General features: G+C 44.0%; 1 protein-coding gene across 10 annotated transcripts; it reads right to left on the bottom strand.

Annotated features, from left to right (window-relative positions):
- Positions 1–73,129: 73,129 nt before the first annotated feature.
- On the bottom strand, positions 73,130–225,320 carry CAMK2B (calcium/calmodulin dependent protein kinase II beta). Of its 10 annotated transcripts, none has more exons than XM_040414591.1 (22): positions 224,908–225,320; positions 206,651–206,745; positions 173,598–173,657; positions 172,324–172,378; positions 137,829–137,894; positions 135,888–135,960; positions 125,907–126,009; positions 124,298–124,381; positions 121,022–121,116; positions 120,760–120,882; positions 120,550–120,633; positions 120,422–120,464; positions 113,938–113,978; positions 99,529–99,600; positions 98,273–98,317; positions 93,663–93,711; positions 91,161–91,289; positions 89,357–89,476; positions 86,406–86,481; positions 84,048–84,142; positions 81,606–81,840; positions 73,130–75,021 (listed from the first exon to the last, which is right to left on the bottom strand). In XM_040414591.1, the coding sequence occupies exons 1-21, from the start codon at positions 224,964–224,966 to the stop codon at positions 81,608–81,610; spliced, it is 1,800 nt and encodes a 599-aa protein (XP_040270525.1). In that variant the 5' UTR covers positions 224,967–225,320; the 3' UTR covers positions 73,130–75,021; positions 81,606–81,607. The 10 variants fall into 10 exon arrangements, with proteins under 10 accessions (XP_040270525.1, XP_040270524.1, XP_040270526.1 ...); XM_040414590.1 differs by lacking the exon at positions 135,888–135,960 and adding an exon at positions 127,006–127,078; XM_040414592.1 differs by lacking the exon at positions 135,888–135,960 and adding an exon at positions 127,006–127,078 and having other exon boundaries at positions 113,938–113,975.
- Between the last annotated feature and the right edge of the window lie 63,038 nt (positions 225,321–288,358).

Here is a 288,358-nt window from a genome sequence, read left to right as displayed (position 1 = left end):
GGTTTGTACATAGAAAAGGGTTCTTTACGGTAAGAGCAGTGAGACTATGGAACTCTCTGCCTGAGGAGGTGGTGATGGTGAGTACAATAAAGGAATTCAAGAGGGGCCTGGATGTATTTCTGGAGTGTAATAATATTACAGGCTATAGCTACTAGAGAGGGGTCGTTGATCCAGGGAGTTATTCTGATTGCCTGATTGGAGTCGGGAAGGAATTTTTTATTCCCCTAAAGTGAGGAAAATTGGCTTCTACCTCACAGGGTTTTTTTGCCTTCCTCTGGATCAACTTGTAGGATGACAGGCCGAACTGGATGGACAAATGTCTTTTTTCGGCCTTATGTACTATGTTACTATGTTACTATGTTATTCTTGCATTTTGACAGGATGAAATTAAATTGAAAAGCCGTCAAAGGAGAATTGTCCAAATGTTTAAATAAAGGTCCTGGATTATCAGATCTAACCAATACCCATTCTTGTAATGCTAAAATAGGACACAGTTTATTAGAACGAGATTTATTTAAATGTAACCAAGCACCTTTACCAAATTGATCAGTTTTCGATCTTTTAATTAATAAGCTAATACTATTCCTATGGATAATTAAATCATCAAACATTAACGGAGCTTCTGATGTCTTATTCTTAGCAGCAATCTCACTAATACGAAGACCTCCAAAGAAGGAGATCAAAAACGCTGCCTTAAACAAGAAAGTCTCATATTGCGAAGAACACACTTCAGGTAAGAATTCTATGAACTTTTCTAGATTTTCAAAAGACAACGGTTTTGTCCTACTTCTTTTATGTTCCATTCTTTTAACCCCTTTAATTAATTGTTTGACTAAAAAATTTGATGAAAACAGAGTAACATTAATTATCTTTTGAAAAAAGGAAATTCCACTTACAATTTTCTGTATGTAAGCTCCTTTTTTCCCAGATTTTATTAGATTTTGAATAAAGAGAAGCAGGTGAATTGGGTTGTTCTCTTTGTCATTGTAATTATAATTAGAGCAGAAACTTTGCCAATTTAACCATGCCGCTGCGTACGCAGCCCATGTAGATGTTGCCACTAAATTGGATAGAAGATCACTCATAAGTTTCACATCAAGTTCTATAGACTGGACGGGCAAGGGATTCCAATTCTGTCTGCATCCGGTACGAGATTTCTGAACATAGGAAAATTCTGTCGGGATAAAGAGTCTGCTATTATTTTAGATTTCCCTTCAATATATTTAGCCTTCAACCATCTGTCGGGATAAAGAGTCTGCTATTATTTTAGATTTCCCTTCAATATATTTAGCCTTCAACCATGTTGTTGTGTAAACAAAGTAACACAATTTGTCTGAGTAAACCAGTAACCATATCACTTTTTGCTGTTTGGCAATTTATGGCAAATACTTTATTATCCGAAAACAACAAAATTCTCTTGTTTTTAAAATAATGTCCCCAAATATTTAATGCTACTAGGACTGGGAAAAGTTCCAAAAAATTTATATTTTTCATGAATGGTTTTCCTAACCAAGTGATAGGCCATTTCTCAGCAGACCAATGATTTTGGAAACTAGCCCCATAACCTACAAATGCAGCAGAGTCTGTAAATAAACGCAAGGAATCCGAATTGACAAATTCCTTTTGCCAAACGGTTCTACCATTAAATTTCTCCAAGAACAGAACCCACATAGATATATCTTCTTTCAATTGGAGTGTTATTCTAATATGATCAAAATGACGTTTTTTACCAGCAGTAGCTGAATACATTCTTTTAGAGAAGATTCTGCCCATTGGTATTACCCTGGAAATAAAGTTTAAAGAACCTAAAACAGATTGCATACGTTTTAAAGTAGTTTTTTCTGATAGCATAAGATTTTGTAATTGAATTTTAGTAGAATTAATCTTTTCCGCCGGAATACTAAATTCCATATTCACCGAATCTACGTAAATACCAAGGAATTTTATATATGTTGTTGGTAAGACAGTTTTCTCCTCTGCCAATGGGATGTTAAAATATTCAGCTATATCTCTAAAAGTATTCACTAAATTTATGCAGTCTGCAGATTTATCACGACCAATAAATAAAAAATCATCAAGATAATGAATAACATATCCTGATTTGTAATGGCATTACACCAACCAGTGAAGGAAAGTGGCAAAAGCTTTGAAATAATAGCATGAAAGAGAAAATCCCATTGGCAGAGCTTTATCATAATAGTATTTATCATCAAATTTGAACCCCAAGGAATAACCTTTAGGATTTATGGGAAGCAATCTAAAAGCGGATTTAATGTCTGTTTTAGCCATTAAAGCATTTCCAGCTTTACGAAGTAAAGAAAGTGCCAGATCGAAAGGCATAGCGCACACTTGTCGAATCTTTATCTATCATATCGTTCAGAGAATAGTCCTTGGGATATGAAAGATTATGAATCAGACGATAAGAATTTAATTCCTGTTTAGGTACTAGACCTAACGAAGAAATTCTAAAATTCCTAAAAGGCGGTAATATAAAGGGGCCAGCCACTCTGTTTTCAGCAATTTCTTTATCAATTTTTTCCCTAACAATAAGTTTATTCATATTAACAGATTTTGCATTTTTAACTAAAAAACATCCTAAACCAATATAAGTAGGAACAAAAAATCCTATAGAAAAACCTTCAATTAACAATTGGGCCTTCACTCTGTCTGGATACTGGTTTAAATGGAATATGAGCCTTGGAAGATTCAAAGGCGTCACTTCCTCTATTTGATTCCTTATTAGAATAGTTTCCGTGTTTCTTAAAACACTTGGTTGCTGGATGATTGCCGGCACAAAAACTACATTCGTGTTTGTACCTGCAATTGTCTTGCCAACGACAAAAGGATTCGTTGAATGCAAAGCATATACCTTTCCTAACTGGTTGCTGACGAAAAAGATTGTTACGCTGTGGTAACATTAAGTTCAACCACAAGACAACATCTTTATATTCCCATTTCAGATCCGGATAAACCACTAACTTTTGTCTGAATGATTCATCATAGGTAAATTTAAGCAGTACCGCCAAAACTTTTATATGCCTCCAAGATACTATCCAAATGCTGGAATAATCCACTGCATTGTAGTGGGTATTTTTCGCCTAAAACCGCTGCATAAATGCAGAATGCTTGGACCCAATTTAAAATACTTTTTTGATTAATCTTTTTTCTATCCTCTTCATCTTTTTATCAGATCTAACAGTATCCTTAGACGAAGGAACTAAGGAAAATAAATCTAAAAATTCCCTTTTAGATGGTATGAAGCATTTATCTTCTAACATCTGTACTTTGTTACCACTGGGATAAAAGTTAGAATTAACTTTTTTGTCATACGCCACAGCTGATACTGAGTCCATGTCTGGAGAGGACCAGACAGACTCATCAATAGGAACATTATCATTCTTAGATAAGAAATATATAAATTCCTTAAATAATTTAATTTTTGAATGATCCAAACTATCAGCATTCAAAGGGTTAATATCAACAGGAGGTAAAGTGTTATGTGAAAAAGAGACATCCCTGTGAGACCAGGTATCAGCAATCTCACCATTACTTGTAACTTCAGTTGCTGTAGCTGGACGACCATTTACAGTTGCGGTGGTTCTGGCAGTTGGTTCAGGAGACAGATGTCGTCTGCAACTGCCTCTCTTTAGTGCCCTTGAGCTGTGTGGCGCTGCGAATTTTCTATCCCTGCGTTTTACAGCCTGCTGTGGTGGAGAATAATTCCTTTTTCCTTTTCTCTTTCTCTTCACAGAGACCGGAGTAAGCGGGGGAGGAGTCTGTCCATAGAGTCGCTCAGCTGTGATGTCATTCTCAGAAGCCGGCTCTGCACCCCTAAGAGGATAGGCAGCGCAGACCGGATTAGTTGATTGCAGATCCGGATCGGCAGGTATTTCAAGGCATTTCTTCAGCCAGGTTTCTCCTCCAGATGACTCCGATCTGCTGATGAGCTGCTTCAGAAGTTCTTCCATGACAGAGTCTCTGATCTTCAGTCCAAGTCTCGTCGCTGCCGTTACCTGCATGAGCACCAACTGACATTTTCTCTCTTTTATAGGTACCCTCGAGCCAGGATGAGATTCCCTCCAATCAGCTGAAGAAGATTGCCGCATGAGAACCGAAGACTGCACCAATTGGCATCTGTTACCAGGTAAGATCCACATACTGTTAATAATTGCACATGCAATTAATAGGTGTCGTGACACCATGTCACACCTTAATTGCATCCGCAATAAGGTTTGATCAGGAAACCGGAAGTGGTGCACCAACATAACATCCATAACATCTTCCCCTTTTTTAGTGTTAATAAATTAACATTGTAAGTTTTGAAGAGAGATAACAATAACGCATTTGATACTCTATAGGTTAAGTCTCATAGGTGGTTTTAAACATCTGCCACTTCGGGTGATGACTGGTCCTTGTAGTCTATTAGTCCTCTCAGTAGTTACTGAGCTCTTATCACCTCCTACTGGCATGTCCTGTGTGTGGCTGCTGGTAGTTGTACTAGCTTGCTCAGGATTTCCAGTACCATTGGTCTGTGGCCCCCACCTCTGTACATTCCTCATATTCAATGGGCACACGTGTTCCTGTTATACCAAGAGGGACTGGCTTATCAATGAGATATTGTGATGTAGGTTTTTCTGCCACTCGAAAATCCACACGATTGCGACGAAAGAGAGTTCCGTCAACGTCCACTAGATAGGAGCGTGGTGCAACTTTTTTCAAACAAGTACCCATTCTCCAACAACCTGTTCGATCCTCAGGTAAAGGGTTTCATACGGATTTGTTCTCCAATAAACAACTCTGGCAGATCCCTGGCTAATGTATCATATTGAGCCTTTGACATTTGTCTCTTAAACTTTAACTTTTCTGTAGCACCTTGTACCACACAAGGTTCCAGAAGCTTATTCGCTGCTGGTAAGAAGTCTTCAGCCTTCTTGACATCAGTCTTTGTGCCGGACTACTATCCATGCCTTTGGTTGGCGTGTTGGAGTGAGTTCTTAACAATCTTTACAGCTGCTTCAGCTTTGCCATTCGCCTGTGGATGACGTGGTGAGGAATTAACGTGCTCAAACTCCCATGCCATTGCAAATCTTCTAAATTGCAAGCTTGAAAACTGAGGGCCATTATCAGAGATCAGAATCACTGAAAAAAATATATATCTCAAGGATAGTGGCTATGACAAAAAACACTATCACTGAAAGCAACCACCTAAAACTTAACTTTTAATCCAAGGTTCTTTAACAATAAAACAAGTCCCAAATAGGACTAATGTATACGTAATGCAACAACAGAAGGAACTATGATGACCTTGACAGTCAGCCACTAAAAAGGGAAACACATTTAGGACAACACATCTATATACCTAATGTCTGTCCCTGTTTAACCCTACAAAGATCTGCTCAGCCGAAAGATACACCTGGATGGTAGGGGTACTCTGTCCACGTACCTTGGCTAACCTATCCTTAAAAATAGCCCTAACTTAAATCTAATACACGATACATGATTGAAAATCCCATTAATTTGATACACAATACTTGGTTCAAAGTTCCAACCCGTTTCCCCTTATGATATTTAAGGTTCATCAGGGGACAATTGGTATCAAACACTGATAATAAAATATCAAATCAAGTATATCAAAATAGACAAAGGGAGAAAGAAAAAGAAGAAAAAAGAAACTGGAGCGCCCCAAAGAGGCACTGGTCTGTGAGAGAATATGATACACTATGCAATATACACTCACCTAAAGAATTATTAGGAACACCATACTAATACGGTGTTGGACCACCTTTCGCCTTCAGAACTGCCTTAATTCTACGTGGCATTGATTTAACAAGGTGCTGATAGCATTCTTTAGAAATGTTCGCCCATATTGATAGGATAGCATCTTGCAGTTGATGGAGATTTGAGGGATGCACATCCAGGGCACGAAGCTCCCGTTCCACCACATCCCAAAGATGCTCTATTGGGTTGAGATCTTAGTACAGTGAACTTATTGTCATGTTCAAGAAACCAATTTGAAATGATTGGAGCTTTGTGACATGGTGCATTATCCTGCTGGAAGTAGCCATCAGAGGATGGATACATGTTCTCATTCTGTTTACGCCAAATTCGGACTCTACCATTTGAATGTCTCAACAGAAATCGAGACTCATCAGACCAGGCAACATTTTTCCAGTCTTCAACAGTCCAATTTTGGTGAGCTCGTGCAAATTGTAGCCTCTTTTTCCTATTTGTAGTGGAGATGAGTGGTACCCGGTGGGGTCTTCTGCTGTTGTAGCCCATCCGCCTCAAGGTTGTGCGTGTTGTGGCTTCACAAATGCTTTGCTGCATACCTCGGTTGTAACGAGTGGTTATTTCAGTCAACGTTGCTCTTCTATCAGCTTGAATCAGTCGGCCCATTCTCCTCTGACCTCTAGCATCCACAAGGCATTTTTGCCCATAGGACTGCCGCATACTGGATGTTTTTCCCTTTTCACACCATTCTTTGTAAACCCTAGAAATGGTTGTGCGTGAAAATCCCAGTAACTGAGCAGATTGTGAAATACTCAGACCGGCCCGCCTGGCACCAACAACCATGCCACGCTCAAAATTGCTTAAATCACCTTTCTTTCCCATTCTGACATTCAGTTTGGAGTTCAGCAGATTGTCTTGACCAGGACCACCCCCCTAAATGCATTGAAGCAACTGCCATGTGATTGGTTGACTAGATAATTGCATTAATGAGAAATAGAACAGGTGTTCCTAATAATTCTTTAGGTGAGTGTATGTCAGAGATAGAGATATAAAACATATGCAGTGCTGACCTCTATCGGTGGTTAATTCAGAAAGGACCACTAGTATAGTACTTATCTGATGAATCCAGTCAACATTGCTCACATACAGACCGATGGAGCACAGTTGGAGGGGCTCCAGGGAGCAAAAAGATACAGCTCCAGTTAGTCCATGTAACACTCACTTTTTAAATGCCTGGATAGGGGCGGATACATCCTCCATTGGCCAATCCTAACCCGCCCATATTTATTGTGTGATGATAATTTTAAACTGCTATTGGGCAAGTACTTCTCCCCATGCTATCAATTAGTATATAACCTAATGGTGCTTCTAATGATGAGAGATGCGTTGGAAGCAAGTTGGCAATACAGTCACCCATGATAGCGTCACGCCGGTATAACTGCGCTAATATGCTATTCGCGCGATAGTGGCGCACTCGATATAGCGGTCACAGGACTTGTTCATGGGATCCTAGGCAGGATGGCTGTGCGTCTCAATTAGGAGAATAGTGGAACACACGTTCGATATCCGGGTCACGTGACGTAGCTGATGCAGGAAACATGGCTGCGCGCTCCACCGATGTAAACAGTGGAACGCAGTGTGCGGTGGCCGTGCGCCCCATCAGTATGTGTAGCCAGACAGATGGTGACCGCAAAGGAGTACATCCCACCACTACTGCCACCCTATGTTAGCCCCACAATCCCACTCCAGACCCACACAGAAAGAAATGAGGAGGGGGCGTATAATGATACTTCTGTGTTGACACACATTAAAAGGGGAGCATGGGGGTGTCTTCAAATGATCAAATTAGTGAGTGTGTCATAAACCAACACCTATTCTTGCCAACAAAAAAATACAATAGATATACAGATAGATGCTCAGATATAGAGCTGTCTCTTAAATAATAACATGACACTTCTTGTGTCGATAACATTTTCTATCAATTAACGAAGGTGAAGCATACTGAGTACAGCAAGGAGCTAACCATTTTTGAAGGAGGTGAAACTGTAATAGTCACAAGTTGGGGGTTAAATAAAACATGAGAACGTAAGTTTCTCGTTAAGCCCCCTTGGTAACTGAGAGCGGAATCTGTAAATCCATTCTGTCTCTTTTTGAAGAATTCTACGGTCCCAATCACCCTTTCTGGGGGAGGGTCTCACTAATTCCAAGGCTGAGAATGTCAGGGAGTTCAGATCCCCACCATGTTGTTCCCACATGTGATTCGCTATAGGGGTATCTTTCTTTTTCTTGATATCATTAGCATGTTCAATAATACATTGACGGGATTCCCTGAAGGTCTTTCCCACGTAATCCTTGGGACATGTGCATTGACAGATACACTACCCCCTTACTCCTACAGTTAACGAAGTCTTGGTACTTCTCAGAAAACAGCAGGCCGAGCATGTCCCGCAGCGAAAAGTATCGATCGGTTTTCAATATAGCCACGTGCCCTCAGGGACTGCCGTGAGAAATGGCTATGTATCAACCGGTCACGTAAACATCTACCTCGTCTGAAGGTGATACTTGTACTCCCCCCCCCCAGCCACACCTGAATCCATTAGGAGAATGGGCCTGTATTTGTCAACAATAGCCCTAACTTCCTGATTTTCCACATCAAAGGTGGAGATAATCCTAATGATTTCCTCCCCTTTTGCATTAGACTCCCTAGGTACTAGGAGGAAGTTACGTTCACATGATTCTGCATTTTGGAAAGCCCCTCTTAGGACCCGCTGTGGATAGCCTCTCATCCTAAACCGGTCCTGGAGTCCTTTAAACTCATGATGGAAGCTTTCTGTGTCTGAGCAATTCCTCCTCATCCATTGACCCCGAGGTATACCCCTTTTTAAATTCGTAGGGTGATAACTGTCTTAATGAAGTAAATTGTTCGTCGCGGTAGCCTTTCTGAAAGTGGTCGTAACAAGTCTATCTCCCTCCTTGGTGACCCTGACATCCAGAAATGTTAGTGTATCTGGATGAAACTCAAAAGTAAATGATAGGCCCAACTCATTTATATTGAGTGCCTTGACAAATGTTTCAAACTCTTCAACGTCACCGTTCCATATTACAAAGAAATTGTCAATATACCGTGTCCAAAAGACAATCTTGTCCCCCCACCAAGTTTTTATATCAGGAAAGACCACCTTATCCATGAACAGGTAGGAACAAGAGTTAGGGACCACTCATGAGACAGCCTTGACGCGGTGAGTGGCTTACTATGCTTTGGCCAAAATATAAACCAATGTCTCATCCAGCATGGAGGGCAGAGTGCTGGATGTAGTGTGCGATCACATTTGCATTTTCCGTTTGTGTATGTATTTCGCCATAGCGATCTGCACCTACAGGCAGGTTGTGCTGACCCAACCCCTTATTCTTTTCTTTGTAGTATATATTGGAGGCGTGGCGATCTCCTTGGAGTCATTGCACACCTGACCAGTTAATCTGTCCTTGAGGCTGGTTTTAAAGTCAGTATAAAACTGAGTCTGCTTGTATAGAACCTACCATTAGCCATTTGGCTCCAGGAGAAGTATATGGTGGGTTCAGCATGCATGTTGGTACTTGCATCCCTGGATCCGATGAAAGCTGTAATGGCACCGGACGGGGTTACAAGCAAAGAGTACTTGGCTTGCATGCTGACCTGCATTCCCTGGATTTTATGTGGCTGTCATGGCCCATGAACAGGTAGGAACAAGAGTTAGGGACCACTCATGAGACAGCCTTGACGCGGTGAGTGGCTTACTATGCTTTGGCCAAAATATAAACCAATGTCTCATCCAGCATGGAGGGCAGAGTGCTGGATGTAGTGTGCGATCACATTTGCATTTTCCGTTTATGTTCAATAATACATTGACGGGATTCCCTGAAGGTCTTTCCCACGTAATCCTTGGGACATGTGCATTGACAGATACACTACCCCCTTACTCCTACAGTTAACGAAGTCTTGGTACTTCTCAGAAAACAGCAGGCCGAGCATGTCCCGCAGCGAAAAGTATCGATCGGTTTTCAATATAGCCACGTGCCCTCAGGGACTGCCGTGAGAAATGGCTATGTATCAACCGGTCACGTAAACATCTACCTCGTCTGAAGGTGATACTTGTACTCCCCCCCCCAGCCACACCTGAATCCATTAGGAGAATGGGCCTGTATTTGTCAACAATAGCCCTAACTTCCTGATTTTCCACATCAAAGGTGGAGATAATCCTAATGATTTCCTCCCCTTTTGCATTAGACTCCCTAGGTACTAGGAGGAAGTTACGTTCACATGATTCTGCATTTTGGAAAGCCCCTCTTAGGACCCGCTGTGGATAGCCTCTCATCCTAAACCGGTCCTGGAGTCCTTTAAACTCATGATGGAAGCTTTCTGTGTCTGAGCAATTCCTCCTCATCCATTGACCCCGAGGTATACCCCTTTTTAAATTCGTAGGGTGATAACTGTCTTAATGAAGTAAATTGTTCGTCGCGGTAGCCTTTCTGAAAGTGGTCGTAACAAGTCTATCTCCCTCCTTGGTGACCCTGACATCCAGAAATGTTAGTGTATCTGGATGAAACTCAAAAGTAAATGATAGGCCCAACTCATTTATATTGAGTGCCTTGACAAATGTTTCAAACTCTTCAACGTCACCGTTCCATATTACAAAGACATTGTCAATATACCGTGTCCAAAAGACAATCTTGTCCCCCCACCAAGTTTTTATATCAGGAAAGACCACCTTATCCTCCCACCAGCCCAGAAGGAGATTAGCATTTGTAGGGGCACAGGGGCTCCCCATCGCGGTCCTTCTGAGCTGGTGGAAGAACCGTGAATCAAACAGAAAAAAATTATGGGTATGACAAATTCAAGGAGAGTCACTACAAAGTCATTATGGGAGCTATAGCAGACCACCCTTGTTTTTAAGAACTCGGCTGACGCCATCAGTCCTTTTGAGTGAGGGATAGAACTATACAGGGATTCTATATCTATACTAGCAATAGAGCATGATGTTTCTACATTGATAGTCTCTAATTTTCGTAGAAAGTCCATAGTGTCCCTCGTATAGGATGGAAGGGCAGATACAAAGCCCTTTAAAATCCGATCAATAAAAATACTGCTATTCTGGGTAATCGAGTCCACTCCAGACACAATTGTGTGACCCCTCAATGGGGATAAACCCTTGTGGATTTTTGGCAGTCCATAGAAGGTAGCTGTTTGAGGTGAACTCGGTCGCAGAAAGCGGTATTCAGTCTCATTTATGACATACCTACTTAGCCCATCATCAAGAATGGACACAAGTTCTCTTACAAAGATATCAGTAGAATCTGATAACACCCGATAACATTGTCTGTCATTCAGCAGACGTTCATACATTTGTCTATACTGCATATACCCCATAATTACAAGATTCCCCCCCCCCTTGTCAGCTGGTTTCACCACTATTGAGGTGTCCCTTTCAGGGCCTGACAGATTGTGAAAGAATGGTGTGGAATGGGGCAGCTTTTCTATATCCTCGATGATTTGTAGAAAAATATCTATATGATCATAATTCATGGGGGAGGTAATTTATTACTCTTAGGGCGAAGGACCGTGAATAGAGATGTCACGAACATAAAATTTTCCGTTCGCGAACGCGGATTTCCGCAAATGTTCGCGAACGGGCAAAACGGGCGAACCGTCATAGACTTCAATATTGAGGCGAATTTTAAAACCCACAAGGGACTCTTTCTGGCCACAATAGTGATGGAAAAGTTGTTTCAAGGGGACTAACACCTGGACTGTGGCATGCCGGAGGGGGATCCATGGCAAAAATCCCATGGAAAATTACGTAGTTGACGCAGAGTCGGGTTTTACTCCATAAAGGGCATAAATCACCTAACATTCCTAAACTGTTTGGAATAACATGCTTTAAAACATCAGGTATGATGTTGTATCGATCAGGTAGTGTAAGGGTTACGCCCGCTTCACAGTGACAGACCAAACTCTGACAGACCAAACTCCCCGTTTAAAGCACCGCAAACAGTCCATTTGCACAACCGCAAACTCCCCATTTGCACAAGGTTGGATACCAAGCTAGCCATGTCCCGTTCCTTGTCCTCAATGACGTCATTGAAGGTCTCTTCCTCCACCCAGCCACGTACAACACCAAGGGTCCCCGAAAGGAGACAACAAGCCCCATGGGACGCCTGCTGTGGATGGTCTTCCACCTCAAATCCACCTTCCTCCTCTGACTCCTTTTCTTCAGGCTCCTCGCTCTGCGTCGCCGCAGGTCATGCAATTGACGACGACAGGGCTGCTTCTGGTGGTGATGATGACCACAACTCTTCCTCTTCATTCTCATCTATGGCCTGATCCAGCACTCTTCGCAGGGCACGCTCCAGAAAAACGCATATGGGATGAGGTTGATGATGTTGCCTTGGGTTTGACTGACCAGGTTTGTCACCTCCGCAAAAAGACGCATGAGCCTACAGCCATTGTGCATGAACATTCAGTAACGCGGCCCAAAAATACCCAGGTCCGCAGAGGCTGTCCTCTTTTTTTAAAATTAATTAAATTAAATTTGTTCTTACCAGTTTAATCTCTGTTTTGTCCCCTATCAGGGGCCGGTGTATGGAATAGATTTTAGGAACCGGGAGATGGAAAAAGATGGAAGGTCGGTCCTCTTACTTCCAATTTGGGGCATAGCGCGTGCGCCGTGCAATGTACTGTGCCACCCTATATGAGTGGTGTGTTAAGTAGTACTATTCCTATCAGTTTAATCCCTGTTACGTCCCCTATCAGGGGCCGGAGTATGGAAAAAGATGCTTAGTCGGTCCTCTTATTTCCAATTTGGTGCAATGTACTGTGCTACCCTATATGAGTGGTATGTTAAGTAGTACTATTCCTATCAGTTTAATCCCTGTTACGTCCCCTATCAGGGGCCGGTGTATGGAATAGATTTTTAGGACCGGGAGATGGAAAATGATGCTTGGTCGGTCCTCTTACTCCCAATTTGGGACACTGCGCGTGCACTGTGCAATGTACTGTGCCACCCTATATGAGTTGTATGTTAAGTAGTACTATTCCTATCAGTTTAATCCCTGTTACGTCCCTTATCAGGGGCCGGTGTATGGAATAGATTTTAGGAACCGGGAGATGGAAAAAGATGCTTGGTCGGTCCTCTTTCTTCCAATTTGGGGCACTGCGCTACCCTATATGAGTGGTATGTTAAGTAGTACTATTTTTATCAGTTTAATCCCTATTACGTCCCGTCACAGGATCCGGTGTATGGAATAGATTTTAGGAACTGGGAGATGGAAAAAGATGCTTAGTCGGTCCTCTTACTTCCAATTTGGGGCACTGCGCGTGCGGCGTGCAATGTACTGTGGTATGTTAAGTAGTACTATTCCTATCAGTTTAATCCCTGTTACGTCCCCTATCAGGGGCCGGTGTATGGAATAGATTTTAGGAACCAGGAGAAGGAAAAAGATGCTTGGTTGGTCCTCTTACTTCCAATTTGGGGCACTGCTCGTGCGCCGTGCAATGTACTGTGCTAACCTATATGATTGGCATGTTAAGCAGTACTATTCCTATCAGTTTAATCCCTGTTAAGTCCCCTATCAGGGGCCGGTGTTTGGAATAGATTTTAGGAACCGGGAGATGGAAAAAGATGCATGGTCGGTCCTCTTACTTCCAATTTGGGGCACTGCGCTACCCTATATGAGTGGTATGTTAAGTAGTACTATTCCTATCAGTTTAATCCCTGTTACGTCCCCTATCAGGGGCCGGTGTATGGAATAGATTTTAGGAACCGGGAGATGGAAAAAGATGCTTGGTCGGTTCTCTTACTCCCAATTCGGGGAACTGCGCGTGCGCCGTGCAATGTACTGTGCTACCCTATATGAGTGGTATGTTAAGTAGTACTGTTGCTATCAGTTTAATTCCTGTTTCGTCCCCTATCAGGGGCCGGTGTATGGAATAGATTTTAGTAACTGGGAGATGGAAAAAGATGCTTGGTCGGTCCTCTTACTTCCAATTTGAGGAACTGCTCGTGCGCCGTGCAATGTACTGTGCCACCCTATATGAGTGGTGTGTTAAGTAGTACTATTCCTATCAGGGGCCGGTGTATGGAATAGATTTTTAGGACCGGGAGATGGAAAAAGATACTTGGTCGGTCCTCCTACTTCCAATTTGGGGCACAGCGCTACCCTATATGAGTGGTGTGTTAAGTAGTACTATTCCTATCAGTTTAATTCCTGTTACGTCCCCTATCAGGGGCCGGTGTATGGAATAGATTTTTAGGAACCGGGAGATGGAAAAAGATGCTTGGTCGGTCCTCTTATTCCCAATTTGGGGCACTGCACTGTGCTACCCTATATGAGTGGTATGTTAATTGTTAAGTATTACTATTCCTATCAGTTTAATCCCTGTTACATCCCCTATCAGGGGCCGGTGTATGGAATAGATTTTAGGAACCGGGAGATGGAAAAAGATGCTTGGTCGGTCCTCTTACTCCCAATATGGGGCACTGCGCGTGCGCCGTGCAATGTACTGTGCTACCTTATATGAGTGGTATGTTAAGTAGTACTATTCATATCAGTTTAATTCCTGTTACGTCCCCTATCAGGGGCCGGTGTATGGAATAGATTTTTAGGACCGGGAGATGGAAAAAGATGCTTGATCGATCCTCTTTTAATTTGGAGCACTGCGCCGTGCAATGTACTGTGCTACCCTATATAAGTGGTATGTTAAGTAGTAATATTCCTATCATTTTAATTCCTGCTACGTCCCCTATCAGGGGCCGGTGTATGGAATACATTTTTAGGAACCGGGAGATGGAAAAAGATGCTTGGTCGGTCCTCTTACTTCCTATTTGGGGCACTGCGCGTGCGCCGTGCAATGTACTGTGCTACCCTATATGAGTGGTATGTTACGTAGTACTATTCCTATCAGTTTAATCCCTGTTACGTCCCCTATCAGGGGCCGGTGTATGGAATAGATTTTAGGAACCGGGAGATGGAAAAAGATGCTTGGTCGGTCCTTTTACTTCCAATTTGGGGCATTGCGCGTGCGCCAAGATATGTACTGTGGTATGTTGAGTAGTACTATTCCTATCAGTTTAATCCCTGTTACGTCCCCTATCAGGGGCCGATGTATGGAATAGATTTTAGGAACCGAGAGATGGAAAAAGATGCTTGGTCGGTCCTCTTACTTCCAATTTGGGGAACTGCGCGTGCGCCGTGCAATGTACTGTGCTACACTATATGAGTGGTATGTTAAGTAGTACTATTCCTATCAGTTTAATTCATGTTACGTCCCCTATCAGGAGCTGGTGTATGGAATAGATTTTAGGAACTGGGAGATGGAAAAAGATGCATGGTCGGTCCTCTTACTCCCAATTTGGGGCACTGTGCGTGCGCCGTGCTATGTACTGTGCTACCCTATATGAGTTGTATGTTAAGTAGTACTATTCCTATCAGTTTAATCCCTGTTACGTCCCCTATCAGGGGCCGGTGTATGGAATAGATTTTAGGACTGGGAGATGGAAAAAGATGCTTGATCGGTCCTCTTTTAATTTGGGGCACTGCGCCGTGCAATGTACTGTGCTACCCTATATGAGTGGTATGTTGAGTAGTACTATTCCTATCAGTTTAATCTCTGTTACATCCCCTATCAGGGGCCAGTGTATGGAATAGATTTTAGGAACCGGGAGATGGAAAAAGATGCTTGGTCGGTCCTCTTACTTATAAATTTGGGGCACTGCGCGTGTGCCGTGCAATGTACTGTGCTACCCTATATGAGTGGTATGTTAATTAGTACGATTCCTATCAGTTTAATCCCTGTTACGTCCCTTATCAGGGGCCGTTGTATGGAATAGATTTTAGGAACCGGGAGATGGAAAAAGATGCTTGGTCGGTACTCTTACTTCCAATTTGGGGCACTGCGCTACCCTATATGAGTGGTATGTTAAGTAGTACTATTCCTATCAGTTTAATCCCTGTTACGTCCCTTATCAGGGGCTGGTGTATGGAATAGATTTTAGGAACCGGGAGATGGAAAAAGATGCTTGGTCGTTCATCTTACTTCCAATTTGGGGCCCTGCGCATGCGCCGTGCAATGTATTGTGCTACCCTATATGAGTGGTATGTTAAGTAGTACTATTCCTATCAGTTTAATTCCTGTTACGTCCCCTATCAGGGGCCGGTGTATGGAATAGATTTTTAGGACCGGGAGATGGAAAAAGATGCTTGGTCGGTCCTCTTACTCCCAATTTGGGGCACTGCGCTACCCTATATGAGTGTTATGTTAAGTAGTACTATTCCTATCAGTTTAATCCCTGTTACGTCCCCTATCAGGGGCCGGTGTATGGAATAGATTTTAGGAACCGGGAGATGGAAAAAGATGCTTGGTCTGTCCTCTTACTTCCAATTTGGGGCATTGAGCGTGCGCTGTGCAATGTACTGTGGTATGTTAAGTAGTACTATTCCTATCAGTTTAATCCCTGTTACGTCCCCTATCAGGGGCCGGTTTATGGAATAGATTTTTAGGACCGGGAAATGGAAAAAGATGCTTGATCGGTCCTCTTTTAATTTGGGGCACTGCGCCGTGCAATGTACTGTGCTACCCTATATGAGTGGTATGTTAAGTAGTACTATTCCTATCAGTTTAATCCCTGTTACGTCCCCTATCAGGGGCCGGTGTATGGAATAGATTTTAGGAACCCCGAAAATGGAAAAAGATGCTTGGTTGGTCCTCTTACTTCCAATTTGCGGCACTGCACTACCCTATATGAGTGGTATGTTAAGTAGTACTATTCCTATCAGTTTAATCCCTATCAGGGACCGGTGTATGGAATAGATTTTAGGAACAGGGAGATGGAAAAAGATGCTTGGTCAGTCCTCTTACTTCCAATTTGGGGCACTGCTCGTGCGTTGTGCAATGTACTGTACTACCCTATATGAGTGGTATGTTAATTGTTAAGTATTACTATTCCTATCAGTTTAATCCCTGTTACGTCCCCTATCAGGGGCCGGTGTATGGAATAGATTTAAGGAATCGGGAGATGGAAAAAGATGCTTGGTCGGTCCTTTTACTTCCAACTTGGGGCACGGCGCGTGCGCCGTGCAATGTACTGTGGTATGTTAAGTACAGTCGTGGCCAAAAGTTTTGAGAATGACAAAAATATTGGAAATTGGAAAAGTTGCTACTTACGTTTTTATAATAGCAATTTGCATATACTCCAGAATGTTATGAAGAGTGATCAGATGAATTGCATAGTCCTTCTTTGCCATGAAAATTAACTTAATCCCCCAAAAAACTTTCCACTGCATTTCATTGCTGTCATTAAAGGACATACCGAGATCATTTCAGTAATCGTCTTGTTAACTCAGGTGAGAATGTTGACGAGCACAAAACTGGAGATCATTATGTCAGGCTGATTGGGTTAAAATGGCAGACTTGACATGTTAAAAGGAGGGTGATACTGGAAATTATTGTTCTTCCATTGTTAACCATGGTGACCTGCAAAGAAACGAGTGCAGCCATCATTGCGTTGCATAAAAATGGCTTCATAGGCAAGGATATTGTGGCTAAGATTTCACCTCAATCAACAATCTATAGGATCATCAAGAACTTGGAAAAGAGGTTCAATTCTTGTTAAGAAGGCTTCAGGGCGTCCAAGAAAGTCCAGCAAGCGCCAGGATCGTCTCCTAAAGAGGATTCAGCTGCGGGATCGGAGTGCCACCAGTGCAGAGCTTGCTCAGGAATGGCAGCAGGCAGGCGTGAGCGCATCTGCACGCACAGTGAGGCGAAGGACTTTTGGAAGATGGCCTGGTGTCAACAAGGGCAGCAAAGAAGCCACTTCTCTCCAAAAAAAACATCAGGGACAGATTGATCTTCTGCAGAAAGTATGGTGAATGGACTGCTGAGGACTGGGGCAAATTCATATTCTCTGATGAAGCCTCTTTCCGATTGTTTGGGGAATCTGGAAAAAGGCTTGTCCGGAGAAGAAAAGGTGAGCGCTACCATCAGTCCTGTGTCATACCAACAGTAAAGCATCCTGAGACCATTCATGTGTGGGGTTGCATCTCATCCAAGGGAGTGGGCTCACTCACAATTTTGCCCAAAAACACAGCCATGAATAAAGAATGGTACCAAAACACCCTCCAACAGCAACTTCTTCCAACAATCCAACAACAGTTTGGTGAAGAACAATGCATTTTCCAGCACGATGGAGCACCATGCCATAAGGCAAAAGTGCTAACTAAGTGTCTCGGGGACCAAAATGTTGACATTTTGGGTCCATGGCCTGGAAACTCCCTAGATCTTAATCCCATTGAGAACTTGTGGTCAATCCTCAAGAGGCGGGTGGACAAACAAAAACCCACTAAATCTGACAAACTCCAAGAAGTGATTATGAAAGAATGGGTTGCTATTAGTCAGGAATTGGCCCAGAAGTTGATTGAGAGCATGCCCAGTCGAATTGCAGAGGTCCTGAAAAAGAAGGGCCAACACTGCAAATACTGACTCTTTGCATAAATGTCATGTAATTGTCGATAAAAGCCTTTGAAACGTATGAAGTGCGTGTAATTATATTTTACTACATCACAGAAACAACTGAAACAAAGATCTAAAAGCAGTTTAGCAGCTAACTTTGTGAAAACTAATATTTGTGTCATTCTCAAAACTTTTGGCCACAACTGTACACACCTTTTTTGAAAGGCCCCAAAGTCTGCAACACCTAAGCAAGAGGCATCACTAACCAAACACTGCTATGAAGACCAAGGAACTCTCCAAACAAGTAAGGGACAATGTTGTTGAGAAGTACAAGTCAGGGTTAGGTTATAAAAAAAGCTTTAATGATTCCAAGGAGCACCATCAAATCTATCATAACCAAATAGAAGGAACATGGCACAACAGCAAACCTGTCAAGAGACGGCCACCCACCAAAACTCCAGAACCGGGCAAGGAAGGCATTAATCAGAGAGGCAGGACAGAGACCTAAGGTAACCCTGGAGGAGCTGCAGAGTTCCAAAGCAGAGACTGGAGTATCTGTACATAGGACGACAATAAGCCGTACGCTCCATAGAGTTGGGCTTTATGGCAGTGGCCAAAAGAAAGCCATTACTTTCAGCTAAAAACAAAAAGGCACGTTGTGAGTTTGCGAAAAGGCATGTGGGAGACCCCCAAACTGTATGGAGGAAAGTGCTCTGGTCTGATGAGACTAAAACTGAACTTTTCAGCCATCAAAGAAAACGCTATGTCTGGAGCAAACCCAACACATCACATCACCCAAAGAGCACCATCCCCACAGTGAAACATGGTGGTGGCAGCCTCATGCTTTGGGGATGCTTTTCAGCAGCTGGGACTGGGAAACTGGTCAGAGTTGAGGGAAAGATGGTGCTAAATACAGGGATATTCTTGAGCAAAACCTGTACCACTCTGTGCGTGATTTGAGGCTAGGACGGAGGTTCACCTTCCAGCAGGACAATGACCCAAACACGCTGCTAAAGCAACACTTGAGTGGTTTAAGGGGGAAACATGTAAATGTGTTGGAATGGCCTAGTCAAAGCCCAGATCTCAATCTAAAAGATAATCTGTGGTCAGACTTAAGATTGCTGTTCACAAGCAATCAAACTTGAAAAAGTTGTAGCAGTTTTGCAAGGTGGAATGGGCAAAAATCCCAGTGGTAAGATGTGGCAAGCTCATGGAGACTTATCCAAAGCGACTTGGAGCTGTGATTGCCGCAAAAGGTGGCTCTACAAAGTATTGACTTTAGGAGGGTGAATAGTTATGCACATTTACTTTTTCTGTTATTTTGTCCTATTTGTTGTTTGCTTCACAATAAAAAAAAAAAAAAAAAACATCTTCAAAGTTGTGGGCATGTTCTGTAAATTAAATGATGCAAATCCTCACACAATCCATGTTAATTCCAGGTTGTGAGGCACAATATGCAAAAAGTCAAGGGGGGTGAATACTTTTGCAATGCACTGTATATATAGTAAGAGGCAGGCATAGGAAGTTGGTTGGGAGATGGTTAGGAGAGGATGTAACTGATGTTGTGTTACCTATGGGTAACATTCAGGTGCACCTGGGTAGCCTGCGTCACGTGCCAATTATAGGTGGGACTCACAGCCTCCTGCCTCCTCCCATTGTATGTGAAATTTCACGCTGGAGGTAACTGGGAGCTGCTGTCTGTGTGTCGGACTTTATAAACCTATTATAACTTGTCCATACGGCTTAGGTAGGTCCTATGCATTTTGAGAGACCTTGACGGGGTGCGCGGACTCCGGTATGTTCTTGATATAATAATATATTGGAGAAAGTCTCATTTTAATATCAGCGTGAGGGTTTAGCCAAAATTTTTCTATTACATTTACCATTGTAGTCCACCATTTTCAGTGATTTTTTTTTCAGACTCCAATTTACAGTAACACCATGATCCGGAACAGATTTGAGTCAATTAGGAAATTCCTACACTACAACGATAATTCACAAGTGCCCACCCCAAAACGACCCAACATTTGACCGTCTGTTCAAAGTTAGGCCTATCTTGACCACTTTAACACCAAGTTTGCTGAGGTGTACAACCCAGATAAAAATGACTGTGTAGATGAGTCCCTATTACTCTTCAAAGGGAGGATTAGATTACCCCAGTACCTGCCTAGCAAACGGGCAAGATATGGCATAAAGGTTTACAAACTTTGTGAGAGTAGCTCCGGGTACACCCACAAGTTTTACATTTACGAAGGGAAAGATTCCCGGATAGAACCCCCACTGCTGGATAAGGGTTACCACCTGTATGTGGATAGCTATTATACCAGCATACCCCTATTCACGTCCCTAACTGCCAAAGGTACTGTGGCTTGCGTCACAGTGCGCAAAAATCAGAGAGGCCTTCCCCGATCCCTGGTAGGGCAACCAATGAGAATGGGTGAAAGTATGACTCTCCTCCATTAGAACATTTTGGTGGTTAAGAGGGATGTCCTTGTACTGACCACTATTCACACTAACGCCAGCTCCCCTGCTCCTGTACGAGGTACCACAACCACTACCCCTAAACCAGTTTGTATCCTGGACTACAACAGGCACATGTATGTGCTATTTCAGTCCAGCACTTCACGAAGTCATGGTGCCCGTGTCGTACCAGGGCAACCTTTTTCAGGTCAAATCCCCCAGACAGCAAGGAAGGGAAGGACCCAAAAAAGATGCAGGGTGTGTAACAAAAGAGGGATAAGGAAAGACACCATTTACCACTGCGAAACCTGCCCTGAAAAACCTGGCCTGTGCATGCAGGAGTGTTTTAAAATCTACCACTCATCCATGGAGTATTAATTTAATTTCATCCTTTATGCTCCCTGTAATATTTCCACTTTATATCTCTGATTTAGTCCACCTTGCTTGCATATCCACTTTTCAACAACCACTACATCTTCTTTTCTGTGAGACAACTGTTAGGTCAAAACTGCCCTTTCCACCCCTTAAAATGTTCGTACGGGGGTGGTTACTTCTTGGGGTTTTTAATTTCTGGGGACCTCAGGAATATTTTTTAATGCGACATGGCACCTAAAATACATGTCTGCCAATTCAGGCCTGTCAGCAAAATCCAAATTTTGCTGCCTGCTGTGCGCCCATACAGCAGGCTACAAGCACATATGGGGTGTTTGCAAAAAGGGAAGAAAATGGGGAACACAAACATTTTCATTTCTACAAATGTGTGCTATGAAATGATTTCACAAGTGTTTCTGTCTTCTGAGCCCTGCCATGCACCTATACTTAATTTTTTTAGCACAAATAGGTTGTTGGCGTATTCAGGGGGAAATGGGGAACAAAATGTGAGGTGCATTTTGTCTTGTTACCCCTTGTGAAAGTAAAAAATGTGGGTCTAAAACAACTTTTTCTGGAATTTATTTTTATTTTTCCTATTTCTGTGAAACACCTGATGGGTCAAAGTGCTCACTACACAACTTGAGGGGGGTAGTTTCCGGATGCGGTCCCTTTTTGGGGGTTACCACTGTAGGGCCACCTCAGGGTGGGTTCACATGCGATATAGCTCCCAATTACCATTCCAGATAAATCCGCTCTCCAAAAGCCATATTGGTGCTCCTTCAAATATAAAGCCTGCTGTGAGACCATATATCAGTTTTTGAGCACATATGGGGTGTTTCTGTAAACTCCAGATTCAGGGTAATAGATTTTGAGTTTTGTTTGGCTGTTAACCCTTGATGCGTTGCAGAAAAATGGATTAAAATTTAAAATCTGCTTAAAAAAAAGGGAAATTTTAAAATTTCATTCACATTTTTCTTTAATTCTCGCGGGGCACCCAAAGGGTTAACAAAGTTTCTAAAATCAGTTTTGAATAGCTTAAGGGGTGTAGTTTCTAAAATTGGATGATTTATGGGTGGTTTCTAATATGTAAGCCCCTAATAACTATTTTTGGAGGTATTACTATCTATTATAAAAGTAGAATAATATAATTTTTGAAATTTGCTAATTTGTAAAAATTTTGGGTAAATTTGAGATTTTTTCATAAATAAATGTGAAATATATTGACTCAAATTTATGACTATCATGAAGTACAATAAGTGACGAGACAACAATCTTAAAATGGCCTGAATAAGTAAAAGCGTTTTAAAGTTATCACCACATAAAATGACGCATGTCAGATTTGCTAAAAATGTCCTTGTCCTTAAGGTGAAAAATGGTTGGGCCCTGAAGGGTTTAAGTGTTATATATTATCCATGGGTCATTTTTGATATTTTTTTGTTTCTGTTTACATATTTGGTCAGGTGTGAAATTACCTACATATTTGACGTGACTACTGGACTCCATTTCATATCCTTGACACTATGGTGATGGGGCTTTTCTCTGTGTTAGGGAATTCTTAGGGTCACCAGGAGGTTCCTGACACAGGGCGGCCATTCAATTTTTAGGTAGGGATTAAATAGCAATAGGGAAAGGAGTATGGAAAGATTTTCTCTCATTATTAACCCTATAAGATATATGAACAAAAGGAGGTGATTAATAACTATTTTAGTGACTATCCTTAAAAGTTATGTTTTAAGTGGTGTCTAAGGTGATATTTCATTTCTTTACCCCACTGTCTCTAATCATCTGACTTTCTGACATTTGATTTGGTCAGAGCTGTAACAGTTTTTGAGTTGAATTTATTTTATTTTTGGGATTAGTATGGCTAGTTTTCCTTGGGATCCATTAATTCCTATGGGACAATAAAATGTGCAAACAGCTTTCAGTAGGTTGTCCACGTCCGCAAAATTATGAAGATTGTACTACTGTCCACAAAAATCTGCAGCCCTATTCAAGTCAATGGATCCGAAAAAATGTGGAATACATACAGAAACCATTCTGTCATCTGCTTTTTGCAGATCTGTTTCCGTGTCATTGAAATCCCTGCCCCCTGAGCTAGTTGCAAAATATGTTGATATTACTAATTGTTGATATGTTAGGACAGCTTCCAACATTGATCTTCAGACATAGCACGTATTGATGCAGTAAGACTGATCGTTATGAGTTGTGGGACACGAGGAGTGACAAGGACCAGTCATGGGAAGAGATCACAAGTCAACTGTTACCAAACAAATGGGACAAATGCAAGACCAAGAACCAGCCGGGACTTAGTACGTTTATATGAAATTTTTACATCTTAAATTTTTTTACGGTTTTGTTTATGATGTCTAAAATTCAGCACACCCTTGCAATTTTCTTTAGCATATCCTGTTTGCCATTCCCAGGGCAATGTTCTATCCGCTATAGAAATAGACATGGGCCTTGCAAAATGACACAGAAAAGTTGTGCTTTTAACAATCTCCTGTGATGCATTATCATAAAAGATAAATATATATTCTATTAGCTATTGCATTCTATATGATATTTTAAAGTAAATTTCATTTATTTATTTTCAAGTAAAAATCATAAAAATTAAGTGGAACCCATGTCGGGACCAGTTCCGACGAGAAATGAATGTCAGCAAAGGCCACAGTGGAGATTGTAGTTCAAGGAAGAAACCTTACATGTATACAGCGCAATAGCAATTTCTAATGCCTGTTATTGAGCTACGACCGTAAGTTATTTTAATAATAAGTTACCCAAATTTTACATTTTATTATGTTACAGTAAAATAAAAAATATTTCATTTGCAGTACTGTTGACAATCTTCGTGTTGAAGAGCATTCTTCATCAACAGATATTGAAGACCCGGCACCACCACCACCATCTTCCCCTACAGCTCCAGGAGAAGGAGAGACTGAACAACCTGCTGGTAGACCACCAAACGAAGATTTAGTCAGACAACAGTAGACCGACTCTTGAGCCAACCCGCAGGCAAAGCAGGTGTACAGGGGAGGGGGGAGATCGAATCATCCAGTTTCTCGTATGAGAGATTTGATTGATTCTAAGGTATTTGAACTAAATCGAAATAGGGATGAGAGCTCGAGCCCTGAGGAGCAGATGCTCCGCAGCCGATCCCCCTGTTTAAAGCGAGTAGCCCCAGAACGACAAATGATGTTCATCAACGTGATGTCATCTATGCTATACTTTTTTCAAGGTGAAAACATGCCACTTGATCTGATAAGGTACATAGATGAGCAGAAAATGCGATAGGCACATTTGGCTTTGCAGCCAAGAAATTCTGCACCCTCCTCGACACAGCCCATGCCTCACCATTTTGTGCTTACATAGCCATTTTCAATCCCTTCTACCTCAGCACAAGTGGTAGTTCGACCAAGCAGTTCACAAACATTGGACCCTTTCACACGAGAATTGTTTGATTTTGAATTCACCTAGGGGTGAACACTAGCATCAAATCCAGATGCTTGTAAGCGGGCATCGACCTGGCCTACAGTCTTTCCGTTATTCGGACAGATCCATGACAATAGCGTTTGGTTTGTTACCCTCATGAGTTTATTACAGAGCCGATAAGACCTACAGGATTTTCTTGCCCATCTCATGAGCAGGTACTCTCTTTCACGAGCGAAGATGATGAGCTTTCGCAACCGTGGTCCCTCTCTTTTCTTTTTTCTGTTCCTCTCCACATTTGGCATTCGGTCTCTGGAACTTCTCTCAGATGTTTTTATACGACCGACAGGCTCTGTTTTTAGATTCTATGGCTTCTGCACATGCTCTTCATGTCCTTTCTTGGACTGCTGCAGGTCTTGACCGAACTGTTCCCAGTCATGGTCGTGTCCTGACCCTTTCTCCTTTGCCTTGCGGGGCGGGGCTTCTTCCGCAGAGCAGGCTTATACCTGCTCGCTTCACTTCTTCCTTCTGTCCAGCAGTGGTTTCTCGGCAGTGCTTTGACGGCAGTTTCAGAGACCTCTGCTTCTTTAGTTTTTGTTTTTTTCACTTCGGTAGCCGCTCCTTCGGTCGGTGCCGCTCCTTCGGTCGGTGCAGCACATTAGGGCTTCACGTCCTCCGACACCTCGGCCTTAACTTCTTCAGCCTTGGTTTTGTTGGACCCGGCATCATATACTTGCCCCCTTAAGTCCTTTCTCTCATCGAGGTAGGAGGTATCTGGGACACCGGGGTCTTCACCAGACTCGTCGACTTCTGGCATTTTCTCTAGAGGCTCAGTTAGGACACTGTTCTCCTTTCGGGAAGAATTCAGGAAAGCAAACCCACAGTAGTAGACAGAATCCGTATACTGGTCGTCCATCTCCTCCTATTCCTTCCCCAGCAGGCTACTGGCTACTTGGATGGTCTTGCAGGCGGAGGGGACATCTTTTGGGACCAGGTCATGGCTACCCACTGCCATGAGTCTCTTGGCCTCTGCATCCACATCAGCCCCATCAATGGGTTCAGCAGAAAGATCTTCCGTCTTCTCTGCCTCGGTCAGCAACGCCACCATCTTCAGACCCCTTTCTTAACATGCTCTGGCTTAGACTTCTTGGCCTCTTGTAGAGGATTCTCCTCTTCGGTTTTCTCATTTTCCTTCGATTGAGCCAACCTGTCAACTTGAGAAGCTCTTGCCTCTAACTTTTCAGGCTTAGTGTTCCCCAACCCTTAGATGTTCTTCCCGACGTCATCCTTAGAACTCATGAGATCCTCCATCTCTGCTCTGAGTTAATTGTTCAGCCTCTCAACTTATCTCGCTCTTCTTGCGCTTCTTCAAGTGCTCTAGCCAAGGAGAGGGACTTGGTATCATTTTCCCGAGCATCCGCCTTTGCTCGTTTATGTTCTTCGGCATATCAGGCGAAGATGTATTTCTCTTCAGTCCGGGGCAGGTCAAACTTCTTCTGTTTCTTAGTTTTTCGCACCAGTTTGATGGAAGCACCCCGCTCTTGGGCCTCCTGGTCCAGCTGTTCATCAATGGGTTCTGCTGCAGCAGATATAGGAGTATCACCATTCTCTTTTGGAGACCCTGTTGGGGTTCCACCAAGCACTTTAACGGTGTCTACCACAGTTTTCTGTATTTCTATGGAGCCTTTGCTCTTCATCTGGATATCAGGCAGTAGACCCTTCAGCTCACGCATTTCTTTCGGGGTCTCCTACCTTGACCCCTCTGCAGCCTTCTTCTGTGACTCTGTGAAGACAGCTAATCCTTTCTTTATCATATCTAGGGACCGTGTAGTGAGGGAGAAATCGTCTTCCTGATTGCAGCTGTACTGACATGTCAGGTCATCTACCACGGCCTAGGTATGGGTCTCAGACACTAGGCTGAAGTTTCCCCACTTAACTCTCGTCATGTCAGGTATAACCCTTGTCTGGTCGCTACTAGTAACCACCTCAATTTCGCAAGACCTCAACATGGTAGCATCCCTCGCGGAGTTGCTAACGTTCACAGCACACACGTCACCTATACCGCTCGGGTCATTAATAACCCAGACCTCTAGGGGCACCGATAAGCTATTCCCCACCTGGGACACCTCCCCAGCAGCCACTTCACCACCTTGGGTTCACAAAGCTGTACTTTCTCAACCCTTCTGCCTTTTTTATAATTTTCCTCCAAGGGGCGCTATTCCCCCGACCACATCCTGCAACAGAAAAGGCATGTCATTAGCATCATCTATTTCACAAGACGTCACATTTTCATTTTGCACTTTATCAGCACCATTGTTTCTAATGGTCACTTCATTTAAAGGACTAGAAACCACTTCTGAAGTTTTTTCCTTGACTGCAGAAGTGTTTCCACCTCTCCACAAATCACGGACCAACATTCCCTCATGTATGAGTGTATTTATATTACCAACAAATCCATCAGTCGCAGTTGTCACCATAGTCTCATATCTAGCGAGAACTACCTGACAGTCCTCTTTATCCACAAGTCTGCCCAGCGTATTTATCCCTTTACCAGTCTCCGATTTCAACATCGTGCAACCTCTTACCCGAGCCAGCATAGGGTCTCCAATTTTCCCCACCCCAAGCCTAGCCTTGGTCACAGGCAATTTGGGCAACACAATAACCTTCTTCCCTGCAGATTCCTGCAAGGGAGCAACCGCAACAGGATTACCCGCCTGTTCAGACGCTGCGTTTTCCACAGTCACATCCCCTTGCAACAGTTCCTGGCCTCTGCGACTTATAACCTATCGGCCCAGCAGGTAGCAACTGTTGCCCGCTCACTGTGACGGGGTCTGCCAGACAAATAAACACAGGAACATTCTTACCACCTGACGTCGTGAATTCGGTAGTCTCGGGAGATTGAGATTTCCGGGACATCTCTACCAAGATCACCAGCCTTCTCTGGGTTCCTGGTATCCCGAACACCGGCAGACTCCTTACTGCAACCGTTGCCATCGGAAACAGCATGGCCTGGAGTCCCGGCTTTTCTTGGACGGTCACTCCAGCCACACCCTTTAGGACTCTGTGCACAGTCGCAGGTAATATAGTAACCCTGGAGAACCGCACTGTTCTCCATATTGTCTTCCCGACGGTTGCCCTTGGCAACGGCATACATCCGTTGACCGCAGAACGTGAAGTACTCTCACCGTATCATATCTGCCAAAATAAGGGAAAATCCTTGCCCAGCACTAATTCTGGCCTCAGGGTCTCACACTTTCCAACAGCTCCCACTACACGGAGCCATAGTCCGTCACAAAGGTCAGTGACACCATAGTTTTTGTCTCTGGCTCTCTTGTTAAAAAAGTCCAGAATTTCGGGCAGGACCCAAGATTTTTGCTGGCGGGAGTCTAGTATAACTCCCAACGGGATTCCCACGATCATCAACTCGCAGGACTTTTCCCACAGGCTCCACCATTTTGCAGCCATTTTCACAGATAAGTTTCTTTTACAGTGCTTCTGGCCCTTTAAATCCCCGCAGTTTCCGCCACAGAAAAAAAAAATCCAGATTACCACCAGCAGTGCCTGCTCCAGCGAACAAACAGGCTCCTTAGCTGTCGTTGCCTCTAGCAACCACTTTGCTTTTTACTTTTCAGCACGGACGCCTGCCCGCATTCTCCATCAATTGTGAGGGATTAGCTCTTTTTCGGGGGTCATTCTCAAAATTATCTTCACAACAGACGGATTGTAGGTCTAAACGTGGTTTATTTTCACAGCAACAAAACAAACACCTGCCCATCTAGGCACTTGCTAATACAAAAACACAAGCCCTGACTCACCTAGATCGAGCGCTGTTCACATGTGGAACATAAATGCGGCTTTCTCCAGCCATACAGTCCAGGTGATCCATTAACACCTATTGGGGGATTGTGGCCCAGTAGTCCTCCCGACTCTGGCCTTGTGACTTGTTCCCAGGCATCCCCCCAACGTCCCGGCTAGCACCTAGCCCCGTGGCCCCTCAGCCAGCACTGCTGAGACCACTCGTACAGAGCCTACAGCAGGACTCTGTTGGACAAAGACTCTCTCTTCTATGACTGACAGTCTGGACTGGGCTCTTATCCCAGACTGATTGTGGCACCTGGTAGTGCCTCAGACCTGATGACTGATGGGGAAGACATGGAAACTCCTGTCATAAATCTACCCTTGCAGATATATTCTGCTCTTGGGTTTTTACGCCCCAGGTGCATTATCTTGCACTTATCAACATTAAATTTTAGTTGCCAGATTTTTGACCATTCCTCTAGTTTTCCTAAATCCTTTTCCATTTGGTTTATCCCTCCAGGAACATCAACCCTGTTACAAATCTTTGTGTCATCAGCAAAAAGACATACCTTACCATCGAGGCCTTCTGCAATTTCGCTGATAAAGATATTAAACAATATGGGTCCCAGAACAGATCCCTGAGGTACCCTACTGGTAACAAGACCATGGTCTGAATATACTCCATTGACTACAACCCTCTGTTGTCTGTCCCTCAGCCACTGCCTAATCCATTCAACAATATGGGAGTCCAAACCCAAAGACTCTAATTTATTGATTAGCCTTCTATGTGGGACAGTATCAAAAGCCTTACTAAAGTCTAGATAAGCGATGTCTACTGCACCTCCGCCATCTATTATTTTAGTCACCCAATCAAAAAAATCTATAAGATTAGTTTGCCATGATCTCCCTGAAGTAAACCCATGCTGTTTTTCATCTTTCAATCCATGGGATTTTAGATGTTCCACAATCCTCTCCTTAAGTATGGTTTCCATTAATTTCCCCACTATTGATGTCAGGCTTACTGGCCTATAGTTGCTTGATTCCTCCCTACTACCTTTTTTGTGAATGGGCACAACATTTGCTAATTTCCAATCTTCTGGGACGACTTTTGTTACCAGTGATTGGTTAAATAAATCTGTTAATGGTTTTGCTAGTTCACCGCTAAGCTCTTCTAATAGCATTGAGTGTATCCCAACAGGCCCCTGTGACTTATTTGTATTAATTATAGACAGCTGACTTAGAACCTCTTCCTCTGTAAAAACACATGCACCAAAAGATTCATTAGTCTTCCTTCCTCACTGAGGTTCTTTTCCTTCATTTTCCTTTGTAAAAACTTAACAGAAGTATTCATTGAGGCAGTCAGCTCAGGGCCTGTTTCCTTCTCCGTCTCCTCTATTTCACCATCGTTGGGACTGGAAGGCTTGAATGTTCGTTTCCGTTCCTCTATGCCTTTGCCTCCCGACTCCATGAATGAGCCATCTCCTGCAAGATTGTAAGGTTTGACTGTCTTGTCCATTGATCTTAGCTGCCTACATTTGCTTTAAAGCCACCTCCTGGTTATAGGAATAAGTCACCATTTCCACAAATAAGCTACCTTTTCCATGGTTTTTGAATGTGCCCCCTGATCCTGCTGTTGCCAATTATATTATAATATATATATATATATATATATATATAGCTCCTGGGACTGAGCTGGATAAATTGCTGCTGAACTTTTTCGATCTGCATGTAAAAATCATTGGGAGCGGTTTATACTGAGACTTTCTTTTTTGTTTTCCTTTTCCCTTGTTTTGTGTTTTTTCTCTTTTCTCCCTTGCTCTCTATTTGTATTTTGAGTGCTGAAATATAACTATAAGGAGGAGGAGAGAAAGGGGGGGAAAAAAGAAAAAAAAAAACACATACATAAAGGAGAGAGGGAAAAAATGGCCCCTAAGCAAAATAGACACTCAGCGGAACATTTGTCTCAAAAAGTGGGACAGAAGATACAGAAACCGGGGAAAATAGATCAGTTTTTAAAGCCCCCTAATGTTATTACAAGAGCAGGACAAAAAGGAATGGTTGACTTAAACAGTAAAAAAAAATGGAGTAATGGAGGAAGATTCTCAGAATGAAGAGGTGAGGAGGTTAGTGTTTAACGATTCATCCACTGTGGAGCCTGCCCCATTAAAAGAAATCCTGGCTACAGTAAAAAAAAAAATGGAGAATTAATACAGAACATTTCAACGCGGCTTGGGGCAATTCAGACAGATGTGGTTCTGATAAGAAGAAAAATGTATTTATATAGTGCCACCATATTCTGCAGCGCTTTACAAGTTCATAGAGTTCATATACAAAACTGTATAATATGCAACTGAAACACAAGGAGTCAGGGCCCTGCTCGCAAGAGCTTACAATCTATGAGGAATTGGGGGTGACACATAAGGTAGTTGATTGTGATAAGTAGAATTTGAGCCATTATTGAACTGACAGGAGTGGTGCCGGCCGATCTGCTTCGGGACTACTAGAGGATCGAGTTTAGGCCAGAGGAGTTGGTGGGAGAAAGGTTTAGTCTGGGAAAAGTCATTTTAGGTAGCTTGATAAGCCTGCCTGAAAAAATGTGTTTTTAAAGAGGACCTTTCACCGATTCTTACCCTATGAACTAACTATACAGATAGGTAGAGCGGCACCCGGGGATCTCTCTGCACTTACTATTATCCCCGGGCGCCGCTCCGTTCTCCTGCTATGCCCTCCGGTATCTCCGTTCCCTAAGCTATGGTAGGCGGAGTCTGCCCTAGCGCTGGCCAATCGCACTGCAGAGCTCACAGCCTGGGAGAAAATAACCTCCCAGGCTGTGAGCTCTGCGCTGCGATTGGCCAGTGCTAGGGCAGACTCCGCCTACCATAACTTAGGGACTGGTATCTCCGCCTACTATAACTTAGTGAGCGGAGATACCGGAGGGCATAGCAGGAGAACGGAGCGGCGCCCGGGGATAATAGTAAGTGCAGTGAGATCCCCGGGTGCCGCTCTACCTATCTGTATAGTTAGTTCATAGGGTAAGAATCGGTGAAAGGTCCTCTTTAAGGCACGTTTGAAGGTGGAGAAGTTGTGGATTGAACTAGTATTCCGGGGCAGAGTATTCCAGAGAGTAGGTGCAGCTTGTAGAAAAGTCTTGAAGACGGGAGTGAGAGGTACGAATTATGGAGGTTATTAATATTAGGTCGCTAACAGAACGGAGAGCACGAGTTGGGTGGTAGATGGAGATGAGGGAGGAGATATATGGAGGTGTGGCGTTGTGCAGAGCTTTGTGTGTAAGGGTGAGAAGTTTGAACTGTATTCTGTAGTGGATGGGCAACCAGTGAAGTGACTGGCGCAGACTAGTAGCATCAGTGTAGCGGTTGGATGGATAGATGAGCCTACAAGGTGGTTAAGTACAAGGACAAGAGGGACGTCCTTGTACTGACCACCATTCACACTAGCGCCAGATCCCCTGCTCCTGTACGAGGTACCACAACCACTACCCCCAAACCAGTTTGTATCCTGGACTACAACAGGCACATGGGAGGGGTGGCTCTTGGTGATCAACTTACGAAGCTCTACAGTGCCACACAAAAAATAAGTGTGGTATAAAAAGCTGGCCGTACACATTGTACAGATGGCAATATGCAATGCGTGCGTGCTATTTCAATCTGCAGGCCATAGAGGAACTTTCCTTCAGTCCCAAAAGGTGATTATCAAGGCCCTAATTTTTCAAACCGAGGCGGTGGAGGGTCCCAGTACTTCAGGAAGTCATGGTGCCCGTGTCGTACCAGGGCAACATTTTCCAGTCAAGTACCACAGATAGCAAGGAAGGGAAGGACCCAAAAAAGAAGCAGGCTGTGTAACAAAAGGGGGATAAGAAAAGACACCATTTACCACAGCGAAATCTGCCCTGAAAAATCTGGCCAGTGCATGCAGGAGTGTTTCAGAATCTACCACTCATCCATGGAGTATTAATTTAATTCATCCTTTATGCTCCCTGTAATATTTCTACTTTATATCTCTGATTTAGTCCACCTTGCTTGCATATCCACTTTACAACAACCACTACATATTCTTTTCTGTGAAAAAACTATTAGGTTAAAAGTACCCTTTCCACCCATTAAAATGTTCGTACGGGTGTACTCTTTCCCAAATGCCGTCACTTCTTGTGGGTTTTCATTTCTGGGGACCTCAGGAAATTTTTTCAATGCGATATGGCAGCTAAAATTCATGTCTCCCAATTCAGGCCTGCAAAAACCATATTTTGAACTTTGCCTCTAGAGCCGTGCTGTGAGCCCATACAGCAGGCTACAAGCACATATGGATGTTTGCAAAATGGGGAACATATACTGGTCTCCTTTAACCCCTTGTGAAAGTAATTTTTCATTTTTACAAATGTGTGCTTTTAAATGCTTTCACAAGTGTTTCTGCCTTCTGTGTTACACCTGTTTGCTGAAAAGTACCCTTTCCACCACTTAAAATGTTCGTACGGGGATGGCTCTGTCAAAATGGGGTCACTTCTCGAGGTTTCTTATTTCTGGGGACGTCAGGAATTTATTTAATGCGACATGGCAGCTAAAATCCATGTCTGCCAATTCAGGCCAGCTAAATTCACATTTAGCTGTATGCCTGCTGTGCGTCCATACAGCAGGCTACAAGAGGAGAAAATGGGGAACATATACCGGGGTGCATTTTCTCCTTTAACCCCTTGTGAAAGTGAAAAATTGGGGTCTGCTAGTCATTTTTCATTTCTACAAATGTGTGCTTTGAAATGCTTTCACAAGTATTTCTGCCTTCTGTGAGACACCTGTTTGCTGAAAAGTACTCTTTCCACCACTTAAAATGTTCGTACGGGGTGCTCTTTACGAGATAGGGTCACTTGTTGGGGTTTTTCATTTCTCAGGACCTCAAAAATTTATTTAATGCGACATGGCACCTAAAATACATGTCTGCCAATTCAGGTCAGCAAAATCCATATCTAGCTGTTTGTCTGCTGTGCGCCCATACTTCATTTTTTGAGCACATATGGGTGTTGGCATATTCAGGGGGAAATGGGGAACAAAATATTGGGTGCATTTATATTGGGAGCCAAGTGATTCCTAAGGGATCATTCAGAAGGCCGTATGCTGTCCGCAAAAATACTCAATGCTATCAGTTTCTTTTGCGGATCCGCAAAAAAACGAATAGCATTCAGTATTTTTGCGGACCCATAGACTTCAATGGGGCCATGTCCTGATTTTTACAGACAAGTATAGGACGTTTCATTTGTTTTGCGGAACCGTGTATTAGAAAAGGCCCCCATAGAAGTGAATGGGTCAGCATCTAATCCGCAAAAAAACGGATCCGCATTTTGGCGGATAGCATACGGCCGTCTGAATGAGCCTTAATTCTGTGAAACGCCTTGTGGGTCAAAGTGCTCACTACACGCCTTGAAATATTCCTTGAGTTTTCCGAATGGGGTCACTTTTCGGGGATTTCCACTCTAGGGCCACCTCAGGGTGTCTTCACATGCGACATAGCTCCCAATTTCCATTCCAGCTAAATCCTCTCTCCTAACACCATATAGTGCTCCTTCCACTCTGAAGCCTGCTGTGTGCCCATACATCATTTTTTGAGCACATATGGGGTGTCGACGTATTCAGGGGAAATGGGGAACATGTGGGGTGCATTTTGTCCTGGTACCACTTGTGAAAGTGAAAAATGTGGGAGTAAAGCAACTTTTTCAGAGCCAAGCATTTCCTAATTCTGTGAAACGCCTAATGGGTCAAAGTGCTCAGTACACACCTTGAAATATTCCTTGAGGGGTGTAGATTTTGGAATGGGGTCACTTTTTGGGGGTTTCCACTCTAGGGATAACTCAGGGTGTGTTTAATTGCAAAATGGTGGCTGTCAATTTTTCTGGTGAAATCTGCCTTACGGTGAAATCTGTGGTACGCCCATATAGCACTATAAAAGCACATATGGGGTATTGCTGTAATCAGGATAAAATGGGCAATAAATTAGGGGGTGTATTTTCTCCAGTTCCCCCTTGTGAAAGTGAAAATTTTTATTTTTCTGGAAATAAATGTAATTTTTAATTTTCACAGCCAATTCCATGAATCACCTTTGAGGACAAAGTTCTCACTACACATCTTGAAATATTACTTGAGGGGTGTGGTTTCCGGAATAGGGTCACTTTAGGGGTTTAGTGCCCCCTGACATCGGCCTTAGGGCTCATTCAGACGGCCGTATGCTGTCCGCAAAAATACTGAATGCTATCCGTTTTTTTGCGGATCCGCAAAAAAACGGATCTGCAAAAAAACGGATAGCATTCAGTATTTTTGCGGACCCATAGACTTCAATGGGGCCATGTCCTGATTTTCACGGACAAGTATAGGACATGTTTCATTTTTTTTGCGGATCCGCAAAAAAACGGATAGCATTCAGTATTTTTGCGGACAGCATACGGCCGTCTGAATGAGCCCTTACAAATACCGCTCCCCCAGGGGGTAACACTATTCGTGGTGGTATCAAAATTTAGGTAGCACTGACTACTCTGCTGCACACCATTTTGTTATCCTTTGGAGATCGATCTACACTGGGCTTCCTTGGTTTAATGCCCCCTAACAGCAGCCCTACAAATACCGCTTTGGGGGAGGACACTATACGTGGTGGGGTGGCAAATTGGATGTACCGGACCAGTATAGAGAATATCCCGTTCAAACAGGGATTCTCTCTACCCACAGGCTGTGTCTAATTTACATCCTGCGGTTAGAGGGACAGGTGGTGGATGATAAATATACCATACACCTGTTCACATCCACACTCTTTGTTGTGGGTAGTTACCTGGTACCCCACACTGTATAATAAATCAATTAATAGAATCTGGTTGGGGCCATAGTGAACACTTTGACCCTTCTGCAGTGTGGAGACGGGTAACGTGGTAGTGGGTGAATATCTGCTGTATCCCACTTTCCTCAGTATCTCACATATGCCTGTCTCTGAAGTAAGAGAAATAAATGATTCGCCCCTTTTATGAAATACTTATTAATAAAGATTTATTGTTTTATTTTAAACCGCCCTTCAGGCAGTGATACACATAAAGGGCTAAAAAAAAGTTTGTACAATCAGTTTTGAATATTTTAAGGGGTGTAGTTTCTAAAATTGGGTCATTTATGGATGGTTTCTATTATGTAAGCCCCAGAAAGTGACTTCATAACTGAACTGGTCATGAAAAAATTGGGGTTTGGAAATTTTAAGATTTGCTTCTAAACTTCTAAACCTTCTAACATCCCAAAAAAATAAAATGTAATTTTCAAAATGCTCCAAACATGAAGTACACATATGGGGAATGTAAAGTAATAACTATTTTTGGAGGTATTACTGACTATTATAAAAATAAGAGAAATTGAAATTTGGAAATTTGCACATTCTTTAAAATTTGCGGTAAATTTGGTATTTTTTTTATAAATAAAAATGAAATGTTTTTACTCAATTTTACCACTGTCATGAAGTACAATATGTGACAAGAAAACAATCTCGGAATGGCCTGTATAAGTAAAAGCGTTTTAAAGTTATTACCACATAAAGTGACATGTCAGATTTGCTAAAAATGTCCTGGGCAGAAAGGTTAAAAATTGCTTGGTCCTTAAGGGGTTAAAGAGGCATTTGTGAAATATTTTTTGGAATTGTATAAATTAGAAAACACTATTTCAGATGAAGTGATTGATTCATATTTGGATTCTCTCTCTTTTCCAGTTCTTTCAGACATTCAAAGAGAATCCCTTGAAGCAAATCTCTCTTTGCAAGAGTTAGAGGCCGCTTTGAAAGCTTGTGCGGGAAACTCTTCTCCAGGATCTGATGGATTCCCATACGAATTTTATTGCAAATATAGGGAGGTTGTTCTTCCCCATCTTCTGAAGGTATTTACTCAGGCAATAGTGGATGTTAGTCTACCGGAATCCATGACAGAGGCTGTAATAGTATTAATACTGAAAAAAGGTAAAGCTCCTCTAGATATAGGTTCATATAGGCCGATCTCTCTACTAAATACAGATGTTACGCTCTTCTCAAAGATCCTTACTACCAGGTTGTCTAAAGTTATTTCATCTATTATACATTTTGACAAAAAATTGATTTACCCTACTCATTATAACTTGCATCGCCTTTTTTCCAATATCCAGCAGCAGCAGCGGATGGCTCTAAGGCCTTTGGCAGGTTGGAGTGGAGATTCCTCTGGAGGGTATTAGAGAAGATGGGATTTGGTATTAAATTCATAAATATGGTTAAGCTTTTGTACAAATCCCCCAAGGCAAGGTTGAATATTAATAAGATGCTTACAAGGTGTATTTTCTTGGACAGAGGTACGTACCAGTCAAGAATGCCCACTCTCTCCATGAGCCCCTTGCTGTTAGGGTTAGGCAGGTTCCTGGGATTGAAGGGTTCGGGACATTGGGAACAGAAGATCGTATTTTTCTCTATGCCAATGATGTCTTATTCTACATACAACATACTAATTAATATAATACTACACTCCTGACGGTTATTCGAATCGTTAACTCTTTTGGTCAAGTTTTGGGTCTTGATATTAATTGGTCTTTTGCCCCTAGATAGATTAAAACCCCTTACTAAGGAGTTGTCCAACAATTTGAGGCTCTCCGATTCACTTGAATTTCTGGGGATTATTACTTCTTCTAAGATGGAAGATTTTTTACAGCTTTAATTTGATCCCATTGATAACTAAGCTGAGATCTAAAATAAAGACACGGCTCCGACTTCCGTTATCTAGAGCTGATAAAACATCCCTGGTGAAGATGGTGATTTTGCCCCAACTACTGTATATCCTCAGGAACTCCCCAGTATGGATTGAAGACAAATTTTTTTAATTGATTGAGAGAATCATTAATAATCTACTTCGGGGGAGAAAGCGAGTAATGCTTAAATTGGAGCATTTTTATAAGCTGATAGAACAGGGAGGATTAAATCTTCCCTGTTTCAAGGGCTATTTTATAGCATCACAGCTAGGGCTATATTATGAATGGAAGAAGAGCCCACTTTGTAGAACCTTGGTGAAGAATTCTTCACATGATAACATTTTTGCTTTATTGGAACCCGGCCAATTAATTGACCCCCAACAGGAATATAGAGTTGCTGTGAAGCTACTTACTAAGTCCTGGAGTACTATTAGAGACTGGTTGGGAATAAAGGGATCCCTTTGCTGTACGCCCCTTTGGCATAATTATTATTTGCAGGCCTTGAATGAATTGGCTAGGGATCAGTATTGGCAAAAGAATAATATTTGTTATTTTACACAGGTGGTTGGGAATGGGCGTATTTTTTCTATTAATGGAGGTAAAACAAAGAAAAACATATAAAACTTAGGCAACTTTCACACTCGCGTTTTGGCTTTACACTTGTGAGATCCGTTCAGGGCTCTCATAAGTGGTCCAAAATGGATCCGTTTTGCCCTAATGCATTCTGAATGGAAAAGGATTGCCAAAGAGAGTAAAACTAACCCTAAAATGTTCTTCAATTATATAAATGTTAAAAAGTATAAATCTGAAGGTGTTGACCCTTTAAAGAGTAATGAGGGGGGAGTCGCAGAGAGCGACGAGGAGAAAGCAAAGCTGTTAAATATTTTTTTTCTCCAATGTATTCACTGAGGAAAATAAACTGTCAGATGACATGCAGAATGTAAAAATAAATTCCCCATTAAAAGTGTCCTGTCTTACCCAGGAAGAAGTACATCAGCGACCTAAAAAGATTAATAGACAAATCGCCAGGACCGGATGGCATACACCCCCGTATCCTAATGTAATTACTAATGTTATAGTCAGACCCTTATTTCTGATATTTGCGGACTCTATACTGACAGGGAATGTCCCCACAGGATTGGCGCATGGCAAATGCGGTGGCAATATTCAAAAAGGGTCCAAAAACAGAGCCTGGAAACTATAGGCCGGTAAGTTTAACATCTGTTGTGGGTAAACTGTTTGAAGGTTTTCTGAGAGATGCTATCTTAGAGCATCTCAACGGAAATAAGCAAAAAACGCCATATCAGCATGGCTTCGTGAGGGATCGGTCATGCCAAACTAATTTAATCAGTTTCTATGAGAAGGTAAGTTCTAGACTTGACAGCGGCGAATCAATGGATGTCGTATATCTGGACTTCTCCAAAGCATTTGACACTGTACCACATAAAAGGTTAGTATATAAAATGAGAATGCTCGGACTGGGAGAAAACGTCTGTATGTGGGTAAGTAACTGGCTCAATGATAGAAAACAGAGGGTGGTTATTAACGTTACACACTCAGATTGGGTCACTGTCACTAGTGGAGTACCTCAGGGGTCAGTATTGGGCCCTATTCTCTTCAATATATTTATTAATGATCTTGTAGAAGGCTTGCATAGTAAAGTATCAATTTTTGCAGATGACACTAAACTGTGTAAAGTAATTTACACTGAAGAGGACAGTATACTACTACAGAGGGATCTGGATAGATTGGAGGCTTGGGCAGATAAGTGGCAGATGAGGTTTAACACTGACAAATGTAAAGTTATGCACATGGGAAGGAATAATGCAAGTCACCCGTACATACTAAATGGTAAAACACTCGGTAACACTGACATGGAAAAGGATCTAGGAATTTTAATAAACAGCAAACTAAGCTGCAAAAACCAGTGTCAGGCAGCTGCTGCCAAGGCCAATAAGATAATGCGTTGCATCAGAAGGGGCATAGATGCTCGTGATGAGAACATAGTCCTACCACTTTACAAATCGCTAGTCAGACCACACATGGAGTACTGTGTACAGTTCTGGGCTCCAGTGAACAAGGCAGACATAGCAGAGCTGGAGAGGGTCCAGAGGAGGGCAACCAAAGTAATAACTGGAATGGGGCAACTACAGTACCCTGAAAGATTATCAAAATTAGGGTTATTCACTTTAGAAAAAAGACGACTGAGGGGAGATCTAATTACTATGTATAAATATATCAGGGGTCAGTACAGAGATCTATCCCATCATCCATTTATCCCCAGGACTGTGACTGTGACGAGGGGACATCCTCTGCGTCTGGAGGAAAGAAGGTTTGTACACAAACATAGAAGAGGATTCTTTACGGTAAGAGCAGTGAGACTATGGAACTCTCTGCCTGAGGAGGTGGTGATGGTGAGTACAATAAAGGAATTCAAGAGGGGCCTGGATGCATTTCTGGGGCGTAATAATATTACAGGCTGTAGCTACTAGAGAGGGGTCATTGATCCACGGAGTTATTCTGATTGCCTGATTGGAGTCGGGAAGGAATTTTTTATTCCCCTAAAGTGGGGAAAATTGGTCCCTTTAGACATGATAGTTGTTTAAAATAATGTCTTATTATTGGAAAAGCTGATGCTTTGGACATGTTTTGAACAAGTACCATCTCAATTTGGTTTACTTGACAAATACATTTGACAAATATTAGATCCATATAATCTCTGACATGAGCTGACAGGTAATGTGCATTTCTTATTCATGTTCCCACTGTTATTATCCACGAGATATACTTATTCTTGTACTTTTGGGATCTCTTATTGCTGTACAGAACCTCTGACTGCACTGTTTGTAACAATTATTACCTATTTCTGTTAAAAATTTTATAAAAACAGAATTTACACAGTAAAAGAGCTTTTTTTTTATCAAAATGACAAAACGAAATAAAGTAAGACCACTGCAGGAAATAAGGAACTTTATTGAACATGGTAATATTGAAAGCTTAAAATGCTAAAAGCAGGTGACAGATTCCCTTGAATAGTAAAGCCTGCACAGAGGGTTAAGCTTTTGTATGTAAATATTATTTAATAAAAAGTTAAAAAGGAAAAAAAATATCAAATTGGTTATTTTTAAATTGTTTGTCGTAGACAGACACCAATATTCTATAAGTTGTTTTTTTTACATTTTACCACTTTTACACAAAGCATTTTTAAAGAGAAAAAAAACCTTGTTTTTACTTCGCCATTTTCTGAAAGCCAAGTGGGATGAAGTGAAGTTTCTACTGAACGCTATAGATTGCTAAAGATATATTTCGATTGCTCAATATTATGCTTTTTGTGAGGCAAGATGACCAATAAATGAATGTTCTGGCACCGTTTTTATATTTGCTTTTACAGTCTTCACCTGACTGGGTAGAATTGTGATTTTTTTTTTTATAGAGCATGTAATTACGGACACGGTGATACCAACTGTTTTTTTTTTGTTGTTTTTTTATAATTTTATAGAATAAAAGCATTTTTGAAAAAAAATCCAGTTTTTATATAGCCATTTTCTCAGTCATAATTTTTTTATTTCCGCCAATGGTCTTAGGCTACTTTCACACTAGCGTTCAGAGCGGATCCGTCTGCTGTCTGCCCAGACGGATCCGCTCCTATAATGCAGACGTTTGTATCCGTTCAGAACGGATCCGTCTGCATTATAGCTTAGAAAAAAATTCTAAGTGTGAAAGTTGTTCAGACGGATCCGTCCAGACTTTACATTGAAAGTCAATGGGGGACGGATCAGTTTGAAAATTGAGCCATATTGTGTCATCTTCAAACGGATCCGTCCCCATTGACTTACATTGTAAGTCTGGACGGATCCGCTTGCCTCCGCACGGCCAGGCGGACACCCGAACGCTGCAAGCAGCGTTCAGGTGTCCGCCCACTGAGCAGAGGCTGAACGCTGCCAGACGGATGCATTCTGAGCGTATCCGCGTCCACTCAGAATGCATTAGGGCAGTACGGATGCGTTCGGGGCCGCTTGTGAGACCCTTCAAACGGAGCTCACAAGCGGAGCCCCGAACGCTAGTGTGAAAGTAGCCTTATGTAGGGGCTCATTTTTTGTAATATGAGGTGCCATTTTCATTAGTACCATTTTGGGGTACATAGTACTTTTTCACAGCTCGCTATTACACTTTTTGTGAGCCATCACCACCAAAAACTGTCTGTTTTGTAAGTGGGTTTTGGTTTTTTCTAGTGTTTACCTGACGGGATAGATCGTGTGAATTTTTATTTTTTTTTAAACACGTTTCTTACTCTTTTGGAAAAAAAAAATCTCTCACTATGGGACTCCAACTTTTTAGGGTTTGATCCCTGTTTCAATGCAGCGTACTACATTGAATACTTTTTGCCTATGCGACCGAGTCTGGGCTCAAATCACGTTTTTCCCATCTGTTTTAAGTATACAAAATAACATATCGGTTAAACAGATGCCTCAGACTAACGCCAAACATTGGCATCTGTTCACCATAGTTTCATCATTTAAAAAAAGGTATACTTTTTTTTTTTTTTAACCGGACTCTGCATGTTGTGCTGCGTTTCTGTATAATTTTTTTTCCTAATATATAGGTCAAATGGACATAAAACATGACATGAACCCACCCTAATAGGCATCCATAGCTGTCAGGCACTAAGGAGTTTGAAAGACTTGGGGTTTCCTTGGCAATACATCCACCTGCCGTCATCACAGCATGGGCGGTCCCCTCGCTCTGTAAACCCCTTATACGGCGCTATAAGCATTGACCACAGAAGCTAAGGGATTATTCCACCGACATCAGTGTTTTCAGCAATGTCGGCACATACAGCCGAGGCCCTGCCAGTGATCAGTTGAGCACGGCTTCTACAGATCCTTGATCAGTGCACCGTACATGTACAGCACAAATCAGAAAGGGGTTAATGATACAGATAAAGTGTAAAAAGCTTTGCAGCACATGGTCTTATTGCCATAAAATGCTTCTGCTACAACACGTTTAGCACAGACATGATGCACTGAAATCTATACACTAGGTCCTGCGCAGAACGCTAACTTTACTTAAAAAAGATAGCAGTAAGAGAAACTTCAGGTTTTTGGGGGAAAAAACTGCTGCATTTTTGATTAAACAGGAAATAAGTTATGTTTGCAGGCTGCTGCTTTTGAGGGAGCACAGCCACCTAACTGCCTGCTTGTCCGTTTCTACACAATGCTTCTTCTTTGTAATTCTATCCTTTTTCTTCACTGTCCCTGGCTGTAAAATACAAGCTTAATTAATTCCTGACTGTCCCTGCCTCCCTAAGATGGTTTTCCTGGCAGACACCGTCACACACAACCACCCTCATGCCCAGCCCAGCACAGAATGGCGTTCGGCTCTCCTGCTAGGGCGCCTCCCACTGCCTGCTGCAGCACTGATTGGCTCATCCAAGCTGTCTGTCAGCCTACGAGCCAATCAGAGCAAGCCCTCCTCCCCACTTCCTCTCGGGGTCATGTGACCACTTTCTTTTCCTCCCTAGTGCGTCTCCGGCCCCCCCCCCCCTAAAATGGTAAAATGGCGATATGTCCATATAAGTCTTGACCGTTTTATAAGGAGGCGGCATCCCTGCCGTTTTCCCAGAAACAGATATGGTTGGGCGGCTGTATAGCTGACTGCATTATATTCAGTGCTGTGCTGCATCTCTGAGTGCGGAGCTGCCATTGCTTTCTATTACACTCCCGAGTATCTGCGTCATGATATTTGCTAGCAGCAGGCGCGCTTCTCACATTTGTCCACTAGATGTCGCTGTTGGCAAGCAATGGCAATGTCTTGTGTGTTTCCTCCCCACTGATCGCTCTGTGGTACGTTCCAAAGATGGCGGCGCCCATGTCCAGCACTGTGAGCCGGATGCAGATTAAATGAGCCAAAGGGGGAGCGGTAGGTTTTTGCTGTGAGGAGACCCAGGGGTGCCTCTTCTGTTATAAGGGGCGGGATGGCTGCTACACACAGGACCTCTATAGTGGGGCACGTGTTTGAAGCTTGGCTGTCTGCTGGTATTACAGGTGTTTGCACATTTATTACCTGCCTCAGACCCCACAGTGCAGCCAAAACTGCACCAGCAGAACCCCCCTTTACACAGCCATAGGATTAACCCCTTAGATGGCGCTGTCAGCGTTGACTGCCGCATCTAAGGGGTTAATTTTCCGTCATCTACGTTTTTGGCTCTGTCCACTGTCAGCAAATAATGCGTAAAGAAAATGTATGTACAGTTTTCAAGATCTCTGCTTGCTGCCACTCAGTAGGATTCTTTGTTTATCTCTAATGGTGAAAAATCTACCGTGTTTGTGTGATGGACCACCAGTTGCCCGGCTCTGAGCTCTGTGACAAGCCGATCACCAGTAACCGAAAATGGCCGTCCTCCTCCTTGGAATCGCAGTGGTGGACCGCCCAGTGATCAGACGTTTATCCTATACCCCGTACATGTATTATACAGATCTATAACGTAAGCTGGTATCTCCTGACGTTTTGGGTGTAAAGGAACTTAAAGGGGTATTCCGGTTGTGTGAAGTTCTCCTGTGTCCTCAGGATAGGGGATTATTATTAGATTGGTGCGGGTCTGACCGCTGGGATCCTGACTGACCATGAGAACGAGGACTGGCTATCTCCAGAACTGCCATAGAAATGAATGGAGCAGCTGAGCACCTACCCAAAGGCCGCTCCGTTCATTATAGTGGGCCCCATTCTCATGATTGGTGGGGGTCCCAGCAGTAGGAATCCCACCGATCTAATAGTTTTTCCTGTCTTGTGGATAGGGGATAACTTCACACATCCAGGATACTCTTTAAAAGGGAGTTGTCGGAGATGAGAGCAAAAATCGTCTCCTTTATTTAACATGAACACAGCGGCACTCTTGTCAGTGGGTTATGTTTGGTATTACAGCTCGGCACAATTCAAGTAAATGAGGCTGAGCTGCATTGCCAGTAACAACCTAAAGACAAGAATGGCGCTGTTCGTGGAAGAAGAACAAAATTGGAAAATCTAATTCTAAAACTATTATGCCTAGTGCAGGTTAAAGGGGTATTCTAATCCGGAAATAGCTAAGCGGTGTACTCTGCTAACCCCGTCAGTCTTTTATACAGGCCATTTATATGGATACACCTTGATAAAATGGCAATGGTTGGTTATATTAACTTCCTGTTTGTGGTACATTAGTATATGTGAGGGGGGAAACTTTTCAAGATGGGTGGTGACCATGGCGGCCATTTTGAAGTCGGCCATTTTGAATCCAACTTTTGTTTTTTCAATAGGAAGAGGGTCATGCGACACATCAAACTTATTGGGAATTTCACAAGAAAAACAATGGTGTGCTTGGTTTTAACGTAACTTTATTCTTTCATGAGTTATTTACAAGTTTCTGACCACTTATAAAATGTGTTCAATGTGCTGCCCATTGTGTTGGATTGTCAATGCAACCCTTTTCTCCCACTCTTCACACACTGATAGCAACACCGCAGGAGAAATGCTAGCACAGGCTTCCAGTATCCGTAGTTTCAGGTGCTGCACATCTCGTATCTTCACAGCATAGACGATTGCCTTCAGATGATACGAGATGTGCAGCACCTGAAACTACGGATACTGGAAGGGGTTATCCAGGAATTACTATTGACGATCTATCCTCCGCCACAGTATAGGGAGCAGTGATCACTAATGTCATCGCTCTTCCCCATAACCACTCGTTTGCCGTCAACAGAGTGTTTTTACACAGCACGATCTTCATTTTTGCATGTGTTCCTGCTCTAACGGCAGAAGTCGGCTATAGTGCCTGTGACATGTAAGCAGTTACAGAGCGAATGGACTCCCCCCTGTCTCCCGTCAGAGAGATTTTGGGGTACGATGTGTGTGCAGGCAGGCTGGGGCCTAGTGAAGCCTCCTGTCCCAGCAGCCTGCTGGTGAATTTCAGTATAGCACTGACATTAAAATATGAGTAGTGCAATGCATTTTAGCGATCAAAAGATCACCTAATATACTCCCTTTGTGGGACTATTAAATGGGTAAAATAAAAAGTAAAATAAAATGTTATTACATAAAAAAGTACAAACAAAATACACCTTTTTTTTTTATTGACAGAATCAGAGGTCAGGTTTCGACTTGTGTAATGATGTGGGCAGTTTGTCTTATGAAGACTGTAGCCCAATTTATACCCGTAACCCCTCGGGGCAAAATGCTGTATGTTCACGGCCTTGGCGCTATGTTATTAGTGGAAAACGCCGTAACTCTATAACACAGATTTTTTTACAATGCGTGAAATTAAAATGTAATAAATAAAAATTTACAATGTCAAAATTGTTGTTTTTTTGTTATTTAACAGAAATGTAATGTTTTATTTATTGCCTAGAACCAGGCAGCGCCCGTTCGTGTGGGTAAGGCTAGGTCTACACAACGACATTTGTCATAATGATAGTCTATGGTGTCGCACTGCGGCATGCTGCGACGCGAGTCGCAAAAAATCTGTTCGAGATGGATTTTTCTGCGACTGTCGCAGTCTCAGCATGCCGCAGTGCGACACCATAGACTATCATTATAAAAATTGTTGTGCGACAAATGTTGCAGTGTAGTTGTGCCCTATCTGTCGCGTGACAAATGTCGTCGTGTAGACCTAGCCTAAGGCCACTTTCAGACGAGCGTGTCCTCCGTGTGTGAGCGTGATTTCCCTGTATGAACACTGCTCGTTTTGCAGGGGTGCACGGCATTATAATGATTGATCTATAATGCTGTGTGTCTCTGCATGACAGAATCACAGTGATATAATGCTGTCAGCATAATTCTGTAGAAGTAATGTCCTGCAGAGATACACAGCATTATAAGTCATTATAATGTCGTGCGCCCCCTGCGAGAAAAGCAGTGTTCATACAGGCAGAGGACAGTCTGAAAGCCTTACAGGAGGCAAGCCGGTGACTTATGAAGAGGTACGTCCCACTTCATTACATTGCCCATAGGAAAAGGGAGCTTTATACCATTCACCATACATATCCATGTTGAAAATTCTTACTACGTGGTACAGACAGGGCAGTTCTTTCAGCCGTGGGGGGATGTTTTCCTCCCTAAGATTCCTCCATGCAGACGGCAATTCTTGAAGGATCGACAGAATGGACCTGAACTTGTAGGGGAAATCCGGCTTAGACAGGTCCCATCCAACAAGTTGTATCCCTGATGTAGACACAGGAGGAGGGAATTTAAACTTGCTTATAGCTAGCTGCAATCTGACTGGTTGCTTAGTCAACTCCTCTGCTTTTCCCCCCTGCTGTCACGGTCCCTCCCATGACCGAGGTGAGAAGATCTGAGAGACTGGCGGCACGTGAGGGTATCTGACAGTCTCTCTGTTTTCATCTTGCAGTGTGGTTGTTTGGTAATGATCACACCTCTTGTCAGGTGCAGCTTGTGATCATTACTGAGGCTCTATTTATTTCTGACTCGCACTGCTTACCATGCGGTTGATATTTCCTGCTGGCGTGTTGTTCCTTTGGATACCCTGCTCCTCCATTCTTCTTTAACCCGTAGGATACCAGCGCCGTCGCTGTATGGCAGTGGGAATCAAGTTTAAAATACCAGCGCCGTAGGGCTACGGCGCTGTGTTCACCCGATCTCTAAGCGAAATCACACGGTGACCGGGTGATGATGGCTGATCTTCCCAAGGGGCAGAGGGAGGTTTTTCCGCCCCCCGTAACATGGATCGCTGCGATTGGCCGATTTCTGCAGACCGGCCAATCGCAGTTCTGGATGATTTTTCATTCATCCAGGAAGCTGCAGGGGGTGGAACACGGTTTGTACAGGGATGACTGGTGCTGAACTTGTCAGCACCTGGGTCAGGCAGGGGACCAGTGTTTGGCGTCCCCTGCCAGCGCTGCTATTGGCTGGAACAATGCTCCAGCCAATGGCAGCGCTACAGCTGCACAGGAAAGGGCAGAACCTCCCTGCATACAGCCATTTTAGCTGGTGACTGCATGCAGAGTGGACCTGTGCCCCTCTGTGCTGTATCTGACCTGCTGGGATTTGCACTTTTCCTGCGATTCTACCTGCTGAAAGAAAATAACATCTGGAACAGCTGCAGTGATTTTTTTTTCTTTTTCTGCTTAAAAGCTGTGACCGCCAAGTGCTGTTCAGTACATACCTGCCTGATCAGCATTGGGGGATTATTTTTTGCACATTTTTTTTTCCCCACAACAGTTTTTTTTTATATTTTTTTTTATATTTTTTTTTTATATTTTTTTTTTTTTGTTAATAATCATATATATATATATATATATATATATATATATATATAGAGAGATATTTAAAATTTTTAGCCAGTGTTCACTTTTTAACCACTGTAGTGAGTTTTTATACTACAGTTTTTCCACGCACGCACGATCTGTGTGCGTGCTGCAGAGCACTGATAATTAGTGTGCTCATTTATATCAGCACATTTTTTTTTTTTACATTTTTTTCTGTGAAAAAAGACCGGCAGTTAGTGATAGGTAGTTAGTTATATACACTCACCTAAAGAATTATTAGGAACACCTGTTCTATTTCTCATTAATGCAATTATCTAGTCAACCAATCACATGGCAGTTGCTTCAATGCATTTAGGGGGGTGGTCCTGGTCAAGACAATCTCCTGAACTTCAAACTGAATGTCAGAATGGGAAAGAAAGGTGATTTAAGCAATTTTGAGCGTGGCATGGTTGTTGGTGCCAGACGGGCCGGTCGGAGTATTTCACAATCTGCTCAGTTACTGGGATTTTCACGCACAACCATTTCTAGGGTTTACAAAGAATGGTGTGAAAAGGGAAAAACATCCAGTATGCGGCAGTCCTGTGGGCAAAAATGCCTTGTAGGTGCTAGAGGTCAGAGGAGAATGGGCCGACTGATTCAAGCTGATAGAAGAGCAATGTTGACTGAAATAACCACTCGTTACAACCGAGGTATGCAGCAAAGCATTTGTGAAGCCACAACACGCACAACCTTGAGGCGGATGGGCTACAACAGCAGAAGACCCCACCGGGTACCACTCATCTCCACTACAAATAGGAAAAAGAGGCTACAATTTGCACGAGCTCACCAAAATTGGACTATTGAAGACTGGAAAAATGTTGCCAGGTCTGATGAGTCTCGATTTCTGTTGAGACATTCAAATGGTAGAGTCCGAATTTGGCGTAAAGAGAATTAGAACATGTATCCATCATGCCTTGTTACCACTGTGCAGGCTGGTGGTGGTGGTGTAATGGTGTGGGGGATGTTTTCTGGGCACACTTTAGGCCCCTTAGTGTCTATTGGACATCGTTTAAATGCCACGGGGGGCTACCTGAGCATTGTTTCTGACCATGTCCATCCCTTCATGACCACCATGTACCCATCCTCTGATGGCTACGTCCAGCAGGATAATGCACCATGTCACAAAGCTCGAATCATTTCAAATTGGTTTCTTGAACATGACAATGAATTCACTGTACTAAAATGGCCCCCACAGTCACCAGATCTCAACCCAATAGAGCATCTTTGGGATGTGGTGGAACGGGAGCTTCGTGCCCTGGATGTGCATCCCTCAAATCTCATCAACTGCAAGATGCTATCCTATCAATATGGGCCAACATTTCTAAAGAATGCTATCAGCACCTTGTTGAATCAATGCCACGTAGAATTAAGGCAGTTCTGAAGGCAAAGGGGGGTCCAACACCGTATTAGTATGGTGTTCCTAATAATTCTTTAGGTGAGTGTGTGTATATATATATATATATATATATATATATAATCAATTTCAGTTTGTGTTAGTTTAGTGTCAGTTTAGCATTTTGCGCGAACGCACCATCTGCGTACGTGCATTTTGAAACCACTGAGCACCGATCAGTAGTGTCCATTACTGATCGCGTCTGCTCATTTTTCACCACTTTATTTTTTTTGTGCACAAGAAACTGCACCTTTTCTCCTAAATGTAATTTCCAGTTTATTACAAGCCCCTTCACGTGTGAAAGCACCCCATACACACCCCACACTAAATAAAGGTTTACACATTTCACACATCACACCCCAATAAAATAAAAACGGCCTGTCCGTCCCAACGAGTTTTCTCTGATACTGAGTCGGCCAGTGAGGGAGAAGAGGATGCCACTTTCCTCTTCTCCTCCACACCCTCATCATCCGGTGATGAGGGACCCTCTAGAAGGCGCTCCAGGGTAGCATCAGAGACAGCCTCCCAGAGTGACCCCATATGGACCCCACCCCCTGACAATTATCAGCCCCAAATTACTAAGTTTGTGGGCAGCTCAGGAATTCAGATAGATTGGGCTTCACAGAAATATAATTTTTTTTAAATCGTTTTCTCTGAAGATTTAATAAATTTGATGGTAACCCAAACAAATTTATACGCCCAGCAATTTATTTCCCAGAACCCCAGTAAATGCAGCAGAGATGATGACCTTTTGGGGGCTCTTGCTGCATATGGGCTTAGTAAAAAAAAATAAAGATTCATCAGTATTGGAGTGCGGATGTCTTGTACCACACTCCAATTTACAATTATGGTATAGATTTATAGTGGCTCACCCTTCTAATAGCTAGGGTAGGTGCTCTAACTAAGGTGTGGTTCACCCTGACCACAATATAGAATTTGAGAGATATAGGTATACACTCAATATCTGTTGCTATATATCAGGTCAGATTTGTAATAAATTATTTATTAAATCACAATATATCATACATAATATAGAATAAGACAGTATAGAATATAAAATATAAATATCTCAGTCTGATATAGAGTATTGCGGTTTGTTAAAATTTGATGATGTCAGATGTATATCTTTAAAACATATCTTAAAAACAAGTTCTGTTTATATCCTTATAAACACTGCACCTTTGTTCATAGTGCTACAGAGTCTCAATCGTATATCTATGCTGTTGGGGAAACAATTCACAGTCCTGTGCAGTATATCCGTGAGTATGAAGTTCAATGTTACTCACTATTTGGGGTCCGGCTTGCACGTATCAGCCCGTGGTGGCGTCCCACCACAGGTCAGTACACTCACCCGGCTTCTTTATGACACTTCTAGCTATTAGAAGGGTGAGCCACTATAAATCTATACCATTTATCTAACACTATCACCTGATAGTTGAGCCCCCCTTCTGAAAACTATGGATATCTGGAGCTATATTGAAGGTCAAAAATTACGGATGGATAATTATTCATTTGATGAATCAAACATAAGAGAAAAAAAATACTGCAGATAGATCCATAACTGAGACCTTTAGAGAACTTGAGTTCTCACTCATTAAACAATTTTAACAAAGATGGGAAATCAAAGCCCTGAACCGCAATTTGGAGCAGGGCATTGTACCAAAGGGACTAAGACTCTCTAAAGTGCCAGCTCAGGATCTCTGCAGTAATAGTTTTGATAAAGAATGGGAAGATTTGCTTAAGTCACAATCTATATTACTTGTGCAACTTATTATTAAAAGGAGAACTACAATACTAGAGGAAATATCTGGCAAAATAGAAGAACTAAAAGAAATTGTAGATAAATTCCCAAAGAATGAAATATTTAAGAATTGGCATGACAGAATATGCAAACAGTTAGGCATAGTAGAACAAGAAATTATCTAAAAAAAAAGTAGAAAAATACAGAACCTGGTAAAAAGTGATAGACAGATTGATAGATATAATACAATAGAAGATCGTCCAAACATTATTATAACACCAAACCAGAGAGAGAGAGATATAAATGAAGATAGAACAACACAATATAACATCCCTATCACTAATAGATATGAGACACTGAATAATCCTCTTTTTTTAGACCGCACACCCCCACATCACAGGATTCGCACAAGGTCATCCCGACAATCACCACGGGATCACCATCACATAACACCAATCACAGGGCACAATTACAATTTGAGACACAGGAAGGAAACACAGAAGAACAATCAGAACCAATATCCTCAGAGAGGACATCAAACGAGGAATCAACATGCACCCCACAACAGCAGAGAGAATTATGTAGAGAATTATCACAAACACCAACACAATCAAAATTTAGGAACCAGAAGACACGAAGAGGGAAGAGAAGGAAGGGAAAGGACAAATCACAGGAGACACTAGTTGAGGAGAATAACTCCATAATAAATTTAAGTTCAGTCACTTTAACCACGGCACAACATGCACTGTTGAATAAAGGATTGAAATTTGCACCCACGGCACCATTAAGTAAATTTGACACTTATATAGGGATAGAAAAATTTGTACGCAAATTATGCCTAAAAAAATATTTTTTGAAGAACCCTATAAATACAACACAAGGGAAATATGTACATACGAATCTCAAAGTAAAAAGTAAAGCATACCCAAGATATGAAATGGGACAGGATATCATCACATTTAAGAAAAATGTAGAGGCGGATATAAGAAAAATTAAAAAGGATCCAAGGAAATTTAATAATTTGAAACCCCATGAAATCCATGCAATTAAACAATTGCAACAAAATGACAATATAACCATACGCCCAGCGGACAAAGGGGGGGCAATTGTGATTTTAGATACCTGTAAATACAACACAGAATGCAGAAGACAATTAGAAGATAAGGAAACATATTTAAAGTTACAGAAAGATCCTATGATAGGATTTGTGGAATCTTTGGAGGTATATGTAGAACAAGGCCTAGCGAAAGGATTCTTAAATATACAGGAATCCAAATTTATTATGGACACGCCTAAACGTACACCTGTCTTATACATTATACCAAAGGTTCACAAAGATCCACTGAACCCTCCGGGGAGACCCATCATCTCCGGTATAGGATCATATACATCAAACTTATCCCAGTACTTAGATAGATTATTGCAGCCAGTGGTAAGGAAGACATTTGCCTATATTAGGGACACTACACAGATAGTTCAGATCATTGAGAATCTTGAATATGAACCAAATTGGATTCTTGGAACCCTCAATGTCAATTCCCTATACACTATAATAAAACATGATCAGGGATTAGAAGCTTTGACACAACAATTGACATCATATGGGAAATATCTGCCGGACCAAGTAGAATACATAGTGAAAGGGGTAGAACACATTCTTAGCCATAATTATTTTGTATATCATTCCGATTTCTTTCTCCAGATGATGGGTACCGCCATGGGCACCAGGTTCGCCCCCAGTTATGCCAATTTGTTTATGGCACAATGGGAGGAACAATATATAGCACCCGTACTGGGGACTGACCTGGTGCTCTGGCGAAGGTTTATTGATGATGTGATCTTCATCTGGAGGGGAACGGAGGAACATTTAGTATAATTTTTGGACCATATAAATCAGAATGAAAATAATATAAAATTTAGTTCTAAAGTCCATAAAAAACAAATAGAGTTCTTGGATCTAACTATTATGGTGGAAGATGAAAAATTAATCTGTCAAACGTACCAAAAAGAGATAGCTAAAAATAGCTTTATTCTCTATACAAGCTGCCATCTACCAAGATGGCTGCTAAATATCCCTAAGGGACAATTTAGGAGGTTACTGCGCAACTGTACAAGGGAAGAGGATTATATGAAAGAAGCTATATCCATGAAGGAACAGTTCTTGACAAAAAAAATACCCTTTAGAACAGGTCGAGAAAGCCCTAGTGGAAGTAAAAAGTATGGACAGAAAAATATTCTTTGAAGAAAAGATAGGGACCAGAATAGAAATTGACCCCAAAATGGGGGATCCAATTAGAATTGTCTTACCCTATAGTGCACAATATAGGAAGATTGAGGCCATTATTAAAAATCCTTGGCACCATATCACAAATGACAAACTAATAGGGCCATACTTAACTAACGGTCCCCAAATGGTATATACAAAAGCACCTAATCTGGCCCTTAAAGTAGCACCGACTATAAAAAAGAAAAAAGAAAACACTCATAAAAATTATTTTAACCTGAAGGGATTTTACAGATGTAATACTTGCAGTAATTGTAAAAATACAAAATTTATGAAAAAGACAAGTTCAATTTCTTCCACATCTAATTCATTTTCGTATGAAATTGATACATTCCTATCATGCAACACATCAAATGTCCTGTGTATGATTGAATGCCCCTGCAAAAAGCAATATATAGGGCGGACTAAAAGGCTACTAAAAGTCAGGATTGCAGAACATATGACTAAGATCAGAACAGGATACGAGAAGCATTCATTGTCCAAGCATTTCAAATATCATCACAATCAGGATCCCTCCCTATTAAAGTTTGTGGCATTTGAAAAAATAGACATCCATTGGAGGGGGGGGTGATCATATCTCCAACATGTCAAGACAGGAGGCAAGACGCATATATGATTTTAACACCTTATTACCTGAGGGTCTGAATGCAGATTTCGAAATATTTGGTTTTCTGTAGATCAAGGGGTGGGTGCCGCTGGCGGACAAGATATCGGTGTTTAACTGTAATACCGGCACCCCGATTTCTCCTTGGCTGGGAGCCCCCACCCCCTATACATCACTATGAACATAAATAACAGATGAATTCGGAATAATTTTAATTAAATTAATATTTTAGTATATTTTAGCACTGTATACAGAGGAGATTAAAGAATTTATAACAATTGAATAGAACCTATATTGTTTTTAATAATTTTAATAATTTTATAATAATTGTATAAAAATGTTTAAAATTGCTTATATAAAAAAATGTTTATTTTTAGATTATAGAATGGTATTTATTATAGAAAGATACAGTATATATAAATCAAGTCTGTTTAATGTTGATATAAAAGGAATAAGGAATATTTAGAATTGAGAAAAATGCTGAATATCCTAATCCAATAGCATGAGGAATGATTTCAAAAATTAACTCATTCCAAACCAGATTTTTGAAATGGTCTTAATCAAGGAAATGAGTCTCAATTAAGGAAAAGAGGTGTAACCCGTTTAGGGTATATAAGGAAGCAAAGATGGATCTCATAACCAGCTACTGAGGAAGAGGTCAGAGACCTTGAAACGCGTATAGCGGATGGGATCCTTATACTGAAAAAGACACCTCACCATACCGGAGACATCAGCTGATCAGCACGTACAGTTACGGACATAACCGCATAGCCGGTAATTTACATCATCCCTGACTCACCATAGGAGCCTCGAACTGAATACTAAGTGAGGATTCCTTTGACGCCCTGACCGCGTGGAGTGCAGGCAAAACATAGAACGCCAGCTACACGTGGGGCGCATAGAAGTCAGCGGTGAGCAGGTCTTCAAGCTCCGTAACGATACTGCGGATACCGAATATCGGAAGACACTTCATAGTGTCATAAAGAAGCCGGGTGAGTGTACTGACCTGTGGTGGGACGCCACCACGGGCTGATACGTGCAAGTCGGACCCCCAAATAGTGAGTAACATTGAACTTCACACTCACGGATATACTGCACAGGACTGTGAATTGTTTCCCCAACAGCATAAATATACGATTGAGACTCTGTAGCACTATGAACAAAGGTGCAGTGTTTATAAGGATATAAACAGAACTTTTTTTAAGATATGTTTTAAAGATATACATCTGACATCATCAAATTTTAACAAACCGCAATACTCTATATCAGACTGAGATATTTATATTTTATATTCTATACTGTCTTATTCTATATTATGTATGATATATTGTGATTTAATAAATAATTTATTACAAATCTGACCTGATATATAGCAACAGATATTGAGTGCCCACTATAACATACCTATATCTCTCCAATTTACAATTATGCCATGGCCCGTAATCGATTCCAAGCAATTCAGAAATTTTTGGATTACAACGATAATGCACAGTGCCCACCCCAGAATGACCCTGCATTTGACCATCTGTTCAAAATTAGGCCCATCCATTACTTTTCAAAGGGAGAGTAAGATTCCACCAGTACCTGCCCAGCAAGCGGGCAAGGTATGGCATAAAAATTTATAAAGTCTGTGAGAGTAGCTCTGGGTACACTCACAAGTTCTGGGTTTACGAAGGGAGGGACACCCGGATTGAACCCCCAGAATGCCCCCCCTGCCCTAGGATTTAGTGGGAAGATAGTGTGGGACTTACTGCACCCACTGCTGGATAAAGGTTACTACCTCTACGTGGATAATTACTACACCAGTCTACCACTGTTCCAGTCCCTAGCTTCCAGAGGTACTGTGGCTTGCGGCACAGTATGCAAAAAACAGAGAGGCCTCCCTAGATCCCTGGTAGGGCAACCACTAAGAAAAGGAGAAAGCCGTGCTCTCCTCAATCAGAACACATTGGCGGTTAAGGACAAGAGGGATGTTATTTTACTGACCACCATTCACACTAACACCAGCTCCCCTGCCCCTGTAAGAGGTACCACAACCACTGTCCCCAAGCCAGACTGCATCCTGAACTGCAATAAACACATGGGTGGGTTGATCTTTCAGATCAAGTTCTGAAGCCCTACAATGCCACACGAAAAACAAAAGCGTTTTACAAAAAGCTGGCCAGTACACATTGTACAGATGGCGCTGTAAAATGTGTTTGTGCTCTTTAGATCTAGAGGCCATCGAAGAACATTCCTACAATTTCAAGAGGTGGTGATAAAGGCCCTAATCTTTTCAAACCAAGCAATGGAGGGTCCCAGTACTTCTGTAAGTTACCCTGCCCGAGTTGTACCAGGGCAACATTTCCCTGGTGAAGTCCCCCAAACAGCGAGAAAGGGAAGGACCCAAAAAAGATGCAGGGTGTGTTCCAAAAGGGGGATAAGGAAAGACACCATTCACCATTGCGAAACCTGCCCTGAAAAACCTGGCCTGTGCATCAAGGATTGTATCAGAATCTATCACTCATCCATGGAATAATTTCATCCTTGATGTACCCTGTAATTTTAACACCTTATAACAGATTTTGTCCACATAGCTTACATATCCATTTTTAACCAACCACTACATATTAATTTCTGTAATACACCTGTTTGGTCAAAGGTACCCTTTCCAAAATGGGGTCACTTCTTGAGGTTTTTATTTTCTGGGGACCTCAGGAATTTTTTAACATGCGACATGTAACCTAAAATCCATGTCTATTTATGCAGGCCTGCCAAATCCATATTTTGCAGTTTGCCTCTACAGCCCTGCTACAGCAGGCTACAAGCACATATGGGGTGTTTCCTAAATGGGGAACACATACTGGGGTGCATTTTCTCCTTTAACCCCTTGTGAAAGTGAAAAATTGGGGTCTGGTAGTAATTTTTAATTTTCACAAATATATGCTTTGAAATCCTTTAACAAGTGTTTCTGCCTTCTGTGAGACACCTGTTTGCTGAAAAGTACCCTTTCCACCACTTAAAATGTTCGTACGGGGGTGCTCTTTCCAAAATGGGGTCACTTCTTGGAGTTTTTAATTTCTGGGGACCTCAGAAATTTTTTAACATGCGACATGGCGCCTAAAATCCATGTCTGTTTATTCAAGCCTGCAAAATCCATATTTTGCATTGTGCTTCTAGAGCCCTGCTATGCGCCCATATGACAGGCTACAAGCACATATGGGGTGTTTCCTGAATGGGGAGAAAATGGGGAACACATACTGGGGTGCATTTTCTCCTTCTACTCCTTGTGAAAGTGAAAAATTGGGGTCTGCTAGTAATTTTTTATTTTCACAAATGTGTGCTTTGAAATCCTTTAACAAGTGTTTCTGCCTACTGTGAGACACCTGTTTGCTGAAAACTACTCTTTCCACCACGTAAAATGTTTGCACGGGGGTGCTCTTTCCAAAATGGGGTCACTTCATGGGGTTTTTAATTTCTGGGGACCACAGGAATCATTTAAATGCAACATGTCATCTAAAATCAATGTCTGCCAATTCAGGCCTACCAGCAAAATCCATATTTAGCTATTTGCCTGGTGTGCGCCCATACAGCAGGCTACAAGCACATATGGGGTGTTTCCTGAATAGGGAGAAAAAAGGGAACACATACTTGGGTGCATTCTCTCCTTTAACCCCTTGTGAAAGTAAAAAATTGGGGTCTGCTAGTAATGTTTCATTTTCACAAATGTGAACTTTGAAATCCTTTAACAAGTGTTTCTGCCTTCTGTGAGACACCTGTTTGCTGAAAAGTACCCTTTCCACCACTTAAAATATTCATACGGGTGTGCTCTTTCTAAAATGGGGTCACTTCTTGGGGGTTTTAATTTCTGGTGACCTCAGGATTTTTTTTTTACATGCGACATGTCACCTAAAATCCATGTCTATTTATTCAGGCCTGCCAAATCCATATTTTGCAGTTTGCCTCTACAGCCCTGCTGTGCGCCCATACAGCAGGCTACAAGCACACATGGGGTGTTTCCTGAATGGGGAGAAAATGGGGAACACATAACTGGGGTGCATTTTCTCCTTTAACCCTTTGTGAAAGTAAAAATTGGGGTCTGCTAGTAATTTTTCATTTTCACAAATGTGTGCTTTGAAATCCTTTAACAAGTATTTCTGCCTTCTGTGAGACACCTGTTTGCTGAAAACTACCCTTTCCACCACTTAAAATGTTTGCAGGGGGGTGCTCTTTCCAAAATGGGGTCACTTCTTGGGGTTTTTAATTTCTGGGTACCTCAGGAATTATTTAAATGCGACATGGCACCTAAAATCAATGTCTGCCAATTCAGGCCTACCAGCAAAATCCATATTTAGCTATTTGCCTGGTGTGCGCCCATACAGCAGGCTACAAGCACATATGGGTTTTTTCCTGAATAGGGAGAAAATGGGGAACACATACTGGGGTACATTTTCTCCTATAACCCTTTGTGAAAGTAAAAATTGGGGTCTGCTAGTAATTTTTCATTTTCACAAATGTGTGCTTTGAAATCCTTTAACAAGTGTTTCTGCCTTCTGTGAGACACCTGTTTGCTGAAAAGTACCCTTTCCACCACTTAAAATGTTCGTTCGGGGGTGCTCTTTCCAAAATGTGGGGTTTTTATTTCTGGGGACCTCATGAATTTTTTAACATGCGACATGGCACCTAAAATCTATGTCTGTTTATTCAAGCCTGCAAAATCCATATTTTGCACTCAGCTTCTAGAGCCCTGCTATGCGCCTATACGGCAGGCTTCAAGCACATATGGGGTGTTGCCGTATTCAGGGGGAAATGGGTAAGAAAATGTGGAGTGCATTTTGTTTTGCGTTTTGTTGTTCGCTTGTGTTTGTTGTTTTCTAGGCCTCAGGGAGACGCTGGTTCCTTCATCTGGGGAGGAATCAGTAGTCTCATTACCTGCCATCACTCCTAGGGATTTGCAGGGTTAAGGTTTCGGTGTATGAGTAGGGAGAGGTCTAGGGAGTCAGGGAGAGGTCTAGGGATTCCTAGGAGGTCACCATCCCTGTCCCTTAGCTTTTGAGGCCTAGACTCCGGTCTATTTCCTTCTGTGTGTTATATGGTGTTTTTCCCTCCCCAATACCTGTGACAGCTGCATTCAGTTTGATATATTTCACCAAGAGTAATTTCAGCCATGTAACAGGCGTGACCCAGAACAAGAGCTTCTTCCTAGAGGCCAGTGGGAGTAGTATGTATGAGAGCATTTCATTTTACTGGGGATCTTTGATGCTGTTCGTGCTGCAGTGAATGTTGTCCCCCACAGACATAGCACAGTGCCACCTTGTGGCCATATTATCACGGTGCATGATATTTGAATGGGAAGACAGGTGATAAACTCTAACGCAGTTCTATTTTTTCTAAACTGACCTTCTGCCATTTACAACACATTTGGATTTTTGATTTGAACTGAAATTGTGCTTGTTTTCGTCTGTTACATAAATGGCTTTTAAAAACCATAATTTCATTGGACAGCATTCCCCTTTCAGGCCAGTCAGTGGGTGATGGATGGTAGACCTTCCATGGGTCAGCAGAAGGAACAGCGTTCCAGCTAGCCCTGTGTGTGACTGATGCTGGCAGCATGGGACCACCAGGTGGCTTCTAAGTACGTGACTCAGGTGCACACAGAGTCTAACTCAATGTGCTGGCGGTTCTGAGAACCTTATATGTCCCACTGCTAGGGACCCTGAAATGAACAGAGAGGCGGGAGGACATGTGCACTGCAACTCCCATCTCTATAGGACCTGCAGAAAATAGCTGCGCCCTCTACTCTATCTCCAGCAGACCCAAATAGAATGAATGGAGTGGCATGCCGCACTCTCGACCTGCCACTCCATTCATTTTGGGAGAGGCCTGTTCTTGTAATCAGTGAGGGTCCCAGCAGTCAGACTCGACCTATCTGATGCTTTTCCTCTATCCTGTGGATAAGCAATAACTTGAAATGACCAGAATACCCCTTTCAGCTTTAGTTATATAATATCAGAGAACCTATTAACCTAGAATAAGACATGTTGCTTTTTTGATCATTTTTTATGGAATGCAGGAAATCTAAAGGAAGGACTTCCGCTTCCTGTTGGATCCACTTCTGGCTTTGGCTCAAAAAACTGCATGTGAAAGTTCAGCCTGAAGAAAGCCTGAGATTTGGCGTAGTAAACGGCGTGGGACCCAGCATTCCAGTTCTCCGAATGAAGGAGACACTGCAATGCAGTATACACTTGCGCAGGGAATAAGCATGGTCAGACCCTCACTGATCATAATCATGCGATATGGCATATTAAATGGGGACCAACCCTTTTATTTAGCTGATGCCCAAATAGTGCCTGTATGCCATCATGGGTTAATGGTACAGTGGCAAAGTGTAAACTTTTTTTTTGACATGACCTCTTCTACCCTTTAGGCCTCATACACAGGACCATATTCTTCCTCCATGTAGTATCTGCATTTTTAGTGGATAGCAGACAGACCCACTCTTTTCTATGGGGCCACACACACATCCATCATTTTTGCAGATCCGTGTGGCTGTTCTACAAATTATAGAACATCTGCTATGCTGGTCTGTACTGAGGATGAGAATAGTCATCCATTCATGGGAGTGAGGAAAAATATGGAGTGCACACAGAAGGTATCCGTATTTTGCGGACCACAATACGGACAGTCATGTGAACGCAGCCTAACAAAGAACAAACCTTGAAAAAGTCATTATACAGTTATTCTAAATGACAATACAACTAAAATGTATGCTTGCCTCGCCACTCAGGCTGCAGCTTTCCAGGGTGCAGAGATGGTGATAGAGTACAATTGTACATTCACAGCAGGTAAGTGTTAGGCCTAGTTCACACGAACGTATGGCTTTTTCAGTGTTTTGTGGTCCGTTTTTCACGGATCCGCTGTTCCGTTTTTTGTTTCCGTTTTTCCGTATGCCATATACAGTATACAGTAATTACATAGAACAAATTGGGCTGGGCATAAAATTTTCAATAGATGGTTCAGCAAAAACGGAACGGATACGGAAGACACGGATGCATTTCCGTATGTGTTCTGTTTTTTTTGCGGACCCATTGACTTGAATAGAGCCACGGAACGTGATTTGCGGGCAATAATAGGACATGTTCTATCTTTCAACGGAACGGAAACGGAATGCATACGGAGTACATTCCGATTTTTTTGCGGAACCATTGAAATGAATGGTTCCGTATACGGAACACAAAAAAATGGCCCGTACACTCGCAAAAAAAAATGTTTGTGTGAACTAGGCCTTAATCACACAGTATTACATATGACTTTTCATAGAGAGAGGAGACACAGGTAAGGCTCTGCGCACACAGTGTATGTATGGGGACCCATTCACCTGCCTGATGTTTTACTGGCCTCTGTGTGGCTTGTATGCTTTTTGTACTTTTTTTTTTACTGTTTAGGAAAGCATAGCTGACAGTGATTTCATATACCGGGGGCCACAAAAATTGGATTTGATGGGCAACGTATGCCAATAAAGTGGCATAAAATGGAGAAATCTTCCCAGTGTATACCTCAGACTAAGGCCTCATGCACGCGACCATATGTACTTTGCGGTCTGCAAAAAACGGATCCGCAAAAAATACGGATGACGTCCGTGTGCATTCCGTATTTTACGGAACGGAGCAGCTGGAACAGTACTATCCTTGTCCGTAATACAGAAACAGAATGCACGCGGAGTAACTTCCGTTTTTTATTTTTGCGGACCCATGAATGAAATGAATGGTTCCGTATACGGTCCACAAAAAAAAAACCGGAACGGACACGGAAAGAATATACGTTCGTGTGCATTGAGCCCTAAGGCTGGGTTCACATAACGTTTTTGCCATTAGTTTCATATCTACAAAAAACCTTTACATTACCGGATGCCTCGGACTGATGCCCGACATTGGCATCTGTTCACCATAGAGTTCCATTGTAAAAAAAAAACTGCAGGATACAAAATTGTGGTGCGCTGTTCTATTGTATTTTTTTATTTTTATTTTTACAACGTATCCGTTAAACGGATAGCAAAAACGTGATGTGAACCTACACTAAACTACGTCAGTGTGCACTGAGAAGAGAAAGGGGGCTTCATACACCCTGGGGATAATGAAAACTAGCCTCTGTCCTCCATCAGATGGGATCCCGTCACACACTACAGTTCTGCAGATCATTGTTCTCCGCATAGGGAACACCCCATTCATTGTATAAAAGATGGGGAAAGAAAACACCCTTCTCCCTATTTTAATCAAGAGGTTGTGTCTGAATTAGAAGCCTGCAAATGCTCCACACCTTGTCCTGCTGTCCTCTGAGCAGTGGTCAGGACCAGGACCAGCAGAAAACTAAAGGCTCATGCACACGACGTATGTATTTTGCGGTCCGCAAAAAGTACGGATGACATCCGTGTGCATTGCGTATTTTGCGGAACGGAACAGCTGGCTAATAAATAGAACAAAAATATAGAAAGTATGTGGATAGCTCACCACCCTCCTCAGTATGGTAGGGGTGCTCTAGTCGAGGGGCTGCTCACTCGAACAGTCCAAGAAATATGCGTAGACTAAAAGAGAAACGGCTGGCACTCGCTATGTGGTTGCACATCAAACAACTATTTATTAGTAATTTACCGCTAGTTCAACCGTATACATTAGCAGAAATACATACACTTTAACATAAAAATAGCATTGTTAAAATAACCCCTAAAAAAATAAATAATAAAAATTCAATAGTACTGGATTCGTTGTGTCATGAACCGCACCGTTGTAAAATTTTTGTGAAACAATGTGATATTGCTATGCCAGTTGGCAGTAAATGTCCAATCCAGTGTATTGTCTCTTTAATTGCGAAGATATAGCCAAGTCCACAAGCTGTTTTAGTAGTTGGGAGATATCATCTCCCTCTCTATGTTTATCGCCAATAATTCTTGTATTGCTGAATATTGCAGCCTTCAGTAGTTGGGTATGTGGTAGGCAATTAAGAGTGCCGTATTTGTGTGAGGGGAGGCGGGGCGTTCACTATTTAAACCTGGCCCTCCTCCCCCCACTTGTCGGTTCGAACGATTTCGAATCGGCTTGTGGGTTGGTGCCAGAGAAGGGCATGCGTCACTGGAGGATCGGGGGATCGGCTGCGTCGAGCTCGTCGCTACGGTGATTAGGTAGGCAGGGTGGCTTGCACACCCGTCTCGCTATGTATAACATGTGGGGCTGCCGGGCGTGCCGCCGGTCCCCAGCTGCGCTGGAGACTGCCCGCACTCCCGATCGCTTCCGGCACCCCGAGACAGGCACCCCGATCCGCTCCAGGCCCTGCGCTAAGCACCCCCGCTCCCACATGCAGCGTCCCCCAGGCAGGCACCCCTCACCTGTGGCTCAGCAGCGACGGGTCACGACGTCCGCTCGCATACCCTGAGCATCGGTCACGCCGGCCGTCGGCTCCACGACGCAGCGTTATATATCACTCACTCCCGTATCAGAACGTTCCGCCGTAGAGGAAAACGCCGTCCGCTCACACAGGGGTCTATTCATTAGCTGCAATCAGTAAGCGGAGGTCCAGCTGCAGGATCAGGGGACGGAAGCCGAAACCTATAGGCGATTAATACGCCGCGGCTTTCCCTGTACAAATAGTCGATAGCGGTGGGCACGGGATGCAATGTTCCACATGGCGGAGCGCAAATCCCTCGCAGCCGATCCTGATGCACGTTCTCCTGGTAATTACAATTAGCGAGGCTGTGAAGGTGGACATGCTTATTCATGTCTAGGAATCCGCTGCAGAATAAACTCGTCTTCTTTACTGCGCCAAACTCAGGCAAGACGAGATAAGCAGATACTCAGACATGTGCACTGTATAACAAGTTATGATTTCAATGGTTAATTCTAACCTAGAAGGGAATCACTGGCTTGCTGCGCTCCAGCAGGTCCTGGCTTGAGAGAGGGCGGGGGATGGTCGACACCTACAGGCCCATACTGGTACTGCAGTCTTGGTGCAGGGCTCCTCTGCTCAGGCACAGTGGCTAGGTACTAAGGCAGGAGTAAAAAAAAAAAAAATATTTAAAAAAATTTGGAATATGTTCAAGGATCAAATATAAAGAGGGCTTCAAGGAGGGGGGCTGGCCACGTCACTTTGCGCACGCAGCCGGGCCGCCCGTAAGCCCATACGGTCAGTCAGGGGGTTGGTTCGGGCGCAGTCACAATAATCCGGTGGTTAGCTAGGGAGCGGTGGCATGAGTGAAGTGTCGCCCAGCTGGCGTGCGCTCACTCACACGTCTGTCCTTGGTTATTCAGGTTCACAGGTGGTGGGCTAACTTACGATACTGTGGGGTTCGTGGCTGTCATGGCCGCCAGGTGAGTCAGGGGTGGTGCATGCGGGGGCCAACCCCCTCTTTTCTCCTGCATAGGCTTGGGGGACGGGGGATGGTGGTCTATTATGTCCAGGCTTCTGGCGCATCTCTTACAGGGTGGCGCCTACAGTCGTGGCCTTTGGTGGGGGGGGAAAGGAAAAAAAAAGAAAAAAAAAAAAAAAGAAAAAATTATAATAATGGTATAGATAGGAATGTTGCTTTGCCAGGTCTGTCACGACTACAGACTCCTTATAAAGCCCTGCCACGACTGCAGGCATCAGTCTGTCACGACTACAGACCCGCTCTAAAGCCCTGCCACGACTGCAGGCAACAGTCTGTCACGACTACAGACCCGTTATAAAGCCCTGCCACGACTGCAGGCATCAGTCTGTCACGACTACAGACTCGTTATAAAGTCCTGCCACGACTGCAGGCATCAGTCTGTCACGACTACAGACCCGTTATAAAGCCCTGCCACGACTGCAGGCATCAGTCTGTCACGACTACAGACTCGTTATAAAGTCCTGCCACGACTGCAGGCATCAGTCTGTCACGACTACAGACCCGCTCTAAAGCCCTGCCACGACTGCAGGCACAAATCCGTTACGACTGCAGACGCATTATTAAGACCGGCCACGACTGCAGGCATTAGTCTCATGTCAACAGACTCATGAGGTAATACTACCACGTCTACAGGCGATGGTCCGTTACCGCTACTCTCGATGTAGGGTCCCCTCACGACTATAGGGGCTAGTCTGTCACATCCACAGACTCGGTCGCACTCCCGTTAACTACAGGCACTGGGTGGGCATCTACGGTTAGTTGCGTCACGACTACGCACGTGGGTCAGCCACGGCCTGGGAGGTCAGCCTTCACGGTCACAGGTAGGTCCAGTTAGGCTTCAGTCTCCCAGCGGGTTCCAGTCACAATAACCAGCCCCTAGGTGAGGGGGGGCACTCCCGCACCGGCGCACAATGCCAGGGAGCTGTGCGGCTCCTCACGCGGCACACGGTTCAAACCAGCGGGGGCCGGGGCCCACGGTAAAGGAAGGGCTCCCTCTGATCCGGTGCACATTGCCAGGGAGTGGCGCTGCTCCCCACGCGGTACGAGTGTCCAGCCGGCGGTGGGTCGGCCCTCCCGCACTGGTGCATTCTGCCAGGGAGCAGCGTGAGCTCCCCACGCGGCTGGGGGGTAAGGCTCCTCATCTTCAATAAAGTCTGGCACGGGCCGCCGTGCCGTTAGGTAGGCAGGGATCAGGGGAAGGAGTACTAGGCTCGGTCAGGGGGAGCAGATCATAGGCGGTGGCTGGCTTCCTGCTGCCGGCCGTACATTAGGTTCCAAGGGGGTTATTTAGGCACAAGATGTTAGTTAGTCCGTGCAGGTGATCTGCGTTATACCATGCTCTTCATGCTCGTACTCAGAGCATGTATGTATATATATATATATATATATATAAAAAAAATAAAAAAATAATAATAATAATAATATATACATTTTTGAGTCTCTCACGCATGGCTTCTCCGTGTTAGTTTTACACATACAGATCTGCCATTAGAGTCTCTCACGCATGGCTTCTCCGTGTTAGTTTTACACATACAGATCTGCCATTAGAGTCTCTCACGCATGGCTTCTCCGTGTTAGTTTTACACATACAGATCTGCCATTAGAGTCTCTCACGCATGGCTTCTCCGTGTGAGTTTTACACATATGACTCCGCCATTAGTCTCTCACGCATGGCTTCTCCGTTTTAGGTTTACACATATGACTCCGCCATTAGTCTCTCACGCATGGCTGCTCCGTTTTAGGTTCACACATATGTCTCCGCCATTAGAGTCTCACGCATGGCTGCTCCGTTTTAGGTTTACACATATGACTCCGCCATTAGAGTCTCTCATGCATGACTTCTCCATTTAGGTTCACACATATGTCTCCGCCATTAGAGTCTCACGCATGGCTGCTCCGTTTTAGGTTACACATATGACTCCGCCATTAGAGTCTCTCACGCATGGCTTCTCCGTTTTAGGTTTACACATAGGACTCCGCCATTAGAGTCTCTCACGCATGGCTGCTCCGTTTTAGGTTTACACATATGACTCCGCCATTAGAGTCTCTCACGCATGGCTTCTCCGTTTTAGGTTACACATTTGACTCCGCCATCTGAGTCTCTCATGCATGACTTCTCCGTTTAGGTTCACACATATGTCTCCGCCATTAGAGTCTCACGCATGGCTGCTCCGTTTTAGGTTACACATATGACTCCGCCATTAGTCTCTCACGCATGGCTTCTCCGTTTAGGTTCACACATATGTCTCCGCCATTAGAGTCTCTCACGCATGGCTTCTCCGTTTTAGGTTACACATATGACTCCGCCATTAGAGTCTCTCACGCATGGTTTCTCCGTTTTAGGTTACACATATGACTCCGCCATCTGAGTCTCTCACGCATGGCTTCTCCGTTTTAGTTTTACACATATGACTCCGCCATTATAGTCTCTCACGCATGGCTTCTCCGTTTTAGTTTTACACATATGACTCCGCCATTAGAGTCCCTCACGCAGAGCTTCTCCGTTTTAGTTTTACACATATGACTCCGCCATTAGAGTCTCTCACGCATGGCTTCTCCGTTTTAGGTTTACACATATGACTCCGCCATTAGAGTCTCTCACGCATGGCTTCTCTGTTTTAGGTTTACACATAGGACTCCGCCATTAGAGTCTCTCACGCATGGCTTCTCCGTTTTAGGTTACACATATGACTCCGCCATTAGAGTCTCTCACGCATGGTTTCTCCGTTTTAGGTTACACATATGACTCCGCCATCTGAGTCTCTCACGCATGGCTTCTCCGTTTTAGGTTACACATATGACTCCGCCATCTGAGTCTCTCACGCATGGCTTCTCCGTTTTAGGTTACACATATGACGCCGCCATCTGAGTCTCTCACGCATGGCTTCTCCGTTTTAGGTTACACATATGACTCCGCCATCTGAGTCTCTCACGCATGGCTTCTCCGTTTTAGTTTTACACATATGACTCCGCCATTAGAGTCCCTCACGCAGAGCTTCTCCGTTTTAGTTTTACACATATGACTCCGCCATTAGAGTCTCTCACGCATGGAGATTAAAAATAAAAAAAATAAAAAATTTCCTCACCAGGCCCAGCTGCGCTGGGACTAGTCTCCCATCTCACCATAGCTAAGAGACTGATGGCCAATTGCTTGGCCAGTAATACTCTGAGGGCTTACAAGACAGCTTGGCACCTGTTTCAGAGATATGAGAACACCTACCCGGCCGCTGGCCGGGGACCTATCACTCACCTATTGTGCTTCGTCTGGGTTTTGCCACTCTCAATTAAACCTGTCCTATAGCATTGTTAACTATACATGGCAGGTATTCAGCACCATTGGTGCAGGCTACATCCGGACCTACCGTCACTCTTCTCCGCCCACCCGATCAAAGCGGCGTTGAAGGGTTTGCGCAAGATGTCTGTTGTGAAACGACATGGGCGTCAGCCATTTACCGGTAGCTTGTTCAGGCCGTGACAGGCAAACTGCAGGGGCAAACCGTTCGGGCCGCAGGTTAGCGCTCTGGTAGAAACAGCCTTGTACCTGGCTTTCCATGGATTCCTCAGGTCAGGCGAGTTCATGGGCACCAATACGCTGGCTGGGTGCCTGCGGAAAGGTCAGCTCATCCGGCGCGGGTCCATCTATGTCCTCACCTTGGCCTCGTCCAAGACGTCACGGCCGGGGCAACCAGTGGCGGTCAGATACTTTCCCACGGACAGCAGATGGTGTCCGGTGCAGGCCTTGGAGGCTTGGCTGGGTAGTATTTAGTCCAAGCGGCATGTTCTCCCGTACTCGAACTAGTCAATGCCCGGCTAACCACCGCGGCCTTTCTTACGTACTTTCAGGTTAGTTGACAGGTCCAGGGGTCGGTCCTCGCTGGATCACAGAACATTCCTTCCGCATGGGCGCGGCAGCGGCGGCGTCCATGCATAAGGTGCCAGTACATGTCATCATACGGTTGGGTCGTCGCAGTTCCGTGTGTTCCATACGTAATATCCCGGATCCTTATACGAAATATCATTGGCTTTCGAGTTTTGGTCTGTAGTTTCTGTTATCAAGTTTTCTAACTCCTATGCATGCTTCTTTTGGCCCCTTTAGGCTACCCTTCGATAAGCAGTTCCGGCATAACTCTGCTGCTTCTAGGTTGGGGGGGTGGAGTATAGGCGTAGGTAGGGGACCCTCTCAGCATGAGCCGATCCGAGCACAAGTGGTAGGCAATTAAGAGTGCCGTATTTGTGTGAGGGGAGGCGGGGCGTTCACTATTTAAACCTGGCCCTCCTCCCCCCACTTGTCGGTTCGAACGATTTCAACCCACCCAGGAGCCCTCCCTTCTTTCAGGTCTCATTATTGGGGTAGCCCCCTTTAGGCTACCCTTCGATAAGCAGTTCCGGCATAACTCTGCTGCTTCTAGGTTGGGGGGGTGGAGTATAGGCGTAGGTAGGGGACCCTCTCAGCATGAGCCGATCCGAGCACAAATGGTGAATTAACATAGAAGTTTTGTCTTACCCGCATACACGACACTCCGGCCGTCTGATTCAGCTGCGTTGTTCCACTGCTGGCTCTCGGCGTCTCCGCTCTCTGGCGTCTGTCACGTGGTATACCAGAGATATCGCGGGACTTGGGAGTTTCAGTCTGATAGTCTTAGTCCGATACTCTTAAGAGAGCTGCAGGTCGGATGAAGAAATGGAGCGCTCCACTCTGTAAAAAATACTTTAAATTTCATCCGTCATCTCCAAAGGCTTGATTTTGGCAGGGATATAACGCTAAACGCGTTTCGAGGACTACAGTCCTCTTCCTCAGTAGCTATATCCCTGTTGTTGAATCCCCTCCTTTTATACCGTCAAGAGTAATCTGTAAAAACTGGGCTGGAATCACTTCTTCTTATCATGCGATTGTTGATGCGTTTTTGGTGCGGTTTAAAAAACGCATCTGCGTTTTTTGTGGCATCGAGACCGCAGCCTCTTAATTAATATTAGTGTGTCCAAACCATGATCCAAATCACATATAACATGTTATAAAATAAACAACAATGTATACAGATTACTCTTGACGGTATAAAAGGAGGGGATTCAACAACAGGGATATAGCTACTGAGGAAGAGGACTGTAGTCCTCGAAACGCGTTTAGCGTTATATCCCTGCCAAAATCAAGCCTTTGGAGATGACGGATGAAATTTAAAGTATTTTTTACAGAGTGGAGCGCTCCATTTCTTCATCCGACCTGCAGCTCTCTTAAGAGTATCGGACTAAGACTATCAGACTGAAACTCCCAAGTCCCGCGATATCTCTGGTATACCACGTGACAGACGCCAGAGAGCGGAGACGCCGAGAGCCAGCAGTGGAACAACGCAGCTGAATCAGACGGCCGGAGTGTCGTGTATGCGGGTAAGACAAAACTTCTATGTTAATTCACCATATACCCAACTACTGAAGGCTGCAATATTCAGCAATACAAGAATTATTGGCGATAAACATAGAGAGGGAGATGATATCTCCCAACTACTAAAACAGCTTGTGGACTTGGCTATATCTTCGCAATTAAAGAGACAGTACACTGGATTGGACATTTACTGCCAACTGGCATAGCAATATCACATTGTTTCACAAAAATTTTACAACGGTGCGGTTCATGACACAACGAATCCAGTACTATTGAATTTTTATTATTTATTTTTTTAGGGGTTATTTTAACAATGCTATTTTTATGTTAAAGTGTATTTCTGCTAATGTATACGGTTGAACTAGCGGTAAATTACTAATAAATAGTTGTTTGATGTGCAACCACATAGCGAGTGCCAGCCGTTTCTCTTTTAGTCTACCAATAAATAGAACAGTCCTATCGTTGTCCATAATGCGGACAATAATAGAATATGTTCTATTTTTTTGTGGAACGGAAACGGAATGCACACGGAGTAACTTCGTGTTTTTTTTTTGCGGACCCATTGAAGTGAATGGTTCCATATACGGTCCGCAAAAAAGGCGGAAAGAAGATACGTTCGTATGCATGAGCCCTAAGGCTGGGTTTACATGCATGTTGTGAACTCTTGCAGAGGAACAGACTACTGGAGTTCGCTGTATCCAGCATAGCCGCTGGATTCCCATTCACTATAATAGGATCCAGCCAATTGATTTCGGACGGACAAAAAGTGCTGCATGCAATATTTTTTGTCCTGCCAAAAACCAGCATATATGTTGGAAATTGTCCAGATCCCTGTCAGATCCCATTAAAGTCAATGGGGCAGTGTGCAGCGGCATCCAGCTAAGGCTACTTTAACATTAGCGTTTTTTTGCGGATCCGTCATGGATCTGCAAAAACGCTTCAGTTACCATAATACAACCGCATGCATCCGTCATGAACGGATCCGGTTGTATTATGTCTTCTATAGCCATGACGGATCCGTCATGAACACCATTGAAAGTCAATGGGGGACGGATCTGTTTTCTATTGTGTCAGAGAAAACGGATCCGTCCCCATAGACTTACATTGTGTGCCAGGACGTCTTGCTCCACACCACATCGCGGACAGAAAAACACTGCAGGCAGCGTTTTGGTGTCCGTCTCCAGAGCGGAATCGAGACTGAACGGAGGCAAACTGATGCGTTCTGAGCGGATCCTTTTCCATTCAGAATGCATTAAGGGCAAAACTGATCCCTTTCGTACCGCTTGTGAGAGCCCTGAACGGATCTCAGAAATGGAAAGCCAAAACGCCAGTGTGATAGTTCACTAAGCTGGATACAGTCAGCTCCGGCAATCTGTTCCTCCACCATAACAGACTGCCCGAGTTCACAATGCGTATGTGAACCCAACCTAAGAAGAGTATACAACAGCAGCAAATTTCCAGGTGCATTCTGTACATGGCTTCTTGGATTTGGGGACAGTGGTCGGGAAGTTACCATACATTTAACCAGTCCTTCTGTATTTCTGCACAACACCCCACATCACCTTTTAGCCCAAACCACCTCCTGGCCCATGTTATATCTGTGTGACAGGTGCCACTCAATAACCAGTAAGCACTTTCCCTCACTGCAGAGGACGGCGCTCACTGGTAATTACCGCCTCCTGCGCCCCTAGATATACTGTAGATGCCCTACAATAACCAGTACGTGCTTTCCCTCACGCACATGGCCATTGTTTTGGTCTACATCCGAGCCACGTTTTTTGCAGCCCGGATGCGACCCATTCAATTCAATGGGGCCGCAAAAGATGCGGACAGCACTCAGTGTTCTGTCCGCATCCGTTGCTCCGTTCCGCAAAATGCAGAACACACATGACTGGTATCCATGTTTTGCGGACCACAAAAGATCGTACGGTCGTGTGTATGAGGCCTTACTAGCGGGTAAAGCACTTATTGGTAACCCTTTATTAACAGGCCTGAATACTTGCAGCTTTTTATTATATGGGAAACCAGCCTGCTGGGTGGGGAGCCGATCAGGGTCTACTGACTCTGCAGCTCTGCTGTCCTCTGCATCCAAGACACCCAGCGATCACATGATTGCTGGTTTTAAACTGCAGACCACTCCTTGAGGAGAAGGCAGAAGTGCTGATAAACTGCGTCTGCCTTCTCCTCGGTTCCCCCATTCTCACTAATAGCAGGGGACCCGTCCTGCTCCAGACTCCTGCTACAGTGCAGGGGCAGGATCTGTCATCTTTCGCTGTGCGGCGCTCCAGGAAGAAACACAGCTGATCACACGATCAGCTATGTTTCTGTCCAGCAGGACGGGGGCCGCGGGTTGTGTACCCCTGCTCTAGTGGAAGGATTCCCATTTTCACTACTCCAGACACCGATATATTCATTTCAAGCGTTCTGACAATATACCAGATGTGATGGAAGACGCCATCCCAGGCTCCACCTTTGGATCCCGCAGGAATAGAGGTGGAAACATGCCGGCTAGCCCCCGGAGGGGAAGCGGTATCTGCACCAGATACCGCGACTGTTGATATGCGAAGAGCCTGTAGGCTACAGGGGAGCTAGGGGACCTCTTCATCAAGAGGTGCTAGCAAGGCATTTTAGGGCAGCTGTGAGGAGAGGCCGGACACCGCCCCTGCCTTAAAAAAACATTCACATGCTGCAGAATTTTCTGCAACTAAATATCAGTTCCATTCACCTATTATAATTACTAATTTTAAAGCGTCATTAATTCCATGGCGATATTCATCCATCTGGGATTGCACAAATATAAAAATAGAATAAAACAAGAAAATATTAATAGACTGGTAAAGAGGGGTAGAGGACCCTGCCCGCAAGAGCTTACAATCTATAAGGGAAGGGGAGAGCACAGTAGGTGAGGGTATAGGCTGCTCTTGTGGCTGTATAGTGGCAGCATGCTCTTTGCAGATGGTAGGCTTTCCTGATGGGTGGGTTTTCAGGTTACTCTTGAAAGTTTGGATGTTGGGGGAGAGTCTGATGTGAGAAATCTTGTAGTCCATTGTGTGAAGAACAGAGGAGGAGGTCCTGTGAGGATCTGAGATTACGTGTGGGAATGTCGGGAAAGTAACACAGAGATGTATGGAGGGGACAGGTTGTGGACGGCTTTATATCTTGTTGTAAGTATTTTAAATTGAATTCGCTGGGCAATGTGGAGCCAGTGAAGGAATTGGCAGAGGGGAGAAGAAGAGGTGGATTAACTGGGCAGCAGAGTTGAGAATAGATTGGAGGGGAGCGAGAGTGCTGGATGGGAGGCCACACAGGAGAATGTTGCAGTAGTCCAGACGGGAGATGAAGAGTGCATGCATTAGTATTTTAGTTGACTCAGGGGTGAGGAAGGCGCGAATTCGAGAGATGTTCTTAAGCTAAAAACGGCAGGTGGACCTGAATGAGAAATCTATGTGCTGTTCAAACAAGCGGAACTGGTTTTCAGTTGTGGAAAATTCTGCAACAAAATCTGCAGCATGTTAAAGCCCCCTAAGGGTTCAAATCCTGAATAATCCTTATATCTTCATCCGATGCAGGGATTCTGTCTGCTCCTATCCCCAGTAGGGACAGGAAGGAAACTAGAGGGGGGTTTTATTCAGAAAGACAACCTCCTGTAGTGCTGTCATGGGAGACATTCTGGAAAGAAAATTATTCTAAAAGGTGTCTGGCACATTCAACCCTTTTCACGTTCTAGAAGATACTATCATTCTCGGCATGCGTTGCTGCGACTTCTGACCCTGGGTTCAAATTTTAGTATTGCGTTCACATCCTTGGTACCACAGATTCTTTGGCTTCCAACAGCTGTGGTGATAAAAAAAAAAAAAATAATAATTGGGGGGGGGGGCCATTGGCTGGGGACAACGATAAGACGTTCTTGAGATACGCTGCACGTATAAGAAGCAGTGGCACAGTGTCATCACAAGAACTATGCATCTGGAGGACAATAAAAGAAAGAAGTCACACATTATACAGTTTTCTTTTTATTTTGCAATATTCTGAAACAAATCAAGAGGAAGATTTTTTTTTCTGTTAGTCTTGATCCTCTTATTTTGACACTTACAAGGCTCAGAAAAAAAGAGTGAGAAAGAGACGAGAAAACAGAAATTTAAAGGAAGACAGCAGCAAAAGAACCCCACTGGCATTCATAAAACGAACAAGCTGTCCTCTTGTTTCTCTTATATATATAGATTTATGTATATATATATGTATTTATAGGATTTCTGTTTAAAGGGCATGCAGAAAATTAAACAGCAACAAATGAAAACAAGTCAGGCCGGAGATTCGCCTCTCCTCTCCCTTGGGGTCACTGCTCTGAACCCTGTAAACTTAAGTTAATTGGCAACAGGGGTAGGAGTGCTACACGCACCCCATCTTAGTCTATTGGGGTTCCGCAGAAGACTCTGTCCCACCAATCTAGATCAGGCACATTTGAGATAAATGCATTTCTGCTTCCATCAATCCCTGAAGATTTGGTTGCTGCTTCTTTCCAGCACATTTAAAGTGGACTCACGACCTTGGCGTAGAGGCAGCCATATTGTTGGTTCAAGATTCTCTATATCTGTGCCCTTTAAGAAGCGACACCGCCAAGAGCAGATATACCTCCCGTTTCAGTAATACCTCTGATTAGTTCACAATGGCTGTCTTCATGCAATAAGTGGCCGCGTCACTTTAAGGGCAACCCGTGCATTCTGGAAGATTCAAATAATAACCCAAATGATACTTGGGTTATGCTTTTCTACCCTGCAAACACAGGAAATCCTATAAAACCTAAACCTTCTGCAAAAATGCCATAGCCTACAAAAAAACTAGTATCTAGAATTCACTAAAATATCTCCTTGTGGGCCGAAGAATAAAACCCAGGCTACTTTAAAGGAAATATATATAAGGTATATTTTGGAATCCCTGCTATATTTATGTTTGTGTCAGTATTAAAAGGTGACATCATGGATCCAATGTGTTGACCCCACATGTCAGAGGAGAATTGCACTCACTGAGAACTGACAGACAATAAGCACACTCCATAAAATGCTCCGGGCCATGCTTTGGGACTGGCTCTCCCATTGCAAACAATGGATAAGACCATTTTTTACAGGGTGTGGGGTTGTTGGAGCTGGACCGTTTGTTAAATATATATATTGTTCTTCGTGTAATATATATATATTTTTTGCATTCCTAAAGCAAAATAAAACAACAGAAAGGGGGTGGCAGTGGGGGCCCCTGGGAGAACTGGTTTGCGGAAATGAATTTAAAAAAAAAATTGTTTCTTTTTAACATTTGTTTTTTTTATATATTTTAGAACACTTTTTTGTTTTCTCTTTGTTCTGTTTGGACGACTCATTTCACGTTGGACGCGCAAACACACAGGAAGGAACGGCTCCACAGGAAGGTCACAGTTCTCTCCCCCCAGCCCCTCAAGATTTCAGACAATCCCTCCACCCCTCCACAGCCCCAAATATAGCAAAAAGAAAAAAGACAAAGGAAAGAGGGCCAAAGGTCAAATATTTCTCTGCAACAAGTCAATGGATGCACCTACTCCCCATACAATAGTAGGGGGTCATACAGTCGCCCTCTTTCCCAGCTTTGTAAGGGGTAAGAATGCTTAAATGTCATAAAGGAAACATACACAGGAGGCTTAGTCCTACGACCTTGTCTTGTCCTCTTGCAAACACTTCATGAGTCCAGGCAGTGGATGTCTGGGATACGTGTGCACATGGGGGGGGATTGAGGGCCACAAGAATAGAAGAAGTCTGGATTTGGAGGGGTTGAAGGGGAGGAGGGATGAGAGGGAACGGCACAAGCATGCGGTCACGTGCTTTTCCTCGCCGCTGGAACTCTCTGAGCGGCGGAGCCAAAAGTCTCTGGCACTTCCTCTTTTCTGGTGAAGCCAGGAGAGCATTACTGGAGGCTGTATAAAAAGAAACAAAGGATATCAGAAGCTACCCCTTGAAGCTCAGTGTTATCACAGGGACCATGGGTTTGTTATTATATATACACACACAAACACAGTATATATCACCTTAAAGGAACACCAAACCTAGATCTGAATGATACAAGTAAACAGGAGATAATATTGGCCAAACGGTTAGTCTGCATGATTTTCTGCATGTTCTTGAAACAGTCTTAAAATACTTCTAGAAATCCTTCAGAGAACACGGGTTAATTTCCTGTTCAGTACTACTTTTAGCTGGAAAATGACTTAGGGGGCGGTGCATGCAATATTTGTGTTCCACTGCAGTGACAGATCAAAGAGGGGTGGCTCCTGCTGCAGCCAGTTGTCTTACAGCCAAACACAGTACGTTAGGAGCAGGAGGGGGAGCATGGCTCTTCTCATGGGACACATACTGTAAAGAAGGTTTCTTATATTTTTCTTAGTAATTGCAATATGAGACAAAAAAGGATGAAAGGGAAGACTTAAGGAAGATTGCTTTTTTTTCTATATTTTTGTGAATTTTCTATTTTTAGTGTTCCTTAAAGGGGATTATCCAAAGCAGTATGAATGTAATGTAAAGTAGGATCTAACTAAGGGAGGAATCCATTTCCGTTTGGCTTCCTGACATGTCTTTTTTAGTAAATACAGGAACATCTCTTCTAAAAAAAGCTAATTGGGCTGTGCCATTCCTGTTATTTCTCCTGCAGATGTATAACTAAATGGAATACCGGATATTACCATTTACTTGTCAAAAAGGTGTGCCCCTACACAGTCTGACATGGTCACCACTTACTGGACACTGTCAGACTGTGTAGTGACACACTCATTTAAAGGGAATGTCCCACGATTTTTTTTTTTTACAGTATTCAAACCAGCAACTGCATCTAAGTACATTTGTATTTGCATGTAATGAAACATTTAGTATAGCTATTTAGTTAGTCAATAAAATGTATTTGTATAGCGCCACCTGCTGTTTTTTTTTTTTCTTTGTCCTGCTCACTGAGAAGGTCACACATGCTCAGTTTCATCCCTCAACTGCCTCCTGAGCTGTGATAGGGAGAGCATGGACACGCCTCCTGAGCTGTGATAGGGAGAGAGCTCCAGAAGAAAGACACTCCCTGGGAAAGAACACTCCCCTTGAGCTGCCAAATTGATATACCGTATATTTCGCTTTATAAGATGCACTCCCCCCCCCCCCCCCAAAAGAGGGGGGAAATGGCAGTGCGTCTTATAAAGCGAATGGTGCGCTTTTTAAATGTCTGACACTGATACATCGCCAGCCGCTCTGCTGCACAGCGTGGCCTGCGATGTATCAGCGGGGAGGAGGGGCTGGAGACGGGCAACTGCTTTTTCACGCGTGGCGGGGCCCGGTGCAATCACTATACTCCATTACATCGGGCCCCGCTCACAGTAATCTTTATATGTAAAATCTTTTTATGTAATGCTCAAGCAGTGGCTTTGCTTTCTTCTGTAACAGTACTCAATATCAAAGCAGCGGTCCGGCCGGCGTGTGACGTCACTCACTCGATCATACTCCTCCCACTCCATTAATGAAGCTGGCAGGAGCGTGACTGACTGAGTGAGTCACGTGCCGGCCGGACCGCTGCTTTGATAGTGAGTACTGTTACAGAAGAAAGCCACTGCTTGAGCATTGCATAAAAAGATTTTACATATAAAGACTGCTGTGAGCGGGGCCCGGTGGTGTAATGGGGGTCACTATTCACACAGGGACAATATACTGTAACACATATGATACTGTGACCAGCATAAGATCCCTGTGTGAATAGTGACCCCCATTACATAAGATGCTATATATGTGTCATCCACAGATCCCCCCCATAACAGTGTCCTCCACAGATCTCCCCATAACTGTGTATCATCTACAGATCCCCCCCATAACTGTGTATCATCTACAGATCCCCCCCATAACTGTGTATCATCTACAGATCCCCCCATAACAGTGTCATCCACAGATGTCCTATAACAATGCGTCATCCACCGATCAACCATTAGTTTAAAACCCACCAAAAGCACACCTTTTGGTTCAAAATAATTTTTTTCTTATTTTCCGACTCAAAAATCTAGATGCGTCTTCCGCTAAAATACGGTAAACTAGCAGAGCAATGAATGGGGAGATGTCTGGATCCACGTGAGGTACAGCGCAGGTCATGTTCTTCTTTTTTTTTTCCAACAGCAATTTTTATTGGGTTTTGATACATTTTAAAGTTATAGTTATTTTCATTCATGTGAAAAATATATTAATAAACATAACTTTACATCAGTTTCATTGGTTTGTTAGTTATAAATTTGAATAGATAATAAAAGGGGTTGGACATGCCGATATTTTAGTGAAATTGGTTTTAAATATATAAATATACATATAAATGTAAAATAAACGTACTTAAACATTAATTATCATAACTATGTAGCATTTTGAGTGTGTGTCTACCTCTACTTACACATGCATCTATATATTTTTATATAATTATATAAATTATATAAATATATTTATATATATGCGTATGTGTTCATGCCTATATATACACATGATATGTCATCGTGATCATACATATGATCACATATCAAATGTATATACACACATGCATATATACTATACACACATTTGCAATACCATACATATATACAAATACAATATGAATCTTCTATTTTTAAAAAGATTTGCGTATATACATATACTCACACATCTGTGTGTTTTGTATATAGAAGGATTAGTTATTTTTTATAGTATAGATATAACAGGTAAATAATGTTATCTTTAGTTTTAAAACTTATCTATAATTAGACAGAGAATCAGTTTGGTATGTTGTTTAGGTAGTTCGGGTTCCATAGAGACCAATATTTTTTTATTTTACTCAACGATAGTGAATATGTTGCGTCTTTAACTTCCATGTTGTATGCATGCGAGATCGATGTCCATACATCTGTGATGGTAGGAATTTCTGGGCGTTTCCATTTTTGTGCTAGGAGGCTTCTTGCGGCTAGTATTATATGGGATCCCACTGTTTTAGTATGTCGTGGGATAGGTTGATTTGGTAGGAAACATAAGGCAAAGCCTGGAGATGGTTGAATATTTGTATGTAGCATTCTGTTTAGCTTTTCACATACCATTTTCCAAAAAGTCCGAATTTTTGGACATGTCCACCATAGATGTAGATAGGTTCCTTGGGCTCCACAATTTTTCCAGCATAGATCAGAGTAGTAGAGATCCATATGGTTTAGTTTTACCGGTGTTAGGTGCAATCTCAGAAGTATTTTTCATGAGAGTTCACAGTGGTGCATTCCTTTGAATATTTCATTAGTCCAGTTGAACGCAGATCTCCAATTTTCGGGAGAATAGGTTGTTCCTAGGTCTCTTTCCCATTGTAGTAGATATTTATTTTTTAACTTATCTTCACTATTGTTAATATCAGCATAGAAGTTAGAAATACCTTTCTTTATAGGATTTTGAGTAGAAAAGAATGTAAATGCAGATTTAGGAAAAATTGGGTCGTTGATCTGGATTTGGGAAAAGGAATGTCTGATTTTTAAATATTTGTAGAAATCTGTTATAGGTAACTGATATTGGGAAGCTAAATGGGTGAATGAGTGTAATTTGTGTTGGTTATTTGGGTCGGCTAAGTCTTTAATTCTTTTTATTCATTTTTTTTTCCCAGTTAGAAAGGTTGATATCTGGACAAATTGTTTTGATATATTTAATTGGTAGTTCATTTTATTAGATATGGGGTATTTATTAATAGTATTTTCCCAAGTAGTTTGTGTGGCCTTTATACTTAAAGTGGATTTGTGTTGTTCCTTTCTTTGTGGTTTAGTTGTTTTGAGTATACTGATGGGGTCTAATTTCAAACAATTTTCTTCTATCTAAACTCAGTGTCTTTTTTCAGTTTCAGAGTTTGCCCCCCAGTATTTCCAATTGTGTTTTTTGAGAAATGTTTATGTTTAATATTTGTGATTTATTTTCATTTATTTTGTAATATGAAATCATATTAAAATTGGATAGAGTGGTTTGTAGTGTATTAAGTGAAATATTGGGATTTTTTTGTGTTAATATTATGTCGTCAGCCTATAATGTAATTTTGTGTTCTCTTGTGCCTATTTTAATACCTATTATTTGTGAGTTTATACGAATTGTTTCTGCTAGGAGTTCCATTAGTAATGCAAAAATTAAAAGGAGAGAGGGGGCATCCTTGTCTTGTTCCGTTGCTAATATTGAAAGATTCTGAAAGATAACCGGAGGAATAGACTTTTCCTGAGGGATTGTGCCATAATGGTGGAATTTATGTGGTCAATTCATCCAAATTTGTGTAATACAGATTCTAGATAGCCCCAGTGTATCCTGTCGAATGCTTTTTCAGCGTCTAATGATAGGAAGAAGGAAGGGATATTTAGTGTTTTTCAATGTTGTATGAGGTTTATTATTCTACGTGTGGCGTCAAAGGTTTGTCTTCCTTTAATAAAACCTACTTGGTCTTGGTTTATTATCAAAGGAAGAATATTAAGCAAGCTATTTGCTATAATTTTTGCATATACAGTACAGACCAAAAGTTTGGACACACCTTCTCATTCAAAGAGTTTTCTTTATTTTCATGACTATGAAAATTGTAGATTCCCACTGAAGGCATCAAAACTATGAATTAACACATGTGGAATTATATACATAACAAACAAGTGTGAAACAACTGGAAATATGTCATATTCTAGGTTCTTCAAAGTAGCCACCTTTTGCTTTGATTACTGCTTTGCACACTCTTGGCATTCTCTTGATGAGCTTCAAGAGGTAGTCCCCTGAAATGGTTTTCACTTCACAGGTGTGCCCTGTCAGGTTTAATAAGTGGGATTTCTTGCCTTATAAATGGGGTTGGGACCATCAGTTGCGTTGAGGAGAAGTCAGATGGATACACAGCTGATAGTCCTACTGAATAGACTGTTAGAATTTGTATTATGGCAAGAAAAAAGCAGCTAAGTAAAGAAAAACGAGTGGCCATCATTACTTTAAGAAATGAAGTTCAGTCAGTCAGCCAAAAAATTGGGAAAACTTTGAAAGTAAGGGCTACTTGACCATGAAGGAGAGTGATGGGGTGCTGCACCAGATGACCTGGCATCCACAGTCACCGGACCTGAACCCGATTGAAATGGTTTGGGGTGAGCTTGACCGCAGAGTGAAGGCAAAAGGGCCAACAAGTGCTAAGCATCTCTGGGAACTCCTTCAAGACTGTTGGAAGACCATTTCAGGGGACTACCTCTTGAAGCTCATCAAGAGAATGCCAAGAGTGTGCAAAGCAGTAATCAAAGCAAAAGGTGGCTACTTTGAAGAATCTAGAATATTACATATTTTCAGTTGTTTCACACTTGTTTGTTATGTATATAATTCCACATGTGTTAATTCATAGTTTTGATGCCTTTATAGTCATGAAAATAAAGAAAACTCTTTGAATGAGAAGGTGTGTCCAAACTTTTGGTCTGTTCTGTATTTTAATGTCCGTGTTTAATAGACAAATTGGGCGAAAGTTAGATGGTGTAGTAGGTTCTTTTCCTGCTTTGGGTAGGGTTATGATTGTAGCTGTTAACATTTCTTTTGGGAAGGATTTTATTTCAGCAGCTAAATTAAATATGGTTTCTAAATTAAGTGTTAATTCTTCTGCTGATTTTCATTCTTTACATTAATCATGGGATGATCCCTTTAAATAAAATAATGGTAACACTTCAGTTTCAGTTCTAAGAGAAGATGCTCTAGAATAGTTATTTCATGCCCTCGTGCACAGTGACATATGTGAAATCTCGTGCACAGTGACATATGACGTCACCAAATGGATGTGGTAAGTACGATTACATTTTTTTTAAAATTAGAAAACACTAAAATACTTTTTTATATGGATCTCAGATGCTGTGATCAGGGACGAACGTGGCATCTGTCATTGCACCTACTATTTACAAAGAAATGAGCTTTATGACGAAGTAATTCGTCACAAAGTGAATTTTTATGTAATATTCTGTGAAGCAGCCGAATCGAACTTTAGTGAACTTCGCTCATCTCTAATCATAATATATAAAAATTAAAAAAAAAGACTTAAAATATTGTAAAGTTAATAAGGATGACTATAAATGAATAAAATCCTCTGCAGGCCGCATAAGGTTTAAGCCTTTATATTTCAAATCGCTTCAGTTTCAATAAAAATACATAAATTTCAGCCCGGCTATAGAAGCAGTAAATGTCTACACAACTCTGTTGCACTATAATAAAAAAGCAGCTTCATAAATTGTCTTTATATTCCATATATCATTCTGCAAACACAGGCCATGAATTATTTCTCGGTACATAAGGGAGGGAAGTGCAAATGCTTTTCCTGCAGAGATAAAATGAATGCTGTTTTATGGGCAGGAAGCATGCCAACCGCTGAGCTATTTATTATAAGATTACCAAGCAATAACCCATAGACTGGCAATGTCTCTGACACGGCGGTGCGATTGTTTTACGAAATACGAACCATAGAATATTATAGTAGTAAGCTATTTTTTAACTGTAATTCCATGCAGAATCTTACTGTCACTGGAGGGGAGCCACAGGGGCCCCTGAGCAGTGGAAGTGGACGTTCTGCCACTTTCCATCACGACGATGCCAAACGCGGGTCTCTTCAGATTGACTGGTACGAGGTCGACCCTGTGTATCAATGTATTGTGTCAGGCGTATGTAGGCGATACAGGCAGCGTCCTCTCCTACCACATGAACGTGAGGATTCAGGATGGTCGTATGGATTGGCTTGTTGTTCTTGGACAGCACTAAATACGGCAAAGACAAGGGAAAAACAGAATAGATTATAAAGGATTCTTATATTTTCCATGCGCCTGGCAGGCAGGACATTACTTTGGAAGACGACATCACGGAGTAGGGTACTCGTCGTTCATGAACTTAGAAAGTGGTGGCAGCATACATTTTGGAGTATGCTGAAAATGTTTTACTGTGAGATTTAGACCTTGTGCATGCCACCGTATTACGGCTTCTTTTTGTCATCTATAGAGCTATATGGGGCCACCAGATGCCTCCTCCAACTTCATGTGGTATCATACAAGGTTTTTTATTCCACCATGGCATGTTCCACCACGGTATTCTTCTCTAGCATTGCTTTTAGAGAAGAATATCTTAAAGGGGTTGTGCAGAATAGGCCCTCAGGATAAGTCACCAATATCAGATTGGTGGGGGTCAGACACCTGGCTCCCCCGGCGATCAGCTGTTTGAAGAGGGGCAGCTCTCCATGCGAGTGCTACTTTCTCTTCATTACACAGACCGTTGTGTAGGAGACGACATGAAGTGGACGAAGCAGTTGATTGGCGGGGCTGCCAGGTGTCGGACCCCCGCTGAATAGATAGTTATGACCTATCCTGAGGATAGATCATTAATATAAACAGGCTGCATAACCCCCTTAAATATAAAGCACCTGAGAAAACACCATATGGGGCAGGGACGGGCTTTACAACTACACAAACCACAAGCAAATGATCGGGGCCCGAGCGATCAGAGTGCCCCCCTCCTGGCCACAAGCGGATAGCTGAAGAAAAAAAAAAAAAGGACTGGGTCAGCAGCACTGGGGGCCATTTCCAGCTGTACAGCAGTAGTCTAAGTGCCCAGGCTGTACTGCTGAGAGTAGGACTTAGCAGTGCGATGGGGTGGAGTTTAGTGGTACAACAGGGTGGAGCTTAGTGTTGCAAGGGGGAGGGACTCCACACATAACTTTGCTTAGGACCCCAGAAATGCCAAATCTATTCCTGTTTAAAGGGGTTGTCTGGGAGGTGAATTCTGAGTTAAAAGGGTTGTCTGGGCTTTTACTATTGATGATCTATCCTCAGGATAGATCATAGTTATCAGATCAGCAGGGGTCCTACACCCGGCACCCCCACCGATCAGCTGTTTGAGGAGACGGCGCATGCAGTGTGCACGTGCGGTCTCCCTTCTATCTTCCTGTTCACCGCTGCTGTATATGGCAAAGACCATAAACCGCAGCAGAGGACAGGAAGAGAGAAAGCAGATGGCACGTGCGCACTGTCTCCTCATACAGCTGATTGGCGGGGGGGCCGGGTGTAGGACCCCTGCCGATCTGATATTGATGATCTATCCTGAGGTTAGGTCATCAATAGTAAAAGCCTGGACAACCCCTTTAATATACGTGGAATCCTGCCTTCAGGACCCTAACTGGTGTCTACAAACACTGTCGACCCCATGAGGGCATCATCAGTTAATTAAGAGGAGTCCCTCATTTGAGTCTCCATCAATTAGCTGGAGCTGAGAGTGACTCCAATGAGGGCCTCTGTCTGGAGGACCCACAGTATGAATGCATTTCATATGGTTCCACATTCCAAATTGATACTGGCAATGGTTTTCCAGTTTCTAAACCCCACTTTTGTTGTGGGTTAATGGAGTGGGGTCAGCTCATATACTAGCCAGTGTATCTCGCTCTATGGTCTGCCTGACCATTGATTTCAGTGGAAACTGTGAACTCCTTCATCGCTGTGTGGGAGCTACAGGAGAATTCAAGTTTCTGATGGACTCTTGTAACAAAAATGGACACACACAAGACAGACAATTTCCCATATAAGACTACTTTCTCCTCAGCGTTTTTCCTTTCTAGTATTGAGATCCGTCAAAGGATCTCAATTCCGAAGGAAAACTCTTCCGTTTTGTCCCCATTCATTGTCAATGGGGGCAAAACTGAACCGAATGGAAAGGAGCGCACCAGAATGCATTCCGTTCCTTTTGGTTGCATTCCCATGCCGGATCCGTTTTCTCAGAACCTGTGCCCATTGACTTACAATGGTTTTAGTGGTGGATCCGTCATGGCTATTTTAGACATAATACAACTGGATCCGTTCATAATGGATGCAGATGATTGTATTATAAGAACAGAAGCGTTTTTGCTGATCCCTGCCGCATCCAGCAAAAAATGCAGATGTGAAAGTAGATTATCGAATGATTTTAATATGTCAGTTCTTACAGTTCTCAAAGTAAAATCGGTGAAAGTCTATTCCTTCCACAAGGTTACCCAGAGCTTCTGGCTCAAACGTGGTCAGTCCTGGATCACAAATCTTCCTAAAAGTAAAAGTTAAGTGAGAAGTCTCATTATGGTGCAAGCTGAAGGCATTATCTTACTGTATTAACCTGATATAGTCTTGAATTAAAGATAACATGCAGAAAAGATGAAGTGTACACAACCCGTACATGGGATCTCTATAGACAATAGCAGGGGCGTAACTACCATACTGGCAGACCATGCGACTTCTATGGGGCCCAGGGCAAGAGGGGCCCAGTCTTAGTTGGGATCATCTCCTCTTCTACTGGAGGTGAAAACTTGGTCAGGACTCCAACCTCTAAAGGAACAACTTAAAGCAAATGAGGCAGTTGGAAAATTGGCCATGGGTCAAACCCTTCTGTCCTGTGTGGGGGGCCTGGTTTGATCCTTGCTATGGGGCCCTTACTTCTCTATGTACACCACTGGACAATAGCTTTCAATCGGCTTTTCCAATGAAAGGAAAAGAGATCACGCCTAGTCACTGTGGATCTGCTTCACCCTCCACTGACTTTAATGACACCAATGCACATATAAACAGCAGTCTCATATTCACTGGCCTGTGGGGTGGACTCATATTCTCGAGTCCAATGCATTCTTTCAGCACTCCCCTTATTTTTTTGTGCCATTTTGGCTACTGATAGCACATGTCTGTGATTTTAATGCCGAAGAAAGCCAGCTGGATGACTAGCAAAGGTTTCAAGAAAAAAAAAAAATACAAGTTCAGTTGCTCTGACTTATTACTACTGATAGACTAGTAGTACATGTCTGCAGTTATGACATACTGCACTTACATATGGCAGCATATTAAGTTGATCAGTCTACTTTAAAGGGGTTGTCTCATGAAAAATATTCTACATTTTCCAATCCAGCATCTAAATCTGAATACTTTTTTAATTGCCTGTAATTAAAAATGTAGTATTGCCACTGAGTTGTTCAATTAAATGTATCTGTATAGCGCCACCTGTAGTTTGTTCCTCTTCTTACTTTTCTGTCCCTCACATTGAGGTGGTCGCACATGCTCAGTTCCATCCCAACTGCCATCAGCTTTACCTTCTGTTAGAAGCTGTGACAGTTAAGCCTCATTCACACATCAGTGTTCCACAGATCATCAGGAAGAGATGCTTTGAAAATTATTTCTCAGCTGTTCAGTGTCAGTGAAACACAGATGACACACGGACCCATCACAGACATCTTCACGGAGACATCACTGACCAGCTTTTCACGGATTTAAGTACGGACACGGACGTGTGAATGAGGCTTTAGAGGGTGAGAGCTGCAGCAGAAAAGACGGCCTCTGAGCTGTGATAGGGAGAGAGCTGCAGCAGAAAAGACGGCCTCTGAGCTGTGATAGGGAGAGAGCTGCAGCAGAAAAGACGGCCTCTGAGCTGTGATAGGGAGAGAGCTGCAGCAGAAAAGACGGCCTCTGAGCTGTGATAGGGAGAGAGCTGCAGCAGAAAAGACGGCCTCTGAGCTGTGATAGGGAGAGAGCTGCAGCAGAAAAGACGGCCTCTGAGCTGTGATAGGGAGAGAGCTGCAGCAGAAAAGACGGCCTCTGAGCTGTGATAGGGAGAGAGCTGCAGCAGAAAAGACGGCCTCTGAGCTGTGATAGGGAGAGAGCTGCAGCAGAAAAGACGGCCTCTGAGCTGTGATAGGGAGAGAGCTGCAGCAGAAAAGACGGCCTCTGAGCTGTGATAGGGAGAGAGCTACAGCAGAAAAGACATACTCCTTTAGGCCTCTTGCACACGACCGTAGTTTGGTTGCGCATCCGAGCCGCATTTTGTGGGGCTCAGGTGCAGACCCATTCACTTCAATGGGGCCGCAAAAAATGCGGACAGCGCTCCGTGTGCTGTCCTCATCTGTTGCTCCGTTCCGTGGCCCCGCAAAAATTATAGATCATGTCCTATTCTTGTCCGTTTTGCAGACAAGAATAGGCATTTCTATAATGGGCCGTCTGTTTTGTTCCGCAAATTGCATATCCGTGTTTTGCGGATCCGCAATTTGCGGACTGCAAAACACGGCAAGTTCGCGTGCAAGAGGCCTTAGAAGGAACACTCCCCTGGAGCGGCCAACCTGATAAAAATCTAGTAGAGCAATTGAAGTAATGAATGGGGAGATGTCTGGATCCATGTGAGGTACAGTGCTGGTTCTAACTTTGTTTAAAAGTTTTTACATTAATCATGGGATAACTCCTTTAAGCATTTAAATATGTATACTAAATATGTCATTAAGTAACCTTCCTTCCCCCTATGCAGTGGGCTGTGGGTATTGCCATGAGTAACTCACGCATATGCCTCAAAGTCTCCATTGTTCACCGCCTCAATCAGCTGCTCTGTGATTTTAATGATCTCCTGTTTTCGAGCTGGAAAAACAAAATAGCCTTTAAATGGAGAGACAGAGAGAGAGAGAGAGAGAGAGAGAGAGAGAGAGAGAGAGAGAAAACAGAAGAAGACACACACATGGTCAACAGAAAGACAAACAATGCCACGATGATGGTGATGGTGGTTAATAGGGAAAGTTAGAATGGATTTTTAAAGAGAGAAATCAAACACAATGCAATAAAAACATAAAATGCTCAGAAGTAAGAATGCAGCTGGGATTACCGGAAGGTCAAAGAAACTGAATAGTCAAGGTGAATATAGCCTATTAGCTGGCCATATGTATGGTCGGGAGATAACTGTCTGTATGGCCATCTTAATTCTTTAAAAAGCAAAACCTGATTTAAAGGGGTTTTACCATCTCACACAATGGGGGCATATCGCTAGGATATGCCCCCATTGTCTGATAGGTGCGGGTCCCACCTCTGGGACCCGCACCTACAATGAGAACGGAGCGGGGAAATGAATGGAGAGCGCACTGCGCATGCGCAGCCGCCCTCCATTCATTTCTATGGGGCACTGGCTCGGCTATTTCTGTCTGCCTCATAGAAATGAATGGGAGCAGGGGCCGCCCGTGCGTAGTGCGCTCTCCATTCACGTCTATGGGAGCAGCACTTGGTGGTGGACAGACCCCGGGAAAACCGGGGTCCTCCAGCCACAGCTCTCCCCGCTCAGTTCTCGTTGTAGGTGCGGGTCCCAGAGGTGGGACCTGCACCTATTAGACAATGAGGGCATATCTTAGCGATATACCCCCATTGTATGTGATGGGAATACCCCTTTAATGGACCATATTTACGCAATAGTACAGATATTATATCACTCCAGGCAAAATTATGTGTGTTGTGGTTAGTGATAGTTTAATCCCTTTGTCATGCACTCCCCCCTTCAGGCCATGAAATATGCTAAATATCTCACTATCAAATTAGCTCAAATTACTAATTAGTTTAATTTTAAAGTATATTTAAATGTTGGTAGTCAATTTTAAAGGGTTGTGTTCTGAAAAAAAAAACTTTTTCAGATTGAAGACAATAAACTGATCACCCTGAGCCAGGCGCCAGAAAACCCTCTCAAAAATTATGGCTGGGTCTAAGGTGCAGCCAGCCATATTGTAATGGCTTCAAGGGAAATGTAGGGCTTTATGCCAGTCATTCAATTGAATGTTTTTTTATTATCAGAGCTGCTCTTTGTTAATACCCTCCACACTGGATAACTGATGAGGGTCCCAAGTGGAGATCCTCGTATGTGAGGTCCATATGCCCTAATAGGTGCCATATTGGATGACAAACCATAGCTAGTAATTGTAAGGAAAGTTTTTCAAGACAGTAAACAAAATCGAGAATTTAATTAAATGTGAAAAATAAAAGATAAGAGAAAACCTATAAAAAAGAAATCATGGAGCATGGAGATAGACAGGAGATACAAAGGAGAAGAAAATAATGAGCAGAAAATAGGCAACTGGTATAAATAAGTACAAGTGTCTACAGGAATAGAACATCCCTCAGAAGGAGAGGAGATATGAAGAGTGACATAATGAGAAGATACATGATTAATAGGAGCATAGAACATGTTGTAAGTGGGTCAGACAGGGATTGTAAGAAATGGAAAAGGATATAGGCCAGTTAAAAGTCATCATAAGAAGAGAAAAAAATAAGATAGTGACAAGACGACCATTCTGGTTAGAGTGTGCAGAAGAAGAGTGAAGGTCTTGGTGATTTGGACAGACATAGATTTTTCCATTGTATTAAAAAGGTGTTATGTTTTGTGTGTAATACTAAGAAGCAAGTGTGTTGCTAGGTTAAAACATTCGAGGCTTGTTTTGTCCAGGGCCCCGAAAGTTGTGGCCGCTGACCATACCACTGTATCGGCGTCCTCAGGCTCCCTGCCCTGCCATTCACTCTCATAGGCCACTAGGCCTGAAGTCTATGAGGCAGTAGAATGGTGCAGGTGGTCGGGAAGCACTACAGGAGGCATTATATCTACTGGGCCATTATAATCACTGCGGGCACTATAGGGGGCATTACTGATGGCTGTACAAGGGGTCCTTATTACTAATGGGGGCACTATTACTACTGAGGGGACTCTGGGAGAGAATTATCATTGGTGAGACTTTTGGGAACTATCTGTATGGCACTTGTTTCGTAATTATAGTATTTGGGGGCATTGGAGATCACAGTGAGCACAGTACTGAGGGTAGCAGCAGGATAACACTGCTAGGGAGGAGGAAGATAATAGAAAAGTGAGGAATCTAAGATGTCTGTGACAAACTCTGTAGAGACGAGGCACGGCTGAAAGAAGTCATCATGTGTTGTCTGGGCTAAATGGAGAAGATGAGGAAAGAGAATGTCTACATCAGAGGAGACATCACTGCATGTAATAGTTATGCGGTGCTGTATTCTTCTGTTTGTGTGTTAGGGCTGTATGTAATGTCCATCCAGATATGCTTTCAGCACAAGGACTGGGGTGTTGGATCAATAATTTGACACATATGCATTGGGGCTTGTGCCCAAACCCTAAGAAGAACAATTCAAGACATAATAATTTTTAAAATATGGAACATGAATACTAGATCAACAGGGAAAACGGAAATTTACAACGAGAAGGGTGTTAAAGACAAAAGTTGAGGATGTTACAGATTGAAAACCCAATGAATTCAATGAGTTAACCTGGAAGTCAATAAACATTGAAATTTATGATGAAACATTTTGCCTAGAAGATGACAGACATGCATCTGAAGGGAATGGTTATTAAGCAGAGGTGAAGATGTGGTAAGTAGGAAGTCAATGGATAAGCAAAAGGTCCATAGTTAGAAGGCGGTGGGAGCCCATGTGAGATGCGTTTGTATGCGCGAGTTCTACTTACGCTGTACAAACGGAGAGTTTAGGTGGGGCTGGGAGAGCCGATGCTGCGTGTTGGAATACTGCACCCCCTCTGCTTCTGAGCCTCGTCTGACTGTGTTAAATATATCTGTAAATCTAGCAGCTGGGAAGGGGACAAAGAGACAGGTACCAGGGAAAGGGATAGAACCCAAGACAAGAGACAGAAGTAGAGACAGAGGTAGAAAGACGAGAGACAGAAACAGAGGTTTACAGGCAGAGAACCAGTGACAGATCAGCAGAGACAGAGGTAGAAAACAAGGACAGAAACAGTAGCAGTAAAACAGTAACACAGTTGGTAAAGCAGACAGAGAAGATGATACAAGAGAGATAGCAAAGCAGAGATGAAGCAGAGACAGAAGTACAGTAGACATATGAGGACAAAGAGGTGGTGGAAAAAGTAGTGTAGTGTGAAGTATACAAAGTATTATCAAAACAGATATAAAGGGAATGTAGAAAAGAGAATAAAGCAGAAGCGGTGATGAGATAGATGAGTTAGGGAATAGAGTTTAAAGATGATACAGAAGAGGAGGCAGGGGAACAGAGTCATAGAAAGACAGAAGCAGAGGTCATTTGGTATGGGACAGAAACAGAAGGGATAGCAGTAGTAAAACAGTAAAATACAAAGTAGATGTAGTCAGATAGGTGAGCAGAGACAGAACAGTAGAGATAAAGGTAGAAAGACAAGACAAAGACCGAAATGGAGCGATAAAAGACACCATAAGCAAAAAAGCCATAGACAGTGGAAAGGTTGTATACATAAGATATGCAAAAAATGAAGAGAAATTGGCAGACCGGTGATATACAGAAAAGAGGAAAAGGGACAAGAAATAGAGATAAGTAGCGAGCCCAAGATAGAGAAATGCAGAAGGCCAGAATACACGGGAGAATAGAGATTAAAGAGCGATAGAAATATAGACAGGAGATAGAGAGAGAGGGAGAGCAAAAATCAAAGGATTTGGAGGGGTCGGAGCAGTAGGGAAACAACCAAATTAAAGGGAAAAAAGAAAACATATCAACACAGAAAGAGCAGAGACACAGCAGCAATGTGAGTGACAAAAAACACAAACATCTCATCACAAACAGGCAAGGACGATGCCAGTCTTCACCCCCCCCCCCCCCCCAGAAAGTTAGTATTGGCAGTGCCAAGCCCCCACACACATCACAGTGACAGGAACACGAGGGGGGCTTTAATTAATCTACACTTAATTCCCTGCCCATTGACAACTATTAACACTATTCAGATATTCCAATTACAGAGTATTGTCCAAGCACACCATAGCGTTACATATATGTCTCTACTCATTTAGAAATTACATTACATATTCAAAAACACTGCAAATAATGTCCCAAAAGATCCAAGGCAGCATCGAAACGTAGAATTTATTTGAAAGATTACAGCGTTGTATGCTGTCGAATAAATAGTTTTTCATGCACATTTTTAAAAGGGTTGTCTGGGATTTTTTATACTGATGGACTGTTCTTAGGACAGGCCACCAATATCTGATTGGCGAAGGTCCAAGACCCCACAACTCCGACAATCAGCTGTTTGGCATTAGCTCGGGCTCCAGGACCATACAGAGGTGGTAACTACAATGCTGCTCCCATTGAAGTGAATGAGAGCAATGCTGCAGTAACCAACTTCATCCACTACACATTGAATGGCGCCGTGTAGTTCCTGCACCCGAGCTACTGCAGAACGCCAATCAGATATTTTAGAACGGGCCATCATTATAAAGATCCAGGACAACCCCTTGAAGGTTCTCCTATATCCCCATCCTATTACTTACGCTGTGCAAGAGGTGAATGGGGAAAGGATGGGGAGAGGGGCTGCTGAGCGACCGCTGCTTGGGGTCCCTCAGCCTCCAGGGCTCCCGAGCCCCGCCTCACTGAGCTTAAAATGTCTGAAAACTTCAGCACTAGAGAGAACCGGGAGAGAAGAAGTGTTGAAGCCAAAGAATGCATACATTCAAAAGGGACATGGAGAAGGAGTAAGTGCAGCGACTGATGAGGAAAAAGGCATCAATAATAACAAAGACTCAGAAGAATGTCACCAGATAGGAGAGCGATAATGGTGGGAAAGAGCTCAAGAGAACTGGGTGTGGAAAAATGGCTGCACGAAGTGTGGATGAAATAATAAGCTATAATGTCTAAAAGGGAATATTATCTTTTGTCCTGTCAAATAAATAAAGTTATCCTAATTTAAATTTTTCAAATGCCCTATTAGGGAATATTACGTTTGTTAAGGGTTGTTCCCCTTTCAAGACCTTAATTTATTACAGTGGAGATTAGTTCCACCTCTTGCTCTGGAGGACTCTCCATGTCCATGCATTACACAGACTGATAGATTTTAATAGGAACTGTGGCACCCGCGTCACTTCTGAAGCCCACATGGCCACCGGTGCATCTCCCCGTCAGGTGGATCAAAACATTGGGGGGGCAGCCAATAGCAGGCCGCGATGGGAACGAGCCTACGTAGCATCACCCACGATGCTAGGGAGGCTTGTTCCCGTCGCGGCCTGCTATTGGCTGCCTCGTCACCGCATGTTCCCATCTGATGGCGAGATGCGGCGGCCGTGCGGGCATCAGAAGTGACGCGGGGTAAGTATGCCCAGTAGGAGGGGCCTAGGTATTATTGGGATTGGATAACCCCTTTAATCTTCCACGTAAGTACCGCTAATCACTGGGGTTCCTGCAGCTGGACACCATATGATCAACTTAACGTTACAGGGGTTCCTTCTAACATAAAGGGATTGTTCACAGGGGGGCATCCCCTTTAAAAATTCCAAGATTGAAAGAAGTTTTTTGATTATTATAGATGTTAGACATAACTATTGTTTCTGAGCACTAAAAATTACAGATTTTTTTATGCGGTGGGAGAACTACAGAATATTTTGTTGGTCTCACTACTAGTTCTACTACAACTTTTTTAGATTTTCCAATTACTGTACATTTTAATCTGGAATCATCTAGGATTTTTAGGGTTTTTACCATTGAAAGCAGTGTGGCTTTAAAGCATCGAGAGCAGCTTTCAATTTGTATTAAGGCCATGTTCACATGGCAGATTTTTCATGTTGATTTTGGTGAATTTTCCACACCAAAAGCCACTTGGAATCCACCCCAATCTGCCTGCTATTGTTTTTAATAAGAAAATGTTGTTCATAAGGAGGGTTTTATTCTGTGTTGATTGATAACCCGCATCATGGAAAAAATTATGTATCATTCATTCTAAGTGCAGATTCTGAGTGGAAATCCCCATAGTGGAAGGCCTAAAAACCACATCCTCCACACACAAATGCATTAAAAAACATCAATAAAGTGTGAAATTTTTATGCTGATTGGGGCATATACCTAAATTTTCAGTGTGCTAATACAACTGTGTGAACATACTCTAAGGCCTCAGGCACACGGCCGTTTTGGTGCGCATCCGAGCCGCAGTTTTTGCGGCTCGGGTGCGGACCCATTCACTTCAATAGGGCCTCAAAAGATGCGGACAGCATTCAGTCTGCTGTCCGCATCCGTTGCTCCGTTCCGTAGCCCCGCAAAAAAAAAATATAACATGTCCTATTCTTGTCCGTTTTGCAGACAAGAATAGGCATTTCTACAATGGGCCGCCCGTCCCGTTCTGCAAATTGCGTTATGCACACGGACGGCTTCCGTTTTTTGCGGACCGCAAAAAATGCAACGGTCGTGTGCATGAGGCCTAAAGGGCAGAGGATGTCCTGTGTATTAATGGCATTATATCTGTTTTATTTATCAATTAATTTTCTATGGGAATCTTATAACACCCCTCCCCCTCCAAGAAAAACTCCAAAAACTCCTTCACCTGTCTACAGCTGGCTGCATAGTCTATAGTTGACTATTTTATTTGTGATTGTATTGGTATTGGTAGAAAAAACATAAATGGACAGATAAACATTTAAAAAAAGCTGGAAATTATACCATGAGTGAATGAATTAGTGAACAAACAAACATATAAACTACATACAGGAACAGCATAAAGAACAACAGAATACTGTAGGACTAAATTGGCGCGAATAAAAATAAGTTACATGGTAATTGTACTGTGTACGTGTCCATATGTTTGGCAAGTCTGAGTCCATGTTGGATTTAGGAGCCATTTTTGTTGTTATATGGTGTGACACATGACATGGTTGTAAGAAAGGAGGGTGAGGTGTTCATAGGGTTTGGATAGACTTATTGATCAACCAGATGGTCAGTCCACTAGAAACGTTGTAGGTGCTGAGGAGGAACAGAGATGAGATTTTTGTTGTCGAGTAGAACTACTGTACCTTTCATTTCTTCGTCCTCTGGGTTGGTATGTGTACTGTCTGAGGATTCCTGTGTGAGGGACAAAACAAAATGGTGGAGAGTTTGGGAAGATGTGAGGGTGGAAACCAATGTGGTTAGAGATAGAGAAAATCACTATGGTTAGAGACATCATCTGTAGGAAAATCATATCATAAGTTCATGTAGTTACATGCAAATTATCATTTGGCTTTTGTAGTCTGATGTCAACTTATCCACCAGAAAACAACACAAAAATACCCTCTTAAATCGCCATGACAAACACTATAGTACTGAGCATAAAATCCACAAATGCATTGCTTTAATATTCAAGACCTGGCTGAGAATTGTGATATAATGAAAACTCCATATTTATCCAGAGATAGATTCTCTATCATAGAATGTTCTTGACTACCAGGAGAAGCTGGTGGAACTTCAACCAACACCAAGTTATGGACAAAAATTAGCTACAGTTCAATGGCAATAAAAGTTAACTGCATAGTAGAGTGTCATGTCTTTAGACTCTTTAGCTAACATTGATAAGCCAGTTATATACTGTGGACATTTAAGGAGTTTGCCAGGGATAGAACTCAAATAAGGTTCAGGGGTTAAAAATAAAAAATATATTTCTCATGTCACCGATCCTCTGTTGTTGCCGTTCCAGTGCTGCTATCACCTTCCTGCTTTCCACACTGGCTCAACACACTGAAACTAGCTTTGAATGCCAGCTAATGGCTGAGCACATAATCCAAGCCATTTCTTAAGATGGGATCAACAAGTGGAGATCAGCGGGGACTGAAGAGCATTGGAATGGCAGTGGATCAATAAGCTGAGTAATGCATTATTTTTTTTTAAACAGGTTTTCCATAATTTTCAGATTGATGGCCCTATCATCAAGATAGGTCATTCATATGATAACGGCGGGGTCAGACTCCCGGCACCTTAAGTGATCATCCACAGTGCTTCATGAGCGCTAAGGCCTCTTCCTAGGCCATGTGACATCACATTCATGGCCTAGGTGCAGCTCAGAATAATTCAGGTGAATAGGGCTAAGCTGCGATACTAACCACAGCCACTATCAAATGGATGGCGCTGTGCTTGGTAAGCTTTGAAGAGGCCTCTGAATGCCTAGTGAGCGCCACAGCTATCTCAAACAGTTGGTCAGCGGGGGTGCCAGGAGTCAGGCCACGCTGATCTCATTGATGGCCTACATGAAAATCCGAGAAAACACCTTTAAAAAAATATTATTTTCCCAGAAAACCCCTATAATATACCCAACGTGTAAAGTGTGTGGAGGTTAGCTACTGTATGAAATGGAGCCAAAATATTTTGAGTGATTGTCTTTTAGATACTGTATATTGGTCAGTAACTTTATCAAATATTCAAGGGGTCCTTAAGAATAAATGGGCCTCATTATTCCCCTTACCAGTATCTTGCTTTCCCCAATGTATTTGTGTAAAGCCAAAAAAAAATAAAAATCATAAAGTTTAAATGAAGCATTGAATCTGACTGGAGAAGAGTAGATGTATTTTTCGCCCTATAAGATATGTGGGGGGGCAGTATGGAAGCGCTCACTAGTACATAAGTGCTGGGGAGTGGTGAATGCAGTGCTCCCTGTGTGGGCACTCTACTCATCGCTTCCTGGTCTTCGTCTGCCAGTGCCGCATGCTGTGCTGTGACTTGCACATGACTTGAGGATGTCAGCGTACTCTGTGACCTCACTCTACAGCAAAGCGTGGCAGGAAGAGCTGGATCTCATGAGTGGTGGCATCTGGAACAGAGAGTTGAGTTGATAATTTTTTTTGTCTGATTTGAGGTATGATTGAGGGTCTTAATAACATTGGGGGTGTGATCTGACTGGGGATCTTATTAACATTGGGCGTCTGATCTGAGGTCTGCTGAAAAAAAATATCTTATTTTCTGGGCGAAAATTCGGTATATGATATAAGACAAAATCAGAACAAAGTAGTCAAAACATATTAAAGGGATAGGATATGCCATCACTTTATGATTGGTGGGAGTATGACCTCTAGGACCTCAACCAATCCTGAGATTGAAGAGACAGCAGCGCTGCTCACTGTTGGTCCCTGCACAGTTGCTGGCCCAGTAGTATCACTGCGCTGGGAAAATTAGACGGGGAAGTAGTACAAAACCAGCGCTGTGGCCCCGTGATCCAAGATCTCAGGAGTTCCTGTGGTCAGACTCCCACAATGGTCAAGGCATAAGCTGGGAAGACCCTTTTAATTAGATCCTGACAACTATGGCAGGATTTGCTGACAATCCAGTGCATAAGGGGGGAGTCAGGCTGTCTGGAAGATGTCAGTGAAAATGAGGATAGGGGATGTTGGATGTTCTGCTGGAGTAACAAATAGTATGAGAGGTAAGCGCTGGGATAAGAAAATCTTGACGCAATAATAATTAGAGATTTCTCAAATCCATATAGTTCTTATAAACTATGTATGAAAATCTTACTATTATTCCAATACAATCTTCTAGCCAAAGACATTAAAAACACTAAAGTCTCAGTAACGCTATTCCAATTGTAGGCTTTACACAGACATGACTGTACCGTAGATCTTTCAAGTTGCCTAACGTGACCTGACAACACAGCCATTATCTAACAGATGGACCAATACTGTAGCTTGTATGGGATACAAGACCCATCTTTCACGATACTGAACCAAGATGAATCATATTATGCCTCCAGCATAGCCCTGGTGGGTTATGTATGGCAAGTTCTCACAACCACTGAAACAGCCATCAACGATTTATGGATAGGTTTAAGGTCATCTAATTTGGACCAACATGTGGCATATGCATTGTTGTCACATGCTTTTCCATTTTACCATACCTGTGCGGCACCTTGCATTAGGTCATATGAGACTTCTAAAAAAATAGCCATGCAAGCACGCTCGGCTTTTTTTAAAAGTCCTATACCTATATGAATGGAGGGGTTGTCACACTTGTGTGGCTTGCTCTCCTTACACTTCAGGGCCCAGTTATTGAGACTTATGTTTCAGATATCCATAGAATATAATAGATAATTGAAGTGTTTCTCAATGTTCCTAAGGCTGGGTTCACATATGTGCTTTGAACTCCAGCAGTTTATTCCAGAAGAGAAACAGACTGCCGAAGTTCACTGTATTCGGCATAGATACTGTCACGAACCAGCGGGTGTGAACCCACTGTGCCACATGTCCTACCTGCTCTAATGGCATTTTCTAAGTGAACCCCTCGATCTTCACAGTACCCCTGATGGTGGGGATAGACTTTCCCGAGGGGAACACCAGATCGCTACCTCTTGAGGAGGATAGGCACACAAGGCAGCTGGTCCAGGCAGACCAGGAGGTACCTGAGAAAGGTACCAGAGGTGCAGGACCGAAGGATGAGGCAGAGGCGTAGTCAGACAGGCAAAACGGGTCGGCAACAGGAGAGTCAAGGCTAGCAGGGAGGGCTCTAACAGGTAGCAGAGTCCAGGCATACAGGTACAAGTCAGGACCCTTAGCAGGACACAAGGACCTTGGCACTGAGGTATCTGGGAAGGGGGCTGAGCCACTTATATATGCACAGGAGGGCTAGGATTGGTCAGCGAGGTCACATGACGTAACCCATAAAGCCCAGCAAGTGACGCGCGCCGGCCCTTAAGGAAGTGCTGCAAGAAATAAGCAGCAAGCATGCTGTGGCCAGGGCTGAGAGGAAACTGTGGAGTGGATCCCAGAACAACAGTACCTACACAGACAAAGTCCAGGACTGCAGCGGTGAATGAGAAGCACTGGCCGCAGATCACAGCTGAACACGGCTCCCGGGACCGCGGCGGTAAGCAGGGGAACAGCGGCGCACAGCAGCCGCTGTTACAGATACCACAATGCACCACCGGATCCCCATATACTGTAATGCTGTGTGTAGTATTTTTGGTCCGGCTGAAATCCAGCATATACACCAGACTGCCAAAGTTTACAGCGCATATGTTAACCCAGCCCAAGGTAAGTACCCCACAATCAGATAAATTGCACCAAAGTATGTCCTTGGCTATGATCTGAGATGGGCTGCACCTATTTTGATAAATCAGGGCACACTCATATTTGTAAATGTTCTCTGATCGTTCCTGGACAGAAGAGAAATATGTGGTGATGGAAGGCATATTTTCCAGTATTTGTGTACGTTATCAGTGACTCTTTACTGCAAGGAACTCATAGGAAGCATGGGCATTGCTATACTGGGTACAGAGTTGCACCTGCATAGTAGATGGACATTTCCAGATTTTGCAATAAGATCCAGAAGTTTCAAGTTCCACCTTTGAAAGGAAAACTAGCTAGGGACAGTCTTGTGCCTCTTTCTGCTAACAGTTCACCAGCACAGAAGGCTACAATCAATGATTTATCACAGACCTATAGAAAACCTATCAACCGCACCCAGGACAGAATATAAAGTTTTACCTTATGGCCTTTATTCTAAGGTTCCAGAAATGCACAATGCCTCCACATAGCATCTAAGTGGGGAATGGGACCGTAAGCAGGGCTGTTCTCTCACAGGAGGTCTACCTACTGGTGCCTCTGGAGTAAAGAGGTGCATGAAACATGACATATGAAGAGAGAGGTAAAGATATGGCAAATACCTTTATCCCGTCCACCAGGTTATGAATTACTGTGGTTTGAGGCTCCTATAGAGGAAGAAAGAATGAGAAATGGGAAGGAGGAGAGAACTAGAACAGGAAGGAGGGATAGGCGGCAGGGAAAATTTAGGATAGCAGCAGGGGGGGCAGTTAAGGCTGGATTTACATGTAGACATGTTTTTCTACAGTCTGATCACAGTGTTAATCTCCATGAACAGGTATCTGAATGGGCACAACGTGTGGATCCTGACATTATTTGTCTTGCCTGTGATCACAGTTATGCTTACGAGTGTCCCATGTAAAATGTGATTCACCAGTTCAGATGAATACCCCCAACAGGTTTGTGTATAGAAATATTGGGGATATCCTTTTACACGCTATATGTAAACTAAGCTAGATTTATGATTAGTAATTATGACAGAGTTTCCCTATTTTGTCACCATCATCACATGATCTGCCAACACTACATGTGGTCACCTGGCTGTCCCAAGATGGTTGATGTGGGAGATAACAATGATTGAGCATGTTGTGCCAGGAGATAAGTCACTGATATACAGTAAGTGTCTGTACTCTCGCTGTGCATGCACTGTATATAGGGAGGTCGGGGGACATGGCTGCTTGTGGTGCTTGGCCGACAGTTACCTTATGCCATGGCCACCAATTATCCATGTATTCCAATGTGGGATTACTTATGTGGATGTCTGTCTAACTGGAACTAAATTCGCTTCATGTAAACTCAGCCCAAACCAGAAGGACACAAGGAGTGGAAACGAGATGTCAGGGCAGGAGGACTGAAAAAATGGAGGAGTGGAAAGACAGGCATAGACTACCGGACAAATTACAGACCTCTAACTACCCCACAGAGAGATAACACTCTAATCTAAACCACAGACAGATGACAGACGTCCCACTCCAGAGACAGACCACAAACGTTTCTAAACCACAGACAGATTAAAACAGAAGTCCAGGACCCCACAGAGACACCTCCCAGAGACAGACCACAGACGTTTCTAAACCACAGACAGATTAAAACAGAAGTCCAGGACCCCACAGAGACACCTCCCAGAGACAGACCACAGACGTCTCTGAACCACAGACACAAAACAAACTTTCCTAAGAAAAGGACAGCGAGAAGGCTTCTCTCCACATACAAGAGGACCAGACTTATCAATGTGCCCTCTGTCCACCGTCCCCTCCATATTCCCCACAATGTCACAAATACACAAAATTGCTCTTCCACCCATTCCCTGTACTCATACCAGGGCAGCGGGAGGAATGGGGCCCTTCGGACTGGTCACTCCAGCGGTGTTCTTGGTACTGTTTGTCTGGGGCTTGAGAGAAAGAGATACAGAGAGAGAATTATATTCTACAAAAAAAAGTCCTAATAAACTAATATTCTATCCTATCTCTGTAGTATATGTGACTGCCTATACATTTACATCTACCATGTGATTTAGGAATGCTTGCTGTATAGGGTTCTCAGGGAAAGATTAAAAATGGCCACCAGCAACCTGTCTTAAAATGTAAGCAGGGTTTGTTGCCTCCACTTGCAGAGCTGCCTAGGGGAATGAGAGGCTCTGGCACTTGCATACACTACATATTGGTGAGTGTTCCTGTCAGGCTGCTCAGCCATGATGGCATATCGTAGGCAAGATCGCATCGTTACCATCTAATGTAGAGCATTGAACTGAGGCTCCCTCACCTCGATATACAGCTGTGTAAGTGGTGACAACCAGTTCTCCTCACATGCTGGGACAGTTGGCTGATGGCCATTTAAAATTATTCCCAAAGAAACCCCTTGTCTGTTAATTGTCTTTCAGAAATAAGGTATCAACAATACTATAAGAACAAATTGCACGTCCAATATCTAAAAATACAGGTAAAACTCGAAAAATTGTAATATCGTGCAAACGTTCATTTATTTCAGTAATGCAACTTAAAAGGGGAAACTAACATTTGAGATAGACTCATTACATGCAAAGCGAGATATTTCAAGCCTTTATTTGTTATAATTTGGATGATTACGGCTTACAGCTTATAAAACCCCAAAGTCACAATTTTGAGGTACCCTTTGCTCAGGGGGTATGGATTAATTAGCTGACTAGAGTGTGACACTTTGAGCCTAGAATATTGAACCTTTTCACAAAATTCTAATTTTAAGTTGCATTAAGGCAATTCCTTTTAATTTGCATTACTGAAATAAATGGACTTTTGCACAATATTCAAATTTTTCAAGTTTCACCTGTATAACAAACTTTATTCAAGCCACCACAAAAAATGTAAATATTGTATACAATAGAAACCATATGAGGGACCAGAATTCATCCCTACATAAAAGTGTACATCCTTTTCAAAATGAGAACAAAAATAGGTGCCAGGCATTCCTAAAAATAAACATGTATGTATCAATAGAGCAATGAGACGTGACATTCAATACCAAAGCTAAAAAGACCTATACCCATCATGTAGCACAGAATGTCCAAGGTGGGGGTATACACATGTTCTACCCCACATGTATCGCCAGCAAATGCCAGCTTTCTCAGGCGTCTTATGTTAAAAAACAGTGGCGACACTATTATATATCTATCTATCTATATACACACCTGTTAATCACTCAAATAAACCATATGCATATACGTTTGGAGACATTGAAGGGAATCCGCCACCAGTTTTCTGCTGCCCTCACTTTTAAACCCTAACAGTTCCAGCGCATGCCAATGAGTCCCCATATTCATGAGCTCACGGCTCTCCCCGCCCACCTGCCTCTGATTGACAGGTTTTTTCTATATGAATCTACAGCAGGTGGGCGGGGAGAGCCCGGAGCTCATGAATATGGAGACTCATCGGCATGCGCTAGAGCTGTTCAATACAAGATTTTGGCAAACAGCTGGGTCAATTAAAGAAAGTGACCCAGCATTTTGCTATGGAGATCTGTCACTAGTTTATGTTGGCCTTAGTTAGGAGACCATAAAACTGGTGACAGATTTCGTAAGGTTAAAGGGGTTATCCAACCCCTATTATGACCCCCCAATGCCCAGACCTTTCGTATACAATATACTTACCTGCTCCCTAACCCCGCGTTGTTCCAGATCCCTGCACGGCCGCAGCTGCAAATCCCGGGAGACGCTAGGGAGGCTCCCCCCATCGCCAGATGTTTTGATTCGAGCGACGGGGAGATGCAGCAGCAGGCGTGCAGGGATCCAGAGCGACACGTATAATGTATATGAGGGGCTCTGGCATTGGGGGTCATTATAGGGGTTTGATAACCCCTTTAACCTTAAAGTACAGGAAACTCAAAGTAACATCCGGTATAGATGATGTGAGGTGTTGGCGGAATGCATTCAAAATTGCATTAAATATAGATAAAGAAATCACACAAAAAAAAGAAAAACTTAAATTTTTTTTACAAAGAATGAAAAATAAAAAGTATATGTGGTCCGAGGTCAAGAATGAAAAAAACACCCTGTGAAAACATGAAAAAGAGGGGGAAGAGGAGTTTTAGCCATGCATAAAACTGCTTGCTATCAAAGAATATACAGTCTAAAAAAAGAGATTTATCACAGAAATTAGTATTGATAAAACACTTCTACTCCTCTTCTCCCTCTTTTTGCCTGCTTGCACAACGTGTTTTTTGGCGTTCCTCACCTTGGACCGTGCATAATAATTATTTTTTTCATTATTAGTAAAAAAAAAAAAAAGTTTATTTATTTATTTCTTGATATTTAAAGAGCTTATGTCACTGGATTTATAGCAGTAAAACATGCTGACCAGAGACATGTCAGCTGGCCAGCATCTGTGTTGGTCACATGTTCATATGAAGTTTTAATATATGCAAATGATCCTCTAGGAGAAACGGGGGCGTTGCTGTTACTCCTAGAGTCTCTGCTCTCTCTGCATCTGCTGCGCCCTCTGCACTTTGATCGACATAGGAAGGTAGTGAAAATGTTTTTTACTATCTGGTCCTGATCATCAAAGTGCAGAGGGTGCAGCAAATGCAGAAAGTGCTGCGTCTCTAGGTGTAACAGCAACGCCCCCGTTACTCCTAGAGGCTCATTTGCATATATTAAAACTTCATTTTTCTCCAAAGTGAGGATGGGACCAACACAGATAGCTTCTGTTGACCAATGAACATGTCCCAGGTCAGCTTGTTATAAATCTGATATTTTTCTATACTTGTGTGCTAATGGGTTCATTATAGCGCCAGGGCATAATTGTTAATTTGCTTAATATTTATAATAATTATTGAAAGTGTCAGTTGCCAACCGCCCATAGACTATAAATGTCCTGGGCCGTCGTGATTTATCTCTGAACATACATGACAGCAGGGCTCCTCATAGAGAAGGCAGTAAAACATGGAAAAAAAAAAATATCATAATCGTATCAATCCACAGAATAAAGCTATATCATATATACCATATGGGGAACCCTATAAAAAAAAAAAACACTGACAGAATTGCAATTTTTGCTCACCTCCAAATATCCAAAATCCAAATATACCCCAAAATGGTACCAACAAAAACTTTGGCTTGTCCCGCAAAAAATGCTGCTTCTTCTATTCTGATCTCTGCCGAGTCCACAAACAGAAGTTTACGCCCACATATGGGATGTTGCTATATTCAGGAAAAAGTGCATTTTGGGGTGCATTTTCTCCTGTTCCCATTGTGAACATGTAAAATCTGGAGCTTTCATTGTAAAAAAATAGTTACATTTTTCATTCTCACAGTCAAGTGTTTCTATGAAACATCTGTGGGGTGAAATCACTCACTACAACCTTTGATAAATTCTTTGAGGGTTGTAGTTTTCAAAATCACTTTTTAGCAGTTCCCACTTTAGATATACCTCAGGGTCTCTTCAAATGCAACATGGCACCTGCAAACCATTCTAGCAAAATTTGCCCTCCAAAAACCATACGGTGCTCCTTCCCTTCTGAGACCTGCTGTGTGCCCTTACAGCAGTTTACATTCACATATGGGGTGTTTCTATAAAATGCAGAATGGCTGTAATCACTATTGAGGTTTGTTTTTGCTGTTAACCCTTGATGTTTTACAAGAAAGAAATATTAAAATGGAAAATCTGTACAAAAAAATATGATTGCATGGTCTATATTAAAAATATTGAGCCGTTCTGTCACAAGGGGTTAACTGTTTGTCTAGCTGTGTGACTGGTACTTTCACTTTGTGCCAATCATCTAATAAACCTTATCTCTTAATTACTAAAAGGTCACAAACACTTATCTAAAGCCTGTATTAGACTGCCCGTTCACAGGAACGCTTGTTAGCAATGATCTGACAGTTTAAGGGCTCTTTCACACTTGCGTTCTTTTCTTCCGGCATAGAGTTCCGTCGTCGGGGCTCTATGCCGGAAGAATCCTAAACAGTTTCATCCTAATGCATTCTGAATGGAGAGAAATCCGTTCAGGATGCATCAGGATGTCTTCAGTTCCGGACCGGAACGTTTTTTGGCCGGAGAAAATACCGCAGCATGCTGCGCTTTTTGCTCCGGCCAAAAATCCTGAACACTTGCCGCAAGGCCGGATCCGGAATTAATGCCCATTGAAAGGCATTAATCCGGATCCGGCCTTAAGCTAAACGTCGTTTCGGCGCATTGCCGGATCTAACGTTTAGCTTTTTCTGAATGGTTACCATGGCTGCCAAGACGCTAAAGTCCTGGCAGCCATGGTAAAGTGTAGTGGGGAGTGGGGGAGCACTATACTTACCGTCCGTGCGGCTCCCCGGGCGCTCCAGAGTGACGTCAGGGCGCCCCACGCGCATGGATGACGTGATCACATGGATCACGTCATCCATGCGCATGGGGCGCTCTGACGTCACTCTGAAGCGCCCCGGGAGCCGCACGGACTGTAAGTATACTGCTCCCCAGCTCCCCACTACTACTATGGCAACCAGGACTTTAATAGCGTCCTGGCTGCCATGGTTAAAACTGAACGCATTTTGAAGACGGATCCGTCTTCAAATGCTTTCAGTTCACTTGCGTTTTTCCAGATCCGGCGTGTAATTCCGGCAAATGGAGTACACGCCGGATCCGGACAACGCAAGTGTGAAAGAGCCCTAAGTTAGGGTACTTTCACACTTGCGTTTTTCTTTTCCGGCACTGAGTTCCGTCAAAAGGGCTCAATGCCGAAAAAGAACTGATCAGTTTCATCCCCATGCATTCTGAATGGAGAGTAATCCGTTCAGGATGCATCAGGATGTCTTCAGTTCAGTCATTTTGACTGATCAGGCAAAAGATAAAACCACAGCATGCTACGGTTTTATCTCTGGCCAAAAAAACTGAAGACTTGAATGAATTCCGTCATTTTTTTCCATAGGAATGTATTAGTGCCGGATCCGGCCTTCAAAATACCAGAATACCGGATCCGTCCTTCTGCGCAGACTGAAAAAAAGGTGAAAAAAATAAATGCCGGATCCGTTTTGCCGGATGACACCGGAAAAACGAATCTGGCATTTCAATGCATTTTTTTTTGACTGATCAGACATTTTTAAGACTGATCAGGATCCTGATCAGTCTTACAAATGTCATCAGTTGGCATACGTTTTGCCAGCGACGGAACTGCTTGCCAGATCACTCTGCCGCAAGTGTGAAAGTGGCCTAATACTGCCCCCAATTACCCGATGAACAAGCAAACACTAGTTCATTGGGCAATCCAGATTTTTAAGCTTGGTTTGCAGCGGCAGATCGTGCTGTGTAATCACGATCTACTGCCGACAAACAACTGAACAGCATGGGAACGAGCGATGGCACAGCGACTACTCGTCCCTATGCTGTGGAGGAGATTGCTGTATGTAATAGCAGTGGTCTCCTCCACTAATAAGTAGGCGATTGCTGGAAAGGAACGCTTACCTTCAGACAATCGGCTGCCTGATCTGGCTGTCTAAGGCTACTTTCACACTACCGTTCAGAGCGGGTCCGTCTGATGTCTGCCCAGACGGATCCGCTCATATAATGCAGACTTGGGATCCGTTCAGAACGGATCCGTCTGCATTATATTGTAGAAAAAATTCTAAGTGTGAAAGTAGCTTCAGACGGATCCGTCCAGACTTTACATTGAAAGTCAATGGGGGACGGATCCGTTTGAAGATTGAGCCATATTGTGTCATCTTAAAACGGATCCATCCCCATTGACTTGCATTGTAAGTCTGGACGGATCCGCTTGCCTCCGCACGGCCAGGCGGACACCCGAACGCGTCAGGTGTCCGCTTGCTGAGCGGAGGCTGAACGCTGCCAGACTGATGCATTCTGAGCGGATCCACGTCCACTCAGAATGCATTAGGGCAGTACGGATGCGTTCGGGGCCGCTTGTGAGCCCCTTCAAACGGAGCTCACAAGCGGAGCCCCGAACGCTAGTGTTAAAGTAGCCTAATACAGCCTTTAGCCACGCTCTTATCAGTAAGATAAAAAATGAGCTATAATGAGTGTTTATAAGGTCAGAGATAAGGAGCCGTCAGCTGAGCTTCCTGACGGAACAGAGTGAAAATTCAGAGCTTGTTACTGGAGAATCTGAACAGAGACAGAGGGATCTAAATTTTTAATCAAGAGCAACTAAAAAAAACAAAAAAAAACAAAGGTGCACATAGCCTTTAATGCCTCTAAATGTACTGGTGTATTGTTTATTCGAGTAATTAACAGAAACAGGCACCCATCTTTGGTCTCATTTTGAACAGGATGTACACTTTTTTTTTTATGTAGGGGCAGATTCTGGTCCCTCATTAGGTTTCTATTGTATACTGTATTTTAATTCTTTGTGGTGACTTGAATAAAGTTTGTTATATTTTTTTGAAGATGTGTGATTTGTTCTTATAGTCCTTTTGGGGGAGATATACTATTGTACTATACCAGGAATGCACAACCTGTGGCCCTCCAGCTGTTGCAAAACTACAACTCCCAACATGCCCGGACAGCAGGGCATAGTGAGAGTTGTAGATTTACAACAGCTGGAGGACCACGGGTTGGGCATCCCTGTACTATACTATACTATTAATCTAGTACTCCAGTTTATTTAGTGTGCCACCTTTCTTGATATTGTACATACTTTGGTAATAAGAAACCATCTTCAGCAATGTTTCTCAACACGTAGAACAATTTGTAAAGGAGGGATGTCCATGCACATTGGTGAATATGATGGAGACTTTCTCCATTATATGGATTACACCAGAATTTAAGGACCCTGGTTAAGGGCTTATGCACACGGCTATTGATCAGCCGTCCCGTGCATTAGGGACTGCATGCACGGGCAACATCCATGCGGATTCCGCAGATGTATTCAGACCCATTAAACTTGAATGGGTCCGTGGTCCGTCCTCACCGCAAAAAGTAGTGCATGCACTGCACTTTTTTGTGGTGCGGAGGCACGGACAGGGTTCCATGCCTCCGTTCCACACTGACCTTCTGGATTGCGGACCCATTCAAGTGAATAGGTCCGCATGGGTGATGCGGCGTGCACACGGCCGGTGCCCGTGTATTAAGTACCCGCTGTTTGCATGAGCCCTAATACTTAAAATTCCTTGTGGTTTGGTGTAAATCATAAATGGAGGTGGCTTGAGTTAAGAAAGTATATATTTAATTTAATTTGATTTTATTAAAATTGGTCCAAATTCATTATATGGACCAGAACTATCTTTTTCTGATACAGAGCTCCAAATCCCCTTCACGTAAAAGCAATAAAGTTACATGATAATGTTTTGTCTGCCTACAGTCACCACTAGATGGCGCTCACAGCAATTATTCAGTTATCACTGCTTAAAGTAGCACTCCGGCTATTTTTTCAGAAAATGTAATGCTAACTCACCAGCAATAGTCTATCAGCGTAATTTGTTTAATTTTAGCTCAGTTGCATTCATACATTTTGAACCTTTTTATTATGGGCACCTTGGTCATGCTATCCCCTGCCTCCCCTGTGTCGCTGATTTCCTGAAAACTACAGGGTTATATCATACCCCTCCACTCACTGCCACCCTCCTTATTCCACTATATGTTCCTCCATTTATAGAGTGCTATTGAAGATATAATTTTGCCCTATCTAAGAGACCAGGATGCAGTGCTAGAGAAGTTTTATGATAAGCTGTTATAAAACTTCACTGATGTAAACTGGCTGTCTACACTATCTGTGAGTGCCGTTTGTAGAATCTCCAGTGTATCCTATGAGATGCAGCTTCACACTGCTATTTCCTCCCTGACAGGGAGAAACCTATAACAAGCAGGAGGCAAAGGAGAGCAGTGTGAAGCTGTGTCACATACTGTATGACTACACTGATACTCTGTACTGTGAGTTAGGAGACAACAGTGCTATGTTATACATATTTCAGTAGACCAAGTGCAATGTGAGCAAACTCCACCCCTCTGTATTTGCAAAGCCAGAGGCATCATGGGAAATCTATGCCACATCAGAGGAACCAACCAACCTATAAATGGCACATCAACGTAAACACAAGAACCTCTGCATTATTCTGTAATAATAGGAGGCTATGGTGCACTAACTTTAGTTGTAGAGCTTCTTTAACAATAAACCACCATACAGCATGCTCCTACATGGCTTCTGTCCATTTTTTGGAGAACTATTACATACAGTGTCTCACAAAAGTGAATACACCCCTCACATTTTTGTAAATATTTAATTATATTTTCATGGGGCAACACTGAAGATATGATACTTTGATAGAATGTAAAGTAGTCAGTGTCTAAACCGCTGGTAAAAAAAAAAAAGTGAGTGCACCCCTAAGTGAGAATGGCCAAATTGTGCCCAAAGTGTCAATATTTTGTGTGGCCACAATTATTTTCCAGCACTTAACTCTCTTGGGCATGGAGTTCACTAGAGCTTCACAGGTTGCCACTGGAATCCTCTTCCACTGCTTCATAACGACATCACGAGCTGGTGGATGTTAGAGACCTTGTGCTCCTCCACCTTCCGTTTTAGGATGCCCCACTGGTGCTCAATAGGGTTTAGGTCTGGAGACATGCTTGGCCAGTCCAGCACCTTTACCCTCAGTTTCTTTAGGAAGGCAGTGGTCATCTTGGAGGTGTGTTTGAGGTCGTTATGTGGGAATACTGTCCTGCGGCCCAGTTTCCCAAGGGAGGGAATCATGCTCTGCTTCAGTATGTCACATTACATGTTGGCATTCATGGTTCCCTCAATGAACTGTAGCTCCCCACAGCCGGCAGCACTCATGCAAGACACTCACCTGATTGCCACCACACACACTTGACACCATCTGAACCAAATAAGTTTATCGTGGTCTCATCAGACCACAGGACATGGTTCCAGTAATCCATGTCCTTCGTCTGCTTGTGTTCAGCAAACTGTTTGCGGGCTTTCTTGTGCGTCATGTTTAGACAAGGCTTCCTTCTGGAACAACAGCCATGCAGACCAATTTGATGCAGTGTGTGGCGTATGGTCTGAGCACTGACAGGCTGACCTCCCACCCCTTTAACCTCTGAAGTAATGCTGGCAGCACTTATGCATCTATTTGGAAGAGACAACCTCTGGATATGACGCTGAGCATGTGCACTCAACTTCTTTGGTCGACCATGGCGAGGTCTGTTCTGAGTGGAACCTGGTTTGTTAAACCGCTGTATGGTTTTGGCCACTGTGCTTCAGCTTAGCTTCAGGGTGTTGGCGATCTTCTTATAGCCTCGGCCATCTTTATGTAGAGCAACAATTCTTTTTTTCAGATATTCAGAGAGTTCTTTGCCATGAGGTGCCATGTTGAACATCCAGTGACCACCAAATTTAACTTGCTCCCCATTCACACCTGATACCTTGTAACACTAATGAGTCACATGACACCGGGGAGGGAAAATGGCTAATTGGGCACAATTTGACCATTTTCACTTAGGGGTGTACTCACTTTTGTTGCCAGTGGTTTAGACATTAATGGCTGTGTGTTGAGTTATTTTGAGGGCACGCCAAATGTACACTGTTATACAAGCTGTACACTGACTACTTTACATTGTATCAAAGTGTCAGATCTTCATTGTTGTCCCATGAAAAGATATAATAATATATTTACAAAAATGCGAGGGGTGTACTCTCTTTTGTGAGATACTGTAACTACCTTATAAATTAATTTCTAAATAACTTAATTTTGTTGGGATTCTAAATATTATTATTATTACATGAATTTTTGTTTAGTTGTTTTCTCAATTCAATCATTATTTAGCAACTTATTTTTTTGTGCATTATTTACTTCCTAAAAACTGTTGTGAATGCTTCACAACAGAGGGATACTTTACTGTTACAGAAGCTGAGTGCAGGGCTTTAGAAGGACAATGAGTCGGGCGAACGTGAGAAGATTCTGGTGTCAAGTGAGTTGAGGTCAATTGGGAACAAGATTTGTCTCCGCTAGCTTGTTGAGAGCAAATGCTGTTGAGCGGTAAGTTGACCGGTCCTCCCAGATCTTTTGAAATTTGATGTGTGTTCTAGACTCCCATGCAGAAAGCTCCTCCATATGATAAATATGGTTTACTTTGTGTAACCACTGAGATATGGAAGGTGAGGTCTGCTGATTCCAATATTGAGGTATTAACGACTTCGCTGCAGCGGTCAGAAAGTGGAAGACCCTTCGTTTAGCGTGGGGAATGTCATTCAGCCTAATGTTTAGCAGTACAGAAATTGGCGATGGGATTTTGTGTAGTGTTTGCCCGATAACCCTCCCTTACCCCCCCCCCCCCCCCCCCCCTTTTTATCCAATTCACTCCAAATCGTTTGATGTACCTGTAATTAATATGATATTATGAGCTGTTTGGTTGTTACCTCTGTTCTATGTACTCTAAGATTATATTGTACCACAGTTATACTTGTTTTATTTTGGAAAGTTTAATAATAGAATTGAAAAGAAGGAAAATGAGTCAGTAGTCCTCCCCATCTAACCATATAGACATAAGACAGACCACCGGTGCACCATGGACTTCTAATAGGGTCTGTCAGGTCCTGCTGTGGTTTTCGTCATTTTGATGAGCGGAATAGTGCTGTTTGTACCACTTTTCATTCCGTCAGAGCCCTAAATCAGAGACCATCCCACCAAAATCCTTGGGTTTGGCGGTAATTTATTTATTGATTGTATCTTATCTGAGGCAATAAAATACAAACCGGATTCCAAAAAAGTTGGGACACTATACAAATCGTGAATAAAAACTGAATGCAATGATGTGGAGGTGCCAACCTCTAATATTTTATTCAGAATAGAACATAAATCACGGAACAAAAGTTTAAACTGAGAAAATGTACCATAAGGGAAAAATATGTTGAATCAGAATTTCATGGTGTCAACAAATCCCCAAAAAGTTGGGACAAGGCCATTTTCACCACTGTGTGGCATCTCCCCTTCTTCTTACAACACTCAACAGACGTCTGGGGACCGAGGAGACCAGTTTCTCAAGTTTAGAAATAGGAATGCTCTCCCATTCTTGTCTAATACAGGCCTCTAACTGTTCAATCGTCTTGGGCCTTCTTTGTTGCACCTTCCTCTTTATGATGCGCCAAATGTTCTCTATAGGTGAAAGATCTGGACTGCAGACTGGCCATTTCAGTACCCGGATCCTTCTCCTACGCAGCCATGATGTTGTGATTGATGCAGAATGTGGTCTGGCATTATCTTGTTGAAAAATGCAGGGTCTTCCCTGAAAGAGATGACGTTTGGATGGGAGCATATGTTGTTCTAGAACCTGAATATATTTTTCTGCATTGATGGTGCCTTTCCAGACATGCAAGCTGCCCATGCCACACGCACTCATGCAACCCCATACCATCAGAGATGCAGGCTTCTGAACTGAGCGTTGATAACAACTTGGGTTGTCCTTGTCCTCTTTGGTCCGGATGACATGGCGTCCCAGATTTCCGAAAAGAACTTCGAATCGTGACTCGTCTGACCACAGAACAGTCTTCCATTTTGCCACACTCCATTTTAAATGATCCCTGGCCCAGTGAAAACGCCTGAGCTTGTGGATCTTGCTTAGAAATGGCTTCTTCTTTGCACTGTAGAGTTTCAGCTGGCAACGGCGGATGGATTGTGTTCACTGACAATGGTTTCTGGAAGTATTCCTGAGCCCATTCTGTGATTTCCTTTACAGTAGCATTCCTGTTTGTGGTGCAGTGTCGTTTAAGGGCCCGGAGATCACGGACATCCAGTATGGTTTTACGGCCTTGACCCTTACGCACAGAGATTGTTCCAGATTCTCTGAATCTTCGGATGATGTTATGCACAGTTGATGATGATGATAGATGCAAAGTCTTTGCAATTTTTCGCTGGGTAACACCTTTCTGATATTGCTCCACTATCTTTCTGCGCAACATTGTGGGAATTGGTGATCCTCTACCCATCTTGGCTTCTGAGAGACACTGCCACTCTGAGAAGCTCTTTTTATACCCAATCATGTTGCCAATTGACCTAATTAGTGTTAATTGGTCTTCCAGCTCTTTGTTATGCTCAAATTTACTTTTTACAGACTCTTATTGCTACTTGTCCCAACTTTTTTGGGATTTGTTGACACCGTGAAAATTGGAATCAACGTATTTTTCCTTTAAAATGATACATTTACTCGGATTAAACATTTGATCTGTCATCTACGTTCTATTACAAATAAAATATTGACATTTGCCATCTCCACATGATTGCATTCAGTTTTTATTCACAATTTGTTTAGTGTCCTAACTTTTTTGGAATCCGGTTTGTAGTCATTCTATATTGTTTCCTTTTTTGCCTATTTAGTTTTAACATTACATTTTTGGACCAATCTGTGTAACTTAATTGGCGACTGTGTCAGGAATCGTGAAAGCCCAATTCTTTCCTTATTTAAAATCCAAAAGATATATCACTTTCTGATGACTGTGACCCTTAGGCTTGTTTTTAACATTTGCGGTAAGCAGATCTGGCAGGCTGTTCTGGCTGGGAACAACCTGCCAGATCTGTGAATACCAGGCTCTACAGTGCGCTGCCAAGATACAGTCCAGCCCTATTCACTATAATGGAGACCGGCAGAGATCCGGCCGCAACCCGGAAAATATGCAGAGGAGCGGCTGGATCAATACCTCACCACGCAGCACTTTTCATCATGCCGCTTCTCGACATATTTGCCGGGAAGCAGCAAAATCTCCGCCAGTCCCCATTCTAATAAATGGGGCTGGACGGTATCTTAACAGCGCACGGTAGCGCCTGGTATTCATGGATCCAGCAGGCTGTTCCCGACCGGAACAGCCTGCTGGATCTGTTTTTAAGCAGATGTGAAAGGGTTTTTGCTGGTGTGTCCTCAGGAAAGGTCATCAGTATCTGATCATGGGGGTTTGACACCCAGCATTCATGTTAATCAACTGTTTGAAAAAACTGTGGTGCTCGATTGAGTGCTGCAACCTGCTCGCAGCTTACCAAGCACAGTGCTGTACATTGTATAGGGCTGGGATCAGCAACCTTCGGAACTGCAGCTGTTGTGAAACTACAATTCCCAGCATGCTCCATTCATTTCCATGTGAGTTCTTAGAAGAGCAGAGCAAGTATGCATGCTGGGAGTTGTAGTTTCACAACAGCTGGAGTGCCGGATGTTGCCTACCCCTGGTATAATGGCCTAGCCCTTGGTATTGTAGCCCAGGCCCATCCACTTGACTGAGCGGCGCCAAATAAACTGGCCTAGAAGCAAAGCTGCCTCTTCAAACAGCTGATCGACAGGGGCGTAACTACCATAGCGGCAGACCATGCGACTGCTATGGGGCCCAGTCTTAGTTGGGATCATCTCCTCTTCTACTGGGGGGGGGGGGACTTGGTCAGGACTCTACCCTCTAAGGCCTCATGCACACGACCGTATGATTTTTCAGTGTTTTGCGGTCCGTTTTTCACGGATACGTTGTTCTGTTTTTTGTTTCCGTTTTTGTTCCGTTTTTCCGTTCCGTTTTTCCGTATGGCATATACAGTATACAGTAATTACATAGAGAAAATTGGGCTGGGCATAACATTTTCAATAGATGGTTCAGCAAAAAAACGGAACGGAAACGGAAGACATACGGATGCATTTCCGTATGTGTTCAGTTTTTTTTGCGGACCCATTGACTTGAATGGAGCCAAGCACCGTGATTTGCGGACAAGAATAGGACATGTTCTATCTTTTCACGGCACGGAAATACTGAAATACTGAAACGGAATGCACACGGAGACACTTCAGTATTTTTTGCTGAACCATTGAAATGAATGGTTCAGTATATGTTCCGTATACTGAACTCAAAAAACGTCCAGTATACTGAACGCAAAATACTGTCGTGTGCATGAGCCCTAAAGGAACAACTTTTAGCAAATGAGGCAGTGAAAAATGGCCCAAGGGTCATTGAAAGGGTTTTAGGCAGAAACCCTTCTGTCCTGTGTGGGGGGCCTGGTTTGATCCTTGCTATGGGGCGCTGACTTCTCTATGTACGCCACTGCTGATCGATGAGCATGCCGGGTGTCGGACCCTAACAATCAGATATTGAGGACCTATCTTGAGGATAGGCCCTCAATATTAAACAACAGAAAAGCTGCTTTAAAGCAGCTGTATCATGAAGAAGACACCGAGATTTCATAGACAGAATGGAGAGAGGGGCCCCAAATGAAGAATGCCAGATGGTTCAGAGGTTTGGAATCTAGAGAACAGATATCAAATTCATTGCAGTCTATTACTATTATATTTATATGGTTTACCTTGCCAACATCCGTCTTCTTGTTCAGCAAAGTCTTAGCTGCTGCAAGGGGTCCAAGAGAGACATAAAGATGGGGGTCAGCAACAGTAATACATTATACAACCCAATATACACAGCCAGATAATAAGTGCTTTACCAGCCAGTACTCTATAATCATCTCTTTGCTATATACTTTGAAGTGCACAAATTCCAAAATTTTTCACTAACTGTATGTATTATAGGTAACAACTGAAATTGTTAAAATTTAACAGAAAATTAAAGTTCAAATGAATACTTATAGAAGGGTTCTCCGGGATTATATACAGTTCACACGTCCTAGTGTATACTTTTGGGGACTGCATCAGCTAGCTGGGCAGGAATGCAGTAGGATTGCAGTAGGTTTTTGAGGTTCCAGATGTAATAGAATCTATATCCTTCTTATGAGGCGGTGACACAATGACAAGTGGGAGAGAAAGATTTCGGGGCACATTTATTATGACTGGCGTTTTAGACTCTTAATAAGCCCCTGCGCTGGGGGTGGATCGCCAAAGTTATGTAGAGGCGGCGACCTCTACATAAAGTCGGCGTATCCACCACCCACTCTAAATGTAAGACGGCTTCCTTGCTATCTTACATTTAGACTAGGGATGAGTGAATCGACTGAAGTCGATTCTCATAAAACTTTGTTCCAATACTGTATGGAGCAGGAGCTCCGTACAGTATTAGAATGTATTGGCTCCAATGAGCCGAAGTTATTGCTTCGCAAAGTCTCGCAAGAGTTCGGGTAATAACTTCATAAATTAATTGGAACTTGGAACCGAACCAGAGTTCGGAAATAGGTTTTTTACAGCACAAATTAATTTGAGACTTCGCGAGGCAATAACTTCGGCTTATCTGAGCCAATACATTCTAATACTGCTCCTGCTCCGTACAGTATTGGAACAAAGTTTTATGCGAATCGACTTTGGATGTTTCATCCGAAGTCGATTTGCTCATCCCTAATTTAGACCATTTTTTACTCCTAAAACAGGTGTAGAAAATGGTAAATGAGACACGTCCGCTGCGTAACATCCCCTTTTATAGACCTGGCAAGAGGGGGAAAGAAGTCGTGGATTCTGCCGCAACATGGTGTGCGACAGAATCTGCGCCAGATATAGGCGTGTTCGTAAATTACCCCCTTAGTGTCTTCATGGTGGCTTGATTGTGTGCCTGTTTTTTCGGTTCTATTTTTATTTCACAGTAGTAATTAGAAGGGAGTCCACTGTGTTCACCTCAACAGCTTTAGCGGTAGAGCAGCTAGAAGTGCCCTGCTTTTGGTTAATGCCCCTTACTAAGGACGCTCTAGAATTAGCTTCTCTCAGGCACAACATGGAACTAGCAGAATACACATTTCCGCGGTGTCACATTGGTGCAGGCTTCTAATACTGTACATTGTAAAATGAAAACCAAAGTACTAAAACTTACCTTGCAAGAAATAGAAAAGGAACGGAAGAATACACAGGAAAAAGACCAAGGCACGGATGAGAGAGAACGTAAGAGAGAGAGAGGAGGGCAAAGTAGGACGCCAGAAATAGGACAGCGACACAAAGGGGAGAAAGAAAGAGAAAAAGAGAAATTGTGAAACAGTCAAAAAAAGACAGAGCGAGGAGGAAAATACACACAGATGTAATATACACAGGGTGGGCACGTTTTCATTGGCAATTTGGTGCAAATTTTCGGGCATCAGCAGGCTGGCAAGACAGGACATCCGACACATGCCTTGGCCACTGAGACGCCATCCAAACCACAACGCTTGCATTTACTGCCTCTTGGTTAAATGCATGTAACCTGTCTAAAACTCTAAATTCCTGATACAGCAAGGTATGTGGCCCCAGACATAGTACACATGTATGTACACAAAAACTGCATGCAGATGCCATATCTGCGCTGTACACATATCTACATATATAAGCCTTTTAGTAGAAATAGGAACCAGGCCCTGCAAGAAAAGCAAACAGGAAAATAGTATCTTCACAATTGTATGGAGAAGTATTGCATAGTACAAGCGTATACGATGGACCATTATACAACAGATGTGTAACTATGGTCAGTGATGGCCAGTTCGCAGTGTTCGCCAGCGAACACATGTGTGCTGCCATCTTGACTCACAAGTCCGGCGATGCACAGGTAAGCCCTTACCTGTGCCTGTGCAGCGAGCCGCTCTGAAACAAATGCGGTCACTGGGGGCAGGCAGTTCCGAGAACAGCCCGATGAAGGCCCCCGGCGGCTGTTCTCGGAACTGCCTGCCCCCGGTGACCGCATTTGTTTCAGACCGTCTCGCGGCACAGGTAAGGGCTTACCTGTGCATCGACGGACTTGTGAGTCAAGATGGCAGCCCGCATGTGTTCGCTGCCGAACACTGCGAACTGGCCATTACTGACTATGGTGCTTCCGTGTAGCAGGTACCCTAGACTGTCTCATCATAGACTAGCCTCTTCATATGGGACCTCCCATGGCGCTCAGGTAGTCACCATGGATCCGGCTCTTGAGAATTTAGATACCAGGAACAGCTCGACATGTACCCTGCACCTCCTGTAATAAGAGCACAGCCAAATCCAGCTCCTCGCTCTTGAGGGGTCATGAGGAAAGGACCTCATATATGATGTCCAGAATACAGCATATGGACATCCCAGTATCCCTTTCCCCCATGTCATATTCTCAAGAGTCCAAGAAGCTGAGATACAAGGAGTTGTTTGCTGTTCTCACACAGCCATACCTTGTGCCAAGATTTTAACTGAAAATTCCAGGACATTTTAGAGAGGGCCTGTCTGCTCTCCTGACATAAGTACATAATTCTACTTCAAATAAGAGTAACAATTCTAGAGCATATTTTCTATGTTGTGTTGTTCCTCCTTTGTTACCCATCCTGGAAATTTATGAGTAAATTGACAAGTGGGCATTACCCCTGCGTTCTTACACACTAATACTGCCAAATCGGTGTTGACAGTAGAACGGTGTACCGACAAGAAAACTGCTAACACCCAGTGGTCCATTTATTCAATAATTTGGCGTAGATATCCGTGTAGGTGCATGGACTGCAAGATGGTGCTCCTAATCTTTGATGAGACATATGCTTCGTCATAAATTTGGAGCAGCATCCGGCAGTGCACCAGGTTATCATAGCCCGGATGGGCCTTATTGTTATAAATTAGGAGAAGCATCTCCCTCTGTATGTTTTTGTTAAGGACTCCATAGAAAAGAGTACAGACTCCTTAGGGCAGAGTCCCAAAGGGAGAGGGGCTGAACTGGAAGAGCAGGAACTCCTCAGGGCTGAGTCCCAAAGGGAGAGGGGCTGAACTGGAAGAGCAGGAACTCCTTAGGGAAGAGTCCCAAAGGGAGAGGGGCTGAACTGGAAGAGTAGGAACTCCTTAGGGCAGAGTCCCAAAGGGAGAGGGGCTGAACCGTGACATAGAGAAAAGCAGGGACTCCTTACAGTGTCCCAGTTGAGCCCATGGACCCCCATAGCAACCATGTGGTCTGCCTCCATTGATGGTACACCACTGCCAGTTTTAGATCCAACTAGGCCACACCAGAATTGTTGTCGAACTGTTATAGCTACCCTTCTGATAATCTGCTGCTAAGTGAACTCTGCAGGAGTAACTCAGTGGTGACTACCTCCCCGATTCCTTGTCGGACAGGTAAAGGCACAGCTAACAGACCTCTGCATGATGAGGATCCTGCAAACAGCTCCTCATATCTCAGCATATCGCTTAAAGGGAATAGAGTACTCGGGTGCAACATCGGTCAACCCTGAATTCTCAGCTTCTGAGTGTAGGTGTAGGTAATCTATAAAATTCCTACATGATAGAGAAAACCTCAAGGGTAAAGGACAAACAACTCGTATAACATGAGCTGAATGTTATCATATTTTTTGCTGTACGCTGATCTCCTTTTACTGCTTCTTTCTATGACGGATACAATTCCATATAGTGGAATACTGGAGTATAGATTATACACTGCTTTGCGTGCACAGTGACACTCCTATACAACATATACACACATGCATAATACATTATACACAAGACTGTTAAAGAACACTGAGCTTGTTATATCATAAGTGCCATGTACACAGCCAGACCGTGGCTGAAAGGACCTTCTCAGCACATGCCATGCACATGACATGCCCAAGCATACAGCATGCACCAAGGTACATGTGCATACACACAACATGCAGCATCTCCAGGGGGACACCCAGATAGGAGCCCATATATACTGCCTACATAACCTGAACATGGCACAGACAGACACTGGGACGTACTGTAGGGGAACTCAAGGCCTGCTATACTTGGCACCTAGTGTTCTGCCATTCAGTCTCTAAAGATTTACAAACTGAACCTTGAATTCCAGACACGGAGAAACGGATTTGTTAATTTTTTGCACAGCACCCTAACCCTAGCTCACTAAATCCATTAATTCCTTGGTCCCTAAAGGGGCATCCTTCATCTGCGCTCTTTGTAGAGACCCACGCAAGCAGGCAGCTAGGAAAAAGCAGCCACATGCAGTCACTTCTCAGGGGGAAGGAACGGGCAAGTGTGGAAGGGAAGGGCATGTGCCGTAGGACACTACTACCTTGTTCCACCAACCCCAGGGCTGTACTAGTGGCGGCGGTGGTGATTGTGGCAGGAGCTGTGGTCTGTCTGCCCACTGTGAGGATGACAGAGATCAGAGAAAAAGAGGACGGGGCAGGTATGTGGAGAATAGGGAGAAGAATAGTGAGAGGTTACGGGAGGGAAGGGGGTTGTGGTGAACAAACAAAAAGGAAAAATCAGACATCACAAGAAGAAATGAGAAAGGAAAGATGGTAGAGGAAGGAGTCCGTGAGATGTGAGCACCGACATCCAAGAGAAGAGGAAGAGTGAACAAAGGAGAGGAGAGGTATGTGGAGTTGGGGGATAATGAGGAGAGGGAGGAAGAGGAGAGATGAAGTAAGTAGAATAAGGCAGAAACAAAAAAAGCATAGCAGAGAGATCAGCACATTATCTCCAGTGCAGGGTAACATTTAGTGATGGAGTAGTGGTAACCCACCTGGCAGGCTTATCAATAGATAGTACTGGTAGTATCAGAACAGCACTGGTTATATCTGGGGCTCTGCAGTGTATAGCACTGGTTATATCAGAATGGGCTCTGCAGTGTATAGCACTGGTTCTATCAGAATGGGCTCTGCAGTGTATAGCACTGGTTATATCTGGGGCTCTGCAGTGTATAGCACTGGTTATATCTGGGGCTCTGCAGTGTATAGCACTGGTTATATCTGGGGCTCTGCAGTGTATAGCACTGGTTATATCTGGTGCTCTGCAATGTATAGCACTAGTTATATCTGGGGCTCTGAAGTGTATAGCACTGGTTATATCTGGGGCTCTGCAGTGTATAGCACTGGTTCTATAAGAATAGGCTCTGCAGTGTATAGCACTGGTTCTTTAAGAATAGGCTCTGCAGTGTATAGCACTGGTTCTATAAGAATAGGCTCTGCAGTGTATCGCACTGATTATATCAGAGTGGACTTTGCAGTGTATAGCACTGGTTATATCAGAATGGGCTCTGCAGTGTATAGCACTGGTTATTACAGAATGGGCTCTGCAGTGTATAGCACTGGTTATATCAGAATGGGCTCTGCAGTGTATAGCACTGGTTATATCTGGGGCTCTGCAGTCTAAATCACTGGTTATATCAGAACGGGCTCTGCAGTGTATAGCATTGGTTATATCAGAATGGGCTCTGCAATTTATAGCACGGGTCATATCAGAATCTGCTCTGCAGTGTATAGCATTGGTTATATCAGAGTGGGCTCTGCAGTGTATAGCACTGGTTATATCAGAATGGGCTCTGCAGTGTATAGCACTGGTTATAGCAGAGTGGGCTCTGCAGTCTAAATCACTGGTTATATCAGAATGGGCTCTGCAGTGTATAGCACTGGTTATATCAGAATGGGCTCTGCAGTGTATAGCACTGGTTATATCAGAATGGGCTCTGCAGTGTATAGCACTGGTTATATCAGAGTGGGCGCTGCAGTGTATAGCACTGGTTATATCAGAATGGGCTCTGCAGTCTAAAGCACTGGTTATATCAGAATGGGCTCTGCAGTCTAAAGCACTGGTTATATCAGAATGGGCTCTTCAGGGTTTAGCACTGGTTATATCAGAGTGGGCTCTTCAGGGTTTAGCACTGGTTATATCAGAATGGGCTCTTCAGGGTTTAGCACTGGTTATATCAGAATGGGCTCTTCAGGGTTTAGCACTGGTTATATCAGAATGGGCTCTGCAGTGTGCAACAGTATTTTTCAGATATATTGATATACAGTATTTTGAACAGGTTATTGAGTCCAAATGTAGTGGCATTGGGGTGTTATCTGCAGAGCATAGTACTGGGTATACTATAGTAGGATATTCTGTAACGGGGAGGATTACATTAGCATCTGCTCCATGTTATTCTATAGCACAAATGCATGTTTTAGGTGAGCAATCACTTACCAGAAAAGTTCCTTGTTGCCAGCATAGTAGTTAGGATGGCCCCCTATGGAGTTTACATAATGTGAATTAATGAAATATCTTTGAAGACGAGGGAACATACAGACACGTCTGACAGAGGTCATGCTCACCTTCAGCTTCCGGCGAGCATTGAATTTCTTGAGGCACTCCACGGTCTCCTGCCTGTGCATCATTGAGGCCACGGTTGAGCGTTGCTATGTAGAAAGAAATTGAGCAAAAGTCACGAGACTAGACTATCTGAGGTCATTAGCATATAATACATTTAATACCCATACATACAGTCCAGGTCATATCTGAAAGTAAAAACTGGCATTACTTACACAGACCCATGGGTGCTTGAGAGCTTCGTGTGCGGTTATACGCTTGGCAGGGTTAATGGTCAACATCTGGTTAATGAGATTCTTAGCCTCTGGTGTCACCGTGTCCCACTCTGGAGAAGGGAACTAGAGAGGGAGATGTGTAAAGCCTAACTTCATTACACTGAGCACACATCTTCTCATCATCTATGTTTACTTCTCTTCTTTCAGCCCCTTAGAGTATTGTGCAAGGTACGTGAGGCAGGGTTTGACCAATTAAACTTACATCATAAGCCCCAGCTTTAATTTGCTGGTAGAGTTTGTGCTGATCTTCATCCCAAAATGGAGGATATCCAACCAAAAGAATATACAGAATAACACCTGGAGAGAGAAGGACACAGACATAATAGTGTTATATGTCCTTCCATGTAAAGGACCGTAATGTTCCAAAAGTAACTCCATCCAACCTGAGGGCTCAAAAGATGGAAGTAATCACCGATTCTGCCAAATACAAAGTGTACAAGTGGATATACTACTAGATAGATAGATAGATAGATAGATAGATAGATAGATAGATAGATAGATAGATAGATAGATAGATAGATACCGGTAAATCCTCTTTACATGACCTGATGGAGCAGATGATTTTTGGGAAGGAAGCGTTTCTTCCTGACAATTGCCTGCCCTTCAGTGGTGGAGACCGCTGCATTTACATGCAGTGATCTCCTCCACAGTACTGGGGAAGAGCATTCGCTAATGCAATCACTCGTCCCATACAGAATCAATGTTTGCCGGCAGCAGAGGCTGTTTAGATCAGCGGTTCTCAACCTGGGGGTCGCGACCCCTTTGGGGGTCGATCGGCCCTTTCCGGGGGGTCGCCTGAGGCTTCCTATTGTGGGTCCAGGCCCGTCGCTAACAGACAGGCAAAACAAGCAATTGCTTGGGGCCCCGAGCTGGTTGGGGCCCCGAGCTGGCCCGGGGCCAAGCAGAGCCGGTGCTTGTTTTGCGGCTGAGTAACTCAGAAGATCCGATGGTATATTCTAACCCCCAGGCGTTCCCATGGTGACGGGGACGCTTGCCTGGGGGTTAGAATATACCATCGGATCTGAGTTTTACGAGCTCAGTGAGATCGTAAAAACTCAAATCCGATAGTATATTCTAACCCCCAGGCATTCCCATGGTGACAGGGACGCTTGCCTGGGGGTTAGAATATACAGGGCCACGCCGCTCACAGCAGTATATTTATAAACTAATCAGTAACTACTTTAACTTTAATCATTGCTCATTGCTGAGCTCTTTACTTGGTTTATAATTTATTTGGATATGGGATATCTTACTTTGTCTTAGCTCCGGTAATAGCAGGCAGTGCGGGGGGCGGCGCTCACTCACTGACGTCACGCGCCTGCTCCTCCCACTAGGCGGCGCAGGCGCGTGACGTCAGTGAGTGAGCGCCGCCCCCCCGCACTGCCTGCTATTACCGGAGCTAAGACAAAGTAAGATATCCCATATCCAAATAAATTATAATCCAAGTAAAGAGCTCAGCAATGAGCAATGATTAAAGTTAAAGTAGTTACTGATTAGTTTATAAATATACTGCTGTGAGCGTCGGGGAGGGAAATTTGTGGATGGCACTGTAGGGGAATCTGTGGATGGCAGTGCCATCTACAGATCCGCCTAAAGTGCCATCCACAGATCCCCCCTCCCCTAAACAGTGCCATCCACAGATCTCCCCCCTAAACAGTGCCCTCCACAGATCCCCCCTAAACAGTGCCATCCACAGATCCCCCCCTAAACAGTGCCATCCACAGATAAAATGTAATGGTTGGGGGTCACCACAACATGAGGAACTGTATTAAGGGGTCATGGCTTTAGAAAGGTTGAGAACCACTGGTTTAGATGGTATGATCTGCTGCCAGCAAACAATTTAGGTGACTGCACCAACTATCCAATTACCTGATAAACGAGCGTTTCTCTCATTCATCAAGTAATCTTCAGCACCTTTACAACAGCAGATTATTGCTAACGAGTGTTCCTACAGACGCTGATTAGCGATGATCTACCCTAGCATTGGGCAGTGTAAAGGGGTCTACAGATTTGTAGACAGACAGATAGATAGATAGATAGATAGATAGATAGAAACAGCAGAACAATCACACACAATGTAATTGCTGGGTGCAATCCCTCCAAGACCATTGGAGTCTAGAAATTAAACTTGAAAAATGAGCCAGCACTCCAGTGTTGTTAGAAGGGTGACGGACCCGCTTTATCATTATATTATATTTAGTTCACCAGCAGGTGGCAGTGTATCTGGCAGAGAGTAGCTTTACATAGAGTGGAACAAACCATTAAATTCACCCCTCCTCTAGGGCACAAGTGGGCTAGTTCCTACCAAGTGAGGGGTTGCAGGAAGCTGTGGGGAGTTGAGAGTTGGAATGAGAGAGTGAAGCAGCATGGTGTGTCCCTTCACTGCTGCAGGAGCTTTGGGAAAGTAGCTCAGAGAGCAGCCCATTCCTGATATATAAAAGAACTTAGTACCTCAGAGGGAAAACGGTGCCAAAGACACCCTACTCAGCAAAACGGGTCACAGGATACATCACTTTCATAGGAAACAGTAACTGAAGCTGATAGGAACCAGACTGAAGCCAGAGGTTAGCACAGCAGCAGAGAGAGAAAGCAAAGTATTCAAGTTTACCTGCCAGTTTACTCTTAGCCTGCTGGAGCCTAGATAAATATCAAGTATTGTTTGGATGACCAAAGTTTATTGCAAGTTTATTCAAGTAAAAAACTTTGAACTTTAAGAAGTCTGGACTCTACTTACTCCACCAACTACAGCTCCTTTGTCGCTATGGAGCCTAACCCCAGGGAGCGACAGTATCCAGGTAGGAGCACCGTGACACAAACTATTAGGGCCAAAACATACCACTTGGCATTCCTAAACACTGAGGGGCAGGCTGTTGCAGGTCCATCACCCTTCTACCAACACTGGAGTGCTGCCTCATTTTTCAATACAGATAGATGACAGTGGTTCTTGAAACTTACAGAATTTTATGTATTTCTGCATAAATCTGACCTAAAACTACATTTGATTTTCACACAAGTCCTAAAAGTAGATAAAGATAAGCAGGTCAAACAAACCAAATGCAGAAACGTAGAAAATTATTAAAGAGGTTGTCCAGGCCTTTTCTATTGATGACCTACCCATGCCATTCAGCTGTTTGAGGAGACGACTCACAGTGTGCACGTGCCGTCTACCTATTCTCTATCCTCAGGATGACCTATTCTAAGGATAGGTCATCTATAGAAAAAGCCCGGACAACCCCTTTAAGGGTTCACAAACTTTCAAGCACTACTGTAGATAGATAGATAGTTAGCTGAGTCCCTTTTTGTATGATATGCAGGATCCTTTGCACTTTTTAGTCAGCACAGAATGATCAGGCGAGAAGAAAACATTTTGATCAATGCTGAACTAAACACATGCTGAATTCTAAATGACACCAGGAGTCCCTCCATATGGCTCCCTGTATTTATAACACCACAGTCACTGCAACTTGTGTCCGCTTACCACATGCCCAAATATCCACCGGTTTTCCATATGCCTCTTTTCGGAGCACCTCCGGGGACAGGTACCCTGGGGTTCCAGCAAAGCCTGGCACAGAAAGAACAGAATGAGAGCCAGCCCCTACCTCCAGCTGCCAGCAATTTATACAGAGAGCTGCGTGCCCAGGGACTTTGTCACGTATCCGCTCATGAGAGCGGCTGTACTGGAGATATTTAATAGTTTCAGAGACAGGAACACAAGCAGCCTAATTTTATCTAAATAACTTTGAGCAGATGAAGGATTAAGGCGGATTAAAAGGGCTAGTCAATCATCTGATAAATGCCACCGGCAAGAAGCACCAAGTGGACCTGTCTAATCCATCAGTCTGTAAACAGGCCTCACCCACCTGAATGGCATCACTCACTTTCATCATCGTACTGCTGTAGAATATTAAACTGATTAAATAAATGAAAAAAATTTAACAGTGACGTATTTGATGAGCATTAGGGATAAAGTAAGTGTCTGGACTAGAATTTCAGTTTGGCAGAAATAGATCCCCAGACCAAAATATTGAAAACTTAAAGGGGTTGTCCCATTAAAGAGGTTATGCCATAACTGATGTAAAAACTGAAAATATGACATCATATAACACATGACAATACCTTTCTAAAACTGCTAGAACCAGCTGTAATACATTTTTCATTACATGCAATTACAAAAGTACTCAGATCCATGTGCTGCTTTGACAAATGTAGAATATTTTTCGTGACATAACCACTTTAAGACAACTTATCCCCTATCTGCAAGATTGTGGATAGGGGATAAGGTGAGAGGTGAGTAAATATAGGGATGGGCAGGGGTGGGACAAGCTCTTCCAGAATATGACTCCTTTCCCTGGGAACCCACAAGAGCTGTCGGAAGGCCAATTAATGCATTTAATTGCCCACTGCCTTTTCAAATTTCAATTTATCACTAGTTTTGGTTATACTTTATATTCCTCATTCCCATACAGAGCTTTTCTTCATCACATTTTCAAGACAGACCCTGCAACCCTAGTATGTATGAGTCAAAGGATGTGCCAGCCTCTGCAGTCCCTCTCCTGGTTTCTTCCCCCAACTGTAGTAAGCCTGTAAGTCAATGTCTAACCCGTTAAAAACCTTGAAACATGACTTGTAATATCAATAAAATCAAGGTCTCCTACAAAAAGAAGAGACTTCTATCTGCAGACAGCTGTTTGGGGGTTATTGCCCCTCTCAGTACAGGGCAGGGTACTAGTTGGCTGGAGGAGAGGTTCTTGATGTAACTAATGGGGTTACGGTTTCTCCTTGTGGAGATCCAGCTGTTGCTAGGGAGTCTTACAGGCAATCCCTCCTGGGAAAAAGATATGCAAATTAGTTTGCCTCCTCAAGAAACCTGTCTCTCTAATGCCAACCCATTAAAGAGCCTTGAAACATGACTTAGGATATCAGCCCTCTAAAGAGGGTTTTAGAAGGACACTGACCATCTTTTAGGGCAGAGGTAATCTGCATGATGATAGTGTAGCACGTGTGATTTTTCTGCCAGCCCTAGTGACGAAGCACATACAGATTTTCCCATCCAAGCCAAAATCCCGGATTTAAAGCCTCTGACTTACCAAACCAGGCTTGCTGCTCTCCTTGCACTTCTATGGCCAGGCCAAAGTCTGCCAGCTTGACGGCAGCTCCTTTGCATTTGCTGGCAAGGAGGAGGTTTTCTGGCTGTTAACAGAGATGTGGTTAGAGGCAGTGACCTGCCAGAATTCATCAGGTACAATCACTCAGGGTGGATCAAGGTGCCCTCAGTAAAAGGTAACCAGACTTAAAGCAGAATGAAGGATGTTTGAAAAACAAAAATTATACTCAACAGCTTGACGCTGCTTTGGTTTCACTGAAACCTTTCCCATCAGGAGGTCTGGTCACCTTATATCTATCTCATTGCATGGTCTCCATCTCTGCTACCTGATGCTCCATAGGAGAACACTGAAACCAATTGGTAATGGTTCTGCTGGTTCCATCCATACGTAGGAGATTATGTGAGCTACTCTGTAGGGCTATCTGCTTAGCAAGTGCCCAATAAAAGTGGTTGATGGATTGGACATATTTGAAATTGCTGTAGAGCTAGCAAAAAAATTGGAATGAGTCATTTTGGATCATTCATAGAAACTATAGATATGAGTAATGACAGTCATGAAAGGGTTAAAACGACCTAGGTTTATCATCTCACAGTCTCCTGCCCATTGATTCAGGAATGGTCACATTGCCCAACGCAACCCAGGAAGTGACTTTTGATTGAGCATGTCTGTTCTAGCTGGTAGGACAGGTAGCATTAGAGAGATGGTGAGCATACCGTTGCCGAGCAAAAGGAAGTTTGGAAAGGATGGAGAACATTGGGAAAATGATGGTGCGAACGGAGACTGATTCTTTTTCCTTGAGTCACAGGTACAAAAACAGTATACATAAAATATTTGGCACTAATTCACACACAGCAACATAAAATAGATATCATGTTCCACAGCATGCCATGCACCCAGCCCCAGATAAGGTAGATTCCCAACCTCCACATGCTATGATAACCACAACTGTTCCACAGTGTAAGCCCGATACAACCCGCCACCGGCATGCAGGGGACAGGCGCTGTATTGGAAGGAGAGATGGGCAATGTCCAGCCTGACATGCATATGGTAAAGAAGATGGCATGGGGCATACACAACTCACCTTCAGGTCCCTGTGGACAACCCCCATTTGGTGACAGTGGAGGACTGCTTCAAGAATCTGCTGGATGCAATGACTGCGTGCAAACAGCAGGGGGGGCGTTAGTAAGGTCTGTGAGCTCCCTGCCAGCTGATGGAGGAGGGGTGGGGCAGGGGGGGAGGGAGGGGATGCCTGCCAACCAAATCAACCATTGCAAAGGATGGGGTAAAACCCGTTGGGTGCCATAAGGGGGTGACTTCTCCCTGATTGTACCATGTATCATGGTAATACACTGGTCATGTAAATTTTCACCCAAAAAGTACACAGAACAAAGGACACTAAATAAATTTTTAAAACAAAAATTGTCCCATCCCCACCATAAAGTTGGATTTACTTTGCCATGCGGTTTATGGGCCCAAACTGAGGAGTGAATTAAAAAAAAAGAGTATTTTTCTTTTTTGGGGGTCTACTCCTCACTTTAGTAAATGGCATACATAGAACAGAGGGGGAGTAATAGCAAAAATCAAAAGTCCCCCTTTCATTATGGTGCCTGCTTTTGCCAACCAAGATAGAAGAGCCTGTTTTTTTCTTCTGCCTCAATGTCCTTTCCAGGTTCCTTGGGTCAAAATCCCACCACCTTGTTTTATACCAATACAGTTCCCCTAGAGAGGTAAGCCCTACTTAGGGGAAGGGATCAACCAGGGCTGGCCCCCTCTCTCCGGAAGACTCTGGGCAGATGTATGGTCCGCCTCTATGGTATGTATACCCTTGGCAGCTGTATGTGTGAGTCCAGCCTAACCCCAATTTCATATAAATTCAATTCTATACCCCTGACATTCCTGTTTGAGAATGATCCGTACATCATATCGTGAGCATCATCATTTTATAAAAGATGGAGGCATAAGCAGGGTAAAGCTAATGCTAAATAACAAACAGGGCTCGCTTTTCAGCACTGCTGCAAACAAGGATGCAGGTTCAGATTTTTTTTTCTTAGGACATATAACAAGTGGCATAAGTTAAAAGGGGCTGTCCTGATGACTGAATGCCTTTAAGACTACGGTTTGTGTCCCTTTCCCAGAATGAGAAAAAAGGGCCTGCTTTTTTTCTTCTTCAGAAACCACGCCATTCTTGTCCATTAAATGATGGCCAGAGGGTAGAGAAAGGCGCTCATAGGGTGAGTATGTTCAAAAAGTGGAAAATCCACTAAAAAAAGGTTTTGTTTGCTCACCATTTGTGGTTGCACCTAATTGGGTGCAACCCCAGTGCCGGTTGTTTGAAGACGGTTCACAGTTGGTGCAGCCCAAATCTCTCCAAATCCCTTGGGTGGGAGCCACCCCACCACTCGGGTTAGACAGTGGGAACAAGAAGAAAGGACGCTTGACTGTTTCGGTCGAACGTATGGACAGTAGGAGGCGCACTATTACAACTGGATAATTTGTATTTTTCAGGTTTATTGGTAGACAACGCGTTTCGGGGTACTTCTGACCCCTTTATCAAGTCAGAGGTTTTTAGTTTGTTGGTCAAAAACCTTATGTCGGCGGTGCCAGCGGCACGGCTGGTGTATCGGCAGCACGAGGTGAACACTGACACACCTTGTCATACGTTCGACCGAAACAGTCAAGCGTCCTTTCTTTTTGTTCCCATTCTTGTCCATTGGCTGTGTCTGGTATCATAACGCATCCCTATTAAAGGTCGATTTGTCACCAGAACATGGCACATTATAGTGACAGGTCTTGTACTGTATAGTTAATAGCTGCTAAGACAGAATGGAGTAGACTATGGGGTCTGATTTAGAAAACCGTCTAAGGGCCTGTTCACACTGCTGCAGTTGTACACTTTAGATGCCACGGTCCAGCTCACAGCTTAGCTCCACTGAATGGAGCTAAATCGCAAGTGAACACCCACCATAGCTCCAGCGGCAACTGTCCACATACTGCACTAATGAAGGGACATGTTCCCTCTTGGCATGGTCGTGGCTTTAAGCTGTCCTCTGAACTGTAGAGCTGCCTCCAATTGAAAACAATGGGAGGCTGATACCATGCGGCCAGAACATGGACTTGTTCTTTAAGTGGCATATTTTCTCACTTGCATTTTTGTCTATTCACATGATGCTCGGCCTACAGCGTTTTTTTGCCTCATTTTCGTGTGTTTTAGCGCCACAGAGATCCGTTGTTTTTTTTGCCCTGGATTGAAATAACACAAGTGTCAATGTGTGTTGACTTTTTATGATATTTTTATGTTGCTTTTTTCCACACTGATCTACAAGGAAGTGACATCAGAGGGGGTACATACTTTTCTGTAGGAAAAAGCATGGCTTGCAAAAATAAATAAATATGGAAACAAAAAATGTATATGCTAAAAAAGAATTATAAAAAAAAAAAAACACCCCAAAAATGCAAAGAAAAGGCAACACAAGGCTGGCATGTTTGGATGCATTTTCTTTCTTTTTTCTAAAACTGTACAATCAGGGCCCAGCTATAATTTTTTTTGTTTAAAGGGGTTGGCCCATCTCAGACATTGACTGTATATCACTAGGATCTGCCCTCAATGTCAGATAGGTGCGGGTCCCACCTCTTGGACAAGCTCCTATCTGCAGTAAGTGGTTCTCAAAGTAAAGGAGAGCGCATGAAAATGGCTGAGCGAGCACACCGAATCAGCATTGCCACCGATACATTTACTGCTATGGGACTGCCCGAAATAGCCTCCACTGGGCTGTTTTTGGAAATTCCCTAGTGGTGAACGGAGGGTGACCACGCATGCACGGCTGCTCTCTCATAGTTGCCAACTGTCCCAAATTTGGCGGGACTGTCCCTGTTTTACAGAGACAGTCCTGACAAATTTGCGTTGTCCTGGGCCGAAAATGGGCGGGATTGGGGTGTTCTCGGGGGTGGGGTTTAGATTCCCCAATTTTAGGCTACTTTCACACTAGCGTTGTTTTAATCCGGCATTCAATTCCGACACAATGAAAAAATGCATTGGAAAAAACGGATCTGCCATTTATGGACTTTAACTTTTTTTTCACATTTTTCGGGTTTAACATGCAAAAGCCGGATCCGGTTTGACTGAACACACAGCGCCAGATCCGGCGTTAATGCAAGTCAATGGGAAAAAGGCCGGATCCGGCGTTCAGTCAAAGTGTTCAGGATTTTTGGCCGGAGGTAAAAATACAACATGCTACGTTTTTCTGAAAAGCCTGATCAGTCAAATGGACTGAACTGAAGACATCCTGATGCATCCTGAAGGACGGACTCTCCATTCGGATTTGAGCCCCTAGGACGGAATTCAGCGCAGGAAAAGAAAAACGCTAGTGTGAAAGTACCCTTACCAGATGAAACTTAGGTATGCATGCACGCTGTTCACTTCAGGGGCACCTGTTCTGGAGACCAGAGGTGGGACCTGCACCTATCTGACATTAATGGCATATCCTAGTGATGTGCCATAAATGTCTGAGATGGGTCAATCGCTTTAAAAAATGAAAGCTTAGCACTGATTGGTTGCTATGGGAAACTAATGCAGTTTTACTGCATAGCAACCAAGACAGTTTTACTGTTAGACCCTTTGGCTAAACGAGGCCCATATTAGTTCTCTGTGTTCGCTGTCAATCATTGGTGAGGGGTGCAATGAGAGGCGCTCTTTATGTATAGAGTAAATTATATGAACTGGAGGAAATTTGCTTCAGTGAACGTTTCCTTGAAGTAGCCTTGTTGCCCCTAGCAACCATAGTTCTAAACTGTATTGGAAATGTGGATTTTGATTGGTTACTATTGACAATGAGGCCACTTTCTCGGTTTTGAGGCTGTGGCCCCCAATATCCCTGGTGAATGCTGTTAGAATATTATAGAATATTATATTAATATTATATAATAATAATAATATATATTATATATTACATGTGATTCCTATGCATTTGTGGAGACTCGCAGAAAACGACAGTACTTCGGTACACAGCAGACATGGGTGAATGTCTTCCATTTGGTAAAGTATGTACGCAGAGAGCGGTATAAACATGGTAAAATCTACTTACCAGCAGCTAGCAGCATCTAGTGTTAATCGGTCCATAGGCAAAACCATAAACTACCATAATTGCTGATTTATAATTCTTTCAGTATGGATTATACAAATAGCAGAGCAACTGAATGGCCTGTTAGGACGTATTCACATATTGCAGATTTGGTTGGTAATTTGCATTGAAAGCTGCAATGTGATGGGTTGCTAGAGGAAACATAGACCGCTTTTCTTGTAGCCACTTTCATAAATCTGGCCTATTTTTGTCTTTTATTTTGTTGTTGTTATTAGGACTTTTGCAAATAATTTTTTTTTTTGCTGCACCTTTTCCTGCCGTCTTTTTAGGCCAAAAAAAAAATAAATGCCACCTCCAGATGTTGGCGTTACATCTCTGGGAAGTATTAAACGTAAACATGAGTTTTTTTTTAAAGGGGTATTCCCATCACAGACAGTGGGCGCAGTGCGCTCCCATTCACTTCTATGGGGAGAGCGCTTGGCGGTGGCAGGACACAGGGAAACCCGGGGTCCTCCAGCCACCACTCTCCCCGCTCCATTCTCAGCATAGATGCTGGTCCCAGAGGTGGGACCCGCACCTATAAGACAATGGGAGCATATCCAAGCGATGTGCCCCCATTGTCTGTGATGGGAATACCCCTTTAAGTTCACAAAAACACAAGTAAAGAAAAACCACAATCGCAACATGCTTGGCTTATGGCATTTCCTGCTACATTTTCGGGTGTTTTTGTGCCATAGACATCCATAGATTTTTTGGGATTCTGCTTGAATAAACGCAATATAATGGAAAAATTATGGACTCATGTGCACAACTGAGTCTATTTTTCTGTCCGTTTTGTCAGGGAAAAAAATGGCAATTCTTTTTTTTTTTATTATTATTATTTTTTACAGTTTTATGCCCATTTCCTTTCTGTTTATCAGATTTTTCTGCCCGTTTTACGTCTGTTTTAGTTGTCCACTCACAGGCAGGTCACATGAGCACTGCACAGGCGGTTATGATAACTATCTGACCTTCAGTCCTTTATTACATTTTTCTAACTGTAACTTTTAGCCCCCTTAGGGTGCTAAAACCTGGGATCTTTTCACCCCTTGTCCCATTCACCCTAATAGAGATCTATTAGGGTGAATGGGATTTTGACGCACTCCTTGCTGAGCTGTGCCTTGTGCACAGCTTAGCAGGAAGCTTCAGCAGCTCCCACGCTGCTATGGTAACTGATTGGAGCCTCACAATTTCAATGCGGGGCCTCCAATTAGAAGGCAGAGGGAGCCGCATCCCTCTGCCTTGCCTCACAGATGCCTTGATTGCTGTTAGGGCTCATGCACACAAATGTGTGCCTGCCATGCCCATATTGCGGCCCGCAAACAGCGGGTCCGCAATACACGGGCCCTGGCCATTTTTGCACCGTATCACGGATGCAGACCCATTCACTTAAATGGGTCCACAATCCGGAAGGTCCGGTGCGGAACGTAGGCTCTGAACCCTACAGAAGCACTACGGAGTGCTTCCGTGGGGTTTCTCTCCGTGCCTCCGCACAGCAAAAAAATAGAACGGATGGATCACTGACCCATTCAAGTTGAAGGGGTTAAAAAAAATATAGGTGCATGGCGCCATTTAAATGAATGGGTCAGTGTGCTATCAGTTTCAAAAACAGTCTTGTACGTGAGCCCTTATACTTCTCTGCTTCGCTTCTAGTCCTTATTTTGGCATCAAAATACTAAAGCAAAATACTGGTCATAGGTGCAGTGTGTGAATAAGCCCTTAGTATCTGGTTCCCAATTGCAGGCTTTGGTACCTGGACTATTGTGGGCTCCTTCGGAAACTACAGTATGTAAGTATAGGGCAGGTATAAAGATCACTACCTCTCCACTAAGGCTACCACCAGCTGAGCTGGATTGGCAGTAGTCCTTAACAAAGAGAATATATCTAGTAATTTCCCTAGGGAATGGTGATGTCACTGAGGCAGGAAACACAGTGACGTGTGATTCATTGACATCACCATTCTGAAAAGTGGTGATTTTGACCAGGAAAAAACGCTACACAAAACTAAGTGCACGTGGGATGTTCCTGTGTAGTGGTAACTATATGTACTGTGTGCATTAATACAATTTTGGTATAAAATCAATGCTGAATAATTTTACACTATCTTTATAAGCTGGTGTCCATTTGTACTGATATAGAACTGCCCTGCATAGACAGCACTGAATTATACAATTTTGCCTGGAACTGACACTAGAGGGCACTTACTTAATACTGTTTTATTATGGAGTTCAAGTATGCTGTAAGCTCTATAAGCTCCCCCTAGTGGTGGATGCAGAATGCCAGAAGTTAATCATTTAATGCATATCTATGCAGGAGATTTGGAGCCCTATTTCACTAAAAAGCTGAACTTCCAACTTCAATAAACATGTAAAGAAATGAATTAGGGCATAAATTTAGCAAAACAAACAAATGGTGGTCAAGGGCGGATATTCACTTTAAGGTTGAGGCAGCTCTGCTGTACATAAATGAACACAGGCCAGAAGTACAAAGAACAGAGATCACAAAGACACACATGACTGTAATCACATTCAGAATCAATGTGAACGTGAACTCCTGAGGCAAAAGCTGGAATCAGTTCACTTTCTCCTTCCCCGAATACATGTGTAATACCGAGCTCTTTCAATAGAAAGTCACCTTGCCCCTCCCGGACATCACCAACATATTAAAAAGTCATGTGTGTTGTAACAAGGCAGGGATTGTAATTGTATATCTGGTGCTACATGAGCAGACATTTTAAGGGAACAGCAGCAGTGAAGGTAAAATGGTATGATAGATAGACAGACAGATAGATAGATAGATAGATAGATAGATAGATAGATAGATAGATAGATAGATAGATAGATAGATAGATAGGATAGATAGATATGAGATAGATAGATATGAGATAGATAGATAGATATGAGATAGATAGATATGAGATAGATAGATATTAAATAGATGATAGATAGATAGATAGATAGATAGATAGATAGATAGATAGATAGGATAGATAGATATGAGATAGATAGATAGATAGATAGATATGAGATAGATAGATATGAGATAGATAGATAGATAGATAGATAGATAGATAGATAGATAGATAGATAGATATGAGATAGAGAGATAGATAGATAGATAGATAATAGATAGATATGAGATAGAGAGATAGATAGATAGATAGATAGATAGATAGATAATAGATGATAGATAGAGAGATAGATAGATAGATAGATAGATAGATAGATAGATAGATAGATATGAGATAGATAGATAGATAGATAGATAGATATGAGATAGAGAGATAGATAGATATATAGATAGATAGATAGATAGATAGATAGATAGATAGATAGATAGATAGATAAGATCCTTTTTATTAAAAGCTTTGTGACCTCTGATCATTGACCTCAGCTTTTTAGCCAGTAATGTGGTAGAGGCACACATGCATTGTGGTGAAGATGATGATGGGTATAGGACAGAGAATATTGTAATTAAGAGACACATGGAAAGAGACAGGAGAGAGCACAGGAGGGGGAGGACATAGAAGAGACAGATGGAGGAGTAGAGAGACTAAAAATAGGTGCCAGAGAGAGCAAAAAACAAGTAGAAGAAACACAAAGCAGAGAGGAGGAGAGGGAATGAGGAGGGGGATGTAGAGAGAGATCTAGGGGAGAAGATGAGGAACACGTCTTCATTCTAAAGAGGCAGAAAGAAGAAGAAGAGAGAGAACTGGAAGAAGTTGAGCAAAGACACAATACATGGGGGAGAAGAACAGGGTGGATGAAAGATAGAAGAGAGGGTCGATATGAGTATATAAGATGCAGTGCACATTATGCAAGTCATCTGCAGAGCATCGCGCCACAAGCTGTGAAATACTCTGTACAGTTCTCCTGCAGTGCTATCCATCCCCATGTCCCCACGGGCAGGTGCATAGAGCTGTGCATGCTGGAAATGGTTCTTCTTTTTAATAAATTGGGTAATGCCGACTCTCTGTTTATTGGGTAGAAAAGAGTGGATGAAGGGAACAGAGGAAACTGCTGCAGGGACAGAGGTGGCGGTAGAGAAAATAATGTAGGAGGCAATAAACAGAGTCATGTGCTAGACTCGTCACATACAATTCAGATGATGGAAACATACATCTATTGCAGGACTGGTCTGCAGAAATGAGGGCATCATTCCCAACTAGGTAGCGCTGGAGCTTGGCTTATTCGGTGTAGTACCTCCTGAAGGCTGATAGGTGGTGCTATATAACCAATTGAGGATATGACTTCCTACCACCCAGGCGGCTTACCCTGGGATAATCACTATTCACACAATATCACAGGCCTCTTCTATTTCCACATTATGTCTGATGAATTTTAGTAAATTCATAATATAATATAATAACTTTTTGTTAAAAAAAAACGTGGCCAATCAAGAACCTATGGCGTGATTTATCAATTATATGGCATGTCTCTATTAAGCCTGGTTAGTTTGAGGGCCAACCATGGCATGCTGGGCTCTCGGGTGATATTACAGAGCTGGAATAGTGCCAGCATACGCCACCTGAATACTCCAGTAGAACCCACAATATATGTATGTTTCATATTCAGTCAGGACAGACCCTGGCACACACTGAGGTGTGTATGGGTGCGTACGTCACGTGTTGCCGCACAGCCTTTCAATGGTTAAGCAGTTTTCGGCTGCACCCCTTCATGCCCACCTGGATGCACATTCCCTTCATTGCTCTCCCTTGCTTCCCCATGCACTGTGTCTCCGGAGCCAGATGGTATAGGGATGTAAAGGGTGCAGTGCCCGCCATGTGCCAGTTCTCACCTGGGACCCCCATGCCATGTCACCCCGTCCCCCCCTCAGGAATACTAACCTTCAAGTCCCTGTGCACAATGTCACAGGAGTGTGTGAAACAAACACTTTCTAATATCTGATGGAGACAGTGACTGTAAAACAAAACCAGCAGACCCACAGGGTACAGGAGGACGATGAGACGATATCGGTATGGGTGGGGGGCACATTGGGGGTAGAAAGCATATGGCGTTTGGGCGTATAGGCCATAGGGGAGGTGTAATGGCGCGGAGTATATGGTGTAGGAAAGGAAGGGGCGGGTGGCATGTGGAAAAGGAGGAATGGCGTGGAAGGCCGTGGTGATGGTATGACGAAGGTGGGCAGAGCGTGCAGGGCCGGCGCGAGGTAAAAGAGCGGACAATACGCATGGTGACAACAGTATAAAGACAAGCAATATATCACAACAAGGGAGGGAAGACGGGGGCGGGAATCAGATTGAGAGAAGGGAGAAGGGGACAAGAGGAGAAAACACAGTGTCTTAACATCACAAAACATCACATCAGAAAAGAGGCAGCATGCAGGACTGTACTGGGACTACGCACTACAGACAGGCTGCCTGAGCCCCTCTATGCTGTGTGGCACTAGAAGTCCCAGCACGCTTGGCCAGTCATCACTGGGATAAAAAAAATAATAATAATTTACAAAAGGGACCTCATGTGTGAAATCCAGTGTTGCCCATAGCAACCAGAGGCCACGGTTACTACCAATGACTCATCCATTTTCTATAGGGCCTAAAGGGTCTCATGGATCAAGAAGAAGTCGCTTTGTTGCCCATAGCAGCTAACTGGACCCTGGTTGCTATGGGAACCTTTGATCGATGAGGCCCGCTGCACTTGTCCTCAATACTAGTGTTTGCAGACAGACAGAGTAGTTGTTGCCTATAGCAACCACAACTCTGATTGGTTGCTATGAAAATCCCAGAGGGCCTCAGATGGCTTTGTTGCCCATAGAAACTAACTGGGAACTGTTGATAAATGAGGCCCAAACTATATATTAAGGCTTGAGTGTAGTCAGAATGAGGGGCCGTATCCCATAGCAACCAAAGGCCACATGTGATCGGTTGCTGCGAATGACTCATCGAATTTCTATAGGAACCAGAGGGCCTCATGGGTCAAGAAAATGTGGATTTGTTGTCCATAGCAACTAACTGGACTCTGGTTGCTATGGGAACAGTTGATAGATGAGACCTCTAGGTGTATTAAAAGCTTGGTCCTCAATACTAGCATGTGGCCAATATTAATCTATAGGCTCTGGTTGCTATGGGAACCTTTGATCGATGAGGCCCACATTAGAATTTGTCCTCAATACTCGTGTTTGCAGACAGAGTAGCTGATACCCATAGCAACCACACCTCTGATTGGTTGCTATGAAAATCTCATACAGTTTCTATGGGACCCAGAGAAGAGATGGCTTTTCTTGCCCATAGAAACAAACTGGACCCTGGTTGCTATGGGAACTGTTGAAAGATGAGGCCCAATGTGTATATTAAAGCCTGAGTGTAGACAGAAAGAGGACCTGTATTCCATAGCAACCTGGGGCCACATCTGATCGGTTGCTGCGAATGACTCATCGCATTTCTATAGGAACCAGAGGGACTCATGGGTGAAGAAAATGTGGATTTGTTGTCTATAGCAACTGACTGGACTTGATAGATGAGACATCTAGGTGTATTAAAGGCCCGGTCCTCAATACTCGCATGTGGCCAACATTAATCTATAGGCTCCTGGATACGGAGAAACACATTTCAATCGGGTTATATTCAATTGAGTGTAAGCTCTTCTGCTAGGTAGACCGCAGCCCTTCAAATGGTTAACCCGTTCAGATTTAACCTGGTATGCTGTGTTCAGCAAATGTGTATATGATTGACATCGAGGAAAACTAGAAAAGTCATCTGGAAATTGGCTGGAAGGAGGTAGGGATGAGGGGTAAGGGGAAGGGTACTCTAGGTCAGGAGGGTACCCACCTTGCATCGGCTTCACTGTAATATTCTCTTGCCACAATATCCTCAAATAGCTCCCCACCTGTGACCCTGAAACACAAGAGACGAGTAAAACAATACTCCATAGGCCAAACACTATAAAATGCCATTCAAACACCAAGATTTTTGAAGCATCTGTGTTGTGCCGCTCTCTATTATTCCTTCTAGAAATGTATTGAGCGATTGACAATGGATATTACCAGTTGGTATGTATTTACACACTCAGCACTGATTGGACAGCGTCAGTGTGCAAGGACAAACCCCAACAGGTAACACCCAGTTGTCAATTTCTTCATAAATGTCTAATAGGAATAACTGAGGAATGGAACAACACAAGTTGCTCCAGAATTGTTCATGAGGAATACAGGTATTTACTTAAAACAGGCATGTCAAGAGAGGTGACAGGTCCGCTTTAGATCTGACTAAATTCATCATCCACCGTACGGAGCAGATATAACTTTACTTTCTTAAATGGGGTTTCCAGGATTACTATGGTTGTTGACAGATCTTCTCATGTGGTTGGTTGACCCACCCTGACCCGTTTTCACCATGTAAGGGTACTTCCACACTAGCGTTTTTCTTTTCCGGCATAGAGTTCCATCACAGGGGCTCTATACCGGAAAAGAACTGATCAGGCATATCCCCATGCATTCTGAATGGAGAGCTATCCATTCAGGATGCATCAGGATGTCTTCAGGTCAGTCATTTTGACTGATCAGGCAAAAGATGAAATCGTAGCATGCTACGTTTTATCTCCGGCGAAAAAAACCTGAAGACTTGCCGGAATGCCAGATCCGGCATTTTTCCCCATAGGAATGTATCAGTGCCGGATCTGGCATTCAAAATACCAGAATGCGCAGACCGGTAAAAATGTGAAAAAAGATACAAGATGGATCCGTCTGTCCCTGATGAAGGGGTCATTTGTTAAACCCCGAAACGCGTTTGGTACTATCCCCTAACATTGGAATCAAGATAAAGCACAGATCGATCACCTGAGGAGGACTGGAATCCATTATTCAAGGAAACATCAAGTCGTGCATGTAACACTTGCCATATAGAGGAAATCCTTATCCATTGTGGGGCCACGTGTACAAGCAGCGTTGGCGCGAGAGTTCCTGACGACTGACAGCCCTTGAGACCGGAACCTACAACTATAGGTATACCGTGTTGAGGGCAAAAAGAATCCACGCAAGTCCTCCCAGTAAGACTGTCACAGTTTATCTAAATAAGCGATCGCATTACTTGGGAGATACAGCGGGACGCCGCTGTTGTATACAAGTGAGCGGGACGCCGCTCTGTTCCGTGTCAGCGCTTGATTGCTCTTAAGATTGGAGACTCCCTGGTATAGGGATTCGTATTTTAGAGGACAATTGGCGATTATCTATCGAATCTGATACGATTTTTATTGTGAACATTTATATCACTGCAGGTTTGGTTGACCATCATCCCACCTAGTTTTCTTTGGATTCTTTTGATGGACTATGTATGAGATTTACAATCACCAATATATATTATTATTGTTGTCGTCATAATATTGTATAAGCTACCACTCGGATTTTATCTATTTATTTTATGTAATATTATTAAATTCTACTGGTTGCAGTACTACAGAGAGTGCCCCACTATATTTTATTTTTATAAATTTTTAAAGTTTTGCATCAACTTTATCAAGTCTCACACATTGTTGGATAACTTTGGTGCGTCTTTAAAAATAAGCTTTTTTTTTTATCTAGAGATGTCATTTCAGTTTTTACAACACCCCTAGTGCAGTATGGTTGCAATTTTTAGAAAAAGTCACAATTGATAAATCTGGCATACACGTCCTGAATTTAACTAACCACGCCTATTTTCCCACCCATCAGAAAAAGTTGGGCAAAACTGGCTCAGTGAAAAAATTAGCAACTTTCTGGCATAGCCCGAAGTCTTTTAAAAACATCCATGAAAAGTGCAAACCTAACATGTCCAAATAATAATGACATCATACTGTGCCCAAATACTGTTAAAACTGTGGACGTTGGGAATTTACAGGGTGTTCCGAGATTCAGATTTATATTAAAATAACATTTAATGGTGGGACATGCCCTTTAACTCGTGATACCCTACCACATAATTTGCATAATAATGGACTGTCTACACCTTCTCCAAATATCCTAACAACGACATTACCTGCGCTACATCTCCTGCATAACGTTTGCGCATCCTAAATATCTGACATTCAGTGTAATTTATTTGCGCATACACTTACAAAACCTGCGCTACTGTACGTGTGACATACTTGCAAGCATATATACCATTTATTATGCTCAAGGCGAGCAGTAAGGGACGGAGAAGTGGCCGTGCTGCTGATGGTGCATGCAGAGGCCCTTGCCCTGGGCGTGGTGAAACTGTGCCTGCCGCCAGAGCACAAGAAACACACTCAATCACCATACCTAGCTTCATGTCCCAGTTTAAAGGGCGGCGCAGGACACCACTCTCGAAGTCGCACTGACAATGGTGGTCGGTTCGATTGCAGCAGATAATGCTTCCAGTCGGTTAAGCACCACCCTGTCTTCCACAAAGTCCAGTTTCAGTAGCCAAGAGTCTGGTCAACAGAATCCTCACCCTGATACTCCTTCTTCCCACCATGGAGAATCTTGGCAAACAAGTGATCCAACACTCGGATATTCCAAGGAGCTCTTTTCATCGCCATTCCTTGATTTGGGCCTCTCGCCAAGCCCGCTTGAAGAGGGACATGAGGAGATCTTGTGCACTGATTCCCAAACTCTTGAGCATCCACAGTCAGAAGAAGATGACGGTGGTGAATGGCAATTAGTGTCTCAAGAGGTTGATGATGAGGATGAGACACAGTTGTCAGAAAAGTGAGGTTAGGTCAAGTCAGGAGGAAGTTGAAGAGGAGGTGGTGGACGATCAAATCACTGACCCAACCTGGGAAGGTGGCAAGCCGACGAGGACAGCAGTACAGAGGGGGAGGGATCCGCAGCACCGCAACAGGCTGGAAGAGGCAGTGGGGTGGCAAAAGGGAGAAGGCGGGCCACACCAAACAGGCCCACAACTGTTCACCGGAGCACCCCCTTGCGGCAATCTCCCTTGCCAAGGGGTAGGTGTTCCACAGTCTGGCGCTTTTTTGAGGAAAGTGCAGAAGATAAAAGAATCGTCATTTGAAACCTGTGCCGTACCAAAATGAGCAGGAGCGTGAAAACTAGCAACCTCACCACCACCAGCATGATCCGCCACATGGCATCAAAGCACCCTAATAGGTGGGCCGAACGCCTGGGTCCACAATCAGTGTCTGCGGGTCACACCACTGCCTCCTCTTCCCCTGTGTTACGTGCTGGCCAATCCACTGTCCAAGAAGCAGGCCCGGATGCCTCCCGCCCTGCACCTGGACCTTCGCAAGCACCATCAGCTAGCACATCCACTTCTGTGTCCCAGCGCAGCGTACAGATGTCCATACCCCAGGCCTTTGAACAAAAGCGCAAATACCCAGCCACCCACCCACAGGTCATAGCACTAAATGTGCACCTTTCCAAATTGCTGGCCCTGGAAATGTTGCCATTTAGGCTTGTGGACACTGAGGCTTTCCACGGCCTGGTGGCCGCGGTCGTCCCTCGTTAATCAGTCCCCAGCCGCCACTATTTTTCCCGGTGTGCCGTCCCTGCCTTACACCAGCATGTGTCCCATAACATCACCTGTGCCCTGACCAACGCAGTTGTTTGGAAGGTCCACTTAACGACTGACACATGGACAAGTGCTTTTGGCCAGGGACGCTACATTTCCCTGACGGCTCACTGGGTGAACGTTGTGGAGTCTGGGAGCGAGTAGTACCCTGGGATGGCACAGGTGCTACCGACGCCAAGGATTGCGGGCTCTACTTCGATCAGGGTTTCCGCCACCACCTACATTAGTGGCTGCAACGCCTCCTCCTCCTCCTCCACTTCCACCTCTGAATTCTCATCTTGAAGCACCAGTCAGCCATCAGTCAGTAGCTGGAAGAAGTGTAGCACCGCAGTGGGGAAGTGGCAACAGGCCAAGCTGAAACTAATTTGCTTAGGTGACAAACAGCACACCGCCGCACTGCTGTGGCAGGGTATAAGGGACCAGACTGAGCTGTGGCTCTCGCCACTCAACCTACAACCAGGCATGGCTGTGTCTGATAATGGTCGTAATTTGGTGGCAGCTTTGGAGCTCGGCAAGCTCACACTGTCGGTGGGTAATAATTCAATTAAGAATTATTAATTATGGTCATAAAAATAATTAATCATAAAAAAATTAAATTTATAAAATTTGTCATAAATTCCTTAAATCATGACCTGGTGAATTGTAGACAACCTAATTGATACAATTCACATCTGAGTCCGACTATTTCCTCAGATAAATAAGTTCTTTTTGACGTGAGATGATGTTAATGATAAAATGTAGTTCTACATTATACAATAATACATAGGTATTATAAAAATATGCAGATTTATTGGTTACAAGGTTATAAACATATATAAGTAATAAACACAATGATACATGCAAATGAATATATATAGCGGTAATATAAAGCATTACAAGCTTAACAATACATGTGAGTGGAAATAACTTGTCACATTATACACAAGCTATTATTAGGTTAGGATATCAAAATATGAACATAAGTTATATACATTACTTCTGTTCAGAGAAAACCTCATGATATCAGGATGGGAATGTCTAATCCTAGACATCAATATAGAATGATAAATACATTCTGCCCCCCTCTAACCAACTACACATCACATGACCTCAAGATGGGCAAATCCATCCAAGGATATAACTTAGAAGAGATAACCATATCCTTCCGCCCCATCCTGGACTATTTTCACATACATGACTTTGGTAAGACTATTAAGACAAATAACAGGGATCTAGGATTTTGCTAGTCCATATCTTAAATGGGAAGGATTTGATATAAGTCCTTCCTGTGGGAATCCATCACTTAGCTTGGCGAAGAATGTTCTATTAATAAATATATATATATATATATATATATATATATATAAGCAATTATTTAATGCTTTTGTTAGATTATGAGTCTAGATTCTTCTGCAGGTAGAATGAAGCCTCACAATATCCTAAGACTACATCTCAATATGGAGATGATCAATTAATTTAATTATTTATTTATTCGCCAATCTAGATGGTATAATTTCACCCACACTATCAAATTAGTCTTAATAAAATGAAATATCATTTTCTGTGTCTCTTACCAAGTCCTAGTAGGAATCTCACTTCTGCTCCTAGGAAAGCTGGGTGGTCCATCATAGCACATCTCACCATGGCTTTCATCTTGATAGACCTCAACTTCTCCTCTCCTTCCTTCTACCTTCTCTTTCTTTCTTTCTTTTACCTTCCCTCTATGGCTTATGATCCCAAACTTATCAGTTAGACACACCTTCCTAGTTTGGGAACTTTCCAATCATTGTCGGATGGGCGTGACCATTGATAAAAATTGTGACATCATAACCCTACCCAGAATGCACTTTTGCTACTGTTGTAATGTCACCTACTGATACCTAGGTGGCACTGCTGTATAAGCTATCTGCATCATAGTATAAAGGGTTAACTTATGTAGGTCTGAATATACATTTTGACCTTAGAAGCTTTAATTCAAAGCTATAGGGATTAATTCTGACACTTGTAGCAATTAGAGACAGACCTCTAGGCGTCTCTCTGAAGGTTTCTCACATTTAATTTATGGATCGTAAATGGCTTGTTTTCTCACAGAGATATCAGTACCTCCTCTGTCATACCAAAGATGTGATTAATTGTTACAAAACACACATCTTCACAGACACTCTTTTTTTAGAGACAGATACTCCTAATGAGAAATATATACAATATACTGGATACATGTTGTCTTCGTAACATATAACAATATAATATAAACAAATATATATATGTCCTACTGATTGTCTTATGCTAAGGACTAACTAAGGCTCATTAAATGAATACATACATATTATATATTTTGCTTCATTAATAAATGCCTAATTGTATAGGTAATTATCACCAGCTTCATAGAGCTTATCTCTTTATCTACCGTCATAAATTTAAAAGTAAACAAGGAGGCCTTTTCTCAGACTGGTATATTCATGAGAAGAATAACATTAAGCTTTGTGTGACCTTAATTTGGCCTACTCAAGACATACAAAATTGCAACTATAGTCGAGCATGGCTCTTAAAGGAAATGAACATCCATTTTGACAATAATGAATTGGATATCAATGCATTTACCTATGAAAAGGCACAACAACACACATACCATGCCTAGCCCACGTGTTCAACTTAGTGGTTCAGCGGTTTCTCAAAACCTACCCCAATTTGCCTGAGCTACTGAAGAAGGTGCGCCGCGTGTGTGCCCATTTCCGAAAGTCATCTACAGCTGCCACTGGTCTGGCAGCGCTACAGCAGCGCTTGCAATTGCCAACATGTGGAACTCCACGTTCCACATGTTGGCCAGGCTTTGTGAGCAGCAGAGGGCAGTAGTGGAATACCAGCTGCAACGTGGGCGTCACCTTTTCAGTCAGCTTCCGCTCTTCACAAGCGACGAATGGGCATGTATGTCTGACCTTTTACTCAACTTTGAGGAATCAACACAGATGGTGAGCGGCGATGCCGCTATTATCAGCGTAACCATTCCACTTCTGTGTCTACTGAAACGCTCGCTGCTCACAATGAAGGCGGACGCTTTGCATGTGAAAGAGGTGGAAATGGGGGAAGACAGTACACAGGGTGATAGACAGACCACCCTCAGTTCGTCTTATCAGCGCGAATTGGATGAGGAGGAGGAGCAGGAGACGGTTGCCTCCACTACAGAGGGTAGTACCCATAGCAGGTTTAGTCCATCTGTTCAGCATGGATGGGCCGAAGAGGATGAGGAGATTGAGAGTCATCCTCCTGATGAGGACAGCGAAGTCTTGTCTGTTGGGACTCTGGCACACATGGCTGACTTTATGTTATGCTGCCTTTCCCGTGACTCTCGCGTTATATGCATTTTGGCCAACACTGATTACGGGTTGTTCACCCTTCTCGACACCCGCTACAAAGAGAACTTCTCATCTCCCATTCCTGTGGTGGAGAGGACGAGCAAAATGGTGCAATGCCAGAAGGTCCTTGTGGAAAAATTGCTCCAAAAATTTCCAGCTGACAACGCTGGCGGCAGAGTACGTAGTTCCTTGGGCAACCGAAGACGGGAGACAAGGGGAACACACAGCAGTTCCAACAGAGGCAGGGCAACACTCTCCAAGGCCTGGGACAGTTTCATGATCCCCCGCCAGCACCCTCACCCTGATGCGCGGCCTAGTGTCACAAGGAGGGAAAAATTTTGGAAGATGGTGAAGGAGTACGTAGCAGACCATGTCAGTGTCCTCAGTGATCCCTCTGTGCCTTACAACCACTGGCGTAGCTATAGGGGTCGCAGCGGTCGCAATTGCGACCGGGCCCCTAAGTCAGGGGGGCCCACGGGGCACCCTCAAGCCAAGAGAGCGACAGTAAAGCTTTACCCCCCCCTCATTGGTGGCAGCGGCAGTTCCGATCGAGTCACAGCAGTGTAATGCTGGGGATCCGATCGGTTACCATGGCAGCCAGGACGCTACTGAAGTCCTGTCTGCCATGGCCAGTTACTGACTGCAGCATACTTACATGCGCTGTGGCCGCCGGGCGCTCCTCCATCTTGTAACTCGTCACAGGTCTGTGCGGCGCATTGCTATAAGTATAAGCAATGCGCCGCACAGACCTGTGACGAGTTACGAGAAGAAGGAGCGCCAGGCGGCCACAGCGCATGTAAGTATGCTGCAGAGTAACTGGCCATGGCAGACAGGACTTCAGTAGCGTCCTGGCTGCCATGGTAACCAACCGGAGCCCCAGAATTACACTGCTGGGACTCCAATCGGAACTGCCGCTGACACCAATGATGGGGGGGGTCCGCACTGCCCACCAATGATTTTAATACAGGGGAGGGGGGGAGGGCACACTGCCCACCAATGATTTTAATACCGGGGGGAGGGCACACTGCCCACCAATGATTTTAATACGGGGGGGGGGGGGGCACTGTCCACCAATGATTTTAATACTGGGGAGGACGCACTGGGGGCTAATGGAGATGGTACTGGGGCCTGGTGAGAGGCACTGGGGCTGATGGAGAGGCACTGGGGCTGGTGAGAGGCACTGAGAGCTGGTGAGAGGCACTGGGGGCTGATGGAGAGGCCCTGGGGGCTGATGGAGAGGCACTGGGGGCTGATGGAGAGCTACTGGGGGCTGCTATGAGGCTACTGAGGGCTGCTATGAGGCATGGGGCTCTTATCTGAGGTCTGATTGGGGGTCATTCATATTGGGGTCTGAGCTGAGGTGGGATCTGAGGTCTTATTGGGGTCTTATTAACATTGGGGGTCTTATTGGGGCTGTCAGCTGAGGTCTGATTAACATTGGGGGTATGATTGGTGGTCTGACCTGAGGTGTAATGAAAATTTTTATTTTCCGGAGCAGCTTGGAGAAAAAAGGCCTCACATTCTCCCACACTCCTTCTGCCCGGCCAAGCGTGTCAGCACCCCTTAGGCCAAGTGTGTCAGCACCCCTTAAGCCAGCCAGCACCCCTTAGGCCAAGCCAGCCAGCACCCCTGAGGCCAAGCCTGCCAGCACCCCTGAGGCCAAGCCTGCCAGCACCCCTGAGTCTTCAGAACTGTAAGTAAATTATATATAAGGGGAGCTTATAATATGAAAGAGACGAATTATGTCAGAGAGGCTCTTCACCTACATGTGTATCAGCACTAGATATATACCCCTTACTCTCCCTAATACCCAAACTACACAAGATACATATCCCTACCTTCTGTCTAATACACATACACACCCCACGATATGTACTTTCACATTCTTGTGTTACAGACCCCTGTACAATTTAACAATCTTCTTTAATACACAGACATTTAGATTCATACATTTCCTACACTGGCACAAATACGTTGCCAGTGACCAACTGTCTGTGCTCAGTCCTACGCGTAACCGTCGCAAGTGCATGAGGAGCTGCGGATGTGGTGGCGAGGTCCGAGAGGTATGTGGGGGTGGGAGATCCGGGGGGAGGGGGAGCCATAAAATTTTTTTGCTATGGGGCCCAGTCATTTCTAGCTACGCCCCTGCTTACAACTATTGGGTAAGTTTGGACACGTGGCACGAACTGGTGCTCTACGTCTTGGAGGTGCTAGCCTGTCCTGCCGCCAGCGTTTTGTCAGAGCGGGTATTTAGTGCTGCTGGGGGCCTAATAACTGATAAGAGCACCTGCCTGTCAACTGAAAATGCTGACAGGTTGACTCTTATCAAAATGAACAAGGCCTGGATTGCCCCTGACTTCTCTACTCCACCAGAGGAAAGCGCCTGAACATATAGGCACTTTAAATGTGGCCTTTATGGTGTATTGAATACAGTGTATTCCCATGCACCCCTTCCACCACAAAAAAGGGTATATGGTTCAATCTATCTTTTCTCGTCCTCCTCCTCCATCATATCAACATGCTTATTAGGCTGCCCTCGCTCCTAATGTTTTAGAGGGTCAGCTCAGCAGCAGACCCTCACCCCTAATGTTTTGTTTTAGATGGTCAGATCAGCAGGCCCTCGACCCTAATGTTTTTGTGGGTCACCAGCAGGCCATCAATCATAATTTTTCAAGGGTGTGTATGATGCCCTCCTTTATGTGTAATGAAGGGTGTATTGGAGCGCCGGTTCCTTGTAATTTTTGGTAGCCCTTTCACTTAATGCATAGGCTTTATGAGTGTAGGAGTCCCACTACCTGAACAATTGTACCACAATGTGAATGAGGCCCTCCCTTATGTGATATGCCATCAGTGACAATTTGAACCCTGAGATATTTGCGAGCACCTCTACTTTCAAGGAGTATGGTACCATTCCATTAGCATATCTGCTTAATAGGTCATTGGTAGGTGCCAGAACCCAAACAGCCTCCATTCACAATCTGTATCAAAAGGACCACAGTCTTTTCTATTCCCATTGTTTCAACTGCTAATAATATATTGTGATAAAAGGGCCCCCTAAAAATAAAACATACACCAAGTTCATTCAACCTGTTCACACAGATTGTTGTAATAGTACATCACCAGCAGGGGGTGCATTTTTGGAAAACAAAGAGTGTAGCTAAATAATTTTGCATGAAGGTGGGCTAAGATCACATTCAGATGTGGTGACTGAAAATTTACAGTATGGATCCCACGTTGGAAATCCATTGCGAATTACAAGACGATACATGAATGGGGTTTGGTTTCCCCCTTTGCCATGGATTTGTTGCAAAATGAACTGTAATTTTGTAATTACATTTGAACTCACCCTACAGGCTCATGCACACCCTGTACTATGCCTCCGATTTCATACATTTATTATAGGATGGGTTATAGATAAGGCTGGGTTGATTGTATGCATTGTGTAAAAATATAATGATCATGGTTGATCTGTGAATGGATGCTAATCAGGGTCTGTTCACATCGGGGTCAGTGGGGATAAGTCAGGGTTCACCTATATGAAAATGGATCAGCAAATCAATTGTGGCTCCAATGACGGGACTGATACAAAATTAGTCTTCTGTCAATCTTTATGAGTTCCACCATGGTAAATCAATTAGATTGTTTTGGTTGAGAGAAAACCATACTTATCATACTGAAAAAAAGAGACCTAACGGACACCTGGGAAGAGTTGACAAATCTCCCACATGCCACAGAAGGATCCTTCCAAAAAGCAGCCCTAGCTGTGTGTGGCACCAAGATGCTGCGTCATCAAACTCAACCTGGCATCCAAACACTGAGGAGGCAGCCCCGTGTGATGAAAAGGGGCATGACCTATTATAAAAGGGAAATATTGCGAGAAAAAAGGCATGGCAATGCCAAGAAAAAAATCATTCTTGGACCTCCCGGAAGCTACTTTGTAAAAGATGGCATATATGGGGAAAACCCAGTTTAGGCCAAGATCTTGGTTTTAGTTTTGACTAAAACAAATGTATCACAAACTACATTAAAAAGGCTGTCAAAGACAACCCCTGTTAGGGTGTATAGGTGTTATAGAAGTGAAAAGGTGATACATTTAAAGGGGTTCTCCGGGAATTAAGAAAAGGAAAATACTTAAATATTACTTTATTATAAATATATTCCCAAATACATTTCATTAGATATAATGGCTTGTTTTGTGTGGGGAGCAATCATTAGAAGAAATAAAATGGCCGCCATCCTATTAGTACACACAAAACCTGTCCAAATCACACAGCAGGACATGTTACTTTAGGACACTGAGACGAAGAGCTGCCTCATCCTCCTCTCTGCTCTGCTTGTCAGAGATTATTATCCTGAATACAGTTTAATATGATCTTCAGCTGAATCTCTGTAGGGATGGAGGTCATGAAGAGACATCAAGTACAGAGAGGAGGTTAGGTGAGGATAATAAGCAGTAGTACTTGTTTACAGTCTCCATTACCACAGCCCCACATTACCACAGTCTGTCCTGTCCATCCTCTCTGTACTTCATGTCTCCTCATTAACTCCATTCCTACAGATTCAGCTAAAGATCTTTTTAGCTATAGCATAATCCCTGACAAGTACAGCAGAGAGGAGGATGAGGCAGCTCTTAACCTCAGTGTTGTCCTGCTGTGTGATTTGGACAGGTTTTGTGTGTACTAATAGGACAGCGGCCATTTTATTTCTCCTAATGATTGTTCCATAGAAAAAACAAGCCACTATAAATAATGAAAGGTATTTGGGAATATATTTATAATAAAATAATATTTAAGTATTTTCATTTTCTTAATTCCTGGAGAGCCCCTTTAAGGAATGGGATCAGATCCTGCCTTGACAAATCAGGAAAACTTTAGGAAAGGCTTTCCTGACCTCACAGGACAAATTTGGGCCCTACAGTATAACAAAAAAAGTTAGAGTACAGGTCCCTGAGACATATGTGTGTGCACACAAGTCCTTATAGAGTGTAATGAACATACAAAATACCTGGAAACAAAACAGAAGATGAATGACCCAAATGAGACAGGCATGCTATGTGAGATGCTCAAACTTACTTTTGCATTCAAACTTACAACCCCTTTAAGCTGGGGCTACACAGCGATATTGGCAGCAACACTGGTAGTATGACTGAGATCACTGTGTAGCAGTGCAGTCTCACAAGTTACTGAACTCTAGAATTTAAAAAAAATCCAACATTGCTGAATTTTGGTGACTGGCTTTTCGCAGCCAAGGTCAACATGTAGCCCCAGCCTTACACCTCCAGTGTATTCTATGCACATTAGTCCTTCTCTCCTTCCCTTACCAAGTACAGCTCACATGCACTATTCATCTACTTAAATCAACTTAACACAGCGTGCCAGTGTTCAGCACAAACAAGACTTATAAATCACTCTGCATTCTCCATTACCTTCAGGAGACATCTCTCCTAACCATGGTCCACCTTCTGTTGCTAATTTTAATTCCTTACCTACCACACAAAGAAACCCTGCTAATCTTTCTTGCATGTCTTTTTCTTTAAGGGTACGGCCCAATGGTGAGGCTGGTCGCATGCAGCCAAGCTACGTCCACCTGCACCAGCCTATGACCACACAATTTAGTGGTAAAATAATGGGTGGGAGTGGCTTGAGCACATGTGGCCACCCACAAGGTCAGGCCATACCCTTACTGGGCACTCTGGAACTCTCGTCAGTGTGCAACAGACTCCTTTATATTCTTGACTTCTTTCAGTCATAATCTTCAAATCTTCTGGCTTTCACAGAAATTCCTATCTACCACCCTACCCGCGCTCTACGTTCAGTCAATGACTTACAACTGACATCCACCATAATCCAAACCTCTCACTCCCATCTCCAAGACCTCTCTTGAGCTGCACAAGTTCTCTGGAAAACTCTTGCCCAACTGTTTAACCCCTTCAGGACACTACCATTTTTCACCTTAAAGGGTTTCTACCACCAGATTTTGAGATTTTTCGCTGACTGACACTAGCGATCTGCTAGTGTCTGCACTAACTAACAGTGCTCTTGTATCACCTTTGTCTGCTGCCGTTAAGCTTAAAAACATACTTTTATTGATATAGAAATAAAAATTCCATCTCGAATTCCAGCACCTGCGCCGTGCGCTTCTGTATTCGGCGCAGGCGCAGTGACTGTCGGACCGCAGTGAAGATGCCGGCGCAGGGAGCGGTCCGACAGTCACTGTGCCTGCGCCGAATACAGAAGTGGCACGGCGCAGGTGCTGGAATTCGAGATGGAGCGAGGTTGGCTCTCAATCAAGAGGAGCGGGGCGGGCTGGAGGGACGCGGTGGGCAGCAGAAATAGTAAATAGATGGAGCCTCTAGGTGCTGAAAAGACACCCCCATAGCACCTAGAGGCTCATTTGCATATCAATAAAAGTATGTTTTTAAGCTTAACGGCAGCAGACAAAGGTGATACAAGAGCACTGTTAGGTAGTGCAGACACTAGCAGATCGCTAGTCTCAGTCAGCGAAAAATCTCAAAATCTGGTGGTAGAAACCCTTTAAGGACCGGCCATTTTTTAGCAAATCTGACATGTGTCACTTTAAGTGGTGATAACTTTAGAAATTTAGAAGCAAATCTTAAAATTTTTAAGAAAATTTCCAAAACCCAATTTTTATGAAGTTACTTTGTGGGGATTATATATTAGAAACCATCCATAAATCACCCCATTTTAGAGTGTCCCACGAGAATTAAAGGAAAATGGGAACGAAATTTAAAAATTTCACTTTTTTTTTGAAGATTTTACATTTTAATCAATTTTTTCTGCAACACATCAAGGGTTAACAGCGAAACAAAACTCATAATCTATTACCCTAAATCTGGAGTTTACAGAAACACCCCATATGTGCTCAAAAATGATGTATGGTGCACATCAGGCTTCAGAGTGTAAGGAGCACCATGTGGCTTTAGGAGAGCGGATTTAGCTGGAATAGTAATTGGGAGCGTTGTCGCATATGAAGACACCCTGAGGTGGCCCTACAGTGGAAACCCCAAAAAAGTTACCCCATTTTGGAAACGACACCCCTCAAGGAATCTTTCAGGGTGTGTGGTGAGCACTTTGACCTCAAAGGTGTTACCCAGAATTAGGCCTCTTTCGCACGACTGTACGGCTTTTCCAGTGTTTCGCGGTCCGTTTTTCACGGATCCGTTGTTCTGTTTTTTTGTTTCCGTTCCCGTTCCGTTTTTCCGTATGCCATATACAGTATACAGTAATTACATAGAAAAAATTGGGCTGGGCATAATATTTTCAATAGATGGTTGCGCAAAAATGGAACGGATACGGAAGACATACGGATGCATTTCCGTATGTGTTCCGTTTTTTTTTGCAGACCCATTGACTTGAATGGAGCCACAGGACGTAATTTTTGAGCAATAATAGGATATGTTCTATCTTTCAACAGAACGGAAATACGGAAACGGAATGCATACGGAGTACATTCTGTTTTTTTTTGCGGAACCATTGAAATGAATGGTTCCGTATACGGACCATATACGGAACGCAAAAAATGGCCTGTAAACGGGGGAAAAAAACGTCGTGTGAAAGAGGCCTTAGGAAACACTTGGCAGTGAAAATGAAAAATAGCATTTTTTTCCACAAAAAAGTTGCTTTACACCCACATTTTTAACTTTCCCAAAGGGTAAAAAGACAAAATCCACCCCACATTTTGTTCCCCATTTCCCCCGAATACGGCAACACCCTATATATGTGCTAAAAAAAAAATTATGTATAGACGCATAGCAGGGCTCTAGAGTCAAACAGCAAAATATGGATTTTGCTGACCTGAATTGGCAGACATTGATTTTAGGTGCCATGTTGCATTTAAAAAATTCCTGAGGTCCCCAGAAATTAAAAACCCCAAGAAGTGACCCCATTTTGGAAAGAGCACCCCTTACGGAAAGGGTACTTTTCAGCAAACAGGTGTCTCACAGAAGGCAGAAACACTTGTTAAAGGATTTCAAAGCACACATTTGTGAAAATGAAAAATTACTAGTAGACCCCAATTTTTCATTTTCACAAGTGGTTAAAGGAGAAAATGCACCCCAGTATGTGTTCCCCATTTTCTCCCCATTCAGGAAACACCCCATTTGTGCTTGTAGCTTGCTGTATGGGTGCACAGCAGGCAAACAGCAAAATATGGATTTTGCTGGCAGGCCTGAATTGGCAGACATGGATTTTAGGTGCCACGTCGCATTTAAAAAATTCCTGAGGTGCCCAGAAATGTAAAATTCCAAGAAGTAACCCCTTTTTGGAAAGTGCATCGCCGTACGAACATTTTAAGTGGTGGTAAGGGCACTTTTGACCTAACAGGTGTTTCACAGAAATGAATATGTGGTGGTAGGTGAAAAGTGGATCTGTAAGCTATGTGGACTACATCAGAGATATAAGGTGGTGAAACTACAGGATACATCATGGATGAAATTAAATTAATACTCCATGGATGAGTAATAGATTTTAATTTACTCCTGCATGCACAGGCCAGGTTTTTCAGGGCAGGTTTCGCAGTGGTAAATTGTGTGTTTTCTTATCCCCCTTTTGGAACACACCCTGCATCTTTTTTGGGTCCTTCCCTTCCTTGCTGTCTGGGGGACTTGACCTGAAAAATGTTGCCCTGGTACAACACAGGCACCATGACTTCCAGTAGTACTGGGACCCTCCCCGGCCTTGGTTTGAAAAATTAGGGCCTTGATAACCACCTCTTGGAACTGAAGGAAAGTTCCTGTGTGGCCTGCAGATTGAAATAGCACATACGCATTGCACATTGCCACCTGTACAATGTGTACGGCTAGCTTTTTGTACCACACTGTCGTTTTTCGTGTGGCACTGTAGGGCTTCAGAACTTGATCTGAAAGATCCACCCCTCCCATGTGCCTGTTGTAGTCCAGGATACAAACTGGTTTGGGGGTAGTGGTTGTGGTACCACGTACAGGAGAAGGGGAGTTGGCGTTAGTGTGAATGGTGGTCAGTACAAGGATGTCACTCTTGGAGGAGAGCCCTACTTTCACCCATTCTCAGTGGTTGCCCTACCAGGGATCTACGGAGGCCTCTCTGATTTTTGCGCACGGTGCCGCAAGCCACAGTACCTCTGGCAGTTAGGGACATGAATAGGGGTATGCTGGTATAATAGTTATCCACAGAGAGGTGGTAACCCTTATCCAGCAGTGGGTGCAGTCAGTCCCACACAATCTTCCCACTAACTCCTCGGATGGGGGGCATTCTGTGGGTTCTGTCTGGAAATCTTTCCCTTCGTACATGCGGAACTTGTGGGTGTACCCAGAGCTACTCTCACAAAGTTTGTAAATCTTTATGCCATACCTTGCCCGTTTGCTAGACAGGTACTGGCAGGAATCTAATCCTCCCTTTGAAAAGTAATAGGGACTCATCTACACAGACATTTTTCTCTGGGTTGTATACCTCAGCAATCCTGGTGTTAAAGTGGTCAATGACAGGTCTAACCTTGAACAGACGGTCAAATGTCTGGTCGTTTTGGGGTGGGCACTGTGCATTGTCGTTGTAGTGTAGGAATTTCCGAATTGACTCAAATAGTTTCCGGATCATAGTCTTACTGTAAATTGGAGTAGAAAATGTCTGAACTCCAATATTGTCTAACGAGATGGATTTTTCTGCGACTGTTGCATCGCAGTCGCAGCATGTTGCAGTGCGACACCATAGACTGCCATTATAAAAATTGTTGCGCGACATTGGTGCAACAAAATGTTGCGCTACAAATGTTGCAGTGTAGTTGTGCCCTATCTGTCGCGCGACAAATGTCGTCGTGTAGACCTAGCCTAAAGGAGCTGTAGGAATATCTGGCAAGAACTGGCTGTGTGGTACATGTGACAACAATCTCCCGTATTCTTCATATGTCTGGGCTATGGGGTAGAGTGGCATAGCCATGTAAACAACGCGTTTCAGGGACTAATAGTTCCCCTTCATCAGGTCCTGATGAAGGGGAACTATTAGTCCCCGAAACGCGTTGGTTACATGGCTATGCACTTTCTTTAAATAATAAAAAAAAGGAATATCCAGATCGAAGTTTCATGTCCGTTTCCACCAGTGGATTTGCGCCATTGCAGCATCTTTTCTTCTCAGTGATAAGACAGTGACACAAAACCGCTGTACCATAAGCCACTCTACAGAGTCTGAGTATATACTTATGTGATACAGCTTCAGTCTGTCTCCCCTGACTCCTGCATGTGATAGGTCTCTTCCTATCAGCTCTTACAAGCAGGAGAGAGGAAAGAGCAGTGTGAAGCTGCATCTCATTGGATACACAGGAGATTCTGCACACAGAACACACATATAGCATAGACCAGTGATGCCCAACCTGCGGCCCGCAAAGCCGTGTCATGCGGCCCGCGTAGTGACCGGACTTTATCAGCGCAGGGCGCGCTGCGAACGGCACAGACAGCAAAGCGATGCTGCCTGTGCCTGCAATCTCCCCGCCCAGCCCCGCCTCCTAGCTAATTTATTCACTGCACTTGCCTCTGTGAAATTGAAGAGAAGCGCCGTGATCTCGCACAGGCGCACTGGCAGAGGCACCGTCTTCCTGGCCTCTGCCAGTGCGCCTGTGCGAGATTACAGCACTTCTCTTCAATTTCACAGAGGCAAGTGCAGTGAATAAATTAGCTAGGAAGCGGCTCTGGGTGGGGGGGATATCTGTGGAGGACACTGAAGGGGGGATCTGTGGAGGACACTGAAGGGGGGGGATCTGTGGAGGACACTGAAGGGGGGGATCTGTGGAGGACACTGAAGGGGGGGATCTGTGGAGGACACTGAAGGGGGAGATCTGTGGAGGTCACTGAAGGGGGGATCTGTGGAGGACACTGAAGGGGGGGATCTGTGGAGGACACTGAAGGGGGGGATCTGTGGAGGACACTGAAGGGGGGGATCTGTGGAGGACACTGAAGGGGGGGATCTGTGGAGGACACTGAAGGGGGGATCTGTGGAGGACACTGAAGGGGGGGATCTGTGGAGGACACTGAAGGGGGGGATCTGTGGAGGACACTGAAGGGGGGGGGATCTGTGGAGGACACTGAAGGGGGGATCTGTGGAGGACACTGAAGGGGGGATCTGTGGAGGACACTGAAGGGGGGGGATCTGTGGAGGACACTGAAGGGGGGGATCTGTGGAGGACACTGAAGGGGGGGGATCTGTGGAGGACACTGAAGGGGGGGATCTGTGGAGGACACTGAAGGGGGGGATCTGTGGAAGACACTTAGGGGGATGTTGGGGTGGGAGGTCCTGGAAGGGGTGGGAGGTCCGATAGGTATGTGGGGGTGGGAGGTCCGGGAGGGGGGGGGCCATACATTTTTTTGCTATGGGGCCCAGTCATTTCTAGCTACACCCCTGATTGTTAAGATTGGGCAGGCACTGGAGCGATAGAGCGCCCTGCTGTAGGAGAAGCCGGCGAGAGATGAAAGGAGGAGGGGCCAGCTCCTGGTGGTGTCGGGCGGTGGAGGATCTGACTGAAGCCTAAAGACCAGACATCAAGGTAGACCTGCAGAAGAAGGTGACAGCGCAGTATGTGATGTATACATGTGTGTAATGTATGTAGTGCAGTGTGTGATCATCACATACTGCACTACATACATTACACACATGTATACATCACATGCCCCCTCACAGTAATAATGTCAAGATATGTGCCCTCTTCACAGACTTAATGCTCACACATGCCCCCTCACAGTAGTTATGCCCAGATATGTGCCCCCTCACAGTAATAATGCCAAGATATGTGCCCTCTTCACAGATGTAATGCTCACACATGCCCCCTCACAGTAGTTATGCCCAGATATGTGCCCCGTCACAGTAGTTATGCCCAGATATGTGCCCTCTCACAGTAGTTATGCCAGATATGTTCCCTCTTCACAGTAGTTATGCCCAGATATGTGCCCACCTCACAGTAGTAATGCCCTGATATGTGCCCTCCTCACAGTAGGTATGCCCAGATATGTGCCCCCTCACAGTAGTTATGCCCAGATATGTGCCCCCTCACAGTAGTTATGCCCAGATATGTGCCCCCTCACAGTAGTTATGCCCAGATATGTGCCCCCTCACAGTAGTTATGCCCAGATATGTGCCCCCTCACAGTAGTTACGCCAGATATGTGCCCTCTTCACAGTAGTAATGCTCACTCGTGCCCCCTCACAGTAGTTATGCCCTGATATGTGCCCTCCTCACAGTAGTTATACCCAGATATGTGCCCCCTCACAGTAGTTATGCCAGATATGTGCCCTCTTCACAGTAGTAATGCTCACACGTGCCCCCTCACAGCGTTTGCATTTCTTTCTGGCAAAGCTACCTGGTTCCGGCCCGCGAAATTTATACCAAGTCTAGTGCGGCCCTCAGACGAAAAATGGTTGGGCACCACTGGCATAGACAATAACCCCGCAGCCAATCATTGTTTGGGCTCACCTGCTATATTACTGCACACCTGCCTTGTTAGATAAGGCAGAAATTATATCTTAAGCTACACTCAACGCATGCAGAGCCATACAGGGGAACAAGGTAGGTGGAGCTGAGTAGGTGAGGTGAGGAGACTAAGGCCCCTTTCACACGGGCGTTGCGGGAAAATGTGCGGGTGCGTTGCGGGAACACCCGTGATTTTTCCACGCGAGTGCAAAACATTGTAATGTGTTTTGCACTCGTGTGAGAAAAATCGCACATGTTTGGTACCCAAACCCGAACTTCTTCACAGAAGTTCGGGCTTGGGATCGGTGTTCTGTAGATTGTATTATTTTCCCTTATAACATGGTTATAAGGGAAAATAATAGCATTCTGAATACAGAATGCATAGTAAAACAGCGCTGGAGGGGTTAAAAAAAAATAAAAAATCATTTAACTCACCTTAGTCCAATTGATCGCGGGCCGGCATCTCCTTCTGTCCCCTTTACTGAATAGGACCTGTGGTGAGCATTAATTATAGGTAAAGGACCTTTGATGACGTCACTCCGGTCATCACATGGTACATCACATGATCTTTTAACCCCTCCAGCGCTGTTTTACTATGCATTCTGTATTCAGAATGCTATTATTTTCCCTTATAACCATGTTATAAGGGAAAATAATAATGATCGGGTCTCCATCCTGATCGTCTCCTAGCAACCATGCGTGAAAATCGCACCGCATCCGCACTTGCTTGCGGATGCTTGCGATTTTCACGCAACCCCATTCATTTCTATGGGGCCTGCGTTACGTGAAAAACGCACAAAGAGGAGCATGCTGCGATTTTCACGCAACGCACAAGTGATGCGTGAAAATCACCGCTCATATGAACAGCCCCATAGAAATGAATGGGTCAGGATTCCGTGCGGATGCAATGCGTTCACCTCCCGCAACGCATCCGCGCGGAAAACTCGCTCGTGTGAAAGGGGCCTAAGGCCTCTTTCACATGGGCGTTGCGGGAACACCCGCGATTTTTCCGCGCGAGTGCAAAACATTGTAATGCGTTTTGCACTCGCGTGAGAAAAATCACGCATGTTTGGTACCCAAACCCGAACTTCTTCACAGAAGTTCGGGCTTGGGTTAGGTGTTGTGTAGATGTTATTATTTTCCCTTATAACATGGTTATAAGGGAAAATAATAGCATTCTGAATACAGAATGCTTAGTAGGTGATCAATTGAGGGTTAAAAAAATAATTAACTCACCTTCTCCTCTTGTTCGCGTAGTTCCCGGTCTCTTTTTTACTTCTTTAATGATGAGCTGTGGGCTAAAGGACCTTTGGTGATGTCAGATCACATGCTCCAATCACATGGTCCATTACCGTGGTGATGGACCATGTGATCTGACATCACCACAGGTCCTAGCCAGTAGTTCATCATTAAAGAAGTAAAGAAGAGACCGGGAACTACGCGAACAAGAGGAGAAGGTGAGTTAATTTTTATTTATTTTTTTAACCCTCAATTGATCACCTACTAAGCATTCTGTATTCAGAATGCTATTATTTTCCCTTATAACCATGTTATAACCATGCGTGAAAATCGCACCGCATCCGCACTTGCTTGCGGATGCTTGCGATTTTCACGCAACCCTATTCACTTCTATGGGGCCTGCGTTGCGTGAAAAACGCAGAATATAGAGCATGCTGCGATTTTCACGCAACGCACAAGTGATGGGTGAAAATCAACGCTCATGTGAACAGCCCCATAGAAATGAATGGGTCGGTATTCAGTGTGGGTGCAATGCGTTCACCTCACGCATCGCATCCGCGCGGAATACTCGCCCGTGTGAAAGGGGCCTAAGGCTACTTTCACACTAGCGGTACGGACCTCCGGCAGGCTGTTCCGTCAGGTAGACAGCCTGCCAGATCCGTCCTGCCGCTAGTGAACGTGTGCCCCCGGACTGCCGCTCTGTCCCCATTGACTGACTATAATGGGGGTAGAGGCACGGCGAGAGGCTCCCGGAATAAAACTACGACATGTCCGACATTTATTCCGGCAGCCTCTCGCCGTGCCTCCGCCGGAACTCCGCCCGCCCTCATTATAGTCAATGAGGACGGAGCCGCAGTCCGGGGGCACACGTTCACTAGCGGCAGGACGGATCCGACAGGCTGTTCACCCGACGGAACAGCCTGCCGAAGGTCCGTGCTGCTAGCGTGAAAGTAGCCTAAGGTGCTAAGATGGATTTTTTTAGATGATGCTGTAATCTTGTAGTTCACAGAAAGTAAGCCACACAGGAGAGATTGACCTTCTATCTACAAAGAAGTACAAGCTCTGCACTTTTGGTTAGACACATGACACAGTTGCCATTGAAAGACTTAAAAATGCATATAGTAGATGCAACTAAGGCTTTGTTCACATTTCCATTAAGGGATGAAAGGGCGCAAAGCAGTCTGCTGGATCCTCTAATTCACCACCAGATCCCCACTGACTGCAATGAGGTCCGGCACTGATCCAGCAGATTTCTAGCATAAATGCCGGGTTTTGGCCAGACAAAAAACATTGCATGCAATAGTTTTTTTGTCCAGCCAACATTTGCGCCAGATCTGGCAGCTGGTCTCTATTTCCTGGTGCTTCTTGACACGCAGCAACCATCGATTGGCTGAGCAGGCTTTTCCTGCATGTCAAGACGTACCGGAAGAGGACACTATAGGAGGTCAAAAAAGCATCAGATCGGCAGCGGTGGGGGATCGATGAGATTTGATTTTTGTTTTTACACCATTCTGAGGCTTTTGAAAACAATTTGTACCACCCTAACATCCCCTTTACATCTGATAAATGTATCTCTAGGACGGATACCAATATAATCAGGGGTCTTGATTTCCTTTCTGAAACCCACTGGGGGGGAAGGTGGGTGTCAGGCATTTCCATTGCTTGTGAATAAAGAACCGCAGGATGCAAAAGCTGCTGGTTCCCAGCAGGATGGGTGCTGGTAAAGGCTGTGTCTAATTAAAGATGACTTGGGAGCTCGTAGCCACACATTGGGTTATATATAGAAAGATGAGTCCTAAAATGTGTCACTGCAGCACCTGCTTTCAATAGAACAGCAAGAGGAGGGAGTTGCATAAATTGTGCAGGAGTGGGGGCACAGAATGTGCACAGGGAGAGAACAAAGGGGTGTACATGGCAGGACGGAGGCTTACCAAGAGGTGCGTGCGGTTGAGGAATAGCAGAGGGCTGCCTGCATGATGGAGGCTGACAATCATGTGGGTGTTACAGAGGAGGACGCAAGACAGAAGTGAAGAAGTGGACGTGATTAGTAATCACAGAGAAGCAAGGAAATGCAGTGGCAGAGGTGTAGGGCGCCGGCATGGGGGAAGACACATTGACAGGTGCACCCTGGCATAGCGCAGATCTAGCCGAGGAGATTGGTGCTAAAGCTGCGGATGAGGTCAGCACAAGAATAGAAAAGGTGGCTGCAGGGGAGGATTGAGATGCAGTGAATAGCAGATACACTCATGTCTTGTCTTCATCTAACGCCCACAGAGCTGTAACACCAAACACAGCCTGGTGTATTTATAGGCTGCGTCCCCCCTCCTCTATGCCTGCACCAAAAATCCTCTGCAGAAAGAGCAGCACGGAGAGAGCTCTGCTATACGCTGTCACTTCCTCCTCATATCAAAAAGACATTAGACCCAAGATCAGCTATTTTGACCGCCGTTGCAGGTGTCTGGATGGGCGTGTGTAGATGTAGCAGTGCCGGATTCTAAGTGCCCCCTTCAGATTATGCTGTACGGGTACCTGGAATATAGGCGACACCTAGTGATGCCAAATAAAAAAAAAGTCTAATCCACAGACAGACCACAGGGAGCAGAGTGCTTTATTGCAGATTGAGTTATCCCTCTGGGATACATCTGCTCCATACTATTACCATAAGTACTCATGTGCCTCCAGAATACATTCCTTCTGCGTCCTTAGGCCAGGCTTCTAGTCCATTGTAAAACTCAGCGGGACGCACGTACAGCCCCATTAGTGAAAATTGTCACTGCTACTGCCGATTAAAAGTGACGTGAAGTGAGTACCATTGATTATCTGATGACAATGGCCGCTGTCAATGGGTGGGATATATTAGGCAGCGAGTGATCGAAGGAACAACTTCGACAAGAGGCAAATTGTGATGACTAGTCCACGGGGTTGGGACATCTTCAGGACACAGCAGGTCTTGTAGGGTGTTCCTGGTGTGCACTGGTTAGTACCTACTAAAAGGGGCACAACTGGTGACAAGGTCATGGTCACCCCAGGCTCATTCATTATGTCCATTGATCCATGGAGGCTCAGTCTCACAACTTACAAGATTTAACAGATTTGCTGCTAAAGTCTTGGTGCCAGGTACCACTCTGGTTGCCATATACATGTTTCAAAGTTTGCACTCTATAATATAATGGGGTCATTTACTAATCTGAAATACGCCTAAATTAGGCTACTTTCACACCAGCGTTTTAGCTGGATCCGCCATGGATCAGCCAAAACGTTTCAGTCATAGTAATACAACCCCCTGCATTCCATTATGCATAACGCCATTCAGTAAATACCACAACATGAACTTCAAAATATGAAATTCGCTCATCCCTAATTGCTCCTTTAACTAATACATGTGCTAAAATTGATCCATTGATCTTATGGATTCATAATACATCGGAAATGTTTACATACTTTTATATACGTGGAGAGAAGATATATATGTATATCTACCACGTGAAATTATCTCACCTACTCTTAAAACAGCCATGGTCCCTATGACCAGTGCTTTTCAGATAAGGTCTAAGAAACATTATTCTTTGAAGGCATTGGTTCTCCTTCTGGAGATCCAGCTGGTGTATGAAGTCTTACAGGCAATGCTCCCTGGGAACAGGAATGTAAATTAACCCTTCTGCAGATGGAAGAACTGTCTCTCCAGCGCCACCTCCAGGCAGTTACCCTGCAAGTCAATGTCTGAAACAGTAAAGAGCCATGAAACAGCACTAGGGATATCAGCCAAACCAAAAACACCCTTCTATAGACAGCACCGTTTTGGAGTTCTAGCTTCTCGTCAGTCCAGAGCAGGGTACTGGTCACCCTCGATATAGTTCTTGGCAGGTACTGGTTCTACCTGAGAAGATCCAGCTAATGTAGAGAATCTGACAGGTATCATCACATGCAGTGATTCTGCTGCTCTTTTGCCATTTTAATGACTGCAGAGGCCAGTTGTTACAGTGTAGGTAGGGCTGGACATTAATTTGATCAAGGGGTGAGGATAGGTAATTAATAATCTGATCGGCGGGGGTCCAACACCATGGGGGTCATTTATTAAGACCGGCGTTTTAGAACCCAGGCTTAATAACCCCTATAGCTGGCGGTGGATCAGCAGAAATTTTGAAGAGGTGCCAGCCTCTACATAACTTCAGCGTATCCTGCGCCAGTCTAAATGTAAGCCAGCTTCCTTGCTGTTTTACATTTAGGACATTTTCTACTCCTAAAACTGGCGTAGAAAATGATGAATGAGATGGGTCTACCGGCCCGTCCTCTTCCCTGGCCATGCCACGCCAACGGGAAAAAGTCACAGATTGCGGCGCAAATAACCTTTGCGCCTTAATCTGCTTCATGAATACACCTAATATGGGCGTATTTCTGCATAGTAAATGACCCCCTATATTTTTGCATATAGTTAACCTAAAACTATAGCGGTCTTAAAAGTAAAAATAACCAAATCAAACAAATGAGTCAAAAATATTAGACTTGGTTATTTATTTATTAAGGAAAATGATCCATTATCACATTTCTGAGTGGCGAAAGTATGTGAACCTTTAGGATTAGCAGATAATTTAAAGGTGAAATTAGAGTCTGGTGGTATTATCAGGCTAGGACTAGCGCGTGACAAGAAAGTCCCGCAAAATTTCATGTAATGTATTTCAATAGTGTCGCAATGCGACATACTGTGACAGTCGCAAAAAAAATCCATCCAAGTAAAAAAAAAATTGCCGACTATCGCAATAGCAGCATGTCGCATGTTTCATTGTGTCACCATTGAAATACAATACATGAAATGTCACTAAACAAACGTTGCAGTGTAGCTGTACTTTTTTTTTGTCACACCACATGTCGCTATGCAGCCGTAGCTTCACGTTTGATAGATTCCTGTTCCTTACATAAAACAGGTTGTCCACTCGAAGTCTGATCTTCACATAAAATCTTTGTGGAAGTGTATCATGGCATAAACAAAGGACATTTCTAGGGACCTCATAAGAAAAGTTATTGATGCTCATCAGGCTGGAAAAGATCACAGACCATCTGTAAAGAGTTTGAACTACACCAATCCAGTCAGACAGATTGTGTGCAAATAGAAGAAATTGAAAAGCATTATTAACCTCCCCAGACCCCAGGAGTGGTTGACCAACAAAGATCATTCCAAGAACAAGGTGCGTAATAGTCCATGAGCTCATAGAGGAACCCAAGATAACCTCTAAGCAACTTAAGGCTTTTCTCACATTAGTTAATGTTCATGAGTCCACCATCAGGATGAACAACAATGGTGTGCATGGCAGGATTGCAAGGAGAAAGCCGCTGCTCTCCAAAAAAGAACATTGCTGCCTGGCTTCAGTTTGCTAAATATCACTTGGACAAGCCAGAAGGCTATTGGAACAATGTTGTATGGATTGTTTAGACCAAAATTGAAGTTTTTGGTTTAAATGAGAAGTGTTATTAGGATAAAGTAAAACACTGCATTCCAGCATAAAAATCTCATCCTATCTGTAAAACATGGTGTTGGTAGTCTCATGATGAGGGCCTGCATTGCTGCATCTGGGCCAGGATGGCTTGCCATCATTAATGGATTAATTTTATACCATCAAATTCTAAAAGAAAATGTCAAGACATCTGTCCGTTAGTTGAATCTCGAGAGAACGTGGGTCATGAAGGAAGACAACGACCCTAAGCACAAAAGTCGTTCTACTAAAGAATGGTTAAAGAATAAAGGTAAAGTTTTGGAATGGCCAAGTGAAAGTCCTGACCGTAATCCAATAGAAATGTTCTTGAAGGACCTGAAGTGCGCAAATAATGGGAGGAAACCCTCCAACATAGCAGAGCTGAAGCTGTTTTGTACAGAGGAATGGGCTCAAATTCCTCCAGGCCGATGTGCAGGACTAATCAACAATTACTGGAAACGTTTAATGCAGTTATTGCTACACAAGGAGGTCACACCAGATACTGAAAGCAAAGCTTCACATACTTTTACCACTCACAGACATGATCATTTTCCTAAATAAATAAATGAACTCATTTTTTATTTGGTAATCTTTGTCTACTTGTAGAACTTGTGTGAAAATCTTTTAGGTCAAATTTATACAGAAATATAGAACATTCTGAAGGGTTCACAAACTTTCCAGCTCCAATGTACCTGGTGAAGACTCCTGTCCAGAGTTAAAACATGTCGAACGATTAAGAACAATAAAACTTCCAAAGATTTAACAACGTTCTGAGGGTTTTATTTAGTGCTCCTCCAAAATATATATATATATTTTTTTTTTGTTATTGCTCGATTCACACTGTATGGTTACAAACATATGGGGTCATTTGTCAAACTGGTATAAGTAGAACTGGCTTAGTTGCCCATACCAACCAGATTCCACCTTTGATTTTTCAAAGGAGCTGTCAAAAATGAAAGGTGGAAACTGATTGGTTGCTATGGTCAACTAAGCCAGTTTTACTTTACACCACTTTTGATAAATGACCCCAATATATTTTATAGTATGACTTTTTTGGGAGTTTTTTTATACAATGAAACTGCAATTACTTTGTGTGCTTTCTTTAGCGCAAGTTCTATGAAAATGTCCCTAGAAACAACAACTGAAAACTGCATGCTTTCAGTTCCACTATAATCGTTCCTTGGGAATTACAGTACTACATGTTCTGAGCACTTTTAATTAAAGTTATCATTATAGATCTTGTTCAAATAGTTATTCCAGCTGTGACAAAATTTACACTACACAACTTCTACCACAAGGTGGTTTAGGTCCAGTCATTGATGCCCACACTGAGGTGAAGACGAGACCAGTTTTTAACAAGTAACATGCTAGGAAAATGTTGTATTTCATTTATTTGCAATCTAGAATTATAAAGAAACTCCTATAAAGAACGGGCCCTCTAACAATCCTCACAGGTGCAGGAGGGAATATATGAGAACACCGAAGAGGAGAAGTGCACTCTGCGAACACTATATGGTTAAAAATATCAGCTTTATTGTACAAAAGTAAAAATCACACATAGTTGGTAAAGACAAAAAACATCACATGACAAGACACCTACTTGGGTCAAAAATAACACAGTTGGACCAATGCAGATATGCCATAAAATGCAGATAGCATAAGTAACAAGGCCACAATGGAGGGATACAGATATACAGACCCAGTAGGCAACACAAACACCAGCCCCAAAAAGTGTTTTGTGTTGCTTCCTCAGGGAGACAGAGACACAGACTGTTATTTTTGACCCTAGTAGGTGTCTTGTCATGTGATGTTTTTATCGTTACCAAATATGTGTGATTTTTACTTATGATGTACAATAAAGCTGATATTGTTAACCATAAAATCTAGAATTATAGTCTTGTTTTGGATTATGAAAAGGCCATTACTGAATTATCCTGTGTATATAATGTTGAAGTAATTGTCTGCTTGGGCTTAAGTGGAAACCTGTAGACCCTCTCAGCTTCCAAATCTTCAGGTGCTACCTAAACTCTTAAGGCTACTTTCACACTTGCGTTGTTCTTTTCCGGCATAGAGTTCCGTCACAGGGGCTCTATACCGGAAAAGAACTGATCAGGTATGTCCCCATGCATTCTGAATGGAGAGTAATCCGTTCAGTTTGCATCAGTATGTCTTCAGTTCAGTCGTTTTGACTGATCAGGCAAAAGAGAAAACCGTAGCATGCTACGGTTTTATCTCCGGCTAAAAAAACTGAAGACTTGCCTGAATGCCGGATCAGGCATTTTTTCCCATAGGAATGTATTAGTGCCGGATCCGGCATTCAGAATACCGGAATGCCGGATCCGTCCTTCCGGTATGCGCATGCGCAGACTGAAAAAAAGGTGAAAAAATAAATGCTGGATCCGTTTTTGCCGGATGACACCGGAAAGACGGATCCGGCATTTCAATGCATTTTTTCGACTGATCAGGCATTTTTAAGACTGATCAGGATCCTGATCAGTCTTACTAATGCCATCAGTTAGCATACATTTTGCCTGATCCGGCAGGCAGTTCCGGCGACGGAACTGCTTGCCGGATCTCTCTGCCGCAAGTGTGAAAGTAGCCTAATGCTCCTGTTCTCAGCATTGCTGCATCTGGGCAGGATGTTAACATGCAGAACTTCCTGTTTTCATCAGCTTCCTGTTGGGTTCTCTAACCAAACCCAGCATGCTTTGCTTTTTAATGTTTCACCGGGCTTGCCCTGCCTAGCTAACATGGAGAAGACAGGTGCAGGGGGCATGACTGCTGCAGAGAGAACAGTATGACAGGCAGAGAAACATTATAAAACAAAGCATGCTGGGTTTGGTTAGAAAATCCAGATGGAAGTTCTGCATGTAAACATCCAACCAAGATGCAGTGATGCTGAGAACAGGGAAGGAAAGTGTTGACAAGAAAAACAAGTATAGGGGCCAAAATATGCAGTGTTTGGGGTATTCTGGGCAAATAAAATAACATTTCATTGTGAAACAAGAAAACCCCTTTAAGCTGCCCATACACCTTCAATAGCTATCAGTCAAACACTTGTACAGCCATCTCTCCTGACTCCCCCATAGGCATACACACTCGGGTCAGCTGGAGTATGTGTTTTCAGGGGGAGAGGAGTAAGTCACTTGTTATCCTGCTAAAATTCAATGTGCCCAATCCTTCTCTTTACAGCTCTCCATACACATTAGATTGTCTCTAAAATTAAAATACAGTACCACTCACGCTACTCCCATGATTATAATGTAATGCAAGTATACAAACCACTATAACTCCTGCACTATACTTTATAAGTACTCTGACATAGGTTTTCCATTATATAGAGTCCAACACTATAATTATGGCTCAGGTTGCCAACCAAGGATCGTGGCTTCCCCTGATCTGTAGCTAAACCAATGTTAACAAACAAGCAATGGGGTAAGACTAGGATCACATGAAGCTCTGTGTATAACATTTTGAACTTTGATTGCTATATTAAAAAATTAATCAGCACAGAATTTTGGACCTAAAAGACATAATGATAAAATACACACCTTATTTCTTGAGTATAATTCACACAGGTAAAATAACTATCGCAATGTATGCTATTAATACATGTGTCTGACCTGTCATACCTCTTGATGTGTCTGTTTATAGTGGACATGTCATCCCCCCTGGTATGAGTAACGGGGAGCCGGCAACGTGCTTCCCCTTTGCAGCGCCGCCGGCATCCCGTGCTTGTGAGGGAGCAGGGACACGGCCGGCGTCCTCGTCTCCACAGCAACCAGGAGGCGGGGAGGATCCGTCCGCACGCGCCTCCTCAGTGCCGCCGGCGTCCTCCATCCCCTAGGCAACGAGCAGCAGGGGATCTGAGCGCCGATGGGAATGAATCGGCGCTCAGCTGTGTGGCATGCAATGCGAGTCACGTGACACTGGCCACGTCACGTGACTCACCTGTAGGGGCTATTTAAACAGGCAGCCTGCTGGCCACAGGTTTCCTGTGATTGGTCTTTCTACCCTCACCTCCGTATTTGGATTTCCTATTGTGTGTTTTGACCTCAGTTAGTTTTTGACCTCGACCTTGCGACCTCATTGGATTTGACGTTACTTCTTGGCTTCTGACTTCGGATTGTATTTGACCTTGCTTTGCCTTCTCCCCGTGTACTGCGTGACCTCCTTGCCTTGACCCTTGCTTCCTTGACTCCGTTACGTTTTTGCTCTCTTCAGTAGGCCCCTGTACGTACCCTGGTGAGGGACCACCGCCAAGTTGTACGCCGTCAGTTAGGACGGGCCGTGCAAGTAGGCAGGGATAGAAGTGTGGGTGGAATTCAGGGCTGCACTCTTCCATTCCATGTAACAGTAAGTCTGTTAAAGGTGGACCTATCATCCCTCCTGATGTGTATGTTTATAGTGGATCTATCTTTTTTTTTATAGTGGTCTTGATTTGTTTGGTGTGGACCTCTCATCCCTCCTGACACCTGTTTATCTGTCATCCTTTCTGACATATTAGTTTATTGTGGATCTGTCATCCCTCTTGATGTGTCTATTTTTTGTGGACCTGTCATCCTTCTGACATATCTGTGTATAGTGGACCTGTCATCCCTCCTGATATATCTGTGTATAGTGGACCTGTCATCCCTCCTGATATATCTGTGTATAGTGGACCTGTCATCCCTCCTGATATATCTGTGTATAGTGGACCTGTCATCCCTCCTGATATATCTGTGTATAGTGGACCTGTCATCCTTTTGATATTTCTGTGTATAGTGGACCTGTCATCCTTCCTGATATATCTGTGTATAGTGGACCTGTCACCCTTCCTCATATCTGTGTATAGTGGACCTGTCATCCTTCCTGATATATCTGTGTATAGTGGACCTGTCACCCTTCCTCATATCTGTGTATAGTGGACCTGTCATCCTTCCTGATATATCTGTGTATAGTGGACCTGTCATCCTTCCTGATATATCTGTGCAAAGTGGACCTGTCATCCTTCCTGATATATCTGTGCAAAGTGGACCTGTCATCCTTCCTGATATATCTGTGCATAGTGGACCTGTCATCCTTCCTGATATATCTGTGCAAAGTGGACCTGTCATCCTTCCTGATATACAGTACAGACCAAATGTTTGGACACACCTTCTCATTCAAAGAGTTTTCTTTATTTTCATGACTGTGAAGGCATCAAAACTATGAATTAACACATGTGGAATTATATACATAACAAACAAGTGTGAAACAACTGTAAATATGTCATATTCTAGGTTCTTCAAAGTAGCCACCTTTTGCTTTGATTACTGCTTTGCACACTCTTGGCATTCTCTTGATGAGCTTCAAGAGGTAGTCCCCTGAAATGGTTTTCACTTCACAGGTGTGCCCTGTCAGGTTTAATAAGTGGGATTTCTTGCCTTATAAATGGGGTTGGGACCATCAGTTGCGTTGAGGAGAAGTCAGGTGGATACACAGCTGATAGTTCTACTGAATAGACTGTTAGGCCCCTTTCACACGAGCGAGTATTCCGCGCGGATGCGATGCGGGAGGTGAACGCATTGCACCCGCACTGAATACCGACCCATTCATTTCTATGGGGCTATGCACACGAGCGGTGATTTTCACGCATCACTTGTGCGTTGCGTGAAAATCGCAGCATGCTCCTCTTTGTGCGTTTTTCACGTAACGCAGGCCCCATAGAAATGAATGGGGTTGCGTAAAAATCGCAAGCATCCGCAAGCAAGTGCGGATGCGGTGCGATTTTCACGCACGGTTGCTAGGAGACGATCGGGATGGGGACCCGATCATTATTATTTTCCCTTATAACATGGTTATAAGGGAAAATAATAGCATTCTGAATACAGAATGCATAATAAAACATCGCTGGAGGGGTTTAAAAAAAAGAATTTTTTTTTTAACTCACCTTAATCCACTTGTTCGCGTAGCCCGGCATCTCCTTCTGGCTTCATCTGATCTCTGTGCAGCAATAGGACCTTTTGTGACGTCATTCTGGTCATCACATGATCCATCACCATGGTAAAAGATCATGTGACGTACCATGTGATGACCGGAGTGACGTCATCAAAGGTCCCGTTGCTGCACAGAGATCAGATGAAGACAGAAGGAGATGCCGGCATCGCGAACAAGTGGATTAAGGTGAGTTAAATTTTTATTTTATTTTTTTTAACCCCTCCAGCGATGTTTTACTATGCATTCTGTATTCAGAATGCTATTATTTTCCCTTATAACCATGTTAAAATAATACAATCTACAGAACACTGATCCCAAGCCCGAACTTCTGTGAAGAAGTTCGGGTTTGGGTACCAAACACGCGCGATTTTTCTCACGCGAGTGCAAAACGCATTACAATGTTTTGCACTCGTGCAGAAAAATAGCGGGTGTTCCCGCAACGCACCCACACATTTTCCCGCCACGCCCGTGTGAAAGAGGCCTTAGAATTTGTATTATGGCAAGAAAAAAGAAGCTAAGTAAAGAAAAACGAGTGGCCATCATTATTTTAAGAAATGAAGGTCAGTCAGTCAGCTGAAAAATTGGGAAAACTTTGAAAGTAAGGGCTATTTGACCATGAAGGAGAGTGATGGGGTGCTGCGCCAGATGACCTGGCCTCCACAGTCACCGGACCTGAACCCAATCGAGATGGTTTGGGGTGAGCTGGACCGCAGAGTGAAGGCAAAAGGGCCAACAAGTGCTAAGCATCTCTGGGAACTCCTTCAAGACTGTTGGAAGACCATTTCAGGGGACTACCTCTTGAAGCTCATCAAGAGAATGCCAAGAGTGTGCAAAGCAGTAATCAAAGCAAAAGGTGGCTACTTTGAAGAACCTAGAATATGACATATTTTCAGTTGTTTCACACTTGTTTGTTATGTATATAATTCCACATGTGTTAATTCATAGTTTTGATGCCTTCATAGTCATGAAAATAAAGAAAACTCTTTGAATGAGAAGGTGTGTCCAAACTTTTGGTCTGTACTGTACATGTGTATAGTGGACCGGTCATCCTTCCTGATATATCTGTGTATAGTGGACCTGTCACCCTTCCTGATATATCTGTGCATAGTGGACCTGTCATCCCTCCTGACATGTCTGTATAAGTAAATACTTGTACTCCACATAAAACAACAATGCTGATTATTTTCTAAGAACTCTGCAAGGAGCTGTTTTTCTGTCACTTCTCCTGGAAATGTATGACTAAATTGTAAAAAGTTTGTCCCTACAATCTAAGGCCTCATGCACACGACTGTGCCGTTTTTTGCGGTCCGCAAACCGCGGATCCGCAAAAAAACGGAAGGCGCCCTTTTTGTCTTCCGCAATTTGCGGAACGGAACGGGCACCGGCAATATAAATGCCTATTCTTGTCCGCAAAGCGCGGACAAGAATAGGACATGTTATATTTTTTTTAGCGGGGCCGCGGAACGGAGCCACGGATGCGGACAGCACACGGAGTGCTGTCCGTATCTTTTGCGGCCCCATTGAAATTAATGGGTCCGTATCCGACAACGGATCCAAACAACGGTCATGTGCATGAGGCCTAACACTGTCAGCACTGATTATACATTGTCTGAGTAGGGACTCACCACCATCTGGCAACACCCAGTTGTTAATTTATTCATAAATCTCCGGGAGGAATAAGAGAGGCACAGCACAATGCAGTCTACTAAAAAACATGCTCCAGAATTTATATTTTCTACAGAATGCAAATAGTTATAAGGGTGCACACAACAAAGGGCTTACTTACATGCACTTCTGCACCCGTTTGGCTACTGCACAAAAACTAGGACATATCCTGTATTTGACCTCAACTTGCGGGCCATGGACCCATTAAAGCCAATGGGTATGTGCCATGATGAGGCGTGCACACGGCAGGTATCTGCGGCTTGCAGCTAGTGATGGCCAGTTCGCAGTGTTCGCCGACGAACACATGCGATCTGCCATCTTTATTCCCAAGCCCGGCGATGCAGAGGTAAGTCCTTACCTGTGCCTGCTCCGCGAGCCGGTCTGAAAACAAGTGCGGTCACCGGGAGCAGGCTGTTCTGCTCCCAGTGACCGCATGTGTTTCAGAGCGGCGCAGGCACAGGTAAGGACTTACCTCTGCATCGCCGGGCTTGGGAATAAAGATGGCAGATCGCATGTGTTCGTCGGCGAACACTGCGAACTGGCCATCACTGCTTGCAGACTGCAAAACGCTTTTGTTTGTGTGATTTCAGACATGTTAGGAGAGTTGGCAGACCCCTCATTCATTTGGAATAAAAATCACATTTTTGTTTTATTAATCGGCAGTGGTAACAAATCAAATGAACAGTTGACTTACAGATCGAAAATGAGATAGTGGAACCCTTCTTCTGATATACTGTCATGGAGGCGTACTAAAAGAGAACAGAATTAGATATTTAGAGCAGAGACAACAGTTATTAATATATTGTGGATGGTCCCCAACTTTAGAACACCATTTCTTATAGGCCCCTTCACATTTGTCCAGCAATCTGGTTTTGCATGGTGCAAAAACGCTGGAGCTAAACTGAAGCCTGATCGCGTCCTTGTCTATGAAAGCTTTTTTGTCGTGCAATGTGTCCGGTGAAACACTGGACATCTCTCTGCGCTGGACAAAAAACCCTAAAAGCTGCACTATTCTATCTGGCTATGGATGTCGAACTGGCAGGGGTGCACCACCAAAAAGGCCAAGTGAGGCGATCGCCTCAGGCAGCACCAGTTAGGGGCAAGAGGGGGGCAGCGGAATGGTCATGGTCAATAAGCGCTTTCATTGTGGCAAAGAGGTTAGGTTAAGAAATTGGCATTGGGGGGGGGGTGCCGTTTCAGTTTTCGCCTCAGAAAGCAGAAAGGCTAGGTGTACCCCAGCGAACTGGTGGATAAAGTACCCAAATATGTCATCAGTTGTGTTTGGCTCGGGCATAAAAAACTGGCCTGATGCAACTGAGATATGTGAACCCTACCTAAGCATAGCATGTCTACACATAAAGAATACCTATTTCTGACTTTACGGCTTAGTTATTTGTCCTTTGAGCCTATGGCTATAGTCCGTGAATAGTGATACCAACTCAACCTAGAGGAACCAACCCTAAATATTGCCAAAGGGTACTGTAACCATTCATCGATCTCAAAATATATGTAACCTGTTGTAGGGAAGCAAACAATTCCTCAACTGTGATAGTGAAAGTCTGGAGGGATGGTTGCCCAATCCCCAAATCTATATTTGTAGTCACACAATTAGGAGGCTTTTAGGAAATGACATCTTCGTTTCTTCTTATGGAGTGGTATCAACTAGTCATCTGTTTTGGGACATATTACCTCCTGTGGAGCCTTATAGATCTATTAGATGGAATACTTACCTATACGGGTGGGGCAGATCACGACAATGTGCTTCCACGGAGGCTATGAAGGTGTCAAAAGCAGAAAGAACTCTACATTATGGGGCTCCAACTAAGTAAAATGTCTCCATTTTTGCACTACTGTAGGACATCCTTAGCTCTGTATATAACTTACAATATATAATATGTACTTTTATAAAAGCTAGCCACTCTACCCATACATTATAGTTTTACAAAGCATAGGAAATAATGGTCTCACCAATATTTGGGTGCTTTAATAGGCGGCAGATCCGGGCTTCTCTCTCTAGTTTTTGATGATCTGTGTAGTGAGAAGAAACAGCTCAAGTTAGCATCGAGGCTCTACGCAGCTTACTGGCGAGGGTCTGCATGCCAAGATCTGCATTGTTCACACTTTAAAAAACAGCTATTAATACACAAGACAACAGATAACACACTTGTTCATTCCAGCATAGGGCGGACGCTTTGTACCCAAAGAATTTGTATAGAGCAGAATATATAGTGGAGGCAGAAGATCTGAAATCATTGAAGGTGTCATAAATAAAGAGAGGGCTATCTAATAGCTATCTTTACATATACTTCTAAACACAGGCATACAGAAGACATGGTCGGGAGGCCTATACAAATCTTACAGTTGCAAGTATTGTTTGGGTGTCTTTGGATTTGGCTAAGTCATACGTAATGTTTCAAGGCTCTGTAAAGAGGTTGGCCACTTTCTGGCTACCTATGACCAGCATGTATGTAAGATGACTAACTATATGGCACGTACCAATATAGTCTTTGTTGCATTAAACTCCCACCAGTGAAGTACAGATGGCAGATGCAGTGTATTTGAATGGAGGTATCACATGGAGGTGATTTACATGGTCAAATGACCCTCCATCAGCGGCCATTTTATGGACAAGATCTCTGTGTGGACAGCACAAAAGACCTGGCGAACAGGTTATATTAGTAAGTGCCATATGGTCATCTTACAAACACGGGGTAGTGGCCAACCCTTTTAATGAGTCAGACATTGACTTGCAAGGTTTACTTCCTTCTGGATGAGAACTAATGTGCATACCTTTTCCCAGAGAGCATTGCCTCTACGACCCCATACATCAATTGGATCGCCACAAGGAGAACCAGAATTCTCTGACAAGTCAACTTAAAGAAGAAGACCCCATTAACTCTAAAAGAGTTATCTATAAAGCGGTAACCCTAGCAGGTTTTACAAGAAACTAATTGTAAAGCACCATTGGGTTGTGCAGGGACTCCAGGGTCATCTACTTCTACAAGTACCTTGATGTCATTTTAAAGGAGGAACCACAAGTTGCAAACATTTCCCTGACCATCTGTTAAGTGTGTAGCAGAAGCCTCCATGATACCGGTTAGAAGTGGTGGCCCTGTGCATGTTGACCTAATGTTGTTTATTGGCAAATACAATAAGATAACCTATGGGTTAGGCCTCATGCACAAGACCGTAGTTTTAGTCCACATTTTTTGCGGATTGGATGTGGACCCATTCATTTCCATGGGGCCACAAAAGTTGCGGACAGCACATGTCTGTTCCGCTGCCCCAGAAAAAAAAATAGAACATGTCCTATTCCTGTCCATTTGTAAAATAGTGTGGGACCTGTGGAAGGGAAAATGTGGGATGCACATGGTCGTTATACAGTACAATGCTCTCACAAAGTATCATGCCCCCTTATTGTGTCCAAATTGAATACTCCTCTATCCCACATTTCGACGATGAGCGGTGCAGAGCAGGTCTGCTCTGGTTTCTGATCTGCGCTATGTGTACCTTGACCACAGTCAGCAGGAGAACTGTGGAGTGGGGAGCTGACGGCTCCCTGCTTCACCATTGTATTCAACTGTATTTGTGTCCTGAGGACACAGATACAGTTGAAGTCGGGGCATTTGCTAGCCGTCCTGGGAATGCAGGACAGAAGTCGAAATTCCAGACTGTTCTGGTGGTTAGGAGGCATGCTTTTATGGCCCTGACCACAACATCAAATAATCTACCAAAATGTTACATTAATCAGATAACAAAGGAAAATTAGCAAACATTTGTAATAAATATTGTAATATAAAGCAGGAAGAACATAAACCGGTTGTAGATTGTACGCAGATAAAGGCTTTGCTAGAAAGCTGGGATATTTCCAGGATAAAATGTTTAAAAATCTGTGACAGTCCCAGGAGATTAGGTCCAATGACAACTATGTAACGGCAATGACTCATCTTTATTTTTTTGCTTGCTTGGACAGAGCATTGTGCCGAAATTGCAGTTATGAGTGCTCAGCCCCCAGGTTGAGATACCAAGTGACAAGATGCTGAGAGCCTGCTGCCAGCGCAGCCAGCACTAGGCAGCAATAAGTCTGTTAACGGCATCCACATGACATCACATCCTGCTTCCTATTGGCTAATGCCCATCAATCAATTCCAGCATTGTGCCCCTAGCCAGCAGCATTGTAGCCAGCTTTAATTTCATGCTTGACTGATTAGCACTTATGGTGACCTCGGCAGTATGTGTACCATGACTGCGCAGGGCAAAATGCCTTATCGAGCAAATAAAATCTGCTACAAAAATGTATTCCAGCAATAAAATCATGAAGCAAACTGATGTATGACCATTTTCTCTTGCTACAGAATTAACTCAAAACTATCATATATATTTACAGTAATATTCATAGGTAGCATTATACAGAAATATGCCAAAGGGTAATTTAGTAGCCCTTAGTACCCACAGTACACTGGAAAATGTTTTTTGCTCTTTGAGAAGTTTGATTAACACAATTTTTATATTTTTTTCTATTATTTAAGAATATTTTAAAATGCTCATCTCTGAGGAGGATGGGAGTGGTACAGATAGGAGTAGTGGTTTATGGTGGCTGCCCTCACCCTGGCGCTCCCTTGGGCTGTGCATCAGTGTCTGAAGGTCCACCCTTTCTTCCCTTGGGGCACTGTGTGAATATGTGGGGCTCCTGCCTGGTGGTAATTGGGTGCCATTGATGGAGTCTCACTCTAGTAAAACTTTGCAATCTTTCCCAATAATCACATATGTGCAATTCTGTTCTCTTTAACTCTTTGTGCAATTTTCAGGCTGAGGGATGCAGATCTTAGGTTTAGATGGCCAGTGAGTGTTAGGACCCGAGCTACTTGAGAAACCTTGGCACGGTGCTCGGGCTCAGACATGTCCTCCACAGTAGGATATGTTGGCTAATCTCTCAATTTTAACATCGGTTTGAGGGTTTAGTAAGACCGCAGAGTGCACCAGATCGCCATTAGCAACGGGCCACAAGTGCAGGATTTGCTCCCCTTTATACACATGCACAACTGCATATGGGTTTGAGCACCTCCTGCCTGTTTAACAATACGCCATTTTCAGTTTGTATATTCAGATGGCCAGTCCATCTCACAGTGTGGGGAGTGCCGGAAGCAATTAACCCTTTCCATAAGCAGTAAAGTCTTAATGCCGTAATTGTGCAGTACATTACTGTCTGAATCCAGCATGGTTCGAACCTTCTATGAATGTCTGTTCTCTTTCCCTAAGGGGTTGTCTCTCAGTTAAGTTGTTCTCTGGCAGCTTTTCAGCTTCAGGAATGGTGTTTCCTGGGTGAAGCCTTACTTTGCGCCTAGTTGGCTGGAGGTCACGCATGTACAGTACAGACCAAAAGCTTGGACACACCTTCTCATTCAAAGAGTTTTCTTTATTTTCATGACTATGAAAATTGTAGATTCACACTGAAGGCATCAAAACTATGAATTAACACATGTGGAATTATATACATAACAAACAAGTGTGAAACAACTGAAAATATGTCATATTCTAGGTTCTTCAAAGTAGCCACCTTTTGCTTTGATTACTGCTTTGCACACTCTTGGCATTCTCTTGATGAGCTTCAAGAGGTAGTCCCCTGAAATGGTTTTCACTTCATAGGTGTGCCCTGTCAGGTTTAATAAGTGGGATTTCTTGCCTTATAAATGGGGTTGGGACCATCAGTTGCGTTGAGGAGAAGTCAGGTGGATACACAGCTGATAGTCCTACTGAATAGACTGTTAGAATTTGTATTATGGCAAGAAAAAACCAGCTAAGTAAAGAAAAACGAGTGCCCATCATTATTTTAAGAAATGAAGGTCAGTCAGTCAGCCGAAAAGTTGGGAAAACTTTGAAAGTAAGGGCTATTTGACCATGAAGGAGAGTGATGGGGTGCTGCGCCAGATGACCTGGCCTCCACAGTCAACGGACCTGAACCCAATCGAGATGGTTTGGGGTGAGCTGGACCGCAGAGTGAAGGCAAAAGGGCCAACAAGTGCTAAGCATCTCTGGGAACTCCTTCAAGACTGTTGGAAGACCATTTTAGGGGACTACCTCTTGAAGCTCATCAAGAGAATGCCAAGAGTGTGCAAAGCAGTAATCAAAGCAAAAGGTGGCTACTTTGAAGAACCTAGAATATGACATGTATTTTCAGTTGTTTCACACTTGTTTGTTATGTATATAATTCCACATGTGTTAATTCATAGTTTTGATGCCTTCATAGTCATGGAAATAAAGAAAACTCTTTGAATGAGAAGGTGTGTCCAAACTTTTGGTCTGTACTGTACGTTTTGACTCTGCTCAGCTAAGACTCTCTAACTAACCAAAGGAGGCCAGACCAGCCATTTCCCACAGTAACCTAACCAAGACAGCCAGTGTTAACTGTTTGTTGTCCATACACAACTATTTGGAATACATACTACATGGAGAGATAAGTGCTTTTAGCACAACTTTTAACTTTTTTCAAACAATTAACCTTTAGCAGTGATCAAGTGGGTCACTGCATATCTCGTATGTGTAAAAGGGGTTGTCAGTGCCCAGTTGGTGGAGGAGCAACCTCTGCCAGGAAATATCTTCAGCGGCCACATGGTCACCATTGATTATTATAGGACAATCCTGTGTCTCCTGAAGAAGAACAGTGGCCTAAGAGCATGCGTTTCTGGAGCCAACGCCACTAGCAAATGTTGAGGGTCACAGTTGTCAGACCTTAACCAACCAGACATTGGTCAGAACCACAATGATGCATTTTCTCTATATAAAGGAACACTAAAACAGTGGGGAGTCTTCCCCGGAGCAGCTCGCCCAGCAAAATGAATAGCCGTAGTCTCCCAACCCGTGGGAGCTAGAAAACTACAACTGCAGCAGCACTTAATGAATGCTGAGGGTTGTAGTTTTGCAACAGCTGGAGTGCCACAGATTGGAGACCACTGTTCCATAGAGAGTTGAATCAGGAATAGGACTCTGAACTCAATGGTGGTCATTTATGCAAATTGGAGTAAAAAAAAGTTGCAAACAGTTTTTAATAAATTTTCAATACTAAGAACAAACAACAAGCATTCTTGTCAGCATTATACATCAATGTCTGTCCTTGGCGAGTCCAAGACATATTTATCACTCACAGTCTCCTAATGACAGACGGACAATCTATTCTGGTATTTTCCATATTGTCAGTACAAATATGTTTATCACAACAGTATACATCAATATCTGTCCTTGGCGAATCCAAGGTATACGTAACATTCACGATCTGCCAATGGCAGACGGGCAATCTATTCTGGTATTTTCCCATATTACAGATACTTACCATGGCTCGATGCGCCATCAAACAAAAAAGAAAATAAAACAACAAAAAGAAGGAGAAGAAAATGCTCGGAATTATCTGCCCCCCGCCCTTAAGCCAGCCAATAAAAACAGGCTCTTCACCCATCAACACCTGTTCCTGAAACCAAGTGGTCAAAGAGAAACACTACGAATATGTAGCGGTAGTATATTAATAAAGCTTTCCCACACCTGGAAGAAGTGTTTTACTTTCTTTTCCTTCTGTTGCGAGGCCACAACCGGTTTGCAAGTTTTTAAATGGCGTTTGCATATTTTTTTGCACAAATGCTGTTTTTTTCACCGTCCTTTCCAATTTTTTAGAAAGGGGGCATAAAACGGACGTGGTGTGGGTGGGGCCATTGAACCTGGCAGATTTATCATCATTTACGCCATTGTTCTGGCGTAAAGGACAACTGAAATCTACGTAGCAATAAGCTGGCATACATTGCATTGTAGGTGTACAGACCGCCATGTGGCTTGTCATAAATTAAGCGCATCCTCCGGCGGTGCAGAGGGGTATCAAGACCGGCCGTAGAATATGCCGGCCTTGATAAGATTTCCAATGGTGTAGATTTAGAAAACCGTCTAAAAGAATGGTTGTATTTGTTGTCTATAGCAACCAATCACAGTACAGCTTTCATTTCATATTCTGCTCTTGAAAAATGAAAGCGGTGCTGTGATTGGTTGTTATGGGCAATGCAGGCTTTTTTTTTTTTTTTACAGCTTTATAAATGTCCCCATTCTGTAAGGACATCATTCAAGTGACACAGGGTGAGATTTAGAGACTCTTTTTATACGCTGGTCTTAAAGGGCATATGTCAGCTTGACAGCTGAAGGCATCTATGTTGGTGCCATGTTCATATTTGCCCGCATTGCTGAAAAAAATGATGATTCAATATATGCAAATGAGCCTCTAGGAGCAACAGGGGCATTGCCATTACACCTAGAGGCTCTGCTCTCTCTGCAACTGCCACGCCCTCTGCACTTTCATTGACCGAGCCAGGCAATGTAAGGGTCCATTCACCCGTCTGCAAAATGGGTCCGCATCCGTTCCGCAATTTTGCGGAACAGGTGCGGACCCATTAATTTTCAATGGGGCCGGAATGTGCTGTCCGGATCCGCATTTGCGGATTCACACTTCCCGATCTGTACTTCCGTTCCGCAAAAAAATAGGACATGTCCTATTCTTGTCCGCAATTGCGGACAAGAAAAGGCATTTTCTATGAGAGTGCTGGCGATGTGCGGTCCGCAAAATGCAGAACGCACATTGCTGGTGTCCGTGTTTTGTGGATCCGGACGCGTGAATGGACCCTAAACGTGATTACGGCTGATCCTGTCAAAGTGCAGAGGGTGCAGCCGCATACCTCCCAACTTTAGAAAATTGTAAAGAGGGCAATTTTTTTCATAATGGGCCACCCAAAGCATAAGTATACACACCCAGTCCCCTTAATGCCGCCCATGGTAATTATTCTCCCTTTGTGCCAGCACATAGTAGTAATGCCCACATTGTGCCCCTCATAGTAGTTGTGCCCCCTTCACAGTAGTATTGCTCACATGTGCCCCTTCACAGTTGCTATGTCCAGGTATGTGCCCCCTTCACAGTAGTTATGCCCAGATATGTGCCCCCTCACAGTAGTTATGCCTAGATATGTGCCCCCTTCACAGTAGATGTGTTCCCTTAGAATTTAGAATAGTTATGCAAACATGTGCCCCCTTCATAGTAGATATGACAAGATGTGCCCCCTCAGAGTACTTATTCCTACATGTGCCCCCTTCATAGTAGTTATGGTCAGATGTGCCATACCTCCATGCCATATCTGCCATTCTGGGACTGCGGGACAGTCTCACCGGATTCGGGATGGTTGTAAGGTAGGCGGTAGTTGCAGAGAGAGCTGAGCCTCTAGGTGTAATGACAACGCCCCTGTTGCTCCTAGAAGCTCATTTGCATAAAGCAAAACATCATTTTTCTCAGCAATGCGGGCACATATGAACATGGGACCAACACAGATGCCTTCAGGTGCTAAGTGAACATGGAACACATAAACAAATATATGCCTGCTATGAACAGACATCGATTTTTGCCATAATTTATGCCGATTTCTGGCACAAGTATCTATCAGTCTGATGGGAGGCCACGCCCCTTCTGTTGAACCTCACCCAATTTTCTTGTCACTTTTTTTTATTACTTTTTAAAGTGTTTATGGTCTGTCATTCAAAGGTTAGAAAAGACTATTGGGGGCTCTTATATTTGTTATTATATATTTTTTTTCACTATACATTTCCACTGTAACTAGTCGGCCCCCGAAGTCTTTCACAGTGGGGTACCCAACATTTGGCTTCCTGATTGATCAGGCAGCCGGCTAAAGCCTGTGCTGTAAATATACTATGCTGCTGACTTTAGAGACCTGAATCACCTGTCGTAAATATACATTGTATGGTCTGTATTTGGTTAAATAAAGAAGACAGAAGCGCAAAATGGCAAAAAGTCCATTTACACCAAGATTTGCAATTTTGTACGCCTTAAAATTAGAATTTTTCTACTTCAGCAACTTAGCTCACATCATATTCAGTCCGGGCATGAACAATGAATTTACTGTACGTAGGGCTCATTTGCAAGGGCATATTTGTGGTCTGTGTTCCCTCCATATATTTTTTGCCGAAATTGGAATTAATTTAAAGAGGACCTTTCACTTGTAAAAACAATGTGAACTAAGTATGCTGCCATGTAGAGCGGCGCCCGGGGATCTCACTGCACTTACTATTACCCCTGGGTGCCGCTCCGTTCTCCTGCTATGTCCTCCGGTACCTTTGCTCTGTAAGTTATAGTAGGCGGGTCTTCCCTTGTCCTGTGGGCGTCTCCTTCTCCTAGGCTGTAGCGCTGGCCAATCGCAGCGCACAGCTCACAGCCTGGGAGAAAAAAACCTCCCAGGCTGTTAGCTGTGCGCTGCGATTGGCCAGCGCTACAGCCTAGGAGAAGGAGACGCCCACAGGACAAGGGAAGACCCGCCTACTATAACTTACAGAGCAAAGGTACCGGAGGACATAGCAGGAGAACGGAGCGGCACCCAGGGGTAATGGTAAGTGCAGTGAGATCCCCGGGCGCCGCTCTACATGGCAGCATACTTAGTTCACATTGTTTTTACAAGTGAAAGGTCCTCTTTAAAGAAAGGAAAAGTTTTCCTTACTTCCAAATGCCAAGCGTTCTGAAATTGTTCATTGAGACACAGTACCCTTATAACAGTAACAGTCAGAGTTTCCTTATGAGGGACAACATTGCAGCCAGGTGCCACATTGGGGCAGACGCACACAGAGCTGCCAACCTGGCATCACATAAGGACAGTGTATTGCGTACACATAAAAGAATGTGTCATAAGAAAATGACATATATTATTTAAATCCAATTTTTATAGTTAACATATTTTTAAGAATTTTTTATGATGTTATTTTTAATTTTCCATGGCAATATCTATATTTTATCAAAAACCATAAAATCCTGCATGCCACTAAGCCTAGCGCCACTTCTTGGTCTGTACAGATCACTTTGTGTCATTCTAAGGCTACTTTCACACTACCGTTCAGAGCGGGTCCGTCTGATGTCTGCCCAGACGGATCCGCTCCTATAATGCAGACGTTTGTATCCGTTCAGAACGGATCCGTCTGCATTATAGTTTGAAAAAAATTCTGAAAGTAGCCTGAACGGATCCGTCCAGACTTTACATTGAAAGTCAATAGGGGACGGATCCGTTTGAAGATGACACAATATGGCTCAATTTTCAAACGGATCCGTCCCCATTGACTTACATTGTAAGTCTGGACGGATCCGCTTGCCTCCGCACGGCCAGGCGGACACCCGAACGCTGCAAGCAGCGTTCCGGTGTCCACTTGCTGAGCGGAGGCTGAACGCTGCCAGACTGATGCATTCTGAGCGGATCCGCGTCCACTCAGAATGCATTAAGGCTGGACGGATTCGTTCGGGGCCACTTGTGAGCCCCTTCAAACGGAGCTCACGAGCGGACACCCGAACGCAGGTGTGAAAGTAGCCTAATCCTGCCTGTAATTATATCACCTCTGTGTATAGATAAGACAGGATTCACCATTCACAGTAGGCGATTATTGTCAAAGCTCATCTATTCTTTCCTTGTACAATTACCTCTGCACAGGGCACAGAGCACGCCTAGAAGACTCTCCCATGTAAGTCAATAGGGTCCCCTCCTGTCCATTGTGTCTATAGACCATGGGGTAATGCCGTAAAGCAATTTTATTAATGCTTTCTAAATGCTGTTAACAGTAGCTCGGGCAGAAAATAAAAAGAGGTTAGAAAAATATATATGTGGATGTGTCACTATCTGGTTTTAACTGGCAGACCAAATTTTGGGTGACACATTTCTTTTAAATTGTCAGCAGAGCCTAAAAATATCTAATTTCTATATCTGGGAGTAACTAGAAAAGGCTGGGCCCTTTAGCAAACTCTTTAGTAGGCCCCCTTCACAACATGGCATAATGTGTTTGTTTTTTTTATCTAGGCTGGTACAATTATGCAAATATCAAATATGTGTCGTTTTTTTTTTTTTTTTTTTTTTTTCCATTTTTCTACTTTTGTACACTAATAGTGCAGTAACTTAGAACAGGGGAAACCCCCCATGCAACCCCCAAGATCGCCCTCTCAGACTAGGCTCATCAGCCGCTCTGTCCATTCCCTACAGTGTCACTATATATAATGTCATTGTATGATACTGTTGAGGGGGTTCAGACAATAAGATCTTTCAGTCCTCCTTCCCCTATAGCTATGCTCCTGCCCCTCATATATGACAATCAAAGAGCAAGCATGGGGGAAGAGGGGGATAGCATGCAGAGAAGTCCTGGGGTATAGAAGGTACACAAGGAGAGGAGGATGTATATCTCTCTTCTCTCCCTGAAACCTGTCAACACCCCCACTGGCCCTTTCTTCTACACTGGCTGGAGTTGGGAACAAGATCAGCAGGTACTACTTTTAGGTTTCACTCCCATCCCCATTTCGAAAGGTTCTGTGTCTGGTTGTATCATGGCTATCACCATGATGCCAGTCTTGTTTCAAAAGCTTAGATTGTCAGCTTATATCTCTAGCTGCTATACAGCCTGAGATAGAGCAGGTTAAAGCAGCTCTCCTTCAGCCAGCTATGATCTCAGCTACTGAAGGGAAAATTACTTCCTGGTCGGCCCCTTGATATGGATATAGAAGCTGCTTTGGATAGTACAGCAGTAGTTATGCCCCGATCTATGTCCACCATTACATGTTAATGTATGACTTTTGTTATATGCAGGAGTTGTCAGCTGTGTGTTATAACAGGAATGCTATTTTGACTCTACCTTGACACTTACCCATAAAAACACACATACTCATATTTGCAAATGATTATTTGCCTTTGACAAGTACATGTATTTTCTACTTGGCCATTAAAGGGGTTGTCCAGTTTAAAAAAAACAAAAACATTTTCATATTCTCAGTTAATAGAAGAGCCAGAGTGGAGAGCAGTTAAAAAAAGAGTCTCTTGTCTGGAGGACCTGTCCTGTTCTTCAAGACACAGGCAACCCCTTGACAAGATAGGGTGCTAAAGGATTAATGCTACATTGCTATGGTTAAGTGTTAAAGTTAGGATGTTCATTGTGATGCTAACTATATACGATGTATTCCAAAAGACTATGTATATGGGAAGGAAATAGTTAACTGGCTGTTGCTGGGTAGTTGGCTGGTCCCATTTTTCTTGGTTATTGAGTCTTTTTTGTAAGCAACCCAGAGTGAAAACATGTTTTGGTGTCTGCTGCTGAATATTAGGCCAAGAAAGATTCCTCCTCCAGGAAAACGCCATTCCTGTAAGTGGAACCAGACAGAAAAGTAACTTTGTTAAGAACCAATCTCGGAGGGAAAGAAGGATTGCATTATCGCTGAAGGTTGACAACCAATTTAAGGGCCATACTTAGACAGTCAGTAGTCAGTTAAGGTAATGCATACCTATGGCTTTAGACTTTACTGCACATGGTTTGGGTTTTATTCCTTCTGGCACCCGCCAAACCACTGAGATAGACTGGTCATCTGATATAGGATTGCACCGTTCAATTGAGCATTGCAGAGAAATATTGAGAGTGATTGCACTCTTTTGATCGATCATTTTGGAAGATTGCATGGATTTATAGAGAGAAACTCAGGGAGGACCACCATCATAGCCATCCCCTATACACCATCTTTGGAAATGCCTCCTCTGCAATACTTGAGAACTGTGCCTACAACTTGTATTTGCAATGTGACACCCATCATTTATTCAGTAAAAGAGGGACTTTATTTTGCAATAATCAAGCCAGCCTGGTCATTGTTCTTCATATCTGATTACGTCGCCTGCTCTCCTGCCTTGTATCCTGCTACCCACTCACCTAACATCAAGGGCACCCCAGCCACCACCAGGCAGGAGACCATGAAATCTGTGTCTCGAAGGGAAGAAGGGTTGTGCCCCTCCTAACACTGCATGCTTGGCCTGGAAGAGCGCTGAAGACGGGTTAGCCACCGTGAGGACTATGATTACCCTCACTGCCAACTCCACCACTTCAATGCACTGCATAGGCTCAATGTAATGCTTAATATACCCTATGGAGGCACTGCAGGGAAACGGAGCATTTACTGCCAGATTTATCTACAGATCACAGGTGATCTATCTGTCTGTGTCAGTCTGTCTATAGCACATCTTTCTATTTTAATACCTATTAGCAATTGTAAATGGCCCCTTCCTTTCTCCTTTACAACCCCGCCTATTACGCAGCTTTTTATAACCCAAAAATGAGGTCAGTCCTTTAGAGAAGCACATGAGGGGCTGGAATGAGGTCACACAGCAAGAGTGATGAGGTAACTGTACTACATAAGGTGAAATATATCTGCTCCACAGGATGTGTGTGAAAACAGTCCTATTAATAATGTAGTCATTATTGGAACACAGCAGCACCCCCGCCATTGATCTGTAGGTTCAGTCACACAGCATGTTAGGCCAGCTATATCATGGATTTGGACTGCTTGTATTGCCATGGCTGTTGTCAAACTTTTTTTTAGGGAGCTGCTTCTAAAAATGCAAGGTGTTTCATCATCACTATGACATCAATGTCCTTGTAGTTCATAGCAGCCAATCACAGGACAGCTTTCTTATCTAATAGTGCTCTTGATAAATGAAAGCTGCACTGTGATTGGTCGATATGGGCAACAAAGACAGTCATTCTATTTAATAAACTTGTACACTATGGTTCTACACAAGGCTCTCATGGTGCACTCAGGCAGGAGACAGTGGGGCCTATGTGCCCTAACAGATTTAAAGAGGTCCTATCACCTCTCCTGTCATGTCTGTTTCAATGACTACTTGTATTCTTCATGTAATAATTCTGGAACATCTATTCTTATGACTGTATGTTGCGCTATTCTTCTGTTATTCCTAGTAGAAGTTTATGAATTAATTGTCAGCCGTCCTGCAATAAAGGTCCAACTGGGTGTTACCAGTTGGGGGTTGTTCCTGCACAGTCCAACGCTGATTGGATAATGTCCTACAAGGACAAACCCCCAGCTCGAAACAAGTAGAAAGTTGCAAACATTTGAAAGCTGGTGAGCGAGAGAACATTGAGCAAAATGTCGTCAGACATTTTCCAGATGTGGTCACGCCCCATTTTCGTGTCACTGTGCCTCATTTGTGTGAAGCTCCGTCCATTTTGGGTGGCCCCTGCCCACCCAATGCACTTTGGGTGTTGCGACTGTATCTAATGATGCAGGTTCCCGGGTACCACATACATTCTAGCAGAAAACAGTTCTCCATGCTGTGCCTGGACCTTTGCCAACTCTTCCAGGTGGTCTCTCTTTTTTCCAGGAGCCTCCTGGAAGTTTTGGGAGAGTTGGCAAATATGGTGTAAAGTTCCAGTTGATTAAAGTATGGGCAGAGGTTGCTATGGGGCATCTACAGAGGTGTTCCCAAGCTCAGGTTAATCCTTTCACCTCTCCTCATGGGTGGCACCAACCTGCAGAAGGCCTTCATTCTCCGGCTGAACCAGGTGGATGTTGGCCAGAGCTTGAGATGGGAGAGGACAAATGAGTGCCTAGGGGTTGTAACATTGGCATGGACCATCACCAGGAGGATTTTTTGTTATGTTCACCCTTGGGTTCAGAGTCTTTGTCTTCCAATTTAATTGATTTAGCCGCCATGTCGAAGTTGTGCCCTGTCACAACTGATGAAGAACAGTCTCACCCAGCTGGCACTCTCTATATTATAATTCTTTCTAATCTGCTTATTCTTTAGCTACCATGAGCTCTTGCTAGCTTTCTGTGCCAACCTGTCAGTGGGTGATTGGTAGCCATTCCTCTGTGGGCGCTAAGTGCCCTTTGCCAGCTAGTTGGTACCAGGTGATGTCTAGGAGGAGGTTGGTCAGAGCATCTATCCATCTGTGTGTCTGTTGGCAGGGCCTGGACGTGTCTCAATCAGGTTGTTAGTTATGCACTGCAATGCAGAGACTGCCATCTCGCTGTAACCTCTTCCCTGCCAGGGTGAAGCCAAACCGCTGCTTTATAACTCATTCTGTGCCAGGGATGAACCTATAAACGTCTGCGGCTTAGAGGAGGACGCTACTAAGTCATCTAAAACACGGGAGCAAATAACCCCCTCAAGCTCCCTCCCCATCAAGAACTACGTACCCGATGCTAACCATATTAACCATGACCGCACTGCTGGGACTGTATATATCTATGGCTGGCACCGTCCTGGTCACTGTGTTGAGGCTTTTCTATGTTGTCTATATATGTTCCTTTCCATAGAGTGCGGTATTATAGCAGTGCCAGATCTGGAAAAGATATTCATTGAGCTCGAAAACTGTCGATCATTTCTCTGAGCCAAAACTCTTCTCCGAACAGCTGTCACTTCCTTCCTCACGTTCTCAACAGAGGGTGACAGTGAGCAAGGAAGGAAACTCATCCCCGAGTAAAAAAAATCCCCAAAAAAAATCACATTTTTGAATTTTTGCTCAATTCTAGTGCAATAGAATAAAATTCGAAATAAACCCATGTTTTTTCGTATTGGTTTACCATGTAAATTAGTAATATGTAAGTTATCATTGGATGTTCTTACTGTTTAGGTCGGATTCACTCATCCGAGTTACACACGTCCGTATTAGGCTGTATTCACATCATATTTTGGCTATACGTTTTTCATAGACATGACATATATGTTAAATGGATGCCACAGACGTATGCCATACAGTGGCATCTATCACCATAGGATTCCAAAATATGTCCATTTAATGTACATATAGGTTTTTTGCTGGACTCTGCAGGATGGAAATGTGTAATGTACTACGCTTTTGCAACTTTTTTTTTTTTTTCAAAATATACGTTTAACGTGGGCCAAAAAATTTATTTGAACACAGCCTAAGGACTCATGCACACGACCGTATGTATTTTGCAGTCCGCAAAACACGGAACCGCAAAAAATACTCTTGACGTCTGTGCATTCCGCATTTTGCGGAACGGAACAGCTTGGCCAAAATAGAACAGTCCTATCCTTGTCTGTTATGCGGACAATAATAGGACATTTTCTATTTTATTGCGGAACGGCCATACAGAAACGGAATGCACATGGAGCCATTTCCGTTTTCGAAGTGAATGGTTCCGCATACGGGCCGCAAAAAATAAATAAAATGGAACGGACACGGGAACAAAATACCTTCGTGTCCATGAGCCCTAATTCTGATGTGTCACGGACCGACTGACCTAAACCCGCAGCATTGAAATTAATGTGGTTTTCAAAGACTTAAAGGGGTTTTCTGGGAGTAGAATACTGATTCCGAATCCCCAGGATAGGTCACCAATATCTGATCAGTGGGGTCCACCTCCCAGCACCATCAACGATCCGCTTTTTGAAGAGGTCATGGTCCCCCTGGTGAGCACCGCATCCTCCTCACAGCACATGCATACCAAACACAGCGCCGTACATCGTATAGTGGCTGTGCTTGGTACTGCAGCCCAGACTTATTCACTCGACTGCACATAGACCATGTGACTGATGAATGTGGTGTCACTGGCCTAGGAAGACCCCACAAGATTCACAATAAGCCATCAATATTGAACTCCCAAAAAAAACCTTAAATATCAGTGTTTACACAGACAGAGCCATAACCTTTTTAATTTTCCAATCACGTAGCCATATGAGGGCTTATTTTTGGGAGACAAGGTGTATTTTTTAATGACACTATTTAATTAAAAATTATTTGTGTGGCGACAACTGGAAAAAAAAACAATCGCACCAAGGTTTTTTTGGGTTTTAATATTATGGTGTTCACTGTGAAGTAAAAATGACATGCCATCTGAATTCTGTGGGTCAAAACGATTATGGCAATGCCAAATTTGTGTAATTTTGTTTTAAAAATTAAAATATATTTTTCAAAGTTTTATTTTTATTTTTTTATTAGCATCGTCATTTCTAACAGTGCTAACTTTTTTTTTTTTCTGTCTACAGAGTCGTATGAGGACTTTTTTGCGGGGTGAACTGTAGGTTTTATTGGTACCATTTTTGGAGTAGGTACGGCTTTTTGATCATCTGTAATTAAATTTGGGAGGGGGGGCAACGTAAATAAAAAACGGTGAATCATGGATATATATATATATATATTTTTTAATTTCCGTTGTTCACTTCGCAAGGAAAATATTTTTAGATTTTAATAGTCCAGGCATTTTAGGACACGACGATACCTGTTGTTATTGTTTATTTTTGTATGTAAACATGTATATGTTGCACGTATGTGAGTATGCTTGAAGGGGTTAATTTGTGGAGATTTCCAAATGCCAGGACCTCCTCCAGTCAGCACAATGAAGGAACTGCAATGTTCCAACTTCATTTCTTATACAGGTAAGGTGGCTAATCCATACTGGTGGCTGTGCTTCCCCTAGTGGACCCCATTAATAAAACACTGATGGTTCTAAGGAGCAATAAATGCTTCGGATCATTCTTACTGGTCAGAAGGATCCCTTGACAATAAGACGATCATAAAGAGTCCTCCTGCTTGCCCTCCCACTGTGATCAGCTGTCATCAGTGGGGAAACCTAACAGTTAGGTCTCTTTCACACGGGCATTCCGGATCTGCTCCAGATGCATCGCGGGAAAACCGCACGAGTAGGCACGCAATTGAAGTCAGTTTTGACTGCGATTCCATTCCGATGTTCAGTTTTTTCCGCGCGCGTGCAATGCGTTTTGCACGCTCGTGAGAAACAACTAAATGTGGTACCCACACCCGAGGCCGGACTTCTTCACTGAAGTTCGGGTTTGGGTTAGGTGTTCTATTCATTTTATTATTTTCCCTTATAACATGGTTATAAAGGAAAATAATAGCATTCTTAATACAGAATGCTAAGTAAAATGTGGCTTTAGGGGTTAAAAAATAAAAAAAAATATTAACTCACCTCATCCTGTTGTTCGCGCAGGCGGCATCGTCTTCTTTCTTCTTCTTTCAGGACCTGCAAAAGGACCTTTGACGAAATCGCGCTCACCACATGGTGAGCGCAGTGACGTCAGCGCAGGTCCTGCTGAGTGAAGATAGAAGGTCCTTTTGCAGGTCCTGAAAGAAGAAGAAAGAAGACGATGCCGGCTGCGCGAACAAGTGGATGAGGTGAGTTAATTTTAAATTTTTAATTTTTTAACCCCTCAATCCACATTTTACTAAGCATTCTGTATTAAGAATGCTGGTATTTTCCTTTATAACCATGTTATAAGGGAAAATAATAAAATGAATAGAACACCTAACCCAAACCCGAACTTCAAACCCAAAACTGACTACAATTGCGTGCCTACTCGCGCAGTTTTCCCGCAATGCACCGGGACGCATCCGGAGCAAATCTGGAATGCCCATGTGAAAGAGGCCTAAGTGTTCAATTCCCCTGCAGCGCCACCACAGGATAAAGTAAGCATTGCACGGTGGTCATTCATTTTAATAGTTTGCGTAACACAGTAGAGGACAGGTCCTCCATAGTGCAAGATACTCTTTCTAACCACTCTATGACCAAGGATCTAGTTCTTTCTATTGATGGGAGTGAGAATAATATGTCTTGCACATGGAAGGTATCCGCATTTTGCGGACTGAAATATGGAGACAGCCGTGTGCATGAAGCCTAAGCCTTATTTTAGACAGGACCAGATAATAAGGAGAGCAAACAGAGCAGATACCCAGGGACCTTCCTCAGGCGTGTCACAGTCTTAAGCTGGCCATACACGTTAGATGGTCGTCCAAACCCAGGGAAATTGGTGGGTTCAGCTGACCATCTAATGTTCATGGTTGCCTCCAGACCTTTCCATGACATCTGATGTAGTGGAAGATATGGATCGGGCACTTTGGATTCAACTGCCCAATCCTTTTGTTAGCAGGGAGATAAGCAAGATTTGCCTGGCAGCGGCTTTCACCCGTCTCGCTATTCACTACAAATGCATGCTTGGCCAAGCTGAGCATGCATGTGTATGGGAGGATCGGGACAGATAGCCTCTGTTATCTGCAGTGAGCAGATCAGACAGCCATGTTATGTCACATCGCTATAGACACATCACAAGCTGCATCATATTGCAATGTATGTGACTGCAACTCCATTTTTTTTCTAGAAGCAGCTAAATAGCATTTTCTTGCAGAAAACCCCCCAAAAGATTGCAATGTTTTTTGGTCCCAAAACAAGTTAAACAGATATGATAATCGACAAATCATCCAAACCGAGTGACTATGTTCTTCACTACACTGGAAAAATAGCAAGTCTTCCCATCTGTGACTGAAGTCAACGAGCTGATAGACATGAAAAACGGAAAGTAATTTAATTTTTTTATATTTTTTTAACATAAAAATGAGTGGGTCTATACAGCCGTGGTGAAAGTAATATGACATAAGGAGGATACCCGGGGAGCTGGAGGTGGGCAAAAAAGACAAATGCAATTGAATGTGGTGATCGCTGGCGCCAATGGGATTGAGCAAAAGATCCAGGGCATGTACTTTTGGTACCAGGTGGTAGTAATCCCATTGATACAGAGAGTCCTTAAAGGAGTTGTCTCACCGTAGGATATGTCGTGAATGTGGGATCCGTGGGGATTGGTCGACTGTAGCTCAACCATCTTATAAAGTAATAGTATATAACTTTAAGAGTGGTGGGGGTTCAACCTCTGGGACCTCAGGAATCCTGAGAAAGAAGGGGGTGCTGGTGTAGTGCTTTGCCTCCTTTGCTGTTTTGCCCCTGCAGAGCGGCATTTTGACCACCCACTGTTTGGGGAACTGCAGTACAGCCCAATTAACTTGAGGGGTCAGGAGTGCTGCTCTGCAGTGGTTAATCAGCACAGCATTTCCTATTTTCTCAGGATCGGTGGGGCTCCCAGAGGTCAGAAAAGTGATAAAGTGATGGTATATCCTTGCAATATGCCATCACTTTATAAGATGCAAATACCCCTTTAAGTGGTAGTGCTGCATGGTTAGCAAGTGATCAGAACGGGCCAACCGTGAGGTCTCCACAGAGTCAAAGGAGCCTGATACTGCACTACCACTGCTGGATCTTCATTCTAGTGATCAGTGGGGCAAATTGGACATCATTAGCTTATCCATGCTTTCTGCAATAAATGTTCTTTAACTCCTTTAAGTTGCCCTGTCAACTCTTCAACTTTTTATTTGACCATTTATTTGAGGGAAAGTTAAGTGACTATCAATATGGCGGCAGTAACTAGTCCTCAAAGTCTTGTCAACCTCAACTTCCCAGACTCCTGAATGTCAGGGTTTCCTAGTCACTCAGAACCACGTGGCCTACCATTCAGAAGTCCAGGAAAATAGGATGAGGGAACTGTTATCCCGGCCACTTGGGTTGTCTCCCAGTTTTCCCTGAATTTTGGAAGGAACAAGACGACTAAAGCACACATTTACTTGTCAATTCTTTTACGTGGTCAAATGCCCTTTAAGTAATAAATCATATGGAAGACTTGTCTCATTAGGAATCAGGAGACATGGTCTTTCCGAAATACTAATCTATGATTTATCCCATAGGTATACGGGGGCATTTTACTGTGTGGGGGCACTATGGGGGCATTTTACTGTGTGCAGGCACTATGGGGGCATTTTACTGTGTGCGGGCACTGTGGGGGCATTTTACTGTGTGGGGGCATTTTACTGTGTGGGGGCATTTTACTGTGTGCGGGCACTATGGGGGCATTTTACTGTGTGCGGGCACTATGGGGGCATTTTACTGTGTGGGGGCAGACATGGTCTTTCCGAAATACTAATCTATGATTTATCCCATAGGTATACGGGGGCATTTTACTGTGTGGGGGCACTATGGGGGCATTTTACTGTGTGCAGGCACTATGGGGGCCTTTTACTGTGTGCGGGCACTGTGGGGGCATTTTACTGTGTGGGGGCATTTTACTGTGTGCGGGCACTATGGGGGCATTTTACTGTGTGCGGGCACTATGGGGGCATTTTACTGTGTGCGGGCACTATGGGGGCATTTTACTGTGTGGGGGCATTTTACTGTGTGCGGGCACTATGGGGGCATTTTACTGTGTGCGGGCACTATGGGGGCATTTTACTGTGTGCGGGCATAACTACTCTGTAGGGGCGCAAGAGGGACTGGATGGGTGGCATTGAGCGGAGATAGAGGTTTCCTTAGCGCAAAAACAATTTTAGCTATTGTCCCCTTTGAGGCTTTTCAAAAGTTGAGAGGTATGTATACATATTTCACTTATTAACCCCCTTCATCCCAGGTAAGAGTGAATGTAGTCATTCAGGCCTTTCATATAAATTAGAACATTATTGTAACCCTTTATATTCCAGGCATAAGACGACTTGGTCTTAATATTAATAAGGTCCATGTTCATCTATCCTGTTATCTGATTTCTGACAACAAGAAATTAAATATATGTTCTTGATCCAGTTTCCTGCAAATTAAATGAAGGTCCTCTGGGCTTTAATCCATTTCCTGCCAGGTGCAGACAAAACATCTGTTAACCAGGTACAGGTAAAAGGATATCATCTATCTCATGTCCACAGGAGTAGAATATCTCCACGTTAACACTTTTCTGACTAGAAAGCACAGGACAGGAAAGGCAACATCTCGTAAAGGGCTTGTCTGGTTTAGACAGTCCATATTCTGCGTTAATAAAGAGAGGACTCATTCCAGATTTCCATTGATCAGACGCAATAGAGAGTGCCTGTCTTTGGAAGATCCTGTATGTCCATGTAATACATGAATGAACCATTGATTTCAGTGGGTACCCTGTAGTGGAAAATTTCCCCTGTGTTGACGCTGCATGGGTGGGTGTGAAATTTTTAGTTATAATTCTGTACAGGGCCTTATATGGCCTTAAAGGGATTGTCCACGGTTTTTATATTGATGGCCTACCCTCAGGATAGGTCATCAATATCTGATCAGTGTGGGTTCAGCTACTGACATGCTCACGATCCGTTATTTGAAGAGACTGCGTCCTCTTCCTAGGCCAGTGAAATCATTGTACATCGGTCACATGGCCTAGGCGCAACTCAGTCCCATTCAAGTCAATGGGGCTGAGCTGCAATACCAAGTACAGCCACTACACAATGTCCGGCGCAATGCTTGGTAAGCAGAGGCCGCAAGCACTAACCAGAGCACTGTTTTCCTTTCAACAGCTGATTGGTGAGTGTGCCAGGAGTCGGATCCCCACTGATAAGATATTGACGACCTAGCCTGAGGATTGGGCATCAATATAAAAAGCTGACCATACACATTAATTTTGGCCGAACTCGCTGATTTCGATGGGAACGCCTGTTCCTCTACAGTGTATGGGGATGTCCCAACTGTTCTCCGACGATCGGTGGAATTAAGGATTAGACTGTTGGATTTTGACATGCCTCATCCTTTTGTTTTTAGGTAGGTCCTGGTAGAGGCTGACTATTATTATTAAGTAATAAAGCACCATTCATTCCATGGATTAAATAACTCAATTAATACTCATTGTATGTGAGGTCCAGCACATTTTCCATCCAGAATTCTTTATAGAAACCCCCCACATCCACCAAAAGTCAAAAATATTTGTTGATGTGACTACACACTGACTGCTCATTAACTGACTTTGCTCCATCATAGAACCTCACCAGAGGCCATCATTAGGGCATGTGTATAATGACGCATGCAGTTATCTCTTTATTGTTTGGCAAGGAGGGGTTAAATCCAGTACATATGAGGCTGATTTCCCAGGTCGACGAGGTGGGGGATGCATAGAGGAGGGGGAGCTGTAGGAATCAGCAACGGTGGGGAAAGAGGGGGGGTAGAGATGTCACAGAGTGGTATCCATAGCAACCGGTATCACGCAGTCAGCAGAGCACGCGCCGGCAGGAGAAATATTTATAACCATAGATTTCATCTAACATTTGTACTGTATCACAGCGCTACCTTCTGCTATTCCTGTACTGACCTAGAATAGGCCCTGCTGCCACCACTTATCCGGTGCTGACCTGGGCCTTGTCACTGTCCCTCTAGCCTCCATTCACACTTATGTAATATTTCTATGGACCTTCATGTATAATCCTAACATTACTCCTAGCAGCCTAGTGTAATTATTAATAATAATAATAGTAATAACCCATCAGGACACCCAATCCCCCACAACGCCCCATTCATTCTTCTCCAGCGAACCTGCATTCATTGCCTACGAGCAGAATTTACCCAGACACCTAACATAAGCAAACTCTATGTTCCCAATCTCCACCCTTCATTTGGCTGTGGTGCAGCTCTCCTCCCAGCATCCCTGCGTGTGGGAAGCCGCCCGTACATTCCACCATCTGTGCCTCGAACCATCTGTATAGTGCACAGGTGGGGTATGGGATAACAGGACACTCTCACAGCATTGCTCCCAGACAAGCCTAGACTATTACAAGAAAGGTATATTGCTCTGTTTTAATATGCAGTTATAAAACCTACAACCCTGAGATGTATGAAATATGGATTGTTGAACAGCCTAGTTCTATTAGTGGACCAGGAGCTAGACGTCCACATGTTGTCACCTCATAGACTCTTCTAAAAGAAATTTGCGGCTAAAGTGAACACAAGTGCATACATACCACAGAGGCAGTCAGGGGCGTAGCTAAAGGCTCATGAGCCCTGGTGCAAGAGTTCAGCTTGGGCCCCCCTTCCGTCAAACCTTCGTGCTGTATGAGGCAAAAATTTAAACTGCACACCCCCCCCCCCCCCCTCCATACCAAATTTTTAACCTAACCCCTTCTGTCCAGCCAGAGGTGTAACTTGCATACACTTTCTATAATACCAGTGTCTTCTTATGTGGCACAAGGGTCTTTGGGCCCCTTAGGCTCCTGGGCCCGGTAGCGACTGCTACCTCTGCACCCCCTATAGCTATGCCCCTGGAGGCAGTCCATGTGGCCACTTTAGGAGGAGGTCCTAATGGGTGGCGCACTGCTCCTCCTTGACTTAAGTTCCACAAAATAAGCATGCAGGGTGATGGATGCACCCTAACAGCAAGGGAGAATTCATGTTGGATCCCAGAAGCACTGAGACAGGATTTGGTGGCATAAACCAGCATCAGAAAAGAGACCTTACTTTGAAAAGGGTCACCCTTCCATATGTTCCACTGTGCAAGAGCTAATCTACAGCCATTAAAATAAAAATGTAATGAATCGCAAACTCAACAACATATTCAGTACACTTTACAGTTGAGGCTTACCCTACAGATCAGCTTGACGTCTAAGACTTCATTCAGCAACTTTTATGCAGTGGTACTGCCTGACATGTCACCTGTGTGGTATGGATACCTTTCCACAAGACCTCTCAAGGTCTCCTGTGGTATCTTAGCACCAAGACGTTAGCAATACAACCTTTAAGTCCCCTTACTAGTGAGGTGCAGCCACCGTGCATCAGACTTGTTTTCCATGTACATCCCAAAGATGCTTAATCGGATTGAGATCTGGGGCATTTGGAGGTCAAGTCATCACTATGAATTCTTTGGCATGTTCCTCATACTATTCCAGAACAGCTGTGTGGCAGGATGAAATATCCCGCTGCAAGATTCCAATAGGGAATCCCACTGCCGAGAAGGGGTATACTTGGTCTGTACGATGTTTAAGTAGGTGGTACATGTCAAAGTAACATCCATATGAATGCCAGAACTCAAGGTTTCCCAACAGAACATTGCCCTGAATATCACACTGTCACTGCAGGCTTGTCTTCTTCCCATAGTGTCCTTTTTGGACCACTCTTGTAGTAGGTACTAACCGCTGCATACTGAAAGCACACCACAAGACCTTTTGGATATATACTGACCCAGTTGTCTATCCATGAAACAGCTCTGTCCTTGTCAAAGTTACTCAGATCCTTACACTTGCCCATTTTTCCTTTTTTAAGCACATCCACTTATGAAACTATCAGAAACTAAGCAGTTGTCACTTTAGCACATCTGAATTGTTACTGATTTAAAGGGAATCTGTCACCTGGTTTGAGCATACAGGGAGTGCAGAATTATTAGGCAAGTTGTATTTTTGAGGATTAATTTTATTATTGAACAACAACCATGTTCTCAATGAACCCAAAAAACTCATTAATATCAAAGCTGAATATTTTTGGAAGTAGTTTTTAGTTTGTTTTTAGTTTTAGCTATTTTAAGGGGATATCTGTGTGTGCAGGTGACTATTACTGTGCATAATTATTAGGCAACTTAACAAAAAACAAATATATACCCATTTCAATTATTTATTTTTACCAGTGAAACCAATATAACATCTCAACATTCACAAATATACATTTCTGACATTCAAAAACAAAACAAAAACAAATCAGTGACCAATATAGCCACCTTTCTTTGCAAGGACACTCAAAAGCCTGCCATCCATGGATTCTGTCAGTGTTTTGATCTGTTCACCATCAACATTGCGTGCAGCAGCAACCACAGCCTCCCAGACACTGTTCAGAGAGGTGTACTGTTTTCCCTCCTTGTAAATCTCACATTTCATGATGGACCACAGGTTCTCAATGGGGTTCAGATCAGGTGAACAAGGAGGCCATGTCATTAGATTTTCTTCTTTTATACCCTTTCTTGCCAGCCACGCTGTGGAGTACTTGGACGCGTGTGATGGAGCATTGTCCTGCATAAAAATCATGTTTTTCTTGAAGGATGCAGACTTCTTCCTGTACCACTGTTTGAAGAAGGTGTCTTCCAGAAACTGGCAGTAGGACTGGGAGTTGAGCTTGACTCCATCCTCAACCCGAAAAGGCCCCACAAGCTCATCTTTGATGATACCAGCCCAAACCAGTACTCCACCTCCACCTTGCTGGCGTCTGAGTCGGACTGGAGCTCTCTGCCCTTTACCAATCCAGCCACGGGCCCATCCATCTGGCCCATCAAGACTCACTCTCATTTCATCAGTCCATAAAACCTTAGAAAAATCTGTCTTGAGATATTTCTTGGCCCAGTCTTGACGTTTCAGCTTGTGTGTCTTGTTCAGTGGTGGTCGTCTTTCAGCCTTTCTTACCTTGGCCATGTCTCTGAGTATTGCACACCTTGTGCTTTTGGGCACTCCAGTGATGTTGCAGCTCTGAAATATGGCCAAACTGGTGGCAAGTGGCATCTTGGCAGCTGCACGCTTGACTTTTCTCAGTTCATGGGCAGTTATTTTGCGCCTTGGTTTTTCCACACGCTTCTTGCGACCCTGTTGACTATTTTGAATGAAACGCTTGATTGTTCGATGATCACGCTTCAGAAGCTTTGCAATTTTAAGAGTGCTGCATCCCTCTGCAAGATATCTCACTATTTTTGACTTTTCTGAGCCGGTCAAGTCCTTCTTTTGACCCATTTTGCCAAAGGAAAGGAAGTTGCCTAATAATTATGCACACCTAATATAGGGTGTTGATGTCATTAGACCACACCCCTTCTCATTACAGAGATGCACATCACCTAATATGCTTAATTGGTAGTAGGCTTTCGAGCCTATACAGCTTGGAGTAAGACAACATGCATAAAGAGGATGATGTGGTCAAAATACTCATTTGCCTAATAATTCTGCACGCAGTGTATTAAGGTGTTACTACTGCCACATACAATAAAATACCTTATTTCTTGCTGTAGTCTTCATTTTGTGTTTCATGGTTTCATTCCAGTAACTCCCCCATACAGTGCCCAGCCCACCTTCCTTTAGAGCCCAAGCACGCCTCTTCCAGCATAAGTAACTGCCCACACCCGAACTCTTTGCCGCCGCCCCCCTCCGCTATGTGAAATCTCACTCAGGCGCAGTACCGCGGACTGCCTGCACCTGCGCGATGTAGAAGCTCCTGAGGGCAACAGCTTCAAATGCGTCACTGGGCATGCGCTGAGCCCAGTCATAAAATTTAAAGCTATTGCCCCCAGGAGCTTCTACATCGCGCAGGCAGTCCGCAGTACTGCGCCTGCGTGAGATTTCACTTTGCGGAGGGGGGCGGCGGCAAAGAGTTCGGGTGTGGGCAGTTACTTATGCTGGAAGAGGCGTGCTTGGGCTCTAAAGAAAGGTGGGCTGGGCACTGTATGGGGGAGTTACTGGGCTCCAGAGAAGGGTAATAACGCCCCTCTGGGCACCTTGGACACTCATTTGCATAACATAAAAAGTGGATTTTATCGCTAATGAAACCATGAAACACAAAATGAAGACTACAGCAAGAAATAAGGTATCTTATTGTACATGGCAGTAGTAACACCTTCTACAAAGCCTCTCTATTTCAGGGGCTCAAAAGTAGATGGATAAAATAACATTACCCTAAATAAAATGTTGATTTTTTTATATTTTGTAGAGAATCCTTTGCAAGCAATAGCTGCCTGAAGTCTGGAACCCATGGACATCACCGGACGCTGTGTTTCCTCCTTTGTGATACTTTGCAGGCTTTTACTGCAGCTGTCTTCAGTTGTTGCTTGTTTGTGGGTCTTTCTGCCTTCAGTTTTGTCATAAGCAAGTGAAATGAATGGTCGATCAGGTTGAGATCTGGTGATTGACACGGCCATTGCAGAATATTCTTGTTTGCCTTAAAAAAAAACTCCTGGGTTGCATTCGCAGTATGTTTTGGATCATTGGCCGGTGCTTCACTGTACAGATGGACAATCAACCATGCTGCATTTGGTTGAATCTGAGCAGAAAGTATATCCCTGTACACTTCAAAATTCATCTGTCACATCATCAATAAACACTAGTGACCCAGTGTCATTGAAAGCCATGCATGCCCATGCCATCACACTGCCTCCACCATGTTTTACAGCCTTCCCCATACTTTATTCTGCTCATCATTCTGGTACAGGTTGATCTTAGTTTCATCTGTTCACAGAATGCTGTTTCAGAACTGGGCTGGCTTCTTTAGATGTTTTTGGCAAAGTCTAATCTGGCCTTTCTATTTTTGAGGCTGATTAATGTTTTGCACCTTGTGGTAAACCCTCTGCTGTTGCTCTTATAAAGTCTTTTATTTGTTGCAGACTCAGATACTGATACATCTACATGCTCGAGAGTGTTCTTCACTTGGGTGGATGTTGTAAAGGGGTTTTTCTTCAACGTGGGAAGGGTTCTGCAAACATCCACCACTGTTGCCTTCTGTGGACGTCCAGACCTTTTTGAGTTCCCGAGCTCACCAGTGTTCTCATTTTTACCAGCATGTACCATATTGTTGATTTAACCACTTCTAACATTTCCGCTATCTCTCTGATGGATTTCTTATTTTTTTCAGCCTAATAATGATCTGCTTCACTTCCATTGAGATCTCCTTTGACCGCATGTTGTGGGTTCACAGCAACAGTTTCCAAATGCAAATGCCACACCTGGAATCAACCTTTTACCTGCTTAATTAATGATAGATTAACAAGGGAATAACCTGTGCAACCCATTAAATAGCTTTTGAGATAATGGTCCAGTTACCTTTGGTCCCTTGAAAAAGAAGCAGCTACATATAAAAGAGCTGTAATCCCCAAACCCTTCTTCCAATTAAGATGTGAATACCCTCAAATGAAAGCAGAGATTCTCCACTTTAAGCCTATATTGATTATATAACCGTATCTTGAATATGTTTTGGTAAACAGCTAAAATGCCAAAAAGGTTTGTCACTGTCCAAATATTTCTGGACCGAACTGTATGTGGCTTTTGGTACTTCACAAAGATGGAGACGTACTGAAGAAGTGTAGGGTGATCTTGGTCTATGTTGCTTTCTACAATTTCCAAGATTCTGGAAATCCCTGAAAAAAAGCATTCTGATATTGAACTTAAGCCACCATGCTGTTGTCTAGCTGGTGGGACAATCATATGGCCAGTTAGAGCAGAGGTAAAACAGACACATATAACTTCTAATTCCTGGACTAGCTTTGGGAGGGAGACATACCATAGGTAATGATCATCTTGGTATATGTGGCTTTCTACAATTTCCAAGATTTTTGAAATCCCTGAAAAAACATCTAATATTAAAATTGGACACCATGTTGTTGTCTAACTGGTGGGACAATCATATGGCCAGTTAGAGCAGAGGAAATGCATACACACATAACTTCTAATTCCTGCACTAGCTATTTCGGAATTGTACTTTCTGCCAAAAGCAAAGATAAATTATTGAATTCAGCTTTCTCTGTGCCTTATTGAATAACCCTGTTTGAGCTTCATTTTACCACTTTAATAAGATCATTGAAGTAAGCACAATCAAGACCAATGAGATAAAGACCGGTAGGATGCTCTTTTACTGCTACAACTCTCTGATGACATAAATTACCTTGTAACATGCAATATTTCAGAAGAGACACACAAGATCTAATTAGTTAGGAAGGTAATAAAAAACTATGAGTAAGCGGCAACAGATGTAGCAATGGCATTGTCTACAATGGGGTTCAGGAGCTCCGTTCTGGCATAGCAATACGCCATAAAATTACAATAATTGAGCACCCGTCGTTATCAGATTCACTAGTTCATCTAATTGGTTTTAAAGGAGACACTTAAAAAATTAATAAACTAACATAAGTTATACATCAAAACAATATAACTACATCATAGGCGTAATTTAAAGCTCATTAGACCCAATGCAAAATCTATAAAAGGGCTCCCCAGCTGCCTGTGCCTTTCATAATCCTGATAGATGTGGCAGGGTGGTGCAGGTGTACTTAAAGGGGTTCTCCGATACCTTTTATGCATGTTGGGTTAAATGGTCCACTGTTCCCAGAATCTGATACAGTCTTCTACAAAATACCTTTTGTTTTATTTTGCTCTCAGCATTGCTGAAGTCCCCACCGCGGTTCCAGATGTTTATATGCTGAACTTCCGGTCAGAACGTTTTCCACCACTCTCTTCTAACCCCATTCCAACATGTATAATGCTGGAATCTCGTCAGTGCCGAGATGCATGCTCAGTAGTAATCTGAAACAGCGCACATGCGGCAGGAAAGCACTGCTTACACTCCAAAGTTTTCAGGCTGTTGTCTACTGCTTTAGGTACATTGCCCATGCTGGAAAATAAGACATTGAGGAACGTCACCAGAAGATGTTAAAAGCTAGTGATGATGTATCCCCAAGCAGAACATAATCCAGCAGTGACGTGCCACTTGAGGAGAATCATCTCTGAGGCCAGTCATTGACTGCAGTAGCACACGTAATTCTTTCTTTGCGAAAGTTGACAGACGGGGACCAGAAGACCAGTTCTGATAGGCAAGGAGCCAGTACAGAATTGTGGGGATTAGGTGAGTGATTTTCCACAGATATAAAACAACAGATCAGCAATGTTAATTTATCAAACAGAAATACCCCTAAATTAGGCGTATTTCTGGCACAGACAAAGGTCCTTTGCACCACAATCTGCGACTTCTCCCCGCTGACTCCAGGTCTAAATAGGGGGCATGGCATGGAGGAGGAAGGGGGCCCGCATTTTATTTCTACTGCTTTTAGGTATAGAAAATTGTCTAAATGTAAGACTTCTAGAAGGACGGCACCTCTTCATAACTCCGGCGGATCCATCGTTCTTAATAAATGTGCCCCATAGTTCTTCATTGGAAAATAATATGCAAAGAAGCTTGGCTATCATCATGTTTCCAGGCTTGTTGAAAAGTCGAACACTGACTTACAGGGAGACAGTAGCTAGACAGTTCTCTTTCTTTAGAAGATACCTCTTTGCATACATCACCTGGGGCAGAGATTCCATTTGTTGCCCTTGCCTTGTATAAAATTACCCTGTCCAAAGCAGATTGGCTGTTTGGTACCCATGCTACAGTATGCCAACAAGCACCTAAGGCACATATCCCGCCAGCCTCTCTCCTCTAACTATGACCCTGGTTGGTTTTTGAAGGTATGGGAGGAAACTAGAGTACCCAGAGAAAACCCACACAAACACAAGGTTGAATTTGAGCCCAGGACCACATTGTCTCTGCCCGTTCTGTGATGCCATAACCCTTACAAAGTCTTGATTGAGCGATCGAGACATACAGGAGTAAAGTGGAGTAGGTTCCATCTCACCACAATCACCGGAGATCTCTGTAGTTGCTATTTACTTAATATTTTATAGCTCCAGAAATGGAGGGGATATTACAATAATAATGACTACAAAACGTTAATCTCTCATTTACAAAAATGGTGGCTGATGATGCCACATGTTGAGTTTCATCACAGCAAATTATTCATCAGTCACCCACCTTCCCACTCTCCACCCATAAACCTCTAATGATTAATCACAGCTCAGTTCCTCTTTCCTTAGAAATATATCCACAAGCACTTGGGTGCCTGAGGACTTCTGTACCCACTGATAGATACTGTTTAGGGCTTCAGCACTGACGCTTGTGTATAGCGCTATATGCTGCATTTATGTTAATTTCATCCCTCACATTCCCTATACTGTTTATACTACCTGCTGATGAAACTCGTCTGGTAAGACACAAAGGCCCAGATTTACTAATGTGTCTGCACCTAAAATCTGTTTAAAAAGTGGGGCAAATTGGCAATTTGGAACAATCAGGGATTTTACACTTTTTTCCTGACTTGCTCAAAAAAGGAGTTTGAGGTTGTTTGCAGGAAAGGACAGGAGCTGATAGGAAAGGGGCAGGGCATAAGATGCACCATTGTGCACCAACATTGCACCACAATTCTGGCGTGAAATTCTGTCTCAAAGTAAGCCAACCAATAGTTGGTATAGAGCAGGGATCAGCAACCTTCAGCACTCCAGCTGCTGTGAAACTACAACTCCCAGCATGCAAATATACTTCGCTGTTCTAACACTCATAGAATGGAGCATTCTGGGAGTTGTAGTTTCAGAATAGCTGGAGTGCCAGAGGTTGCTGATCCATGGTATAGAGCAGGCATCCTCAAACTGCGGCCCTCCAGCTGTTGCAAAACTACAACTCCCAGCATGCCCAAACAGCCTACAGGTATCAGCCTACAGCAGGGCATTGTGGGAGTTGTAGTTTTACAACAGCTGGAGGGCCGCAGTTTGTGGATGCCTGGTATAGAGCTAGAGAAAAGTGTCTAACCCTGCACCAGATTTATCATCCAGCCTGAGCCCCTGTGATAAATCTCATGCAGCTCTGGACAGCCTAAGGCCCCTTTCACACGAGCGAGTTTTCCTCACGGGTGCAATGCGTGATGTGAACGCATAGCACCCGCACTGAATCCTGACCCATTCATTTCAATGAGTCTGTGTACGCATCAGTTCTGCATTGAGTGAAAAACGTAGCATGTTCTATATTCTGCATTTTTCACGCAGCTCTGGCCCCATAGAAGTGAATGTCGCTTCAGTGAAAAACGCATTGTATCCGCAAGCAAGTGCGGATGCAATGCGTTTTTCACTGATGGTTGCTAAGAGATGTTGTTTGTAAACCTTCAGTTTTTTATCACGTGTGTGAAAAACGCATCAAAACACATTGCACCCACACGGAAAAAACTGAACGCGATCGCAGACAAAACTGACGGAACTTGCTTGCAAAATGGTGCGATTTTCACTGAACGCACCCTGAACGCATCCGGACCTAATCCGTATTGTTCGTATGAAAGAGGCCTAAGTGTACGCCATCTATAGAATTAGTAAATCTGCATCACTGTTGGCAAAAAAAAAAAAGTGGCAAAAAAATGTGTGTGCCTATTCTGGTGGGGGTTTTTAGTTAAAAAGTTCCAAATTCATGTGTGTAAGGACCCTTTTATTAACGGTTATGTTTTTTTTGTTATATTCCTATCTTACAGTCTGCTTCTAATTGTGTGTCTTCCTTTATGTGCTCATTACCAACCTGAAATATGAAGCAAGGGCAAATATTATATATAAATATACATTGTGAGACTATGAAAGGAAAACTTATCGGGGAGATTGTTATATTTCCCCAAGATCCCTCTCATATTTGTACAAGGCACCAAGAAGTACAGTATATCTTTCAGGAAATGCTGGATGAAATATAAGGAAAGTTGAGTATCCCTAGCAAAGATTAGTTTGCCAAGGGCTTTAGTAAGTCCTATTTTAGGGCCTTGGTTTTTTATGGAATGATGGGCAGGTTGGTAGTGGGGCCTATCATTCCCTTCCTGGCCAGTGCAAGTTTTCTTTGTAACAGTCCAGCTCATTACTGGGCTATTTAGTTGCAACGTGTACAATGTATAGAGAGACATCTGAGGAGACAGAACCTGTCTGGGGAGACTGTCACTGTGATTACTAACCTGAAACTGTAATACATGTGGTTGGGGCAGTAAGCCACTTGTATAGTCAGGGAGACTAAGTTTAGTTAGCGCTCAGCTAAGCAATGGATAATTAGAGTTTTGGGCCTGCATTTGATATTTTGATTCCACATTGCCTACTGCTACAGAGCTAATTCAAACTAAAAAAAAAAAAAGCAGAATAAAAAAAGCATGTGCGTGTGTGTATATGTGTGTGTGTGTGTGTATAGATATATATACATACACACACACAGTATGTATATTTAGCCATATGAACATGGATGAGCACCTGTGATTAGGACAGGTTTTGTGTGGACAAATATGATGGCGGCCATTTTATTTCCTTACAATTGCTCCCTAGACAAAATGAGCCATTATAACTAATAAAATATATTTGGGAATATATTTATAATAAAGTAATATTTAAATATTTTCATTTTCTTAATTCCCGGAGAACTCCTTTAAAGAAGGACATAGCATCACATCAGTATACAGATTTAAAACTGGAGGACTGAACAGCTGCACACACATCTGAACAGAGAAGGTCATGCCAGGACATTCATGTAATCCGCACAGTGTCTATACGGGATAACCCCAGGTATGCCCAGACACCCTCCATCCTCTTCATACACCAGAATAATAATAACCTGCCTAGCTGGAGTAACTCTCATTGGCATTTTCCATGATTAGTGGCATAATTTCATACAGCTGATATTAGTGATACTGCAGCAATTATAACGTAGTGTTTTCATAAAGCAAGACAATAAATGTATCTCCATCAATGCTAATGAGGATTGCAGCACAAACGACCATCTTGGGTGGAGGTCCTCCCTAGAAGATCGTTCTAGCTATAAGTCTTCTTATCCAGACAGATAATGGCTCCTGATTGCTTCATTAAGGAACCATTTACTTATTATAATTTTCTGTTCTCAGCTCAGGAAAGCCTCCTTATAATTCATCCTAAAAATATTGCACTTTACAGTGTGCTAACGTGAGGACTGGAATGTCATCAGACCGATTTTGATTGTGATTGTCACTCACCCCTTGCCGACAACTTCTTGGTATTTATAATCTTGGCTGCATATTCATGCCCGGTGCAGAGCTTCACACATCTCCTGACCACTGAGAATGCGCCCCTAGAAATAAGAAATGGACTGTTAAACACACGAGACCACCTTACGTGACTTTGTCCAAGTATCTAACCTCCTAGCATGTAGAGTGAAGCATTGGAACTATAGGCTCTCCACAACTTGATACTTGTTCTGACCCATAATGTATGAGGCCTTGGGTCCATTCACACATCTGCAGCAAAAATCTAATTGAATTGTATTGTCATAAGCAAATCTGCCATGTGTGAACATACCCTAACTGGCAGCCAATCAGTTGAGATTACAATTTGTGGGAAGGAGCTTGGTGGGAAACACGTGTCAGTTATCTGTGAAGCCTCTAATTTATGTCATGGATTTTCAATGTGTACTGTCACAGATCTGCACGCTGATTAGCCTCATTCAGTTGGGCTAATCAGCGTGTGAAAACCAAGAATTGACCCGTCAATTTATTTTTTACATGATGCGGATTATATATGCCAGTGGAAATAACCTTGTAGTTACCGTGTAGGTTACCATTGAAAATCATGGGGGGCAAAATACACATCCACATTGAAAATCAGCTGTGTGCATGACCTTTTATTACATGTGGCAGTTCACAGTTCCTGGGGGATTCAGCCTTTTGGGCCTTATGATAAGCAGATAGCCAAATTTTTTATTTTTGTTCCTTAAAGGAGTTTTCCCAGGACTCTGCTATTGTGTCAGGATGGGTCATCTATATCATATTGGTAAGGATCTGACACCTGGCATCTCCACCGGTCAGCTATTTTGGGCAGCTGACAGCATTGGAAACTGTACGGTAGATGGAAGGACTGTGGCTGAATTCCCATTCACCTGAATGGGAGCGGAGCTGCAGTACCCTGACATGGCCACTACACAGTGGGCGGAGCCTTCTGCTTACAGCTCCAGCCACTGTATAGCCTGCGGCGCCAGCAGCTGCCTGAAACAGCTGATCGGGGGTGACGAATGACAGATTTCCACCAATCTGATATTGAGGATCTATCCTGAGGACGAGCTATCAATATCCAAGTACCGGAAAACCCCTTTAAAAAGGTTGCCCAGCCAGGAAACAGCTTACAATATTCTAATATAACAAAAGAAGTAATACCTTACCAATACCCTTTTACTTCCCAGGAACTCTGCCAGTCTCTACTTCCTGCTTACTCTTGACACAGACATGTGACTGCTGCAGCCAATCACTGGCCACAATGGTAACCTGCTACAGCCAGTGATAGGCTGCAGTGTCACGGGAATGGTAAGCAATAACTTCTTATGTTATTTTAGAGTTTTGTAAGCTGTTCTCTAAATATTTATTCCCGGCTTTAAAAATGATTGAAAACCACATTGTAGTACCGTGATGAATGTTTTTACATGCATTTTATTATGTGTAGCAAAATTTCATATTACATCAATGGGGAAAAAATGTAAAACATTTTTAGAAAATACTACATGCTCTAAAAAACATGTAATTCAATAACTGGCAATCACAAAAATAGAACCTCTGCAAAAAACAGCATGTGTGAATGTAGCCTTAGAATAAGTAGAGATGAAGAGGTGAATCTGAAGACAACACTGGTTACAGATCAATTCTGCTTAGTCATCACTAAGGACCAGATGGACCGAGCTGCCCTAGCATTCTTTTGTCAATACATAGCCACAATCGCATTGTAGTCAGAGCATTGTTAAGGTGTCCCTCTTGGCTAGGGGTGATTACCACCCATCTGCATCTATTTACACCTAATACTCAATAATGTATTTTTCTTCCTTTCAACCCATCCTTCTTATCTGATCTGATACTTTTTTGCATTTTCTTTACAGAAGTTGTCCAGTCCAGATGCAATCTAAAGCAGATAGCAGATACCCTTAAAGGAACATTAAACACAGAATCCAAGCTAAAAAAAAGAACAACCAGCAAAATGTTACAATCTCCCTATTTTTCTTATTTTGCAGACCATGAAAAATACAACAGAAGTTTAGAAAATTATTCTCTTAGGGCTCTTTCACACTTGCGTTGTTTTTTTCCGGCATAGAGTTCCGTCGTCGGGGCTCTATGCCGGAAAAATCCTGATCAGGATTATCCCAATGCATACTGAATGGAGAGAAATCCGTTCAGGATGCATCAGGATGTCTTCAGTTCAGGACCGGAACGTTTTTTGGCCGGAGAAAATACCGCAGCATGCTGCGCTTTTTGCTCTGGCCAAAAATCCTGAACACTTGCCGCAAGGCCGGATCCGGAATTAATGCCCATTGAAAGGCATTAATCCGGATCCGGCCTTAAGCTAAACGTCGTTTCGGCGCATTACCGGATCCGACGTTCAGCTTTTTCTGAATGGTTACCATGGCTGCCAGGACGCTAAAGTCCTGTCTGCCATGGTAAAGTGTAGTGGGGAGCGGGGGAGCAGCACACCCACCGTCCACGCGGCCCCCGGGGCGCCCCAGAGCGCATGGACCACGCGATCTCTGAGAGCCCCGGGAGCCGCACGGGCGGCAAGCACACTGCTCCCCCGCTCCCCACCACTACCATGGCAACCAGGACTTTAATAGCGTCCTGGCTGCCATAGTAACACTGAACGCATTTTGAAGACTAATCAGTCTTCAAATGCTTTCAGTTCACTTGCGGTGTTACGGATCCGGCGGGCACCTCCGGCAACGGAAGTGCACGCCGGATCCCAATAACGCAAGTGTGAAAGAGCCCTTAGGCTGCAGCCATGTCTTTTCCCCCCAATCTCTCCCCCTACTGATGCCAGTGCACATGAGCCATGGCAGGTTGGAGGGGGTGGTTTAGGCTGTATACTTTTCGTTTACACACTGAGTGTGGCCATTTTGTTAGAATGAATTTCCTAGTTATTATTAGTACATAATAGATTTACAGTACCATAGTACCAGCCGTAGTAGATATATAGCACTAGCCATAGTACCAATAGTACCAGCTGTAGTACATACATAGTACTAGCCATAGTACTAATAGTAACAGCTGTAGTAGATACATAGCACATACAGCTTAATAGTTAATCTGCCTAGTTATGCAGTGATATATCTGCTCTTCACTCATACACGAGATAACTGTTGGCCAAACATCCGTTCAGACAACAGCTATCTTTCCCGGTGCTCCCAGAAATATGCAAGCTTTGTTTGGTGCTGCTGAACACCCCTGAAAGCAACTTATCTCCCCCAAGAACAAAATGAGTTGGGCGTTGAAATCCAACTTGCCCAATACTTGGCTAGATTGGCCAGTATGGCCAGATTTAGCAAAAGAATATGTCACGTTCGGGTGTGGGAGGGAAACGCCACACTGAACATAGGAGGGAATAAGGCCTGGAAACTATGGAAAGGAGATAGACACCTCCTACTAAAACCCAAATCAAAGTCCTGACTAACTACCAGTATGAACAGACCCCAGAGGTAGGTGAGTTCATACACAGGAGGTTTACTAAACATCTCCTGCGATTATTTACAAATAGAATCGCTCAATGAATACTGTGGGGATCGTTATATGCGATTTTTTTATAAGCTCACGATTTTTTAAGACATAATATTCTTATGAGGATTCCTGCGATTTTTTTGAGGTCCATATTCACTGTATACATTGTTTCATTGTCTTAATTCATGGATTTGTTTACTGTTTTATGTACTGGCTCCCTATAATAAATATGTATAACTATTGACGTATTCATAGAGCACTGCTGCTTTGTTTTCCCAAACGTGGAGTGCCCCTCATTTTCTATTGCTCATACACAGGAATACCTAATGTCCTAACTCACCCTATAGGACCCTGGTACTAATGTCAGGGAATGTCCGTGACAGTACCCCCCCCCCCCCCCCCCCCCCATTCTACGGACCCAGGACCAACCTTATCCAGATGAGGCCTTTCACCAAACGACTGGCATTCATGTCAGATGCCGGTACCCACATCCTCTCCTCTGGTCCATAATACTTACTTCCAGTGAACAAGATACTGAAGAGATCTACGGAACTCGAGAGTCAATAATTTTGGCGATCTGGAATTCCAAACTGCCGTCCACCATGACAGGAGCAGGTGGCAAGGGGGACGACTCCAAAGGTTCAACATATCTCTTCAACAAAGATTTGTGAAACACATTATAAATTTTCAGAGCCTGAGGAAGTTCAAGACGAAAAGCTACAGGATTAATAATGGCAGTGATCTTATATGGACCAATAAACCTTGGACCCAACTTCCAAGAAGGAACCTTCAACGTAATATTTCTTGTGGACAGCCACACAAAATCACCCAAACTTAGGTCTGAACCATTCATATGTTTCCTGTCAGCCACACGTTTATACTTGTTGCCCATATTCATCAAGTTATTTTGAATTTTCCGCCATATACAGTAGAAGACAATGATGACGAAAAACGTTCCTCCTCAGGGATACCGGAAGTATCTGAACCAGAGAATGTGCCAAATTGCAGGTGAAACCCATATGCCCCCAAAAAATGGCGACTTACCAGTGGACTCCTGTCTACAATTGTTTATGGCAAACTCTGCCAAAGATAAAAACGTGGACCATTCCTCCTGGTTCTCAGAGACAAAACATCTTAAGTAAGTCTTCAGACTTTGATCTGTCCATTCGTCTGAGGATCAAAAGCAGAAGAAAAAGACAGTTGTACCCCCAGCCGAGTACAGAACGCCTTCCAGAATCTGGACACAAACTGAGTCCCACAATCCGAGACCACATCAGAGGGAATGCCATGAAGTTTCACAATGTTGTCAACAAACACTTTCGCAAGTGTTTTAGCATTAGGTAGGCCAGGCAATGCTATAAAGTGCACAATTTTACTAAAACGATCAACTACCACCAGAATAACTTCCATTCCAGACGAATTAGGCAGATCAGTAATATAAACCAAGTGAGTCCATGGTCTGGACGGTATGGGCAACGGAAGAGATCCAGAAGGTCAAGCATGTGTCACCTTAGCACCTGCACAGATACTAAAGGCCGACACATAGTCCTCAACACACTTACGCAACCCTGGCCACCAGAATCTATGAGAGATGAGGTCGGCAGTGGATCTACTCCCAGGGTATCCCGTAAGAACCATACAGTGATGTTCCTCAAACACCTTATGACGCAATTCTGATGGAACAAACAATTTACTAGAGGGGCAAGACTCCGATGCATATCCCTGAACCTCTAACACCTTCACCTCTAGGTCAGGGTATAGAGCGCATATCACCACCCCCTCCGGTAGTATCGGACTCGGATTTTCAAAATCACCACCTCCAACTATGTGACAAGGCATCTGCCTTGACATTCTTAACCCCAGGACGATAAGTGACAATAAAATTGAATCTGGTGAAAAGCAAAGACCTTCTGGCCTGGCTCGGGTTCAGTCGTTTATCCGACTTCAGGTAAGCCAGATTTTTGTGATCTGTGAACACCTTGATCGGATGAATTGCCCCTTCCAACCAATGACGCCACTCCTCAAAAGCCAACTTAATGGCCAGCAACTCTCTGTTACCCACATCGTAATTTCTCTCTGCGACAGAGTTTTTTAGTGGAAAAATGCACATGGGCGCCATTTACCAGGTGACGGGCCCTGCGATAAGACTGCTCCTAACCCCACCTCGGACGCGTCAACTTCCACAATGAAAGGTTGTGATACATCCGGCTGCACCAATATAGGGGCAGAAGTGAAGAACTCCTTAGCCGCAGAAAAGGCTCCCAATGCCGAATCAGACCACACTGAAACATCCGTCCCTTTATTAGTCATGTCAGTTAAGGGTTTCACCACTGTCGAATAGTTCTGAATACATTTTTGGTAATAGTTGGTGAACCCCAAAAACCACATAAGAGCCTTCAGATTTTTGGGTCAATCCCAGTCCAATACAGGACTTTCTCTGGATCCATTCGAAAACCTGAAGATGACAGCAGGTAGCACAACAATTGAACCTCTTTTTCAGCAAAAACACACTTCTTTAAATTTGCATACAATTTATTATCCCTTAGGATCTGTAACACCTGTCTAATGTGATCCTGATGAGTCTCCATGTCTGGAGAATAAATTAGTATGCCATACAAATACATGACAACAAACCTCCCCACCAGGTGATGAAAAATGTCATTCACAAAATTCTGGAAAACCGCAGGAGCATTGGTCAATCCAAAAGGCATGACCAGGTTCTCAAAGGGACCCTCTAGGGTATTAAAACCAGTCTTCCATTCATCCCCTTTCTTGATCCTGACCAAATGATATGCCCCCCTTAAGTCCAACTTGGAGAACACCTTAGCATCAACAATCTGGTTAAACAAATCAGGAATCAAAGAAAGGGGGTAAGGATCACAGACAGTAATCCGATTGAGCTCACGGAAATCCAGACATGGCCTAAGAGTTCCGTACTTATTTTTTAACAAAAAAAAAAACTGCTGCCACAGGAGATTTGGAAGGTCTTATGTGTCCTTTAGCCAAACTCTCGGTAATATACTCTCTCATGGCCGTTCTTTCGGTTCCAGAAAGGTTATACAACCTAGATTTGGGCAACTTAGCTCTGGGAATAAGGTTGATAGGACAATCATATTCCCTATGCGGAGGTAAATCCTGGCATCCACTTTCAGAAAATACATCGGCAAAATCAGATATAAAAGAGGGCAATGTTTTAGTGGTTAAAGCAGAAAAATATGTATTCAGATAATTGTCAACGCAATAATCACCCCCCAATCCAGAATCTGTCTAGCTTGCCAATCAGTGGTTGGATTGTGCCTGTTTAACCACGGAAAACCCAGAACCAACAGAGCAGGAAGACCCTCCAACACAAAACACAAGATAAATTCTTGATGAAAGTCACCCACTCTTAATCGGATGTCATGCACCATCTGAGATATACACTTCTAGAGGTACAGAATCAATAGCAAAAATGGAAATGTTTTTCTCTAATGCACTTGGAGACAACCCGTGCATACGGACAAACTGAGCATCAATCAGGTTCACCCCTGGCCCACTGTCGATAAACACCTTAATCCCCACAGCCTTGGACTCTAGCGCCACCTTGGCAGTCACGAGATATCGGGTACTACCAGTCACAGACAAATGCACGTTCGGACTCCCCTTTTACTTCTCCAAGAGTCAGATGGGAATTAGATGCCCCCCTTTTTTTTTTGACACATGAATGCATGGACATACATCAATAAAATGTCCCTTTTGTCTGCAGAAAAAGCACATTCCCTTCCAACGACTAATGCACTTAAAATCAGATTCAGGAGTAGCTCCCCCTAATTGCATGGGTTTGTCCCCAGACATAAACCCAGGAGTATCTTCACCCAAAGTGTCAGAGGAAGACGATACGTTATGTGATAGACGCCTGAGAGAGAGATCTAGGGGCCCCCACTCTCAGGACGTACTATCAATGCGTACTTCAAGAGACATAGCGGCTTCCAGAGACTTAGGATTTTCATGAAAGGCCAAAGCCTCCTTCTCTGATAATCCCTGACAGAAATGACTACGGAGAGCCAGATCGTTCCACTCAGTATCCATAGCCCACCTCCTAAACTCCGCGCAATAGATCTCAGCAGAACAATTTCCCTGATGAAGGCCACGTAGCTTGGTCTCAGCCAGGGAGGTCCGATCCAGGTCATCATAGAGCTTTAAAAAAATGCATCCACCGACCGGAGCCCCTGCAGCTGTCCGGCTAGTGCAGCAATAGGACCCATGGCTGTATTGAAACAAGCAAAACAAATGACGGTTTTGGTGGTTTATAGTGTCGTGTTCGGGTTTCCCTCAAACACCACACCGAAAATAGGAGGGAAAGGGGTGATGGAATAAGGCCTGGAAACTAGGGAAAGGAGATGGACACCTCCTAGTAAAACCCTAATCAAAGTCCTGACTGACTACCAGTATGAACAGACCCCAGAGATAGGTGAGTTCATACACCGGAATACCTAATGTCCTAACTCACCCTATAGGACCCTGGTACTAATGCCAGGACTGAGACAACCTGTTCCTCCAAAAGGAAGGACAAACAGGAGTCTCCCTCAGGCCTTAATACAAATGACAGGAAAATGCAACACACAAAATAACCCAAACAAAATACAAAAGGGAAAGAAAACACTTAACTTCAAGTGGCTATTGCAGCACCAGGAACTCAGCTGAGATCCATACACCAGCTATCCACAACTCAAACTGAAGCTATAAACCGCATAGAATAGTGGGAGAAACAACAATAAATAGAGAAGGTTAAATGACCATAATAGCCACACCTGGGGAAAGAAGGTGTGGCAAGCGCCAGAAACACTGACGTCATTTGATCCAAACCGAAAACATGTCAGATCAAACCACGTGTTGCCAGTCAGGAGACTCAGAAATCAGATACTGTCTTCTAAAGGGTCATAAGGGGCATCACTAAAGGAGGCTACAGTTACAATCAGTCCTGAGTGGCCCACTGTTTATTTTCTGTCCTGTGACATCACTGTTTGCTATGACTGTAGTGGGATATAACTGTGTGCATTACCTTTTATTGCTGCATTTATTATGTTCATTACCTCTGTACTGTGACATCAAAGTGTACAATTATATCATAAGGTTTGTCTCCCCATGTTGCCACATCATTGAACCCCTGTACCATGGAATCAGTGTCTTGCATTCCCACGGTACTGTGGCATCACTGTGTTCATTTTCCTTGTATTATGATACTTTGTGTAATATTCTGAAATCACTGTGGTCCCTAGCCTTTAGCTGTGGCATCGCCGTTTATTATACCCTTTTTGTAAAATCACTTTGCATTTAACACCAATACTGTGATCTCCTTGTATGAATAACCATTTTCTTTGACTTACAGCATGTATTATCCATGTGTAGTGACATCATTATGTTTGTTTTTCCTGTTTTGTGACATCACTTTGGTCACAGTCCATCTGCTGTGACTATACTGTGTAAAGTTGGGTTCATATCTGCATTGTGAACTCCAGCACTGGACACTGTATCTGGTATATATGTTGGCTTTCATCCAGACAAAAAATAGTACAAGCAGCATTTTTTGCCTTGGCGAAAGACGTTATATGTTCCAGAAAGGAGCCGGATCCCATTACAGTGAATGGAGATCTGGCGGTGCACAGTGGTATACGGTTATGCCTGTTCCTCCGCTGGAAATGACTGACGTTTCGGCCCAGTGCAGATGTTCGGCCCTGCCAATCAGCAGTTTGGACGGAGCGCCAGGACCTCTTTCCAGACCAGTGATGTGATGTTCATCGGTCACATGGCCTATGCGCAGTGTAGTCCTATTCAAGTGAATTGGACTGCAGTAGCAAGGACAGCCTCCCTACAATGTATAGGACTGTACTTGGTTTGCTGTGAGAAGGCTGCAGCGTTCACTAGAGTGCAGCATCTCTTTCAAACTGCTAAGCGTCAGGGTTTCCGGGAGTCAGTTCCCCACCGATCTGATATTGATGACCTATGTTGAGGTGAAATCCAACATGCCCCAGCCTTCTCTCCCGACATGTGTCATCGAGAAAGATTTGGGATAAATACAGTATATTGTTACAGCTAATTACAGAGTGACTATGTGTGAAGATCAAATGTATTACAAAGGGTATGGTCATCATCACTCAAGAGTACATTTTACTACTCTGGATGTGGATCTCAGCTGGAGGTACAAGTATCCTTGGGGAGATGGGGGGGTTTGAGATATATAAAGGGGCAGCTCCTATCTTCTATCCAAAATATCTGGTGTAGAAGCCAAGAGAGCAATTTTTTATTTCCTCTCTATTAAAAGTTCTTAAACTTGCAGCAATGTTATCCAGAACACTGGGTATGGGATCTGCCTTCCCTGACAAGCAAATCAGTCATTGCTTTCTGTTTGTCCTAATATTTTAGACACCCGTCATTACGAATGCTGCCTCATACTAGGATTTGCCAATTGGGTATCACTGGTCACCAGCTTTGTGGTTGTAATACGTAGTGGGGTAAAAAAAATCATAGGAGGTACATGACGACCTTCTCTACCTGGGTCAAAAATAACAAAAAAGTCACCCTTCCTTCACAAACAGCGCCCCTTTTGTAAATGGGCTGTGTGTGGAATTGCAGCTCAGCCCCATTCTTTGATTCATTTAGTTCATAGATTTATATATTGATATAAGTCAATAGGTCATCAATATCAGATCGGTGGGGGTCCAAGTCCTGGCACCCCATCCAATGAGCTGTTTCAGAAAGCCACTGGTGCTGGAAACTATACAGTGAATGGAGCTGGCAGAAGGCTCTGTCCACTGAATAGTGGCTGAGCTGGCGTAGTGGACAATTTCCTTTAAAGTGAACCTGTCATGAGGATTTCTCCTCTGAAGAATCATGCTGGCTGGCCCCCCTAGCGGCTTGATTGATATCCGACAGACTGCAGCACCTAGCATATGCTCAGGGACAGCACCTCACTTCACTGCTGAAGGTCTGGATGCCACTGGAGATGGCTTGTCATTATAATAAATGCATGCTGGCTTCAACATACTTTTTCTATGCTATGCGTAGAAATACGTAACGTAAAATCAACCAGAATAAAGAAGGACATCATTGTCAACCGGTTACCCTGGATAACATGGTGGTGGTGATTTGGGGCCTCATGACCAGGGTGGTGGTGATTTGTGGCCTAAGTCCTCATGACAGTTTCCTTTTAATATTTCTCTTTACAATTTGACTTCCATTAGTAGTCTATAAATATGTTTGACTACTATCAGACCCTTTTTTTAATTCATCTTTCCTCTGGTTCTTTGCTTAAAGGGATGTTTCAGCACAAATAAAAGCTCTCCCCCAGGCGGCACATGTTTTAAAAAAAACCAATATAACATATACTCACCTCATGCAGTCCCCACCGCTGCCATTCTGACGCTATCAAGGTCCCTGCTGCGCTCCACTTCCTGCTCCTGTCTTGACACAACAGGAAGTGGCTGGTAATGCCTCTCAGACAATCACTGGCTGCAGTGATAACTTGCCTCAGCTAGTGATTGGCTGAGCAGCAGTCCCTGCCATTTCCTGCCATGCCGAGACAGGAGGAGATAGTGGAGCACAGCGGGGACCTGGGCACCATCAGAATGGCAGCCATAGGGGATGGGCAAGGTAAGAAGAAATTATTTTATAACACATGAAGCTCTGGGGATAGGGCAGAAATACCTTTTAAGGATAAAAGGAGGAAAAAATTCCCTATAAGAGGGCATCTCAACAGTCCTCATGTACCGGCCATGTTTTAAGGATTTCCCAACAGTTGTAGTAATTATGGAAGTACCGGCTCTGATTAAAGGAGTTGTACAGTACATGCACTCTTGCCTAGTACAAGGTCTGAGGGGGGTGGAGCACGACACAAGGATTCTGTATGCTTCTTTGTGTAATGTACCTCCCCTTCAAGCCCTGCACTAGCAATAAGATACTGTATACACTTTATATAGCGTCCTTATCCTCAATACTTGGCATGTTAGGAATTACTGGTAGGCTGGGGTCAAGAAACAATGCCATGGCAAAGAAAACTACATCAGGAGATGACAATAGTAACCTACCTAGGGCATGTTGTATAGCTTGAAGAGGTAAGTAGAAGACGACGTGCTGTATAGTGAGGAGAGTACTTCCAAATTCCAGTACATTAAAAAATAATATCTTTGCTTTACTAATTATGGGTTGTGGCTTTATTTACTAAAATGCTAAGTTGAACTCTAATATCAAACCGGTAATTAACTTTCACTAATCTGTTTCCATTGGGTAGACAAATAAATGCATTTGTCTGACTGACTGTTATGGATTACTGCCCCCTTGTTCCCCTGTGAGTGTGCATTTTTCAGACAAAAAGGAAAAATTAAAGATAACAATGCATATCTGGCTGAACAGTCAAGCTGACCAGTTGGTATAGCAGTGGGGACAGCTCTTGATCTGAACAAGGGTCCTATGGAAACCAATTTCATGTGGTTTTTCCAGGTCAACCAAATTTCTGATCATTACTTAGTTACATAGTTAATACGGTTGAAAAAAGACATACGTCCATCAAATTCAACCAAGGGATAGGTGGGGATGCGAATCCCAAAAGGAAATGAGACTCAGATTTCTACACGTTTTCCTAAGCATTAATGTTTTTTCTTTTAAGAATTCCTCTAAACCCTTTTTTAAACTGTTCACTGTTCCTGCTGTGACCACGTCCTGAGGAAGTCTATTCCACACATTCACAGTTCTTACAGTAAAGAAGCTTTGGCGCTTCTGGAGACTGAACTTTTTCTTCTCCAGTCGGAGGCCGTGCCCCCTTGTCTTTTGAGGGTATTTTACATGGAACAGCTTTTCACCGTATTTTTTGTATGGCCCATTTATATATTTGTATAGGTTAATCATGTCCCCCCCTTAGACGTCTCTTCTCAAGACTAAATAAATTCAATTCTTTTAATCTTTCTTCATAACTAAGACCCTCCATGCCCCTTATCAGTTTAGTCGCTCTCCTTTGTACTTTTCCAGCTGCAGTGCGTCCTTTCTATGTACTGGTGCCCAGAACTGAACTGCATATTCCAGATGAGGCCGCACCAACACTTTGTAAAGTGGTAATATTACATCCCTGCCGTGCGAGTCCAGGCCTTGTTTAATGCATGACAATATCCTGGTGGCCTTAGAAGCCTCTGATTGACATTGTATGCTGTTATTTAATCTACCGTCCACAAGGACACCCAAATCCTTCTCTATACAGGTCCTTCTCAAAAAATTAGCATATTGTGATAAAGTTCATTATTTTCTGTAATGTACTGATAAACATTAGACTTTCATATATTTTAGATTCATTACACACAACTGAAGTAGTTCAAGCCTTTTCTTGTTTTAATATTGATGATTTTGGCATACAGCTCATGAAAACCCCAAATTCCTATCTCAAAAAATTAGCATATTTCATCCGACCAATAAAAGAAAAGTGTTTTTAATACAAAAAAAGTCAACCTTCAAATAATTAAGTTCAGTTATGCACTCAATACTTGGTCGGGAATCCTTTTGCAGAAATGACTGCTTCAATGCGGCGTGGCATGGAGGCAATCAGCCTGTGGCACTGCTGAGGTGTTATGGAGGCCCAGGATGCTTCGATAGCGGCCTTAAGCTCATCCAGAGTGTTGGGTCTTGCGTCTCTCAACTTTCTCTTCCCAATATCCCACAGATTCTCTATGGGGTTCAGGAGAGTTGGCAGGCCAATTGAGCACAGTAATACCATGGTCAGTAAACCATTTACCAGTGGTTTTGGCACTGTGAGCAGCAGCCAGGTCGTGCTGAAAAATGAAATCTTCATCTCCATAAAGCTTTTCAGCAGATGGAAGCATGAAGTGCTCCAAAATCTCCTGATAGCTAGCTGCATTGACCCTGCCCTTGATAAAACACAGTGGACCAAACCAGCAGCTGACATGGCACCCCAGACCATCACTGACTGTGGGTACTTGACACTGGACTTCAGGCATTTTGGCATTTCCCTCTCCCCAGTCTTCCTCCAGACTCTGGCACCTTGATTTCCGAATGACATGCAAAATTTGCTTTCATCCGAAAAAAGTACTTTGGACCACTGAGCAACAGTCCAGTGCTGCTTCTCTGTAGCCCAGGTCAGGCGCTTCTGCCGCTGTTTCTGGTTCAAAAGTGGCTTGACCTGGGGAATGCGGCACCTGTAGCCCAATTTTCAGCACGACCTGGTACCTGCTCACAGTGCCAAAACCACTGGTAAATGGTTTACTGACCATGGTATTACTGTGCTCAATTGGTCTGCCAACTCTCCTGACCTGAACCCCATAGAGAATCTGTGGGATATTGGGAAGAGAAAGTTGAGAGACGTAACACCCAACACTCTGGAGGAGCTTAAGGCCGCTATCGAAGCATCCTGGGCCTCCATAACACCTCAGCAGTGCCACAGGCTGATTGCCTCCATGCCACGCCGCATTGAAGCAGTCATTTCTGCAAAAGGATTCCCAACCAAGTATTGAGTGCATAACTGAACTTAATTATTTGAAGGTTGACTTTTTTTGTATTAAAAGCATTTTTCTTTTATTGGTCGGATGAAATATGCTAATTTTTTTAGATAGGAATTTGGGGTTTTCATGAGCTGTATGCCAAAATCATCAATATTAAAACAAGAAAAGGCTTGAACTATTTCAGTTGTGTGTAATGAACCTAAAATATATGAAAGTCTAATGTTTATCAGTACATTACAGAAAATAATGAACTTTATCACAATATGCTAATTTTTTGAGAAGGACCTGTAAGTGACTCTCCCAGTGTTACATCACCTAGGACAGCGAACCTTTTAGAAACCGAGTGCCCAAACTGCAACCCAAAACCCACTTATTTATCGCAAAGTGCCAACACGGCAATTTAACCTGAATACTACAGTCCAATATAGTATATTTTCCATGTACTTTACATTTAGCTATAATATCCTGCCTACATTCAGTGCTCTGCCTGTGCCGATGAATGGCAGGAAAAGACTTAGGGTACTTTCACACTAGCGTTATTCTTTTCCGGTATTGAGTTCCGTCCTAGGGGCTCAATACTGGAAAAGAACTGATCAGTTTCAGCCTAATGCATTCTGAATGGAGAGCATCCGTTCAGTATGCATCAGGATGTCTTCAGTTCAGTCAATCTAACGGTATTTGGCCAGAGAAAATACTGCAGCATGCTACAGTATTTTCTCCGTCCACAATTCCGGAACACTTGCAGGAATGCCGGATCCAGCATTATTTGCCATTAAAATGCATTTATGTCGGATCCGGCACCAAGTGTTCCGGCAAAACGGATCCGGACCTTTAAAAATGCAAAAAAATAAATACCGGATCCGTTTTTCCGGATGACACCGGAGAGACGGATTCGGTGTTTCAATGCATTTGTTAGACGAATGCGATCCGTTTGCACACGGATTTCCGCATCCGGCAGGCAGTTCCGGCGACTGAACTGCCTAGCGGATCTTCACAACGCAAGTGTGAAAGTACCCATAGGCATATTGGTACCCCATAGACTTTTTCCAGGGCGTGGGTGCCAACAGAGAGGGCTCTGAGTGCCGCCTCTGGCACCCGTGCCATAGGTTCGCCACCACTGACCTAGGACATATGAAGCACAGAGATTATTACTACCAATATGCATAACTTTACATTTGTCCACATTGAACCTCATTTGCTAAGTTGATGCCCAATCATTTAAGTGTTCAAGTCAGCTTGTAGTTTATGGACATCTTCCATAGACCGTACACTTCTACACAGCTTAGTGTCATCTGCAAAAATAGAAATGGTGCTATTAATCCCGTCCTCAATATCATTAATAAATAAATTAAATAATAAAGGGCCCAGCACTGAACCTTGGGGTACACCACTTATAACCTGGGACCATTTTGAATAGGAATCATTGACCACAACTCTCTGGACACGGTCCTTCAGCCAGTTTTCAATCAAATTACAAACTATACTTTCCAAGCCTATAGGTCTATAATTACCTGTGGAGGACCTTATCTCTTTTTGAATATGGGTACCACATTATCTTCTCCTATGTTTTCCAATCCTGTTTGTATATTGGGATACTGCACCTTTTTTGACTGGAAAAAAGGTTGACCCTCCAACGACAGAAAGGATTTTTTACTGTAAAAGCTGTGAAGCCATGGAACAATGACTTTAGGATCTGGTCTTAGCACTGGATCATCTCAAGAGAGGCTTAGATGGTTTCATGAAGAAAATTTCTATGGTTTATCTAAACATACAAAACACCCAGGTTGATCCAGTCTGATCACCAGTAAGGTCAGAAATGTTTTCTCCCTGTGGGTCACGTTTCTAGGGGTTATTGTCTTTACTATGGATTTTTTTCTTTCTCTCCGACACCCTCTTCCATTTCCCTGGCTGAATTCAATGGAGATATCATAGTTTCTAAATAAATTTGAATTAGGATGAATTAATAACAGTTTCGACAGGTCAACTTTATATGGTTTCACTAGTTTAATTCCCCATTAAAAGCCCTACAATGGAAAGTTGGGACAGCATAAAGGGGAATCTGCTGATCTGGAGCACACCGACTAAGACAAGATGCCCATTGATTTTACTGGGCACCATGTCATGCTTCATTTCTTCTGCAAACAGGGCACAGTTTTTAGTCTATTCCAGCACCAAAAATATCCATAATTGCCCTCTCTATGTAGAACCTGCAATCTGTAAAAGAGGTTGTGTGCGCTCCAAAAATTAGAGGCAAACATCTTGAGGATAGGAAATTACACCCCGCCTAACGAACCCATAGGTTAGATGGTCAGAAACGGTAAGCCTAATAAAACACCTGTTTTTTGTAGGTAACACATGCAACATATCTACAGCTCCTTTGTATATCTGCAGTAAAATTATAGTCTACCTTAATTAATAATAATTAGAGCAAAAGAAGCAGATATGACTATAGTGCAGTGAAGGTTGCAGTGAAGGATGGTGGGACAATGACAGCTGGGTGCACAGCAATGGGAACTGCAGATATGTATGATTAACTCGTCCACGCACATCCATCATGAATCTATATATAGGTCTCTATTGACCCCACCATGCAGTTACCTTCTGCCTGCTCTCTAGCTGACATATATTAATATGTCTGTGAGCAAGCACCTGGATCATCACCATCTCTGCAGAGCAGATTGGGGTTGTCATGTTGCTATGGCAAAGGCAACGTCTGCTGGTGGCAAATGCTACCTCGTCTTGCATGGCAAGGGTGAATGCACAAAAAGGCTTTCCTGGATTTTGGGCATTTTTGCAAGATTTGCAGGAACATTTTTCAGTGGAGCAATTCCATAGTACACCTTCTCAAGATTTATGGTCAAAAATACATTGCTGGAACACTGCAGGGAACACATTGGTTTTATGGGCCTTCAGAGCATTAGAAATAAAGATGCTCTGCACCGGTACAAGCAATGTAAGCATCAAGGATGCATGCAATTGATTAATGGATCAGACTTGGATTAGACCTCCACCTAGCTTTAATTTTCTAGGATCCCTGGTGACTTTCTGACCCTATATCTCCCAGGCCCTGTCCTGAAAACCTTATCCATGTGAGGGCCAAGTGTGACATCATAACAGGAGGCGGAATAATGCTCAGGAAAACAGGAGGACCTGAGAGGGGGGGGGGCATTCAGGGGACAGAGAGATACCAGTGCACCTGCCAATCAAATATTCATCTTGATAGACAGTGTTACCAATCACCCATCGAATACCATAACCGGGGAAGGATAACTCTGGTAGATGGCCATATATGGCCAAATTCACATCCATATGTCCTAACTATCCTGTCTCATCCATCAAAGGACTAAATCAACCAATAGAGTATGAATAACCATAGAACCCAATGACCTATCAGTAATGAAGTCCATGATCAATTCATTATTTCTCCCATTACCTGTAAAATGAATGCACTAATTATAATTATCCACCCCGATTTATCAATCGCTCCATATTCCTAATTGACAGTCTCTGCATTTCCAGACTTTGCCAACAGCTCGTGCCATCCATAGGTAGCCGGAAAAAAACCAATGTATCAATAACTCAATACACCCCCCCATACATCCCTCACCAATTGCCAATCGGTACACCCAGGATCATCAATATTAATGCTAAATTATCCCTGGCTATTTGACAAGTACACAACCCTCCCTCTTCTCCCCCCAACCACCCACCCCCCATTATTTTCTGCCCAGCAGTGGGTGCCAGTCACCTATGATAATGCCCCTGCAATCCATGAATAGTCTTTAGCGTTATACAACCCCCCCAATCACCCCAAACCTCACCCTGAATCTAATCACCTCCCCCGAAGGAATATACGCAGACACACAGCAGTGGCTTCCAGACATCAACACATTATTTGTGCAAATATACCGGTATACGTGGACGTATTTATAGATCCATATGGGCATGCAACCGGTTTTTCTGAGTACTACAGGTATTCAATAATGGACACCTATAGATATCTGCTATCGTATCATGAGTTGGGTTAACAAATTCTTCACTCTACACCATAGACACCCCCCCCCCCCTTTCCTTGCATCACACACCCTACATGCCCCCATCTGCGCCAGAAGGCCCTGGATTGCATCCCCGGTGTTAAAAAAAAAATAAATGCATTGGTGTATATAGCATACAGCTATATATTAACCTATGCTTTCCCTGATCATAGAATCAAGGGGTGGCATCAATGAATAACCCTTCCCCCAGGGTGCCTCATTGCTCCAGCTGCAGGTGAGGGATCAGATGGTGCCTTACTTGCCAATCTCTTCATACAGCTGGTATTCATCTGTAAAACGTGTGCAGGTTACAGCCATGTCTGCATGGGATCCAGGCTCTGCAGTGCTTCTTGGCGCTAGGAAGGAAGAGATCTCTTCAGCCTTGATTTAGGGAGAGCGGCAGGGGCAAGTGGCTGTGATGAGATCTGGGTAGTTTGCACCCTTCTAGTCCTGTTATTTGCTTTTTCTCCCCCCCTCTGTGTGCCCCTCCTGTAGGGATCTCTGCGTCTCTTTTCTACCAGGAAAAAAAATAATAAAAAAAATCCCAGAAAAGATGAAGAATAATAGAGAAAGGCGGAGAGGTACGGAGAGAGTGACAGAGGAGAGGGGAGACTGCAGGAATTGGGGGAGATAGGGAGGAAGAGAGAGAGAAAAAGAGAGAGAGGAGAGGTAGTCAGTAGCCGCTCTGAATGTGCCTTGCCTGTATTAATTTCAGACTGAGAGAGAACAAGAGGGAGGGATGGGAGGGAGAAAAGGAAAGAGAGAGGGAGGGCAGAGATAGAGTAGAGATACAGGGGGATGACAGAACGAGAGGGAGAGACAGGAGAGAAAGTGCGAGGACAGGACACAAGCTCACATTTGCTGGCGAATCTATCACGCCTTGCACTGCAGATACAAATGCAAGGGGTTAAAGTTGACCGCTAGCAGCTGATTACACCAGCCAACGACTGGATACCTATCATGTCATAATTAATTGGTGGGTCATGTCAATATGTAAACCTACAGCCATAGACGTAATGATCTTTGGCCCAATACAACCAATTACGAACCTCGGATACGCTCAACTATTATCCATGTATTACCTATTCATTAAATAGCTCCACCATATTCCGCAGCTCTGTCATGGGAATGCATTCGCCGGAGGATTGTGTTTGGGGGGGGGGGGGGGGAGGTCTTACCATTTAATTCCTTAAGCAACCAACACGGTCACACAGGGTGAATTTCACCAGATTCTAACGAATCTGAACAGGAAATTGATCTACAGCATGACAGCGATCGGAGATGATCAATTCCTCAAACATGTGTCTGAGAATCGTGAAGGATGATTGATCGAGAGGGGGTGCTAAGAAAACTGATCACGGAATTTACGACAAAGCTGCTGCAATTAGTTAATACGCTTACGGGAGTAGTAGCCCAGTTTTATGGATTTAAAAATGAATTTATTTATTATTTATTTAATAAATAAATACATTTATTTTAAAAAAAAACGACATTTAAGATAAATAAAAAAAAATGTAATATATAAGTAAAAACGGAACGGTGGTAGCATTTTGGGAAGCTGTTCTGTCGCGGTAGCATCGTAGCGCAGAAATCAGATGTGTAGTTAATAGGAACTTCTGAATTCTATTCGCACATTATATTAGTGACCGCTGCAGTTTTCACGCATTATTTTTTTTTTTGCCGCAGTTGTTGCAACCGCTGAGTGCCTCGGCTCTATTGTACGTATCCAATTTCATATAAGCGCAAACAAAGCGTTTCCTTCTGTCGGATTCTGTACGAATCAGACAGAAAAAATGTGGCTTGCTCCATTGGATTTAATAATGAGGAGAAATGCAGGAGAATCTTCTTTATTTGGTAGCACGCTCCATTGGTTATTGTATTATGGAGATATACTACCCTTGAAGCATGGCATCTAGGAGACGAACGATAGATAGATAGATATGAGATAGATATGAGATAGATAGATAGATAGATAGATAGATAATAGATATGAGATAGATAGATAAATAATAGATATGAGATAGATAGATAGATAGGAGATAGATAGATAGATAGATAGATGATAGATAGATAGATAGATAGATAGATAGATAGATAGATAGATAGATGATAGATAGATAGATAGATAGATAGATAGATAGATGATAGATAGATAGATAGATAGATAGATAGATAGATAGATAGATCTGAGATCAGGGCCGGGCCGACACAGAGGCTGGGGAGGCTCCAGCCTCAGGGCGCAGGCCAGCTCCCCAGCCTCTGGGCGGGTTGGGGTGGATGTCTGATTAATAACAAACATACATATCTAAATGGCGGGGGGCGCACTTGGGCAGCTCAGCCTCTGTTGGTGGTGGACCTTGTTCCAGCCCTCTCTGAGATAGATAGATCAATCTGAGATAGATATATAGATTTGTTGCAAACTCTCTCATTCATCTGGATGGGGCTTGCCGAAATCAGAAGAACATATCCGCCACATGTGAAATCGCTGTAATATACGTTTGTACTAATCGCTCCACAGGTTCATGTTATGGACCCATAGGCACTCTGTGTGCTGCAGTATGGTGCCTCTGTGAGGCTCTGTACGCTCCAGCATTACTTCTACAGTTGGATACCTCTGTAATATGGCACATGTTAGCGCATGCTACATTTTTTTCTTTCATAGATTCATGTCAAATAAACTTCTGTGAATTGAAGGCACAGTTGTATAGTATGGGCCCATAGAAGGATATAGATGTTATGGGCACATACAACATGGATCTATAATATGACCATATACAGTACATAAACCGTAACTCAAAAATTCTGGTATATTAGCAGTTAGAGGGGATTTTGTAGACTCAATATTTTTCACATATCCACAGGCTGGTGTCTGATCATTGGTGGACCCACCACAGAGATTCCCACTGGTAACAAAATTGGGGCCCCATGTCCTCTATTTCTCTTCACTGACCATGGTGAGGAAGAATATGTGTAGATAGATACTGAAGCATGCCCCCGGCCACTCCATTCAAGGTTTATAGGCTGACAGAAACTGCTGAGATCCGTACTGGGAATGGGGGACTTGGGTGGGGCCCCCAGCAATCAAATACTTAGCTATCCACAAAAAAGATTATAAATGTTTATTCTGGAAAAAAGTAAACCATTAATATTATACTACCTCCAATTCACAATCACAAGGCCCAAGGAGCTGAGATATGTGGAGTTATTTGCAGGCCCCTTGCGGTATTCACCGATCCCTGTGCTCCTGGTGTCATGGATGAAACAATGTGGTCACCAATAATCAAATGGATGAAACTCACTGATGACAACAGTCTCCATATCTCAGACAGCCAAATAGACTCTACTGTGTCAGACTCCATCAAACAGCTTCATATATCTCAGCTCCCTGGAGGTCTGTGGGAGTGATACACAAACTTAAAGGGGTTCTGTACCTTTTTCCCACTGATGATCTATCCTTTGGATAGATCGTCAGCATCTGATCGGCGGGGGTCTGACACCCGGGACCCCGACCTATCAGCTATTTGAGAAGGCATTATTATCACTGGCCTTGTCACGGCTCAGCCCCTGGTGTCGGACCGCCGCCGATCAGATTGTTTCAGGCGCAGCACTATGAAGTGCCTTTTGCGCTGTGGCATTAGAAGAATTTTGATATCTCTGACTTTTAGTCTAACCAGACTGTCTATTACTCTGTAATTCCTCTAGCGCCGTTCTATGGAAACAGTAGGTTTAAAGAGCACACCAAATGCTTGAAATAACTTCTTTATTAACTTCAACTTTTCTTCATATATAACACTGCCGCCTCCGCAGCAGATAGTCCATGTATATAACACGTGTTGAAAATATATCACAAAATGGCGGTATGCATAAGATGGTGGTTCAACTGTTCAATCTTATCATTCAACATAAAATGGTGTATATACATCTCTCTTGAGTATTTGTACTCACTTTGAATTATTTACCCACTTTATGATCACTCTGAGAGGTATATCTGAGGTCTAACTAATAGTTCTACTTGCTGAATTTGGTCGCAGTTTACAATATGCAGTTAGCAGTAACTATTTGCAGATTGGTTGAGTATGATCTGGTATGGTTGTATGCAATTTGGATTGCAATATGGAATTTGAATTTGGATTGTGAACTTTGTAGTTTGCAATTGGTGGAACTGTAAGTAAACACAAATATAACTGGTTCAGTATACAGTTCTAATCACTATATTAACCTAGGAACCTATTTTGGCCTCTCTGCTTCCATAAAACACAGCTCTTGGTGGAGTGAATGTCTGTTCAGCTTCACTCCTCTGGTGTAATGAATCTAGCAGCTCCTGCTAGTGGAATTTCCCACACAGGCTGTGTGTGAGGCTGGCTGTGATTGGCCAAGACTCCTGCTGTGTGTGAGGCTGGCTGTGAATGGTCAAGACTCCTGCCCAGCAACAACAGTTTAACTCTATGCTTTCTGTTGTTTCTGCTGTGTCATTGAGCTTACCTTACATCATACAATGAATCTTAAAGGCATATTATCTTTTCTGCTTCTGTGAACACAATATATATAACAGTTATATGACATCCAAACATGAAGTCACTGTAAATAACTCTGCTTTTGTCTTTAACACTCTAACATACGAACTGTATTAAGGTTATTGGCAGGTTTAGCTGTATAAACATATGAGCTATATTACCAACCTAGGACAGGTCTTAGCTGGCCAGCTACACAGATGCTGATGATCTGTCCAAAGGATAGATCAGTAAGAAAAAAGTACAGAACCCCTTAAAATTTTCAGATTTTGCATGGAGTTAAACCTCATGCACATAGCTCCATTATGGGCTAATGCTGCGTACTTCAGATTTCATACAAAGAATAAAAATCATTGGCACGTTTCATTGCATTTCGTGTTATGGAGGTGTAATGGGGAGAATACAGTTCTATACAAAGGTACCATATGGCAGTAATATGGTACCAAAAGGATGTTATATGCACAAGAAAACTACAGTAGTAAAAACCGATCTGCTGCACTTCCATGTTATATCGTATATGTATGTAGTAATCTAATAAAAAATTAACAGTAGAACTCTTAAAACAAAATTTATTAGTATTCTTAAAAAGACCCTTAATGGTCAGAGCCAAAACACCCTTATTCAAAAAATCATGGGCCAAAGAGTAGGTATATGCGAGGATGCCACCATAGGAGAACAAACGCTTTCCCTATAATGATCCTAATTCGTCCTCAGTCCGGAGGCATCTCCTAATGGTGGTGATCCTCTGTCCTCGTACCTGCCCTAGATTGCCCTAAAAGCGCCCTAACAAACCAATTAGTACCCTGTCAACCCGACGCGTTTCGCCCATAATTTGGGTTCATCAGGGGGTACATAAATCACTGCGAAAAGGTGAATCACAATGATATGCAACTGACAACACTGGCTAATCCCTCAAGCTGATGTTAAGAACTGAGACTTTAGCCAATATATTCCTGTCTGGAACACATCGGAGCCCTTTTGCACCACCGTCAAGGTATCTCAGTGTGGCCTGGGTTCCTACCACTAGACTACCTACGGTGTGTGAACACGGTCTGAGAGGTGCTAAGATACAACTTACAGCCAATCTTTTTTTTTTTAAGACGTCATTGACGTTGTATATGTATATAGTTTTAGTGTGAAATGTTATGGCATGTCCTGTTTCATGTGTGAACAAGTAGTAAGAAGATTGCAGCACACAGTTTTTCTTGTTGCTTTTAAGTTTTAATTTAACATTTTTGTCATCACATAATTAGAGTTCCAGTGCAATTTTTCACAGCTATATGCATAGAAGAGAATGACCAGACGTTTCGGCCTTTCACGGCCTTCCTCAGTGGTCTTAAATCTTGGATGCTGTGTAGTAGGGCACCAGCGCAAGTGCCCTACTACACAGCATCCAAGATTTAAGACCACTGAGGAAGGCCGTGAAAGGCCGAAACGTCTGGTCATTCTCTTCTATGCATATAGCTGTGAAAAATTGCACTGGAACTCTAATTATGTGATGACAGAAATGTTAAATTAAAACTTAAAAGCAACAAGAAAAACTGTGTGCTGCAATCTTCTTACTACTATAGCGCGACTGAATAAGTCCTTGCAGGCACCAGTGAACCAGAACTGGAGTGCGGTACTCCAAAACTCAACACTCATGTGTGAACAAGACCTTAAGAGGCCTAAGCAGATGACCACTATGATATCAAAGGGAGACTGTCACCAGGAAGTTCACTGATAAACCAGGCACAATACCATGTAGGGCTAGCTAGATAGTAATATCCTTCACTTAGCCATCCTTTGCTTCATTCTGGAAAAAAAGTACTTTTAATCCATTTGCAAATGAGCAGTTAAGTGCACTAAGGGCAGGTCCAAGCCACTCTGTGCACCCTTGGTCCTCCGGCTTCCTCTGGTGGCCCTTCCATCTCCTTCTTGATTGGCAATACGAGGCAAGATGACTGAATGGAACTGAAGTGGGATATTGTGAGAGCCTTGCACACCTTCAATTTGGGAAGTTATCTGGATTGAATAGAGAGAGACTCAGAGATAGCTACTAGAAATGAGTTAAGTTTTGAAAAATTCAATTGGGCAACTTCGCTGAAGTTAGCCAAGAAATTTGATTCATTATGAATTATTTTCACGAATCGCTATAAATCAGGTATACCCAGACCACTCTACCTTAGCGTATAGCCACATGGAGTGGCCGTGCTGTGGGCAGGTTGTGGCCATGCTGCGGTGAAGAACTGTGCAGCCAATTAGCCTGCAGCTGCCTTTCATGTAATAATGAAGACTGCACTGTATAGTTCTTCTTTATTGTTTTTGTGGTACATGTGGTCCGCTGCCGGCATCCTCCATTGTATGCATTTTTGCTGGGGATTTCCATTTGCAGCGGATCACATGTGGAGGATCTGCTCCCCCGGTTATAAATACGCAACAGTATTTGGGGTTTGAGCATTTCCTCCCAGTTAGGCCACTTATTCAGTGATTTTTCTTGATATGTATTGAAGTATTGAATGTGCGGATGCTTATCATTAGTAACATTCTAGTGTACTTGGTAGCCTGTGTCACATGGCCTGCTATAGGTGGGGCTCGCAGCCTCCTCCCATTGTATTAGTGATCTTACTTGTGAGGTATGTGGGAGTTTGGCTGTGAGTCGGACCTTGGCACCTATCAGACAGTGTTCACACACTACAGGTAGGTTAGCAGTAGGTCCCGCACTACACTGAGATACCTTGGCGGGGTGCACGGGCTCCGATATGTCCCTGACCAGAATATATTGACTAAAATCTAATTTTTTAACAGCAGCGTGAGGGTTTAGCCTTTTATTGCTAGTTGCATATTATTGTGGTGCACCATTTGCAGTGATCTATTTACTCCTATATTTTCATCCATACATTATCCCATCTTGTGTGGGATGTTTTTGTGGTACATGTGGTCCGCTGCCGGCATCCTCCATTGTATACATTTTTGCTGGGGATTGCCATTTGCAGTGGATCACATGTGGAGGATCTGCTCCCCCGGTTATAAATACGCTACAGTATTTGGGGTTAGACCATTTCCTCCCAGTAAAGCCACTCTATTCTGTGTTTTATCTTGATCTTGCATTCCCTGGCTTCTTACTTTCACGCAGCTGCCATTTTAGGAAAAGCTGGTTCGTTTCCACAAAAATGGGAGGAAATTCAGACTCGTTGCGAATCGAAATTTTCCTAAACTTCAGACCCAATTCCGCGTCGCTCAATATTAATAGCTACTAAAAAGCCTGCTTTCCCACATAAAGCTGTGAAAAGATTGTTTGTGATTGTGTGTCGCACCCTTCAGCAGTGCAGGTTGGAATCAAAGACTGGCGTAAAACGCTGGTCTTTGTAAATGACCCCCATTGGGGGGAATTTTATCATGAGGATAATATTTTCACCAAATTTATCAAATGTCATACATTGTTAAATCTGGTGCATCTTTAAACCTAAAGGGCGGTTCACATGGTTGGAATTTAGGTGCTGACAGCCGCCGATCCACGATCCTCGATCCTCAGCGCTGCCTCCCATTGAAATGAATGGGAGGCAGAGACCACGTGGCCACTGTCGAAATTTCAGCGCGGGGTGTCCACGCCAAAGTTCTATGACAGAAGACGCCGTGTGAACCTACCCTTACTTTCATGTCTAGAAATGCTATTCTAAGTTTTCTACTTCAACATTGTACTGGAGTAAGTTTGCAAATTATTATTTTTTTTAACTTTTAAAAAAAAGTCTCAGTAATAAATCTGGAGAGAAACTCAATAACATAGCTAATTTCCCACTGGAATGAGTGGTGTAAACATGCAAAAAGTCTCAAAAGCCATATTTTGCGAATTTATGACGGCGGGATTCTGGAGCGCAGGGCATAATAAATCCCCCCCATCGTGTCCAGTTTAACAGTCAATTTCCTGCTGACAGATCCCTTTAAGAGAATGCTAATATTCTGAGAGGATTGATCACTCCGGGTGTATTGCAATAATAGCTTTCGGAGATCATCCCGGACATTCGTAGGTCTTCTCTATATAGTTGAGAATCCAAAATTTTGAAGTAGAATAGATGTTTTCTCAAACACCTTATGGCAATGAAGGGGTTACACCATGACCCTTCACCTCACCCTTCCCCTCCTCACTGCTCTCCTAATTAGTAAGCAGGCAGGCCGAGGAGGGACGGACTACTTTACTTGCATTTGTCCTAAACCATGGAGATACAGGCTGTGCCATGTTACCATGGTAACCGCTACTAGAACAATTACATAGCAATATGCCACCACCCCCCCCCCCCCCCCCACCTCATGTTCTGGAGGGGGAGTCCCTTAATGGGGTAAGAGTCTGAAAAAAGAACTAAAAATCTTAAACACACAGAAATGCATGTGTCTAAAAATATCCTGCCATCGTATGTGCGAGGCATATAGAAGTCTGCTATTAGCTGCTGGAGCGTATATGGCGCATGGCATGAAGCACATGGCCCGTCGGGTATTTTCTGTGGGATTCATGATAAATAAGGCTTAGCGTCTTCTACTAAGAATAAGATGGCAGAGACACACACCAGAGCCTTGGAATACGAGGAAAGTGATATATCATGTATACCGCACCCCGCTGTATGTGGGATGGGCATTTGTATGACAGCATTTCATGTCTTATAGTGAATCTCTGGTTTGGAGCCAATTTACACTATAAGGCCTCACGCACACTACCGTTGTTTGGGTCCGCATCCGAGCCGCATTTTTTTCAGCTCGGATGACGACCCATTCACTTCAATGGGGCCGCAAAAGATTGCCGGTAGCACTCCGTGTGCTGTCCGCATCCGTTGCTTCGTTTTGTGGCCCTGCAAATTTTTTTTAATATGTCCTATTCTTGTCCGTTTTGCAGACAAAAATAGGCATTTCTATAATGGGCGGCCCATTCCGTTCCGCATATTGCGGAACTCACACGGTTGGCATCCGTGTTTTGCAGATCCGCTATTTGCGGCACCGACCGAGGACCCGCTGTCTGTGGATGTGGACCCATTCACTTGAATGGAGCCTGCGATTCGCATCCGACTGTCCGCACCGCACTACTTTTTTGCGGTGCGGAGAAACAGACAGAAAACCCATGGAAGCATTCTGTAGTGCTTCCATGGGCTTCCGATCCATGCCTCCGTTCCACACTGCACCGTATCTTCCAGATTGCCGACCCATTCAAGTGCACGGGTCCGCACCTGTGATACTTTGCGCACGCGGCAGGCCGCAATACGCGCACGGACCTGCTATGGTCGTGTGCATGAGGTGTACGGGCTCATGCGCACAGCCGTAGTTTAGGTCCGCATCCGATCTGATCAGTGGGGAAGCAAAAGATGCGGACAGAACATTGTGTGCTATGTGCTTCATGTCCGTTCCGCTGCCCCGCAAAAAAATAGAACTTGTCCTATTCATGTCCGTTTTGCAGACAAGAATAGGACATCTCTTCAGGGACAAAAAAAATGGTGGCATGCACTCAGCCGGTATCTTTGTTTTGCAGACCCCAAAAATGGATACAGTCGTGTGCAGGAGGCCTAACATATCTGCTGTGTGCCCAGAGTCAGGGCTCATGCACATGGCATTGCCAAACGCACTGCGCGGCGGCACTCGGTTCCTCAGAACTTATTGGTACCATATTTTCCTCTACAACTGTCATTTGTTTTCCCATGGAAAACTATTCCCCGGCATTTCAAGATCTACCACAACAGTGATGCCTCACTCCTCAAGGTAAGGGGGATAGATAGGGTCTTGATAGGGGGGAGGGGAGGTGATTGGAAGAAGGTCTTAGCACAGAAAGAAGTGAAGTAGATCTTTTGAATTAAATACTGTTATGCCATCTGGTTTGAATGAGGCCCTAAGTTTTTCACCGTACTTGGGTTAGTCTCTTGGCTATTCATCTATATATATATATTTTCTTGTATTTTTTCTCGTGTTGATCATGTCTTCTGTAGGTCTAAGTGGTGGTTACCTTTTCGACCTGTTTTATATGTGATTTTATTTTATATTTTTAATGTTACTTTCTGTATTATTAGGTCATCTTAGCTGTCAAAAGTATATGGGCACATGCTCACTTTACCATCCTAGAAGCTGGACTGATAGAGGTTAAAGATAGAAGGGACGAAATTACGCAGAAGGAGAGGGAGAATACAAGCAAGGAGGGAGTTATTTGGAGAATATATATACGTACAAGAATAAGAAGCAGCCTTATTTGATCTAATATTAAATACACTGTGTACAGGGAGTGCAGAATTATTAGGCAAGTTGTATTTTTGAGGATTAATTTTATTATTGAACAACCATGTTCTCAATGAACCCAAAAAACTCATTAATATCAAAGCTGAATATTTTTGGAAGTAGTTTTTAGTTTGTTTTTAGTTTTAGCTATTTTAGGGGGATATCTGTGTGTGCAGGTGACTATTACTGTGCATAATTATTAGGCAACTTAACAAAAAACAAATATATACCCATTTCAATTATTTATTTTTACCAGTGAAACCAATATAACATCTCAACATTCACAAATATACATTTCTGACATTCAAAAACAAAACAAAAACAAATCAGTGACCAATATAGCCACCTTTCTTTGCAAGGACACTCAAAAGCCTGCCATCCATGGATTCTGTCAGTGTTTTGATCTGTTCACCATCAACATTGCGTGCAGCAGCAACCACAGCCTCCCAGACACTGTTCAGAGAGGTGTACTGTTTTCCCTCCTTGTAAATCTCACATTTGATGATGGACCACAGGTTCTCAATGGGGTTCAGATCAGGTGAACAAGGAGGCCATGTCATTAGATTTTCTTCTTTTATACCCTTTCTTGCCAGCTACGCTGTGGAGTACTTGGACGCGTGTGATGGAGCATTGTCCTGCATGAAAATCATGTTTTTCTTGAAGGATGCAGACTTCTTCCTGTACCACTGCTTGAAGAAGGTGTCTTCCAGAAACTGGCAGTAGGACTGGGAGTTGAGCTTGACTCCATCCTCAACCCGAAAAGGCCCCACAAGCTCATCTTTGATGATACCAGCCCAACCCAGTACTCCACCTCCACCTTGCTGGCGTCTGAGTCGGACTGGAGCTCTCTGCCCTTTACCAATCCAGCCACGGGCCCATCCATCTGGCCCATCAAGACTCACTCTCATTTCATCAGTCCATAAAACCTTAGAAAAATCAGTCTTGAGATATTTCTTGGCCCAGTCTTGACGTTTCAGCTTGTGTGTCTTGTTCAGTGGTGGTCGTCTTTCAGCCTTTCTTACCTTGGCCATGTCTCTGAGTATTGCACACCTTGTGCTTTTGGGCACTCCAGTGATGTTGCAGCTCTGAAATATGGCCAAACTGGTGGCAAGTGGCATCTTGGCAGCTGCACGCTTGACTTTTCTCAGTTCATGGGCAGTTATTTTGCGCCTTGGTTTTTCCACACTCTTCTTGCGACCCTGTTGACTATTTTGAATGAAACGCTTGATTGTTCGATGATCACGCTTCAGAAGCTTTGCAATTTTAAGAGTGCTGCATCCCTCTGCAAGATATCTCACTATTTTTGACTTTTCTGAGCCTGTCAAGTCCTTCTTTTGACCCATTTTGCCAAAGGAATTGCCTAATAATTATGCACACCTAATATAGGGTGTTGATGTAATTAGACCACACCCCTTCTCATTACAGAGATGCACATCACCTAATATGCTTAATTGGTAGTAGGCTTTCGAGCCTATACAGCTTGGAGTAAGACAACATGCATAAAGAGGATGATGTGGTCAAAATACTCATTTGCCTAATAATTCTGCACGCAGTGTATTATCACTAGGGGTTGGTAATATTGAATATATTTGTGACATTATACTGATATAAGTGTGTGTATTTGATTTTCACTTATCACCATTCACTTTTTATCACCTTTTATTTAATTTTTCACTCTTATTTTTCACTTTTTTATTGGTTTTTATATGCTTTTCTCACCTTGGTTCTTATACTAATGAAATTTATATTCACGATATACGTGTTTTAATCATTTATTTATTATTGATTATTGTGATACACCCATTATATAGAATACATAATGTAAGTGTTATCTGTTATCATATTATCATTCACTCTACAATATTTATATCTCCTTGTATATACACTATCTAAGAGTATTTATCTGTAATAGGCTGCGGTATTTGTGCCAGGATCGGCTGAATGAGAACTACGTACCTGTACCTACCTGAAGCAGTAGAGTTATGCCGGAACTGCTGTATTGAGGGTAGCCTGAAGGGGCCAAAAACCACACGGATGCAGGGAAGGTTTAAATCTGCGTATTCTAAGTGAAATTACAACAACAAATGATTGAATGCAAGTGACATTTCCTGTTGAGGATCAGGAACATAACGAGCGTAGCATGCGGATTTCCACCTGCCCAATTTCTGAATGACATGTGCAGGTACATTATTTTTGGAGGCTGCGGAGGCGGCACCTATGCGAAACGAATGCCCTGTGATAGCTAACGGGTTAACCCCTGACGAGGAGACTAGTAGGCGAACGTATCTGAGGAAAGTCTTAATGTTCAAGGGAAACCCATCCAATTGGAACAGGGGGGATTCCGCGGACATGTTCCCAGTATACTGCAACCACTCGCGTAGGATCGTCACTGGGCACCACTTGTTGTTGGTAACGAAGTACCTGACCTGCACGGATTCCCCAGGTCGGCCCGTCTTGCTGGAGTCCAAGCTGAGGATGAGGTGCGTACCGTCCCAAAGCGTTGGTTCCTCCGCAAGAATTTGTTAGATGATTTTACACAAGTGAACTCACCTGGCTTGAGGAACCCGTAGAAAGCCAGATACAATGCCGCCCTGACGAGTGAGCTGATATATTGGCCGAAGGGGTCATTGGCCAGTGCGTCAGAAACTGTCCTAACCATGTTGCCGGTAAAAGGTTGCCTGGTGGGTCTTCTTTTGATGAACTGTTTCTGGATGCCCCTCAACAAGGATTTGATCGGATGGGCCGTGAACAGTGATGGTTGATCCGGGAACTGCACATACCAATAATGCTGTATGCCCGCGAGGTACAGCTTAATGGTGCTATGGGATAGATTTAGCTGTGAGTGGCAAAAAGCTGTAAACGCAAGCAGGTAAGTGATAGGACCTTCCCCGGCCGGAGGGTATGAGAATTTAAACCTGTTGAACAACCGCCAGGCCGTCCTGTATGCCTTTTGTGTATTGCTGGACAGAGAATCGGACATGAGGTTCTTAGCCATCTTGAGAAATGGTGCTACTCCAACAATAGCTGGCCATGAGGCGGGGTTGGTGTTTGGGAGAGATCTGCCCCTGGAAAGACCTGAAAGAAGAGGGGAAAGTTAAACCGAGATAGAGCATCGGCTGCGATGTTTCGTTGGCCACTAATGTGTGTGCAAGCGAAATTGAAATTGTTGTGCAGAGCCAGCCACACAAGCTTTCGCACGAACACCATGATGTGCCTGGAGGCTAACCTGCCCTTCATTAGAATATCAGCGAGAGCCTCATTGTCGGTCAGAAACAGGACTGTCTGGTTACTCCACTGTGCCCCCCACGTGACTGCCGCTGCTACTATGGGATAAATTTCAAAGAGTGAGGAACTCCTTGAAAACCCTGTTATGCTGGTGACATCTACCGGCCATGATTGAGCGAATCAGTGAGTGCCATGTATGGCTGCAAAGCCGGCAGCGGGCGAGGCGTCTGTGTGGACCACTGGGGAATTACTGGATGCCACCGGGATGAACAGGGAAACCCCATTCCATTGGGAGAGGAAGTTGTCCCACATCAGTAAGTCAGCGATGGCGTCCTGGTCCAGCTGGACTGGGCTGTCCTGGCAGGGTGCTTGCGGGAGGAGTGCCAGGAGCCTTGAAATGAAGGACCTGCCCTGCGGCATGATACGCATGGCAAAATTCAACATGCCAAGGAGTGACTGAAGATCTGCCCTGTTAGTTACCCTCACTTGCGCTAGTCTGTGAACAACAGTCTTGATTCTGGCCAGCTTATCCTGAGGAAGACTGGCCTTCATGTCCACTGTGTTCAAGCAGATGCCTAGAAAGGTGATCTCTGTGCTAGGTCCCTTCACCTTGTGTGGGGCCAACGGAATTTTTAGGTCTGAAAAAGCCGTGCGCAGGATTTGTAGATCTTGAGGTACTTGATCTGGGGATTCTATCAGGAGAAAGTCATCCAGGTAGTGGATGACATGGTTTGCCCTGAAGGTGTTGGTCAATACCCAATGCAGCGCGCTGGCCAGCTGGTCGAACAACCAGGGGCTGGACTTTGACCCGAAGGTCAGTTTACTGGCGAAATAATAAGCACCCTGCCATTTCATGCCATGCCACTGTCATAACTCAGGATGGATGGGAAGTAACTTGAAGGCATCGGTGATGTCTGCTTTTGACAGCCAGGTGCCTTTGCCTAATTTGATTATGACCTGTATTGCTTCATCTATTGATGCGTATCTCATGGAGAATTCCTCGGATGGAATCAATGAGTTCAAGCTTGATATGTGTAAAGAATGTGGGGCGGACAAATCATAGATTAGGCGTTTTTTATTATTAAACTTGCCGGTCACGATGCCTACTGGATTGATCCTCCAGCATGCGAAGGGAGGTTGGTTAAACGGCCCTATCAAGTACCCCCGGTCTAGCTCAGTGTGGATCAACTGAGTTACCGCCTCTGGGTCTCTGGCTGCAGACTGCAAATTGTCACATTCGAATGTGGTTTGCGGGAGGGCGAGAAGCCCTGTATGGAAACCGTGTGTCAAGCCGTGGATGACGAACTGGACCCAGGCCGGGTGTGGATGCTCAGCCAAGAATAACGCCAGCAGACCCACGTTGACCACGCTTAGTCACGCCGGGCTTTGATTCCTTTGAGGGCATGCTGCGCATGGATGGGCCCTAAAACAGATCGCACACAGGTGTAGCAACCTGCACTGATTGTAGTGACAAATGGCGTAATTATAGTTGTTGCATATCTGGCTTCTGCCAAGGTATTTAATGGGACGACCTAACTTATCCACCCCGGATGCTGGCTTGGTGTTTGATGGACCTGGGGCTGAATAAGGTAGCGCTGGATCTGCTACGTGTCCCGTATTAGAACACCAAACCGTAGTGTGGGAGTACGAGTTTCAGACCGTGCACGTCGGGGCTTTAAGCCCTGCAAAATGGCGGCAGAACAATTCAGTGTCTATGTTAGACCAATCCAGCACGTGCTGGCACTGTATCAGGGCAGCTGCTGCTTTGGCTGAGAATGACCGGTGATAGTCGAAAAATGCAGTGCCGCCATATTTGTAACCTAATTCCACCACCTTGTACATGTACAAATCTAGCTCGGCCCTCCTATGCGGGTTGGCTGTGCAAATCACGTCCCGGTATAAGCTGAATGCTAGAACAAATTCCGTGACGTTCAATTTCCTGTTAAGCCTAGCGTCCTTAGACTTCAGGATTACCGAGACCTCCCCACAAGCAATGGTTCTATTGTCCGGGGCCTCATGTGTCGAAATGAGCAGGGACGCCAGGTTGACGTCTTTGCCCTCCAATATGTCCTGCCTGATATTGGCCGGAATGAAATGGGACGGGGCGATTGAGGGAAACTGGGATGACCCACCCGAAGTACCGGATGGACCTGCCGCAGGTTCTGCAGGTGTTGGTGTCGCTAATGCTGCTGCCGCAGACCTGGCTTCCACTGATTCCATTCTGGCCTGTAGGTCTGACATGGATGACGCCATACTGTTGATCACGGCGTGTAGTTGGATGAGTGACGTCTGAATGGTTCCCATGGATACCTCATCCTGGCTCACAGGTGGTACATCGGACATCAGAAGACGATACAACTCAGCTTTCCTTGCAGATGCTGGAAAGGGGATGCCCCTTCGGCGCACAAGTTCGGGATGGTCCAGGAACGTAATGAGGTGTCCCAGCTATCCCGCGACGCGGAAGAGCCTCCAGGTGTGAATTCTTGCGACATCTTCCTACTGGTCATTAATTGAGAGCCATTAGTACCCCCCTTTTTCCCCGAGCTGCGAACTGTGACCTTGTGCCCGTGTGCCTGGCCACTAAGGGGTCCTGTCCGCCCTGCGGGTGCTGTGGCAGACAAGCGTGCCACCGCCACCTGCGTTATAGCGCCCAGTGGCCTCCCTGGCCTGTGTCAGGTGTCGTGACAGATTAGACCATGCGGCACCTGTGGTGTGACCATGACTGAGAGGACGTCCCGGTACGTGTGCCTGTGGTCGTGACAGGACTTTGTGCTGATGTGTGGATGAGCGGTGGTGTGCCTGTAGGCGTGACAGGACTTTACCCGGCCCGTGGACGTGCAAGATGTGTATGCCAAAACTGCCTGTGGTCGTGACAGGACTTTATTGTGAGTCTGTGGACGTGACAGACATTGAAACACGAACACCTGTAGTCGTGACAGGTTTTTATATATTTTTTTTTTCTTATTGAATGCCTGTAGTCGTGACAGGATTGTATCGCACGTCTGAAGACGTGACAGACGAGTTTGAATGCCCGTGGTCGTGACAGGACTTATGTGAGTCTGAGGTCGTGACAGACTTTTTTTTTTTTTTTTTTGGAATGAGGCGTGGGGCACCCCTCCACCGTAGGCAATGGATGTCTGACTGCTTGTGCTGAGTCGGAACCTGATACGTACCTTATCTTCCATGTATTTGCCTATGGTGCCACGCAACGTGACACGAACTGTGGAAACATAAATATTTTTTATTTTTATTTTTTTCATGAAACCAGCATCTAGACTCTGCCGCCAACCCCCCCGCCCCCAGAAGGGGTGGCTGGTGACAGGAACGGCCAAAGGAATGCACCCCTGCCCGCTGTCTAGCAAGGCCGCGGTGATTTGTATATGACCTGTTTGTGCGATCGCCTGAACAGACCTGGTGCGTGGATGCGATGCCTGGGTACGAAGACAGCTACTAGGGTAATTACAGGGTGAACATCTTTACGTATTGAGAAACCACCTACTTCTGCAAATCCTCCTAAAGAACATTCATGAAGTGCTGGTGAACGTTAGTTATACTGTGATAACATGAATGCAGTCATAGGCGTGCGCACGGGGTGTGCCGGGTGTGCCTGGGCACACCCTAATCACACCCCTGTGCTCCTGCACTGCCTCCTGCCGCAGCTGCCTAGCCTCTTGATGAGCCCCAGCTGCCGGCCCCGGCCGCACATGCAGCGTACTCAAGTTGTGTGCAATAGGTGTTTCTGGGTGATGTAGTGCAATATACACTAACCTGGTACAGCTGACTCTCTGCAAGGGCAGGTATAGGTAGAAATAGTTCGTGACGCCAGTGCCAAGTAAACGGTGGCACGCCGTTTGCGGATGCAGGAATAAATTGAGGAAACGTAGTCTTAAAACAGAACTCCAACTTTAGTAGTTTTGCAAGCAGAGACAATATAGGAAATGCAGTTCCTAAGCATACAGTCGATTTTGCAATTCGGTCGATGCAGGCAATTCAGTTATAGCAGGGTAATTACAGAGTGTTGAACACAGGACTTGCAGCACAGGAGCTTGCACTCTAATTCTGTCTGATCCTGGAATACAGCATATCTTCACCAAGGCCCATTAACCTAGTTCTGGCTTTATCTCCTTGGCTATAGCTTTAATAAGTACCTCCTCTGTCTTTCTGAGTACCTCTTGCTTTCCTGATCTTTGCCTCTGTCTCTCTCAGCTTCTGGACACTTCCTCAGGCTCTAGAAACTTCTGAGCTGTGGTCTAGACTGACTTCTGCACTCCACACTAGATCAGGTTACACTGACTTTCCCTTCCTTGTCTGGCCCTTATATAAACTAGGGCTCCCTAGCTCCCTCTAATGCCTAAGAGCTGGAATGACACCCCTAGCCGGCCTGTACTTGCAAGTTTCATAGCAACAGGGAAATACATGCATTACATTACATGACATTTTATAAAACTGACATCTAACAACTTCCCCATAATTAGGAGGGACGACAGCACACCAAGTGACACATTGGTAGTGACGGGTATTACAGTTCCCGTACACTACATACCCCACTGCTTTAAGCTGAGTACGACCTCGTACTCCATCATGGGTCTCCCAACTGGAATCTCTACCTGAAATAGAAAAAGAGACATGCAGGCATACATACAGGTAATTAATCTGCATTTACATTTACATCAGGTCCAATTGGCAAAGGTGCAGGGTAGTGACAAGGGGCGTCGTTCTCTTCTCTCAGGATAGTGAATGGAACGGGGGCGCTGACCTGGCACAGCGTAACATTAGAACCAGGATAGTCCATGACAATGAATAAGTCCATGATAGAACAGCAAAATGGATAAAACAGTATAAAAGTTCTTGGAGGCTCAAAGAACAAACATGAGTCCGTACCCAGGCTATTTCTTATTAAATCACAGAGGCTCTCATGCGGTGGAGTCCATCTCTGGGCACATTTCCTTAGTATGAAGTTGCACAATAAAATGACAGCATAATAACGGAACTACCCAGGAGTTTCCCGTGGGTGTATCACAGGCAAGGGCTCACGTGGAGGAGTCCATTCTTGCGCACAAATGTCAAGTAAGGTATTGCCCGTGGCAACTGTTTGGGAGGAGACACCACCAGAATAATCAAAGTCTCCTAAACGGACTGGTGGGCGTCCCCTGGTCATCCGGGTAGACCTTCTCAAAACAGGGGTCTCCTCTTCCCTTAGCAACGAGGTAGAAGGGAGAGGAGCAACAGGAGGGTCTCCATGCGTGAGACCTCGGTCAGGAACAACTGGAACAACAGGAACAACAATATCCACGAGAGGGGGAACGGGATCCGGAGCATCTTGCACCGGCTCTTCTGGAGGTGAAGACGCAATAGGTGCCGGAGCAGGCACCAGCAAGTTCAACCAAGGTGTCAGAAGCCAATGCATGGGATCAGCGTCATACCTTAGGTCACTGACAGCCTGCATAGGATCATCGGGCTGTATTGCTGACTCTGACACAGGATATTCAGATCCGGAACTCTCGGCACTAGGTTCTGGTGTCAGGCAAAGCTTCAACCGGTTTCGGTGTACAATTTGGGATCCCTTGTCTTCCCGGGTGATCTCATAAGTGTGAGTTCCAACATTTGGGATTGCAGTGACAACATAGGGACTTCGCTCCCACTTACTGTCCAATTTGCTGGTACGACGGTTATTCTTTAACCATACCACGGCCCCTATGGTCAAGGGTTCTGCATGGGCTGCCTGATCATAGTCTCTCTGCTGTCGGTCTCTAGCAAGGTCCATACGTTCCTGAACAATGGCTTTGGCTGCATCTAATCGCCTTTGGTGCTCAGCAACCCAGTCGGTGTTAGGTAATGGGTTAATGCAATCAGGCACATGTATGTCCAATGAATGATCAGCAGGCAATGTCCCTTGGCGCCCAAACATCAAATAAAAGGGGGTATACCCGGTGGAACAATGTATGGTATGATTGTATGTGAACATGAGCTGTGGCAACAGACTGGGCCAATCTCCTCTGTTCTCAGGAGGCACGGCCCTCAGCATCTCTATCAAGGTCTGATTCATTTTTTCACATAATCCGTTACCTTGAGGATGGTAGGCCGTCGTCCGGATCTTCTTACAGTTGTGTAAGCGGCACAGTTCATGGAACAGATGGGACTCAAAAGCAGGTCCTTGATCGGTGAGGATCTTTTCTGGACATCCATAGGGCAGGAGGAAGTGCTTCCAGAACATTTCGGCTGTAGTCTTGGCTGTCTGGTCTCTCACAGGCACTGCTACAACAAACTTTGTGAAATGGTCAATAATAGTCATGGCATAAGCATACCCTGAGCGACTAGGCTCCAGTTTTACATGGTCGATGGCGACAAGTTCAAGAGGACGGGTACTTACAATGGGTCTCAGTGGTGCCCTCTGATCATGGTGCTCACTTCGTTTCAAGGCACAGGCTACACACTCTCGACACCACTTCTCCATGTCTTCTCTCATGCCTACCCAGTAAAACCGCTGGCGGATAGTAGCTTCAGTCTTTTGGACCCCAAAGTGACCGGATTGATTGTGGTACATCTCCAACACCATACCTGCATCTCGTCGGGGTATGAGAATCTGGTGTACTCTTTCGTTGGACACTGGGTCTAGGCTTCTCCGTAGCAATAGGCCCTTTTGTATGAAGAGTTGATGGCGCTGTCTCCACAGTTTGATGAGCTCAGGATCTGCACTCTTACGCCGAATCCTCTCAGGGGCTCTGCCACTGGTAATGAAGTCCAACAGCTCACCCAGCACTCTACTTTCAGACTGCAGTCTCACCCACCTTTCTTCTTTAGGTTCAGGCCTATTGGAGGATGAAGGAACTGCAGCTCTGTTATTGGTAGCTCGAGCCTGATCCTGTTGAGCAAATTTGTTATAGAAAGCCGGCATCTCTACATCTTCCCAAGCATCTCGCACATCATCAGGAGCTGTCTCTGTGGGAAGCCTGGATAAAGCATCAGCATTATCATTAGTACGTCCAGCACGATACTTTACAGAGAAATTATAGTTGGCAAGGCGAGAGGCCCATCTCTGCTCCAAGGCCCCCAATCTAGCTGTATTTAGATGTGCCAGAGGGTTATTGTCAGTGAATGCAATGAACGGGGGTGGCGGCTAGATAATCCTTGAATTTTTCTGTCACCGCCCACACTAATGCCAGGAACTCTAGTTTGAAGGAACTATAATTCTGGTCATTTTTCTCAGCTCCTTTCAGGGAGCGGCTTGCATATGCTATCACTCTCTCTTTTCCCTCTTGGATTTGGGCTAACACAGCTCCCAGGCCTTGCTTGCTAGCGTCAGTATAGAGATGGAAGGGCTTGCTATAATCTGGATAACCTAACACTGGAGGCTCGGTCAGTTTCTTTTTTAGCAATTGGAACGCTATCTCTCTTTCCTCATTCCACTCAATGGGCACAGGAGTTCTAGGACTCTTTTTGGGTTGCCCCCTCAAGAGCTCCTGGATAGGATCAGCTATTTGAGCAAAATGGGGGATAAAACGTCTATAGTAGCCGGCAAAACCCAGGAAACTCCTCACCTCTTTGACAGTAGTAGGAACCGGCCAATTACGGACAGCTGCCAATTTATCAGGGTCAGGTTGCACTCCCTCTCCGCTTACTATATGCCCCAGGTATCTTACTGCAGGTTTGAGCAGGTGACACTTGGATGGCTTTACCTTCAAGCCATATTTGATAAGGATTTCAAATACTTCTGCCAAATGTTTCAGATGGTCCTCATATGTTTTTGAGTACACAATGACGTCATCTAGATACAGCAGCACTGTTTCGAAGTTTTTGTGACCCAAACACCGCTCCATTAGTCTCTGGAAAGTCCCTGGGGCATTACATAGCCCGAACGGCATACAATTGAATTCGAACAGGCCCATGGGAGTAGTGAAGGCAGTCTTTTCTCTATCTGCAGGGGCCATGGGTACTTGCCAGTAGCCACTGGTCAAGTCCAATGTGGAGAAATAGGCAGAGGAGCCCAGAGCAGTTAGTGACTCCTCAATGCGGGGCAGTGGGTATGCGTCTTTGTGGGTTATTTGATTAATTTTCCTATAATCCACACAGAAACGGATACCCCCGTCCTTCTTCTTTACAAGGACCAGGGGTGCAGCCCACGGACTACGGCTGTCCCGGATTACATTAGAGTCTTTCATCTCTTGGATCATTTCCTTTACAGTCTGATATGAAGTAGGCGGTAAAGGTCTGTACCTCTCCTTGATAGGAGGATGAGAGCCAGTAGGTATAGTGTGTTGTATGGCACTCACCTCACCATAATCAGTGGCATGCTTACTGAAGGCCTGGTGGTGCTCTTTGACAAGCTGTATAATCCCTTCTTGTTGCCGTTGGGGGGTATTCTTGTCCCCGACATGGAGCTCTTCCCACCAGGGCACTTGTGGCTGGGTCACCGGCGAACATCCGCGGCCTGCAGCTGACGGCTTTTCTGTCACTGGAAGACGAATGATGTCTTGGAAGGACACCTGGGACAGCTGGGCAACAGGGCAATGCTTAGTAAGCGCAACAGGATGATTACTCAGATTAATCAGACGGACAGGTACTTTACCTTGGGAGACGTTCACCAGGCACTTGGCAGCTCTCACATAAGGATAATCCTCCATCTGGATCGGTTCCACCAGGGCTGGATAATCTCGGCCTTCGACTCCCAGGACAGCACGACACCACAAAAGAGTTTGAGAATTAGGAGGCAAAGTCACAGGCTTAATATCACGGATCCTGGCAGTACAAATTTCTCCTTTCTCATTAGCAAACCTCTGCTGGGCACTTAACACAGTAATAGTCTTTTGAATCACTCTCCTGGATGCAGAGGAAGCAGTGGGCAAAGTTTGATGTAATACAGCAAGTATTTCTGAATAACAGTTTTTGAAGACATTGGTGCCTAGAATGACAGGATGTCCTCCTCTGTCACCGGCTTGTACTACGATCACTCCCTGTTGAGGCAGGGTTACTTCTCCCACCTGCAGGGTGGGTTCCCAGTATCCATGAACCTTTACTGGTTTGCCATTGCTGGCGATAATTTCCACCCAGGATTCAGGCGGTTGGGTCAACTGGTTGGTGTCCCAGAACTTTTCAAATGCAGGCAGCTGAATAGTAGTGACCTGAGACCCAGTATCTAATAGGGCTTCAAAGGGGACCCCGTTGATCTCTATATTGATTTTAGGATGGGATCCTACATACCGCGGCATCCAATTTGGATCATCTGGACCTAGTGTTCTACCTCCCGAGGGGTGGTCCTCAGCCTCAGGGGTTGCCCTGTTTAACTGCCAGCACATGGATTCTGTGTGTCCCAGCTTTTTGCAGTATGTACACACGGGCTTCTTGCGACCTCTATTACGCCTCCCAGGATCCCTGGGGTGAGTCTCTTGGTATGGAGGTGAGAACGGCCTAGGAGGTGACAGGAATTCTTCTTCTAGCATTATGGGTTTTTCCCATTCCTCTAATTTTCTGCACACCTTCTCTAGACTTTTAGTGAGGTGATTTACTTGCTCTGTCAGCATGGCAATAGTATCGGTAGCTGACACTTGAACAGCTTGGCCGGCCTCAGCTCGGTTAGTGACAAGCGGTTTTGGTCTGCAGGCTGATGACTCAGGTGGGGTGCTCAACTCAGGAGGTACTGCGGACCCCAGAATTTTTATAGCCAGTTCTTTAAAGTCCAGAAAGGCACTGTCAGGGTGCTGGGCGGACAGCATCTTTAATTGGGTCCTTGTTTGCTCACTAGACACCCCGGTTATAAATTGTTCCCTTAGGGTCTGGTCCCGGTTATCAGCCTCTTTGGGATCTATCTGAATTACAGCCCCTAAAGCCTCCTGAAGTGATAGGGCATAGTCACGGAGGGACTCACCGGACTTCTGTTTCTTGCCAAAGAAGTGCATCTTTACCTCTGAGGCAGTCCTAGTTTCAAAAGTGGCTCTGAGGCGGGTGAATATCTGTTCTAGAGTACTCCGCTCAGTAGCAGGCCAGGATAACACTTCCCTGCGGGCAGCTCCCTCCAGCTGCGCCAGCAGGATTTCCATTTGCTGGTCGGCATTTATAGGGTACAATCGGAATATTGCCAGCAACTTTTCTTCAAAGTCCCTTAGGGTATGGGTCTCCCCCCTGTAGCGGGGGAACCATGGGGCCCCGAAATAGTAGGGCATGGTAAAGGGCATCATGCTGGGGGCCGCCGGATGACCAGGAGCCGCAAGCTCTCCTGGGGCCGGCTGCTCAGGCACTCCTGGCTCTGACATGGTAGTCTATTGAGAGGTGGCCGCTGGTGACTAAAGGGGCCGGAACAATCCCCTTCCCTCCGGTTACAAGTGCTTACCGGTATCGTCGGGCCTGCGCAGGCCAAGTCTCGCGAGGTTCCGGACGTCCTGAGACCGCGGTGACGCAGGAGAAGCAGGGCCGCAGCGGTGCGATGATGAAGAGGGGCGGGACTCTCTGTGTCTTTGCAGGGATCCGCCCACGAATGTCCTCAGCGGCGCGGGAAACTTTACTCCAGGCAGCCGGTGGCCATCTTTAGCAAAACGCTGTCCATTCACTGACAGCAAGCAGGATTGTAAAAAGTCCACAAAACCACACTCCAATGCGGCGATTTTCTTCCTCTGGGTAGCGCAACACTGCACAGCGCTTTTTAGAAGTTTTGGGTACACTTTGGGTATGATTTTCAGTCCACAAAGTCCACTTGAATAAAACAGGAAAATTGTCACTTTGGTCACAGGGCAACTGTATAAGGCACAAAGTTCACGCTTCTTGCACTAGAAAGCGTGCGTATCCTGTTCGTGACGCCAAAAGAGAAGTGCAGCGTACTCAAGTTGTGTGCAATAGGTGTTTCTGGGTGATGTAGTGCAATATACACTAACCTGGTACAGCTGACTCTCTGCAAGGGCAGGTATAGGTAGAAATAGTTCGTGACGCCAGTGCCAAGTAAACGGTGGCACGCCGTTTGCGGATGCAGGAATAAATTGAGGAAACGTAGTCTTAAAACAGAACTCCAACTTTAGTAGTTTTGCAAGCAGAGACAATATAGGAAATGCAGTTCCTAAGCATACAGTCGATTTTGCAATTCGGTCGATGCAGGCAATTCAGTTATAGCAGGGTAATTACAGAGTGTTGAACACAGGACTTGCAGCACAGGAGCTTGCACTCTAATTCTGTCTGATCCTGGAATACAGCATATCTTCACCAAGGCCCATTAACCTAGTTCTGGCTTTATCTCCTTGGCTATAGCTTTAATAAGTACCTCCTCTGTCTTTCTGAGTACCTCTTGCTTTCCTGATCTTTGCCTCTGTCTCTCTCAGCTTCTGGACACTTCCTCAGGCTCTAGAAACTTCTGAGCTGTGGTCTAGACTGACTTCTGCACTCCACACTAGATCAGGTTACACTGACTTTCCCTTCCTTGTCTGGCCCTTATATAAACTAGGGCTCCCTAGCTCCCTCTAATGCCTAAGAGCTGGAATGACACCCCTAGCCGGCCTGTACTTGCAAGTTTCATAGCAACAGGGAAATACATGCATTACATTACATGACATTTTATAAAACTGACATCTAACAACTTCCCCATAATTAGGAGGGACGACAGCACACCAAGTGACACATTGGTAGTGACGGGTATTACAGTTCCCGTACACTACACACAGCTTCAATGACATCTCAGATTCTCACATCTGCTCGACTGATGAGTACGGCTGCTCCTGTGCTCCGTGGCCCGGCGGCCGGTCGCGTAACGTCACTCACTCCGACGTCACGCGCCTGCTCCGCCTGCTTCATTAATAAAGTGGGAGGAGCAGGAGCGTGCGGCGTGACGGAGTGGGTGACGTCACATTACGCTGCCGCCGGCCTGGTTTGAATGTTTGAGAGCCTGCCAGCCCGCCTGCCCGCCCGCCTAAGGCGCCCAGTGATTGTGTCTGTGAAAAAGAAAAAGTGTGAACACTAGCTGGAGTCCCAGTAAGTTAGTAATAGAGATAGTAGTACAACTTGGTAAAAGTTGTGGGTCACTCACTGTCAAGGACATTGTTATGGGGGGGGGGGGGGTCTGTGGATAATGACACATATATAGCACAAGATGCTGCTATATATGTGTCATCCACAGATCCCCCCTAGCCCCCCATAACAGTGTCATCCACAGATCCCCCCGCATATGTGTTAGCTTCCACACAGATGCCCTTATAACAGTGCCATCCACAGATATCCCATTAATAGACTCTTAAGGGATATCTGTGGATGACACTGTTATGGGGGGGTCTATGGATGATACTGTTATGGGGGGATCTGTGGATGATACTGTTATGGGGGGGTCTGTGGATGATACTGTTATGGGGGGTCTGTGGATGATACTGTTATGGGGGGATCTGTGGATGACGCACTGTTAACAGTGCGTCATCTACAGATGCCCCCATAACAGTGCATCATCCACAGATGCCCCCATAACAGTATCATCCACAGACCCCCCATAACAGTATCATCCACAGATCCCCCCATAACAGTATCATCCATAGACCCCCCCCCCTTAACAGTGTCATCCACAGATCCCCCCGCATATGTGTTAGCTTCCACACAGATGCCCTTATAACAGTGCCATCCACAGATATCCCATTAATAGACTCTTAAGGGATATCTGTGGATGACACTGTTATGGGGGGGTCTATGGATGATACTGTTATGGGGGGATCTGTGGATGATACTGTTATGGGGGGGTCTGTGGATGATACTGTTATGGGGGGGTCTGTGGATGATACTGTTATGGGGGGTCTGTGGATGATACTGTTATGGGGGGGATCTGTGGATGACGCATTGTTAACAGTGCGTCATCTACAGATGCCCCCATAACAGTGCATCATCCACAGATGCCCCCATAACAGTATCATCCACAGACCCCCCATAACAGTATCATCCACAGATCCCCCCATAACAGTATCATCCATAGACCCCCCCCATAACAGTGTCATCCACAGATCCCCCCGCATATGTGTTAGCTTCCACACAGATGCCCTTATAACAGTGCCATCCACAGATATCCCATTAATAGACTCTTAAGGGGATATCTGTGGATGACACTGTTATGGGGGGGTCTATGGATGATACTGTTATGGGGGGATCTGTGGATGATACTGTTATGGGGGGTCTGTGGATGATACTGTTATGAGGGGTCTGTGGATGATACTGTTATGGGGGGGGATCTGTGGATGACGCATTGTTAATAACAGTGCGTCATCTACAGATGCCCCCATAACAGTGCATCATCCACAGATGCCCCCATAACAGTGTCATCCACAGATGCCCTTATAACAGTGTCATCCACAGATGCCCCTATAACAGTGTCATCCACTGATGCCCATAACAGTGGAGTGTCATCTACAAATACCCATAACAGTGCGTCATCCACAGATTCCCCCATAACAGTGTCATCCACAGATTCCCCCATAACAGTGTCATTCACAGATCCCCCATAACAGTGTCATCCACAGATCCCCCATAACAGTGTCATCCACAGATCCCCCATAACAGTGTCATCCACAGATCCCCCATAACAGTGTGTCATCCACAGATCCCCCATAACAGTGTGTCATCCACAGATCCCCCATAACAGTGTGTCATCCACAGATCCCCCATAACAGTGTCATCCACAGATCCCCCATAACAGTGTGTCATCCACAGATCCCCCATAACAGTGTGTCATCCACAGATCCCCCATAACAGTGTCTGTCATCCACAGATCCCCCATAACAGTGTGTCATCCACAGATCCCCCCATAACAGTGTGTCATCCACAGATCCCCCATAACAGTGTCATCCACAGATCCCCCATAACAGTGTGTCATCCACAGATCCCCCAATAACAGTGTGTCATCCACAGATCCCCCATAACACTGTGTCATCCACAGATCCCCCATAACACTGTGTCATCCACAGATCCCCCATAACACTGTGTCATCCACAGATCCCCCATAACAGTGCACCTGCGCACTATGGAGAGACTGAAAAGAGGGGAAGATCCGCGGAAGCAAGCAGAGGACAGCACAGCAGACGACTGAATAGCTTTTTTTGTAAGTAAATTATTTTATTATAGTGCTGAAACTGCTTTAAACTATAAAGAAAAGTTTTGGAGAGTGTTTCTCTCTTTCTCAGGTCTAAAGCAATACCGAGGAAGAAAGGAAAACTCTTGAAAGCTTGTCTTTTAAGTATTAGGATAGTACAATAAAAAGGTATCCCTGCATACCGCAATACTCTCCTATTTTGTAATCTTCTTTATATATACTTATTTTGCTTTTTTCAGTAGTATAATTAAGTGGTGTAAATTATTAGTGCCCCCCCCATTTTCACTGTGATATCTTATGAGCCCCCCTATATATTGTTCCTAGAGTCGCCACTGCGCAGAGTCACGGCAACACTAGGGTTAGGCCCGGCCTGTGTGTGTATGTATATAATATATACAGATATATATATATATATACATACATACACAAGTGCGCGGGGTGTGTGTGTTTGTACTTTAGGGTGCACACCCTAATGCAATAGGCTGCGCACGCCTATGAATGCAGTACATCCCTTTACACAACATGTAGACGGTTCGGACCTTCAGCACAGACCGTGTGCTCCGTGGTCAAAATTGCAATTGAATCTGAAACTGATCCATGTAAAAATATATACTTAATCACCAGTCTGCAAAAAAATGGTGCAGGTCCGAGGAGTGTTGTGGGGTCGATCACACTTTCAAAGAATGTACATAAAAGATTCGGACCGCGCGTATCATAAATATAAACAGGTTATTTTCTCTTCCTCCCTTCAAAAAGGTACCGAGGTCTGCAGATCTCCTACTGATAGATATCCTGCAACTTACAAAGAAAAACAATAGGGTAGATCCGTATGGTTGTACTGCCCTGTGATGCACAGATTGTACTTACACGTCACTCCACTAATCACAAGCGTATCACAGATTTCCTCTGCAAACTAGTTGGTTCTCCGCAGTGAAGATGCACGCTCACACGCTGGTACAAAGGGCTCAACCACGGACTTGATTACAGCATACACCTGGTGAGTCTGCTGGGATTCCCAACTTCTTTTGGTTCAAAATTTTCTGTGGATACAAGTTGCTCCCACCATAGTGAAGCTCCGATAACTTCGCATTAAAATCCCAGCGTCTTTCTCCTTGCCCAGAAACGGATCCATGGCCTGCGCACACGTCCCACAGAATAGATGTGAGAGCATATGTCTGACTCAGATTCATGTGTATGGGGCGTATTTGTGACCAGTGTGGCATGTGGCGACATTACCGTAGGCAAAAAAAAGGGGGGGGACCACTGGGGAAATGACCTTAGAGATTTGACTATCGGCTGCTTATGACCATGCCGGTTCCCTGGCCTGCCGCCGAACCCCCCGACTGTCGCCGCCAGTGGCCACCAGGCGGCGCCGTGCAGTGCGAGTCCCGCCGCTTAAGCCGTGCGGCCGGGGATTGCGGCGGCTTGAACTGCACAGCACCCGCCGCCGGCCAGCAGATTGGAGTGCGCCTGCCGGTCTCTGCCACCCCCCTTTCTGCGTCCAGTAACCACACCGCCGCCCCCGTCTTACTTGGATTCACAATGATGCGACCTGCCTCGCGCTACCAGACCCGAACCCGCAACGAACCGGAAGTGCTCTGCCTCCTGACCCCCAGATGTGCCGGCGATCGTGCTGCAGCAGGTACCGTCTGCTGCCTTTTAACCCTGTGTGGCCCCGCCTCCCCTAGCACAAACCCAGCAATGACATCATTGCTTAACACTTGTTTTAATTAACCCCCATTGATATTTACATATATGTGATGGACAGTAACTCCGCGATGCTTTGATAGTTCTATCTTTATGTATTAATTATGAATATAAGTGAACGGCAATGAATAGATAGCCGCAGAGTTCTTTTGCAATCCAACGTGGAACGCATGAAGTAATTACGTTCTGTCAATCTCGCGGGACTTGTGGCATTTACTTCTAAGAGGAGGAAGATGTGTGGGTTTGGATGGGGTTGCGATGCGTTCCACGGTGGACCCCATGCCGGCTATCCGGTCCGGCAAGTGCGGCCTTCCGTGGAGCGCCTCGCATCCATCCACCCGCTAGGATGATTATACTGGATCCTATTTTAATCAACATCTCTCTCCTGTTTTTTGTCCCTTTTTGCTTTGTTCCGCTTGCATGTATGAATGATGTGAGGGGTATGGTGTCCGGACACTGGAGGAAACGTTCCAAGCTGGAACACACCACACTTCCTGTTTCCGATTTGGGCGTGTGTTTGCTCTCATGTGTTTCCAATTGACCTAATCTACAGACTATATATGATCAGTGAATACACACCACTAGTAACCCTTGAGAAAGCGACCGCGAAACACGTGTCGGGATCCAGGACTGTCTTGGTCTGTATTTTTCTCCTGCATTAGATCTGTATTTTGTGGCACCATGCACTTTATGTATTAACTTTAGGGCTGGGGCTTATTGTCACCAATAGCCTGGGAGATTTTTTGCTAGTTATATCTATTATAAGTGACAGACCTGTGGATATTTTTCCTGTGTGACTAATGCTGCTAATATATATGGATTTTAACAAATGTTTTAAATTAGTATATGTTCAATAAAAACTTGGTATTCTATATTTTATACAAATTGCTGTCCTTATTTGTCAGTTTTAGGTATCTATTTGAAGCTATTACGGACAGCTCCATACTGGGCGTTTTTCTCGCTCTGCGATTTGGGTGTGTTTTCCCATGGATCTGCAGCAAAAAACCCTTTGTAAAATCGGGGAAACATGGCAGTACAGCCTAGGCCCATGGAATATGTGCTCCGAAGCATACAGAAGTACACCACACCGATCTGGAAATTACCTCCTGCACAGTCCGCAAATTGTGGATCCACAAAATATGGATGCGGTACATGTGCATCCCGCAATTTTCCAGTTTTCCACTGTAAAAAACCTATTCTTATCAGCAAACGGACGAGAATAAGACAGGTTCTATAATTTGCGGTCTGGCTAAACAGATGCGTACAGCACACAGATGACAACCGTTTTTTGCTGACCCGTAGAAATGAATGGGTCCATGTGTGATCCGCAAAATATGTGAATCGGACACTGATCAAAAATACGGTCGTGTGCATGAGGCCTTAGTGTCTGACACTATCCAATCTGTGCTGCCAGTGTTAGATTGTGCAGGGACACCCCCCCCCCCCCCCCAAACTGGTAACAGCCAGCTGGACCGTCATTGCAAATGGCTAGTAATTCATTCGTCATTTCTAGGAGGAATAATAGTGGAATGGCACAAAATAGAGTCATAAGAATAGATGCTCCAGAACTGTTATTGCATGGGGAATGCAAGTAGTTACTAATACAGACAAGTCAGGAGAGGGTAGTGGACCTCTTTATTTTGTGCTATTGGTCTCTACAAGCCTCAGAGTCTGGTAAGCCGCGGCTAGGCTTCAATGCTGTCCACTGGACTAAGCAAGCTGGTCATGAGCCCCCCAGGAATGTGCATAGCAGATTGTATCTTGGAATTTCATTAATAGAAACCCCCTTTTCTTATCAGAAATGCAGCCTTTACCTTGAGGAGTTACAGAGCATATCCGATTCTCCAATATTGTCCTGCCATCCATTGGCAAAATACAGGCCACTCGTATAGTATATCTCAATTCAGTCAACTGCAGCAAAGGTGGACATCTACTTACATACAAAGGCTACAACCTTTAATATAAAAATATTACACCACCTTCTTTCCGATCCTCCCTTTTCTCTAGGACTTCTCCTCTGGGACGCACCCATCCAAATATATGTAAAAGTAGATATCGGTTTGTGCCCGGTATATGGCAGGAACCGGCACACGGCACTGAGCATGTCTGCTGTCATTATCAGGGACTTGGCTTCTGAACTGCCTTTAATGTATGCTCATTGCTTACCCAGATTGTAAAGGTCTCATTAATGCACCGACCTAGGTTAGAAGCATAGCGGCACGGCAAGATGAGAGGTCTTGAATGGGAGACATCCTTATGGTCTTTCATAGTTCTTAAGAATTTTAACAGGTTTGTATGCTTAAAAAAAATTAGGTTTGGATGATATATATTTACCAGATCCGTCTCTTCGGTGTCATCCGGAAAAAATGGATCCGGTATTAAGTTTTCTTGCATCTTTAAAGGTCTGCGCATGCGCAGACCGGAAAGCCGGATCCGTTTTTTCCGGAACACTTAATGCCGGATCCGGCACTAATACACTTCAATGTAAATTAATCCGGTATTCCAGCAAGTGTTCAGTATTTTTGGCCGGAGAGAAAACTGCAGCATGCTGCGGTATTTTCTCCGTCCAAAAAACGTAAGAGGGACTGAACTGATGCATCCTGAACGGAATGATCTCCATTCAGAATGCATTAGGATAAAACTGATCAGTTTTTTGCTGGTATTGAGCCCCTAGGACGGAACTCTATGCCGGAAACCAAAAACGCTAGTGTGAAAGTACCCTAAGATACAGAGGTTGAATACCTTGTCTGGTAAAACCAAAGAGGTAAAATTAGTACAACCCCTTTGAGAAATGATATAATGTGCTTTGAGCAGACCTGGTCAATGTACTTGCAGCTCATCTGTACACCAGGCCCCCATTATGAAAACAGCAGGCGCTTATGACTCATGGCCCTGGTCACAGCACAACATAATTCTCATCCTGCTGGACCTTCCCCAATTACCTCTCTGCATTGACGGCATATTCTATATTGCTGCACATAGTGACAACCAGGGGGGTGACGTAGCAAGCTGCAGCATCCATGGTGAGAAGGACAATACCGAGGGGTAAAGATGCCACCTGCAGCACGTCGCCCTTGTGTAACATATGTGACAGTGGAGCACTTCTTACACTGGTACTTTTCCAGCTGAGCGGAGGTGTCAGTGTTTTTCACACCAGTGATATGTGGCTGATGAGCGATTAACACTGTCCGCGTGGGCAGCTGAAATGACATTATGACCATCCGTGAAGCTTTTCCTCTGAGCGGTTTTACAAGGTCACCAAATGCCACATCTAGGAATGGTCTGAGAGCACCCGGGATGAGAGATGGTCTCTCATCAATTAAAGGGGTATTCCAGTTTCAGTAGATAGTTACTAAATTCATTTTTCTAATTTAAAGTTCCAATAATTGAATATACTGTCTGTATGGGCATAACTACAAAGGCATCAGGCATTGCAGCTGCTATGGGGCCCCAATAACTAAGGGGGCCCATCTCCATTCAGACATATGTGCACTTAGTGATATGCTGTGTATGGAGAATGGAAGAGTGCAGTACTTTTATCATTATTGCTGTGCTGTGACATCACTGATGTAGTATCATAATATTGTGATATCACTGTGAGCCTTATTGCTGTAGTGTGACATCATTATGCCTGTGCTGTCACTTCACTCTGCACATTATCCCACCATTGTGACATCACTGTGTGCATTAGGAAAAGCAACATACGGTAATCATAAGCTTTTCATTATCATGCATTGTGTTGTGGGGACCCATACTTCGTTTTGCTACGGGGCTCCATGAGTCCTTGTTACACCCAAGACTGTCTGTATAAATGCCTCATGATTTTTAAGATCTCTGATTGTAGTCACTCAATAGTAACCTTCATGATTTACCGGTCATGTGATGACCACACAGGTTCATGGCTTCTTACAGTTACGGTACAATTATTGGAAATGTGTCCATCACATGACCAGCACAGTTTTCTATCACCAAGGAATAAACAAAGAAGTCTCCTATTTAATTACAGCAAGCAGAGATCTTAAACTGTGATCAATTGATTAAATGGGTTCTCATCGCCTGTACCTAAAAGCCTCTTTCAGCCAACCAGTGGAGAGAAAACTCTTTTAAGCAGTACTTATCCTTTTGTCTCTCTGCCGTCCTGGCTGGATCATGTGACTGCTCAACTGGCTGCGGGCTTCACCTCTAAGATGACAACAAGAACTAGTTCCTCTTTCTTCCTGTTCAGCTACATCTACATTATGCAGCTGAATAGGAAGAAAGAGGCGCATATCCCTTTGGGATATCAGAGGAAAAGCTTATATTCAGTCTGTGGCTCAGTCGTCGGGGTGGCCCTCAGGTCAAGGGGCTGGTGACCCAAGGCCGTGGCAGAGTATCCCCATCTCAGTGTCTTCTTTTGGTCACTTATGCAGACTTTACCCTAACCACAGGAAGTAAAGTGCTTCTGGCACCCTGCACTCTTCTGAGACAGACTGGCCATCTGTATCTAGGATCTGCACCCTGCAATTGGGAACTGTGGAAAGTTTGAGAGTGATTGTACACCCATGGAGAATTTGAGAAGATTGAACAAGATATTTAGAGAGAGATTTAAAGTAGAACATTGTACTGCCGACCCCTCATACAAAGCCTTCTGGAGAACTACTGCCTTAAAAAATACTTGAAAACAACGCCTATTGCTTATATTTGTACTTCAACTCTCATCAACTATCTCATTAACTAAGAGCGACTTTATTTATTCTAACCATCAGCCTGTCCCATGCGGCATCCCAGCCACCAACAGGCAGGAGATACCAAAGTCCAGTGTGTGCCCCGAGGGGAAGTAGAGTTGCACCCCTCCACTCACAGCATGCACAATCTGAGGGAGTGTCAGAGTAGGATCAGCCACAGTGAAGACTACAACCACCCTTGTAGCCTCAGCCACCACTCCCATCCTAAACAGCTACACCGCGGGCCGGCACACGGCATATACACATCAGGTTAAGTTGATCATCAAAGCTATTAGTGTAGCACAGGGGGTCTGCAACTTCCGGCACTCCAGAAACTACACCTCCCAGCATGCACACTTTGTAATGCCTCCCATAGAAGTGACTGGAGCATTCTGGGAGTTATGGTTTCTGAACAGTTGGAGTGCTGGTGGTTGCTGTTTCCTGAGCTTCTAGTAGTCCACCCTACTAAAAACTTATGGGGCTTTCCACCGCTGGGTTCCTCTGTAAACATGGAGGTCTGTAGGCCCACATACAGTAGGTGTTGTACCTATGGAAACCACCTTTTCTATCCATCGCTGGCTGCTACAAATGTATATAAGGCTCATGTACCAGAACCCTCAAAATTAAATAGATCTGTTACACTCTGAATTGATCTGTATGGAAAGCCCCCTTGGGTTGCCTCTATGGTACTTATGCCATTGGCACCATAATCTGATTGTTGGATGGGCCAACTTACGACATTGCAAGAAAACAAAACACTGTTGTTTCCATGGCTATGTGGCTGACAAAGTCTGTCTTACAGCTATATATAAATGAATATGTCCCTCTAAAAGCCTGCTATTTGTGTTCCTGAAAGACAAAGCAAATCTTTACGATACATGTTTGCCTCTCGACGGAAGGTCTAACAGGCTCCATAGACCGACAGTGGACCACTTCAAAGTTGTCAGGGTCCACCAACAAACAGCCAGCTTTACCTGCTTCCTCTACCTCATCCGTAGAGTCCTCCATAAATCGCATCTCCCTATAAATCTCTGTAGCTCTACTTATCTACGATTTACTACTTCCCGTCTCGTTGAAATCTGTAGCTTACAGCCTGCATCTTGATATTCGAATCAGTGATATTTTTATACTATGAGCTCGTACCATGTACTTGCTGTCATTTATGTGATGTATCTGGATATTGTTCCAGCTTGGAACATAACTGCCGAGTAATATCTGCCGCTGTCTCCAAAGACTCGACACCCCCACAAACAACTCCATTCATTTCTAATGATGTTTTGAACATTGATTCAAGCCAAGGGCAGAGTAATCAAGTCAACACAAGAGTCATAGACAGGATATGACCTGGGACCTGAAAGATTGGACAGAGAGAGATACAACATAAAGATACCGAAATACACTGAAGGTAATATACCGCCTCAGTGTAGGCATCATGTACCTATAACACATTTGGTCCTGTGCAAATGGAGGATCCAGAGGAATTTCCCACCGCCATGAAACGATGGCTAATTTACTAGGGAAGAGAGAGGGCTTTACTATTACTATTGATGGCCTGTCCTCAGGATGGGTCATCAATGCCCAATTAGTGGGCGTCGAACACCCCACACCCACACCCCCACCAATCAGGCAACCTTCTTCTGATTAAAGGGGGTGTACAGGCAATTTATATTGATGACTTATCCTCAGGATAGCTCATCAATATCTGATCTGCAGGAGTCCGACACCCGGCACCCCTGCCGATCTGCTGTTTGAAGAAGAGGTGGCGCGCCTTGTGAGCGCTGCTACCTGGTCATTGCACTACGCGTAGTTTCCCTCGCAGCAGTGGCGGTGTAGTGTAATTACAAGTACTCGCTCCATTCAAAAGAAAGTACAGTGTAATGAAGAGGAAGTAGCACTCGCATGGAGCTCCGCTACCTCTTCAAACAGCTATTTGGCAAAAGAGCCGCGTGTCGGACCCCCACATATTAGATATTACTGACCTATCTTATACTTATTACCTGCACAACCCCTTTAAGGAGGATTTTTGGTGCTGTATGAAAGATGCAATCACCTGACAAATATGCAAAAATGCTTGTTTGTCGGGTGATCGCATCACAATTATCGGGAACGAGCATTTGTATGAATGTTTATTCCCAATGACTGGCCTGATACTCAACCTGTGTAAAAGGGCCCATAGGTCCAAAATACCACACCCCAATATATTTTTCCAAAGCTGTAATTGGATCCCAGCAAGCTTATCCTTTTTTTAAGGAGACACAAATGTTTGAGGAAAAAATACAATAAAATAATAAAGCATATGGAGGGACATGTGACCTTTAAAGGGACTGTCCACTTTAGACAATCAATTTTGGTTAAAAGGGTCTCTCTAATTAAGTACAGAGGGTAACTCGTTGTTTGGACCTCCAGCGATCACATTTAGTTATGACAACCACATTACATGGTGCATAAGGTGCTTGGCTAAGTGTGCATGTATTTTCTGATGGCAGCTCGTTTCCTTTGAGAGTAATTCTTCTTTCTCCTGACATCTTACATCTGAGGAAAGTCCAGACGCCTCTATACACATTATATGGTCCACTGGTGCAACTGAAATTGACGACTCCTGAATGACCGTGTGATACGGCCTCCATGCTAACAGTTCTGCCATGTGAACGAGCACTTATATCCCTACATCCCACCCTCAACATATGGCCAATTGCAATGAACTGGATGGTCATCGTTGATGCAGATTGCCGCAGAAGAATCACCAACATGATCAAATCAGAATGTCATTCTCGTAGTCAGATCAGAAGGATAATTTCCATATCTATGGCTATCTATGGATGATTTAGCCAGGTTCTGTCTTGTGGTGAGCAGGAAAAGTGGGGATAGTGACTCCTTATTGTTCCGTAATCATCATGTAGGTCAAACCAACTAAACAGAGCACAGAATTTTATCTGAAAATTGCTTTGCATATGGAAACTATGGTAACTAGCACATGAGCACCTTGCTTAACTGACAGCCTACTGCTGGGATAACTGAATGCTGATAGCCCCAGCACTCTTGCTCATCATTCAGAGCCATACTGCTCAGGAAGATCCATGGGGCGAGCTTTTAACTAACTATAATGTATAGGGTTGGATTGCAATGATGTTCTGGGAGACAGTCAAGAGTATTTCTCCAAAGTACCAGGACGAAGCTGTGTGTGTCTGCTGGAGATGTCTGACTGCTGACTCTTGGGCACGCTCTCTGGAATAAAAAGGGGACAATATACATAGTTTTATTAAGAGTATTTGTCAGCTTCCCAGAAGGGTAGTCACATGCAGACGGTTGTGCACTGACATTGAAACCATCCCTCTGATGGTGGACATGTCATATGTGTGTACAGTATATACATCAATCAGGCATAAATTAAATACACTTGCCTAATTTTGTGTAGGTCTCCCTCATCCTGGCAAAACAGCCCCAACCCATCCAGGCATGGACTTATGAAAGTCTCCTGTGGTATCTGCCAGTAAGATGTTGGCAGCAGATCCTTCAAGTCCTCTAAGATGTGAGGTGAGGCCTCCATGGATTGGACTTGTTTTTCCCACTTTTCACAGATGCTCGATTGGATTGAGATCTTGGGAATTTGGAGGCCAAGTCATCACCTTGAAGTTTTTGCTATGTTCTTCAAACTAATCCTGAACAGTTTTGCAGTATGGCCGGAGAATTATCCTACTGAAAGAGGCCAGTGCCATTAGGATACACAGTTGACATGAAGGAAGGTACTTGGACGGTGCACATCACATCTGGTCCACAGGAATGCCGGGACCCCTTGTCCAGAGCCTCACACTGCCTCCACCACCAGCTTGTCTTCTTCCCATAGTGCATCCTAGTGCCATCACATTCCCAGGTAAACATCACATCCGGCCTACCACATGATGTAAAAGAAAATATGATTCCTTATTCCAGGCCACTTTCTTTCATTGCTTCATGGTCTAGTTCAGATATGCTGGACTTCGATCAGCATGGGCACGGTCTGCAGCTAAAAACCTGTCATCGGTTCACCAGTTCCCTTTCCTTGGACCACTTTTGGTAGATACTAACCACTGCATACTGTGAACATCCCATAAGACCTGCTGTTTTTTAGCTGCTCTGATCCATTTGTCTAGCAGATTGGTGAATGTAAACACGTTTTAAATGAATTATAAGCATGGCTACAGGAAAAGAGCACTAGAACTGTAATTTCCACAGCCGTTATCTTTCCGATCCTGGCACTAGCCTGGCAGCATGGGGAGGTGGCATCGAGTGCTCTGTTCATAGAAACAGGATACATTCATAGGGATCCAAGATGCATGTAAACATGTCTGCAATCATTTTTCCACCTCCCCACTGCTGTTGTATATGAAATCAGCGCTGGAGGACAGAATTTTAACACTGAGTTTGGCTGAGCATACATTTATTTCAATGCTGAGAGTGACTGCGGCAGATCTATGGTTCGGGAATATTGACATGTGCAACGTCCGACAGCGGCAAAGGGTCCCTTTAAGAAATATTCGTGACGCCAGTTGCAGTGAAGGAACAATGGGACAAAGTCCCTTTAAAAAATGGTGTTGGTACCCAGGTGTAGGAATGGCCGAGTATAGGGTGGCCTACAATGTCCCTTACGGTTTTGTATGTGTCACGGTGCTCCTACCTGGATACTTTGGACCCCAGGCGTTGTCTTCCAAAGCAGCAAATAAGGGGGATAGTTAACTTGGGGATGAAGAATAAATTGAGTCCAGACCTTGTGATGAAGTTCAATAACAGATTTACTTGGCATAAACGTTTCTCCAAACGGGTTACAGACTTTGTCTTGGTTCCAGCAGGCTTTAGCATTAAAACTCTGGCAGACAAACTCGTCTCTGCTGCATCTGTTGCTCTCTAGCTCTGCTGTACTAACAGGGTAGCTGTATAACAGCTTCCTCTAGATCAGTGTTTCCCAACCAGTGTGCCTCCAGCTGTTTCAAAACTACAACTCCCAGCATGCCTGGACAGCCTTTGGCTGTGTGGGCATGCTGGGAGTTGTAGTTTTGCAACAGCTGGAGGCACACTGGTTGGGAAACACTGCTCTAGATGATGCAACTTCTCTCTTGGTAGTCTGTCTCTTAAGTAGTACCAGGGAACTCTATTTCCTGGCTTCTGAGGCTCTAATCTGTGGCCTCCATATCCAGCAGAGCTGAAGGTGCTCTAGCTGGCTTGGGCACGTCCAGCAGGGACGTCGCCCCGCACAACCTCCCTTAGCACGGGATAAGCTGGAACTAACTCTAACTAGAACTCCACCCTTCCTGCAGCAAGTGGTACACACCCACCACAGAATGGGCCTTAGAATAGAAAAGAAGCTCTGCCATCTGCTGGTGAACCAGGCACATTACCTTTGAACATAACAGTTACATTAGAAATAGGAATGCACAGGGTTTGGATCTGGAATAAATACACAGGATTACATGAGGTTAACCAATAAAGACGGTAGCGAGGTGTAAAGGTGGTAATGCCACTCTGGGGCGTTACACATGTAGCATGAAATTAGATTGAAGGCTGATCCCCCTGAAATTGAAGGCTTCAACCAACTATCATCTATTGTATAAGGCTGGCTATAATGTTGCTGGGAACCTTGTACTTTTAAACAGGAGCATCCATTGTGGTGGAGTTGTTGCTGATGTGGCTTTTGCCTAACATCGTCCATGATGTACTTAGATCCATGACCACAAAAAAAATCTATAAACCCACAGTCATTCACAAGTAGTCTAATGGGTTTCTTTTTGCTAGTTTATACTATATCTCACTCATATATGCATAAGCCAGTGATTGGGCGGATGAATGTTATTTGCCGACAATAGGCCTATGTAAACTGTGTCTAGGAGGGAAGATGTCACATTGCGGTTGTCACTTGATCCTGGTGTGGATGCTGTAGCTCTTCCATATCGAAGCCCATGCTTGTAGGGTCCTCTTGTTTGGTTCTTCCTGTCTTATGTATTGGGTACTGCCAGGTGGCTCCTCAAAAAATACAGCAATAAAGCTGTCGTGAAATAAAATGTAAGACCTGCCATCCAATAAGGGCTCAGCTTCTGCTTCTTTATGGGTTGTAGATGGAACCATTAAAATAAATGGTTTTGTAGTGCTGGACAGGAGTCAACAGTTTGCTTTAGAGTATGACAACTGGGCCTTGTCAAAGCAGTGAAGGAGAAGCTGGGCACAGAAGGGAGTGGAGCTTGGGTGTAATAAGAGCAACAGTGATGCCTTCATTGCACCAAAGTCCTAATTTGCATATTAATAAAGAGTATCATAACTCAAGAACGGAACCTCGGATCAACAAAAGAAAAACAGCGTTTTAATTACATGAACCACAGCTATGTCTGTATGAAAACAGGTGGATAGGCAGGTCGCTGGTGAAAGATTCCTGCATTTAGATGGAGCAAGTGTCGGACTGGGGCTCATTGGGCTGAACCCCTATTTCCTCAATTAAGTCTAATAGGTTTTAAACCAGAAAAATACACTTCTGTGGCAAGTGATTGCTCTAAAGGCATCTGCAAATGTCGTCCCCCCCCCCCCTGCGGCTTCAGAGCCTGAGCCCACTGAAGGATCCTCTGGTGCTCTGATGGACCAGTCCAACCCTGGATGGAGCAGTCTATTTAGTGGTAAGAACATTATCAGATCTCTTCTGGACAAAGCAGAGAAACCTTCATGAAAGATCCTGTTGAGATCTCATCCCACTAACTATTGGTACACATTTCTGATACAGAACCTTGCTAGGATTATCAGAATTCCCAGAAACTAATATCAATGAATTACTAAACATTGCCCGCACTCCTCCGCATGTATTTCCTTTGGCTTGTCTAGCCAAACAACTTAGGCAATTACTTTCATAGCAGGTCTGCAAATATATTTTCTTCTTTGAGTTTGAGTTCTAGGAACAGAAAAATGGGAAAAAAAGGCAACACCTGATATGTCATATGACGGACAGTAATGGCGGCCGATGCAGCCCATTTTTTTAATGGCGTTAGCACGTGGCATTGTTTTGTCTTGCTTTCACAACACAATCTGCAACAAAGTCTTCTAACTGAGAACGAAGCCTCGCATACTGGCTAAATATAGTTTGTAGATGCAGTATAAGGCCCCATTCACAAGACCGTATTTTTGCTCTGCATCCGATCCGCATTTTTGCGGATTGGATGCAGACCCATTCATTTCAAAGTGGCCACAAAAAAGGCGGCCAGCACACCGTGTGCTGTCCGAATACATATGACCATTCCGCAGTCCTGCAAAAAAGATAGATCATGTCTTATTCTTGTCCGTTTTGCGGACAAGAATAGGCATTGTTACAATGGATCCATTAACAAACAAAACGGATGCAACATGGATGTCACACTGATGCCATCCGTAAAATAAGTACAGTCGTGTGACTGCATCCAGGGTATTTTGACATGGTGGAAAATACATCGGAAAAATCACCTTCAGATTTCTGCAGTGGGTCAATTAATGGGGCTAACCCATGCATGAACACCCGCTGCTCTTTCCATGTGTTTTCCGCTGCAAACTGCACCAAGAAGGCACTGGTTATACGTACGGAATACGTGCTGAAATCAGCATGGAATATTCACTGTGTGAACATGCCTCAATGCATTCACGTACTGGTATAGACGGAAAGTGTGTTTTTTTTCCAGGTGGGATACAGGCATAATGTTGATATGCCCCAGTGCTGAAGAATAGACGGGAATGCCATTATACAACATTTATCTATGGTGCTATATACATACGTCTAAGACGTAGAGCAGATTGCTGTGGATCTGGAATGCGGAGGAGGAGGAGGTGTGATTGACAACCATCTTTACCATCATGTTGATGATACATAGGAATCTAAATAACATCCACTGCAGACCTAGGTGTACATGGTGATGCGTGCTATTGCGGTTCGCGCTCATATTCTTTTCACGTGTTCATGCTTTTCCATTGTCACTCTCTATAAGTCTAAGCCTCATTACTTAACCATCTCTTCTGCTTGATGTGTCTTCTAAGTCTGTCTGTCTCCCTTTCAGCACTACCCAGCATGGAAAGCTGTCTCTTCTAGCTATTATTGGGTGTTTCCATGGCCACCGCTATGAAGGGGGTGGGCGAGATTTCCATTATTACTCAGGCCGCAGAGAAAAGCTGACAGATGCAACAGTTGAAGCCAAGAAGAAGTGTTAGCTCTTTTGTCCAGCCTAACCACGGCTGCCACCCCGCCTGACATGGCCTCGTAATACGCCGCTCATAAAATATACTTGACTTGCCGTTTGTTATTTTTAGTACGCGGTAAATGATCGCATTCACGGTAATATCGTTGGAGAGGAGTGGGAGTACACTCGTACAATTTATATGCTGTGAAGCAGTGGGAACGTCTTACAATTATCCCAGGCTGAGGTTAATAAATGACTTTAAACATTGAGATAAATTGGAGATGTGTGTTAAATAGCATATAAAACATGAGTGGGGGGGGGGGGGGGGAACAGTCTAATGAAATTATAGTGATTTTTTATAATAATATTTTATTACTCTCACGTTCGCTGTCATCGGAAAGCCACACGAGCTCCCTGTATCGTGTGGATTATCAATTCACGAAAATCAATTAGTCCTAATAAATAATAAGCAGCGCCCTCGTCAATGTTGTTTTAGGGCACAAGAATGTCTCTGTGTCAATGGTTAGGTGACTATCCCCATTTTTGTTTTCACCCATCCTCCACATTCACAAAGGTTAAGGGGGTATTCCTCCTACAGGCTGCATGGCACATCAGCTAGATCTACTTTTGGATCATTTGAGGGGTCTGACCACTGGAACCCTCATAGATCCCATGGGCAGAAGCCCATGCCCTGTTACTCAGTGGAGAAGTGGCCACTTGTAAAAATAAATATGGTGGTACAGTGTAGAGTGAGTGGTTTTATAATTTACTTCAAAGAGGTCATCTCATTACAACAACCCCTGTCCATATGTCCTATAAGGCCAGAGCGTATAGTCACCACAAACAGTGGCTCTCGTACTGGTGGACCTGGCCTGTCCATGTATTACAGGGGAAGTGAACACCATTGATTATCTTGTCACAATGACATCTGTCAAGGATTGGGCAGCGAATCAACAGTCAGTTCTTGAAGAGGATTCAGTTCTTGAACAATTATGCTACTCGAAGAAGTAAATGGGCACTATCTGAAGAACTTCGACAAGGGTCAGTACACGACTTGGTTAGAGCATCTTCAAAACAGCCAGTGTGGACTGTTCCTGGTATGTGGTGGTTAGAACCTACTAAAAGGACAAGCAGTGAAATTATCACAGGGTCAAGCTTCTCTAACCTGTGAAAGAGAAGGCATGGGATGCACTTTGGGAAGAAGACAAGCCAATTGAGGCAGTGTGAATCCCTAGGCAATGTTCTGCTGGGTAACCTTGACTCTCGGCATTCATGTGGAATTGATGTTACTATGACACGTACCACCTCCCTAAACACTGTACAGACAAATAGCCCCTTTATGGCTATAGTATCCCCTAATAGCAGTGGCTTCTTTAAGCAAGAAAATGCTCCTGTCAAACTGCAAAACTCAAGAATAATTTAAGGAACATGGCAAAAAATTTCAGATGTTGTCTCCAAATTCCCCAGATTTCAATCTAATCAAGCAACGGTGGGATGTGCTGGAAAACGAAAGGGGTTGTCCAGTGGGATTACAATTTTTTATATATGGGGCAGAATGGTTAAAAAAAGAAGAAGTCTTACCTCACACATCTCCTGCTGATGCTATTCTAATGATTACTGGGTCCGTGCTGGTCTCCTACTGGAGTCTCTCTTAACCCCATTTCCAATATTGTAGGCAGGGGCGGATTGGCCATAGACCTTATAGGGAAATTTCCCAGTGGGCAGATGCCAAAGGGGCCGCCTAAGCCCTCCTCACGGCCAGCCAGTGGAATTTTTTGAGGATGTATTTTGTGCTGCTGGCAGTATTTTGTGATGGACTGTGGTATTTGGCTCTGTTGGGGTGGTATAATGTGCCACAATATGGTATTCCATAAATTTGGACCCAACTACAAAACAGGGCCACTTTAAGTTTCCAGTCTGCCCCTGATTGTAGGTTTATTTATTCCAGTGGCCCAGCATTACTGAGCAGAGTTACCCAGGCTGGGTGTCATAAACATCTCCTGCAGACCTGCTTTGTGCTTAATAAAACACTTCTCTTGGGCAGAGGATACCACCTGTCATGACCAAGACACAATCTGTGAAGTCTTTCACCATGGAAAGACACAAATCTCCTGTATGGGTACTTATCTAGCAAATGATGAGAGTAACTGCGCTTAGATGTTTTTATAACCCTTTTAGATTGTACCTTTTTCTTAGAAAAAACCTCAAAGAAGAAGATAAGTAAATTGTAAAGCCTCATTGGCACTGCCCAAGTAGATATCAGATGGTGCTATATCAAGCAATTCAAATAATGATCATAGATGATAGGATAGGCTAGTGTTAAAGGGTTTTACTAGTTTAGAAAACCTAAATTCAAATATCCAATTAGGGGATCATGAGTTAATAGAGGGTGGTACCCTTCAGGACCCTAACCTAATAGACAGGGTGAAGAGCAGCCATATAGAACATCTTGTTCTGCATTACACAGACAGCCCACCCTCCATACACAAGATTTTGGCCAGTCCACCAATACATTAATGGCAGTCATTACATTGCCCACTCAGTTTTCCATATATACAATTAATGGACAAAAGTATTGGGACACCTACACATCAGACCAACTGGAGCCTTTATAGCTTTTCATTCAAATCCATTGATATTAATATTTGCAGCTACAACAGCTACCACTCTTCTGGGAAGGCTTTCTGCAAGATTTTGGAGGGTGTCTGTGGAAATAAATGCCCATTCATCTAGAAGAGCATTTGTGAGGTCAGACACTGATGTTGGGCCTGGTTCACAATCTCCATTATAGTCCATCTCAAAGTGTTGGATAGGGTTGAGGTCAGGGATATGTGCAGCCACTCTCGTTCTTTCAGACCAAACTCACCCACCCATGTCTTTACGGACCTTGCTTTGTGCAATGGGGCACAGTCATGCTAAAAAAGGCCTTCCCCAAACTGTCCCCATAAAGTTGGAAGCATACAATTGTCCAAAACGTCTTGGTATGCTGAAGCATTAAGATTTGCCTTCACTAGAATTACCCATAGCATTATCCCTCCTCCACCAAACTTTACCCAGACTCGTCCATCATACTGCCAGATAGAGAAGTGTGATTCACCACTACACAGAAAACATATCCACTGTTCCAGAGTCCAGTGGTGGCATGCTTTACATCACTCCATCCGACACTTGGCATTGTGCTTGCTGATGTAAGGCTTGCATGCAGCTGCTCGGCCATGGAAACCCATGCCATGAAGCTCCTGGCACACAGCTTTTCTACTGATATTAATACCAGGGTTGGAGTTCTGCAGTTATGGAATCACTAGAGTGCTCTATGTGTCTCAGCACTCGACAACCTCACTCTGTAACTTTACATGGTCTCCACTTTGTGGCTGAGTTGCTGTAGTTCCAGAACTACAGAAATTTAATGAACAGACTTGTTACAATGGTGGTATCCTATGAAAGTACCCAGGGGCGGACTGGGAACTTAAAGTGGCCCTGGAAAAAAAATAAAAGTAGGCAAGGCCACCAATAGCATATTGTAACACATTATATCACCACAGTAAAGCGAAATACTACAGTGCATCATAAAATACTGCCCCAGCAGCATAAAATACCTCCCCAAAAACTGCCCATCAGTGGTGGCTAGCGCCAGCTGCCACGTTCTGTCCTCCTACTCCAGTTGCCTTAGGATGGCAATACAGTTGAATTCAGGAGTCAGCAGAGGAGCATCAGATCATTACTTACCATAGGTGGTGGCTGTGAGGAGAGCACAGGCGGACTCCTAGTCATCAGCCCACTGGAAAGTTTCCCTGTAGGGTCTATGGCTAGTCCATCCCTGATAGTACCACACTAGAATTCAGTGAGCTCTTTAGAAGGACTGGGTTTTATACACCTGTGGTAATGGGATTGAATGAAATGTCTACAGGGGCAGACAAAAAACTTAAAGTTGCCCTGGGAAAAAAATAAAAATAAAAGTGGCCCCAATGTTGTAGGTGGGTCCAAATTGACAGAAGGTGGGGCAACACAAGTAGATGGGGCCAATACAAGTTGGCAGGGTCAGTAATACCATAGTGCAGCATAGCATACCTCCCCAGAAGCTGTCCATCTGTGATGGCCATCTATAGCTGCTACGTACTGTCCTCCTCCACTAATATGTCTCTAATATGGATATGGAGCAGGGAGCTTAGGAGATGAGATGTGGGCCAAATCACCAAGCCAGCCCTACCTTCAACATGCTGCCTGGACTTTCTCTAGTAATGACCCGTGTAGGGTACCCAGAAGTCTGTACTGTACTTGGCCAGCGGCAGTGAGGAGGGCTTTGGTGGCCCTACGGGCATTGGCCCACCGGGAAAATTCCCTGTAGGGTCTGTGGCCAGTCCATCCCTGAACACCTGAATTAAATGATTAAGGCCTAGCTCAAACTTTAGTTATTTGGTTAGTTATTGCCATCAGTTAGGTTTTATGCACACAGCCGTTGCCCGGCCGCGCCCATATTGCATCCCACAAACAGCGGGTCCGCAATATGCAGCCTCCGGCCGTGTGTAGACCGTATCGCTTGAATGGGTCTGCAATTCGGGAGATACGGTGCGGTGCAGAACAGAGGCACGGATGCACTCCTTTTTTTCCGATGCAGACCGAAGTGCGTCTGCTTCCCCACAATCAGTACCCGTTCATTGCGGACCGCAGCACGGGCAAGGCCATCACACAGTCGTGTGCATGAGCCGTTATTGCGAGCCAAAACCAGTAGTGAAGCCTACTCAGAGATCAAGTGTAATTTAACCCGCACCTGGTTTTGGCTAACAATAACTGATCGAAATAACTGAGATGTGCCCCAATACTTTTCTCCATATATTCAGGGTTCCAAGTAAAAAAGGAGAGAAAGTATTAAGGACATGTATGACTTATCTTTTTAACTCCTGGTTTTGGCTTCAAAAATTGCATTATCCATAGATACACAATCTAACAAAACAAGTGTAGGATCATATCAGAAAACCAAGAAGTAATCAAAGCCACACACAGATAAATACAAAAATAGCATCTTAATTAATCAATACAACAATAAGTAAAAAAATGCAGGGAGTGTTGAAAAGTGGGGAAAAAACAGGCAAAGCCCAAAGCAGAGGTAATATGTGGTAATAAATGTTTCATAGGTATATAACCATAACTTGAGACATATTGTATCACCAGTTAATCCAACACAGAAAGTACTGGTCAATGAGGTAAAATACAGTAGCAGTAGCGTGGGGATACCAGGTATCGATAGTAGGGTGACAATGAACATAAATCATCTACCCCCCATAAGTGGATTATCCCTTATAATTTCCCTCTGCAACTCAATGTGAACAGCAAATTCACTGTGTGAAGAACTGGGTATAGCAGGGTATACGGTATGTGGTGGCATGGCTGACACCTAACACAGCCGACAACCAAGCTGACACCCCACTACCGATACCTGGTATCCCCACGCTACTGCTACTGTATTTTACCTCATTGACCAATACTTTCGTGTTGAATTAACTGGTGATACAATATGTCACAAGTTATGGTTATATACCTATGAAATATTTATTACCACATATTACCTTTGCTTTGGGGTTTGCCTGTTTTTTCCACTTTTCAACGCTCCCTGCATTTTTTTTTACTCATGATGTTATTTTTTTGTATTTATCTATGTGTGGCTTTAATTACTTTTAGGTTTTCTTTCAAAAATTGCATAAAAAATCCTGAATGTGTGGCAGCACCCATAGAGTATATGTGTACCATTCAGAAACAATGCGGAGCAGGGGAGATCGAGATTATGTGTAGGGTTACCACTGATAACAGACCCCTATGTTATACATATAGATCCAGAGGTCTTATCTTATAGGGCTGACACCAGGACTAGCGGTGGGAACCAATGCCCCTTCATCACAGAGATGTGAATTACATAACAGTATAATAAGAGCTTCCCTTTAAGGAGTGACAAAATGAATCTCTTCATATTCCAGCCCTGCACTCTGATAACTTATAAATGCGATAAGTTCAATCATGGCAGGATTTAGCATTAGATATGACAGGCTTGTGTCTAGGGGAGGCAGATAAGCTGCTCTTCTCTGGCAAAGCCCTTTTTCGAGCGTTTTTTTTCTTCTTCAGACTAAAATTAACTTAAGGAATGAGAAAAATCAAACACAATAAAGGACGCCATGATGGAAGCCATGCCTACAACTGTCCATAATGTAATGTCTATGGGCGTACTGCTGGGGCAAATATACGTCTGATCAGCCGCTTATCTCCTTCTACTCCTTATACACTTAAAGGGAGTCTGTCATCACAATTTGCCCTTATAGACCACTTACATAGCACCGTAGCATAACTATAGATCAGTCAAATGGTACCTTTGTCTTTTTGTCTGGATGTTCACCAGGGGCAAAAACTGAGTTTTATTCATAGTTAAATGAGGGCTCGCAAGTGCCCAGGGGCGGCGTTCGGGCTTCTAAGTGCCCAGGCCGCTCTGCCTTCTTCTCACATAACCCCTCCCCAGCCTGTTGCTTGGCCCGCCCTGTAAGCCTCTTACGTCATCCAGTGTAATGGCCGATATCCCGCCCGCGCATGCGCATTACATGGAATGATGCTGCTGCCCACAATGGTCATCACAGTGCGCATGCGCGGGTGGGATATCGGCCAGTACACTGGATGACGTAAGAGGCTTACAGGGCGGGCCAAGCAACAGGCTGGGGGGGGGGGGGGTTATGTGAGAAGAAGGCAGAGCGGCCTGGGCACTTACAGCCCGAACGCCGCCCCTGGGCACTTACGAGCCCTCATTTACATATGAATAAAACTCAGTTTTTGCCCCTGGTGAACATCCAGACAAAAAGACAAAGGTACCATTTGACTGATCTATAGTTATGCTACAGTGCTATGTAAGTGGTCTATAAGGGCAAATTGGGGTGACAGACTCCCTTTAAAGGGGTTGTGCAAGAACCCTGCGATGCTCTGCTGCGCTCCCTCCTTGTAAACATCTGGTTTGACAGTGATTGGCTGCGGCAGTGACCAGATCCCCTTGCATCATGTCAGCATTTGTCATGACGTAATGGAAGTCAGCCTCCGCCACGGCCAGTGATTGGCTACGTAATGTCAAACCGGAGGTTTACAGCGATGGAGCCCAGCAAAGCATTGCAGGCTGGGAGGAGGAGGAGTGGGAAGCAGAAGCAAGTAAGGCTACTTAGTCAATGGTGACAGCTCCGTTTTTTTTTGGAGCCTAAAAAAACTGATCTGTCACCCATTGACTTTCAATGTATGTAGTGACGGAGCCGTTTTTTTTTTTTAGTTTTTTTATTTCACACAACCACATCCTAACAGAACGGATGCATCTTGATGTGGAAAATGAAAACGGATCCATTTAATTCCAGTATTGAGATCCTCTGCCGGATCTCAATACAGGAATTACAAACGCAAGTGTGAAAGTAACCTAAGTAATCTTCTCTTTACAGGTCCGATAAAGTGGGGGAAGGGGATTCTTGCACAACTCCTTTAAATGCTGTGCTGTGCTATTCCTCTGTTATTCCCTCTGGAAATGTATGAATGAAGTGAGAACTAGGCATTGAAGGAGTGTGTCCCTACACAGTGTTAAACTGTTCCATCAGTGCTTACAGCAGGGATCAGCAACCTTTGGCACACCAGCTGCTAGGAAACTACAACTCCCAGCAGGCACATGTACTTGACTGTTCTAGTAACTCCCACAGAACTGAAAGGAGGATTCTGGGAGTTGTAGTTTCAGAACACCTGGAGTGCCAGAGGTTGCTGATCCCTGGCTTACAGTATCACACTGTGTAGAAAGGACACACTTTATTGACAAGGGGAATGGTATCACCGTATTTAGATTTATTTATATATTTACAAGTAGAATAACAGAGGAACAATGTACACTTGTCTACATTGCCCCAGTAAAGTAAATTTGTCGGAACTGCAATTCTTTAATAAAACCGAATAAAAAAAAGCTGTCAGGTCTTCAGTAGCATGCAAGTTTGGCCATATTTTTAATGAATAAACACCATAGTTGGTAAATTCTGGGGATGTAAGCCCAATCTAAGGGAATGCCCCCAAATCTGCAGGGGGCTGCCCAACATAAGCCACATCCATTTTCGATCTGGGAATGCCTGAATTTAACAGAAATGGCTCTGAAAACTAAGGAGAGTTCCTGCAAATTCGTAACTGTTGGCAACTGTGCTAAAATATGCTGATACTTGTAGTACTAAAGGTTCACCGAATGGTTGTAAAGTTACAAACTGCATAAACGTGAAGGAGAACATTTGCTAATATTTTTACGCCACTTTTTTGGCGTAAATAGGTCGCAGATTTTGTCGCATGCAATTTGTGCGGTAAAACTTGCAACATATCAACACATCAATTTTCCGTGTGAATAAAGACTTAAGGGGCTTGGCCCATCTTGGACATTGGGGGGCATATCGCTAGGATATGCCCTCAATGTCTGATAGGTGCAGGTCCCACCTATATTCAGAATGGAGCCCACAGAGTGCAGGAGGACGCACCATTCTCTCCATTATTTTCTATGGGTCTGCCAAAAATAGTGGAGCGGAGAGCTTGGGTCAATGGGAAGCGCACAGCGCAAGTGCGGCCGTTGCTCCATTCACTTCTATGAGGCTTACGAAATTGAATTGGCGCTCCCATAGAAATTAATGGAGCCCTGCAAGTGCGGGCCCAAGAGGTGGGTTCCAGAGGTGGGACCCACACCTATCAGACATTGGGGGCATATCAATGTCCAAGATGGGTCAACCCCTTTAAATCTATGGCAGCTAGGAGTCTGACGTAGATTTAAGTGTGTCACATGGCACGGCCGTCGCCTCTCATACATTTGGAGCATCTTCCGTCAGTTCAGGGGGGAATCAATACGCTGCTCTTGATAAATGTCCCCCTAAATCTCTAATCTACTTCTATGGGCAGAAATGATCCAGTAATAGTCGGAGGGCAGCCGACGTCACCGGCGGCATATAGGCTGATGTAAACAGTGACCTGTGTTCTGCTGGCATTGAAAAGGCAGGAGTACTACGACTTCTTAGAGACTTATGGGGTCATTTATCAAACTGGTGTAAAGTAGATATGGCTCAGTTGCCCATAGCAACCAATCAGATTGCACCTTTCATTTTTGACAGCTCCTTTGGAAAATGAAAGGAGGAATCTGATTGGTTGCTATGGGCAACTGAGCCATATCTACTTTACACCAGTTTGATGAATGGCCCCATTAGATCGATCCTGGTCCTATAGGGACATATTAGGGAACTTCTCTATAGGCAGCTCCCTACGATACAAGTAGAGGTGAAATCTACGTGATGCGTATGTCTCTGGTTATTGTGCAGGGTCAGGTCTGTACCATCCTAGCGCCTAGAAATATAAGTGAAGCATTTCACATCCGTGAGCAATTCCTTTCTTCTCTTTAGTGTGCAAAACACACAATCAGAAGTGGTGAGCAGCGGCTGGTTGCCATAACAACCAGCAGGCAGATTTGTAATACTGCGGATCCCCCCCCCCAATACTTGCAGACTGCACCCCCCCCCCCACTAACTCCGTATATATATACAGCTAGCAAGGCGACTCCTGTAGACTACTGAATGTCCAAGTGCCTTCTGCATCTCCCAAACAATAAGCGATGCCTTATGTAACGTCTGCATACAGCACGTTCAGCCAACTGTTGCTATATGTCGCTACGCCGTGCATACAGCAAACGTTACATAACGGCGCGGAGAAAGCAAATGACATAATGCAGCCTAATTATGGATCTCTGATAGCGAACATGCCGCACTGTATAACGCGGAGACATAAACGCCGGTCATGAACTTACAGCTCCGTATAAATGATGCATGGAAGCTCCGCCACATCCATCGATTCAGAAAACAAACCGCTCACCACGTAGGACGCGTTACAGATATTTTCCAGCTGCGTAAGGTTATGTGCTCACATAGGTGGAGGCATTTTTTAAAAATTTCCTATTAACTCTGGGTTCAGAGGTAACGTAGGCTAAAGCATTATGGGCAATTCTCCAATGTGCTTTAATTATATCCCGAATTTCTTACGGTTGATCTTAAAGGGGTCTTCCAGTTTGCATCAACATCCTTTAAATTAATCATTTATGAAGGTCGATGTAATTTTGGGATGTATTTCCTTTTCCTTTATCGCTCCTATTTTTCATTCTGGGCTGTAGTCATATGACCATGTCCATGTAGCTATTTCTTATTTCCTGTGATGTCATGTCCATGGGCAGGGAAGTGATAGGGGAGTGTCTATGTAACTAGTTGGGTGGGAGGAGCTATAAACTAGCTGGGCATTGTTAGGGGCGGTGCTGGAGCTGTGGCAGAGAAAGGAGAAGTGCATCATGGGTTTGGTTGGATACAGAAACAGGAAGTGCTACATACAAGATGGAAATAAACCAGAGTGATGGGTTTACGTGGTGAAAACTGGTCAGGAGAGTCCTAATTGGAAAAAAAAAAGATGTACATGAGGTAACCAACCACATAAGAAGATCTGTTAAAAACCATAGAAATCCTGGAAAACTCCTTTATAACTCAGCAACCATATACACTGCTCAAAAAAATAAAGGGAACACTTAAACAACACAATGTAACTCCAAGTCAATCACACTTCTGTGAAATCAAACTGTCCACTTAGGAAGCAACACTGAGTGACAATCAATTTCACATGCTGTTGTGCAAATGGGATAGACAACAGGTGGAAATTATAGGCAATTAGCAAGACACCCCCAATAAAGGAGTGGTTCTGCAGGTGGTGATCACAGACCACTTCTTAGTTCCTATGCTTCCTGGCTGATGTTTTGGTCACTTTTGAATGCTGGCGGTGCTTTCACTCTAGTGGTAGCATGAGACGGAGTCTACAACCCACACAAGTGGCTCAGGTAGTGCAGCTTATCCAGGATGGCACATCAATGCGAGCTGTGGCAAGAAGGTTTGCTGTGTCTGTCAGCGTAGTGTCCAGAGCATGGAGGCGCTACCAGGAGACAGGCCAGTACATCAGGAGACGTGGAGGAGGCCGTAGGAGGGCAACAACCCAGCAGCAGGACCGCTACCTCCGCCTTTGTGCAAGGAGGGACAGGAGGAGCACTGCCAGAGCCCTGCAAAATGACCTCTGGCAGGCCACAAATGTGCATGTGTCTGCTCAAACGGTCAGAAACAGACTCCATGAGGGTGATATGAGGGCCCGACATCCACAGGTGGGGGTTGTGCTTACAGCCCAACACCGTGCAGGACGTTTGACATTTGCCAGAGAACACCAAGATTGGCAAATTCGCCATTGGCGCCCCTGTGCTCTTCACAGATGAAAGCAGGTTCACTCTGAGCACATGTGACAGACGTGACAGAGTCTGGAGACGCCGTGGAGAACGTTCTGCTGCCTGCAACATCCTCCAGAATGACCGGTTTGGCATTGGGTCATTAATGGTGTGGGGTGGCATTTCTTTGGAGGGCCGTACAGCCCTCCATGTGCTCGCCAGAGGTAGCCTGACTGCCATTAGGTACAGAGATGAGATGCTCAGACCCCTTGTGAGACCATATGCTGGTGCGGTTGGCCCTGGGTTCCTCCTAATGCAAGACAATGCTAGACCTCATGTGGCTGGAGTGTGTCAGCAGTTCCTGCAAGACGAAGGCATTAATGCTATGGACTGGCCCGCCCGTTCCCCAGACCTGAATCCAATTGAGCACATCTGGGACATCATGTCTCGCTCTATCCACCAACGTCACGTTGCACCACAGACTGTCCAGGAGTTGGCAGATGCTTTAGTCCAGGTCTAGGAGGAGATCCCTCAGGAGACCGTCCGCCACCTCATCAGGAGCATGCACAGGCGTTATAGGGAGGTCATACAGGCATGTGGAGGCCACACACACTACTGAGCCTCATTTTGACTTGTTTTAAGGACATTACATCAAAGTTGGATCAGCCTGTAGTGTGTTTTTCCACTTTAATTTTGAGTGTGACTCCAAATCCAGACCTCCATGGGTTGAAAAATTTGATTTCCATTTTTTTATTTTTGTGTGATTTTGTTGTCAGCACATTCAACTATGTAAAGAACAAAGTATTTCAGAAGAATATTTATTTAATTCAGATCTAGGATGTGTTATTTTTGTGTTCCCTTTATTTTTTTGAGCAGTGTATTAGGTCATGGATATAGGAACTGGGTCAGTCTTTACATGAACTCTAACCTAAGGCTTGCTGGAGGTTTGGGGATGAGGTAGATGCACCTTCACATTTGCTGGTCCTGAAGACTTACTACCCCCTTCTGGAGAAAACTGAACCTGCTCCACTCTCAGGTCACATGGACCCCAGCTATAGCCTTTGGGCCAGATTTATCATGACTCTGACAGCTCACTCCACTTTCACATATGGCTAAAGTCAGTTTTAGCCAAGTCAGATTTATGATCGGCCCTTTAAGACTGTAATAAATCTGGTTTGACGGTAGCAGTTTATCCGTCAGTAAGCAGATTTACAAAAGTCGCACATCTTTACGAAAAAGTCGCACATTTTTATGAAAAAGTCGCATGTTCTATTAAAAAGTCTCATAAGATAAGCATTGTCCTCACTGGAGTGAAATTGGGACTTTTTTGCGACTTTTTTAAATAGTCCCAATAGTAAATCTGTCTAGAGATTCATTTACATAAGAAAACACGCCCACTTTCAGAAAACTGGCGAGCATAGTGCAGAGCAGAAAAAAGTTGCAAATTTGTGCGCAGTTTTAGCGTTTGGGACTTTTTTGGGACTTTTTCACTCCATTATTCTGACCTGAGCTAATGATAAATCTGGCCCTTTCTTTCTACACTGCTGGAAGCCATGTCCATCCTAACATGAGGCATTCTGAGATCTTTTCTTCTGGCTGCTAGACTGGTAATCCCAGACCACCAAAAATTGGGATCAGTCTTGTCCACGTCAGAATAGTCTCAGAATTCTGTAACATACAACGAGTGGCGGAAGTAACCTAAGGGGACAATGTGTTGGACGGCAAACTCTACTTCACTTGGCGGCCGAGGATCATGTTTAGGCTTTCGCCAGTCTTCCAATACTGGTTGTTTGGATAGACTAGTTCTTTAGGTCGGCATTCTGCCGCCACCGTTTTTCTCTTTCTATACCCTACATCCCCATGTCTTTCATCTGGAAGTGGAACGTGAACATTTTCAACCCCCTCCATTTAAATGAAGTTGTTTTTTTTATAAATTGGCTCATATGTATCTGTGAAAACACTGTGTAATTCTAATAAAAGTCAAATTGAACCAACATGTTTTGATAGGTGTGGAGCCGCCACCTATCAGGAGATCAGGGCTCCCCCTCCTGGCGATGAGGCTTTAGGCCCTGTATGTCTATAGCTCTGTCCATTGTAGTCCATGGATACTAATGAAATGGCCAAATAGGAATGTCTACCACATAGACTAATGTGTACAGATCCTCCTGGCTGGCCTGGTTGGTTGGTTGGTTGATGTTGGGTATGTTGAGATCTTTTGTTTTCATGGGAGATGAGCCTTTTCCCCCTCTTTCATTAAACTTAGCATGTAGTGATGATATCTATGTGTCTGGTGTATTCTTTTAGGCTCATAGTAGCCAAATGGCACAACATACGCCATCATATTAAGCTGACGTCCCGCCTTATGCTTCATTTAAATGTCAGTGATTCACAGGCGTGTGCTGTCCGTGTTCTCCACGGACAGCACACATACCTATTATTTTATAGGGTGTTCACACATCCGTGTTTTAACATGGTCCGTGGTTTGAGCACAGAAACATGCTCTATTTCAGGGCTGGCCAACCTGCGGCTCTCCAGCTGTTGTAAAACTACAATTTCCACCATGCCCTGCTGTAGGCTGATAGCTGTAAGCAGTCTAGGCATGCTGGGAGTTGTAGTTTTGCAACAGCTGGAGAGCCGCAGGTTGGCCAGTCCTGCTCTATTTTGTCTGTTCACAGATTCATCATGCCCATTATAGTCTATGGGTCCGTGAAAAACAGATGCCATACGTGTTTCATCTGTGTTTCACGGACCATTAGAAGGAGATGTAATGAAAATGAATTTTGAGCTGTACAGTGTCCATGAAACGGCTGCGTTTACGAGATAGGTGCGGGTCCTAGAGGTCATCAGACAAATAACTGATAACTGCAGTTCTAGCTAATATTCCACAATACTCTTTGCCATATTTAGTATATATATTTTATTTTATTTTTTTAAACCACCAGGATGGGAACCATGCTTTATTTTAACATCTGATCAGCTGTTTGTACCAGATTACATGCAAATATTGTCTGGAAAAATCCTACACGGTATAGATATTTTCAAGACTATCTCATGGGAATCAGCAACGAATGTTACTAAAAGAAGAATGCCTGCAGAGTCTGCAGATTCACTCAGTATTTTTTACTTCAACCGTTAAAGGGGTGGTGTACCAAATTCCAAACCTCTCAAATGGCAGGACCAGTGTTGATGATCACACTTACCTGATCCCTGGCGCTGGGTCCCGGCTTGTTCTCTCATTGGCCTCCTCTGCTTGTTTCAGGTCCCTAGCTGTAAACTTCCGGTTTGATGCTGCTACATCCAATCACTGGCCACAGTGGTGATCTGCTCCCCTTGCGTCATGTGACAATTTGAAATGCCGCAAGGGAAGTAGCAGCCATTAATTGCCTGCAGCAGAGTCAAAAAGGAAGTTTTCATGAAGGGACCCGGGATACGCCGGGGAGCGAACGAACCAGAACCCAGCACAGGGGATCAGGTAAGTATGATCAGCAACACGGGTCAGGCAGGCAATTCAAACCTTGATCATGGGTCCAAAAAGGTAAGTACAGAAGAGACCACATGTCTATGAACAAAGATGAATAAATGCACCCGTTATTCTTCATCTCAACTGGAGTGGTAAGTGTATGAGGTATACAGGGTGAGTCAAAAGTTGCAGGACACCCTTTTATTTCAGGAACTAATGGGAAAATGAAATACCTGAATAAACCAGCAAGTAATGGGTGAGGGGGCCTATCTTTTAGGTTACGTCTGGAACATGGCCGCTATCCTGAAAGCCGCCATATTGGGAAAACCAGAATGTTCTTCGAAATCGATTGCCCCAATCAGATATACAATATATCTTCTGGTTTAAAAGTTATCAACACAGAAAGTTCAAAACTTCAACATTCAAAGTTCTATGTTCAGCACCAGGGGCAACACATTGAACATGTCAAATAGCTGTGCATCACAGGGAACGTTTCGGGCTGTTGTTGCAAGTTTCTGTGTTGATCACTTCTGAACCACAAGAGACATTGCAAATCAGATCATCCCAGCTAGTCCCTATAAATGTTCGAATGGTGATAAATCTATTGAATCGGCAGGTCAAGGAGGTGTTGTAATCTGGTGGAGACATTCCTGGGAAACCCATGCTATGTCTAGGCGAGCATTATCCTGCTGAATAATACCAGTTGGAAGCCCTGCCATGAGAGAAACACATGTGGCCACAGAATGTCCTGCACATATCGCTGAGCTTTTAGTGTCCCTCGTATCACTACTAGGGGTGACTGTCGTAAGTGATGGCTTACTGATAATCACACCAGCAGTTGGGGCAGTGAGCCGCTCCACAGCAAAGGCAGGACTGAAGTCCTCACACAGAGGCCTCCATACTCAAACCCAACCGTTGTGGGATCCCAAACAGAACTAAAGACAATACGGTTCCAGCTTATAGCAGTCCAGGTTTCTCGTTCACATCACTACTGGAAACAAAGGGCGACGGTGGCTGGCCGTCAATGGCACGACATGTAATAAGCGCCGTGACACCAAATTTACTTCTGCTAAGCACCTGGAAATGGTCCGGGCAGAGAAAGTGGCGTACAGTAAAAGTGCCACCTGAATGGTGGACAACGCTATTCTGGGTGCTGCTTGTGCTTGTCAGTGGATCAAACTATCCTCTTTACTGGAGGTCTGTCTGGGTCAGAACAGCCTAGATGGCGGGCAACTTATTGAAATGACCATCCTGCTTTTCTCAGTCCAGTGATGTGCCTCCTCTCAAAGTCTAATAATGCCATAGTTATAGAAAATATTCTGGTGCTAATGCTACAATTATTTAATAAATTTGAGATTCTTGGCAAATACATTTTGTACAAAATAATTTTGGGCCCGTCTGCCGGCGTCAAGGTGATCTCTATTAAATTGGAACCTAATAGAGAGCGTCTTGACGCCGGTAGACGAGCCCAAATAATTTTGTACAAAATGTATTTGCCAAGAATCTCAAATTTATAAAACAAGCGTAGCATTAGCACCAGAATATTTTCTATAAGTATGGCATTATTGTTCTTTATTTGTGTTTGCAGAGTGCTGTTGTCTTTTTTTCTCCTCTCAAAGTCTGTCAACTGAGCAAAATGTCTTCAAGTTCGCTCTAGAGGCATGTCTAGCAGCCAATGATTTCTTACCAAGTACACTACCCAAAAGTAGCCTCTGAGAACCTTTAAAGGGCAGTGGGGGAAGCACTTTTCCGCCCTCTTGTTGGAAGACCCAGTGTCTAATCAGAATTTTGCAGCAATCCGACATTTCTATCTGTGTAGTTTTTTTTTTGTATATATATTAGTAGGGCTGGGCAATTAATTGACAAATAACAAAAACAGAAATGCAGCCCACTAACCAATGTAATATTTTGGTTTGGTTACGGCCAGCGAATGACCAAACAGAGGGCAGAAAGCTACAGGAGACGGCCAGCTTGCACTATTCGGCCACAGTGGACGGAGCTGCTGTGGTGAGATGGGAAAGAGTCTGATCTGGGAAGTGTGTGTGAGACACAGCATGGCTGCCGAGGCACTTGCCAGGGCTGCACTCATGTTTTACTCCAGTTGCTCGTGGTGCAGAAGAAAACTGTGTGCTCTAGCTGTTGTAGGGAGGGGATGTTGGTGAGGACGTTGCTGCTGGCCCCTGCATGGAAGACCCTGTCAAAGACTCCACTGTCTGCTCCTATTGTTTCTTGTAGTAAAAATTAAGAAAGCAGTGGGCATGTGTGCACACTGCCCAGCTCCGGGAACCAGATCAATTAATTTCTTCTTCCTCCGAGCCCGGACTGCACAGCTTCAAACCACTTGACTACAACTCAGGGCAGGACTGTGATTACAAAGCATTCCTGGCACACAAATCCTACTTGCAGCATATTAGATCACATAAAGATTTCCCTAATTCTGGCCCTGACTCCTAACCGTATGAGCCAACCCAGATGGTAGGAGAGCTCATACTCCGGAACCTTGGGGCCCTACTAACCCTCAGAAAATCCCTGGACTAGGAGCAGGGTAAAGACTACCTGTTCCTCCACAACACGGACGAACAGGAGTCTCCACCTGCCAAGATGCAAGGAGAGGGGAACACATACAGCTATAAGGAGATGGCAGGTAAGTGAAACCAGTAACACACTTACCTGCCACAGACACACTGACTGGAAACCGTGCACAAGTGCTGGTGTCCACACCAACATTAAAAGGACACCGCACACACCACAAACCACCCAGGAACCCAGGACATCCATAGCTTCAATAAACGTGAGACACCATAAGAACATCAAACATCTATGACCACAAGGGTGGCCCTCACTGGACAGATGAAATATGAAGACCAGGAGGATAGCTCCAGCATACACCATGGCTGGAGTACCCCTCAGCTTCAGGCATCCAGCAGAGGCTAAATAGCCCAAGCAGCCACACCCACACACACATAAGCCCAGTGTTAACAAAACACTAGGAAGGGAGTTAACCCATCCAACACCAGACAAGGGAAGGAAGCCACTTAAAGAGGAAGTGCACACACAAGCATAGGAAGCTACACGTTGCCGCCGGCAACAGCATGCGTGGCAACCACCCAGAAGGCCGAGACACTGCCACCGCATGCTCTAACAGCAATACGTTGCCGCGGGCAACCGCAAGTGTGGCAACAGTGTCACAGCGTACACCATAGGCCGTGACACTCCCACCCCTCAAAGCACTGGGGGGTGTAGGGCAAAGTAACAGGATCAGCGTCAGAGCAAGGATGTGTCTCCCTAAGACTGCCGCCAGCCCCTGGATCAACAAACAGGAACCAGGGCACCAGCCACCAAACAGTTCAGAGAAACCGCACTGAATGCTGCGTCCACCTCAGACACGGTTCACAGCAGGTCGCTGCCGGCATGCATCCCCAACCAGCACACCAAGGAATGCATCCAGCACACAACACACGCACCTGAACCACTGAGGAATGGACGAGGAGGGACGCAAACACCAGTGACGGTTCACACCAACTGCGACCAACTGTCACAGGGAACCGCACTGATAACAGCATCTCGCCTTTCACCCTCCCTCCGGAGGTTAAGCATGTGCGCCAGAAAATGGCAGGCGACACATGCTGGGCCCTCTTCCGAAGGCTCCAAGCAAGGAGCCATTGTGGTCATACTGTCACGGCGGGGAGTGGGGGAAACTCCCCACCTTATGGTGTCAGAGGGTAAAGGGGGATCAGCCTGGCCAAAAGGAGAAAAAAGGGAGCAGGTCACCTCCTACCGCATCCCTAATCCTCTCCCTTACACCTCACTGTATGAGCGGACCCCGATGGTAGGACGACTCATACTCAGGATTCCTAGAAACCCTAAGTCATCCTGGTAATCCCTCACTTAGGAGCAGGGGAGAGACAACCTGTTCATCCCAGTCATGGAGGAACAGGAGTCTCTATCTGAGGCCAGGCTGCAAGGAGAGGGGAACACATACAGCTATAAGGAGATGGCAGGTAAGTGAAACCAGTAACACACTTACCTGCCACAGACACACTGACTGGAACCCGTGCACAAGTGCTGGTGTCCACACCAACATTAAAAGGACACAGCACACACCACAAACCACCCAGGACACCCATAGCTTCAATAAACGTGAGACACCATAAGAACATCAAACATCTATGACCACAAGGGTGGCCCTCACTGGACAGATGAAATATGATGACCAGGAGGATAGCTCCAGCATACACCATGGCTGGAGTACCCCTCAGCTTCAGGCATCCAGCAGAGGCTAAATAGCCCAAGCAGCCAGACCCCCACACACATAAGCCCAGTGTTAAAACACTAGGAAGGGAGTTAACCCTTCCAACACCAGACAAGGGGAGGAAGCCACTTAAAGGGAAAGTGCACACACAAGCATGGAAAGCTAAACTTTGCCGCAGGCAACAACATGCGTGGCAACCATGTCACAGCAATCACCCAGAAGGCCGAGACACTGCCACCGCATGCACACACAGCAACACGTTGCCGCGGGCAACCGCAAGTGCAGCAACAGTGTCACAGCACACACCATAGGCCGTGACAATATCATCAGGAAACAGGTTCTTCAGCGGTTCTAACCTCAGAACTGCCCTGATAATTCAGGGCTTGCATTGTTAGTGCAGTTCCTGTTTAATGATGTCAGGGTTGCCCCTTGACAGACTGGCCCATCAGTAATCAGACAAAAAGACCAGACTTGCTACAACTTCCCCTAGCTTGTTAGCCAGTCTCCCCAGCAAGGTGTGAATGAAGTGGTGGACTTGTCAATATCTCTGCTCTGCCCCACATACGGCAGCTCCTAGTCATTGACAAACTTCACCGGTATGCGGCGTGATGTGACAGACAATGTATCGCAGACCAGAGATATTGAGAAGCCCACATCTTCATGTACACCTTGCTAAGGATGTCGGCTAACACACTAGTAGAAGTTGCAGCAAGCCCAGACTGTTAATATGCCATATAACGTAGATTCTTTGCAGGGCGGTTTGTCAAGGGACCCCGACATGATGCCTAAAGAAAGTTGTCAAGTGGTTTGAAGCCATTTGTGCAGACCAGTCCTGGAGAAAGAAGTCGATTGAGCTGGTTTCCAAGTACACAAAATGCCCTATGCTCTCTTGATTTTTGCTACAAGAAGCAAAGGCAACATACAGTACATTGGAGTCCTTGACAGGGTCCTTTATACAGGAGCCCCCTCCCCAACATCCACCTCCCCTATTTCCATTGTCATAGTAGAGCATACAATGGATATAAAAAGTCTGCACACCCCTGTTAAAATGCTACGTTTTTGTCACGTAAAATAACAAATTTGACCTGTATGGTTGCATAAATACAGGTCAAACTCGAAAAATTAGAATATCGTGCAAAAGTCCATTTATTTAAGTAATGGAACTTAAGAGGAATTGCATTAATGCAGCTTAAAATTAGAATTTTGTGAAAAGGTTCAATATTCTAGGCTCAAAGTGTCACACTCTAGTCAGCTAATTAATCCATATCCCCTAAGCAAAGGGGACCTCAAAATTGAGACTTTGGGGTTTCATAAGCTGTAAGCCGTAATCATCCAAATTATAACAAATAAAGGCATGAAATATCTCGCTTTGCATGTAATGAGTCTATCACGTATGTTAGTTTCACCTTTTAAGTTGCATTACTGAAATACATGAGCTTTGCACGATAATTAAATTTTTCGAGTTTCACCTGTATGCACACCCTTAAACTAATACTTTGTTAAATTACCCTTTGTATGTATGACGGCATTCAGTCTTTTTGGGTAGGAGTCTATCAGCATGGCACAACTAGACTTGGCAGTCTTTGCCCGCTCTTCCTTTTAAAAGCTCTCTAAATCTGTCAGATTTCGAGGACAGCCCTTTTCAGGTCAACTCATAGATTTTTTAATCGATTCAGGTCTGGACTTTGGCTGGGCCATTCCAAAATGTTGATATTCTTCTGGTGAAGCCACTCTTTTGTTGATGTGAAGGTATGCTTTGGGTCGTTGTGCTGAAAGGTGAAATTCCTCAATTCGTCTTCAGCTTTTTAGCAGAGTCCTGAAGGTTTTGTGGCAAAATTTACTGATATTTGGAACTGTTCATCATTCCCTCAACCGCGACTAAAAACCCAGTTCCAGCTGGAGAAAAACAGCCCCAAAGCATAATGCTGCCACCACCATTCTTCACTGTGGGTATGGTGTTCTTTTGGTGATGCACAGTGTTGGTTTTACAGCAAACACCTTTTGGAATTATGGCCAAAACGTTCAACCTTGGTCTCATCAGACTATATAACATGTTTTTACCACGTCTTTGGCAGACTTAGGCTACATGGACACGGCCGTTGTTTTGGTCCGCAGCCGAGCCGCAGTTTTGGCGGCTCGGATGCGGACCCATTCATTTCAATGGGGCTGCAAAAGATGCAGA

This window comes from Bufo bufo, chromosome 1 (genome assembly GCF_905171765.1).
Source record: "Bufo bufo chromosome 1, aBufBuf1.1, whole genome shotgun sequence".
Taxonomy (NCBI): domain Eukaryota; kingdom Metazoa; phylum Chordata; class Amphibia; order Anura; family Bufonidae; genus Bufo; species Bufo bufo.
The sequence above is the reverse complement of the archived record's forward strand: the minus strand, read 5'-3'. Positions and strand labels throughout refer to the sequence as shown.

Bases quoted from the DNA above. Each gene is read 5' to 3' on its own strand.
- CAMK2B (XM_040414591.1), bottom strand. From the start codon at position 224,966: ATGGCTGTAACCTGCACACGTTTTACAGATGAATACCAGCTGTATGAA. The intron at 98,318-99,528 runs GTATGAGTACAG...CTTCCTCTATAG, and splicing joins CCATTCCTCCCGCTGCCCTG to GAGCCTCAAACCACAGTAAT. The intron at 89,477-91,160 runs GTAAGTAATAGG...TCCCCTTCCCAG, and splicing joins CCATTCACCTCTTGCACAGC to CTGCTAGATTTACAGATATA.